At 36.5% G+C, this 259,541-nt stretch overlaps 8 protein-coding genes across 11 annotated transcripts in view; 4 read left to right on the top strand and 4 right to left on the bottom strand.

Annotated features, from left to right (window-relative positions):
• Window positions 1-39,740: 39,740 nt before the first annotated feature.
• On the bottom strand, window positions 39,741-158,668 carry LOC113114025 (A disintegrin and metalloproteinase with thrombospondin motifs 2-like). 3 transcript variants are annotated; one of them, XM_026280709.1, is made up of 23 exons: window positions 158,058-158,666; window positions 155,712-156,103; window positions 110,797-110,968; window positions 76,517-76,716; window positions 66,671-66,754; window positions 60,104-60,260; window positions 59,738-59,843; window positions 57,333-57,476; window positions 57,120-57,252; window positions 54,141-54,170; window positions 52,630-52,743; window positions 52,401-52,546; window positions 52,145-52,320; window positions 50,922-51,055; window positions 50,718-50,838; window positions 50,008-50,088; window positions 49,748-49,911; window positions 49,493-49,658; window positions 49,002-49,134; window positions 47,008-47,215; window positions 46,747-46,876; window positions 45,719-45,808; window positions 39,741-42,063 (listed from the first exon to the last, which is right to left on the bottom strand). In XM_026280709.1, exons 1-23 carry the CDS (start codon window positions 158,140-158,142, stop codon window positions 41,057-41,059), a joined length of 4,173 nt encoding a protein of 1,390 aa, XP_026136494.1. In that variant the 5' UTR covers window positions 158,143-158,666; the 3' UTR covers window positions 39,741-41,056. The 3 variants fall into 3 exon arrangements, with proteins under 3 accessions (XP_026136494.1, XP_026136496.1, XP_026136495.1); XM_026280711.1 differs by lacking the exon at window positions 45,719-45,808 and having other exon boundaries at window positions 158,058-158,668; XM_026280710.1 differs by lacking the exon at window positions 54,141-54,170 and having other exon boundaries at window positions 158,058-158,665.
• Window positions 158,669-202,436: 43,768 nt separating this feature from the next.
• cnot6b (CCR4-NOT transcription complex, subunit 6b) lies at window positions 202,437-209,769 on the bottom strand. 2 transcript variants are annotated; one of them, XM_026280707.1, is made up of 12 exons: window positions 209,616-209,769; window positions 208,466-208,587; window positions 208,170-208,356; window positions 207,363-207,448; window positions 207,176-207,280; window positions 206,297-206,365; window positions 206,053-206,210; window positions 205,508-205,662; window positions 205,226-205,380; window positions 203,699-203,932; window positions 203,083-203,285; window positions 202,437-202,743 (listed from the first exon to the last, which is right to left on the bottom strand). In XM_026280707.1, exons 2-12 carry the CDS (start codon window positions 208,575-208,577, stop codon window positions 202,531-202,533), a joined length of 1,677 nt encoding a protein of 558 aa, XP_026136492.1. In that variant the 5' UTR covers window positions 208,578-208,587; window positions 209,616-209,769; the 3' UTR covers window positions 202,437-202,530. The 2 variants fall into 2 exon arrangements, with proteins under 2 accessions (XP_026136492.1, XP_026136493.1); XM_026280708.1 differs by having other exon boundaries at window positions 203,699-203,929.
• A 2,857-nt stretch (window positions 209,770-212,626) lies between these two features.
• On the bottom strand, window positions 212,627-219,462 carry LOC113114023 (SUMO-interacting motif-containing protein 1-like). Its single transcript, XM_026280706.1, has 10 exons — window positions 219,118-219,462; window positions 215,559-216,791; window positions 214,634-214,884; window positions 214,338-214,407; window positions 214,066-214,229; window positions 213,840-213,932; window positions 213,524-213,655; window positions 213,225-213,369; window positions 213,042-213,126; window positions 212,627-212,913 (listed from the first exon to the last, which is right to left on the bottom strand). The coding sequence occupies exons 1-10, from the start codon at window positions 219,244-219,246 to the stop codon at window positions 212,690-212,692; spliced, it is 2,526 nt and encodes an 841-aa protein (XP_026136491.1). The 5' UTR covers window positions 219,247-219,462; the 3' UTR covers window positions 212,627-212,689.
• A 2,431-nt stretch (window positions 219,463-221,893) lies between these two features.
• On the top strand, window positions 221,894-228,579 carry mmp17b (matrix metallopeptidase 17b). Its single transcript, XM_026280701.1, has 12 exons — window positions 221,894-221,980; window positions 223,212-223,555; window positions 224,510-224,642; window positions 224,736-224,889; window positions 225,024-225,132; window positions 225,221-225,398; window positions 225,990-226,166; window positions 226,255-226,381; window positions 226,815-226,885; window positions 227,085-227,234; window positions 227,824-228,084; window positions 228,203-228,579. The coding sequence occupies exons 2-12, from the start codon at window positions 223,388-223,390 to the stop codon at window positions 228,547-228,549; spliced, it is 1,875 nt and encodes a 624-aa protein (XP_026136486.1). The 5' UTR covers window positions 221,894-221,980; window positions 223,212-223,387; the 3' UTR covers window positions 228,550-228,579.
• Window positions 228,580-229,464: 885 nt separating this feature from the next.
• LOC113114021 (saxitoxin and tetrodotoxin-binding protein 1-like) lies at window positions 229,465-230,851 on the top strand. The gene is made up of 6 exons (XM_026280704.1): window positions 229,465-229,622; window positions 229,734-229,876; window positions 229,974-230,038; window positions 230,120-230,230; window positions 230,319-230,423; window positions 230,686-230,851. The coding sequence occupies exons 1-6, from the start codon at window positions 229,506-229,508 to the stop codon at window positions 230,739-230,741; spliced, it is 597 nt and encodes a 198-aa protein (XP_026136489.1). The 5' UTR covers window positions 229,465-229,505; the 3' UTR covers window positions 230,742-230,851.
• Window positions 230,852-241,517: 10,666 nt separating this feature from the next.
• Window positions 241,518-242,911, top strand: LOC113114022 (saxitoxin and tetrodotoxin-binding protein 1-like). The gene is made up of 6 exons (XM_026280705.1): window positions 241,518-241,678; window positions 241,788-241,930; window positions 242,028-242,092; window positions 242,174-242,284; window positions 242,373-242,477; window positions 242,742-242,911. Exons 1-6 carry the CDS (start codon window positions 241,562-241,564, stop codon window positions 242,795-242,797), a joined length of 597 nt encoding a protein of 198 aa, XP_026136490.1. The 5' UTR covers window positions 241,518-241,561; the 3' UTR covers window positions 242,798-242,911.
• Window positions 242,912-245,503: 2,592 nt separating this feature from the next.
• Window positions 245,504-258,315, top strand: LOC113114020 (alpha-1,3-mannosyl-glycoprotein 4-beta-N-acetylglucosaminyltransferase B). Its single transcript, XM_026280703.1, has 15 exons — window positions 245,504-246,044; window positions 246,480-246,632; window positions 246,706-246,837; window positions 247,472-247,605; window positions 248,357-248,403; window positions 248,495-248,608; window positions 248,688-248,763; window positions 248,846-248,960; window positions 249,393-249,523; window positions 249,627-249,734; window positions 251,022-251,215; window positions 252,156-252,234; window positions 253,590-253,665; window positions 256,431-256,543; window positions 257,814-258,315. Exons 1-15 carry the CDS (start codon window positions 245,960-245,962, stop codon window positions 257,829-257,831), a joined length of 1,575 nt encoding a protein of 524 aa, XP_026136488.1. The 5' UTR covers window positions 245,504-245,959; the 3' UTR covers window positions 257,832-258,315.
• A 1,050-nt stretch (window positions 258,316-259,365) lies between these two features.
• LOC113114507 (short coiled-coil protein B-like) overlaps window positions 259,366-259,541 on the bottom strand; it is a 1,736-nt gene continuing 1,560 nt past the window's right edge. The window contains exon 4 of the mRNA XM_026281421.1: window positions 259,366-259,541. This exon is cut by the window's right edge and continues 306 nt beyond it. The gene's annotated coding sequence lies outside the window, so the exon portion shown is untranslated.

Raw genomic sequence — 259,541 nt, 5'->3', positions numbered from 1 at the left:
TCTAATTGTGCTCACCTGTGCCTTGTGTGTTTTTCTCCCTATTTATAGTTCCCCTTGCCCTATTGTCTTTGCTGGTTCATGGGCATTTTCACCGACTTCTGTCGCTGTCTGATTATGTGTCCATGTCACCCTGTCTGGTTGGTCTTGTGCTCTTGTTTAGTCTTGTCCTTTGTAGTTCCATGTTCTTGTATAGCTCCTTGTTATAGCAATCTGGTTGTTCTCGTCTTTTGCTTTTACTTGTAATATTCATTTTATTCTATCCTGATCTTTGGTTATCTATTTTGTTTGATATTCTTTAAGTTCTTATTGTTACTTTTTTTTACTGTTTTATTTATCCCCCTGTGGGGTAACCATGTTCATGTACTTGCCTGGCATTTGGTTTGCTTCAGAATCTGCAATCAACAAGTATCTGAGCTCTGCTCTATGGTGCCTTGTTTGGTTTTCTCCATCAGCCTGGTCTTGCTGCCCCCTCTGCTGTTATAGTTTTATGCCAGTTAATGTCTAAAGCTGTTCCAGTGGCCTTCCCTAATGATCTCTGTTAACTGTTTTCCTGTTGTAGTATTACTTGTGCATTTCACAACCCCTCTTGTATCGGTCTGTTCAGTCAAACCCTTGTTACTCACACTGCAATTGGGTCCTCCTTCTAGATCACTGACAGTAATAGCTTATCAGTGGAGACTGTCAGTTAATGTACATATAGCAAAAATGTAAAGAAAATCAATTAAAGACATAACCAAAAATATTAACAACAATTATGCGATCAAACTAACAGCAAAATCTGTGAAATGTTATTTCAGGGTTGGCATCATCTCTTCTCAGGTGTTCCGGATCCAGACTGAAGCTTGTGTAAATCATACTTACCCATGGCAAAAACAGATAAACATATCCAACCCAGCAAAATTGATTTGTTTAAACCAAGCTAAAAATAATAGTGTGCATTTGATCAGATATAACTGCAGTAAAAGATTATTAGATGCATTTTTGAATGCTTGGCCAAATAGATCTTTTTGATATCTTTAATCTAGATTTGAACAGACTGTGTGTCTGAACCCTGAACGTTAGCAAAATGTCTACCTCCTTTAATGGACTTTGCTATCATAGGAGCTACAAAGAGTCCAGAGTTTTGTGACCTTTGGGAGTGTGGTGGATTGTAGAAGACTAGTTAAACCATCAAGGGCCTTATAGGTAATTCATATTTTTGTAACCGATACAGAACTAGGTGGGATTTAAAGCCTACCCTTAAAAACCTGTATAGTTTTGTAAACAATCTATGAGTATGTCATGATCTATAGTGTCGAATGCAGTACTAAGATCAAGTAAAACAAGCAATGAGATGCAGCCTTAGTCTGATGTCAGAAGCAAGACATTTGTAATTTTATCAAGTGCAGTTTTTGTGCTGTGCTGGGGCCTGAACCTTGACTGAAAATCTTTATAGATATCGTGATTTATTTATTTATTTATTTATTTATTTGTTTATTTTTGCAGGAAGGAGCACAATTGAGCAAACATTTTCAAAAATGTCTGACATAAACTGAAGATTTGAAATGGGTCTGTAATTTACCAGTACACTTGAATCTAGTTGTGGTTTCTTCATAAGTGCCTCTGTTTCATTCACTCTCACTTCCATCGACAGCACTGAAGAGAAGGGACACGATAAGCTGCCTCCCCTGGATGAGTTTCTGGCCATGCACCTCTGCCCGCCCATGGCTGTCGGTTGGAGAGCGAAGGCCACTCACCTGTCCAAACTGTGTAAGACTACTTCAGCTGTCACTGGATGCGCCTACACTTCAGCTGGACAGGCGGCTTCGGCACTTCATTTCAATGTTGGTCCTCCAGGTCTTCCAGGCCAAAATCCTCACTTCCTCTGATGAGTTTGGTCTGGACCCTGCAACCCTCAGGGCTCTGCCCGATCGGTTGATCACCCTGATTACACAGGTAATCAGGCGAGTAAGAGTAAGTTTGCCCCCCTTTGGACAAACCAGCCATGGATATCAGAGCTAACTCATCTGTTGATAGCAGCACCATAACCCATTCCGCTGAGACGGGATCTCTTCCCTCACGCAAATGGGACATTATGGCATCCTCGGCCCAACCTATGGTCCAAGAGCGAGTCTTAAACACAGTTTCTAGAGGGGCTAGAGCCCCATCTATGAGACGACTCCTTGAAGTGGTCTTTTTTTCTCAGCTTTGTGTCTAAACCATGGAAAAGAAAAACTCAAACTTCCGATTTGACAGAGGTATTGTCAATTCTGCAGGAGCTGCTTGATAAGGGATGCTCTCATCCATGCTCAAAGTCTATGTGGCAGCTATAGTGGACTCTCATGTCCCTATTGCAGGCCAGTTGGTGGGCAGAAACAGTGTGGTTATCTCCTTCTTAAGGAGTGCCAGGAGGCTGAATCAGCCTCTTCCCCCCCTACTGTCCCTTCATTGGATCTGCCCACTGTGCTGGGGGCCCTGAAAGGCCCGTCTTTCAAGCCACTTAAGTCTGCCAACATTCGCTTACTATCACTGAAGGTTGCTCTGTTTCTAGTACTGGCATCAGTAAAGTGAATAAGGGACCTGCAGGTGCTATTATACCTGCCTGCCTGGAATTCGGGCCTAATGACACAAAGGTCATCATGTAACCAAGGCACAGTTACATACCTAAGGTGCTCTCCACTCCGTTCAGAGCACTGGTCATTATGCTCTCTGTTCTTCCTCCCTCTGAAGAAGACAGAGAGTTATCACCACTCTGAGCTATGAGAATCTATATTGAACATTCTGCCCCATGTAGGTGGTTGGAACAAAGGGAACTTCCGGTCACGAACCAAAGACTCACTAGATGAATAGTAGACTCCATTTCGCTAGTGTACTCTTCTTTGGGCCTTCAATGCCCCATTGGATTATGGGCCCACTCGACTAGAGGCACCGCCTTGTCCTGGGCATGGTCCAGTGGTGTGTCCATTGCAGATATTTGTGATTTCTCTTTGTTCCCCAAATTTAAGACCAAATGGCCAAGAAACCCTGTGGTGACCCCAATGCATAAATCCAGCCTTATCAGGAAACAAAGGATGCTAAGGCATTCCTATGGCCCTGGATCACTACAAACCTTAAACCAGGGAACACCTCCTTTCTGCAGTTGTAAATTCCAGAGACTTTTTTTCTCCAAAACCTGAAATTAACCCACTTGTGGTTTAATACAAAACAAGGTCTCAAAATTGCTTCCAATAAGCTGAATTGATTACCAGTATTTACCTTAAATATATCTTAAGTATCATGTACTGTATGTTTTATATAACCTGTGGAATTGTGTGTTTAACTTTCATTACAGCCTATTTGTAGGGTTTTCTACCCCAATTATAAGGAACTAATCACCAGAAGTTGCCTTATACAGGTGTATTCTCTGTATTATGCATGCTTTATATCACTCAAGTTAATTTTGTGTGTTAAACATTTATCACAGCTAAATCCTTATTTACTTCCACCTCAACTATGGTAAGTTGCACTAAGAAGGACGGGTCAGATGGGCACGCTTATAACCCAATGACAAGCAGCTATCCATTGCTTTTTACCTTGCTTTTTGCCCTGCTTTTGCAGTGACTTTGCTCTTGCTTATGTTTTGTGCTGACCTTTCCATCATCCAGCGTGTATGCTTATGTACTCTTCAAACCACCAAGAGCTCACTCAAAACTCATCAACTCTTTCGTAAGATCCTTCGTTGAACTTCGTCAAAGAAAACCTTCTCAGAGTCGCTCCAGACTCAGAGGAAACTCCGTTGCATAGCAATCCGCAATCCAGGGAGTCTCGCGAACGAAGCGCCACCCGGCAAAGCCAATCAACCACTCACCATCGAGTGCTGTCCCTCAGAACGCGTCATCGGCCGACTGCCAGCCAATCAGCATCAGAGATTCTCTCTCCAGCAACTTCATTAAGGAAGGGAACGCACACGCCCACAGGAGCATCCAAACGCAAGTACACAATATCTCCTAATTCTGGCTGAACTGGTGCAAATCTTATTAAGAAAACGATCTATGATTAAAGTGCCAGTAGATTGATTCCCTCAGGTTGCGGTCAAGAAATAGTGTCTAATGCTAGACACTTGGGACTCCATTCACTCTCCGTTAATAACATCACTTTTCTCTGTCACTGTTTAAATGAATGTTTGTGTGTTTTCGTTAGTTTAGTTTGTGTGCAGGGGCGCTGCTAAGGATTTTGGGCCCCATGAAAAGAATCTTGACAGGGCCCCCAACACAACTGAGAGTTTTTTCATATAAATTTACATAAAATCATGCGCTTTTATGGTATTTTGACTATCATTCTCATATATTTAAGTCAATCAGACAATTGAACTCCACATGTCCACACCTGTAATTGGTCTTCTGTAATACTGCACTACTACAGTACTGTATAATGTATATACTGTACATAGTATGTGTCATATAGTGTATTCACATATATTTATATTTGTATGAAAGTACTGTATGGCAATGACAATAAAGTTATCCTAACCTAATATTTTTAACATGACAGTTGAAATGTAACGGAAACACTGAGCACTCTTAATACAATGAAATGTATTTATATTTATTTGCTTCAACACTGATACTGAAATTTCTAAATAAAACTCTTCAATTAAAAAAAAAACAGGAATTACAATCTGTGGTGAAAAAAAAAATCTCAGCAAGAAAACACCACCATAAAACAAAATGACCATATAAAATTTCTAATAATTTAAACAGAACTTGCATAATATACTATATCAAAGAATCGCCAAGGTATAACATAGATGAGTCTGAGTTAGTCTTTCCACATCATTTCTAATCTCTTGTACTTGCTCAACATTTCTAAACAAAAATCCAATGTCTGACCTTTTCAGCTGCAAAATCATTAATCAAATTTTTGAAGTCGAGCTCTCTAGCCAACTCGCTCTAAATGGAAAGCATAGCAAGACTGCAAAGCTTTTCTTGAGACATTGTAGACCTCAAGTAGTAATACAACTCCACATCATCTTCAAGAGATGCACAGAAACCTCACAAACAGCTGATAGTAGTTTGGACAGTAGCTGGCAGAGGATTTTTATCAGAGTTAGTCATAATAACTATATAGCAATTATTACTATCTATATTAACTATCTAGCTGTATTTTTATTTACTTTCAGTGCACAAACAACCATTATTCTCTTACTATACTTAATTATATTAATATTATAGGCATACTGACATACTTCATGTAAAATTAATATGACATTCGTTTTACACAAAATAATAATATATCTGTATATAATACAACAATAAAACGGTTCTGCACAAGCAATTGCTATATTATATAATTTAGATTAACAATATAAATTTACACACAAACACACACACACATCGAGTAGTTGTATGCTATGCTGATACGCGAGTAACAAAAAAAAAAAAAAAAACAGAAATGTTTGATTTCACAACCTTTAGCTCGTCGGCTATATACTAGCCTATGAAACATGTAATTTAAAGTACATAAATGGTCATTATAGCAAAGTTCCAACGACAAAAATAAAAACGCGATTTAGCAGGTATTGTAATAATCAGACGCTAAAAAATAATACCCTTTAAATGTTCGTTGAGCCAATGGGATCACTCGGGGTCCTTAGCGGACTCGATTTCTCATGACAGGCTGTTTGTGTTGCCTTGGTTACGGAATACAATTTGGGCGGACTGAACCATTTTATGATAATCGAGAGGGGGAGAGGGGCCCACGGACGTTTGTGTTTCCTCAACAAATAATTTTTTTGACACCAGGAAACAGCAAATAGAATAATTTAAACTTAATAATTTTTACTATCAAATATTATTTTTTAGCACCACAATTTTATTTGGGGGTTCTTTGGGCCCCCTCTTAGTCATGGGGCCCGAGAATCGTCATCGTTTACCCCCCCTTTACAGCGCCCCAGGTGTGTATTAGAGTAGTTCAAAAAAGCCTTGGTTTGATTTTACATACCAGTGTCTTGTGCTGTGTGCTTACAAAACTACTGCCTTAAACTGTAGATTCTGTTACCTTGCTCATAATCAGTTATCATAATTTTATGATATTATTACCGTAGGCCACGGGATGATATTTTGTCCCGAATTGATAAAATACCCTAATCTCAATTTATCGGTGGAAGAGTAGTTGATAAAGTGTTAAATATTGATTCTGAATAATTTGCATACTAATTTGGTTCACTGTAATTCATTCCCATTTGAGTTATATTGATCTTAATTCCCTTATTAATCTTACACAGGGAAGCGAGGTTATTCAGTAACCGAGTATGATTTCTTTTGCAAAGCTGAAAGGGTAACATTAAGCATACGTATTTTGAATGAGTTAATCCTGTATTTTGTTTTCTGAGTAACACTGAGAATATCACATATATATCGATGCAACACCGCTGCCACGACTAGTCTGACGGGGCTCATGCTTATTAATTTATATATATATATATATATATATATATATATATATATATATATATATATATATATATATATATATATATATATATATATATATATATATATATATATTAATTTTCTGGTTTAATCACAATCAGATTTCTTCTGGATCATGCATTTAATGTATATTTTATATTTATCTTTATAGATAAAGATAAAGATAAAAAAGACAAGATAAAAACACTTGAACAAAATTTATCCAGCCCAACTCGATTAACCATCTGATTTTGTATCCACAATCTAGGATAATGTCTTACTTAGATCTCTCTCACACACACACACACACAAATACAAAATAAAAACAGATGAAATAGTTATTTGAATCTATATTTTGTCTAATAATCTTTGAACAAACTACAAAGAAAGAAAGTATAACAAGACATTATGTCCACAAACAATGAAGGTGAAATGAAAACCCTGTTTTCAGAGAGGATTATGTTGGATTTTAAACACCTAGAGGCAAGTTTCTCACATTAGAAGCTGCAGATCGATTGGGACCATTCAACAAATTCACATGCTAGAGGATATTTCCTCTGGCTTTCTCTACCTACACCACTTACCATCACTTATATAGGGGTCTAGTTCTATTACATGCCACCTAAGAACTTCAAAATGCTTATTAAAAAAAAAAAAAGACACCATTGTGGGTAAATTTATTAATGAGAAAGAAAGACATTTCTCTGGGAAGAATATGAGAGAATACACTTGTATTAATTCACACTGACACTTTTATAAGTAATATTTGAAAAAATATATATTGTTTTTGGACATAACACTTATGGATTCACTTACTTTATTAGTTTTTTTTTTTTTTTCTTTTTTTTTTTTTGCAAGCAGTTTAAAATTAATGAGACAAACAAGTTTCTTATAACAATATAATAAAGAAAAACTACAAAGATCTTTTGATAATATTAAAAAAGCCTGCAATGTCAATATTACTATTTGACAAGCCATCACTGAGAAATAAAGGGAAAGGACTGTAACTGCAGAGCAGGAGGTAGAAAAACCTTTATCAAACAAAGTCTGTTATGACAGAAATTATTATCATAACAATTATCCAATCATGCTGCCATTAAACAGAGGAGGAAAGCATAATAAAGAATGGAAGGGGAGAGTGGGAAAACTGCTTTAATAAAACACTCCCTCGCTATTAAAGCCTGCAAATCATTAAGGCAAATGATAAACAACTGGGTTCAACAGCTAGCAGATTAGATGACTATCTGACTGTACTGAAAGAAATGAGAGGAAGTAAATGAACTGGAATATATACAAAGCAGTTTGGTATGAATATTTTCTACATAATGGCACATTATAATCTGGTTTGAGTCAATAAGATATTAAAGGGAGAAAATATGACTGAAGAAAGAGTTTGATACCAAGTTGAGGAAGCATTTAGCTCAAGTGCCCGGTTAACATAAAACAGCATCCATAACACATTTTTCTTCTATAATCTGATGCATTTAAGAGTGGATATTTATTGGTTCTGTTTTGCAATACATTTGTTAATAATGTGCACTTCAGAATACTGTCATATAAGTTTGCCTCCTCTGGGAAATTTGTGCCTTCATCTGTTCGTCTTTCGCATGCTTCATCGACTGCAGTTCCCTTTGGGAATTAGAGCTTGATTGGTTTTTAATCCCACATTAACAACTCTGTCTCGAAAGGAAATTTCCTTTTGACTCAAATAAACAGCACAGACTGGCTTAAAACACCCAGTGAAAATAGCTAGAAGAGTACAATTTTTTTTAATAGAAAAAAACATTTATTAGACTCATTTATTGCATTAAAGTCAGAAAAAGATTCAGGAGCTTTTGTAAAATCCATTAGTTAAGGTAATTTATTCATCTGAGCACCAAAAGGAAATCGTCCACCTTGTTGACTTGGAAAATCGTATTACTGTGCATGCTTGATATAACATTCACATTCTCAGTCATTTCAGTCTTTGGTGTAAAACTGGAGAAAAATCTGATTACTTGCATAAGCAGCAGTGCCTCCTCGTCAGTGCTCTTGTCAGTTCACGTAGTGAAAATCAGACAGTTTTGACCTGCTCCTGTTCACACTGACGGAATTTTGTACGGGTTGATCTGGCAGGAAGATGAAAATAACATAAATGTAAAATGAATACATATACAAGCACATATACAGAGGTGACACCATGCAAACCAAATCTTATTAGGGGCCAAGCACCGAAGGTGCGAAGGCACCTATTGTGTTTGTTGGCGTTATTATTCTTCTTCTTCCACCCCAAGTCTATGGTAGCCCATAGAACCGATTGCGGGAAAGTTGTATAATTTGGCACACTAATAGAGGACTGTCTGAACATTAACCGTGGCAAATTTGAAGTCTCTAACTCAAACTCTCTAGCGCCACCAATTGTCTAAACTTTCAAAAACTTGATGCTAATAACTCTTGAACCGTAAGCCACAAAATGAAAATTCTTTTTTCCTGTGATTCCTTGGCTCATGCCGAGTCGAATGGACACCAAAATTCAAAAATCGCAAGGTTTAGTTTTTTCGCTATCGTCAATTGTTCGTAAAACCTACTTTTTCGAACTCGTCCTAGGCCGTTGCACCGATTGTCACGAAAATTGAATCAGATAATCTTCAGACCATGCTGGCAAAAAGTTATGGAATTCAAGTTGATTTCTCAAACCGTTTCCGAATAGCTCATGAACGAATTCTTCGAAAAGCACGCAAACGTGAACGTGAGGCTATATCTCCGCAACGGTTTGGCCTATTGAGACCAATCTTGGTGGGTCTTATAACAACCATTCCCTGGGACTACCTGCAGTGTTTCGGCGCTGTGCCCCCTAGTGGTCAGGAGATATGAAAAATGCATGTTTTTGCTCATAACTTCTGAACGGTTTTGCCAAAAATCACAAAAGTGGTGTCTTTAGATTCAGTGCATCATTCCGAGTCAAATGATACCGAATTTTCCCAATTCGGCCATTTTGGGCGTCGGCCATTTTGAATTTAGTTGTAAATTGCTGTATCTTAAGAATGAAGTTCCGTATCGTTTCGCAAATAATTACAAAAATGTCCGGCTCCATGCCCTGAATGTACACAAAAAAATTGGGGGCAGCGCCACCTTGTGGTCAATAGTTATAACGATTTTTCGAAAAATGCTAATAACTTTTGCATACATTAGCCTATTGTAACAAAGCTGATGTTGATAGATTCCTTGGGTCATGCCGAGAACACCGATACCCGATTTGTCAATTTTGGCAAAATTTCCTGTCCGCCATTTTGATTCATGTTGAAAAACTACTTTTTCGAACTCCTCCTAGAACGTTGCTCAGATTTTCACCAAATTTGATTTGGATCATCTTCAGACCATGCTGGCAAAAAGTTATGGAATTTGTGTCGATACACGTAACCGTTTTCAATTAGCGTACCAACGAATTTGCTGGAAAGATGCCAAACTGCATCTGAAGCTGTATCTCTGCAAAGGTTGGAGATATTTACACAAAACTTAATATGTGACATTGTCACATCACATTGACCACGCCACATCATTTTGGTCACAGCGCCACCTATTGGTCAAGAGTAATAAACCAATCAATAACCGCTAATTATTACATTTCCAATAATGCTAATAACTTTTGATTGCATTAGCCTATTATCATGAAACATGTCTCAAAATGTTCCTTGGGACATGCCGACAACATACATACCAATTATGTCATATTAAGCAAAACTTCCTGTCCGCCATTTTGATTCATGTTGAAAACTTTTTTTTTAAAACTCATCCTCAACCGTTTGTCTGATTTTCACCAAAATTGAATCAGATCATCTTCAGACCGTGCTGACAAAAAGTTATGGATTTCGTGTCAATAGACGAAACCGTTTTTGTACAGCGCTGCTTCAGATGTCAGGCATCTTCACAAAATGAGTCTGAGGCTATATCTCTGCAAAGCTTTGTTGTAATTAAGCCAAACTTGTGTGTGCCATTGTCTAACATGGAGAATAGGCTCACAGACACTCACACACAGAAATGAAATGGTTCAACTATTATATGAATAATCAATAAGCATGATTACACACACACACACACACACACAGAGAAGTACATGCCCACACATTTTGTTGTATGTAGATATTTGAAATAAATTATAGGTGACACACAACTCACAGAAAGACTTCTTTTCTTACATTTCTATGTCAGGTTTCATTGCATTCATATTCTGACATAATAGTAAACATTTGATATACATGTATGAATAAATTGTTGAACTTTCACTCAATGTGATCTTAAATGCTTGAACAGTAATATTAATTAATAGTAATATATATTTTTCTAGATGAATCAATCATCGAGACAATGAACTGTAATGTTTTAGTCTTAAGTGAGCCCATTAGTGTTCTTCCAGTGACATCTAGTGGTCGTAAATGCAATTTATCATACAACACTGTCTCTTTAACCTTTATAACTGTTATATGTTGTCTTAATTTCATTCCAAAGAAGCATACGCAATTTATGTATAATTTCACAGTCTAGATAATAGTACTGCACTGATTTTAAATAACCTAGATATGGCTGACAGTAAAAGAATAGAACAGAATTACAGACACACACAAACATGAAATGTTTAAACTACTATATTAATACTCAATAAGCATGCTTAAACCCACACACAGATGCACACATTTTGTTATATATATAGATAATTAAAATAAATGATGGGTGATAAAACCTATTGCAAGTCTTCTGTTTTTATGGGCTTCTATGTCATTTTTCAGGTTTCATTGCAATCATAATCTGGCATAATTATAAACATTAGATATATCTGTATGAATAAATTGGTAAACTTTGACTCAATGTGATCTGAAATGCTTGAACAGTAATATTAAATAATAGTAATATACATTTTTTCTAGATGAATCCCTCAACAAGCCCATAAACTGTAATGTTTTAGTCTTTACTGAGCTCATTAGTGGTCTTCCGGTGACATCTAGTGGTTATAATTGCATTTTTTTATTCAACACTGGGTTTTGAAGCTTTATAAATATTACAGTGTTCTTTTTTACCTAATCTCTGTTAAATTTTGCATGATTGTTTAGAAAAAATACAGATCTAATGCATGTGTGATTATATTACCCCTTTTTTTTTTGCAGTTTAATGCCATTCACAACAGAAATCTTTTGTTTTTTAGGCCATTTTAACTGTTATAGCACCAGCTATTTTCTGATCTTAATGAAACTTTGCATGCTTGGTGGGTCATCTTTCACATGTTATAACCAAGTTTCATAAAGTTTTGAGTTTTTGTTTCAGTTTTATAGGCTTTAGGTTACATGTGGCCACGGCCCTTTCCTAAATGACCTCTTATAGCTAACCAAAGGACAAAATGCAACATATTTTTGAAAATTATTGATCTAGAGAGTCCAGAGAATATTATTGCAGTGGTTTGATCAAGACTGAACAAAAAACCAGGTGACCCAAAACATTCAAATTCGTGGACCAATTTTATGAAAAAGGCTATAACTCGGGAACAAAATGAGATATCTTCACCAAACTCAGAACTCATATGCATGAACAAAAACTTTAGTCAAATTATTTTTTTTTTCCATATCTGCCACTTGGTGGCGCTACAGGATGAAAAAAAAACTAAAATGGCTATAACTAAGCAACCGCTGATCCAATCAACTTGAAAATTGATATGGCCCAATGTGGCACAAGTGCTCTATGAGGAATTTCACTTATCTTAAAAAACATGGCCGCCATTGGCCAAACAACTTTAAGCACCTATTTGACAAGGTTAATAGAAGTCGATCGGAACGAAACTCGGTGGGCATGTTCGACTCATTGCCCTAAAGGTCTGTAAGTATTTTGAAAGAAATTGCCCACAACATTGTCACCTCCCACAGAACACAACAAAGCAATTTGATTACAGCGCCAACTATTTTCCAAAAATGATAATGCATCATTTTACTGGAGTTTTACTGGCTGTTTCAATTACACTCTTCCAATAATTGCTTTTCTTACTCGTTGCATTTGGTCTGATGCTCCATGCCATGCTTAGCTCCTCGCTGTGGAACTTTTATTAACGATTTTCAGCCATTTCAATTACAATCATGCAATTATTAATTTCATTATTCATTGTTGCATTTGGTCTGATGCTACATATGCTTAGCTCCTGATGTTGCCGCTGGAATGCTTGGCCCCGTGATTGCTGCTTGCAGCTATATTTTGATATTATTGTTTCTTAATTCCTTAAACTGTTTAGTGTTGTTAAAATTAACTACTAATTAATTTCAACAATTTGAGACATTAAATAAAATATTTTTTTAAAGTCAACAAAATATAAAATTATTGAAATACAAAATCATGTATATAATGCATTATATAATAATTTATATTATTTATACATACTTTTAATTGGAAAAAAATATAAATAAATTAAATAACAATCTGTGACTGATGTTAGAGCTTTATATAGCTTGTCACTTATAATAACCAAACTCTGATTATCTACCCACTTACTGTATATATATCAGTCATTTCTAGTTCTTCAGCTTCAGTTTCCAAACATACCTGAAAATGAGTTTTCATTTGATATTTTTATCACAAATTCTGTTTTAATGTTGACATGCTGATAACTAATTTCAGTCACAGTGTACCATAAAATATCTATACCACACATTTGGTTAAGATTCAAAGCAATGTTTATGTTCAGATATTCATCTTTGATGAACTTTTCATCAGATCTACTGTATGTTTGTAATATTCAGTAGTGTTCATTAAACTACACTTTTTCTGAGCATATTTCTGTAATGCAGCATATTTCAAAATATTCTTTGATGAATATGATGCAGTTATAGCAAACCACCATAGACTGAAGTGCATAACTTTGTCACCAGTTGAATTTTTAATGATTAACAATGTTTATGAGCAGGTGATGTTCATTGGCAGTAATTGGATGCATGTCACCTCAACAAGCAGTGAGGGGACATTTGAATATGTAAATGCAATCAGGGATATAGACGGAAAGAGAGTTGGTGTTTGTTTTGGGCGTGGAGTACAAACATGTCATTAGGTGGAAACAGGATATACCCCACTGCAGCTCAGTTAATATTCAGCCAGATGTGTCTTTGATTACACAGATATAAGAGCTCTCTGAACTCCTCTAAGCTCACCAACACAGGAGGGAGATGATTTCATTACTCAAGTTTGTTTTGCAATTCCATCGTGTTCGATTCCAAGTGAAGGACCCTTGGCTGGGCTAAACAGGAACACTATCTTCTCAAATGATGAAATAACATAGTCTGGATTACACAGAGAAAAGATTTGGTAACTCTGGTATTTAGAGAGTAAACTTTTAAGCTAAAGGATTACTGCACAGTGTCGATGAGAGTTAAGAAACGCTGAACTTGTGAGAAAAGAAATAAGCTGGGAACCGTACATGTTATCTCAGCAGCTCGGTTAGGCTTGTAAAGTGCTGTACCTCATGTTACTGGAAAAAGAAAAAGTGAAGAATTCTCTTTGCCACATATCACTTTCATCCTGTAAATAAAGATAAAATTCATGAGTTTCTATTTACAGGATAAAATATTTGTCTTCTCCACAACTCATCTACAACATATTTTTAAGTTCCCCCAAATTTTAAACTGTTCCTGCTTTTTAAAAATGAAATACAAAATGATCACTGAGCATTCCAGAACTTTGGGTCAGTATGCTTTTTTCATTCATTCATTCATTCCACAAGATTGCATGAAACGGATCAAAAGTGACTGCATATATATATATATATATATATATATATATGCTATAATTTTGTATTAACGTATACATTTGTATAAATTTTGTAATAATTATATATGCTATAATTTTGTATTAACTGCTTTAAAGCATTTCTGAGACAACGATAAATTAACCTGATAAATTCTGAAATATTTTCTTGAATATGATAAACTTATATCAAAGAACATATCAAATAAATCTTCACTAACATACCTCTATATTCCCATCTTATGAGCTTTACTGCCACAGCGTTTGGTTTGGGCAGCTGCTTTTATGATCTTTTAAAAGCTGTAGATCTAAGATTTTGGTTAAGTCTTTGAGAGAAGTAAGACAACCTAAGCCTCTCATCTCTCATCCCAAGGTACATCCTAAATCACAGAAGTTCCACTGTTTTATCTTGACAAAAAAAAGCAGGTAGCACCCCTCTTTCACAAGATTTTATTTAATCCACACACTTTGTTTGCATAACACAGCATGTTGCGCTGTCTATTATACCACATTTGACTGCTACCTCACAGGGAAGCGCATAGAAATCTATAACGACAATCTATCATTTGAGAAGTGTCTGCGGTGTAATTTACCTCCCTCTTTTTCAGACCTTGAATACACAAGCATTAGAGGTGTGCTCCCATCAAATGTCTGATGGCTGGAAAATTGATGCCTGGCAGCAGCCTGCCCCTCAGAACGCCAAACACGGAACAATTTGAGTCTGTTCCACTCAGAATGAGACAGCTCTGCATTTATCCCATCCAATGAACAGGGTACTTCCAACAGCAGACAGGACACAAAGCTGTCTGTCACAGCAGAGCAGACTCGATAAAAGACTTTCTGCTCTTAAAGCACAGCTGAGATCCAACTCATAATCTTCTTCCCATGCTCTTTGAATTTCTAAGCCAGTGCTATAGAGTTGTAGATACTGAGCCATGTGCGATCAAACCCTGCTCCGACTAGTTTAAAAATGTCTGAGCTCAGCATTATGAATGCCTTGTGCTTAAATGAATGTGATAGTTTGACTGAAATCTCGCCATCATAAAGATACTACAAAGGATGGAGATGCCAGCAGCTTATAAAGAGATGCCATATTGAATTGTTTTTGAGGGATTGAAGTGACATTGCGAGTATGTGAGTTTATAGTGACTGATGGGTCCGTGGTGTCTCATTAGCTCTTGCCGCGCAGACAGAGAATAAGCCCTTGAGCCGCCTGACACCATCATCCCATCATTCCATTTTTGCAATGGACAGGCTGTAATGTGACCTCTGTATGAGCGGAGGAGAAGACGTTTTGGGGTGATTGGGGAACAGATCACATTGCTTGTCAAGGAAGATGGATGGGGAAAAAATTGTCAGTTGAAGTAAAGAAATTCAGCTCTATACCCGGAGGGATAATGAATGAATGGATAAGCAGTACTGGGAGGAAGAGGTATGCAAATCCCACTCTTGAATAATTCTGACAAACATCCTACCAAAACTCTGTAAATGCAAAGTGTTCTTATGGATTTACAATTTTTGATATGTACTCTCTTCACATTTGACCATGTTCATAAATGGCTTTTGGTGGTGGCCATATTGCAGCATTTTTAACTTATTAAATAATCGATCTTAAATCCCTGTTCAATGTAGCGACAGCACCTCAAACACAAGCAAAATGTTTCTCTGTTTGATGATTAAAAATAGAATTTATAATATCTGACTGACTGGCATTTAAAAATATATATATGCACTTAAAGTAAAGATACTGCGATAAAAACAATTTATTTAAAAAGTCCACGAGCTATCCAGTTTGGGGTTAGTAAGATTTTTTATGTTTTTGAAAGAAGTCTTTTATGCACACCAAGTCTGCATTTAAAAAGTAAAAACAGCATTTATAATAAACAGCATTAACTGAAAATGTAAATAATTTGAAACATTATAAATGTTATATTAACTATAATTTACTTAATAATACTTGAGCTTATTACGAATTCCCAAAAAGTCAAGTAATTAATTACAGTTACTCTGGTGTACTTCACACAGCTGCTTCTTGTTCTTAGACTTTTCAAACTCACCTAAAGTAAACCAAAGGTGTCATAAAAAGGTACATTTTGGGTTTATGCTCATTCCATCAACATCAACAAGAGATTTTTTTTTTTTTGGCATAATCCAATCATTTGCTTGACTGAGGATATATCTTTCTAGACACCTGTCACCACTGAGATATGATTATTTCATATCACACATATTTTCCCCAGTTGCTTAAATAAAAATAGTGATTTGACATATTAAAAATTTAAAACCACTTTTCTGGAACTTTTCTGACGCTTCAAGAGGTCTGCCACTGAAACATGTAACTTATGAGGCATCGTATTTATTTCTATATCTATCATCTGGTCACATGGTCAGGGATACTGCACACTACATTTCTAATTCAGTCTTTCAATGAGTCTTTTAGCTATTTTTTTATTTACGTATAATGTTTTTTAGCATTCATAATTAATTGTTTTTAGAAAAGTTATTATTAGTATTATTATAAAAAAAAAAAAAAAAAAAAAAATGAGGCTGCAGGCTCCCTAAAGGCACAGTTAAGAGAACTGAATAACGCATGTGTACTTAGAATTCTGCTGTTACAAAGAACATCGAAATGCATGCTTTTCTGATTGAGATTCATACAATGCTACAGTCTGTGGGGAGATAGCAAAGTTGACAGTATAAAAATGTCATAGAAAAAGGCTTATTAAATTAAGCTGAATGCACGCACCTTGCTATTGTCACACATTCAGAACAAGACAGAAAATTTGCCAGCCATAATTATTCTTACTAACCATTAAACCACATTTTTAATTGTCTTATGTTTAATTAAATCACATATTTTATTGACAATGACAGTGAAATTATTTTTAACAGTTGTATTACTTACTGTGTTGTCCATTAGTGGTGTGACTTTTCAGGAGAGGCAATTTTAATTGCCAAGTTCATAAATGATGTCACTGATTTGGGGGGAAAAAACAAACAAAATGACTTATTTTCAATATAAAAGTAATTTATATTATAATTATATTATATTATAATATAATATATTATAATATAATTTTTCTATTTTTATATATCTGCATTTGCATTTGCTCATCTGCATTTGAGGGGAGGGGCTTACTGATAGGTCAGTTAAACCAATCAAGTATTTTTTTTTAAACCTTCTAATAAAGTATCAAGCTGACTGGCAAGTGTCTCCATTTTATGGTAAATGGACTGGACCTATATAGCACTTTCAACAGACCCATGGCCATCCAAAGCGCTTTAAAAATTGCATCACATTCACCCAACTCATTCATACACTGACAGCGGTGGTATCGGCGATGCAAGGCACCATCCAGCTTGTCGGGAGCAGCTGGGGTTAGGTGTCTTGCTCAAGGACACCTCAACACTTGGTCAGGTGGAGCCAGGGATTGAACCACCAACCTTCCGGTTTGTAGACAACCTACAGGAACCACTGAGCCACTGCCACCCATTTTAGTATTTTAGCCAATTTTCTAATCTAAATGTTGGTTTATGTATATGCAAAGAATCTCACAAGGACATGTGACTGACATTCCCTTCCCCTCTGACCTTATTAGAGAGCTATCACAAAATAGCCAAACGTATTGAGTAAACGTTTTATGTTTTGACGGCAGACTTCAAAAACCATAGCAGCTGTTATCGCCTATGGCAGATGTAGGGATGTGAGCACCCCCTCAAGACTTTTCTTCCATTCTACCAACCTGGAACCATTAGAAACCACTATAAACCACAAAGTCAATACCTTACACAAACCACCCTCCATCCAGCTGCATGTGTCATGAGCCTCTCAAATGGTGTACATAATGGCCTTAAAATCTGTTCTGTGTACACTTGCATAAGCTGACATGTCCGCATAACTGATATTTGTTTAAGTCTGTCTGCCAGACTGTCAAACTGTATTTCCATTTAGGGTTGTAGAGATACCAGGAGAAGCAAAAAAATAAAAAATAACTGCAGATATCTTGTCATCGCCAATTTTGTTCCCCAGTTGTCGCAGTTTGCCTTCGTGAGAGAGTCCATCCCAGGATGTATAAAACTGCCTGAGGGCTGCATGACACAATCAGGGTGAGGTTTTAACAGGAGCCATGCTGTTTTCCAGTTCCTGTTCTTAGTTTAATGATTCATTCCCCGAAACCATGTGTGAGGTTTATCTGTAATATCTATGCAGACACAAGCAGTGTAAAGCCCAGTGAACACAGTGTGCAGTTTCTTTTGGCAAATATTACCTACTTATGGGTGTTAATTATTAATATTTTAAAATACAAGTAAAAGAAACGTCGGTAACACTTTAGTATAGGGTCCAATTCACACTAATAAGTAGTTGCTTATTAGCATGTCTATTATTAACATATTGGCTGTTTATTAGTGCTTATAAAGTACATATAATGCATGACATCCATAATCCTACCCAATACCCTAAACTTTACTACTACCTTATAAACTGTTAATAAGCTGTAAATAAGGAGTTAATTGAGGCAAAAGTCATAGTTAATGGTTAGTTAATAGTGAGAATTGGACCCTAAAATAAAGTGTGACCGAAACGTCTTATGAAAAATCACTTATTTTCTGCCCTAGTTTTGGTGTGTTAACGGAAAAAGCAAAAAGTGTACCAACTGCATCAGGTCTACCTATTAGTCCTTTTGGTTATCCACCTACTGTAATTTGGAGATGTTTGAAACTGCATGATCAACTAATGCTTTACAGACAGGCTTTCAAAGCCTTTTGCAATAACATCCATTAAAATTTAATTATATAATGAAAGTACATTGATTGTCAGCTCTAAGTATTTCCCACTTAACATCTTAATATGATAACTTGGCCAATGCATTCAAACCAAATTAGAAAATATCAAACAAAAGCCCTCGCCATTTACAGCTCAAAATGACAGGTTACAAATTACAGTACAAAAAAGCCAAGGTTTTTTTTTTTTTTTTTTTTTTTTGAGAACTATGTGAATAACATTTATTTTACAACTGACAGATCCATTCCATTATGGCTGGTTAATAGAAATCTTGCTCAGGCTGATGTAGCTACATTAATAGTGTCATTTGCCAAAAGCACATATAGTAATTTGAATATATTTAGAATATATTTAGAAGATATAAGTGCATGCTCAACGACTGCTTATTTAACAGACTTTACAATTATATCTGATGTGTTTTGAAATTATATCCATTAAAATAAAATAAGGAATGGTATAACGTATAATTGAATGTCAGCTCCAATGATTTCTATGACTGACAGATCTTAATTTAACCAATACATTTAAATTAACCTGAAAACCATATCAAACAAAACCTTTCACTTTCACAGGCTACAGATTGCAGTGAGACCACCAGTATTTGTTTGTTTGTTTGTTGTTTGTTTGTTTGTTTGGAGAATAATACAAATTTTCATGGATTTTCAACTGACAGGTCCTTTCCATTTAGCTTAGATGGTTTAAGAGAACATTGCTCAGTTTAGCAAAGACTAAAACTGACATCTGACACAAATGCCCAGGCTCCTTCAGCTATATTCTTAAGCACTGAAGAAAGCTTGAGGGCTATTGGCATGTCATCCTCTAATCTAACTTAGCCAAACATTATAAAAGAAGTGTGTTTTTCTGTGACAGAGGGATTTTACCACTCAAGCCTGCTGCTGGTTAGCAATCCCATCAGCAGTTCTCACCCTGAGGCAGTCCGTGGAGATTTCTAACATCATTGACTTATCCAATTCCTTTCACCTGCTAGCAGATCATTCTATTAACCTTTGCCACATAGCCACCATGAACAATTTGTGTCTGTGTGTGTGTGTGTGTGTGTTGTGGTTTCTCCTTTTTTAGCTTGTATTTACAGCGAACATTTAAATGTGATGCATAATTGGACATTGACAACACCATTTTTTGACTGATCTTCCTCTTATTGTGCACAACAGTCCTCTGTCCTTTTGATATTAATAAAACAATTGGTATTTCAAAAGCTATTTTCACAGGATGCATGTTGATATTAATTAATCTGGGAAAAATCATTTGTGTGTGATATAATGGAACTCGCTAGGGGATTCTCATTCCTGAAATTGCTTTTTGGAATAGTAATTAATTTAGGTTCATTGATCTGTCCATTATTATGATAATCTGCTCATTAGAATGCATTTGTATGATAAATTATTTGTCACCTTTTATGTTTTCTGCAGGTAGAGCCTTTTGTATTCCATCCCATATTCTTTTTCTCTGACCTTTTCTTTTGCTTTCTCTTAACAATATGCTTTGTAATTGTAAATTAGACTTCCAAACATATCTCTGTTACTGGCAGGGGCTTTCTTCATAGTAACTGACAAGAAAGGATACATATAATGCTTTGACAATCAGAGAATTGGTTCTTCAAAGCACACCTACACCTGCTATTAAGCTCAAAGCATTAAAAATGAGATTTCAAGGGTCTCAGTGCTGTCTTATCACTAACAACTGTGCTGCTGTCTGTGCTGACTCTGAATATGCAGACTTTGGCCGCCAAATAGTGATTGCCTCGTTCATTAGCATGGGAGCATCAAAGTCCTCTTGTAGTTTTAATGAACCTGTTTTAGTGGACATCACAGAATAACGCTAAAAAGAACCTTCTTAGCTCTGAAGATGTATGTTTTTAGGTCTTCTGTCTGACAGGTTAGACCATTACCCAAAGAATATGCACGTCTTTTTAGCAGGAAACTGAAAAGCCAATTTTGTCTCACCAGAATTGTTTTAAGATAGATCACTAGGTCACTAGTTGATAAGGAAGAAACATTTTAAATGAATATTTTGGAATCAGAGCCTTTTGTATTCCATCCCATATTCTTTTTCTCTGACCTTTTCTTTTGCTTTCTCTTAACAATATGCTTTGTAATTGTAAATTAGACTTCCAAACATATCTCTATATATGTTTAATATAGACAATTAGCCTAATGCCCCGGAGCATTTTCTAAACCCTGTATTCTACAGTATACTTCAGCATGCTGCATGTAAAAGCATGGTGTTCTTAACATGTTAGCAATAATTGGGATAATGAACTCAGATGGTTAAAAAAGAGAAAATTGGGAAGAATACTAGTGGCAAGAGGAATCAGCAGATAAAAAAAAAAAAAAATGGTTACAATATTTTTATTTTGTTATTATTATTATTATTATTATTATTATTATTATTAGTATTATTATTATTATTATTATTATTATTACAGTAAGTCTCTAGGAAAATGAGATTACAGACTATGACCATTTGAAACATTTTTTCATAAATACAGAGCCCCATTGAAGTTATCTTTACAAGGAACTCCATCGACCATTGGGATTATACTGTATATGTAGGAGGTATATACTTTTATATTATAATCATCCAAGTTGTGCACATTAGTTGGTTAATTGCTAATTATTGTAAAATAATATTAATAATAAAACCTAGACAACCAACTTTTTTTAGGTGTCACTATTCACTTGGAGAAAGAAGTGAGGAGACACAGGAGAATACTTCCATAGAGTTAAATTCCATCAAACAAAGAGATACCAATACAGTAACTGTGGAATTACATTTTTTAACAGACAAAAACTAACTGAAAGGACTGGGGCTTTTAAACACAGGATAATAAGGGACTAAGGAGACACACCTGAAATCGAAGTAATAATCAACATGATGACGAAAACTGGGTCACAGGACTGCTTCCCCCTCCGGAAGTCCTCACGCCCTATAACAACCAACAGTGGGGGGTGGGGGGCATGGTGGGGAAGGAACCTCGGGTGGCCATGGCGGGGCAAGCAAGAGACTCGGGAAGTCATGGCGGAGCTGGAGATTTGGGAGGCCATGGCTGGAGCCCTACTGAGAAGCTGGATTTTTACTCATATTGTTTATCAACAGGAAACTTAACTAAGTAGATAATACCGACAAAATGCATTGCTATATTTAATTGCTATTTTAAAAAACAAATAAAAAAAAACATGGGAGTTTATTTCCTGTAATATCAAGTAACATCAATCAGCTATAAGGTAAAATATCTGGTATGGTTTTACGTTTACTCTTATCAGTACCCCCACAGCTGTGTGAGACGTTCCACTCTATTACTGTATATCAGAACCGACCACTGCACCTAGTGTAATTGCTACTTCAATTATTACCTGGCGTGACCTATGCAGGCTACATGTCCCTCAGCAGGGTTCAAACTAGGCAAGATTAAGATCTGTTTGAAATCATCAGGGTTGTTAATGCACTCCAGGGTGCCTGTCCTAAGAAAACAAGGCCACTGACAAGGCATCAATGCTTATAAGCTGCAGAAGATGAAGTCTTGCCTCAGCACTGCAGAGACATATGACAGATCCTCAATTCTTTATTCCTCTTGAGCAGACGACAAGGAGCATATGGGTGGAATCATTTGAAGGCCCACACAGGGGCCTCTAAGGTCTGTGAGTGGAAGAAGTTTAAAAGAGAGAAAAATCCTATTTTCTCTTTCTCTCCCTCATCGGGGTCTGCTTCCACCTCAGGAGCCTGTTTGGTGATGTAAGTGTTCACCGGACACCCAGTTCTCCTGTTTTTTTTTGCACTCTCAGTTTTCATCAGTGCAGACAGTCATAGCAACCTTGAACACATCAGGGGATTTCACAGTAGTTCTTTAATGATAGATGAATTAATTGGTCACACAGCCAAGGATGGGAGAAGCGGGTACGGTGTCTTGCTGCTGGGACAAGTGAAGTCAGCAAGTAACACTGCTGCAGGCCGGTAAGGTGTGTGGACGGGAGGCGATGACTGGTGTGATGACTTTGATAACACCCAGGCTTAAGGTCACTGATGTGTTTCAGCAAAATAAAAAGAAGTTAGAACAGCTAATGGTGAAAAAGTTCATATGTATAAAGAAGATTGCTAACCATGCATGCTTTAAAACTAAAACAGCATCAAAAAAAAAAGTGTCTCAGATTTGTATAGATTTGTACAATTTTACATAGGATTTTTCATAGGACTTTTATTTTGAATTATGTATTGCATTGTCGGTTTTAGGGTTGATGGAAATGATTGAATCGGTTGATGAAAACAGCTGATGAAAAAATTAATTCCCGATTGTCCTCTTACATAAAAATGCATTTGTTTAGCACAATTCGGAGCCGTTTTCTCTTGATCTGTGCATATTTTCCTCCTGAATTCAGACGAGATGACTTCTTTACTGGAGAAACCTGCTTTAGATTACCTTTATTTAAGCCAGAAACAAAGTTAAAGACATCAAAATGATGGATTTGTTTATTACAAAAACACAACATTTCTGTTCGCAAAGATGTTGGATTGAAGTTGTATGCATTATTTGTCTATTATTGTGATGTTTTCATCAGGGGCCTGTACCATGAAGCTGGATTAGGTGGCTAGCCAGCTATGTTTCAACTTAGTTTCCGCCAACCCTGGGTTTTAGGTACTATGAAAGTAGCTCGGCTTTAATCGGTGTTCGTTGCCATGGTATCTTACGCTGCACGGCTAACCTGCTCCAGGGCAGGTTATGTTCTGGGTTAGAGATCTCAAACTGAAGGTGAACCAATCAGATGTAAAAGAAGTATAGTAAAAGAAGTAAGTAAATAGAAGTCTGGCTTTAATGATAATAACTGAGTCATTTTATGATTTATATAATTATTGTGATTCATATTATTATTTATCTCTTACACACAAGCAATTTTAGTTTATTAGTTATTATGAAATTATTTTAAATAAATATTAATGTATAAGGATCATGTAATATAAATAAGCTGTAGAATCAAAAGATTGCACTATTTTAAAAATTAACAAATCTGAACTTAGATGTTCATGTCTCTATCACTTTATAATTTCAAATGTATAAACTAAGTTAACAAGTTCCACTTGGGACTACACTGATGGAGCAAGATCATTTATTTTATTATTCCTCCATTTTTCATATGACATTTAAATTTGTCATATTCTTCAATCTCTTAACCTTTAGCAAAACCTTTAACCTTTAGTTTCGAATCTCGCTGGGTCTCTCACGAGAAGTAAATCAAACATGCTTTGTGTTGCAAGGCTCGTGATTGGCTGTTCACAAGTCATGTCACACATTCATGTGCACGCGCTCCACAAACTCAGGATCAAAACCTGAATTGACAAAGAAAGTTGATGAACAGCATCATAGTACCAACAAAGCCGGATTGGAGAGGTTTGGTTTTGTCAACTCAAAACAAATCCTGTAACTCTGAATTTGTTCAGCTACCATCATGGTACAGGCCCCAGGTGTTTGAACACTCATTCTGATGGCACCCATTCACTTCAGAGTTCCATTGGTGAACAAATAATGTAAGGCTCAGTTTCTCCAAATCTGTTCCGATGAAGAATCTTTTTTTTTTTTTTCAATAATTTTATTTACAACTTAAATGAATAAATATAATAAATAAAATACAATTAATAACATTTACAACTTGTGGTGTTTTTGGGTTTGTCCATTTTGCAGATTTTTGCAGATTTGTCATTTTGTTTTGTTTTTTGTTCTTTTTGGGGGGGGGGGGGCATTAAGGTCCTGCAATTGCATCAAAATTATTCTAATTGGAATTATATTTTGAAATACATACAGTGATATTTTGTTACCGACAGTTGGGTTTGAATGCCCCATTTAGATATAAGAGGGGAGCCTATACATTCCAGGCAGACATTTACTATAAGACTTCTACTGCAGATGGGTCTCTAAAGTATACAACACACTCCGGACACTACAAAGCGTTTGGCATGAGAGAAGATGGTCTCTGTGGAAGGAGATAAAATATCGCTCTAACCCCCCCACCCTCTCACTACGTCTTTTGATATGCTTCTGGAAATATTTCTATCAGCCTCCACCTTGCTTTCCACCAGTACATAAATAAATGAATAAAATAGATTAATTAAACTAACATAACATAAAATATCTAAAGATACTATGAATCATTAGTGCATGCAGGGATGTCACCATATTATCAGTATACTGTAAAATATATTTAGAATAAACCAGGTCTATCTTTATCTTCATTGCCTAAACTGACAACACTGTAAAAACACAGGTGATTTTAAGGAGAATCAGGAGTATGTCAGCAATAGTAAAATATGTTTATTTACTATAAGCTACTTACTGATTTTGAGCCAATGTGAAGTAAATAAATTGTAAATATGTCATCACCCTTACTATGTTACATTTTGTATTACACCCAGTTCTTTATTGAAAGCTGTATATATATATATATATATATATATATATATATATATATATATATATATATATAAGTAAGCATGTTCAAATTGACCAATGCTATGCCACAGCTGTGAGATGTTTAAAAAAGAAAGCAATTTTCTGTTTCCCTTTAAAATGGCATGCTTCAAATGGTTTCTTAGAACCTTTTGACTGAATCATTTTCAGGAAGCTGTTCATACACATTTGATGCCACCCCCTAGAAAAATACCATCAGCACACACACAGTGTGCTCACAAATGTTTCATCTTGTCATGGGTGAGAAACCTGATTTCCAAAATGATTCATCCCTGGAAGGGTCAGTTTGATTTTATGGATGCTAAAATGGAGTAATTTGCATATAACAAACAAGTTTTTTTCTGCTTCTTTTGAAGATTCATCACTGCATCCGAAAGCTCAACAATAAGACTAAATAGCCCATTTGAACTGAAAGTGTGAGTGTTAGTGGACTGATTAATATAAATTTATTAATATAGAATATCTTTTTGATTAAATTCAGATTACTTTTGACCTAACTCATTTATCATATTGATATAAAGTTTAATTTTATATTAACCACACTGATATAAAAATACAAAGAGCAAGACAATATTTTCAACTTGTAATTAACAACATAAAGAGCATTTAACATTTTGTTTAAAAAAAATAAATAATCCAAACTATGATTTGTAAAGGAATAAAAAAATACATGAACATTTTACAATAACACCTATCAAAATGAAACATTAATAAAAAAAATAATAATAATATTTTATTTTTTATATTATTTAATATGCATACCTCGAAATTGTAACTTTTCTCAGAATTGCAAGTTTACATCTAACAATTCTGACTATATACAGTAAGTCACAATTGCATGTTATTACAGTACATTAGAATTGTGTGACAAACTCACAATTCTGAGAACATCGTATTTCCCCCCCTTAAAATTGGACTTTATAGCTCGCAATTGCAAGTTTATACCTCACATTAAAAAAAATTGTGAGAAAATTTCAGAATTTAGACTTCTGTTCTAAATTCTTACTTCTTACTTTCTCACAATTTTGAATGTATACCTCACAAATCTAATATAAAAAAAGTATATTGTGAGATGTTACAATTGTTTTAGTCAAACTTGAATTATTATTATTTTTTATTTTATGCAGAAACAAACAAAAAAAAAGTCTTCCATGGAAACGTGAAAAGCCAAATAGCCCCAATAAGTATAATTCTGTTAAAAAAAAAAAAAAAAAAAAGATTCCTTCTCAGACACATGATGGAACAGGTCACATTGTAAATAACATGTTAGCAGAGCACACTTGAAGCCAATGAATGATATTTTATGTCTGGAATGACATGTCATGATGACAAACAATTTCATGCCCTGAAATAGGCCATGAGGAAGTAGCTGCCACCACTCTTAATTAAGCGGATGCATGAGTGAGCAACCCTGATATCAAAGACCTCTGCAGCATTATTACTGCTGCTTCAAAGACACCCACACTCCTATCAGCGGTGAACATCTGTAGTGGTTTGTTTGTTTATTTGTTTGTTTATTCATTATTTCTCTAACTGTAAAGTCTCAAATCATTACACTATGCAAAACAGCTCCATTGGCTTCTGAAAAACCAATGTGTCAGTGTCAAAGACATGTTTAATCAGAACCGAAAAAGATAGCGTTCCCATATTCACTGTCTCAGGCACCTGCGCTGAACTAAAGGACTGTACGTTTTTGGAGCAATGCTGTCAGCACTTTCAGGAACAGATGATGGCCAGTCTTCAGGACCAGTTCTTTCAACACTGTCTGTTTATAGTAGATAAGGTGTTCGCCTCAGCATCAGAACCTCCGCTTTCCTCAAAACAAGGTATCTTTTTCATTGTTTGTTTATTTATTTATTACAATTAGTCCTGTGCTTTGCTCAATGTTGAATGCAATGCTACCAAAACTAAACGAATATCTTGAAGATATTGCAGTTGTTTATATGTTTTGAGTTTTGCTTGTTCATTCTCTGCAAGCATACATGAGCTCTACAACAACTCGATGATCAGATCACAGACACAGAACACCCGGACTCTGTTTTAATAATTCTTGGGGACTTTAATAAAGCAAATCTGGTCTCTTTGATCACTGTTTAGTTTTTATACCGACTTAAAGACAGATGCTGTAATCAGCTAAACCTGTATAAGGACTGTAAAAAGATGGACTAATGAATCATATCAGGATTTACAAGCTTGTTTTCACTGATTGGATGGTTTTTTTAAGCTGCTGCCACCAACTGGACAAGCTTATAGAGACTGTAACATCTTATATCAGTTTATCTGAAGACATGTACATTCCTACCAAGTCTCATTTAACCTACAAATATAACAAGTCATAATTCACTGCAAAACTCAGACAGCTCCGTAAGGCCAAAGAAGATGCTTACAGGAAGGGGGACAGTGTCTTGTATACACAGGCAAAATTCACACTTGAAAAGGAGATCAGGATGGAAAGGAGGAATTATTCTGAAAAGATTTACTTCCAGCGACATCAGTGTGGAAAGGTCTGAAAGAGATCACCAACTACCATCCCCCAGAACTGTGGAGAATCAACAACTGGCAGATGATCTGAATGAGTTTTACTGCAAAAAAAGAAGAAAAAAAAAACACCCACCCAGAACACCTCTCCACACATCCATTCACACCTCTATCCTCTGAATCTGTCCTCTGCACTTCAATAACTCTCTTGTTCAGGTCAGCTACCAAATCTGATCTCAGAAGACTACAGAGGGGAGTCCAGACTGCTGAGTGATTATTCACAGGTACAACCCTCCCCACTCTCCAAGAACTGTACTCATCCAGATTGAGCAAAAGTGCTAGTAAAATTACTCTGGACCTCTCACATCCAACACACTCCCTCTTTGAACTGTTGACATCTGGTCGACGCTACAGAGTTCTGAGCACCAGAACGACCAGACACAGGAACAGTTTCTTCCCTCAAGGCAATCCATCTAATGAACATCTGTTGCAATCTGTGTTTTGTTTTTTTTTTGTTTTTTTTTTTTGGATCACTGTCATTCTGTTGCACTGTGGAAGCTTCTGCCATGAAAACAATTTCCTTGTATGTGTAAACATACCTGGCAATAAAGATCATTGTGATTCTGATTCTGAATATATTAATAATGTTTTATCACTCACTTGATCTAATTCAGGTTACTTAATGAACACACACAGAACAGTTAAAAAAAAAAGTTTTGCAGGTGTGAGTGAGAAAAAGAACATTATACATTAATGTAATGAAAATGTTTCAGTAGTCAGAACTGAGGTAAACATGTATATGTTGATATAATGAAGTTTAAGAAGTCGTTTTCTGCTCACCAAGGCTGTATTGATTTGATCCAAATAAATATACAGTATAACTGTAATATATATGGGTAGTAACTGATTGCATGAGTTGGATTATGGAATCAGATTCCAAAAATTAAGTACTTGTAATCAGATTAAATGACATTATAAAAGACTCGTTATCAGACTACAGTTACTTTTTATAGATTACATTATACATTCACACAATAGCTATAAATTATTCATAATTTATTGATTATTCCTAATTTCTCTTTTTCATATATTTTTTTTGTTTTTGTTTTTTGTAGGTTAACTATGTATTATTATGTATTATTGAAAGGCTTTTGTGTTTCAAACACATTATTTATTATGTAATGCAGACATTCCCAAGCTTTTTGTCATCTGAACCGTTTTAATCTGATGCATTTACTTTAAAGGGGTGGTCAACCAGCTATTTTCGATGTCTTGATGGTGTTAATGGGTGGCACTGTAACATGTGTTCCTGCTTCAGTTAATGGTTAATGGCCATATGGCATGTAGGCAAATAAAATAATTAATTTTTTTAATAAGTGATTGTTATTTTAGAATTATTCATTTGAATTTTACATGACTTATGATTTATTAATTAATTGTTAGCTTTTCATTTATTCACAAACCCCCTGCAGTTCCTTTATGAACACCAGTTTGGGAAACCTTGATGTTATATGGTGTTTAATACACTTCATGTTGTTAATTACAATGAATGCAATACATTTTCTTACTCTTTGTATGTTTACATCATTATGGTACAAGATTATCATATTTAAATCAACATTACCTTTAGATCACCTTGATTACAGTCCTCATACTGTACACTAAAACTTTACCAGCAAGACATTGGTTTGCTTTATCCAGCTGTCAGCTGAGAAACATAGTTTGGATATTATGGCAATGCAGCTGTTCCATTCCTACTCATGTTTTTCAGAAACAATCACATAATATTTGTAATGAAGTGTCTTCTCCCGAAGGACACATGCACATCAACACGTCCCAACTATTTGAGAATGAGAGACAACAAAGACATCATCATCGATTGTATTTTTAGTTTGGTGAAGCAGGCCACCGCTGTTTAGGAAGCACCCACAAGCTTCAAACCAATCCCCAGGTAAATAAATATTGTCACCTTAAGAATTGGTACTCTCTCTCTCTCTCTCTCTCTCTCTCTCTCTCTCTCTCTCTCTCTCTCTCTCGACCTCACAGTGATGATTGACTCTGGAGCCACCCTGAATCTCATCTATCAGGACATCATGTCTAACAAAAGATACTTTACTAGTAAACACCTCACCAAGCATTATGTACCTCAAGCTTTAGGACTTCAAATCATACAATGGTTTCACACTTCTCTCTGCTCAGGTTTTCCTGGTATCTCTCGAACTCTCCAGCTCATGCTCTCCACCTGTCTATCGACTTCATCACTGACCTTCCAGCATCCAATAATAATACTACGATCCTCGTTATCATTTACCTTTTCTCCAAGTCCTGCCATCTGGTTCCACAAGCCAAACTGCCCACAGCCATGGAAACTGTGCAAACCCTCTTCCAACACATCTTTCAGATATATGGACTACCAGAGGACATAGTCAGTGACCAAGGTACTCAATACACTTATAATAATATAAATAATAATACATTTTATTTATAAAGCACTTTACATTTTAAAGAAAATCTCAAAGTGCTACGATAAAAGCAGAAAAAAGAAAAAGAAAAAAAAAAATCTAAAAATTAAGTTAAAAAAACAACTGCCAACTAAAACTAACAAAATTAAACATGAAAAAAAGTTTTAAACATTGAAAAACTTTTTAAAAAGATACGTTTTTAAGTCCTTTTTAAAACCATTTGTCGTTTGTGGAGCCCTCAAGTGTTCAGGAAGAGCATTCCAGAGCCGAGGGGCCGCGGCACAGAAGGCTCTGTCCCCAATTGTACGGGACTTAGTCTTAGGGGGACGGAGCCGGTGGGTATTTGTGGAGCGGAGGGAACGTACTGAAGTCTGTGGAGTTAGGAGTTCTTGAAGGTAACTGGGGGCATTGCCATGGATGCACTGATGTGTGAGAAGGGAGACTTTATACTCAATCCGGGCAGAAATGGGAAGCCAATGCAAAGATCGAAGAATTGGTGTGATGTGTTCATATTTACGCACTCTCATCAGGATCCCAGCGGCACTGTTTTGTATGTGCTGGAGTTTCTGGATGCTCTTGCTAGGAATCCCAATGAGAAGAGCGTTACAATAGTCCAATCTTGAGGAGACAAAGGCGTGAATGAGTTTCTCAGCATCATGTAGGGTAAGTGTGGGGCGGAGTCTGGCTATATTCCTGAGGTGGAGAAAAGATGTTTTACAAAGATGTTTAATGTGTGCCTCAAAGGTTAAATGAAGATCAAACTTGACACCAAGATTGGTGACTAATGATGACAGGGGAATATCCTGGCCAGAGAATGTAATGCAGGTTATGGAAGATGATCTGATCTGATGAGGGGAACCAATGAGGATAGCTTCTGTCTTTGAACTATTCTGCTGGAGAAAGTTATGAGTCATCCATGCCCTTATTTCCTCCAAACAGGCAGTGACTATTGATAAAATTGTTGATGAAGTTGATGAATGAGTGTCAGTTTTGATGTATAATTGTGTATCATCAGCGTAACAATGGAACGAAATTCCCAAACGACTGATGACTTTACCGAGGGGTAACATGTAAAGAATGAACAAAATAGGTCCAAGAACTGAGCCCTGTGGAACCCCGCAATCAACAGCGTGTAAACGGGACCTAGAGCTTCCCATGGCCACAAATTCAGATCTATCTGTGAGATATGACTCAAACCAGCGCAGGACGGTGTTATTGAGACCAATAGAGTGGTGCAGCCATTTAAGAAGTATACCGTGGTCAACGGTGTCGAAAGCTGCAGAGAGGTCCAAGAGGACAAGGAGTGATGGTGAACCCGCATCAGCTGTCATTAGCAGGTCATTTGTCACTCTCACTAAGGCTGTTTCTGTGCTGTGGGCGGAACGAAAGCCAGACTGAAACTTTTCAAAAAGGTTGTTTCTCAGGTCTGGAGGGCATTCTGCAATCAGTTGGATATCAATGTCAGCTTAAGTTCAGGATATCACCCACAAGCCAACAGACGAGCCGAATGACTCAACCAGGAGGTAGTAAGATACCTCCAAAACTACTGCAGCTGGGAACAACACAGATTGTCTGAGTTCTTGGCATGGGCAGAATATGTACAAACCTCCCTGACTCACTCCTCTACAGGTCTAACCCCTTTCCGGTCCATCCAAGGATTCCAACCACCTCTGTTCCTATGGTCTGGCAAACCCTTTTCAGTTCGTGCAGTGGACAGCTGGATTCAGTGCAGTGAGAGGGTGTGAGACAATGCTCATGTCCATCTACAGGGATCTGTGAAAACACAGGAATTCCAAGCAAACCGACAACATTGCCCACACCCTCCCTAACAACCAGGAAAATGGGTCTGGCTCTCTACAAAGAACATCAAGTTGTAGCTACCAAGCAGGAAGCTTAGTCCCAAGTATGTTGGTCCTTTCAAGATAATAAGACAGGTCAATGATGTAACATACCAGTTGAAGCTTTCTGCTAACTATCGTATGTCTCCCTCTTTTTCCATGTGTCCTTTCTCAAATCTGTCCACCGGGGAGCTGACCCTGGACATGAAGCCCCAGAACGTCCACTACCACTGAACCTTGATAAAGCTCCTGCATATAGGGTGAATGTGTTACTGGACTCAAGACGAAGAGGAGGGCAGCTCCAGTATCTGGGGGACTGGGAGGGCTATGGACCTGAGGAGAGGTCATGGGTAGCCGCCCGGGAGATTCTGGATCCATCACTCATCGAAGAGTTTCAACAAGCCAGCCCCAGATGCCCAGCACCTAGACCACGGGGACATCCACATCGAGCTCCAAGGGGTCGCTCCTAAAGGAGGGGGTTCTGTAACACCAAACCAGCAGAGGGAGCCCACGCCTAAGTACTGACTGTGCTCTACACTTTCTCTGCTTCCACTGCTTAAACTTCCTGTTTGACTTCCATATAAACTCAGACCTGTTCAATTGCTAATCATGAAGTATTGCCAGTTCATCTGCCTTACCAAGCTTGCCTCTCTGGTTTTGACCCTCTGCCTGTTTATTGACATCTGTTTAAAGCTGTGACCTTTAATAAAATTCTGCACATGGATTCTAACCATACTAAAAAAGTTACTGAAAACGCAATGTTAGTCTATTCTCTCTCTCATCTCTGATGTAATCATAAGCCTGGTTTTCTTTAAATTTCTTTACATTTGTTTTGGAACGCATAGGCTTACTGGTGCATTTTTTCCACAGTTTAGCTTAAAATGAGAGACACTCTTACCTACCGGGTTTCAGGTGCTTGTGCCTTTGTAGATTCTCTGAGTGATTAACTCCTGACTTTCAAGATCATCTAACTGCATGTGGTGAAATACATTAATGACGCAACTTCACATGCTTAAGTAGTTTATTTGCATTAGATCATTTTAATGTGTTAAAAATTTTGAATTAATCACGTGTTAATGCCCAAAAGTTGTAACTCTAATATATATATATATATATATATATATATATATATATATATATATATATATATATTGTGATGCGTGGCCCGAGCACTCATCAGCGTCGCCCTGGAAACAGAACAGACACGCCTGCACCTGCTCATTACGGGCTGAGCGGTCACACCTGCAGCCCATTGGAAACGGGCTTTATAAGCAGCGTCGTCGAATACAGAGGTGACAGATGTCTCCAGAAGACTCAGCTTACACTTTTCTGTGTTTCCCCTCCAGACAGCAACGTGTGTCCGCCAGCCCGTTAAAGACACGGACCTCACGGACCCACACAGCACTGACCACCAAAGGAGGAAGAGGAGACTGAGCACCGGAAACCCCTCACGTTGGCTATTTTTCCCTACACCACCTCAATAAAATCCACCCTTCGGGGAACTTACCTTGACCCTCGTGTCGTGTGCTTCTTCACCCTGTCACAATATGTATATATTATTATTATTACTTTTGTTTTGTTTTGCCAACTGTTATTTAATATCTAGATATTGAAATACCACTTCTCTCTAGGTGTATTTAGGGTGAACGTGACTTGAACAAGTACAACATGTTCCTGGATCAACATCCTTGTTGATCGTGGAACAACGTTCCAATCAACTGCTCAGAATATACTGTAGATATAACTTTTCAGGAAATGTCAGTTTTAAGCTTACAGTCAGGATTAGGTGGTTCTACACCCTTGTTAATCAGCTATCATTTCCCATTGATTTAGGAATAAATTGTGGGTAGGCTTAGGTTTAGGGGTAGGGATTGGGTAAAGTCTGTATTTTGGACAGTAATGTTGATCCAGGAACATGTCTTGCTTGGCAAAATCACAACGACTCGATGTCTAGTTAGATTTATTGCAAGTCAAACAGAATTTCATTTTTTTATTGGTGAGAGCTTCTGGGCATATAGAAAGGACAACTGAGGGGCTTGCTCAGTTTCAACAAGCTGTAGTAATGTGATATTATGAAATTGTTTATCTGTATAAATTCCTAAGTTTTTGAATACAAGAATTATGTGCACAGCTGCAGGGCCAAAACCGAAGAGACTATTAGTTTCTGCATGAGCAGAAAATCTATTTTCACCTTCAGTTTCACATTATTAGATTTAATCAGTCTCTAAATATGAATTCTGGCAGCTATAGCATCTCTTATTCATCAAGCTGGCAGCTGATTGGCCCCACTGATCATTGCAGGAAACGGATGTTGCTGCTTAAAGACACACGTTCCAGGTGTGTATAAATCACTGTATTCTCAATATGTCATCCTATGCAACTGAGACACTCTGAAACATGAATGTTTACTGAATCATATACTTAAATTATATGAAATTTAAAAAAAAAAACCATTTAAAAATACCATATAATGTTTTCAGTTTTACTAATATTTTCTGGGGGAAAGTTCTACCTGAAGAAAAAAAAGATCAATACTTACCAGATGCTTGCATATACAGTAGATTTCAAGCCAGAACTGTAGTCAGTTCTGATCCAATTAACTCATCCCTTTTCCTTTTCTCAGTCTGAGACCAATAAAGCTATTGACAGAATGTCCTTGGCCATTCAAATGAACTGTTCTTGACCTCCTGAACACTGTCCTTAAGAAAACTCAAAAAAAAAAAAAAAAAAAAAAAAAAAAAATCAGACTATGACCAGAAGTTTGAAGTTCTTACAGCGATTATCATTAAGACTTTGTGTTAAAGACATAAATTAATTTGCAGACAAAATTCCTAAGTGGGATTTATTGAACAGATCTTAGCATGTTATGTGACCGGTACTTTTGCTGACCCTTGTGGTGCCTTTATGGCTCTTTGACTAAAGGTCAGCTTATGATGTATTACAAATAATCAGCAAAATATGCTTTTTCAATCTTTATATGAAGGCAATGACAGAGCAAGCCTCCTTAAAGGGGATTGTTGTGGGCGAAAGAACTGAACACAGCGATTTTAATGGAATCCTGCTCCCAATTTCATGCCATGCTCCCGTGGAGGAACCAGAAAATCAGGCCTGAATGAAGATATAAATATATGTGGATTGTGGGGAGCTTTTCCTCCCATATCTAAGCAGTAGAATCTGCTACAGAAACAGCCCACCTTTGTACATCACACACACACTCATGGCAGGGGGTGATCGTTATACAGATGGCTGTCCTGATTTATGAACAAACACAATTAGTCACAAACAGTTACGCTTCTTTTGGCCTCTGGACAGCGAGAGCATCTGTAATCCTACAGTATATTCATCAGCCAATATGTCTAATCTGGTCAATTATAAACTCAGCGTCTGAAAACAGCCACAGATTTATGCTTCCGCTTGAGAGATCCAATTAATCCTCTTGTTTTCATTTTAGCTTGTAAAATGATGGTGTGTCATTACTTAAACATCTTTTTTTAAATAATAAAAATGCCCCAGACATCTTCATCTTTACTAAGCTTGAGCAAGAAAAGCACATTTTGTTTCAAAGGTTCAAACTAGGACATGATATGTAGCTACTCCTCTTCTTTCTTTTCGTTTAGTTTCTTTTGTTCCATTTTGTTTTGATGTTTTCCATTCCTTCCCTCTGTGTAGTTTATTTCCTTTCCCCTTCCTGCCTTGTGTTTTGAGTATTTCCTTTTAAACTTACTTCCATAATGCTAAATTATAAAATGTCTTTGAAAGATACCGGAAATTTATTTCAGGGGTAAAAATATAATTTTCCCTGAGATCAAATTTTGAATAGAGTGGTGTTTAAAGCGGCTCCTCGCGTACATTTTATTAATCTTACATAATCTTTCAAAAGTTAATTTCTTGCCATACAATGCAAGATTATGATTCCATTCAATTAATTTATTCAATTAGTCTCACTAAATATCTCTCTTGGTTCCAGTCCTACCCAATAGTCTCATACTAGAATGTGGGTCCATGTATTAGCAGTGAAACACTGTCAAGAATTCAACACTAAACACAACTGAATGGACATTTATGTATACCAGCAGTTAACGTAGTTCTAAAATACGATTTATACAGTGACCGGAGACTTGTGAGAGCAATATATTCCTTGTCCATCACACCTGCTCGTGTAACACTACTGAGACAGAGGCTGTTGATGTTTGCTGTATTGTAATATAACGCCATCTGCTGGACCAATGATGTCACAGGCCAAAAATGAAAATTACCCCATGTTTTACTCAACCTCACGTCATCCTAGGATTGCACGACTTTCTTCTTTCAGACGAATCCAGTTAGAGTCATATTTAAAAATGTCCTGGCTCTTCCAACCTTTGTAATGAAAGTGAATGGGTGTTTTATTTTTCAACAGTTCCAAAGAAGTCCAATAAAGTGCATCCATCCATAATAAAAAGTGCCTAGCACAGCTCTGGGAGTGAATAAATAACTCAGTTTCATCAACTTTGATTTTCATAGTTCAGGAGGTTCAGAATACTTCTTCTATAATTCCTTAAAAGATATAAAACAGACGAGAAATATTCATACTGAATATGAATTTTGTAGACCTACGTTGGCAAAGTTCTTCTTTAACTCTCTGACAAACTGATGTTAATAGTGTATTTTTCTCAGTAGACTTGAACAAAGAAATGTAGATGATCTTTATCTTTTGTCCTTACTGGGGGAAAACAAGTAATATTTTATTTGTGATTCGTCTTTAAGCTTTAAGCTGGGTCCTGTTCCTCTGTTATTAGCCCCCGAGTCCATCCACACGTTCACCTGCAGTGAGGATGAAAGCTAATGAAGAGGATGAAGTGAGGTGAGGAGCTCCAGCAGAGAGGTACAGCTCTAATTCCTTCTGTTCTAATTGGCCCTTTCTTTCTCTGAGAAACCTTCAGGCCAATATTGCCGCGTTTCCACCGAAATTACCCGGAACATTTGTACCAGGAACTTTTTTTCCCAGGAACTTTTTTCCCCCCAGACCTGTTGCTTTCTGCGTTTCCACCACGGTGTAAAGTACCGGGTAGATTAGGCAAATAGACTGGTGACGTAGGTCTGCGCGTTTCTCAATACAAAGTACCGCTGATTTAAAAAAAAAAAAGAAAAAAGGTACGCTGATTTTGGACGTGCATCATCGGTAGTTAGTTCTGACTTCGTGCATTTGACTGGGGAGTGTGATGTCAGCGACGACGCGAATCCTGTAATTTTCCTCTCTGTATATTTAAAATAAAACGAAATAGGATATAAAATACCACTGCCTCCTTTGGTTTTCATTTAAGCATAATAACAGCTGCGGAAATGTACTTAGTTCAGGGATATGTGTATATGCAGCCATTACAATGAAACGAAATATTATATTTATAATATTATATTATAATATTTTATTTTCATTTTAACATATAGATAAATTGAATGCAGACCAAAGAAAACCTGTTAGATTTACCCCGCAGCTGAATTATGTTATGTTTAACCACTAAAGAGACATCAGAGCCAGCGGCACATATCAGAAGATCTGTCCGAGAGGAGGCTGCTCTCTACGGATGCATGAGGACTGAGCTTCCGCTGATCGAGTGGAGCTCATCGTCTACGAGATCGGCGAAATACATTTTTAAATAGGCGCTGTCTTTATAAATAAACCATAGATTTGAGTTTTAAACAACTACATTCTCGCCTGAAATACTTTTAAAATTACATTTCATGACACAATAAGAGTAATATTTGAAAATGATCCAAATAAATGGTGGTTGAACTCAACCAATGCTGCGTGAACTCAGATCGCTTTGGCTACTGTTATTTTCCCCTCAGTATATTTACAATAAAACTAAATAGGATATAAAATACCACTGCCTCCTTTCGTTTTCATTTAAACATAATAACAGCTGCAGAAATGTACTTAGTTCAGGGATATGTGTAATGTTATGTACAGCCATTGCAATGAAACGAAATATTATATAGACTTGCCTTTTTTGTTTTTATTTTAACATATAGATAAATTGAATACAGACCAAAGAAAACCTGTTAGATTTACCCCGCAGCTGAATTATATTTTATGTTTAACCACTGAAGACACATCAGAGCCAGCGGCACATATCAGAAGATCTATCCGAGATGAGGCTGCTCTCTGCGGATACATGAGGACTGAGCTCCCGCTGATCGAGTGGAGCTCACCGTCTCAGAGATCGGCGAAACACATTTTTAAATAGGCACTGTCTTTATAAATAAACCACAGATTTGAGTTTTAAACAACTACATTCTCGCCTGAAATACTTTTAAAATTACATTTCATGACACAATAAGAGTAATATTTTGAAAATGTTGATTCGAATAAATGGTGGTTGAACTCAACCAATGCTGCGTGAACTCAACCAATCAGCATGTTTAGCGCCAAAGTCCCGCCCCCGAAAGTTCCGGAACTTTGAAAAAGTACCACCTCGCCAGCAGGGACTTTCTGAGGGGCATTTTTTTACCCGGAACTTTATTTAGTTCCTGGTTCCTGCGGTGGAAACCAAGGGGCAAGGAACTCGATCGGAAGTTGAAGTCGGGTGGGGGCTGCCATCTTGTAGCAGAACTTCACTTGCGTTAGCATTCCCATTGACTCCCATTCATTTTGGCGTCACTTTGACAGCGAATAACTTTACATTTGAGGCGTTTAAAGACTCTGTTTGTCCATTATTTATTTCTAAAGATACACAACAATGTATAATGGGCTTCATTACCTTCTATGTTACATTATGGCCCCGTATAAACAGTTTTTGTAAAAAATAGGCTAACGATTGCGTCATAACCACTCGGCTCCCTGTCGCATTACCGTACAGACAGGAGGAGAAGCTCGCAGGCAATTAACTTATTATGGTGTACTGGCGTTACATTTTAAAATACTATACAAAATAATTTATCAGAATACTTACTCCTGCTCACTCACGACAAAGAACTCCCCGCTCGAGCTCGCCGTCTCTGTAAGATTAACGATGGCAGTTTGCACGCACAGCTACTAGAAGATTTACATCTGTCAGACAGGTTGCTGATGTCGTCAAGCCTCGTTTGAGTCTGCGCGTCAGAAACGGAAGTGCTAAAAAACGCTAAAACCGGGCTTCATTTGTCTCAATTGAGTTCCAATGGGGTCGCTGTGTCCATTTCTTTTACTGTCTATGGTGGAAACACACCAAGTACCAGGCCAAAGTCCCTAGTTCCTGGGTAAAGTTCCTGCGGTGGAAACGCGGCTATAAAATAAAGAGAAGAGTACAAGCATTTTCGCCAAGTATTTTTTAAAGAATTTGTATGGATAATTTAATTAATTAAACAGCTGTAAAAGTTTGTCTGGAATTATTCAACATGCCAGTTCCATATTCAACTTTTTCAAAGTAAACTATGCAAAGAACAATAATTAATTGGTATACTTACTTTAGCAGTTTATTATTAAAAAAGGTATGTAAAAGCACACACAAAAAATTAATAAAAAAAAATGAGAGAGATATAAAGCCGTGAAACATTTTTTTTGCGACATATACAATTTATTTTTGTTTTTGACATTTTTTTCTGCTTTTTACATAATGCTGGAGTCTTTGACATCTTTGGGTAGGGTGTAAAGTATTCTTATAACAAGTCAAAATCTCACAAATAAAAATATATGTCATCTTGACCTGATCTGATGAAGTTTCAGCACAAGCTTGAATACTGGTGAAAGGAAATATAATTCACAAGCACAAAATTAACATCTTTGTAATACGGTGCATCCCTGAATTGTTCTTATCAAATGATTCATTAGTATGACTGTGATATAGGTGCATGTAATAAAATCAATGTCTCATTGACTGGACTAATTGTTTTGTTTATTACTATATTCACATCACCACATTATTTTTTAATTATTAGAAATGTTTATGATAAAAATGTGCAGCTGAAACACACTGTAGTCAACGTACAATTCAGACTGGTGTCAACTGATTTTATTTTTGCTAATTTATTCATAATACAGTATGTGCCTATCGTCTGTATCTGTCATTGAGCATATTTGGAGAATAACATGTTCGGAAGCATCGATTTGTGCAAATGATAATTTGCCTAACTCTTTTTCTATGATTTCTAGATCACCCAAATATGAAATTTCTATCATCAGTCACTCACCCTCGTTGGCTTTCTTTTCTTTTTCATGCTGCTTTTTTTGCATTCAGTGAAAGGAGATGGGGACGAGAAGCAGTCAAGCTTCCAAAACAGATAAAACAGAACCATAAAAGTACCATAAAAATCTTAATGAACCGTGTTCGGATTTCTTGGAATGTGAATGATATTAAAGATTTATGATTTAGTTATGATACTGTCTGTGAAAAACTACTTGTTTTTTGGTACAATACCACATGGTTCCAGAAGACTTTGGAAGATGATTTGTATGATGCTTTATTGTCACTTCTGGAGCTTCATAGCTCCTCACTACCATTCACTTATGTAATACGGAAAATGGAAATAAAAAAATGGCTGAATCTCTGTTTTTGTGTGCCATGGCAGGAAGAAACTCGTACAGGTTTGGAAAGACACGAGGTTGAATAAATGATAACAGAATTTATATGTTTGGCTGAACTAATCCTTTAAAATGATAAATCACTTTGAATTACAATATCCTTAAGTGAAACCTGCCAAAACAACTGTGCAAACACTTGTGACTTTCACAAAGATCAGTTTGCCATGTCATTAAAAGAGGGGAAAGCGTCAGTTCACAGCAATATTTTGGACATTTTCCAGTTCTTGACCCAAGCACCAAAATAAAGTCTAGATTCAGAAGTTGCATTGGCAGCTGTATCTCTATAAGAGAAACTGGACAGGGCTCAAATCCCCTGTGCTCTTTTCATCCTTCTCAAAAAGTTGCGCTTCTCCTCAAGCAGTTCCTGGATGCGCTTATTCCGTGTTTTCTCACGCAGAAACACGCGTCCTCTTCTGGGGATGATGTTATTCACAGGAAACTCATTGTCCAATGGGATTATTCGATACGGTATATCAATAGCATTGCTCTCACTCACTTCTTCCACTTTATTTGGCCGTCCACTCGTCTTCTCTGTGCCAGATGCTGTTGTACTGGACAGTGGTGTACTGGAAGTTGAAGTTGTAATGCTTGGTACCAGGGGAGCAGGTTCTTCAGTGGTTGTTAGCACCTCTACTATAGATGTCACAGGGATGCTGACATCCATATTGACTGAGGTTGTCAATTCCCATTCATTCACACCATTCGCTGTTGTTGACTGCAACATCCCACTACTGTCCACAACTGGTGCACCACTACCTTCACCAGACTCTTTAAACTGGACGGTGGTGCTGGGAACGAGAGTGCCATTATTCAGATCACTGAAAATGACTGGGAAAACAGTGCTAACAGGTAATTCGGTGCTGTTTGCCACATCATCTGCAGGTGCAGGTGTGATCCTACTTGGTGTAGCAATGGCAAAGGATGTGCTCTGTTCTGGAGTAGTGTGCTTATAGAGAGGAGTTGTAGTATATGGATAAAAGGGCGTTGTCGAATATCCGAGAGTATCAGTTGACGTTGCTAAAATTGTATATAACCAAGGTGTGCTTACAGATGTGGCACTTTTCCCTTCTGTAGAAGGCAAAAAGGCCATCGCGGTGGTGGACTCTGTGCGTGTGGGACTTTGGGCTGTGGTGGATAGTCCTTTGGTGGTAATTTTCAATTTTGATGGTGGCTTTCTTGCAGTCACAGTGGTCTTTGTGATATTGCCAACTTTGCAGGACTTGCAGCACATGCGCTGAAAGCCCGGCAGAGAGCAATACTGCTGCAGCACCTCCATGTGACAGAATGTAGAACGGTCACCAAGACAACGTTCTGCAAAACAAGAGAGGGACCTAATAAGACGTGTGTGTGTGTACACTGAAATCAAATTAAAGTCAAATGCATGATTTAACATCACCGCAACAATCTAAATACAATTGTTAACATATCAAAACTACATTTAGAAAAAGGCCAGATCAAGTAGAAAAAGCTTCCTATGATCTACGTATAATGAGGAGTTGAATGAGGATACGTGCAGATAACTACAGTAGACATCTTCCAAGCTTAATGCTTTTCCCAAGTCTGAGTAAGAAATAAGCAGAAATGTGGGATTAAAAAAAAATTAAATAAATACAATTTAAAGAGAAGCATTAGTTGAAGCAAAGGAAGAAACAGAGTTATGACCCGACCATTAAGCAACTCTGCAAAACCAGCATTTAGATGCATACTAGGTATAAACGTTAGGTTGTTAGGATTTATCGGTTAAAATGCAGTTTTCTTTTAATAATAATATTAAATAATAATAATCTTCCTTGTGAATGTGGTTATTAATGGACTATGAATGTGGTTTCGTCCTTCTGAAAATGGATTATATTTATTTATATAATCATTAGCTAAAGCCTGACTGACACTACAGGATGTTTTGCCTGGAGTGAAATCGCCTCAGTTTTGAATACACCGGGTGAGTACACAAAGCTAGCACGCTAAAAAAATAAAATAATAATTAACAAAAAAAATTAAGTGACGATCTGCTGCTTGAGATCACGTGAGGCGCTCCTTCTGTCATGATGATCTTAATGATATCTTGCAATGTTCAAATCTTGTAGTGTGTGCATGTCTAATATTTGAGGGAAGATAATCTGCAAAGATTCTCCTCATGTGTGTGCTGCAACCAGATTTCTATATCGGTTATGATTTTAAAACACCTGTAGTGTGAGCCAGGCTTTAAACATTTAGCAAGATCCTCCAAAAATGTGTTATCATCAAAGGGTTTTTTAGTGGCTAACAGGGTATATATCTGCGAATATCAGTATGCTTCATATATATACAAAAACAGTTTAATGACAGATTAGGAGTCCTTCACAAAATAGCAAAAACAACTGTTTTTCACAACTTAACATAACAGAAAATGAGTTAAAATTTAAAACAAATTGTTCATTGCACTACAAAAACCCATTATTCTTTGAAAACGTGGCAAATATCTGTGTTTTTGCTTTACCCAGATTCACTACAGTAAGCCTTATATTTTCAGCACAACTGACATGAGAATAAAACAACTGCAAAATAACCTGCAATTCCACCACAGATGGTGAAAGAGAAACAGACAGAAAGCAGGGCGACAACACAGGCAGAAAAAAAGCCATTCGATTTCTTTTCTTTCCATTTTTATAACACTTTTTTTTATTCCTACTTTTGCAGTTGATCATGACAGAAACTGAAACAATGAAATGCACTCCCACCCCCATTTAAACATACAGATAGAGTTGTCTTCTTCAGAAAAATAAATAATCAACTGTATTGAAAGGTACAAGTTCACAGTAACTTTGGTTAAACACTTCATTACTTTGAGAACAATTAATCCATTGGTAATTCAGATGAAGAGGTAAATAAATAAATAGGTCATTGGTTAAATAAAATACAGGATTTCCATGATGATGTAAAAACTGGCATGGCACATACAAGTGTCATATATTAAACATTTACAAAACATTAATAAAGTTTCCCTGATAAATCAAAGTGCATATAGACGCAGTGCACGTAAGTCCATCTGAATGTTCCCCAGACATTTTCCCCCACAACAGCCAGCCAAGACGCAGTTAGGCCAGTGAAGTAACATGACAGTTACTCATAGAATATAATATTAGCATTTTTTTTTTCTTATAAGTAAGGAGATAACAGTCATAAATGTTATTAAATACAGTAAACACCAATGTTTATTTACAGTATCTCACTGCAAGGTCTGGCTTTTCCTAGTGTTTTCTCCACGGCTTTGAGCATGAAAATTCGGATAGCTCGCTACATAGTCACAACAGAAATGTGTTTCACGATACAATGACACGTCTGAAGTGATAAAGAGATGCCGAGTGTAGGTTTCCACTAAAACGTTCTCCGTATCCAATGAGTTAGCCACTGTTTTCGGATGTGTGATGATTGGTTGATCGGTTGGTTCTATTTCAGGTTTTGTTTGAAGCTGCCTCTGGTTTCTGTGTGCTAAGCCATAACTTTCACAGATAAATGCCGATACATTCAAACGTAGTGTAAGGCATTGTTCTTACTCTCTATGTACCCCCAGCCCCCCCCAGCCCGGAAAAGAGTGCGCTCGGATGTGGATGAAAGTTCATGAGGTATATTTATGTGTCGTCTTTTGTATGGCCACTGGTAACTGTCGTTAAAAACGCATGCTGGCAGACGTACACGCATGCAAACGCGTGTCAGAAACCCTCGCACATACGAAGGCATAACGAAATCGCATGTCACTCATCACCAAGTGGAAATATTTAATGTGCATGAATCTCTCTCGTTCACGATGAATCCGATAAAATGAAACCACTTCTCTTGAAAAAAAAAATACAAATAAAAATGGAGAGGCAACTGGCTGAGCGAGTCCTGCATAATATAGGTCTTCCCTTTCCCCCGAAACACTTAACTTCTGTTATTAAATAGCAATAGTTCTGTATTTTATGTAAAATCAATAAAAAAATACACGTAACAGTCAAGAATTAAAGCGATCAATAGCAGTCAAAATGTTAGGCTAATAAGCTACAGCTTATTCATGGTAAAACAAATTATTAATATTTTATATTATTGGTACCCATATAGATTTATATTCATATATAAATACAAATATATTAATATGTTGTTTAAAGTCTGCAAGCACAAATAAGCTGCATTTATTGAATTTGTTAACAGTCAAAGAGAGGATGGAGGATGAGGTGGTTGTGGCATTCGAACGTGTGCAGTAAAGCGACCCTGTTTACAAGTTCCACCTCATGGCCACCAACACATATGATGGCGGTTCAACAGTACGTCCCATGTTAACATCTTAACTTGTTAGTTTGAGTGGTTGTTTTTGTCCCATCAGGTTTCCAGAATGAATAGGATGTGGAATGAGCAATTAGCAAAGGTTTCCTCATTGTGACAAGTTCACATTCACAATAAAGCTTTAGTTTTTTTTTTTTTTTTTTGTTTTAGCCACTTTTCATGTTTATTTTTTCCTTTCACACCTGCAGCTCAGGCGGCGCCTCTGTAAAACGGCGTCCGCCTTAAGAGCGTAAGCCATATGGAAACAGCTTGCAGAGGGCAGTGATTCAAACAAATGTGTCGCCCCTGCGGTAACCTCAGTGCAATCATTAGCTCCGCAAGCTGCCCGTCCAATCACAAAGCCCCTTCGAACAACCCCAAATTTTTTTACATGTTTTGTTTTGTCAACAATTTCTTACTGGCCAGCGTTCACAACACAGAGCTCCACAAAGGAGAGAGAGAGACAGAGCGAGAGACAGAGAGAGAGAGAAACAGAGAAACCTCCCCCTATCAGAACGCCCCATGAAAGAGGACCACCACCCAGGAAAAAGAAGCGTGCAAGCCTCGGAAGAGGGAGGCAGTCAGGGGAGTTTGCCTTGTAAAGCCAGGCAGAGAGACAGAGGGAAGGTCCAGCTGAGAGAGGTGAGACAGCGCAGCGCCACAACGTGGCTGGAGAGAGACGCTTTACTTGACATCCTCTGCACGGGGTATTTGGGGTCGTGACGTGACAACCACTGTATCAGGAAGTTGCCGTGATTGTTGAAGTCAGAAGTGCTCCCTGTCGCATGTGGGAGAGGGATTGGGAAGGAGAAAGCCCAGGACACACAGAGAATGCGAGAGAAAGAAAGAAAAATCCAATCAACTATATTAGTCTGATCATTTGTGTTAAGAATTAGTCTGTTATTTCTGCCAAACTAGTAGGCTATAAATAGTACAACTTTCATTAATAACATTAATAAGCATGCTGGATCATTAGTATGTGTACATTCCAATATTCCCAACTCATTGGCTTTATATATTTTGGTATTCATCAACATGAAATGAAAATATCGATATCACGACTTCTGCTTAGCACTTGGACGATGACATAGGAAGCTAGCATTGCATATTATTGTTTATTATTTTCTAATCTAGTTAATGTTAGAAAGTTCTAGTAAATTGTTGGGGTCAGGGTGAGGGTGTTTTTTTTATATAATTTAACACCTTTATTCAGCAAAATGCATTAAATTGATCAAAACTGGGAGTAAAGTAATTTATGATGCTAAAAAAAAATTAGCAGCAAATTAGCATATTGGAATGATATCTGAAGAATCTTCAGACACTGAAGACATTTCAATTTCAATATATTCGAATAGAAATGTCCTTTTAAATTGTAATAAAACTTTACAATATTACTGTTTTATTGTATTTTTGATCAATAAAACACAGCTTGGGTGAGCATAGGAGACTACTTTCAAAAACATTTAAAAATCTTATATCTATTTCATGATGTCAAATATAGTTCATTCATGTTAAATAATGAACACATTCTTATTTTAAAGTGTAACTAGTTATATACACCCTCATTATGCATTACTTTTAACCCTTTCCCACCAACCATCTGAGCCCTTCATGTTGACTTGAAATTGGAATGTACTGATCTGTTAGACATTTCAGGTTGTTATTTTAGACTTAAAGAACATTTCTGAAGATGTGAGCACATGATCAAATACGCACTTGGGCAGGGATCCATTCTGCAGGGTCTCAATGCAGCAGGTTTGGAGTCCAGACAGAGTCCAATAGTGTTGTCACGGGTATGACAAAGCACCTGCCTCTGTTGCGTACCATTACCACATGTCACTGAGCACTAACACAGCACACACACACAGACACAGACACACACAAACAAACATTCATTATTTTCATGTTAAAGAATATCAAACTAATCCCACTCTCAGACCTGAACTGATGGGAACACAGCATGTCAGAGGTCTGTACCTGTGACCAGGAGCCCAGCCTCCACTCAGCAGGGCACAGGTTGCGATTGCACTCTCTACGGGACTCTGGGCGCTCGTCACTGCAGTAACGGCTGCGAATGGATTTGATCTTGCCGTCGCCCAGAGGTTGGACGCAGTTTACGGAACGTGTCTGAGTTCCCGTCTTCCCACAGGACTTACTGCATTCGCCCCACTCTCCAGCCACCCAGCTAAACACAGAAACAAACACAGTCAAAGCTTAAACAGGTACAACAGTGTAATAGGGACATCTACTGGACACAGACTATAGTTGCAGAAAATCAGGCCATATAATTAGAATATCATCAAAAAGTTGATTTATTTCAATAATTCCATTCAAAAAGTGAAACTTGTATATTATATTCATTCATTACACACAGACTGATATATTTCAAATGTTTATTTCTTTTGATTTTGATGATTATAACTGACAACTAAGAAAAATCCCAAATTCAGTATCTCGGAAAATTAGAATATTGTGTTTTGTTCAATATTGAAGACACCTTGTGCCACCCTCTAATCAGCTAATTAACTCAAAACACCTGCAAAGGCCTTTAAATGGTCTCTCGGTCTAGTTCTGTAGGCTACACAATCTTGGGGAAAACTGCTGACTTGACAGTTGTCCAAAAGACGACCATTGACACCTTGCACAGGGTGGGCAAGACACAAAAGGTCATTGCAAAAGAGGCTGGCTGTTCACAGAGCTCTGTGTCCAAGCAAATTAATAAAGAGGTGAAGGGAAGAAAAAGATATGGTAGAAATGAGTGTACAAGCAATTGGGATAACCGCACCCTGGAGAGGATTGTGAAACAAAACCCATTAAAAAATGTGGGGGAGATTCAAAAAGAGTGGACTGCAGCTGGAGTCAGTGCTTCAAGAACCACTACGCACAGACGTATGCAAGACATGGGTTTCAGCTGACGCATTGCTTGTGTCAAGTTACTCTTGAACAACAGACAGCGTCAGAAGCATGTAAATACAAAAAGGACTGGGCTGCTGCTGAATGGTAGCAAGTTATGTTCTCTGATAAAAGTCATTTTTTTCATTTCCTTTGGAAATCAGGGTCCCAAAGTCTGGAGGAAGAGAGGAGAGGCACACAATTTAAGGTCAACCCAGCCGTATACCAGGAAGTTTTAGAGCACTTCATGCTTCCTGCTGTTGACCAACTTTATGGAGATGCAGATTTCTTTTTCCAACAGGACTTGGCCCCAGCACACAGTGCTGAAGCTACCATTACCTGGTTTAAGGACCATGGTATCCCTGTTCTTAATTGGCCAGCAAACTCGCCTGACCTTAACCCCATAGAAAATCTATGGGGCATTGTTAAGAGGAAGATGCGATATGCCAGACCTGACAATGCAGAAGAGCTGAAGGCCACTATCAGAGCAACCTGGGCTCTCATAACACCTTAGCAGAGCCACAGACTGATCGACACCATGCCACGCCACATTGCTGCAGTTTTTCAGGCAAAAGGAGCCCCAACTAAGTATCGAGTGCAGAACATGCTCATACTTTTCATGTTCATACTTTTTAGTTGGCCAAGATTTCTAAAAATCCTTTCTTTGTACTGGTCTTAAGTAATATTTTGATTTTCTGAGATATTTTCTGAGATTTTTTCTTAGTTGTCAGTTATAATCATCAACATTAAAGAAATAAACATTTGAAATATATCAGTGTGTGTTGTAATGAATGAATATAATATACAAGTTTCACTTTTTGAAAGGAATTAGTGAAATACTGTAAATCAACTTTTTGATGAAATTCTAATTATATGACCAGCACCTGTAAATGTAGTGCTAGGGGAATTTTTGTGTCACACGTTTTTATGTATTAATGTGTATTAAATCTATAAATTATATATAAATATTTATGTTAACAAAATACATTATTAAGTGCCATTAAAAATAAAGTATCACTTGGTGTGTCTTGCCCCCAAAACTGAAATAAAAATCTAAGTCATTTGGCACACACACTCACATGGGCTGAGCACACTCTCTCAAGTAACAGTCTATAAACAGGGGCGGAGGCTGCTTGTTTTTCTCACAGAATCTGCGATGGACCATCCTCATCTCTGCATTCTTACGGCAGCCGTAACGCGTCATCTGAATACCTATCCATAAGAAGGTAGTGAAGGTAGTGAATGAAATTCTCATGAACATGAATAGAGAATTACAAATAAATATAATAACTGAGAATCATGTTGAGTTCAGTCAAGCACTTCCACTTCTTTTGTCCTCAAGTAATGCCCATGTTGTGTTTTATAGACTCTTTGCTAAGTATTACCCCCAATTTTAGTCACTTTTAAGAGCTTGATAATATGGTGGAGAGCAAGAGTTGCTGAGGCAAGACTGGTCAGTAATGTTTTAAGGCAGGACTTACAGTAGCAAAAGATCAGTCATAGTAGAAACTTAGCTGACTCTTAAACTTCTCTCAAATAAATGATTGTGGTTACAGTGTGGTTACAGTACCTCCTCCACAGGTCTTGGAACAGGGTGTCCATCTCTTCACCACCCAGGAATATGGCACTGCATTATCAGGGACCATGTTATTCTCATTGGTACCATCACTCAGTCTGTCATAGTCAGTGATGTATTTGATCGACACCTTCACCTTGGCTGATCCATGCATTCGGATCTAGTAAACAATTACACATTTAAAGACAACCAATTAAGACAAGTTGTGTATCCACTGATGTATGTGTGTGGATTCCTACAGGAGATTACCATGACAACCACGTCGTTTTTCAAGGGTCCGCTGGTTTGAATGGTGTCCTTGTTGTTTTTATTTTCATACTCCCATTCCAGACCTTTTTCAATAACTGAGCGTGTCTCTGGGTAGTCTCCATAGGCATTGAGAAAGAAATCACCCGGTGCTTTATTCCTGACAGCTATTTGGTAAAAACAAAAAATGGAGAGAGAGATCTGCAGTCAAACAGACACATCACTTAATGCATGAAAAACTACAGGAAATGATTAGGCTTTACCTAAAATGTGAGTAGTTCCATTAAGTTCCTGGATGAAGAGATGTCTCGCCCCTCTGGGAACTTCCAGCACTTTAATGACACCTACACCAAAACATTTCCAAATCACTATTACTTTATTTCAATCCTTTAATAAACCTAAAATGTGATTAAAGAAACAAAGTTTTTCGGAAATGTATGATGCTATTAAACATGAACTCTCTAGGTGTGTTATTTTATTAATTTGTAGCGCTTGTTTTTATTTTTTGTTATACCGAGAGCTTGGATAATCAGGCCAGTATTAGACTAGTAACTACAAATCTGGCTTTTGTTATAAATGTTTTTTTTTAAACATTTAAAAAATGTAAACATTGAAACAGATATGATACAACAAAGCTTTATTTCCTGAAATCACATGACTCATGGCAGTTGCATACAAGCTTCACAAAGCAGTGTTTCGAAAGCATCCATCACTGCTTTTAAGTATTAAATTAATAGTATTTGAAACCAATATTTGATTCAAGTATTTTTTCAGTGATCTTGCAAGTTGCAATGTGCATTGTGTTATGGGATTTCCTTTGCAACGAATTTGTCTGAAAGAAGGTACCTGTATCTTATGAGGCTTATAATTATGCCTATGTTTGGAAGAGCCATTGTGTCTGGACTGGTCCTGTGATGCCTTAAAATGCTGCCTCCACTAGGATACAGCCTACGTGTGTGCTGCGGAGACGTACCTGTCTTCTCTACAAAGGTGAAGTTAAACTTGTGAGTCTTGCACTTGGTTCCATCTCCCCCGCAGACGCCACACTTATCTTCCTGTAGAGCTGATCCAACCACATTATCACAGCCCACTTTCTGAAGGGAGAGTGACATCATGAGCAACAGGCCACTAAAAAAAAAAAAAAAAACCTTTCCAAAGGGTACACACAGCTATATACCTCACAGTCTCCGGCCACACACACACTGTAGGGATCTTTGTAGGAACAGCGTGTTCCAGGTTCCACCAGAGTCTGCATGTTGACTACAGCTCGGGTTTCTTTGGATTGACAGAACAGTTTGCAGCGTTGCTTAGCTATGGAAAACAAGACAAGAGAGATCCCCGAGTGATGGACTGAGATCAAATGCACAATTATAAAGATTAAATGCTCTTGAATTCTAAGAAAAATAAACAAATTCTAATTCTAAGAAGAAAAATCAAGTAATATAAAATCATTTTTGATCGTTTACCATTTAAATTTCCAGAAATATTCCACATCTAATATGTCTTTGTCCAACAGAGGATAGTTAGATAACATTATTCCATGGTTTATACAAAAAAAAGGTCTCTTGGTAGTCTTTACATGGTCTATAAAAGCATTGTACATTATATCATCATATAACAGTCAGTTTCACAGCTTATCCAAAAACTGGATGCCTCTGTTCCAGAAGAACATTCTAATAAGTCCAGCTCAAATTTTCATAAAGACCTAAGCTTATCTACGAACACTGTGATGCCTGTTGAATGTCCCAGTTATTTAAACGCATTTAATTTCATTCTGTGTGGAAAAAGTACAAGTAAAATATTATCAGAGGTATCCAAGCCCATTTCATGAACCACAATCATTATTTTCTGAATATTTCTGCAGTTCAGTCGTAATTGACATGACAGTTAAAAGAAGAAAAAAAAAGGCTCAGAAAGTCTGTTTATATGATAATTACTTTGGATGTTCCTGTGTTGATCGACTAAGGCAGATGTCCACATCACTAATGACTCGGGAGGGATTTCATGTTCTAAATGATGTCATGAATATTGCAGAAGTGGAAAAAAGGGGGGTTTGAATGAAATCATATTGTCATGTGTACCCACTGTGTAAGTGAAAACAGCTGTGCAGAGAGATGGATTACATCAGTCTGGTTACAGGCCTGGCTGACAAACTGAGCTAGAGTGGGCAGGACAGCAGTGGGAAACAATCTAAAGTAAGCTTTAAATAAAATGTAAATAATTTAAAATAATATAATTAATTAAACTATAATTGAACTATTTAAAACTCAAACATTATATTCATTTATTATTTACATTGTATGTATACAAGGTATAATAACTGTTTTCAAGGTGTCTTTTTTTGCAGAGGAAAAGCTATTTCAACTCTGTGTGGTTCATGAATTCTGCCATATTACTTACGGTCGGGGTGTTCATATGGCAGCCAGTGGTGCCAGGTATTCTGGTACTCAAATTTGTTGTCCATCATGCTACATTGCTCGGCTCTGTAATCTTGGTACGGGTCTTCACACTCATGCATATTACAAATCTGGAACTGATAGCTTGGGCCGGAGCAAATACGTCCACCGTTGGCTGGACTGGAGGAGGTTAACAGAAGAGGAAAAAATGAGCTATATATGAAAAAATTAGACAGACCAGCAGATAGATAGATACACACCGCGGATTGTCACAAGCTCGTGTGCGAAACTGTAGTCCCCTTCCACAGGGGTGAGAGCAGGAGCCAAACTCACTCCACATCCCCCAGCTTCCATCCTTTTTTATGATGTCTGGAGTCAGCTGCATACAGTGGCCTTTAAAACAGTGCTGAGAGAGGAAGAGAGCAACACATAAACACAGAGGAAGCAAGTGAGTATCAGGATGGATCTGGATGAAAGGCTGAGTGGTACCTTCCCATCACCGCAATTAGTGCCATCAATGGGCGGACCTTTTTTGGTCTTGCAGAAAAAAGGGTTGTCTGGATGAGCACACCAAAGTTGCTTACAGGGGTCAAAGGGGCGATACTGAGAAACAGAGGAACAGAGAGAAGAAAAATTATTCTCAAACTCAGAGAAATCTGACGACAAGACACCGGTCAGGGAAGGATCAAACTGAAGGACATCTGATGGGTAAATGTAGTAAACTGTTCATTACAAAGACAAAATGATGTACAAATACTGTACCACTATTAAAACAGCCCTGTATATTTCAAAGAATTAAAAAAAGTTGCTTAATATAATATAAAATGTAATGTTATAACAGTTGTTCAGGCATGATGAAACAGTATGATACATTTTCATTCATGGGCAGGCTACATTTATGTAACAAAGCAATCTCATGCAGGCAAATCAAAGCAATGACGAAAACTCTTTAAGTTATGATACAGCCTGTGACCAACAGCACAGTTAGACAACAGAATGCTGGGCAGTGTTGGGAAATGGCCTCTATTAAGGTCAAATGTTAAGCAAAATCTCTCTTTGTTTTCCTTCCTCTTAGAGGCGTAGTAGACAAGAGCAGAATCTCTGGCAGTGGTACTAATGATGACGCTACATTTAGCAAGATCCTAAACCCAACAAGCATTTTAAACACATCAAGACACCAAGTGCAAATTAATGGCTCGCAGTTTTCAGCAGTAGCCAGCTGGCTGCTACTGTATTCTCAGTTTGAATATTTTTTGGACTTTGCCAAGCTAAATAGCGAAAAGATTTCTAGGCCAAAAGCTAGACGATTATTTAGCACCTGTAGAGATTTTTAGATGCTTCTGAGAACTGTATGGTTAAACTTGTTCAAATTAGCAATCTTTTTATTGATATTTTTTTCTAATGAATGTAGAAAACTCTCTGAAAAGTCACCAGACTGCAATGACCTGATTAACTTGACATTAAAAGAATGTTCAAAAGAGGTTTGAGATATTCAGTATTGAGAGAATCTGTGGCATGCTTTCAATTACTCCAAGAGAATAATGTTATCCTTCAGTTTGAAAAACAGTACAAGGCATTCCACAGGGTTAAGAAGCAGAAATGTGCCACTCGTGTTCTTGCTAAAGCACTTATATCAAATCTTCCATATATAAATGTGCTACTTAATCTGCAAATGTGTCTAAATCAAGCCTTAAGCGATGGGACTACTGTTCTGGGTGGATGAACCTCTAGTTGTGCATTATCCTAATGCAATTCCTATTTGTGGAATTTCGAGCCAAAATTCTTACATTTGTATTGAATTCAAGCACTCCTTTTAATTCTTGTGAAAGCCAATTATTTCAGAAACAACTGTGGGTTTAGTATCCTGGTGCATATGTGTCTGCAAAATGACAATGAGCTGGACACCAACCAATAACATGTAATGATTAACAATAAAACCATCTGAATTGAATCAAGTTCAAACGAAAGAGGCCACATTGCGACTGAGGAGAACACCTTACCTGGGCTCCTGATTGCCCCACCTTTTGCAGCTAAGGGAATGGTTTAACAAGACAGTGAAGTACAGTCCAAGCAGTGCTGTTCAGCTGGAATCTCATTTTATGAGCAGAAGTGATTCTTGAAATCATCTTTATCCAGCTTATCAAGGGATATCAAACTCATGACATCTGGCTTTGATTATCTGATAAATTGTATTCCCAATAGTGAATTGTAAACAGTATAATTATAGCCACACATTTTCTCTCCAATAGACGAGTGACATCATTTTGAAATTTGGTGCTCATCAAATGTTTTTTTTTTTTTTGGTCATTCTGGAATTTATTTAATATCAACAACTATATTCAAATAAAACCAGCTGATGTGCTGTGGAGTAGTTTTAAAACCTAGGGCAGGACTCACAAAATAAAAGAGATTTCTTAAGATGAGTTCCATGAAGTTCATGGTTACACTTTATGTTAAGGTGTCCATGTCGCAGTGTGATTATATATTTAAGTACTAAGTAATAATATTTAAAGTCCTCATGAAATCAATTGTTTTTGGGTGTTAGCATCAATATGTTAATGTTAAGATTATCTATAAGGCAATGTGCTCCATTCGCATTTAGATGATATAAGCATTCAAAGCTTGCAATTCGTCTCTTTCATGACAACTGTGAGGGGGGGATTTTTTTTATAACTCATCAGTTAAAATTATATTAAGCCTTAAAGTTCTACATAATTAAGGGAGCGGCCACTTGAGTGACAGGTGGATTGCCGTGGCTGTTGCCGCTATCAAGCTAAGTGGGCGTGGTTTCAGCAACCAACCATTTTCGATTATCCGGGGGTGACAAGAGGTAACTCGCTGTTAAGATGACCGGCTCTGCCTACTTTTGGCTTCAAAACCGCTCTTCGGAAACCTATGGGTGATGTCAAGGACACTACGTCCATGTTTTTATACAGTCTATGGATCGCACAGAGCGAATCTCAGCATGATTATGACCACAATTTTGTTTTACTAAGAGTTTCTAATTGATTCTAGGTTGTAATCTATTAGAAAAGGGGGTGGGGATGCTCAATATGTCCTGCCCTCTCTTCCTTGTTCAGTTGAAATTACGTCACCACATAGAATAACGTTGATTGTTTCAAGGCACTTCAGTGGACCTTGAACTAAATGTACTTGTAGTTAAAGGGTTACTCCACCCCAAAATTAAAGTTTTGTCATTAATCACTTACCACATGTCATGAGCTTTTACGGGTTTGGGATGACATGGGGGTAAGTGATTAATATCAAAATTTACATTTAAGGGTGGAGTGTCCCTTTAACATGGATTAGGGTTTGGCTTAGGGTTACTTGCATGTAATAATCCATAATTTATTGCTATTATAATAGCAAGTACATGTAACATGCCTAACAAGGACAGCAAGTGTTATTGAATACTCCTAATTCCAATTTAAAAGATTAACAAGTTTGCTAATATATTCCTAAAAACATATTTTTTCTTAAGAAGAAAATGTCTTTATCTGAATACATGGCTGAAGACTCACTTCAAGGATTGCCTCCTTGCGCCTTCTTCGGATTACTCTAATAATCATAAATTTTAATGTGCCATGTTACTTTTAAAGAGAATGTCTCAAGCTGCACCAATCCTTTGATTCAGTTTTGTGCTATTTTTGTTCCAATATGTGCGTCCGCTCTGCTACAGTAAATGCGTCCTGTGTATGGGTTTTCTAGTCATTCTATTAATTTCTACTAAATTTTGTCACTGATCACTTCAGAAAACTTGTGCACACACTTATTAATAGCCCTACTATGTACTGTTGTGGCTAGTCTAATGTAGCTAGTCTTGTAGCTATCCTGATTAATAGTCTTACAATTTAAATTATGTAGCAAGTGTAATGCCTAAACTATATAATTCTAACTTATCATTCAAACTTATCATTCTTACAATTTGAAATTTAAGAGTTCTTGAAAGGTTTGTATTAAGAACAATCTTAAGAAGAATTTTTGAGAATACAAAATATTCTTAACTTTTTTTCTTAAGTTAAAAAATAAAATGAAAATGGCAGTTAAGAAGACTTTTTTTTTTTTATGAATCTGGCCCCTTGTTCTCCTCTTGTTCACTTAAAGATTTATTCACCCAAAAGTGAAAATATCATTCACTCACCCTCATATTAGCCCATATGACATTTCTTTCTGTGGAACACACAACATTTTTTAAATGCTTTCAAACTTATGAAAATAATTATGAAAAAATAATGAAAAAAATAAATAAATAATAAAGAAAAAAAAATATATATATATATATATATATATATATATCTCTCTCTCTATATATATATATATATATATATATATATATATATATATATATATATATATATATATATATATATATATATATATATATATATATATATTGAAAAGATCTGACTCAAAAGGATATTTTTTTATTATATAATTTATGCTGCTTCTCTGAAGAACATGTCAAAAAGAGCTGTATAACTTACATTACTTTAGAAGACTTGAAATAAAGTGCATGAGTCATAGGGACCTCTTTTATGATACATTAATGGTGCCTTTGTCTACCTTTATAAAGCTTGAAAGCTCCTTCTTTTGTGCTCCACAGAGGAAAGAAAGTCATACGGGTTTGAACCAACATGAGCATGAGTAAAATTATGACAGACTGAACATTTTTGATGCACTATTCTGTTCCATTAAGCCTTTTCCCTTTGGCATGTACAGATATCAATACTCAGTCACTTAACACAAAATACTGTGTTCCATTCATAATGCATTATTGGCATGTATAACACACATCATACTGGGTCACGTCAACCTACGGTGAACCCAATGACCACAAATGGTGATTGTTATGGCAAGCTGATGGTTGTTAAGGAAGAATGCTTGTAGAATTATACATGCTCGTTGTGATTTTACAATCTCGTAATAATAATGCATTACTTGAATGAAAAAGCCTGTGCAGCAGTAAATTCAAGACTCACCGCTGTGCACATCATGTATCCGGCCCCAAAGTCAAAGCGACACTGTTCGTGCACGGAGTAATGCAGCCCGGGAAGGTGTGGAAGCTCCTCCCATTTGTGCTCGAACGGGTCATCACGGAGACAATCATACGAACTTCAGAGGCAGAATGAGATGGTATATAATCCACAGTTGCACTAGTCAAGATTGTCTGTGTATGTCTGTCTAGCACTCACTGCAGGTAGCGGCCCAATTCCTGTTGACTGCAGCGTGACCAGTGGAAGCGGTGGAATGCCGCCTGCACCAGTGGGGCCATGATACTCCCCATCTGCACCTCATCTCCACAACGATTACCCTGCCCATCATGCTCCATTCCCAACCTATAATACACACGCATATATACAATTTACTTTTTTGAGAACAACTTGCACCTTATTTTGGCATTTTTAGACTTGAGAATTTGAGAGTTTTGAATAAATTGCCTGTGTGAATAATTTAATTATTCAATAATATAGGCTGTGACTTGTTCTGTTCCTGAATTAATTTGTTTTTGAACAAATCTATTGAGAAAATGACCCAGCGATTAACTCACAGTTACGGTGTCCAAAATCGCATAAACTTTGAGGTACTTTCTGATGCACACTTCAAAATCTTGCCAAAAGTAGTACGTCATCTGGGTACTATGTTATCAATACTGAACACACTACTCTTTCCACCTACTGCTTTGCATCTATAGTACGAAGTATGCAATTTCAGATGCAGTCAGTCATTTATTTACTAGGGATGGGAGTATGGATCCTGAAGTATCTATATTTTGACACTAATGTGAGTTTTGAAAGTATCGATACTCAAATAAAAATTTCGAAACTGAAACTTAATTTTGTTCATCAAAAAAATGTATGAGTATAATATGCATTGAATTGGACAAAAAAACATACCATGGATACCACTACAATATTTTAACCTATTGTAAACTAAAATATAACCTAATAAGATGCAATTAAAGCATATTGAATGTTAAAATGCATTTCATATATAAAGTTAAGTGGATATCATTACCCATTTTACTCTTAGTAATTTAATAATCGAATACATTTCATAATTTAAAAGTTTGAATTTAGAAGGATCATATCGGTATCCATATCAACGATACTGGTCTTTAAAAGAAGCGGTATCATATCAAAAACAAAATGAGTGGTATCGCACATATTAATTATTTACACAATGAGTGCGTTTACATGTACACTCTTAATGTGATTATAATGAGATTGACAATATTGTTATTAAACTTTACTTCATGTAAACACAATACTTCGATTTAGATCATGTGATTTAACTCATTATCGCAGCAAGCATAATCGTATTCACATAGGTGGTTTATGCCGATTTTAATTGGAATATACAGGCATATAAACACCTTAATTGCAGTATTGCGCTTTGAATAAAGTGTGTGTGTGCTTGTGAAATATTGTTTTCAATGTCGTAGAAAACAGAAAGCCTTAGAAACAGAAAAATTAGAAACAATGGGTCTCATTCACTAATTTTCGCGTACAATTTTCTTATTTATACGCACATTTGAACTTCTCACGAGAACTTTCCGCCTAATTCACAACACGTGCGTACGCACATGAGCTTGTTCTTAAACTCGTTCTTCTGTTAGTGAATTTGGAGTCTTCTAAATGAGCGCCCGCGTGCACGAGGTAAGTAATTAGCATAATTCACGCCCAAACCAGCTCCATATAAGGGCTTTCCCCAACGAGGCACTTATGGCACCGAAACAAAAGACAAAGAAAAATAACTTTAACGATAATGAACGTGAGGTTTTGCTTTTGGAGGTGGAAGCCAGGAAAAATTATTTGTTATTTAAAAGTGTATCCACTGGCATAACGGGCCCAGGTAAAAAGGAAGCATATATATATATATATAATTGGAACTGTAATTATAATTTATCAATAACATCTAATTATATAGGGTTCATAACACATGCTTATAAGGCCCCTGTTTGTACATGATTATTGCGTACGTGTGGTATAAGTTGTCCTTGAATCTTTTCGTACATTTAGAATAAATTTTAGTACGATAGTTTTTGATGGATCATGATTTATTCGTGAAAACGTCCGTACGCACATTTCACGCAAAAATCTGTGCCTACGCATATTTAGTGAATGAGACCCAATGGCTGGGAAGAAAGCATAGCATTTCTGGGGAAAACACAACTCACTGCCACCAATCTGTTCCTTAACCTCATCCAGAAATGGCGAGTAGTAGGCAAACCAATTGAAAATGTAACCATTAGCGAATAATAAGAATAATGGAAATTGCATGTAAACGGGAGTGTAAAGCTTTGCTCTTGACATGTAAACATCGTAATGCAATTAATAATCGCATTATTCATGCACATGTAAATGTAGTCAATGAATCCATGTTGAATAAATTGTTTTTAGCTATTGGAAATGATTCATTGATTTATTTATAACAAAACAAGCACTTATCGCCACCTACACTAATTAGCGACACAAATAGTGGAAAGTCAGCTGTTCGAATGATCAGATTCAAGAAACATAATTCAAGCACAGGAACAAACTGCGGTATAAATGAAAATATATGAGGTATCTTTTGACATACTGTAGCAGATACTCACACATGGCCGGTTTCATGCGCGACGACAAAAGCAGACGAGAAACCGTCCTCATGGTTGAGAGTGCAGCTCCGTACGGGATGACACATGCCTGTGACAGGAGCATAACCTAGCAACACATAAGAACACCTGACTGAGTTTGTCCTCCTCACATCTTCATCGCATGTTATTTTTAACAATTACTTTCCACTGGTATGAGGTCTGAAGTCAACGTCATTTCAAGATCATTGTGGCATGTCCTTACAGATACATATGTTTAAACTGAACACGTGTTCACGATTGAAAGATCATCTGCTCTTGTTAGCAGCGTGTTTCAATCTCTGGAGGTTGCTGATCACAAGTGTTAGTGTGCATGTGTGTTGATTTTACCCTGCATTCCTGTTGGTCCAAACTCTTGACGAGTAAGAAAGATGGCGTGATCATGGTATTCTTTGTCGTTAGTGTCATTCCTCTGCTGTTCGAAAGCCCAGCGACACACATTTTCCAGACTCTGAGAAGGATTACCCAGCTCAATGAGGCTCGTGGACTGAAAGCATACATGAGAAGGATGTTACAAGCAAAGCTACATTTTGATTTTCGCTGTTGGCATCTGGTCAAGGTGTGAATTAAATTAAATTATGGGTTCAGTACCACTAATAAAGGAATAGATTACCATTTAACATTTTATCCATTTCTGAAAGAATCTATTATAAAACATTTTTCTTTTGCTTCTGTTTTATGACTTCAGAAACCTGGGATTGGGATACAGCACATGGATTGAATGGATGACTTTTATGATGCTTTGGAAACTTTTTGGAGCTTGAAATCATGAGGGAAAAAAGCAACTAGAATTCCAAAGCATTTTATTTGTTTTAAGGGTTTCATAAGGGTTTGAACTGACATGAGAGTGATTAACTTTTGAAAGTACTGATGATTGTTACTGCTAGACCATTCCAAGTAATGCGCACTACCTTTCAAAAGTTTGGGGTCGGCAAGATTTTTTAATGTTTCTAAAATAAATCTCTTGTGCTCACTGAAGTAAAATACAGTCAAGCCAATAATATTGTAATACATTATATTTAAAATAATTATTTTAAATTGTTTTAATATGTCAAAATTTAATTAACGTGTGATGTCAAAGCTATTTTCAGAAAACTTCCTATCAATATTTCTTCTCATTATCAATGTTGTTAAACTGATTTGTTTTCTAGGATTCTCTGATTAATATAAAGATTTAAAGAACTGCATTTATTTAAAGTAGAAATATGTACTAACACTGTCTTTTTAGTTATATCAAACATCTGTTCCATTTAATGCTAGTAAAGCTGGTAAATTTAATATGATGTACCCTTAGACATCCATTATTAGTACATTACTGAACACTGAACAGTTGTTGTTTGTTTTAATACTGAGGGATGACTCAAAACTTTTTTTCCGTAATCAAATCACAGATGTTGAACCTAGACCATTCCTTTAATCAGAGGACACATTCCTAAACAATGACATTAACACAAACTTCAAAAGCTAAGCACTATTGTTAATCAATCAGCTAGTATCATCTAGTATCATTAACTTCCTTTGATGTTTAAAGTACTGAACAATCCAATCAAATAAGTGAAACTGAACATGATGACTTGAAATGTTTATATAATAACAACAACAGAAAAAAAAGTTTATATTATGCACCACGGCAGCCGTGATGCTGTTATTATTGCTATATTTCACGCTTGTGTGAACACAGATGTAAACACTGCCATAATCTGTGCAGTGAGATAAATGTGTGCAAAGCAACATCCAGACAGGAATGCGTGGCTGTGTTTTGATGATGTGGCCACGAGAGCCATGGAAGTAGGAGATCCTTTCCAGATGCGTGTCCTGAAACTGCCTCTCTTAACTTGGGCCTCACTCGTGTGCATTTTAGTTCCATCAAGCTCATAAACTCTGAGAACTCCGCTGCAATGTCTTCACAAACCAGTAGAGGGAGGCTTCACCTTTCCAAAGTGCACCATGGCAAGAAAGAGGGTGGTGAGAAATAACTCAACTCAGCATCACTCTCAAAACAAGTGCATCCAGCGCTTTATTCTCTCATTACACTTAATTTATTTGTGACTGATGATTTTTATGCCGTAGGTTTGTGCACAGAGAGCAGGCTAATGGAAACTAGTTAATAAACACATGATTTATCTTCACTTATCTTCATTCCATTGCTGAGATGTTTGTTGATAATGTCATGAAGGGTGTTTTCTCAGAATTCTGTACACAAGAGACTTCCTCTTGTTCTCGTTAACGGAATACATGACAGACGTGAAAGCATGCTCATTAAAAGAACGTCTCAGGCATCTTTATCTTCTCTCTGATCCACCGTAGATGCACACATGCACACACACGCTCTGTGGATTGATGCTGGGTGTGTCATGTCAGGGTCTCTTTATCTTTTCAGTGCTAGGTGAGGGGAAGAGCGGAACAGATGTGCGGAAGAGACTGTGATGTTGGAACCTTGTTGGAGGTGCGCGGGGTCACTCGGTTGATCGGTGCGTGCTGCTGCCGGCAGCAACGGTTGCCACAGTAATTGGGAATGATGGACAACCTGCTGGCAAGACGGGCGAGGCTGCATGCTGATTGGGGCTGAGGCGGCAGGGGAGAGGAGTGGGTGTGGAACGACCAGGCATTTGTGTAAGAGCGAGAAAAAGAGGGAGGGAGAAGTGGAGAGAAAAAGATACAGATGGAGAAAGATGTATATCTGTGACAGTGCTTTTGAAATAGGTGGGTGATCTAGAGTGATTGTGAATAAGAAAAAAAAAACATGGAAAGGCTTTCACACTGAATGAGGGTTGAGGTTGAGATAAAGGTTAACAAAACTGTACTGAATTTACTTAAAATGGAACAACTCCATCAATGTGCCTCTATTTATCGAAAGTATCTCTAAGTGCTACATGCGGATGATGGTTTTAACATTCCAGGACATTTCCACATTGACCATAGAGCGTTTGAGCTATTGAAGCCATGAATCGAGTTATGTCCGTGTGCGTGATTGTGTTTTGTTTGAATTAAATGATGAATTTTTATGAACTAGCTTTACTTGCTTTTAGTACATTTACATTAAAAGCACTTTGGGTATTTAGTAATTGCTATCATGATAATCCTGTGAGAATGTGTTTATTATAAAAAATTATGCATATTCAGTCAGACACATTCTGGAATTGTACTTGTGTAAACGGAGGACAAACATACTAGGATTAATGGCGAGCGTGATTTCACAAAGTACAACATGTTCCTGGATCAACATCCTTGTTGATCCTGGAACAACATTCCAATCAGCCAATCAGAATTGAGATATAACAGAAAATATCTGTTTTAAGGCTTGCAACCAGAGTTAGGTGCTTCTACACCCTTGTGAATCAGCTTTCATTTCCCACTGATTTTAGGAATAAATTAGGGGTAGGGTTAGGGTTTAGGGGTAGGGATTGGGTTAAGTCTATATTTTTGGACAATAATGCTGATCCAGGATTTTGTATTAAAACAAATGTCTGCATGAATTTTAAAAATAGAGTATGGAAAATAAGTCGTGTGACTGAATAACTCACTCACAGAAGAAAACATGTTTGTGTCGACCCCCTGGCAGACAGTTTTTTTTTTTTTTTTCATTTGAAGACAAAGAATGGAAATGCTGGTGTATTTATGAATGTTTTTAAATATTCAGATTTTTATTAAACATTTAACTTGGACAGAAACCAGGGTTATAATAGGTAACTAAAACTAGTTAAATAAATATATATATATATATATATTTGTTTGTAAATTTGAATAAAAAATGAGATGAAAACAGATAAGTGATGCATTCAATTGCTTTGATTTTGTGTCTACAGTTTGTGTTCTATGCCAATCTCACAGGGACGAGGCCAGCCTGCCATATGATTTTGGCATGGTTTTTGCTGTTTAAAATCATTGTATATTTACTTTTTATCTAAATACGGTTTTGACAGCCAACCCACAGGTCAACCGAGCCACTGGGAATGTCCCGGTGCTCCCTAGGGCCACTGCATCCCTGGATGGAGTTAAACAGAATTTTAAGCCACAGCGAGAGGCAGACGAAGCATGACCAGCAACAGATGGAAGGAAAAAGACAGAATGGAAAGGAAAGCAGAGGTTGTACGAGCACAGGCACTCAGATGAAGAGAGAACTGACAGATAAACAGAGAGAGAGAGAGAGACCTGTGTGCTAACCGCCTGATGAGTTCATGTGGGACAGTTTGCATTTTAAGAACTTAATCCTGGAAAGACAAGGCCAGAGGGACAATCACCACCAATCAGCGCAGGAAACGCCATCTGCCTGACCCGCTGTGGACCTCTGTCTCTCCATCTCACCTGAAACCGCACGTAATCACCATGTAACCCCACACACTAGCTGTCACAGAGGAAAAATCACCATTTATCATAATGGCTGGGGGTGGTATAATGTCTCAGTATGAAGAGCAAATTTTGAGGGCACCATAGCACTGTGAGCTATTCCTCCTGCTGGGTGAACTGACATTTGTGGTAATGGTAAGCTCCATCGCAGAGATAGAAAGGTGATGGATTGTCATGTTTAAGTGGCTTAAAAATATCTTCCTCATGGGTTAAGCATCCAGAAAGCACTCCTGGAGAAAAGATCCTTTCTTCCTGAACCTGATACTGATTTAATAAATGGAGTAGGTGTTAACTTCAATATCGATTAAGATGTATATTTCCAGACTTCGTATTATTCAGATGATCCCAGAGGAAAATTGCTCTTGCAAAGCTCACTTTAGTTTGTCTCTAGATTTTCTAGAAGTGTGTAATTTCTGAGACACTAGTGGCACTAAATCAGACTATGGTTTGAGTCAGTGTTGCTGTGTCAGATAGCTCATACAAACAATGTTGAAAGATCAAATTAATTGAAAGGCTTAACGGGTTATTTCACCAAAAAAAATAAAAAAAATAATAATAATAATAATAATTAGGCCATGTTTAACTCACGCTCCAGGTTATCCTAGGTGAATATGACTTTCTTCTTTCAGACGAATCCAATCAGAGTTATATTAAAAATTTACCTTGCTCTTTCAAGCTTTATAATGGCAGTGGATGGGTGTTGTTTTTTAAACAGTCCAAAATAAGTCCAAATTACATGCATTCATCCATAATAAAATATGCCCCACTCAGCTCAAGGGGGTGAATAAAGACCTCCTGTAGTGTACTGATGCATTTTGGTAAGAAAAATATTCATATTTAAAACATTATAAGCACTTTTCTCTCACTTCCTCTAACTGTCATACGTGCAAGCCGTTTATTTAATAATGCTGTCTTAAGTAGTGTCTTAAGCAAATCGGTTAAGAAAATAATTCAGTGACTCAACAGTCACTTCTTGAATGAATCTGTGTTGTGAACTAATAGTTTGAATGAATCTTTCAATGACTCACTCACTCACTCACTCACTCACTCATTGTTTCAGGGATTAACAAGAAGGCTTTAATTATGAATAGGAATGAATCAATGATTCACTCGTAAAAAGAGTCAATTAATTAACAGTATCCTCAATTCTGTTTATGTGAGATATTAAAGAGATATGAGTTTTACTTAGAGAGTAACTGTGTCAGATGAAAGCTGAACCTAATACTGTGGTCACTATCAGGTCAACCACATCTGAGACTGGACACCTGATCTGAGATCAGCCTCTTCCTGATCTCCAGTTACAGGAAGAACAGTGTTTTGTGGAGCTGTGTTTATGAATGAGGCAGGGTCATCATTGATTGTTTATCTTGAATTCTTGATTCTTCTTCCCAGAATCCTTTGCTTGGTCCCATGGGGGAGGTGCTGGTGTGTGTGTGTGTGTGTATGTGTTGGGGGGTGGGGGGGTATTGGGAAGGCAATTGCATAACATCAGCACTCTGTGTGCTTTGGTGTTGAACTGTGAAGGCGTGCGACTTTGAAAAGACTCCCATGGGAACTCTATGCTTTTAGTTCCCGTTTGCTCAGTCCGGTGGAATAACAGGCCCTAGGCCATGGTGAGCACCCAACAGAAGGGGGTGGGAAAAGATGTGCATGTAAGCTAAGCTAGGGGTGTGTTTATGTATTTATGTAGGTGTGAGTGTGAGACAGAGGGTGGAAGAGAGGGAAAAATGGAGTGTGTATCTTATACGTTTGCCACTGATGCAATATGTCAAACTGTCATGATACAGAACTGCAAAGTGCTAAACGGCTACAGACAGCGAAATACATCATTTGGGAATTTGCATAAAGATAAAAAAAATGTTAACTCACTGTGAAAACTAAAGTCCGGACATGAAACCTCAACTACAAAGAAGTGTATAATTTATGCACTACTAGCAGCACCAAACAAGTTTTCCAATCACACCATCCATCTTCCATTAAACAAAATATTAATACAAATAAAAAACAGATAGCTCAATCCTAAACTCAAACCACTGGTTAAGCCACATTGCAATGTGTGGGACTCCTCAAAAATGCTGAAACTGTCACACGTGTTTACAACTTTTTTGGAAGCTAGCCTACAGATCATTTACAAATATTTGTCTGTGACGTATTTAACAAACGGAATGACACAGTTCACATTTGATATGAATATAACCATTATAAACTATACAAAATTACACCAAAGCTCACCAACGTAACTATAGATATATGACTCAATTAAATTCAGCATGAAGGGCTTATTTCTGAGCGATATATATATATATATATATATATATATATATATATATATATATATATATATATATATATATATATAAACAATTATGACAGGGCTTCATAAAATCAAGAGAGATTTGTGACATCAGTCAAAAAAGTAAAGTCGTTTCATAGGCAGAGCAAATTGCAGCATAACATAATGATCATACAGAAATGTGTAATAAAAAAAAAATGATTTAAGCTTTTCATCTGACAACTGACGCATAATTTAGGTAAATTAATGCTTCTTACTTTTCTGGCGTCAACCAAAACAATCCGAACTAGCACCACGTTTATTCGTGCCCCGAGAGAATGGTCATGATAGATCTCGTTCACCTGTGAAGAGAGAAAAGCAGTGTTAAATGCAAGATTTTAATATTGAGATATTGTAAGAGCAAAATGCATAATTTTAGAGTACATTCCATTAAAGTAAATTATGTTTGCTTTTTTGAAACTCATGTAATAGAGGTCAGAAGTGCTCTGAGTGAGAATTATGAGAATTAGTGATATCCAAGAAAATATGTTGATGTATGTATTTTTTTGTCTTTTATCTACTAATGTTGTATAAAGGGGTTTTATGCATAATAGTCAACCTAGAATGTGATCAAACTGTTTAAGATAGCATGGCTAAGATTTATAATAATATGTTAATAATATGTTAATTCAGTACACACATTATCCCACCGGTTGTGACCGACCATAAAATACAATTTTTCATACACTTTTTCCAACTAAACAAATAATAATAATAATAATAATAATAATAATAATAATAATAATAATAATAATAATAATCACAATAATAATAATAATAATAATAATAATAATAATTTATTATTTCAAAGGGTTACTAATGACACATCATTTGGATATTTTCATGTCTTGGGATTTAATTATAAATAATATATTTATTATGAATACTAACCCCCAAAACCTTTTCTATTTGTATGTTCAAAAGTTTAGGGTCAGTAAGAATTTTTATTAATTAATAATTTTTCCTGAGAAGCAAATCAGCATATTATTTACTAAAGCTGCGAAATAAAATGTTTCAGGTTTTCAGTTGAATTCCAAATCTTAAGCCAACTAAGACCAGCAAACCATCTAAGGCTAGGTTATTTTTAGTAAGGTTTTACCAAATTTTTGGGGCCATTCCTCAGAGACAGAAAAGTATAACACACACACACATAGCAACTCATAGACAACCTGCAAAGCTGCACCCAATAATGTTTAAGAGAGCCTTTTTCATTTCCCAAGATTCTGCAGGTTGACTTCTAACCCCGCACCTCAGCCATCTTTACTTATTCAGTTTGCAGAAGGATGGGCCTAATGCACTGTGGGAAACGCTGTTCCCAGACAGAGAGGGAGACAGAGGCAGACAAATTGGTACAGAAGTTCAGACATGGTGTCCTCTGCCGCTCTGGAAGCTTGCTAATGAGACACCGAGATGTATACACAGCCAACAATAATGAGATTTCTGATGGACAGACTGCGGGAGGGGGAGCGAGAATAAGATATGAAGACAGACAAGAAGAAAGGGGCTTAAAAGGGGGCGGCAATGAAGAAGGAAAGCGATGGGAAAGGATTAAACAATGCGCTTTCTGAAACCGTTGTGTCACCTGCACCGACTCACCTGCTCTTTTATTTGTACGATTCACTAGTTGCTGTGTAACTGGAAAACTTTAGAGTGGGGTGAGGCCATGTTTCTCTCTCTTTCTGGACGTCTGTATTCCTGGCATTCCCTCTCTAGTTACTGTCACTCCTTTTGACTGTTGGAATATTTTTTGGTTGCACAACTTTACTAAATTCATCATCCCCTTTCTTTCAGTTTTAAACCAGTATACGTGTTTGTAGCTTCCAAAAGCTAATCTTTCAAACTAGTGTATAGGCCTTTTCTGTAGCATTCGTCCAAGATTTCTTGAGAAATTCTAAAGAGTGCAGCTCTTAGGCTCGGTTGCCTTAGTAACCGCGTTAATACAGATGACTGGTAAAAGCATAGATGACTTCCAGGTGACCGTGACTCTAGTGTTCTGAATGTTAATGATCGTTAAACTGAGGCACGACTTTCATAGAGAACACACATTGTGAAACACCTCAGGACTCTGCATTAGGAGAAGCAGTGCATGATGGGATATGACTACTGTCTTGTTTCCAGGCTTCACTTCAAAGAAAAAAAAAAAAAAAGCCAGGCTGCCAGTAAAAGTTTATTTCTCTTATATTAATACAGCATATGCTGGGGATGGACAGTATAGTATGTATTGTACTGTAAAAAGGGTAGAAATTCTGTACATTTGCAAATTTCGTTAGATGTTTTGGTAACACCAAAGGTCCAATTTTCACAATTAACTAGTTGCTTATTAGCAGGCATATTGGCTGTTTATTGTTACTTATAAAGCACATATTAATGTGTCTGAAACTGCTTGATAATGAGTGACCAGCCTTCTCATACTCTCGCAACTGCGGTGAGGACCGACTTGATCCGATCAGGAGATATATGTGCCATATTGAGCTGAGCGTGCTGAACTCCCCTAACTGGGTGGTTCAAAAGATGCAGAACTAGACGCATGACCATACTAGCTGCTCTAGAGACCTCCATAGATGTTCGAGCCTCTTAGTACTGCCTTCCACTAGAAGCCTTCGACCTGGGAGCAGCACTCTGACTCTTGTCTCTGCAAAGTGCAAGAAGTGACACTCCCAGAATGAGGGGCTGGAACATGGTAGGTTGGGACTGCTCCCACCCAGCAGCCCCTGCTGACCGTCTCAACACTCCTCAGAGGAAGAGAACTCTAGACATTTCTCACTCTAGAAATTTATATCCCAAGAGACCTTGTATATCTAACTTCTCATAGTCAGATAAATACTTCATTTTATTGCTCAGAATTAAATGCAGTCAAACAACAATGAGTAAACACGGTCTGGAGTAGTAAGATTCACATAAAAAAATGATCTTATGTAATATACGCATTGCCTTGGCAGCGCGCGAGCCGCTCAGTCACACAAACAACAACTTTCCTCAGAGAAAGATGGCTGCAGCAGAAAGCTCTCTCTCAGAGGGGGAAGAAACCGTAGCGCGGGTTTCCAAACCTCGAGAATGAGCTCTAGATCTAGGGAACATGTTTGAAGATAGGAAGATGCTTGTGTAACTGATGCTAGTCCAACTGATGCCAGATCTGGTTGTTGAGGAAGAAGATAGGAACTCGCCCGTCTACATTCCCTCTACCGGATCCGAAAGCGAAACCTGTGAGCACAGCCACCACTCCGCCTCAGCGGAAGCAGGGCCGGCACCGCGAGAGACACAAGTGAAGGCTCCCTCCTCAAACATAACCTTCTGAGAGTGAAACAGTGCAGTAACAAACACTCGCCACGTGGGCTGTCAACTCCCTCGAGAGCTCATTCGTGTGCTTCTCTCTCAAGGAGACACACAAACTGCATGTGTCTCTACCCCAATATCTTTTTCTTTTCGTGGGCAGGGAAAAACACACAATCTGAACGCTGTCTGTTCTAACCCAACAGATATAATTTTTTACATAAAAGTAAGTTTTGCAAATTAAGATGTTTAGGAGATTAAAATATTGATATTTCGAAATATTAATTATATATTAATAATTATGAGAGTAAATGACCTCGTAAAAGGTGTATTGAAAGAAGATCCTCAAAATGGTTTAAAATGCCACTAATATGCTGTTGTATACCGCCCACCCCAACATGCGCACATTAATAGAAAAGCTTATCACAAGCAATGCTGGATTGATATTCTGTTCTCATTAAAACTGGAGTCACAAATATCAACAAATCTCAACACCAATATGGTTCTTCCTCAACCTCTACAGAACAAAAAACCTATAGCCCCCTTCACCCCTCGCTCTCTATGTTAATGATTGTGAGAGTGTAGGTCTCATTAGTACTGCCCTGGTTGCTGGCCTTGTTCAGGACGACTGGGCTTCATCAGCCTACAGGTAACTAATGGAGACCTAGAGGTCGGCAAGTCAGAAAATCATTAATATCCCATTAATAATGCAAAAGGGGCTAGCATTGTGGCTTCACCGCTCTAGAGATAGGAGGGGAGAGTGGAGAAAATAGCAGAGGGTGCAGATAGTAAGATAGAGTTAGAGGAGAGAAAGGGGGAAGAGAAAAAATGTCTACAGTATGTGTGCGTGTGGCCATTGGTCGAGTGAGGAGAAAAAAAAAAGGGTTGACATTGAGAAATATTAGCATATTAGCACATGAAATGGAAACATTCCAAAATAAAATGTGTGAAAGAGCCATGAAAAGAAACCTTTTAAAAGAGAACAAATGTTATCGTATCTTATCGGCCTTGTTTATCATCTGGCCCTGACAAACTGTAACATTTAATTCAATAGAAGGGATTTAGGTTCCAAAGTGTTTCCTTAATCAGGCATTTTGGTGTTTTAACATTATTAACCTGTTAAAGACCTCCTGTGGTGAAAATCAAGTTTTTACCATTGTCTGCCTGGTTTTTATATGTCTGTCTGCTGCTTTAAATATGCATAAAGACAAACCATGTGCAAATTCATTAGTCAATACCACTGCCAAGCTTTTATCCTTGAATACGGCAGTGACTGTCTCAAAAATGCTGTTTGAAAGTGCTCCTAACTTCACAAACTTGTGACCAATCCAATATTTATTAGTAATAGTTATTATAAGAATAGCACTCTTTACATGCTTTCTAGGCTATAATCTAATCAGAATTGTAAAAAACTAAAAAAAAAACATCACGGATTCACTTTTCGGTGACGACTTCTCCCAACATTCCACTTGCTATTGTATAGTATTTGCTACTCAAGTTAACTAAGTGAAAGCAGAGAAGATCAAAGCAGGTGTGATTGAGTGGAGGTGGGAACTAGTTAGATCTGTGTATAATGCGTGTATAAATGAGGTAAGGGTAAGTTGCAATAATTAAATGCCTCAAAATGACCTATATAAATGACCTCTAGCCAGTCTATACAAATTAAAGGGGCCATTTGATGCAATTTAAAAATTTCCTTTCTCTTTGGAGTGTTTCAAGCTCCCTAAAGTTGTGAAGATTAAAGTCTCAAACCCAAAGATATATTCTTTATAAAAGTTAAGACTCGTCCACGCCCTCCTAAATTGCCTAATTTAAACACACCCCCACATGTCTAGGTCACTGTGTTGAAAGATTTGCATAACACTGGCCAAATGTTCACGCAAAGAAAGAAGGTGTAACTTTGATTATCACTGTAGTATTGTTACTGCCGCCTCCAACCATGTCGTGGAGACAAGTGTGTTTTATTGATTTACTCCTTTTCTTATATATATAATGCACAATATATATGTATTTTTATTTTATTTTATTTTTGTCATTTAGCATTTTTATTAGGATGTACAGTATGCTAGGACAGGAAGCGAAGTGGGAGAGAGGTGAATCAGGATGCCGAGGCAAAACAGCACTACTGTATAAGTCGGCACACTGCCCACGAGGCTATTTGCACCGACACTGATTTGCTTCTTTACTAAGAAGTAAACTCTTTCTTTCAACTACTTCTTTAAAAAGTGGATGTAGAAAGAGAGACTAAAGTAATTTATAGTATAATAATGCTTTAATCTACAGTCAATATCATATTATGCTGAATCATCATCGTCCTGTTTCAGTCTGGGAGATGAAAGTGAACGAGTATAGAAATCCCATCAGGTTCTTGGCTGGCAAAACTCCCCTTCATTCTTCTGTAATGTACAGGAATGCTCAAAGATATGAAGGTACGCACTGGTGGACAGTATTTGCTCAGACGCATTACTGAATCTCTGCCATTTTCACTTGACATTTTGGACCATTATTACCTGTCTGACATTTGAGGGCCAGATCAACGTGTCTATGAAGAGCTGATTACATAATGGTCCGTCTGCCCGCACGTCTTGTTTACTCCTGAGGAGCAACTAATATAGAGAGAAGCAATTAATATTGTCAACTTTCAATTCACACAATTAATGCTACACACAAAGGTCTCAGCTCCATTACACAGGCTGGCTGCGCTGGTCGCTCATGCAAATACGTGAAATGAGTCTGAGTACAAGCATTAAGAGCCCGTTGGCACCGTTGAGGGTCTGTGGTGGCGTGTTCCTGGATCTGATGAGGTACTTACAGTCTTGAGCTAAAGGCAATCTTAGATCAGCATGTTGTGAGACTTTCCAAGACTGAAAAAAAGGCAAATCAACAACAACAAAACCCAAAAAGAGCTTCCACATTAAATAATGATCCATTATCTCAACACTGCAACACTAAATCCGGTCTTAAAGGGGCAGAATAAAGGTAAAGGCTGGCTGATTGGTGGATTGGAAGGGTAGGCGTAAGTCAAGAGGCCTCCAGATCTTTTGATCCCTGTCTAACTCATCGATTCCTCATCCTTTCCCATGGACCTATGATGTAAAGCCAATCAATTTTACTGCATTTTAAAGAATTATTTCACTCGGTTCTATAAATTGAGGGCAGAGCGAGTCACTGGATCTGTTCTCCAGAACAAACCAAAATCCCATTCAAAAACAACAACTCCACAGAGAGATTAACATATTTAACAGACCAGAATTAGATATGAACTGTGACAAAAATGCCAGATATTGTGAAAATGAATGAACAGCTATGTATTTAAAATGCCTCAATATACAACTTCACTGAATGTGTAACATTATTAGATTTGTTTTATGATAAACTTAAATCAACTGAAAATACAGACTAGATTTCATGTATAATATATATATTGTAGGCTACTGGTTCAGGAAACAGTCCTCATCTTCCATAAAATGCATTGGACACACAAATATTTTGGTTGAACTGTTCTGGAACACTGATTTCTAGTTGTGTCCTCTTTTGGAAGTAGTCTCGCTTTCACAACGAAACACACAGCGACTCCACAACATGGTGGCGGTCGCAATAGCGTGAAATAAAAGTTATGGCTTCTTTCTTTGCATGAACATTTGGGTGGCGTTATGCAAATCTTCCCAAATGTGACACATTGGGGGCGTGTTAGAACGAGCTGTTTTAGGAGGGAGTGGTCAACTCTTAACCTTTATAAAGAAAATCTCTTTGGATTTGAGACTTTAGTCTTTGCAACTTTACAGATCTTCTTTATGCACCAAGAGCTTGTAACGCTCCAAAGAGAAAGGGAAAACTGAAAACGTATCATGTGACCCCTTAAAAGGAAAATGTAATAAAACGGCTTGCTCTGAAAAGAGCTGTTTTTGACATGGTAAAAAAAAAAAATGTTTTTTTTACACTAACAATGATCAATTTTAACCAAACTATGTTACAGTCTTTCAACTTGTGAAAATTGGGCATCTGATGACCCCATTATCCTCTCCCATAAAATATGCCTTCATAAAGGGTTCAAAGTGCCCTTAAAAATCTATTTCAGTGGGCAAATACCGCTAATATAATATAATTTTAATTTTGACACTGCTCTGAACAAACCCATTATTCAGATGAGGATAGAAAATTCAAACTTTGTTTTTGAAAGGGGGTGTAACATTTTGAATTCAGAATTTAAGAATTTTATAGGTTCTTATTTGTTAAATATAAGGAAAATAATATATGTAAACATTTTCTACATTTAATATGCATTCCTATTCTATAGGTGGCATTGCAATCATGAACCCTGTTGGGAACGTTACTTTAAAAAAGTAATTAGTTATAGTTAGTCACTACTTGTTCCAAAAAGTAACTGAGTTAGTAACTGAATTATTCTATAATAAAAGTAACTCGTTACCAGGGAAAGTAACTATTTGCGTTACTGTATTTAAAAAAAAAATAATTTTGAAATGAGTAGAACAGACAAGTGTTCGTACATAACTTTCAATATTTATTGCACGTCAACAGACAGCAAGATTTTTATCCTGCACTTCAAGTATTATCTTTGTAATCTGTGTGTTTGTGTGTGTGTGTTTGGCGCTGCTGGCGCGTATGCCTGCATGTGTGTAAAAACACTGGCTCTGATTGGCTAACATGAAACACATGACTCTGCCTTAGCCAATCATAATCGCTTATCTCGTTATTAACTCACCTGCTCACTAGCTGTGTGAACCAGGGGTGCGTTCGGATTGCATAGTTTATTAAATCAATGCATAGTAAAGCACCGCATTTAATGTTCAGTAATGTTAAAGGAAAAGTAATTAGTTAGATTACCCCGTTACTGAAAAAATAGCATTGTTACCTTATGCCGTTCTTTTAAACGCCGTTATTCCAAACACTGATCATGAATAACAAATATAATTTAATATTTCTGCTTCTCTATGTTGACTATGTTGACATGTTTATGGGTAATTCATTCTGAAACCTCATTCCATTTTGATCCTTATATTTAAATTTGAATTTGAATCCTTTATTTGTTTTGTTACTTCAGTTTCAATCCGATTCACATTCAGGAATTTAAACGGCATTCTAAATTCAGTTTTGAATGGCGCTCAACCCTGCCACCCACATACGGTCCCATAGACGGATCACTTTTCAGGCAGACAGAAAGACGGCTCCCACTCTCTTCTCCTGCTGGATCATTGAGAGAGACCAGCCACTGACCAGGAGGACATGAATGAAAGACTGTAGAGGATTTTTTCACTCTGATCAAATACAGCAACAGAATAGTGACATTTATGCACACACATGCTCAACACACACAAAACCAACGCAACATAACAACAAACTCAGGCGCCAGGCACAAAATCACACGCACCCCTTATGTGCAACAAACACTAAAAGAGGAGAATTCAGGGAAAATAGTTGGAGGAAAAAAGGGTAAAATCCTGCTTTATGTCTCTCTCTTTTCTCTCCTTGACTCCCGGAGAGCGAGAGAGACATGCCTTCCAAAAGTGAGCAAAGTAAACTTTCAAGAAGAAAGCGGCAAGAACTCAACGCGTGGGAGAGAAAGGAGACGCGATGTTATTTATATATTTCTGTTTATCTGTTTTCCTGTCATTTATTCAGAATGCAGCATTTGAAACACCCCCTAGGATGAGAACGAGAGGAGAGGAAAAGGAGATTGCAGTGGCACAGCTGCAGAAATTGTTCGGGGACTCGTGATAACTGGAGAAAATATGCAATAAAGAGACAAATGGTGAGGTTATAATACATTTTTCTCTGGCCTTTTTCATCCCATCACATTTCATCTTTGATAGTGTGATCCATAATGTAAAAAAAAAAAGAAAAGAAAAAGACTTTAGTTCTGATCTAATATGTGTCTGAGTTTACCTCACATCATTGCTATTACTGATGATATAATATCTAATATCAGATTTTTCTGTTTGTTGGCTAGCTGATCTCTCTCTCTCTCTCTCTCTCTCTCTCTCTTGCTCTTTGTCACTGTGTAGGTTTAATTTGTGGAGATTAAAGGACACATAGCAAGCCGCAGATGGGAGCTGTTTTGTCCTGAAGCATATTTTTCCACCGGCTTACCATCACCCTGGACCACATGACGCAAAGCCACTGATTTACTGCATTCAGCTTTACCTGAACTTGACATCCTTCTTTTCTCACAAATTGAAAAAAAAATAAAAAATACAGACAAATCGCATATACTGTACTAAGCCAGACATCTCCTCTAGAAACAAACATCACTAGTGAGAGCTAACAGTATATGAAATCATTGTGACTAATATTTTAATATTTTCTATATTTTCAAATACTTTAATATCATAAAAAAATTACAACAAACCCTAATGTTGGACTGACAGACAGACAGACAGACAGACAGACAGACAGACAGATAGATAGATAGATAGATAGATAGATAGATAGATAGATAGATAGATAGATAGATAGATAGATAGATAGATAGATAGATAGATAGATAGATAGATAGATAGATAGATAGATTGATTGATCTTTGACAGCCCTACTTAAAATGTTTTCAAAACACTGCTGGATTGAATTGAAATGCTATAAACACTAGCGCCTCTGATGTCAACACCATGTCTCTAATGCTTCACCAGCAGCCAGCTTCATCTCAGTTGTTTATTACAATGCTGTCTTATGCCTGTAGAACTGCTGCGCTGTTGACAGAGTAGTTTCTATCGTTCTTTGATTTTTCTCAAGGGTAACCCAAACACAACAGGCAGCGTGGGTGGCTCGAGCACACTTACGATGTTCATAAGAGTGAGAAGGTACTTCTCCACTTTCTGCTGCCCGTGAAACTGCACCACAGAGTCGTCCACCCCCAGCAAAACCTCAATGTTGTAGATTCGTTCCGGCAGCTGTCTGCGGGCTCGTCGACTCTGGTTAATACTGCGTTCAACACCCTGATACAGAGTCTCAAGGTCCAACAGTCCGCCCAAATCAGCACCTATGAAGAAACACAGTGTAAACTGATAAATCAGAACAGCAAGGCACAGAAATTGACATTGACACGTGACATATTGTTAAAAACATGAAAGGAAGAAACCTATCAAACCACTAGCCACTATATGTGGTGTCATGAGGTCATTTCCTCTCCAGGCGGATAGATGGAACATGGAGGAGAGAACACACTGAGGAAGATCTATCACCTTGTCTCAATCACCCAATCAGCTGGGGGCATCTTCTATGCAATTATGTAACGTTTCCTAGGCAACCTGCTCATGGGTAAACCAACGCTCGGTGCAGACTAATATTAGCTCACCAGTCACTTTCTTATTGGATGATAATCCAAGAGTAAGAACAATATTCATCATCGTAAATGCTGAGAGTCAGTAACATATTATTACAGGGCAAGAAGACAAGCACAGAAGATGCCCAATAAACCAAAAAAACAAAAAGGTGTCTGAGTGTTATTTTTTGTGTGTGTGTGTTTGTGTGTGTGTGTATGTTGGGGTTTATTATCATGAAGGATTTTGTAGGGTTGTAAACTTCCTCTCACCAGCAGGTGTTCATAATATCACAGCCTGTGTCAGCAGATTTCCACACAAAATTGGAAGAAAGCTTCTACAGTACAACAAAAGCAATCAACATGCTCTTGGCTCATATGTCTTTTACCATGCACAGTATTCTGTATAAACATTTTGTGGTGGCACTTTATTTTAAGGACCAATTCTCACTATAAACTAGTTTCTTATAAGCATGTATATTACTAGCACATTGGCTGTTTATTTGTATTTATTTTGGCACATATTATTGCATTATTCTGCATGACCATTTAGATTTCTTAATCCTCTAAACTGAATTTAACCATACTAACTATTCTTACTCAACAGCGAACAATAGGTTTTCCTTAAGGAGGATTTCCCCCGTTCTACCCTACTGTGACAACTAACCTCCTTCAATGACATCTGTCTTTTTCTGCTATTCAGTGATCCTCCAAAACTTGACCCATCACCCTGCCTGTCAAACCCACACAGCTCCATACTGATCTCATGAGAGTACATTCACATTCAGGACGAGGAGTCCTCGCCCTTATCAGGACACAAAGCTACTTTGTCTTTCAACCTTTGCAAATGCCAAGAGAACCTATGAGCGAAAGAAAAATGGAAGAAACACAGGAACGAGACAGGGGAAGGTGCTCAGAACATGTGAAAAGATTGATATCATGTACAGCTGTTTTGATGTAAGCACTGAACTCACAGTAAGTCATTTTACTTGGTTTCTAACATCTCAAACTATGAGTGACAGATTTGTGGGTCGTCGGGGCGCCAAACTGCAAGAGCACTGAATCAGAACATGAGTTTGTAGCTAGACGTGTCCGCTGATACATGCACATAGAAATATACACACATAGCTAAGCACAAACAAGTTTCTTATTGAAGTAAATGTGTTGCAAAAACGTGTAGATCTTAAGCTGAGAACATGTACAGAACAATAGTGACAGGCCAATGTGTAAACTTATAAAATGAAAATTTGAATGATATTTCAATTAATTAGGACATTGGACATAAAAACAGAACATTGTGCCCTGTGTTTACCTTATTTTTTTCACAGTGTGTGTTCTGATGTTGCACACAAATGATCACAATATAGCCAGAATACAGTATAAATAGGTCCACATAATATAATAAATCTAGTCAGATTATGAAATACAAAGAGTAAAAAATGTTCAGTACAGTATAATGAACGTATTCTGGTTTATTAAATACAAAATAGTCTACCCAAAAATATTAAGTTACATACAATAATAATACGAAAATATTAGTAAAAAAGTCAAAATAGTAATAAATCTAGTCAAAAACTAAAAATTCAAAAAAGTCAGAAGCATGGAAACAATTAAAAACAAACAAAATGGTCAGTAAAGTATAATACATGTAAAGTTCTTAAATACAAAAAACTAAGTAAATAAGAAATGGGTATTTTATTTTGATATATTTAAAAAAAAGACAAACTTACTTGATAACATAGTTTAGTTTTGTACTTTGACTTACAACCACAAGTTTGCATTTTCAAACCCCTGAATCTTTACGTCTTGACTTCCAAAACCACTTTTGCAATCAGGCCTGTGGCAAAAATCACTAGTTCACTCAAAAAGTTCATATGCAAATGAGCATCACTGGGCTGGAACGGGTCGGACCTACGCCGTAGCCTACACGTAGACGCACTACCTTACGCCGTAGCCTGACGTGCACCTCTTGCAAGTCCTTGTGGACACTGAAAGAATGTCATCTTCCCTTGTTCTGTTGTTGTCTCCTTTTGTAGTTTTTTTACTAATGATTTCATGATTTGATATTTATTCGCCGCCATCATAGCTATAATGCTTCTCTGACGAGCCGCTTCTTCTTCGGCTTTTGTCGTGGTACTGCAGGTTACACCAACAACATGCCCATGGACAGGACAGACTAGTGGTTTGCATGTGTACTGCACGTGGACAACAGCGCGGAAGTATAAATAAAAACTGACACATAGCCTACAGCAAAAAAAAAAGGCTACGGCTTAGGTCCGAAGCAGAAGTATTAATCGGCCTTAAGGAGGCAATGAAGCCTTGCATAATCATAAAAGCTGGAACAATTGATCCCTGACCAATCAAAAAAGATATGACATGATGAGGACAAAAAACAGCATCAGCTATATATAAACTGTAGCTTGACTCTCAATATGATGATTCCACCTGATCAACAGAAACAGGAATGTGGGACCTCTAAATGACCTCTAGGTCATTGCACATGTGACCTCTAAAGATGTGAGTTTTCCTAGCACAGATTATTGTCCCATATGTAGCAAAAGTATAATAATGTTCTGTAGACGTTCTGTGAGCAAACAGCTTGCACATTGGCTGTGCGCCGGTGATGTCAGACAGTGTTTTTAATTAGAGTGTGAAAAAGTGTGTACATGCAGCAGATGTACAAGCGAGCCTTTCTGTGTACTTGAGGAAGGGTATGGCAACCTTAGGGAAATCTGATCCAGCTAGTACATACATTTTCTAACAGCCAGGGCTCAACTAATGCTCTTTCTGCCTTTTAATCTTTAATGGCGTGTTGTAAAAGCTCAGATCAAATTAAGCCTTTAGGACCAGGCCATTGAGAGCTGGTAATGATATCAGTAACTAAATCATCTCCAGCAGTAATAAAGTATGCCATTTGATTAAGCTCTATATTAATGCCAACAATGCACTAATGTTTACTATGTGGTAAGTGAACTGACAATGTTACTGTTGAACAGAGGTCAAGACCTTTTTTAATCTATAATGGTAATCATAGTGTCAGTTTACCCTCCCCCAAGTAATATAATCTATATTAAAGAAATCTAAACATACACATTTATCAGTGTATTCCTATTCAGCATTTTTATTTCTGGACAAAATATATTATAATATATGCTAAATATATTATATAAATATATATAAAGCTCAAATAAATAAATTTTTGAAATATATTTTTTTACAAATATTTTCATCCTTCATATACAAATTGTATTTCAAAACGTTTTGGAGAAGGAAAATAAATTTCTAATCTTACAGTAGCCTCCATTTAATGCAAATGTAGCAGCCTACTTAAGAAAACTAGAACTAAAGAAATAATGATTTAATAAAGTTTCATTCTTATATTATATTGTAATAAGTGAATACATTTTTGACAAGATGTTAAATATATTTATGTCTTAATATATTTTAAATGGAAATAATTGCTAAAAATATATATTGGCAGAAATGTATTTATGTATTTATAAATATTTATAGAAAATTGCAAATATTTTTTATTTATTTATTTATTTATTTTTTTGCTGCATGGGTTATGACAATCTCACAAAATGCTACTATATATACATATTTAATAATCTATGGCTGATGGAAATTTATCTAATTAAATTAAATTTAATTATTTTTAAATACTGGTAAAATATAACTAGGTAATTGAGCAAGGTTTTATCAGACAGGAGGCTTTGATTTATCAAATATGGAATATCTGTTTTTTATGCTGTTCCATAATCTTAATAGATGACTGTCCTCGAAGTCAGACAAGCAACAGCAAAGCACCATGGGAGAAATGCTCCACTGGGCTATATTAAGCCATCCAGCAATTCACACATTAAACTCTGGATATCTACACAAGGGAATGATTTCATAAGAATGCCATAAGAGATCCTCTTATGAAATAAGAAAGAGGAAAAAAGACAGTTTTCAGCCTTTTTTGTCACTGCCAGATCTTAAAGATAAACAGAGAAATCCACCCACTCAAGGCGAGATGGGAGGGGTCCTCCTCCACCTCCTCCTCAGCGTCTCTGCACCAGACGCCTGCTCTCTCACAGGTCAGCTTTACATTCTTCATTTCCCCCACCCTCTCTCTGCATCTAACGGTGATTATATGTTAAATGCTGAGAGACTGCATTTGGAGATAGCTGTTTACACACACAGAACCCAAAATGTGTGGAAGACTGTGATTGGATGTCTCACTGAAATGGTGGTACACACACACACAAAAATAAAAAATAAAATAAAAAAACGATTTGAGGTCGTACTGACACTTGTATCTAAAACCTGTTTGAGAGACTAATGAGATCTCTATTAAAAAGCCATGACATTTCTGGAAACTCTGTAAGCAGGAGACTTGCAATAAGCTAAAAAAAATATTCAATTTGATCTAATTTCACTTGCAATAGATAGCACTGCTATCTATGAGAAACAATGGAGACATAAGAGGGTTTTTTTCTCAAATGGGGAGTACTTGCTTGTAAGTGTACACTATTCTTCAAGTAAAAAAAACAATCATTGTATTGGTATACAGCCAGTGAATCAATACTTCTTACAGTAATATGAGACTATTACTACAGTAATATAACACTACTTCTAATTTTGATACAATACTACAGTAATTTCTAATTGAAATATCTAAAGCACTCCTAACATGTGGCATTTCCTAAAAACAAAAGCAGCCATTTAAAAGGATACTTTATTCAAAAATGAAAATGATGTCTCAATTTATTCAGCCTCATGTCATTCCAGACCTGTATGACTTCTGTTTATTATGTGGAACCTAAAATATATTTGGAAGAATGTTGATAAGAAAACTGTTTATGTTTTTTATTTTACTTTAACGTTAACATAAAAAATAAAGTCATACAGGTTTAGATGACGTTAAGTTGTGGTTGAACTATCCATTTAAGCTCAAAAGTAAAAACTGACCTGGCTGTGTCACTGTCCATGCATGGGCCACAGAGGTCAGTGGATGAGCCCCAGAACAGTGACAGATGAATAAAAGCAACAGACAAGGCCACACTGACCTCCAAAGGTGTTGACATGGCAAGTGTCTCATTCTCTCCCCGCAGATACAACAGGAGGTTGCAAGAATAGACGCCGCTGGAACTGCACAGGTGCCTCTTACAAACTTATTCTGAACCTGGAAGATAGCTGCTCCTGTTATCAGCTAGAAACGTGGCCAACAGCTATTGATGTTCTCCAAAACTCATTTATTTGTTGGGTCAAGCATTTGCTAGAAATATAGTTTGCATCCAAGAGGTTTATGTTCCACTACATTCACACGTACCTTTTAATACTTTCTGTCTGGATGGGTTTAGCATTTCAAAACTCTTGTCTGCTGTAACTTGATTTAAATGACAATAAACAAGCAAATACATGTTATGGTAAAGTGATAAAATTAGGTAGCAATACAATGCTATTTTGATAAAACTGTCACTGTCTCCTAAACGTCCAACCAATGTTAAACTCATATATTCCAATTACCAAATAAAAAAATAATAAACTTAATACAACCCTTTGAGATACAAAATCTTACCTTCAACAGAACCATTTGCCTTAGTAAAATAGTATTTTAAACCAATTTAATCAAATGTTCAAGTGTTTAAAAGTGTGAAATCTGAACTGATTTGAATTCTGAACTGATTTTAACTGGGATCTGTGTATGTCTTTTGTCCCTGACCTTCATCTCTAGGGAAATAAAAACATTTCTCAAAGCTCTCTGCTTTAGAACAAATATGTGCCATTAGAGGAAGCAGGATCAATGTCTGTGAACAGCAGGTGAGAAATGGCTCTAGTCTTCATGATATAGTGATAAGGGATGTACTACAGCACTCTGCCTCCTTCTGAAGACAACAAAGACTATATACACAAAAAGTAAAAAAAAAAAAAAAAAAAAACGGTTTTCTAAAAGACCAAACATACATTTCAATTTAGATTAAGTTAATTTAGACACATTTGTTGCCTCAACTGCAGAGCAAGTTCAAGGCCATCTTTACATGCTCTTTCAATAGCATCAGATACTGACTGATGCGATATGATTTGATAATAGACTTCAGCGGTTGGATTCTGAGATTAAATGATTTCAGCTAGCTGTCACATACAGCTACAGACATCTCAACTGCAAAAAGATTGTAGAAATGGTCTTGAGTAGAAGAGGTGGAGAAAAACAAAAGGTGTGAGACAATATGTATGCAAATGATCCCAGGCAGAAGTTCCCACAGGGAATGTGGATATATATCAGATATGATTTATGGAAATTCATCAGCCAGTTATATACTTTAATTGAGCAAACCTATAGAAAAATGACAGGCGCTTTTTGAATAAAGATATACATCTGTTTGCGTCAAATCTGCCTCTCCAATAGACACAGATTACTCTATATTATAGACTATAGTATAGGCATAAATTAGGGACACAATAATACAAATATATAAAAATAATATATAAACACGTATCTAAGCCAGGATTATGATGTATAATTCTTCATAATAAAACATTCCCCTGGTACACAGGTTTATGAAACAAAATATACTCCACACAATGTAAAACCATTACTGTATGGATTACCTGTTGACTGCATAATATTACACTTTTAACAATTTTACAGTAAATTTGCTCCTTTTCATGCACACCATTCAGCGTGCAGCAACCATGCAATATTGTCCCTTCATGTGATCCGTGTTCTCTCTTGGAACCCATTAGAAAGCTCCATCATTAATCAATACACTCATCCCTCTGTAACTCTATATTCCTCCAGCAGCAAAGAAAAGTATCCCTTCTTGTGTTTTCCTATTTTAATAAACTGCAATTTTAATGGGATTATCTGTGGCGGATTGCCGCACCAGAGCAGATGTCCGGTGCGTGACATTCCCATGGCACTGTCTGAATAAATCTGGACTGCCATTTCTCTGAATCCTTGGAGAGAATCGGATTTTCAGGCACAATGTTTACTCATCTCTGATAACTGTGCCTATTCATGCATGCAACTGCAATGCAACTTATACATGAATGCAGCACCAAAAACAAAGAGGCAAGTTTATTAAACAGTTTTCATTAACATCTATCATAACCGACGATTATTAAAGAAATTATTCAGAGTAAATGCCTCATATAGCCCGATTTCGAAGATATAAAATTCATAAAAAAATATGTTAACACGCATAGGGTACAATAAGGAACTGAATATCCTATACAGAGTAATGATCTCACTCCATCAAATATGGGTGTGCATTAGTAAAAGCAACAGCACAAAGAGATATGCTATACAACCGGACAGTAATATGTGACCATGGACCACAAAACATAAGGGTCATAAGGGTCCATTTTCAAAATTGAGATTTACACATCAGCTGACTGAAAGTTTCACTTAAAACCTGTGATAAATTAATTATGAAGCTGTAACAGCATTAGACAATAAACAAATCTAATTACTTTGTCAAGAAAACGAAAGGGCCAGTTCCTGACTGTCCTGTGTCACTATAATACTGAGGCAGCGGTCACCTTTCTTTCGTTTATGTAACCTAGTCCAAAAGAAGAGTGTATTGAGAGTGAATCATCACTCATTGTGAAGGTTCATTCTACAAAGCTTCTGCATGAGAGTGGCTACTACATGCACTTTGTAAACATACTGTATATTATGTTTGCCTCAGTTATACAGCAAGTTACACAGCAAAAGTATGATTTTGCTTTAAAAAAAAAAATTTGACAAAATCTCGAAAGTTGGTCTTACTTGATATTATATATATGTACAGACATATACAGTGGTGGCCAAAATTATTAGAACACTAGTATTTTCACTGGCTAAAAAATTGTTTTAAGTCAGTTATTTCTATCTTTTGTTGTGGTATATCAGTAGGAAATATCAGTTTACATTTCCAAACATTCATTTTTTGTTATATATTTCTAATAATCGAGTCGAACAACAGCCAGTGCTCCTCACAGAGCTCTATTCTGATCATCATCAGTCTGTCTGGAATGACATGAAGAAACAGAACAAACTGAGAACTGTGGCAATCTCTCCAAGATGCTTCAAGGAACCTACCTGCAAGGCTACAGTACTGTTAAAAGTTTTAGACACTTGTGTTAAAAAACTGTAAAATGAGTATGCTTTCAAAAATAATCTTTTCTTTATCAAATAACTTCTATTAAGTAAATTAAACCAACATTTGATTTGACCAAGTTTGTTTAAAGCAGATTTTGTCCTAGGTGAACTTGCGCAAATTTGTTCTACTAATTTTGGCCACGAATGTGTATATATATATACATACACACATACACACACACAAACACACACACACAGAGAGAGAGAGAGAGAGAGAGAGACACGTGTGTAATAAGATTTCAAAACTTTATTTTATTTTCTATCAAATAAATGCAGCTTTGGTGGGCATATTAATCTTTTTTTTTTCAAAGACTTTAAAATATATATAACGCCATATGGCTTTGAAACATCATTAGTGTGGGTAAATAATACATTTTCATTTTTGGGTGGACTATTTCTTGAAAAAGCAAAACAAACACACTATTACATAACCTCTCTATTTACATATCTACTTCAGGTATTGAGAGCTCATTATATTTACTTCAAACACAGTTCTCTGTTGTGAGAGAATAATCTCATAGTCCCACTGTCAACAGAATTAGAAACCTTTAAATGCCCAGTCCCCTCGTCTCACATAGCACAGTCAGGTCAAGCACAACAGCAGTTTGTGAAGGTCTACAGGAAGTGCATGCCCCAAATGAGTTCATTAGACACAGCAAACAAAAGCAGCAATGCAGCAAAGTGCAGCAGACAGTGACAGCAACCAGACGGCCCGCACGTTTGTTCTGAAAATACGGCACGTTTCCTTTGTAGCCACGCAATTAAACCAGCCACGCAGTGAGCATGTGCTAATTCAAGCTCTAAAGCTCCAACCTAGAAGCCAAAGCGCATAGCCCTAGGAACGTCAAATAATGAGATAGCTTCCTTTTCCCCTGCTATTCTTGACAGAACGGTACGGATGGCAGGGGAAGGGTGTAAAGAAAGAGAAGGCTGGGAAATCAGATTCCACTCTCTCTTCTCCTTTTCCCTCACCTTCTTGCTGCTCTTGTTCTGAAGGCGCAGTCCCGCCATTCTCTATCCAATTTTAATGAAGTGGGTCTCACTACGATGCTGGTGAAAATTGCCTTTTGGTCTCTGCATGTGAACATGTGTGTGTGCGAGAGTGTGCCCGGAGCCCTTGAGGCCTTTTAATCTCTAAATGTGTGTGTGTGTGAGATGCTGTGATTTATGGAGCACATGCTCGTGGCATCATCAAGAAACACAAACGTTCACATCACAAGACACCTGACAGCACATTCTGAACTAATTCAATACACACAATGTGCATCAGCAAGGCTTGTCACTCTTGATTTGGGAAACGAGAATCGGTTCTTAGGCAGAACCAGTTCTACTTGAATAAAAAATATAAAATGAACAAAAATACAGCAACTGCCTAATTATTCAGCAATTAAGCATTTTTTTTTTTACATTATGCCAATTTTAATAAGATTTAACAGCCTTTGAAAAGTCTTTGTAAATGCAGATGCACTTTAGATTCACTTTATTTTATAGTATTTATTTATACATTCATTCATTCATTCAATCATTTATTAATTAATTCATCCCTTATTATCATTTGGAAATGGATCAGAATTTTTCTAAGAAGCAAATGTTTTTTTTTTTTTTTTTAAGTACTTCATTGCTAAAGTTGCCATTGGCATGTAAATAGGGGTTTTAAAGAATTAATATTCAGTAATATATATTTGACTGTAATGACACCATCGGCAAAAACTAAAATGCTACTGAACACATTAATTAAATTAAATTAAGGAGGTCCCTTTAAACAAATACACAGATGCACACGTACAGAAGACATTGTGGCCATCTTGCAAGTAATACTGTTTAAAAATTGATGGCATAATTTTCTCTCATTAATAATGACAGGGTTACTGATTGGTCTGCAAACAGCTGCAGTGTGTGCGTGTGTGATGAGGAAGGATCTGTAGGCCAAATGTACATCATTCAACAGGAATAGTGTGCCAGACAGTGATGCTGTGGGTCACTGTGAAGAAAAGGTGACACTAACTGAGAGAGCAAGAGACATGGTAAAAAAAAACACTGTTTTGTGCCTTTTGCACAGCGGCTGTAACTCTTTGTGTTCGGAAGGTTTGCTCACCATTGCCACCAGTGTGAAAGCCACCACAAGACACACAAACACCATTCAACACTGTCAACGTCCACACCTAGCAGTTGTAACCAACACAAATGGATTCGACACCATGACTTAAGTGAAACTGTGCTGTGATTATAGACATGAAAACTAGACCCCTTAAAATAACACTGTGACTCGCACTGAAGTGTTGATGGCTCTCTGATTTTCACAGCTGGTAATCTCATACAGTATGTTCATTAAAAATAACCTGTGCTGTGCACCGAAAAACCATGAGCAACTCTGACAGCTGCTACATGTAACAAATGATTTGATGTACAAAGGGGCAAAAAAGCATCTTGAGCAAAACACGTATCTTGTGCTATCTATGAGTGCATCACTTATTTTTCAAGCACCTTGCTTCGTATAAAGTATGGTAATGTAAATTCATAAAAACACTGTCCATACGCTCAATTTGAATATACTCAAAATTCCAGGTGCAAATTATACTTATACCTGAGCTGATTTAATACAGAAAATGTCCAGTCAGATGTAGTGGATGGCTCATGGTCAACAATCCTCACTGGTAATACAAATGTTTTAATATTGATTCTTAGTATCCTTGTTTAAATTTAGGAAACAGTTGGTTATTCCAACCTGATCCATTAATAAAGATAATTTATTAAATAAAATAAAATACATAAACTAACAAAAGTTTCAAACAAAACCTTGATAAACCTTGCTTTTCCTGAAAATGGCATTTAAATTCCACTCGCATACTTTAAATTTGAATTGTTATTATGTACTATTGTTAATTCAATGTTACAAATAAAATTCAGGAATTTTGGGGGCTCTTTAAAACGTGAAAAAGATTTTTCCCTGTCTGCTGCCCTTCACATCAAAGCCAGAGTAATTTTCAAATAATTAGAAAAGCTGCAAACACGTCCACTTGGCTAACTAGAAATCATCTTGCTAATACTGCTAACAAGCCAATGGCTTCACTCGATAAGCTGCTGCCAAACAGTTGGGATGCCAAAACCCCAGAAAGTTTAATGTAGTGAATTCAGTAGAAGTGCTTCAATTACCACTGGGCTAATACTGCTGTAGAGACAGAGCCCAGGCGGCTCTGAGCAAGCTTGGCTGCGGAGGGGGGTGATTTATTGTTGCTTGCGTGTTTGAGACAGCGAGGAAGGGAGGTAATCAGCATGGAGCTGCAGTTTAATGTTGTTTCAGGGTCACGGTGCACTTTGCACTCGTCTCTTGCATAAAATATGCTCTTGTTCCTCCGTCACATACTGTCTCTAAGTCCTCCATAAGAGTTGTTAACGCTAAAATGTGTTGCAGTTTGCAAAGTAAAGACCCTTGGCAAAGATAAAGAGTCATGGGGTGGTAACCATGGCACTGGAGTGCAGGCGGCTGAAAGAAACTGCACCAGAAGGTTATGACGGTGGGCATAATCCCTTTTCAAGAAAACAAAAAGTTTGTGAGTTTGTTTAGAAAAGTGTGTAAATCCCTGTATCAATGTCAAGGCTGGATGAAATATTCCAATACCATCACCAAAATTGTTCATACCTGTCTTACACCAGTCTTATACCTTTCATAATATACCCTATTTGCAAAGAATACGCTCAAATTGTTGCACAGTAACTTCCCTTGTTATCCCTGTCTAATATCCAATCACAAGAGGCCAAGGACTGCCCTTGTTCTTTTGAGTGATGGCATTAAATGGAAATTATCTTATTAGAAACACTCTAATGTGTTCCCAAGATCCCCGATGGTGAATTTGAATTGACTGATGGCATCAATATTTCATTTAAATGTAACACCACATCACCTTCCACATGTACTAAAACCTCTCTTATTTGTCTGTTTGCATATGCTGGATATGAGCGGGTGATTCTTGCACACAAAGTAATTGCACTAATAGACCAAATGAGACTGTACATCTTAATCAATTTAGCTTAATTAAGTCGACCTGCATCTTTCAGTTTTAAGAAGTGTTCTGCATTAATACAAGACCTAATATGACTGAAACATTAAACATGTTATGTCAATAGTACTTCAAACTGAAATTGCTTCCTAAGTGAAATGATCAATATTTTATTTTACATAGTTTAATTCACCCTTCCTGTCTGTGTTTATAGTGTGTCTAAACCAAACTACAGTATGTGAGCATTGCAGGGTTTTCTTTATCCATGCCCTTTCATATACAGCATCAAAACCTCTTCCGAATTGCCTAAAGGAAATGTCTGTTGACATCCCCCACATTATGCTCACAAGCACAGACACAAACACATAGCTGAGGTCATTTCAACTCCTCTCTGAGCATCAGGTAAACTGCACTTGGCAGTGTTGAGACAACACGTGGTTGAGAGAGAGATACTGTGAGTGAGTTTTTGTTTATTTGCCAAATAGTTGTTCTTTTATATCCCTTGGCTGGGTGAACCTGACACAAATCTCCCTGTATAAACATGGACAAAGACCATCCTTTTTATGACCAGTGTCAGGAAGAACTGTGCAAACACTAAACAGAACATTCATAGTTGTGTGAATGCATGTGTTTGTGCACTTTTAATATTTTTATCAGCAATAAAATGCTGGTCTTTGGAGAGGCATTATCCATTGTTAACTGACTGGTACAGTCTGAAAAGCAATGTAGAAACCCAATCACTGAGTGGATTTGTTTAAAAGCAGATTTATCTTCACTAAGTGCACAGATCTAATGGTTGTGTTTGTCAAAATAATCCTTACAACTGTGCACAACTAACTTCTTTAAACTCCACACAACAGTAATTCTGACTGGATTACAATTTGAAATACCTGCAACAAAGCATACTTACTGAGATTCTCCAAACACAGGGCTATTTCAAATGCCTTTCAGCAATTAAACTCCCTAAGCTGATACTGAGAGAATTGTTTATTGATGCTTTTCAGGAATGAATACATATACTGTAGGCAGACTGATGGAAGGCTGGAAAGATGGTCATACAGTCAGACAGGTAGAACAACAGAGCAAAAAAACGGTAGATAAAAAATATTGTACCAAAAGAGCTGCATTATAGATAGAATGATAGATAGAATGACAGAAATAATAAATAACAGATGGATAGAATGAAAGAAAAACAGATAAAATTACACAATGATAGACAGAACAACAGACAGACAAAACAAACAGAAAGATAGAATAGATGAGATAGACTGAGATGAAGATAGATAGATAGATAGATAGATAGATAGATAGATAGATAGATAGATAGATAGATAGATAGATAGATAGATAGATAGATAGATAGATAGATAGATAGATAGATAGATAGATAGATAGATAGATAGATTCCTCTGATTTACAATGCACAGAATGTGCAGTAAGCAGAAATCGGTGCAAAATCCTGGAAGTCACATCTCGTCCATATTTGATGCCAGGCACAGCGGTCTATTGCCCAGCAGGCTCAAAGTCACTGGGCAGAGGTTTGGAGCATGAGCAGCACTACAAGGGCAGGGCTCCTCAGGAGCACAGACACGTGCCAAGAAATATGCCAAATCTGCAATTTTTGAAGGAGTCGCTGTGACACCCCATCTGCACAAGCTGTATGTTTACATCAAATTATTACCAAGTCACCACTGTTGTTCAAAACAAAATGTATAATCATCCAGACTTCTAGGCTCAAAATTCTGCAGTCACTTGCTATTCCTAAAAAGCTGTATTTATGAAAGCAGCATTTATTTGCCATTCAAAGTAACATTTATATGCTGACTTGTTTACCACACACAAAGTCACCCAAAAGACTAGAGGCTTTCCAATACCCCTTGTGCCCAAGCAACTACAGCAGGATGGAGAGAAAAGCAACGCTGTTTCTGGGATTGGGGGACTGGCTCAACAGAGTGACATCGGCAATGCACACTCAGTCTTCAGCAGCTGTTTTTCAGTATTCAAGGGTTCAGAATCAGTACGGAAGACGAGACACCTACATACTGTAAGCTACGAGTGTGAGATGATTAAGAGTACAGTAAACATCTGATTAAACTTGTTATCTGTGTGTTTATTGTTTTTTCTTTCCAATAATCCTGCTGAAAAGATAATAAACAATTTTCATGTTAGCCAAGCCTGTCAAGATGTTCACAAGCAGAATACAACTGCTTACGCTAGTTAGAAAGCCAGCAGGGCACTAGAAGAACATTGACCAAAAAACACACAAAATGTTGGTGACCAGCCACACTAGTCTTTTCAGAATTTTATTAAATGACCATCCTTACAGTATAAATTTCGGGGGTTTTCTTGTTCTTTGAAACCACAATAACAGAGGAGACTGCTGACTTGGCAAAGGTCCATAAGACAATCATTGACACTACCCACAAAGAGAATAAGTCACAGAAGGTCATTACTGAAGGGAGTGGCTGTTCACAGAGTGCTGTATCAAAGCATTTTAAATGCAAAGTTGACTGTAATGAAGAAATTGGGTAGGAAAAGGTGAATTCTGCTGGTGTTGGTCCATTGTGCTTTATCAAGTCAATGCAACCATATACCAGAAGATTTTGGAACACTTCATGCTTCCGTCTGATGACAAGCTTTGTGAAGATGCTGATTTCCTTTTTCTGCAGGTTTTCTGCAGGTTTTGCCCACAGTGCCAAAATCACTTCCAAGTGGTTTGCTGACCATGACATCACTGTGTTTGATCGGACGGCCAATATGCCTGACCTGAACCCCATATGGAATATATGGTATATTTTCAAGAGAAAGATGAGAAACAGTCGATTCAACAATATAGATGAGCTGAAGGCTCAATAGTGCTTCAGCAGTGCCACAGGCTGATCGCTTCCATGCCACACCTCACTGATGCTGTCATTTGTGCTAAAGGAGCCCCGACCAAGTATTGAGTGTATAAATGAACATACTACATAGAACCTGACCTTTTCTGTTTTGCAAATACTTTTCTAATATTAAGAGATACTGGATTTTTGACTTTGATGAGCTGTAAGCTCTAATCATCACAATTAAAATGAAATAACTTTTGAGATGCACCTGTATATATATGTTTTAACATATTTGTCATACTTAAAAGATTAAGATCATCAAACAAATTTTTATATAAAAAAAAGATAATGCAAGTAAATACAAAATACAGTTTTTAAATGATGATTTCATTTATTAAGGGGAAAAAGACTGTCCAAACCTACAGTTCAGTATGTTAACATTTAATTGTCGCCTTCTGTTAACTCATGAAAGAACCATGAATAACCACATTATTTTAGAAAGCTGAGTTCAATTTCACTATCCACATCCAGGCCTGAATACTTTCAGACCTGTTGAATCAAAAAACACTAAAAAAGGACCTGTCTGACAAAGTGAATCATGCTTAAAGAGCAAAACATCATGCTATGATCTAAAAAAATTCAAGAAGATTTGGGACTCCAGTGAACCACGGTCAGAGCCATAATCCACAAATGGAGAAAACTTGGAATAGTGGTGAACCTTCCCAGGAGTGGCCGGCCTACCAAAATTACTCAAAGAGTGCTACAACAGTTCATCCAGGAGGTCATAAAAGGGGAGAGTTCCAAGGCAAAAGCCACTGCTGACCAAAAAGAACACAAAGGCTCATCTCACATTTTTCATGAGCTGAACTCAAAGATCTAAAACTTTTTTTATGTACACAAAAGGCCTATTTCTCTCAAATATTGTTCACAAATATATCTAAATCTGTGTTACTGAGCACCTCTCCTTTGCCGAGATAATCCATCTACTTCACAGGTATAGTTGATATATACCAGTATATATATATATATATATATTTGTTTTTGTTTTGTTTTGTTTTTTATTAATGCAATTAAATAATAATAAATAAATAAAAATTAATATTTAATGATGTATACAGAGTCGAACCAAAGTTTATTCAGACACATTCAACATTTCTCACATTAAGACAGTTAACTCACCATAGTTTAGAAAATAGTATTAAAATATGACAAGAACTCCAAGTTAAACTGTGTAAGAACAAATTAATCTTGATAAGGTCAGATAACTTTGAAAGGTATGTAACAAAACTAGGTCAGGGTCAAAGTTTCAAATCAATTTTACTGGTAGTCTACTGTATGGGTCTACTTTTTTGGGTATAATTTGTCACATTTTATTTTGATATCCTCACTTATATAAATGAACTATAGTGTCCTGCATCCACTAGTAAAACAATATCCAAAACTATATTTGGTGTCTGAATAATTTTTAGTTTGACTCTATGAAATGCTAAAATACTTTGAAATAGCTATGTAGACTCTAAAAATATTTTAGACTTTACAATGCTTCATTATTTATTTATTTATTACCAACCCAACTGCTCCCCGGGTGCCGCAGCATAAATGGCTGCCCACTGCTCCGGGTGTGTGTTCACGATCTGTGTGTGTTCATTGTTGTGTGTGTGCACTTTGGATGGGTTAAATGCCCTTATGAAACAAAAATATATTGCAGTATATTGGAAAATATCATGTAATATATAAGGCATATATTCTTATACATATTTATTTTTTCCAATATATTGCAATATATTGAAAGCGGCAATCATTTGTATATTTTGCAATATATTATATAATATATGTATCATCAATATATTATTAAATGTATTCAAATATATAAAATATAAGAAAATAAAAAGGGAAAATAATATATTACAATATATCACAATATATTTTAAGAAATATATTGGTAAATATATTTTCCTTTCGTAAGGGTGCAGAGCACGAATTCCGAGTACTGGTCACCATACCTGGCTATATGTCACGTCACGTCACGTCACTTTCACTTTCACTTTCACTTTCACTTTCACTTTCACTTACATAAAGACATACAGTAGTACAACAAGGTTGCATTACTAAGCTATTATCGTGTCAAAGATTGACTTCTTTCCTTTGCACAAACAACCTGAGATGGGAATTATGTCATCCACGCAAGTATAGCGTACAGCAGAGATTGGAGTTTCAGTCTGATCCTATTTTTTATTTATTTATTTTTTCCTTCAGAGGACCACTAAGTAATAGTGACAGTTATTATGACAGGCTGTTATGTTTCATTACTATCAGTTAAGCTGCCAAAACACTTAAAGGAGACAGCCGTCTCTCTTTTCTCTTCATAACACTGATATAGCGAGGTGAGGTGTCTATTATGCCCCATTACTCTCTTCTAGCAACTGACAACTTCAGGGCGTCTTTGTGTTCTTACAAAGCTGCGACAGTGAATAAAACTTCCAGAGAGAATATAACAATGGGTAATGTGTTTGGTCAAGGTGGTCTGAGCAAACAGAAGGGACAGGCTTTGATTACATTTTGAAGAGTGCATTTAACGCATTTAAATATACAGTTCAGTCAAAATGAAAACACATTTTTTCATATGCATGTGATCAAAACCAACATTCTGCAATTTTTATATCTTCCTCACAGACGCTTGTATGGCTTCAGAGGACTTAAAATATAATCCACAAATGTGTGTGTGTGTGCACACATACACAAAAACAGGACGACAGACAGAAATCCACAGAATCACGACATGAGTGGAGCATGATATTGAGCTTTTGTGACAATCATCTCACTACAATAAACTGACAAATTGTGAAGTTTATGTCCTTGTTCTGCCTGTACAAAACTGAAATAACAAACATACTCAGCTGCAACAAAATAAAAAATAAAAAGACAAAGAAACAGTTATGTCTGACTAACAGTGCTAGTAAAAAAAAGGAGAGCAAGGTTTAATGTAAAAAGAAATTCTGAATACAGTGACCAGAGAAGGAGTAAAGAGAGGGAAGTGTTTTTCCAGGTACTTAAATGAGCCAAAAGCATGTTTTAATTTATATGTGTTACTTATTTTAAATGCACAAATTATCTCTTCAAAATGTTACAAAATATTACTATTTCTTAAAAATGCTTTTGAACTTTCAATTAATTAAAGAATCCTGACATTTTTTATCCCACTTTCTAAAAAAGTATTAAGCAGCATTATTGTTTTTTATATTAATAATAATAACAATAATGAGGGGGTAAAAAATTCTTGAGCACCAACTTTGCATAATAGAATGGTTTCTGAAGGATCATGTCTGCTGTTGAAAAAAAGCTCAGCTTTGTTATCACAGGAATACATCACATTTTGAAATACAATAACACAAAAACGGCTATTTATATTGTAAAATATTTATCTTTGTTACTGTTTTTAGTTAATTTCTTGATCAAAGAAATTCAACCTTAGTGAGTAAAAGAGACAAAAAAAATTGTTTTGCAGAAGTGTATATGTAGACTGTAGAAATCATTAACCAGTTGAATACTATCTCAAATCATGAATGCAGAAAATGTATTAAATAGAATATAGCCTCAAATAAAGAATGAAAATGGTAAAAAAAAAAAAACATGTATTTTGATTATTTCTTCCTAGAAAACCCCTACAAGGTGCACGATAATGAAACCTAAAGAATGTCAATACGGCAAGGAGCTCAGACTAGTGAAAATAAATCATGTCCATCATGCCCAGCACACAATTACTCCATAAGCCAGTAGAGTTGTCGGTTCATTGCCTTAACCATTTGCTGTGTGGCCACCCTGGACTGCTTTTATTTCATTTCATTCCCTCTATATAAACCTAATGGTACAAAGTCATATATTCTATTGGAGAGAAAGAAGATAGGCTACACACACGTGCCAATGGAAGACTGCTACATGCATATTTTCTTATTTGCACATTCATTTTGTTCTTCACAATTTTATTCACACAACGTCTCACACCACTTGATTAGCAAAGTTTCTCACAGGTCAGCAGGCCCAGAGGCTATTGTGTGCAATAAAACTAGGAAAAAAGAAGGGGAAAAAATCAGATAAGTGTTCATTCAAATAGCCATGCTTCAAGGACAGTAAAATCAGCTCCCAATTACTGGAGATCATCAGGCTTATACAAAATTGCTCACTCATTTAAGTGAAAGTGACATATACAGTGATTAAAAGCAGTAGTATAAATACATCAAATTTGACATCTTACACTCATGTCTACTCTTCAAAATTTCTACTTAGTTTAATCATTTGCCTGAGATCAGTGATATTGAGCAACATACTGTATAAAATAATCAACAGCCTAGGGAAAAGGAGATAGCTGAAGCTCTGAGATAACACAGTTGGTACAAAATTATTAGGTATGTTGATATTCTGATCATATTTTTTCTAAGCACAATAACTATATTTAATTTTGTATTTAATCATTTATAAGTTATGTATAATTGTCAGTGAAGACTGGAAGTGAAAAACTAAAAACTATTCAGTTTTGCCGAATTACTGTATAAGGCATGTTTTATTTTACAGATAAAATGAGCACAAAAAAAAGTGGTTAACTCAGATTGAAAAGTCAAAAATGATTAAATCCCCATGAGAAATATTCAAAACTGCAATACAGAAAAACGCAATAAATAAATCCCATAACCATTGGACAGCAAAATGCTCATTGGGTCAGCAGGGTCAGAAATAAAAAATAAAAAAAGTGTTGTGAAATGCATGAAGGCAAACTTTTTATAGGCTTTATGGATAGACAAGTTAAGAGTGGCTCTTGAAGGACCAGCACTACATCCTTTTTATACAACCGTTTGAAGAATTTATCTTTCAGAATCTGCCAGTAAGTTTAAGGAGCTCATTTTTATTCAATCTCTGTAAGACATTTTTTTAAGGATAGGAAATGGACTCCCAAAACTTAATCCCAGACTCTTGTTTCAAAACTATATAACTCTCTGTCTTTGTTTTGTTGAAACACAAAAGGAGAAATTTTGAAATGATGTACTGTACTTGGCCACTTTTTTCCATGCTTATAATGAAAGTTAATGAAAATAAAGAAAGGAAAGTAAATAATAAAACAAAATTTTATTTTTTAAGTCAACCATTCATCTAAGCTCTAAAATAGCATGCAAATATTGAATGTGCATAAATGCTGGCAAGATCACACTTGACTTAATTTGGTAGTCCTTTTTGATGTCTGAAGCCGCAATCATTTTGTGATTATATTGCTTTCCCTAATGAGCGCAAATGTTTGTGTCAAAACTCTAATTAGGCCATCATCAATACTCTCTGCAAAAAAAAATCAATCAGTTTTGTTCTTGAAAGACTCTCATTTTCTTTATGCAAACAATTTAAATTCAAAAGGACAAAACTATGAAAAGGACAATCTATTATTGCCTAACAAAAAACGCTGTTTACAGCAAATGGATAATGCTTGTTCGTTCCCCGAAGGAGGGAACAGAGATGTCACGTCGGTGACCGACGAATTGGGATCTCAACTTCGAGAGAGCAAATTTACTTTGAGTGTAAACTAAATGACCCATTGCACATTGGCATGCAAATATTGCATCCAGCTGCAGCTGATCACAGCGTGAGCATAAAAAGGCAGCAGGTGCAATGCATACCAGGTTTTTTGCTGATGAGCCAGGTTGGTAACCCGGCCACTGAGCGGTAGTACAGCAGCCATGGCAATGGGACAAGACATGACGTCTCCATTCCCTCCTTCAGTGAAAGAGGGTTACATATGAAATCGAGACGTTCCATTTCAATCAGTCTCTCTCTACATCACGTAGGTTACCAACAAATTGTGATCCTCTACCAAAGTGCCATGGATGCTACCCCTTCCAGTGCCCTGTGTGACCCATCTGTGCCCTTTTTTGGTGTAGTCTGGGGCTCACAACAAGAAAACTATTCACCATTGTCATGGCACTACCCACTCAGCGAAATTGGATAACACTGGGAAAATGTGTACCTGTTTAGGGATGCTGCAGAAGCCCCATCCTTCCCGAAGGAGGTTTCAGAAGCAAATAAGCATATAAACCTCTGTTTAGGTGCATATGGAAAATCAGAGGTGATTGTAACCCTCTTGACACAGGGGCCAGACACAGCCAGAGATGACACTCCTGGACCACAAATGTGGACATCACATGACCCAAAGAAGCCATGGTGGACTTCATCGCTCGGAGCACAAGGCCAGTGGCTCTTTCAGAACTTCCAGATAGTGACCACCCTCGTGGGGCCTGGTGTCCCTGCCATAATGCCATAGCATGTAAGGCAGAAGCAGCTTCCCCACAAGCAATATAGGCATTGTCGGTCAGAACAGACAAATGTCTACAGGCCCGGGAAGGGAGCAACGGGTCTCCCTGCCAGGAGGAGGTGAACTAGTGACACAATTTCATTGCTAACAACCACTCCACCGAGGGATCCCTGAATACCCCTTTGCTGCACCACCGTCGAGGGAGTTGAGTGAGGAGGAACCAGCAGGCCGGTTTCTGGCAGCAAAGATGTCTTCTTTTTTAGAGAGCTCTACCTCCGATACAGTGATCGACACCCAGATGTCGGAAGGAGCCCTTCAGGATACTGCTGGTATGCTCTTTGAAGTGGGCCCAGCACATTCCATTGGCTGCTCAACTGGAATCGGAGGTGCTTAGAGGAGTGGTTGGTCCCTGAGGGGTTGGATCTCTGAGGGGTTTGTCACCACTGTGAACCTCTAACTGCCCGGAAGTAGTCCTCGCCTGGCAGCCACCGGGATGAGCCTTAAATTGCAGCAGAGGCAACAGAACTCCACTCCCTTGAGGTAGAGATGCCTGGTCCGCAGATTCAAGATGGTAAACTCATCTTGCAATGGAAACATGAGTCATCCACGAATGCCACATCAGCTTTTTTAATGCCCAGACATGTGACGCAGCGATCGTGACTATCACCAGCACCAGATAACAACTGCATCCAGAACCGTGGAGATCTTTTAGAGAAATTGTTCTTTCAGGGAAATGCTCTTTTATTGCTGAGGTGCACAGTGGAAATGGCTGCTTGCAACAAAACAGGGGATAGTGCAACCTGAAGTGCACAACCCACTCAACACAGGAACAACCACCACTGAAGTGCAGATCCTCTAATACCAGAAGCTTCCAAGACCGTGTTGAACTCGTAGCTCACTGAAGACACTGGATGGAGCAGAACGATATTGTCACTCGGCTCCGAAGTGAAAAGATGCTCTTCATTGCTCCTGCTGCCTTTTTATGCTCACACTGTGATCAGCTGCAGGTGGATGCAATAATTGAATGCCAATGTGAAAGTCATAGAAATTTAATTTTTTGCTTTACATTTGAAGTACCTGAATATGTCTGGTTGATTGCTAATGTATTCTGTAAGAAAACCTCCATTACTGGTCAATTATTATACTCAGTTTGTGTACTTGGCAGACAACAGATTTTCCTTCTGAATAAAAAACAAAACAAAATCGGGAATCTGAATTTTTTTTTTTTTACTTTTTTTTTAGTTTTTCTTATTTTTTTTATTATTGAAAGTAAAAAAAAAAAAAATACAAAAAAATAAATAAAAGATTTTTCCAAAAAATGAAAAACAAGAATTCAGCTTAATCTTTAATTTTTCATTCAGCGGTAGAAAAAAAAACAGATTTCTAAACAGAATTAAACGCCCCTATCTGCTGATCGTTCAGCCCAAGATCTTCCGCAGTTCTGCGAGGTGTTTCACTGTAGTCAAGTATGTCTGCTGTTTAGTTTACTGAGCTTATTTAACCCATCGTTGTTTATTGAATCTGTGTGAACAATAGGGTTAACTCACCTTGTTATTCTGAAGGCTTATTAGCTTCCTTTTTCGAAACACACACACAAAATTGTCCTGCTCTCACTTGGCAGAGAATGACAGAGATTACATGTAAGTTACAGTAAGTTACATGTATGAAAATCTCGAGTTACAGTCCTGTGTGAGAGTGCACATGCAGCTCACTGCTGGCACAAGAACATGTCTTTTTGAGGTCTCAATTATATTAAAAACTAAAAATTAAGCTGAATTCTTGGAAAAAGTATTAAAAAGGAGCTGTTTGCAAATTTTTCTACTTTTAATATTGAAACCAAAAACGAGTAAATGCTTGATTCCCTATTTTGGTTTTCTAATTTCAAAAGGAAAGTCTGTTGGCCACCAAGTACACTTTCTCTGCTCTGCTAAGTGTTTGCATTTGTACCCTCTTCAACTAGACTTGCTTAACATGATAGTTCCCATATTGCTATTTTAGTTATAAATTACACTCACTATACTGTACATGAATGAAAAATGATTGCATATGAGTAGAGGTTTCAGGGCATGTTTATAGTAGATTAATGGGTGCACATGAACGTGCTAAATTTGTCCAAATCGAGGAGTGACGCACCAGACACCATCATGAATCAAAGCCACTACAACATTATTGGGCGTTTCAGTTGCCAGCTACTCATTCAAAACCATTTAGATGCTTTTCATGAGCTACTACCAACATCAATCCCTTCCCCTTGCCAAATAAACAAATCACTCATGCTCAAAACTAACATGCGTCATTATCACACTGAGGAAACCATCTGGAACTGAGGAAACCACTCTGAATTACCCTAGTTCAAACCATCATTTAAAAACTTTATCTCAAATACAATTATACAGTGTCTGGAGATTATAAACATTACACCCACTTTAAAAAAAAACAGTGGTTATTGGGCTTCATAGAGGTTTTATACAAGTAAGTGGTGCATTTTTGACACTTATAATCGAGACTTTGCAGTTGCATTTTGAAATGTGTGATCCAGACCTCCAGCTTCAAAATGATCTCTCCTCAAATGCCTCAGGGGAGCACTGTGAATGCTAATCACAACACATTAAGGAATTCTAATAGGCCAGAGGTGTCATTTGGGCATTCAGTTACCCCCGGAGTATCTCTAATTAAGGGCACGTGAACATCTATTAAAATAGCCATGTTCCCGGCAACTCTGGAGTGGAACTTTTATGAAAAACATGACATATGTATCACATAATGAAATGCAGAAGTGTGGACAGCTAAAAAAGGGCTCAAAACTAAAATCGTCAAAACATGTTGAGGATCATATTACCGCAGGTTTTAAACCAAGCTGGTGGAAATAAATCGTCCACAAAACATGACGCCATGTGACTAATTCTGAACTGTTGCTCATTTCCCAAATTTGCCTGCGATGACCATGGTAACTTTGTTCACAATTTCCAAACAATAACCGAACGTCTCAGATGTTTTGCTGTGTTGTGCTCAAGTATCTCCCATTCATTTGTTTAAAAAAGAAAATAAAGTGTAGTAATAACAAGCAGATGGTTCTATAAATGATCATCAAAAGGTAAAAATAGTTACAAACATTGTATGCCTGTGCTTCTGTACTACAGCTGCCAATTGAATACATTTTAACCAATTAATTTCTAAACTAAATAAATAAGCAAATAATTCACAATTAATAATTAATAATAATTGCTAAGAAAATCTCAAAAAAAAATAAAAGTTTTTGGAAACAGAACTTTTCCCCTTAATAAATGCCTAATTTGCTGCTTATTAATAGTTAACTACTTCGTTGCTAAGTTTAGGTATGGGATTGGATTAAGGGATCTTAAATATGGTCATACAGAATAATGCATTCATATGTGCTTTATAGGTATTAATAAACAGCCAAAATGCTCAAAATATTCTAAGAAACAAATAGTTACTAGTGAAAATTGGTCCCCCCATAAAATAAAGTGTTACTATTCCCCCCATACTGATATGAAATCAATATCAATAAGGTTACAAAATTGTTTAGATGTGTATGATATTATTCTACTTTTTTAAAGCAACATCATGTGGAGTTAATTTGTTATAACACTTAAAGGAACTACATTTAGACCATAAATGAGCACAATTTTGAATGTTTACACACTGTGCAAATTTTTTGCTAACATGTTATGTAACTTAAATACAGATCAGTAAATTACTTTATCATATTATGTTTTATCAGATTAATTAACTAAATTACATTTTAATTAAATTGACAGCCCTGGCGTCTACAAGTGCATTTGTGTGTACTGCTTACAGACATCGTGGATGGAATCACCAGTTTCGTAATGTGTATCCCAGAAGCTCAGGCGAATACACACCCTGCTATTTCCCCTCCTGCCCCCCTCCCTGTAATGATAGTGGTGTGGCACTGAGAGTGATGGCTCAATAACAGACCTACAGAGAACGGCACTCTGAGGTGAATCACTCTCACATGAAACAGTCTTAAGAATGATCTCAAGCATCTGACAGCACATGGCTCCCGAGCAACCGTTATTTTGAGTGCAGTGGTGGTTATTTTGGTTTTTACGGTGATAAACTAGCCAAGAATATGTTGTTGCAGCCTAATTTGAAGATGTGAAAACTAAATGGTAATATTTTGTAGGGCAAAAAAGAGGGAGAAAGCAAAGAGCTAGGCATACATATGTTACAAAGTCTGAAAAACTGTCTGAAAAAAGCAGGCATATCAAACTGTGACAGGGAACTTTTAAAAAGTGTTTGAACAAAACTGACTGCTTGTATTTCAAAACAAAAATCTACTTTTGAACTTATATTTGAACCTTTTGGTATTCAGATAGCATCCAATGTTATCAGATATATATTCCTATACTGTATAGAATTTATATATATATATATATATATATATATATATATATATATATATATATATATATATATATACACACACACACACACATGCAACAGCTCATAGCACAGACTACAGAAAGAATAAAAAAAAACTTTGTTCCGATAATCAATATGTCTTCTTTCCAGCTGTTACAAATGAATGGAAACATGAAAGCAAGATGCATAGAAACAGAAACGGAGTCACAGAGAGTGCTTAAGGAAATTATAGAGTTTCAGTGAAGGAAGTGTCCCTACAACCAGCTGCTTCCTCTGGTGTTCAACTCCAATGGGTCTATCTCTGGGAATACTGGGTGTGTTATTATTTTGTAATATTAGGCCTTTCAGAACAGATGTTCTGGAGTCAAGATCTCATAAAAAGACCACTAAAAGTGGCTTTGGTGCTACCCTGTAATCTGTCCAGTTCAAACAAATCCAGTGAACTTCTTACAGAACATACAGATGGAAATGGCAGGACTGAAATAATTGTATACTATAGGTGTAACTATGAATACCAGCTGACCACCTGTGGAGAAAGGGAGAAGACAAACTGGATGGTTTATTAAAGGAATAGGAAAAACCCCTGAAAATGTATGGAATACAAAAGGAAATATATTTTAAGAAAAAAAAAATATAGTAATAAAAAAAAAAATGTCTGTGTGTGTATGAGACAAGGTTCAGTTGCAATATTTTTTATGCATAATGATTCTTCAAAAAAAGCTTTCAATCTTCTTTCTAGGTGAAGACTGCTCAAGTTCTTGTCTGGGAGTAGCTACAAAAACACTCAAGTTAAATAGCCTCTTCTCGAAAGGTCCAACCCAAACATTTTTGTTGTACATGGACGTAGTTCAAAGGCCACAAGTGTGTCCTCACAGTTCCTGTTCGTGACCGGGGAAATCCAACAGCTCCGCTCAGCTGAAAATGTAAAAGTTTGTGAGTCAGATATTCTTACCAGAGCGTGAGCTGCTAAGAGAGAAGGGGACAAACCCAGAATGAAATCCAGATTAACAGTTGGATGAGGTTTAACCAGGTGCAGGAGAGCTAATGTTGAAAACAACCTTTTGAACATCTGTGTTACTGTAGCTGTAGAACTTGGTACTGAATGTGAAACTCAAAATACCACCATCATTTAGTTGTTATTCCAGACCTATATGAGTTTACACTTAGAACACAAAAGCAGAAATTCTAAAGAACGTGACAGAAACAAATCTGTCAGGATGGTTTTGAAATCCTGGATAGGTTTGCAAACAGGAAAATGTTTTGTGAAAGAACAGGCCTGGCCAAAAAGAATATTACACACATAATCTCAAGTAGTACCATGCTACTTATTGTGGAGCTCCTTTTTTCGCTGACTTCCAGTGAGTTTGCAGGATGCCATCTGTGCATGTGTGACAGTCTACAACTATTAATTGAGTGAGATAGATAACATTTAAATTGGTTGTGATTGTGTGTATGTGTGGCCATTCCCCCCTAAGCATTTCCACAACATTTAATACTGCAAATTCTGCCACAATGCATTTAAAACAACAGGCGTACAGAGTAAAAGTGATGAACAGTTCTGACCTCTTATTGACCCACTGGGTAACACTCTCAAACAGAATTCTTTTCCGTTTTCTTTCCTCACTTCTGTCCATTACGTGTGCAATTCTCCCAAGACTTGATGTAATGGGCCTGGACAGTCACTGTGTAGGAGGCGGCACTGTCGAACCAGGATTAAATGGCTGCTTATTTAGCCTGCGGGTTTGCTTGAAAAACAGTCACAATGGGGAAAGGCCAGTTAAATTGATTCAGCAGGATATTTGGTGTAGTGGTTAAGACTCTGGACTAGAAACCAGAGGGTTGTTTGTTCAATTCCTGCTAGACTCTAAAGTTATTCTGGAGGGATCAGTCAAGTAATGATCTTATGGTGCCTTTATAAGGTGACATCACCTGAAGGTTTTAGAATGAAATTCTACTGAACCAGTTATGTAGCGATAAATAAAAAGTTAATTACTGCACTACATAAAGCCAAACATTTGTAGAATTTTTATTATTAAGGGTACCATCTTATTAAAATCACGTGTGACAGATTCAAAACATTTTGTATTCCCCCCTTTTTTGCAGTGGAAACAGTAATATGGAAATGTCTTTTACATAATAAAACAGCATATGAAACAACGAACACAACTCGCCAAATATGACACACGAGATTCAGTGAGTCACTAATTTATCCTGTTCATGTGGGTGGTGCACATCATCTCAGAGGGGATTTGCCAATATGGACAGAATAACAATGTGACAATTAAGTGCTACTACACTAATTTGTTGGATGCTTCACTTGCAACCTACTTTTTCCAGACAAAATCAACAAAACAAGGCTAAAAAAACAGACACTGTGTAAAATTAAACCCTCTCGACAGCTGTCTACTTCTGGTCTACCAAATGAACCATCAAACAGTGACCCAAACAGAGTTCAACTTCACTGCAAGACAAGAAAAAGCAGCATGACCATTAAAAACAAAGCACAGAGTTATTAAGACAAACTGTATTCAGTTGGAGAACATCCTTAGGGTGAGGCAGCAGTCGAAGCAGGTGATGCATTGTGGGATAAGCCTCATGGGGGTCCATCTGTCTGTGCATGTCGCAGTCCACTGACCAAAAGAATATTCTCTTGATAAAGAGGAGAATGGAAAGGACGTGAAATCCACATAGAATCTAATATCTGGAAACAAAGTGCTATTAAAGCTGGGTAATACAGCAACAAATAAAAGTAAAATAAATAAATATTTTCACCTTTATGCAAGAATATATGTGTGTACGGTATATTGAATATTATTATTGTATATAATAGACTGTATATTGAAGTTAAAAAAAGATAATTCATAACAATACAATATTTACATTTTTTTATTACATGTTAAATCATTAAATAAATGAACCTAAATATACTTCCTGTGGTAAAACCTAAATTAACTGTTTAAGGTCGTTAATTTGTATTAATTTATTGAAAAATAAATCAGTTTATGTGAAACCAATTTTACTCTTTTAAAGAATAAAACAGTGATTTAACACTATATGAATCTGTTGCACCGGATTTTAATAACATCTATTAAATTAGGGCTACTTGGTATCTCATTCTCTACTACTCATGACTATGATTATTTAAAGATATGCATTACCATGCAAAACTGATCTAATGGCACTGTTTTTTGTTGTTTTTTGAAAACATAATTGAAATCATCTCAATGTTCACAATGCTGCTTAATTTTACAAAATCAGCAAAATCCAGTTACAATTTATTTTAAGGTCCAATTCTCGGCATTGACAAAGCATCGAATATGACTTTTGCCTCAATAAACTCCTAATTTGCTGCATATTAATAATTAGTAAAATAGTTGTTAAGTTTACTGTAGGTATTGGGTAGGATCAGGGATGTACAATACGGTCATGAGGAATATGTGGCAGTTTATTAGTCATTAATACTAATAAACCGCCAATGTGTTTATAATAGGCACGCTAATAAGCAACTAGTTAATAGTGAGAAGTTTTACCTAAATCTTTATGAACATAATACTTTTCAATAAGTCACCCAGTCCTTGTTGCTATAAATTGCCAAAAAAAAAAAAAAAGATTTAGTCATTTCAAATGATTTATATAATGTTCGTGTTCAACAAATAATACATTGGTACAAATTGAATTGTATAAAACAGTTAGACCTCCTAGTTCAACTCATAAACACCCATTAAACTGATGTTGTTAATGGACAGTGCTATAGCACTTCGTAGGAAATATGGGAAGATGAAATGCAGCATAGCAGGAACACAACTCAGTTAAGTTGTCTTTGCGTCACATGACTGTCTGGCCATGAAAAACTCTTTTTCACAGCAGAGTGCAGCACGACCACCTCCCAAGCGTCGCTTCCCACGCCATCCAGACTCACCCTAGTGCTTCATAGGCGCACACTGCAGCTCACCAAGCAACAGCAACAGAGAGTCTACTTTGTGCATGTGTACAGAGATGCATGTATTAAATGCACATACAACATAACCCCCCCCCCATAACACTCCAGAAGTGGAATCAGCTGAGAAGCAGGTGTCAGTGACAAAGCATTAACACCAGTCTACACTTTGCTAAGATAAAGTGTATTCCTTTATTATTGGCGGCTCTGGTGTCGGGTGCGAGTGCTCAGAATAGACCATCATAATCCTACATATTCCCTGCACACTCCAGGACCCGTTCAATGCACAGCTACACAATGCAGCAATGACTGAAAGTTATGATGTCTCTCATATCTGAGCTCCATTGCGTCAATGCCTCTAGTGCTAAAGGTCAAGATTGATTTAACTTCAGGTGATCAATTGGACATTAAATGTGAAATGACACATTTTGGTCGCAAGGACAAAATAAAATCAGAGCGACTGTGTAGGCTACCATGAGTTATCTGATTTGGTGATTTTTGCAATTTGGCTACATCGCTACGGCTCTCATTCTCATTCTTTTAGTTGCATTACAGAGCATTCTTGCAATTTTTCCCCTCATTACATACCATTCCCTTCGAAATCAATGAAGCAAATTAAAAAAAGTGCCAGATTTACTAAACAGGGCAAATTAGCATTAGAGCACAAAGGCCATAATGACCAGTTCAATCTACCAAGAGCAGTGCAAATTAACACCTGATTTTAGATTTTAGATGGTGTTTTGTGTGATAAATAATGGTGTAAATACCAGTATTTTGACGAGCACAAACATTAGTAAATTGCATTGCATGCTTCATTTTAATACTCTCCTCGCATAAATTTTGCATCTGAAAGGGAAACTCCTACAAATGCATATTCAATAAGGTCAGGTGCAAAATAACTGTTTCCATGCCTTTTCAGTGCTGATTCTTCTTTAGTAAATCCTGTTAGTACTATTTTAATGACAAAAGACAGTTTGTGCTGGCACAAGCTGTTAGTAAATCTGGCCCTCAGTCTAAGTCTTCTGGCTTAAGATCACATTATCACCTTCTGATTACTGGGCACCCAAAATTTCCCTAATTTGAATGAAAATCTGTTATCTACTTCTGATTATATTTCATAATCAAATATTATTTATATGTCCCTTTTAATTTGAGGGTTTTTAGTGAGCAGCTACTGTAAATGATTTGTTAGGAAGAAAAAACAATTATTAAACAATTATACAGCCAAATGTCAATGTTTTTTTTTTTTTTGTTGTTGTTGTTGTTGTTGTTGTTAATCATGCTAAAATCTGCTGACTGAAGTGAAGCGTGAAAATTGTTCAACAAAATCAAATCCCATAAATAGAAGGCCAATAAAAGCTGTGCAGAAAGGTTAAAATGTAAACAATAATAAGAATAAATGAATAAATGAATGAAGCATGCTAAGAATATCACCACTTGCAAAACGTATCCTTAAAAAAAAAGTGAAAAAAGTACCAATAGTCACTACATTTCAGAGGGCTTTACACCACAGATGTACTGACATGCAGCTTGGGTTAAAAACATGCAATAGCTATGACATAAACTCATTATAAGCAGAGGAAAGCACAGCTGAAATTGACTAAGCCTTGTGCATGCAGAGAGCAACTGAAGAGAGGTTTTGAATTGATTTTCTACCTCCTGAATAAGTACATGGCCAAATGGTGCTAACAACATCTCAACAGCTGCTTGGCAGTGTTGCAAAATGTCACTTGTAAGCATTCAATTGACAGCATGTTTAAATGCTCAAAAGCTATCCAAAATTTAAATTTGCCATTAAAAGCATAAGAGATAGTTAATTTCGTATTCATAGTACAGCATTAAATAAAATAAAAAATTATTAGATTTTTCATGACATTTGATTTCTCATTTGAGTCATTTGATTTCTCAAGACTTTCTTGTTATTAGGGGCCAAACACCGAAGGTGTTTAGGCACCTATTGTTATCGTTAGGATTCTTATTATTATTCTGCTTCTTCTTCCACCGCAAGTCTATGGCAGCCCATAGAACAGCTTGAGGGAAAGTTGTGAAATTTGGCACACTGATGGAAGACAGTGTCAACATTAACCATAGCAAATTTGAAGTCTCTAAATCAAACTCTCTAGCACCACCACTTCTCCAAACTTTAAAAAATGTCATGCTAATAACTTTTGAACCATAAGGTACAGAAGGAACATTCTATTTTTCTCTGAATCCTTGGCTCATGCCAAGTCGGATGAACCCCAAAATTAAAAAATCCCTTTAGGTTTAGGTTTAATTTTTTTTTCTACTTTTGGATGTTTGAAAAAACTACTTTTTCTATCTCTTCCTAGATGGTTAATCCGATCATCTTCAGACCATGTCAAAAAGTTGATTCTTCAAAATGTTCTGGAATAACACGCAACATCTCCGCAACGGTTTGGCGTATTGAGACCAAACTTGGTGTATGTTGTAACAAGCATGGCCTGAGGTTACCTGTAGTGTTTCGATGCAGTGCCCCCTAGTGGTCAGGAGATACGAAAAATGCATATTTTTGCTCATAACTTCTTAATGGCTTGGCCAAAAATCACAAACTGGTCTCTTCAGATTTGGTGCATTGTGTTGAATCAAATGATACCCAGTTTACCATGTCAGCCATTTTGGGCATTTGGGTATTTTACAAACGCATTAGAGTATCATTACGAAACTAGTGTTATGTTAAAGTTATAAAAAAGTTTACAAAAATGCTAATAAAAACTTCCTGTCCACCATTTTGATTCATGTTGAAAACCTACTTTTTCAAACTCCTCCTAGACTGTTAGTCCAATTTTCACCAACCAGCTTTGGATTTCGTGTCAATATACGAAATGTTTTTTTAATTTAGCGCACCATCAAATTTGTTGAAAAAATGCCAAAATGTATCTGAGGCTGTATGTCTGCAAAGATTTGACATATTTACACCAAACTTTATATGTGCCATTGTCACCTCAAATTTCTCATGCCACAACAATTTGGTAACAGCGCCACCAACTCGTCTGGATTAATAAACCATTCATTAATCCTTAATTATAAAATGTTCAATAATGCTAATACCTTTGGATTGCATTGACCTATTGTAAAGAAATTGTTCTCAAAATATTCCTTGGGTCATGCCAACAACATACATATCAATTATGTCATAATAAGCCAAACTTACTGTCAGCCATTTTGATTTATGTTGAAAACCTACTTTTTTGCACTTCTCAACAACTCTTGGTCCGATTTTCACCAAAATCTAGTCAGATGATCTTCAGACTGTGCCGACAAAAAGCTGTGGATTTTGTGTCGATAGACAAAACCGTTTTCATACAGCGCAGCTAAAAATTTTAGGCATAGTGCCAAACTGCATCTCAGGCTGTATCTCTCCAAATATTTGACATATTGACACCAAACTTGGGATGTGCCATTGTCACCTCACACTGACCATGCCACATTAATTTGTTAACAGTGCCACCTACTGATCAACAGTAATAAGTCAATTAAATCATATTATAAGTGGTTGTATTTATGATTTTTCAGCCATTTTGCCTAAAATAATCTTAAAATGGTTTTAATTACTCATTCCTGCTGATGGCCTGAAGCTTGATTCTGTAGTGCCTGGTCCAGTAATTGCCGCTTGCAGCTATATTTGCTATAGTATTTATTTATTTATTTATTTTTTATCAAAATAAATCTGTTATTCACCTACCATGAAGATTTAAGTATTTAAAAAGAAAACTTTAAACAATACAATCAATTTTACAGAGTGGCTGTTTTATAACAGATTTCAGAACCCAAATTCCTATTCAATTACATGACTCACAATTACTGGTAGAAAACACTCTTTTTCTTCAACGTGGCACTTCATTGAAAGCAATGCATGATGTTGGACTCAGCTTGGCAGTCACTGGACTATGATCCAAACAGTGAAACCCAAGCTGACCAGAGGCCTCCTTTGTCTCTTTGGGTTAACAATGCATGTCTACCACAGTTATAACCACACTGACAGTAAATGTCAGTGCAACTATTTTGCAAACGCTCTTCAAAACTGCTAGATTTGAAATCAAAAGCTTTAGAAATACTGAAAAAGTAGACATTGCAACAATGGTACAACTACATAACAGAAGTATTTCATGTTTTCTTTACAAGCAGGGGAATTGTTTAGCATGTTCAGGCAAAATATACAGGTTAACATAAACACAGAACAGCTGCTGGATAGCACTAACCTTTGGAGTGGAAGTCTGCAGCTAGTGAGCTAACAGGAGGCTTCTTCACAGCAGCAGAACGGTACACAATGTGAGAACGGCCACCATCCTCTTCCTCCTGCTCAGTCACATGATGTCCCGTTTCCACTGGCTCAATGAAAAACTCCTCCTGTTCAGTTCTGATCATCCCTGCCTGTAAGAAGAAAAAAAGATAAATACATTGCGCCAAATCATACAAATATTACAATGCCATTCCACAGGATAAACAAAGATGTTCTTCAAGCTATTACTCCAGATATCTTGTGATATATTGAGTGGCACAGAGAATAAAGGACCCATGCCAGGTGTTTGTTGGGTTGAATCCCTTGCTGATGATGAGAGGAAGCAACTTAACTCATGTACACAATTTTAATTCTTCCTCAAAAAACAAAACAAACATGTAATTGAAAACTGCATGGGGTGCTGCGCCAGATGACCTGGCCTCCACAATCACCGGACCTGAACCCATCGAGATAGTTTAGGGGTGAGCTGGACGGCAGTTTTAAGGAAAAAAGGGCCAACAAGTGCTAAGCATCTCTCGTGGAACTCCTTCAAGACTGTTGGAAGACCATTTCAGGTGACTACCTCTTGAAGCTCATCAAGAGAATGACAAGAGAGTAAGTGTGCAAAGCAGTAATCGAAGCAAAAGGTGGCTACTTTGAAGAACCTACAATATGACATATTTTAAGTTGTTCACACTTTTTTGTTATGTATATAATTCCATATATAATTCCACATGTGTTAATTCATAGTTTTGATGCCTTCAGTGTGAATCTACAATTTTCATAGTCATGAAAATAAAGAAAACTCTTTGAATGAGAAGGTGTGTCCAAACTTTTGGTCTGTACAATATATATACTGTATATATATATAGTTTTGTGTTAAAAAGGCAGCTAAAGTTTAATAGAGCTCAAATAAACAGTACATCCATCTAAATAACAAAGTTTGGTATCAGGCTTTCGGAAAAGGGTTATATTTATAATAAAAAAAAAACATTACAAACTGTAAAATTGTGAAATATTATTACTATTTAAAATAACTTATTTTAAATATATTTTAAAGTTTATTTTATTCCAGTGATGGCAAGGATAAATTTTCAGCACCCTTTACCTCAGTCTTCAGTGTCACATGATCCTTCAGAAATTATTTTGATAGGTTGATTTTGTGCTCAAGAAACATTTATTTATTTATATCAAACCAGTTCCTGCGAAATATGTGTTTTTGTGGAAAACGTGATATGTTTACTGGATTCTTAGGGGAATAGAATCAACATCAATTTTGAAATAAAAATATGTGTAACAATGTAAACCACTTTACTGTCACTGTAGATCAATTTTATGAGTCTTTGCTGAATAAAAGTAATGTCCCAAAACTTTTGAACTGTAGTGCATGCTGATATTAACAATGAGGCAAATGACATTTAAAAGAATTCAGCAAGGAAAAAGCTAAGGAAAATTAATCATGGTCAAAAGGAAATTAACTACACCAATGAAATCATTAGTCCACTCTGTTCTTCTGTGTATTCAATCTTGATTCTAAATAATTATACACCACAATTTCCATTTTAGCACCTTTTTATTCCTAATATGGGCCCCTGCAGAATGCAGAACCCTCCTCAAGGCAAACTTTAAAACACAGCGCTGAGATTCTGTTTCCAGCTTTCAGACTCTAAAAGGTTTAGTGTACCCTTAGGCCCCGTTTCACCTGCGCTGAGATGCATTACTCCCACCAATATCCACCCTAAGTCACTCAAATCTCAGTTTTATTTCCACACCTGATTTAGGATCAGTTCTTCCTAACACCAGCTGCATTTTAAACACAAGGACATTTATAACATGAGTGGCTCTGAATCAGCTGTGGCACATATGAGACAGAAACTGGATTTCGGAAGCACCTCGGGGAGTGATATGCCACAATGATTCCTAGAGGAGACAGATCGTCTGTCTCTACTTATGGCTGGAGTACCATTGCAGATGTGCATGGTGTGGACCACTGTGTAGCTCTACAGGTAAGAAGTCATGGGTTCGGCTGACGCTTGAAGCTACCTGTCATTAAAACATTAACCCAATAAGATTTTTGATAAATAAGATAAAAACTCATAAAAACTTGCCCAGTGCTCCTGTTCAGTATGTGCAAAAATAATCAGCTTGCAGTAACTGATAAAATCGATAGTTGATCTTGAAAGACAAACGACAAAGAAATATATTATTAATAAGTCAGGTCTTTGAGAAATCACAAATGCAGTTCATTCCATAAAAAGTTACACAATTTAGCAATGCTTTACTTTTAAAATTAACTTTCCCCAGCACTGCTTACAAGATTAAAAAAAGGCATTAACTGTGATCAGAGAACATTCCACTACAGAACAGTTCCACTCTTTCCAGATAACAGTTATTTTGTCCATTTAGTTATTTAAACATCTGCTTTAAAACTAAAGGCAATTGCTTTAAAGCAATTTTATAGCATTCAATCTCAACATTTTAGAGGACAAGACTAGGCAGGACGTATAATAACATGTTTTTTATTGAATAAAATAAAATATATTTTGAATAATACATATCAAATTGATCTATTAAGCATAATATTTAATATTGCATTTATCTATTTAAAATTAGATTAAATATCCAGTATATTTTATATATTCCTCCTAGTAAAAAGAGATATATTTAATAAATACTTCAAATCTGTTAACATATTTACTGAGGGATAACTCAAGACTGATATAAATATTATAATTAAACTTTATTTGGTGTACAACATGTGCACAATGCACATTTCTTAATATTAAGTCCAAAATGTGTTTTAATGTCACTTTTGATGAGGATTGTATGATCTCTGAATAACATCGGTCTTCAAATTCAAAATATTTAAAGTGTGTCTAAAGTATACTTGCAATGTTTCCACTTTAGCACAATCAAATATACTAAGTGTACAGTATCTTCGATTGGACTTTAGGCAAGGCAAGTTTATTTCTATAGCACATTTCATTCACAATGACAATATTATTGTGTATTTATGTTAGTGCTTTACATAAAAGGAAGTAAAATAATAATTTAAAAAATAATAATAATACAGCCATAAAAACAGGGAATTTAAAAACCTACTGTTAGTAATGTGCTCTTAACACATGCAAACATTCTCAAGCTCATACCTCACTATTCACTTCTACCTCGACTACTTTCAACTGATCAACCAAGAAACTTGTCTTTCTTTGCCCATACTCTCTTTAGTGCTACTTCTGCTTAATTAAGTACAACATTTGTTTTTCCAATTTAGCTGAATTTTAGCAATTGCCGGGCACATTCACTAGGGACATTTTATATACAAATACACAAAATTATTTATTTATTTATAGGTTGTTAAAATAGCATTGAGTTTAATACCCTTTATGTGACAGTTTGATAGTAATTCATTCTGATAATTATTCATTCCATTATAATTTATTGGTCTAGGCTGGAGTTACTGTGATCAGATGCTGCTGTGCGACAATCCTCCTTCCCGCCACACAACACAATCTGCAATCCCTTGATAGCTAATTGGCCAGTGTGTGTAAACCACCCAAGCATCAGTGGCTTAGGATAAGTGCATGTCAGCTGTAGCTTTTACACGGGTCACCGAAAATGATGTTTCTTGACATGATTCACACCGAAAGGAGACTGAGGAGGGTGCCGTCACCGCCCAAGCTGAGCACAGCTGGAGTTTGCTGAGCAAAAACATGCTAAAAGATCCATATGTCAGCCTGAGTTATGTAAGCCATCTCAGAAGGGCATCTCCCCTGGATGACCTTCTCTTCGATGAGAGGTAGAAGAGGAGACAGAAACAGAGAGAGAGGAAGAGGAAGGAGAGGTGGAAGGTAGAAGAAGGAAGGCCAGAGGGCAAGATGTATCCTGTCAGGAGGGTGAAAGAGTAGCACCTGATGCTAGTGACAGGAGAGTGAAAGATAAAAACGTCAAGCAGAGGTGCTAACACACAGTGTCAGGTAATCTTTCTCTCTCTCGCATGCTCTTGCACACTCTAGCTCCTCGCTCCAAAACAAGCGTTCAGTAAATTGCTTTCACTCTTTCTTAATTCCATCTGTCTGTTTAGACAACTGGTAATTACCAGTCTTGCTGACTGCATCTATGCAGCATCCATAAGGGAAATCTCACATCACACACAAACACACAGGCATAATTCATGCCCCAGGCATGCTCCACATGCACGCTGCCATTGTCTGTCCTCTCACGTTGATATCTTAGACAGGAAGGACTGAATGATCTGGTGGTGAGCATGCAGTGAGAATAACATGACCATTTTAGTACTGCATGAACCTATGTGGCTCCTGCTATAGAATTAGACGTAATGGGATTGTGATTATGATCATAAATGTCATTTTCTATTTTTCCTTATTTGGTCTGTTTCCTGTCCTTGTTTAGTTTGATTATAATTGATTCCCTCTACCTGTCTGTTCCTTGTTATCCTGCCTTTTATAAGCCCATGTCCTTTCTGTTCAGTTTTGTGGGGTCTACCAGTTCCATACATGTGTCTTCCTGGTGGATTAATAAAGACCATTTCGATTACCCTCAGTTCTGTGTTCCTAAGACCCGACCGAAAAAGTGTAAATTCTGTGACTACCCTCCTTTTCTTCACACTATATAATGGGTATTTACACATCAAAATATATAGCTATAGCATCATATTTTTGAAAAGGTTCCCTAAACTTATGCATTATATTTTATAAACATATATGTCCAAAAAACAAAAGTGAGAAAAGTCATCAAGTGAGAAAAGAAAAGGTTTGTTCACTGTTACGCAACACTAACATTCAAAAGTAGTCGGTTTAAATAAAATCCTCTGGCATTATTTAATACATATCAGATTTTAGATAATGTGCCTGAAAAAATTAGGAATTAAATGTGGCTAGGGCAACATATGCAAACAATTATGGTCCAGCGCTGTGAGTTATGACTGAGGCTTCTGAGCTGACGGGGTATAATGAAGGTCTACAGATGAACTGGCTGTGATTTACCACACTTACAATATAAATCAAGTTTTCATCCGCCTATTTAGAAGCACAGGTGATGCAGCTCACAGAATCTGTCAAAGTTTAGAGAGATAAACTAGCTATCAAAAAAGAGTTCAAAAGAGATGCCAGTTTTGTGAAACGGAGTCTGTAATTCAGCTGCATTTCTGAGAAACTCTTGAGAGAAGTCATACTGTCTCCATTTGTGTGTCTCTCTCGGTTCTTCCCTTCATCTCTAGCCTTTGCTGATGGATCTACACTGTGGCTCCTGCTCTGGAATACCAAACAGAGGAAGTGGGGAGCACTCTGCGAGAGAGGAAAGATGACGCGGGGGACTCTGAGACACGGACGTATCGATCGTTGAAGGGAGAGGCAACCGGACAAGTCTGTGCTGTCCCTTCAGCTTTTAGAGGAGATGCTGAATAAAACATCAGAGGCCTACTGGAGCTGAAAGAACAGTGTGTTCACTTCCGAGACGGGATTTAGGAGACGAAGACAGTGCAGGCAGGTAGAAACAGAGCAAGGGCTAAAATGGCTGCTCGTCTTGGGTCTTCCCTGTTTGTGTACTTCAAGTTCAGTGGATGAGGGCAAAGCAATTTAGAAGAGAGCCAAAAAGGTCTGTCAGGATTGATCGAGAGACAAACCCTAGAAGCCAAAGACAGTCAAATCTAAAATCAAGCCTTTTGAATGGTTCATGACTTATGATACGAGAAAACTTCATGCTCATCCCACAAGGCCAGTGTTCAGCTGTGTTGTTTAACGGTCACTAGCCACTTCTTGCTGCAATTGTGATAGCCAAATAATGTAAAAATAGCATGATATTATATTGATATTATTTGTTTTTATTTCTTTAGTTGTTTTATTTATTTGTTGTATTATTTTTGTTTACACTGTATACAATAATATATACACATAATATATGCACATGTTTTACACTGTATAAAATAATATATACACATGCATGTTTTTGAAATAAGTCTGTTAAGTCTATTTATTTGATCAAAAATACAGAAAAAAACTGAAAAATTGTGAAACGTTATTAAAATTTAAAATAAATGTTTTCTATTTTAATATACTTTAAAATTATTTTTTTTCCTGTGATGCAAAGTTGGATTTTCAGCAGAGATTTCCCTACATTACTCTAGTCTTCAGTGTCACATGAGCCTTCAGAAATCATGTGGAAAGCATGAAATGTGTTTTTCCAGACAGAACGTTCAAAAGAACACCATTCTTTTGAAACTGAAATCTTTTGCAGCAGTCTGTTATTTTTTTATCAATTTAAGGGGTCCTTGCTGGTTAAAGTATAAATTATTTAATAATGATAATGATAATGATAATGATAATGATAATGATAATAATAATAATAATAATAATAATACTGATTCTCTACTACCATTGGTACCATTTAACACATAGCCCACATAACTCCAAACTTGCTATATATTAGGCTGCAATATATATCTACTACATATATGACATATTAACACCTATCAGGTGAGATTGGTGGAACTATATTCTTTGGCAGACCTTGACCCTGACGATCCTGAGGCACTTACCCCATTGGCCACATCCATATTTTTTCCCTTGGTGTTATTGAACCCATGAGACACATGAGTATGTGTATTTCATTTTTGTTCCATATATCACGACTGTTTCTTCAATAACTGCTTCTAATGTAACTCTAATGCAACTATTATACTCTTAGCACTGCATTGGTTCAACTGAATGACATTTCTCAGATAGCAAAGTGAAATGTGTCTATTTCACCGAATCTAATGCTGCATACTGACTGTCAAAACTGTTCTGAGCAAATATAGTACAGGATGCAGTAAGCACACAAACTAGCTTTGTGACATAAACTGTTATTAAACGAATATCTGTGGTCTACAGCACAACAGCTGTTCACTTGATGCCTTATTTGATAGAAACTTGTTTCTCCTTAATGAAATAGGCAGTTAGCATTTGCACAAGGTGTAAAATCTTTTTGAAAGATGTAACACGGTGGTTTCCATGGCACCGCCTATAGATTTCAAGGTGAGCAGGACCTAAAAAAAGACTAACCGTGACTTTGAGCAGTGGGAAGGCTGCCGGTTAGTGGCACATCACTATGACACATTTGATAAGACAACTTTCTGTATCACGATGAATAACACTGAAGAAATTAGAGGGGATACATATTGCATGCTTTAAAAATTGGCAAAAATGAAAAATCATGAAGCAATAAGCCACATGAGCCTTTGCATTGAAGAGATTTTTCCATAGTTAAGATGCAAAGTGAACTCCTAAAAACCACTGTAAAATCACTGTGCACATAAAGTCCAGCTACAAACTCTGACCCCTTTGAACATGGCCTATCCAATCAGATTTTCAAGTTTTAATTTTAGCTTTGTATCTTATTTTTTACAATGTACCTGTGGTCTAATATGCAACAAATCTTTCCAGGCCTTAAATCCCATCTCATTCCTTTTATAAGAGCTTACAGAGGCTTTAGACTAAATGTTGTTAAGAAAGCATGATCTGGGATTCAATAGCAATCAATTGGAAAATGTTGTGTTCAGCTTTAAGGCCTAATCCTGTTCTATCATAACTCTCTCAGCCTGTCAGAGACAATCTGATTTAAGACCGTCCCTGACCTTATGGCGACAGTGTAAGGGGAGAAAAGGAAGCACTATGGAAGACTAACAATTAATTTAGAGGCTTGAATACTGTTAGTTGTATGACTGCAGTAATTATCTACTGTGAGAGAACAATGCTTTGTGCTTTCAGAAAACAAGGGAGGAGAGAGTGTCTCTCTGACTGAGTAAGGCGGAGCATAAATATCTATGTGTCTCTCTCTCTGTCTGTCTTTCTTTCTCTCTCACACACACACACACACACACACACAGGGGAATAAAGTAATTCAGTAGGAGCAGACTGATGCACTTTGATTTTCAGACACAATAAAAGAAATGAGGTTAAATAACAGATGAGCTGCAATTTAAAAAACGGATTTAAATTCTTCAGGGAATTTTCAGGCCAAATTCTTTCTAAGCTAAAAAATACAATTGTAATCAAATTTGTTTTCTGGCACACTAAACAGGACAAATCTATTTGATAAACATAATTTATACAAAGGAAATATTACAAAAAAATTAGCACATGAATATGTTTATATATATATATATATCTCTAAACAACATGTAAAAATATATATATTTTACATTCTGTTGCATTACATACATTAAATACATATATAAAACTAAATGTTTGTGTGTGTATATATATATATATATATATATATATATATATATATATATATATATATATATATATATATTATTATATTATTATTATTTTTTTTTTTTTTTTTTTTATTTTTTTTAAGTTAATAAGTTACACAGAGAAAAGGTTCAATTTAGCATGTTGTGTTTTGCATGTTGTACTTATGCTGGTGTCCTCAACATGCTTCTTAAGTGGCTTGACCAATAAGTCAACTAGCCTTACCAGAAAGACCATGCTAGTATAAGCTGGTCTTTTCAGCTGCTGTCCTTAAGTACCTCAGCAGTATGATCACGTGAATTTAGGAAGCTGTAACAATGTGAGACTGTGTCTGCTCTATATCTGTCTTAAGGTTAGTAAGTGAACGTGTGTGTGTGTATGTGTGTATGTGTCTTTACACGTCTGCCCTAGTTTTGTCAACGCAAACACACACTCACCCAGTCTTTTTTATTCACACAAACTCATAAATTCTCACAAGGGATGGCAGATGTCAGGCCGATTTACACTGTAAGAGACTTAGTGATGCAACCTTGTGCGTATCCCAGCATCCCTCTCATTACACTGAGTGTTCACCGAGAGATAAACTGTCCTCAGATCAGAGCCCTCACACCAAATTGCATATGAAAATAAATACACATTCCACTGTGTATGCCAGACAGTTGCAGAGTAGATGCATGTGTGTTACCCTAACAGTGCTGTTTCTGCTTATGTTGCCTTTAAAAGCCAGACAGGCCTGTGCTTTATGTCTGTCTGTGTGCACATAAATGAAATCCCCCTTGAAAGCTTCCATTGCACATACTGTAGTTGAATGATCTGCTTAGATTAATGATTCAAGTATCTAAACACATGCAAAACAGTTCTGCCCCTTGGCAGAATTCACTGGCACTGAGCAGGAACCTCAGCTACAAGAGGCAATTCTTCTTGCGGCAAGAGACTGTGTCCCTCGGATGAGTTCAGTGGGCTTTGAAAGGTGATAGTGTAAAAGAAAGCAAAAGAGAGACTGTGCATAATCGACTGACAGTTTTGTGAAGGCTGGAGAACTTTTCGACAGGCTCAGAAGGTGCTGACAGAGATGTATATGCGTGAGACACTGAGATTAAGAGAAAAGAGAACAAAGGTGAGGGAAGGACAGTCAGAATAAGAGCTGGGTAAAAAGACACTCATGAAAGTGTCATCAAGAATTCAGAAGAGGAAAAAATGGTCCAGGCCATGTCACTAAGGGATACTGTATGTGTGCAAATTTAAAGAAATACACTACTGTTCAAAAGTTTGGGGTTGGTAAGATTTTTTAATGGTTCTGAAAGAAGCCTCCCATGCTCACCAAAGCTGCCTTTGGTATTTTTGGTAAAAATACAGTAAAAACAGTAATATTGTGAAACATTATTACAATTCAAAATGGTTGGTGCTGGTTAAAGGGTTTGTTCACCCAAAAATCCAAATTATGTCATTAATAACTCACCCTCATGTCGTTCCAAACCCGTGAGACCTCCATTTATCTTCGGAACACAGTTTAAGATATTTTAGATTAGTCCGAGAGCTCTCAGTCCCTCCATTGAAACTGTGTGTACGGTATACAGTCCTTGTCCAGAAAGGTAAGAAAAACATCATCAAAGTAGTCCATAATTCTCACTGACTCTCTGATGTCACATGGATTACTTTGGATGATTTCTTACCTTTCTGGACATGTACAGTATACCATACACACAGATTCAATGGAGGGACTGAGAGCTCTCGGACTAATCTAAAATATCTTAAACTGTGTTTCCGAAGGTGAACGGAGGTCTTACGGGTTTGGAACGACATGAGGGTTTTTTTTTTTTTTAAAAGGAATCTTCAAATGATTATTAGTTGTGTTTTATTTATTTATTTAACAAAAGTTTGTAGTTAAAAGTCTACCCAATTGCTTGTCCATATAACTTATGCACTATATTATATAGAGTATTATTATTTACTATTTAAGTCATATGTATAGCACCATACATTGTTCAGCAAGCTTTACAGCTGGCTTATAACTTATGACTGGGGTGGACAGGATAGAACAGCCATTCAAGTGTGCAAAACAGCGTGTACTACCATTATTTATTCATATTTTGCATGGTTTTTATGTGCGTTACCATTGTAGAACTTTCTATTCCAAAGAAGGTAGAGCCTGATTCTCCACCATGCTTCACCATAGTTTGTATGACTGTAAATTGTGCAGAAGAAAAGCAGCATACAGGTTTGGAATGACATGGAGGTGTATAAACATGTGAATGTATTGTATGTAAATGTGTATGTAATGTGACTAAATAATGAAGCACAATGAATTTTTGAAAAAAAATTGAATTCATATCACTTGTATTGTTTTTGCACCACAGAGCTCAACACTCAACACATTTCATTACTCACTAGACTACAGTGCCAACAAGTTCAGAATTACCAAGAAATAAACTAATCTGAAATTGTATCACTCCAGCAGTTTGAAAAGTGTTGAGTCAAATGCCAGCTACCTCATTGTTCCGGCAGCCCTGCATGTGTGTTTTCATCAAGGTTTGTGTGCGTGTGTGTGTGTGTGTGTGTGTGTGTGTGTGTGTGTGTGTGTGTGTGTGTGTGAGCTTCAGTAGCATTGGAATTTAAACATTTTTGTTTAAACCGTTCAGCTGAATCGTTAGCCTACCCATTACCTCCCTATCCCCCTTTAGCCCATTAAGACTCCAAACACACTGAACTTGTGGTTGTTCCTCTGGGACTGATTCTCATTGAGTTGAAGTTCAGCTGTAACTCAGCTACCCTTTAGTCAACCACACACCTCATACCTACATCCCGGCTAGGGGGTTATACTGTCCCTGGTCTTATAAATGTTGTCTTGAGAACAAATCTATCCTAATCACCTAAAATTATGCTGGATGAGAAAAATATGACACATTGGAACTCTTCCAAAGCTTAGCTAGCTGCCTAGGTAGGTAGTTAGAGCAACACATGTGCTTCTGACAAATAGGCTGTTTTTTTTTGTTTGTTTGTTTTTTTTTGTCAAATTCTAAGGAAGAATTGTGTTTATCCTTTAAAGTGAAGGCCTTCTAATAATGTGTTGTGCTGAGCTGAAAAAAAAACTGAAAAAAATCCCAAAATAAACATTTATGTGTGCTATATTTTGTTATGCTTATAAGCATATTATGCTGTTAGTACAGAAAAATGCTGACATCAAACTCAACAACAAATCTATTTATAGAAATTCTATTTCTATGTATCAATTTCTAAAAATTGAATGCAACCCTATAAAAAAATATAAGCAATTTGTCTTGAACTTGAACTTGAAGATTTTATCTTTTGATCAAAATTCTAAACTAGAGAAAAATACCTTAAAGACAAAATATATTTTCTTTTGTAATTGTGAAAACCTCATAACGAAACATATTATTAAACCAAAACAAAAACAGTTTTGATTGGTTAGAAACAGTTTGCAAAAAGGAAGTCGACTGCAAAAAAGTTGCAGGGTTTATGCAGACATAGTGACTGAAGAAATATGGCAAACCCCAACAGAGTGAAGTTGTTTCACTGTTAGTTATGACATATTGATTAAAACATTTAAAAATAAAAACAGCACAGATAAACTGTTCACAGGAAAATCAATAACATGCATTTAGAAAATAGATGAGATGAATATCCATTTCATGCTCACTTCATTAGTAAATTCATCATGTTTTAAAGAGTTTTAGATATGTTTATATTTTTACTGGAAAACAAGCCAAAAAGACCAACTAAATGTATTTCTATTATAGCACCACAGTCAAAAGAAATGGTGCTTGACAGAAGACAGTTTGTAATGTGGGTATTCACATCACCAGGGTGAAAGTAAAACAGACATGAACAAAACATACTGTGGCAAAACGCTTATTGTGCTATTGTGATTTTACTGAAAAAATAAAATAAAAAGTAATTGTGACTTTTTATTTCTTAATTCTGAGGTTTTTTATCCATCAAAACTGTGCTAGAAAAATCCAAATTGTGATATTATAAAGTCTCAAAATTGCATAAGAATACGACAAATATAATAGGAACAGGCACATTATGTGTATGTGCAAGCTTCAGTGTATAGAGAAAAGAGTAGGTTGAGCTGTGTGCTCCAGTATGAAGTAATTGGTGTCATATCAGGGCCTAGCTGCACGAGGGGGTGACGAGAAGTGAATGACTAGGGGGTGTGAGAGAAAAAGAGAGCAAGAGCGAGTGACAGCGAGAGAGGAGAAGAGAATGGGGTGGATGTTTTGAGAGTTTGAGAGGGTGCTGGAGGGGGGTGGTTTGATCCAGCCAAACAGAGAGCAGAGAAATGCTATGAATGTCACATTTCCACTGAGAGAATCGAGGGCAGAAGTATTGAAAAGTAAGACATGATTCTTCAGAGAGAAAATAATGATTCTTTGTGGTTCTCTTCAGCTCATTCAGAGTCTACAGAGCAAGGAATATTTTGTACTTATAGGTCCGACTGAGTATTTGAAATCAATAAGAAATCAAAACTGACCACTTATGTTCTTAAACCATGTTCCTGACTGCGCAGAAAATGATTCATCAGTGCATGTTATTCTAGTATCTGCACTCAAAATGACTACTTTCCCTTAATGCTGATGTCATTTGGACTGCACAGGTTATTAAATAATGTTAACCAAATAGTCAAATAACTTTTTAGACACTAAACACCATTGATCATCAACTCGACACGATCCAGTTAATAGCAGATATCCTGTCCAACATTTTTTACTTATTGAACATCATAAAGCACATCAAAGTATGGAAGTAGTTTCTTCGTGGACTTTAAAATATTCATTCACATGATTTATGTTGTATAATTGTGCTAACATCTTAATCAGTCACAGATCGTAAATGAAACTAGTTAATTAGCAGGCAACATTATGATCAGATTTTCTGCACTTGGTTGCCTGGGATCCGGCCTCTCTGGCTTCTAAACCATTCTAATTCAATTATGTTCAATTGAACCCAGTTCAGTTGAGTCACACCACTAGAACAGGCAGCTTTAAAGACAGCTGTACTCAAGGGGTCTTTCCATATAAAAAAAGCAAGCTGATTAATTGCCAAGTCCTGTGCACAAATGTCTCTTTCCTAAAGGTCAACTTGGCTATTCAGCTATACAATATTTATAATTATATGACTATGGAACTGCTTATATACGTGCATAGTGACAGTAAGATGAACATAAAACAGGAAGAGGGAAAACGGGAATAAAAGGAACAGAGAATAGTCAACATAGTTTTGATGCACACAAACGTTGCCAAGCTTTAAATGTTTAATATGCTAAATGCTACTTTTAGCAATGACAGACAGATTTTTTTTTTTTCAGTTTTTCCCCATCTTACACTTTTGTTAAATATAGTATAATATATACTAGATGGATGGATGGATGGATAGTATTTATATATGTGCAAATCTACATACATACAATTAAATTCAGTGTTCAATTATTTTTTCTACTTTTGTGTGTTAAATAATTCTGGTTCAGTGCTGAGTTGCCACTAGACATTCAATCCGTCTCCTCTGCATAAGAATCTCATTTTCATCTCTTCCACTTTCTCATGTCATAACTGTGTAGCATTTCTTGGGCAGCACTAACAGCATGTTCCTGCAGAGCCCTTGCCAAGGCTGATAGGAGAGTATTGATTGGTGTGTGTTGGGGAGCTCAACTTGTTGGCAGTCCTAAATGGACTCTTGTTAGCGATTCAGATTACTGATACGGCACTGTCCCGCACTTCTGACGTTGCCGCCCCAACTTAACGCCCGCATTATTTTCAACAGCGAATTTTCAATGAGCGCAGTATGCTGGCTATTCATCACTTCCTCTTCACTTCAGAATGGGGGATGGTGATAGATTACCTCAATTAGGCCAGACGGACTGGTTCGGAGCAGTAATCTATGAGAAGAGAGGAACGAAAAGCTTGGCGGTGGCTATATTTATACAGTGCTGTGATAAATGTTTAAGCACTCGCTAATTCCTGTACAAGCAGATTGTGTTCAGGTCACAGAACAACCTCCAGCCAATATTCAATTAATAAGCGACATAATGGGGGTTTGTAAATCGCCTGTGTTCAAAAATGACAAATAATACTGTCTGCACTCAGACCTTGTTGAAATGATAGCTAATGGCATTAATCATCAGATAATTGCACACAGGAGTTTTGAATGATGGTAGAAGTTTACACAAGCCAACCATTTTGGCCCTGTGAACATCCAAAACCGCCGCTAACTGGCTGAAAGTTTCAGAAATGCCAATCGCTCTGTTTTGCACTTCTCTTTCCTGTTATCTTTCTATCTCCATCTCTATTTCTATCTCGACTATTAGGTATACCTGTAACCTAGCAACAGTGGAAGACATTGTCCCGCCCTCCACCTTCTCACGCAGTGACAGCTTCAGCTTGTCAGCCAATATGGCACAAAGGACTGCATCTCCCAGGGCGCCCAACAGACCAATCAGAGAGTTTTATAAGACCTGTTGAGATGCATACCTACCTCACACACATACACTGTGCCCCACCCTAGAACAGGAGGAAAAAATAAAAATGATGAACGCAAGATCAGCCACTATGTGGCATACAAATATACACAAACACTCACCTGTCAATCAAATAAGAACATTTGCATCAAATGCATCAAATCACACCACCACACCCTTTTCACACAGACACCATGAGAATCCTCTGAACCAAACGCTGACCTGAGATGAAAATACATAATTTCTCCATCAATTTAACAAGCATTTAACCCCAAGGCACAAGCAGTTAGCTCATTGTACAACACAACATTGTGCATATCTCGCCCTGCCGAGGTCTCATAATCACCCCAATATTATGGTCAGTCATGCCTCCTCCTGCTGGTTCGTTATCAGGCAATCCCTCTGTCTCTCCTTCTCCCTTCCAGGCTCAGTGAAAGCCAAATTGACCCCTGCAGTGCCGGCTTAAGACAAGCTATTCCCCTTTAATAAGTGCACTGATAGCATACATAAACATGACTAGCATTGTTTCATTGTAAAACAAGCATTTGACCTCCTCCTTTGACCTATCTGGACATATGAAGAGATCAATCAACCAAAATGAAAATCATCACATATCGCTCCAAACCTACATATGCATTTCTTCTTCAAAAATATTTTCAGGTTTTGTTGTTTGAAATTGAAGAAAAAATGATATGCTGATTAGGATATCTACAGCACAGTTGTTCATTTGACGCAATAATGTGCACAAAAACTAACACTTATTTAATGTAATATTTACTCAAAATGCATAGTGTGCGCTGACAAGACTGATTGATTTTTTGAATTGACAACATGGTGGAATAACTGATTTCTGTTAAACAGTAACTTGTGCACAGTAATTGGCAAAAGCTGTCAGGGGATTAATTAGTAATCATTACATAATGCATGATTTAAAAATAGCACCATCATCATAGTATGCTTTCCAGTTACATTTTGCTGTATTGAAATATAAATACACTCAAAAAATAAACTTTCGGTGAACCATAATTTCTTAGCCTGAAGACATTATCTGCCTTTTTCCACTATAAAGAACCCTTTTCTCCAATGGAAAGGTTCGATGGGTATTAAAGGTTTTTCATGGATCCATAGATGCCAATAAAGACTTTTTATTTTTAAGAAAGTACTTCTCTGTTGCATAGTATGAGTAAAATATATTGATGGCAATGTACAGTCAGTGAACAATACCCACATGACATATTTCTGAGATACTGAAGTATGCAACCATGGGAGCCGAGGAGCCGTCAGTCTCCAAGAATTTTTTTCTTTTAAATCAGAGAACTGTGAGCTGAACAGTTCTTGTCAAATGCTGTATAGCTACCAAGAAAATGTTTCCTCTACAGTGCCTGCTAAGAAATGAGAGAAACACTTTTTACAGTGTATTTATTATTAGCAATCATTTAAAAAGAGTAATGTAAGTAATGTTTTTATACACATCACATATCACATTATATTACTAAAGCTAAAATAATAAAATACAATATGTCTCTATCTTTGTTTATTCACTTAGCATTCAGTTAGCAAGGTGCTTTGTATGCAATTTATATGTAGCAATTTTACCATAACTAATAAGGCTCTTTAGGTTAGCTAGCTAGCATAAAGTTATTCAATGAATTCAGTACATAGTATGACAGGATATTTATTCACACACAACCTATATATATATATATATATATATATATATATATATATATATATATATACATATATATATATATATATATATATATATATATATATATATATATATATATATATATTAATATACCCCCACAGAATTTATGTCCCCCCCCCCTCCTTTTTTCTTTTAAGTCTGTCAAAAAACTATAGAATCGAATTGAACAGATCAAAAAGAGAAGCACATCCCATAAACCTTTGAATGCTAGGAAGCTTCTTTTCCTTCTTTCCTTTCAGTTTTTGCAGTTTCTAAGCAGACAGATCAAAGTGATAATATTAAACAAATAAATTAGCTGGTTGTCAGGCAGAAAAAAAGGAACCACAACTGTTGAAAGGAAAACTGGGTAAGGGGACATCTACTCTGTCCATGCTGATTTACACCAAAGAGAGCTTGATCCTCTGGTGTCAAATGCTGTCTAGGTTTAAAATCCCTCTTCACTCTAAGTTTTGTTTCTAATTCTTCTTGACTCTGGCTCAGTTGCTTTAACATTACTTTAGCAAAACTAACGTGCAGTGTGGTGCATCAGATCAGTGCTACCATTTCTCTCTAGAGTAATAATCTAATGTTGATATTACTTCTGGAATCCTAGGCATGTATACGAAAAAAAATATTCTGAATATGCTATTAAAATTGGAAACCGAAAGGCCACTCACTTGATGAGTTCCCAGATGAAATAAGACATTGCTAAAATGGATACTCTTGATGAGCAAGGATGCATAAGTTTAACAAAAGTGGCAGTAATACTTACAATATTACTGGTTTTACAGTTTTTTGCAGCTTTGGAGAACATAAAAGACTTCTTGTGAAAATATTTTGAATGCCAGTAATATATGTAAGTCTGAGGGGCATGGTGAGTGGATAAATGGACTGATGGATGGATGAAATATATCGACAGACATACTGACCTGTGCTTTCAGCAAACTAACACAATAAGTATGCAGCGAATCAGTGACAACAGTGTGGTGGGAGGCTGAATAAGGGGTCCTTTAATGGAGATTTGATCTGTAGATGTGGGCTGCAGGACAGAAAAGCTTCCTCATTACCCAGCTGAACAAGATACCTGCTGCTTCCCACAGCTCTAATGAGCCAACTCACCATAACACAGGTAATAAAGGTCAACTTACACAGCACATAGCCAACCACACACACACACACACACATTTAGCACTGTTAAGAAACACACTGTGCAAGAAGATCTGCAGTGAAATGTTTTTACCTGTGCAGACAGTGTGTTTTAATATTCCATCCTAAATAGACCTGACAATGTGTGATGATTTCATCTGAGGTATAAGTATTGATATGCACTTATGATTTGCTGCTTTAAAAGTTATTACTGCAATAAGATGTATTAAAGCAGTTTAATGCACTGCATGTTGAAGTAAACAACCTTAAAATATATATGTTTTCCCTTATGATGACCTTAAATACAAGTCAGAGTAGCCTATTCTCAGACGGCACGCCCATAGTCCGTTAGCTGACCGTCTGATGCATATTTCTCACAAAACTGGAAAACACTTTTAATCTGATTGGCTAGCTTTGCACAACTTTTTTTTTTTTATGTTGGAAAGAACACATTACACACATTTTATGCTATTTTATTTTCTGTTCAGACTGCAGCACATTGATTATTATATTTTTATTGTAGTCTATAACTGTAACAATCTATTTCAGATAGAAAATAATCTGTGGTTGTCTGGAGAACTTGTGGTCACTTCACATGTCCACCACAAGTAGGTAGTTCTTGTCCAAAATAAGCTGAAATGTGGGTTTTGATTTTACGCATTATGCAGACTAAAAGTGCCACAACAGCAAATCAATTCACAATTTACATACCATCTGTCTCGCTACAGGTCCGTGTTGTCACCGTTATGGTAGAGATTTTGAAAAAAGCATTTGGAGTTACAGGGAAAACAACAGAAGGACAATTAAAGACAATATGGTGAACAACAGAGAAAAGGCTTTTTCCATCATAAGGGTACTAAACCTTTAACACCATGCTTATCATTGGGCTATCTTTTATTATTAGCACTGAATAATTCAATGATCTATCAATAGTGCAGCATTAATTAGCTGTAGTTACACAGACAGCATTTAGGCATCTGCAGAAAACCCGGCCTGCGGGGACACAAAACAAACCGGACATTGCAGATCACACTGGCACAGCTAAAACACACTGTACTGTAAATTATATTTTGTGGTAAAATCATATTAAATTTGTCTGCAAGTCTTTAACTGTAAATTCAAAAGTGCAATCAAGCTTAAAATCACTGATAACAATAGAAATACAGTTACCTGAGGAAAATTGGTAATTATGTTAATGTAACATTAATTGAATTTAAACTGCAAATTACGGAACAAGATTAAACTTTTAATTTGAATAAATATCACTCAGTCATTAAAATAAATGTGACAAGATACTTTTGTCACAAAGTTTGTCATTGTTTAAAGTGAAATAACTTAAGATGATTTTGAGTTATGCTAAATTAAAACAATTTCTTGGGTTGCACTTTATTTTACAGTACGTGTACTAACATGTACTTATAGTGTACTTACAGTGTATTTATCTAAGAAAGTTCTGGTAACACAGGGTAACTACATGGGTTAGGGTTAGATTTAGGGGTAGGTTCAGGGTTAGTACCAAGTTATTACATAGTTATTGTAATTACTATAATAAGTACATAGTATGTACATGAGAAACAGGACTGTAAAATAAAGTGCTACCATTTTTTGGGATCCATAGTTATTCTTATTATCAAGGCTGCAGGATCCTCAACCCCCTCACACATAAAAAAAAAAAAAAAAATTCTGGTCACCTTAAACATTACCTTTCTGTGGAGGAATATACCAAAGCACACAGACACATATAACTTGAAAAAGCACATAGCATTGAAAGAGTGTAACACATATAATTGAGCACAGAGGCCACCTGTCTCTACAAGCTCTAGCACCCAACACCTTCAGTCACTGTGAATCTCTCTTTCTCTGTCTGTCTCAGCAGTGAGAGATTAGATAAGGGGATCAGTTGTACAGAGTTTGACCCTGTCCCTTAAGGCTAGTGCGAAGATGTAGTGTGCAAGCTGTAAATCTGAGCAAGCTCAGATAAGATCAGTCGTGAAAGTAGCTCTTTTAGACTAGGAGAGGGAGACGAGGCATTAGAAGAAATGATAGAGGGGTTTTGAACATCACTCGACATCTTTTGTAATGTTCGCAAAGATTCAACGTCCAGTTTTAGCTCAATAATAAGAAAAACATACCGTGGCTTGCCTCGAGTGAGAAGCTGAAATCTGAAGTGAGCACTTTAAGGGTGCTTGAAATGGAAATCAGTGAGATAGCGGAGACATGAACAGGAAAAGGATGGAGGAGTGTGACAAGGCAGCTGATGTTAATGGTCAGTGGAACTGTGCAGGCGCTCGTTTTGGGATGTGCTTGGAAAATTAAGCAACCCTCCCTCCTCTGAATAGTTCCAAGTCTTAATGCTAGAGAGGCTGAGGGAAAAATGAGCCTGCACTTAGCCTATTTTTCCACACTTAAAGGGGCAAAAAAACACACTCAAATTATATAGGCTACATCAGCTAGAAACGTAAACACAGAAGTTAGTCCAAGTTTTTAAAGAGGGTGCATCCTTACCAAAACTTACATTGTATTAATTACATCATCTTATCCCCATTTTTTTATGTTTTAAGTATGTTTTCATGCCTGTATGCCAACAAAAAAATCTGGCCTGCTTATTCTGGCCAAGAAGGAAGAACATCTGAAATATCATTATAAAAAACTGCAATGGAAAAAGACTCCTTAAAATAATTCCCATCTCCATCCACTAGTTTTTATGAGGAATAATGCACTCTGACTCCTGGAAGCTGGCAATCAGGAAGTTCTCCCAATATTAGTGTGCAGCATCAGATGGTCAGTGAGTGAAATAAGTACAATGTACTTATTGTGGTCATATTGTATTGCAAAACACTTCTGTTGCTAAAGAGATGGGATATAGGTAGGTTTAAGGGTGGGTATATAAGGGATGTGTCAACAGTGTAATCATGCATGCATGTACACAATAAGTGCATTGTATCAAATGATTAATTAAAATGTAAGTACATACAGTATTAGTTAAGGCCACCTTACATAAGTTGGGACTCTTTTCATTTAAAGCACTTCTACGGTATATTCAACTTAAATTTAAGGGAGTCCGTTTTAATCAACCTTCTTTGACTACAACAGATTATTAGACTTTAGCTCTTGTCCAATAAATCTTATCAGTAACATTTATAACCTCTAGCTTCATTGATGGACGATCTACGCCAAAGCATCAACCAGGCTTCATGCTTAATGCCACCCCTCAGCTAAGCACAGACCTCGCTGATCCTCGCTTGAAGCAAGACAGGCCAAGGTTAGTTCATCACTCAGACTCCATAATGCTTTCAAATTCAAGCTTAGCTACAGAACTGTTCTCCAGGATGTGAAATATTCAGCATTATGTCCTGACAGTATGTTTAAGCAGCTGCACTGAGATTCTTCAATATATTTTACAAAACACTTTACACTTTAAATTGGTAAATTACAGTACATTGGTTGACATATACTTATAATAAAATATTATTTAGAAGAATTGATTAATGTTAATGTTAATTGCAGCATTTACTAATAATTTAATAATTTAAGTTGATTTTTTAATATTACTAAATAGACCTGAGCAAACACCAACTAGCAATAAATAGATGTATTTTTATAAACTAACAATGATGATGATGATCAATAAAGACTGTAACAAATGTATTGTTCATTGTTAGTTAATGTATTAACTAATGTTTATTAACGGGACCTTATTGTAAAGTGTAACTGTCTTTTTTGTGGTCCAAAGAAAAAAAACAAAGGCATGCAGTTTTGCATTGAAATTATGAAATTAAATTATTTTCCTTTTTGCTTTATATATTCTTTTAAAAGACCATCAAACTATTTATTTTTATTTATTTTTTTTGAGTATTTTAGAAGCTAAAGACATGTACGGACAGAATGTACGTACCTCATCTGCTGGATACCTACTAAACAACTGAACATAACAACGGCACGATCGTGTAAATATAACATAAGAGTCTGCTGTCTTTTCAGGTCAATGAAAATGAGGCGTAGTTAGAAGCTCATACAGACCTGCTGTTGTTTACAACAAAGCTTTGACTTCCTACAAGTCTTGTCAAATATTATTTACAGAACAAATGAGATTTCCAGTTGAGAGCATCACCGTGAGAGGGACATAACCCACAATTTTCACAATATTGGAGGGTTGAACTTCTGAACTGAAAGTGTCACTTTAACATTCCAGATATATGAAACCAAGCTGCACAGACAAATTCAAAGCCAAACCAGATAATCATAGGCCCTTTGGCTTGACATTGGGTTCCAGTTCCTTTTTCCATAGCAACCACAAACAAAAACATAATGAACTTACATCATCCCCAAATTTGATTTGTTTTTCAGTCACAGCAGGACTGTGGGAAGATCTTTATTCCTGAGAGCAGAGTGGGAATGGAACAGATGGACATTGGACATTCGTCTTCTTTTTTCAGTTTTATTTATTTATTTTTGTACTTTAGCTAAACTAGGAGAACGCGATAGTGTGACATGTCTGTACAGTATATAGATATTTTATATATATTTTAGGGCTGTCAAAATTAATGTGTTAATAATGCATTAACGCAAATTCATGTTAACGGGACTCATTTTATTAATGTGTTATTAATGCACTGCACATTTTCTGTTTGACCGATGGCCGTAGGTGGAGAAATGGAGATGCAGCCATAGACAGTGTTGCCAAGTTTATGGTTTTCTCACTGAATTGGGCTACTTTAACACTGTTGCTGCGGGTTGTTTTTCATGTCCACGGGTTGTAGCGACCCCAATAACATGATATTTAGTCGCTGGAATGCAAATTTTACAAAGAGAACCCCTCCAAAAAAAATTTAGTTTACTATATTATGTCTATGTTCTTTATGCTCTATGTCTGTGGTGGATTCAGTAATAATAAATGTACATTTTGCATGTTCAGAAGAAGTGAACTACCATGTCGTGTGAAAATGTAAGCAGGCTTGTGTAGCTTAATTGATCAGAGCAAAGAAAGAGAAGTAATGGGAACCTGGTATTTCTGTTGTTGTTGTTGTTGTTTTTATTTGTTGTTTTTTATGTGTAGTAGACATAAACAGGTTATTTGAAAAACATCTATGTTCTTTGAAACATGTCTAGTCTTCATGCTCTATGTTGAGTATGGTTTCACTAATAATAAACATACTTTTGCATAAAGTATCCATATTTGTCCATGCCCATGTTGAGCATTAAAAACATGATTAATCACAAGTTAACTCATGACAATTATGCGATTAATCGCAATGAAATATTTTAATCGATTGACAGCCCTAATTTATTTATTTACATTTAAAAATAAATATGACAACATATTACACATATTTTTCCATTTGTATTTATTTAACATATTTTTTATTTAATTAAAAATAACTTTATTTACATTTTTCTCAAATTTTGACATCTTTAGCATCTCAAGTCCAGGTATTCGTCTTGTACTCATTTATCTTAGTCTAATTTTCCACAATTCTTATCCATTTATTTATATTCCCTTTCTTTTTCTCTCCCACTCTTCTCTTTTCCTGCGGCAAATGTGCCTTGAAGCCAAGTCCTTCCTGAGCCAGGCTGACAGATAGACCTAAATATTTAAATGCTGGATGGACACTTCACTGCAGCATGCAGGCAAACATATGCTCTCAATCTCTCCCTTACAGACACATTCACACTGTAAACATACCAAAAATACTTCACAAAAATAAGGCTGCTTTCACACTAAAGCTTTTGCTGTGGAACTGAGTCCATCTGATAGAAGAGTTCAGTTTGTTTCGTTGGTTTGAATTTTTTTTTAACTTGAGCTCAGACCAAAAATTCCAACACACAAACACATCGCTACTTGACCATACTTGCGTCCATGTCAGACATAAATACTGTACATGCTACGAACAATGAATGTGGATCATGATTTATATTGCAATTTTGAAAAAGGAACATTTTTAAGAAAAGCTCAACTGCATAGAGGTGTGAACAACACAAGGGTGAGCAAATAATGACAGAATTAATATTTCTGGTTGAGCAGTTTTTAAAGAGATGTTTTGAATAATGTCCATACAATGAAAGACAATGGGATTCAAAACAACATTAAACCCCAACATGACCCAACTGAAGTCATACAGGTTGATTACAAGGTTCTTTTGGGGTGAACTATTCCTTTACCACTAACTGGAGTCAATACACGTAGTTGTCACCAAACTATTGCAGAGTATAAGAATGAATACATAAGTTTTCTGCCTTCCTCCTCACTTTTTTCTTCTTTTCTCTGTTAACTTCCTTTCCTTCTTTTTCACCCTCATTCTTTTAAATATATTTGATAACTGGCCATTTAATGTGATCTTTGTCTGACAGGAGCTCAATGATAGCATCAGAAATGCCACTACAGACAATTCTCCAAACGCAGAGGAGAAAACATAGCCACCCAAAGGGCACACAGAGAGAACAAAACAAGCCGAGCATTAGTGGCGGAATATAAAACATCATTTTCTGTGATGAGCCTCGATATTGATTAGCTCTCAAATCACCCACCCTCCCTAAGTCTTCTCATCTCGACCTCTGCTCTTTCCTGAATAGATCAGTCTGCCGTGGCCATATTCCTATCATAAACAAGTTTCCAACAAGGCTGTCGCACAGATTGGTGGTTTTTCCCCATTAATCTTTCTTTCTTTCCACTTAGTTTAGGATTATAGGGTTGTCATGACAGAAATCAGCCACATGGCATTTCGGTTCAGGTTTTAACAAGATTATTACAAATCATGTACGTTCAGGGGTTGAATAACTGCCGCTGATATGAATGAGAATGGTAAAGGAGAGGTTTCTCCAGACTTTACAGAACATACAGTACTGTGGATGCAAGTAATTTTAGATAAAATGTATTAATGTAAGCATCCTTGCACATAACATGCAGCTTGACCAGCGTACAATAATACCCAAATAAATTACTTCTTGTTAGACAATCGAAAAACCAAAAATCTCATCATTAACCACATGAACCAAAAACAAATTAAATAAATGTTACCTCATATTTTTGTATTTTTTATATATAAATTATACACTTTATCTTAAAACTTATTTCTTTGATAACAAAGCTGAATTTTCATTGCTCCAGTCTTCAGTGTCACATGATCTGTCAGAAATCATTCTAATATGCCGAATTTCTGCTCAAGAAACATTTCATATCATTATCAGTGCTGAAAAAAAGTTTAGCTGATTATCTATTTGTGGATAGAAAATAGAGAAAAAACAACAGAAAGTAAAAAAAAAAAACAGCATTTATTTTAAATATAAATATTTTATAACATTATAAATGTCTTTACTGTCATTTGTTGATGGATTTAATGAATCTTTTCTGAATAAAAGTATTTATAAAAAAAAAACTTACAAATATATAGGCCAGCTGCTTGACTGCATTTTCTAGAAATTCAATGAAAAGTAACTAAAAAGTCTGTGTAAACCGTCATTCATCTTTTGGTTGATAAACGAATGAACGGTTCTGATCTATGAGGGCAGTAAATGCAAAAGAACTTAATTTTTTTCCCCAAAAATATTCTTCTTTAAAAGTGCTAAAATAAATTCCCTCATGGGTCACATGACTATTCTCCACAGCCCATTAATGCCTTACAAAAACCCAAGCCCCTATCCCACAACCCCTCATTTAGCTTTTTATTTACCTGCTGTCTCCTCCAGAGGCCAGACAGAAAGCCGTTTCTGAACAGTCTCAACACTGATCATTTCGTCTCCATCTGTTTCTGGTCTGTTCCTTATCTATTCCATCTTTCTGTTTGTGTATTTTGTGGATGAACGTCTGTGAGAATCTGCTGCATGTCTCTGTATGTTCTGAAATACTTTTTCAGACTTTTAACACTTTTATTAAATCACCAACCAATGTGTGGTAAGGAGAAGTCTAAAACCCCTGGCTATCAACTTAATTTTGTCAATCTGTATGGAAACAAACAATATATATTGATGTTTAAAGTCATTTTTGTAATATCTTTTCATATATAAAATACATCTGCCACAAGAACCTAATTGAATGTGTTGAATCTGACTTGGAGACCTATGTGGAGAAACATATGTAATTCATTAAAAGTATTTCATTAATTAGCAAACACATCATGCAGTTAAATTCCAATTCAATTCTTTTATCCACTAAAAACCAATCACAAAGAAAACAATTAGAGGGACATGGTTGAAAAAGAGTTGAAGATGATCTGATAAACCATTGGACTCATCCTTTCCGATTGTTTCTCTTCCATTCTGTCTTCTCAAACACCATTCAACCCCCTCCACCCTGGTTAAAAGCCCAGAACCTCCATCTGCGGCCGGCTGCGAGAATAGCTCAACACCCGATACATCAAAAGCTCAAGCCTGGCCAAGAGCTCCACCAACACCGTGTGTCTGAGCAAAACGAACGAGAGAAGCCCCAGGAGTATCAAAATGAATATTCTTTATACCAGTTGTAAAACATTAAACATAGGCAAATTATGTACTGACAGAGCAAAAATCAAAAAAGTTTTTTTTTATATTTTGATACTACTGTGTGAGAGAAAATATTCATATAGACAAGGCACAGATTAATACAGTGATATTTAGCTTTCTTTGAGAGTGTGCGTGATGACTGTCACTGCAAGGACGGCTCGTCTCAAGTCTGCTGTGTGCATCTCCTCAGATTCCAACAAAACAATGTTGCCCTGGTAACTCAGCATCAACAGGTCATAAGGGCTCTCGCTCACATTACTCATGAACACATCACTTCTCTTACACTCAGGGGAGGCTCTTTTGCTGCTTTCTCAATTTACACCAATTAAAGCAAGCAAATGCAATATAAGTCTTACATTTTTTGTCAATATTGTTAACTTAACCCATTTCCCTTATGACTAAACAAATGAACGTGAACAGCCTTGGTTGGATGAATATTTAATTGTTTAACATCATCCATCCATTTAATTATGTCGTTTATTGAATATTGTATACATTTCATTTGTTACCAGCATGCTAAAGAGACAATCAAGTAACACTAATGTACACTATTGTAACACTCTCAGAAAACAGGCAGAAAAACTGTAACTGTGACAAAAAGCACTAATATGTACATTTTAGGTAAAAATATACACCCTTCAGGGATTAAAAAGCATACCTTTTAGAAAAAATACCCAGTGACAGCTTTTGTTCCTTTTTTCTGAGAGTGCATCTAGTAGATGACAGCTAAAGATTCAGTGTTACTTAGACATGGCAACTTTTTTTTTTTTTTTTTTTTTTTTGCTGCTGCTCAGTCATGTTACAGAAAACCCATTTCCATTTTGTGCAACCACTGAACACAACTGAATTAAGTTCGAGCATGAATTATTATTTACTATAAACTAATAGAAGTGATTGCATATACTGTACATCTAGCCTAAACACTCAAACTACAATGTCTAAAAGTAATACTAGTAAATTAAATTCATACAAGAATAAATATGCTGCTGAAAAGACATCATGAATTCCCATGCTGGTCAGTCAGCATGGTGTCTCTGGTCATGCTCGTTGACTAAGGAAGCCTTACTGTTTAAGAAACACCAGCACACCAGCATCCCCTGATGGCATTGTACTTCTCATACTGTCATCTTGTCTTTTTATCCATTTCTTTTTGTTTCTTGATCTTTCCCGATTGCTCACCATCTCCCTCAGACAGATCTAACATTATGAAAGCCCTCATTACCTCCTATTACTGTAATTGTACCAGATATCTCAAATGATATCTCCATTCTGCCATTAAAATCAAACAGAGATCATTGACATTTGGTGGGCTTCCTAATACCCTAGGTCCTGCCAGTCCCTCCCCAAGCTGTGACGGACCCTTAAGGTAAAGTAAAAATCTCTAGTTAGCCTTTTCATTTCATCTATCCTTCTGTCATCACTCCACAATTTTAATGAGCAAAAACGACACTCATTTTCCTGTACTACTCTATCCGGGCTTATGCCATGCTTTTTTTCCTTCCTACTTTCATCTAAGAACAGAATTTTATCTCCACACATGTTGGGGGAAAAGACAGGAAACCTGTGAGGATGCCAATGCTTGTCTCGGAGGATGTGTGTTTGAGGAATACAGAAAGAGCAGGGCTGCAGGTCTCCTTCCAAAATCCTAAATTTAAGAAGGACTCTGTAATACTTAGAAAAACTTCTAGCATTATTGGCCCCACTCAACTTTTATTTGAGGCCTGCAAATACATAAAGTATGAACATTCAATAGAATAAGCAAATTTATGCAAGCGTTAGGAAAAAACTAAAATACAAAATATATTTTTGAATCAAATAAGCCCAAGAGAAATTAAAAAGAATACGTGTGAAAATTGTCAAAGCAAAAACTAGCTGAAAATGCAAGAAATTAGCTGTTGCATTACAACACCTCATAATAAATTATATGCAAATAAGAGTACAAACTTCAACTAAAATGCATGTTTATTATTTACAAGTGTGTTCACTGTTTACAAGAACACGTTAATGAAAGCAACCGGTGTTAGATGCACATTGCCTTTGACTACGCTGCACAAGCCCGTCTTATTTGCATTCAGTTTCCACCAAGGTCATGTCTGTAAAGTTAAGCCTCAGCTGCTGCAAAGGACTTCACAAACATCTTTAACAAACCCACAAAAATACAGGTGTCCTGGGAAATTGCAGCAAGCAGACTGTTTGTATAATGATATGTTTGAGCACAGACTTTTCACATTTCACACTGAAACATGGATGACGGGCCTTATTAGGACTGTCTGGTGTTTCATGCTAATTTATTCAGACACTGAACAGTAAAATCTCACGCTGAGTCCAATGCAACCAGTGTTGCAAAACGAGAAACCAAAACAAAAGCAATAGATGCCATTCGACAGACAGAACAGAGAGAGAGACAGACAGACAGACAGACAGATAGATAGATAGATAGATAGATAGATAGATAGATAGATAGATAGATAGATAGATAGATAGATAGATAGATAGATAGATAGATAGATAGATAGATTATTTACTTATTTATTTGACACAGTGTATAGACAGGTTAGGTATGTCAGATAAGCTTGTACTGTTAACTGCATGAACAGCAAAAGCATGAAAACATCAGGTGTTTCATCATTGTAATTTTTATGTTGCCAAATCCTTCATGCCTCCAAGTCTTTACCAATATCCCTGTCCATAAACTGCAATTCTATTCTGCCCAACACTACCACAGACTGCTCCACGTAGCCCCATAATGCACCATGGGAAGTATCCATAACCGCCTGTCAACTCTATGACAAATGGCTCTGGAAATGAATGAGAGGATCAGCATGCCGATACTGCAGGCAGGGAAGAGTAATTAAAAAGCCTCATTACGTCAAATATTTGATTATGTGCAACTCAGCCTCGAGTTTTGTAATGATGCAGGGACCTCAAGGGAGTCTAGTCGGGAACGAATGAAAGAGAGAGAGAGGACAAAGAGAGAAAATTGAAATAATATTCTCCTGAACATTCGGCATCAGATAATATCATTATTCATGAACTCGTTAACAGGTTTAAATTTAATTTAGAGCCCTGTTGATTCTCAAACACACATATCTAACAAAAATAAGACCTGGCGCTAGATAAATGTGCAGTTTCAGTGTGGTTTGGAGAAGTGAGAGCTCGATTGGGATGTCTGTGCTCTGCTCCACTGTCCTCGCCCCAGCCAGCCTGCCATGCTGTACATATAAATCCTGACAAGGGTGTCAATATGTCAATGCAAATGGCCTGCGTAGCACCTCGCCTGCTGTACCGGGCCCTGCTCCAGCAATATCACGGAGACAAGAGAGACAACCAGTGTGTCTATACTCGTACAACTAGAAACTGTTTACATTTTATATATGCTGCTACAGCTTCTATTAGGTATGTTACCTGTAAAGTCAGTGTGTCAGATAGCCCTGTATTAATCTAGATACATCAAATCAAATTGGTTGATGATACTTCATGTGGTGTGGTGGTAAAGACGTCAAGAGTTGGAACTCTCCTTCCAGTTGGCAAGGCAACGCCTTTAGTCCTCCTTAATATATTCTTTGCTCTGTCTCAGGCTTCATCAGAGATGAAGGGGCAGGGTGGACGTGTCACATAACTGCAGAGTCTGTAATACTTCAGGCTGAAAACACAAGCCTTTTGCCCACAGGCTTCACAATGTACAGAAATCCCTAAGTAATGATGGACTGATAAATCATTCTCAGACTGTTCAGCATCCCCACTGTGTACAAATTTGATCAAATTTTGAAAAAATGTATATATATATATATATATATATATATATATATATATATATCTATATATATATATATATATATATATATATATATATCCTTTATATATACTGTATGTATGTGTCTATGTAAGAGATGGTGTTACATAATGATGTAGTTATTTAGTGTAATTCACACACTAATTAATTTATTTCATCTACTTCATTTACTTCATCTTATTTAATGAAGATTTTCCAAATTTTGTACATCATGTACTTCTACCTTGAGGACATTATAAGACTGTAAAATCAGATTATTTACTAATACTGTATGAATATTCTTCAAAAGTTCTTTCACAGCAAAAATAACAGCACTTTTATTTTTGAGTGTATTACTCTTTACAAGGAAGTAAACACAAGGCTTCTTAACTGCAAAAGCACGATTTTTGCCAACCATAAGACACACCATACTGATCAACAAACTTTACCAAGTAGCAGGTTTTGCTGGAATAGCATGATTAAGCTAGCGCTACACAGCAAAAACATAGAACCCTAGTGACAAGCTTTAAGACACCTTTTTTCCTTGTCTACTCATATATAGAGTAAATATTACTACATTAAGGCACTAATAAGCACCCTTCAAGGGTTAATGCTATCAGATAAGGGTTAACCACTAAGATAAACCACCACAAGTCCCCAACAAATCAAAATTAATCTATGATTTTATCAATTGTTCTCTGAGACATCAAAATATGAATAATTACATAAAAATAAATTTCTAATTATGAACATGCAATGCAAAAGTTTTGCAATTATGGACTATGCTTATGTATATGGTGCATGTGTGCATGCCTGGGTTATGTTTTTTTGGGCCTCTCTCCAGCTTACAGCAGAACAAGCTTAGTGTAGCACTTTAATTCATTGCTTTTTAAAGGAATTTAGATAGCACATCAAACAATTAAATGGTAATAGAATAACTGTCACCCTTCCATTCAAGTCACAATTAGGCATAAACGTTACAGACTGTTATAAATGATAAACTCTGATTGAAATTAAATGGCTCATTTCCAGAGGACGAGAGGCTGAGATGCTTTCCAGTATCCACTATCGACTGTTCATTGATTAGTCTCAAGCTGGCAGTTTATAAGGGAAATGCTGATGCTTGTTGCACTGTTTCTGCTCTATATTAATGTTGATGAAGCAAAATCACTGTAATAAATCAACCAGAGTCAACCTACCACTGACTCCAACCTGATAAGATCCCATGGGGCTGATTTCTGCCACACACTCACACAAACACACACCACACACACACACTCTTCATGCACCTGGTCTACCTACTTTGTATACTGCTTCCTAAACAGATGTGTTGGAACAAACGATCAAAGCAATTTTCTATATTAATCTGAAGGTTTTTCTTTGTTTTGTTTTTTCAACCTACCCACAACTACTGTTCAAACCCCTTCACTAGTGATTATTATGTGAGGTGAAAGATTTTTTAATTGCCACATCTACCAGCAAGTTATAAAAGGGCCACATTAAACCAGCTGAACCTTGACCCTTGGGTTAGGACACGGCACTTCTGTGCATTGCCACGCCAGGGCCAACTAGTCAAACCAACAGAGCCACCTCATCCCACATCCCACAAGTTTGGCATGGATGCTGAGTGAAAGAAAATTGCATGTTTACATGTTGAATATCCACACATACAGTCCAGCGCTCAGAATAGAGAATGACTGAAGTTATAAGAGTTTCAAAGAACCAGACCCCCCAAAAAAGTTTACAGGTTTATAAATTATGAAGAGGGTTTGTTTGCAATTTAAGGCAGTGAGGCAGTGAACAAGCTTCAGATGTAAGCATAAAATACTTTTTTGTTGTTGTTGTTTAAAATGCTCAGTGTTCTTTACAATGTTTTTTTTTTTTTTGTTTTTTTTTTTTTTGCTCCGTAGAAGAAAGACAGTGGACATGAAGGTGAGTAAATAATGACCGAATTTAAATTTTAGGCTGAACTGACCCTTTATAGAATGGCTTTCCGGTGGAAGACATGCACAATTTACTTACTCTGTCTGTAAATTACTAGAGTAAACTGATAAGATTTGTTTAAAAATACTTTTGATGGATCTGACCAGAGTTATTGATGTGATTTCCGTGGGCTACATTGCTAATATCATGCAGTGCGATAAAAAACTAATTAAATACTGTGGGTGTAAATTAGCACTTGAACTTTTTTTAGTAGTCTTACGATCTCTAGACACAACACAAGACTATTACTGGTACTCAGACATTTTGCATATACATTTTATCCTACATGATTAAAAAAAGGAGAACAGTCAGTGTTAACTATATTAAACAGTTTTTACCTAGCTAGTGGATTTCAGTCATAAGCTGTGCAAATGACATACGCTAAAATCCATGAGTGCGGTAATACTGGTCATTTCAGCAGTAAACCAGTACATTGCTCTGTAATTCAATAGGATTTTCAGATCTCTCAATATTATTTATGTGGCTCCAGGAAGAGGCAGACACAATTTGCGCCCATCTGTGGTTTGCCGCTCACTGAAGAGGCCATACTTATGTGATTTATCTTACAAAATAACACAGTAGTGAGGTATTACTTCAGACTGAGAAAAAAGGTAAAGGAGAATACAGAGTTCTCCACCGTACTGAATTAACGTGACAAAAGACTCCAGCAGGCGGCCTCAGTTTTCCACAATATTTGAGTCTTGAAATGTAATTATCTCTGTTAAGTGTCAAAAAAACAGACAAGTGCGTTGGTAACAGGCATGTTATCAATCATTTCACTAAGGGTGATGGTACTCCAAGTGCCATTTATCTAAGATAAGCCATTTTAAGGTCCGATTTCTATGTTTAGAGAGTTGGGTGGGGGGGGGCGTTGTGGTTGCACTGAGAGGAATTGTCACTTTGCCCATTATTCCCATAGATATGGATGCCCTGCCTCTAACAGAGACCCGCTGATGGTAATGCGCTGCATCTGAAAAACTGAATTACCGCGATACATCAAAGCTGCAGCTGCGAAGAGGAAAAAGTGTCAAAACAGTGCACACAAGCCTGGTCATTTCTCATGGTTAACCTCCTTAACTAGATTACCCCTCACCACTTCTGCCACAGCCCTCGCACGCCGTCTTCAGATTCAGCCTCCATAAAAGGGTCAAATACAACCACGACCTTGATGTTGTGCAGATACTAAAGCCTAAATGTCCCGGAGTGCACAGAACGTGCTATCGGATGCAATACTGTGCGTTTTTGTCTGGGGAAATGTGACCACATCAATGAAAGTTCAAAAGCAAAGGGGTTGGCAGCTTGCAATTAATGTATATTGACTTTCTTCTCAACCTTGAGTTTACTGTTTGCACTTACGTCAAACACTCCAATCAGCTGTCCTGAGTATTGGCTATCATGAGGTTGATATGGCCAGACCAACAGGTCTTTCTTTAGGGCATCAATTAAGGCAAGGTGCAGCGATGCTCATGTCATTTTAGATGGCCAGATTTGATTGGAAACTGAGGAGAAACCCTGCAGGCCGAACTCAACACCTGATGACAGAGCGCTCTGTTATTTTGGACGCGAGCCTGAGAGCAGATTGTCAGCCAAATAAATTACATCTTAATGTGAGCATGAGTGCTTCTGGCAAATGAAGACTTCAATTTTTCGAGCTCATCTTTGCTTATGATGCTGAGAGCTGCATTGTGTTCTAAACGTGTCTTTTTGGTGACTCCAGTGCTCTGATGAACCGGTCAGATGCTTCTGCTATAACAGAGCGTGTATTCACCACAGTTAAATGTCTGGGGTCAAATAGATTTTTTGAAAGAATTAATACTTGTATTCAACAAGAATACATTAAATTGATGTAAAAAAAATTTACAATTATGATATTTATACAGTAACAAAAACAATATCAATTAAAAAATATATTTTAAATAAATGTTGTTCTTTTAAATTTTCTATTAATCAGAGGAGCCTAAAAATAAAAAAAATGTATCACATTTTAACAAAAAAAGTGAAACATCTTGACTGGTTCCAACACAGATAATAATAAGTAATAAATAAATAAATAATAATGTTTCTAAATAGTATTAACTGAAATATGAAAAAAGGGAAGAAAGTAAGAAAAAACGAAGGATTAAAATTACTTAATAATTACAGAATACATATAATTGTTTGTTGTTATGGGTTATTTTAAATAGAAATTTTCGGTCAAGCTACAATTTTTCAAATTATGCAAAAAATGTGAAAATATATATAAAATAGTAACTATGAAAGTAGTCTTAGCAAGAATTATATTTTTCCCATTCTATTCCAAAAAAAATAAAATAATTTGAGATGTGGCATAAAAACTAGTACGAGCATAAAAAAACTATTTAAGATACTTTTCTCAGGGTCAAAAGTGATTATTGTGAAGAAACACTAATAATAAATGGTCTGTAATTTTCCCACACAAGAAGGTAATATTCCAGCAGCAACAGCTTGTGACTCAGCTGGATTTTTGACCTCTTTGCAGATGAACTGTGTTCCAAGTTTCTCCCATCACTCCTATTCCAGCATGGTGAGATCCAAATACAGCCTGAAATCCGCAAAAATTCAGAGTCTAAACAGCATTCCCACGACAAGACATCTGAGCATGTTTTAAAACAGCTCAAATGAATACTGGCCAAGCAAAACAGGAGACCCACAATTTACGGGTGCTCTGGCACAAAGGTTAAGTGCTTTATTTGGAGAATAACAGCTCATTTTTTGCAATATTCCTTATAGAATACAGCTTTATGCGGAGCTTTGATCTTATTATGCTTATTAGGACAGTAGTGCTGTAAATCTATCTGTTAAATGCCGCTTACAAGCTGTGCATATGCCATCCGCCTCACCCTAGGCACAAATTACACAGCGTCTGTATGAATCCAACACCTCCTCACCCTATCAAATTTATTTAAAACAAACTGTGCTGTAACAATTTAAGAAACGTATTTCTGGCAAAATTGCGGTTTTTCCCATTGGCAGCACATTAGAGCCTCAGATGGCCAGAGGAACTCAGCGAGTCTTAAGGCGGGGATGGATAGATGCGCTCACAGAATGACTTGAGACAGCATCAGTCATCTGATGTTACAGCCTACAGCTCGAGCCCCTGAGCAGGGGGGAGCTGGGGTTACCAGAGGGGAGAGTGAGCGAGGAAGAGGCAGAACATATAATATTGAGGAAAGAGAGAGCTTTTCCTTGGGAATCGAGGTGAATGCAGGCAACATCCTGTCACACATGAGGAAAAGACAATCTGAGGGGCCATGTTACATCCCATTTCTATCAAATACACAAGTCTCCAGGAAACATTCAATCCAGCTCCACACATGGGGAACAAAGTAGCATGCCTTTATAGCACCTGTATGATATTAGCTTGGAGAAGAAAGGTCAAAATCATGCTTTTAGTTCTCAAAGGGACAGTTCATCTAAAAATTAACTTTCTGTCATAATTTATTCACCCCCATGCTGTTACAAACCTGTATGACTTTTTTTATTTTCTTCTGTGGAAGATATTATGAAGAATGTTTCAGCCGGTTTTTGTTTTTCCATATCAAAAGGTGTTGAGAAGATAATGACATAATTTAAATTTTTATCTTATTAAACTATCCATTTAATAAGAATTTAAGAAACAATCATGATTGTTACTGCCTAAACAGCATCTCCAAATAAAATAAATGATCATAAATTCAATACTCTTTCTCACAAGCAAAATTAGTTCTTTACGTTTTCATGTAATTTTTTGTATCATAAAGGCACTATTATTTACTAGATTTTAGTAATAGTTAGAATAGTGATTATTTTCTTTTTTTTCTTCTTTTTTTTATTTAGTCATTTTTATTAGTTTTTGATTTTAAAATATGCCTAGAATTTAATTTCAGTTTTACTTACAACTATTTTAGTACATCAATTTACAACTACAGGTGCATCCCAAAAAATTCGAATATAATGGAAAAGATATTTATCTTTTATAATTTAATTAAAAAAAAGCAAACTTTCTAATAATCTAGAATCTAGTTTCATTGCACACAAACTAAAATATCTCAAGAGTTTTTTTGTTTGTTTGTTTGTTTGGTTGTTTGTTTGTTTAAATTCTGATGGTTGCGACTACCAGCTTAGGAAAATAAAAAAATCAGTATCTCAAAGTATTTGAATGTTCCATTTTGAGCTTGATTAGTTTGATTAATTTTTATGTATAAATACTGTGAACTATTTTAGAATATGAATCCACAATTATGGGAAAAACTACTAACTTGACAGTTGTCCAGAGGATGATCATAAACACCCTCCACAAAGAGGGTAAGCCACAGAAGATCATTGATGAAATGGCTGGCTGTTCACAGAGTGCTGTACCAAAATATTTTCATAGAGAGGTGACAAGAAGGAAAAAGTGTGGTTGGAAAAGGTGCATAAGCAACAGGGATGACCACAGCCTTGGGAAGATTGTCCGGAAAAGCCGATTCAAGAACTTGGGAGAGCTTCACAAGGAGTGGAATGAAAATGGAGTCAGAGCATCAAGAGCAACCACACTCAGACGTCTTGAATAAAAAGTGCTACAGCTGTCACATTCCTAGAACCAAGCCACTCCTGAAAAAACAAACATCAGAAGCATTTAACCTGGGGTAAGGAGAAAAGATTTTTAAAAATCCTTTTTTCAGATGAAAGTCAATTTAGTATTTCAATTGGAAATCAAGGTCTGGAGTCTGGAGGAAGACTGGAAAGGCACAGAACCCAAACTTCTTGGAAGTTCAGTGTGACGTTTCTGAAGTCACTGATGATTTGGGGTGTTGTGACATCTGCTGGTGTTGCTCCATTGTGTTTTATCACGTCCAAATCTACCAGGAGATTTCGGAGCACTTATGATTCCATCTACTGACAAGCTTTATGGAGATGCTGATTTCATTTTGCAGCAGGACTTTAGCGCCTGTCCACAGTGCCAAAACCACTTCCAAGTGGTTTGATGACCATGATATTACTGTGCTTGTTTGACCAACCACCTCGCCTGACCTGAACCTCACAGTGAATCTATGGGGTATTGTGAAGAAGAAGATAAGTAACATTTGACAAACAATGTAGGCTGAAGGCTGCTATCAAAGCAACCTGGGCTTCAATAACGCCTCCGCAGTGCAACAGGATGATCACCTCTATGCAATGCCGCACTGAAACAGTAATTTGTGCAAAAGGAGCCCCAACCAAGTATTGGGTGCATAATTAAACCTGCTTTGGAGATCTTGAACTTTTATGTTTTGCAAATCTTTATTATTATTATTATTATTATTATTATTATTATTATTATTATTATTATTATTATTATTATTATTAATCTTTGAGAAAATATGAAATTTTTTTTAGATAATGAATTTTAGATTTTCCTAAGTCATAACCATTTAAATTAAATAAAAAAACTCTTGAAATATTTATATTTGTGTGCAATGAATCTATAATATAAGAAAGTTTGCTTTTTTTAAATTAAATTACAAAAAAGAAAGAACTTTTCTATGATATTAACTTTTCTATGATATTTATTTTTTTAGATGCTCCTTTGGCAACTAAAATAAAATAAGTTTTTTCACATTTTATTTCAGTTAATGGAATTGTTTAGTTTTATTTAACTAAATGAAAACAAAGCAGTTATTTGTGCTTGCAATGTTAAGATTGTCATCTTTTGCAAGTCTCTGGGAAGATTTCATTATTTAAAATGGTGCTCATGAGCGCCCCCTATGCAACTGCCAAAGCAGACTGCTATCTGATGGTCCATGTGGCATTACCTTACCAGAGTATAGAGTTGGAGGCATTAACTGGAAAGATATTTGGGAGGCCTATAACCACTGCGTCCTTGAACAAGGCACTTAACCTTGAATTGCGGCTGGATGGCTGGGCCTGTGTTGAAGCTTTTTTATGTGCACCCTGCTTCTATCTTAAGTAGCAAACAAAACACAGTAGTAAAGGAGAATGCATGAATAGTGATATACAAGGAATGAATAACTAGATTACAGACTAGGGAAGCCATCTTTTTAGCAGAGAGATTGTGAAAAAATAGGACAGTAACATGAGAGGCAACAGATCTCACCACAGCAGGAACCCATAGAGTAAGATTCTTCAATCGCCATGGAAAAGGAAAATAAAGCAGCAAGCATGATATTTTGCATGTTACAAGTGCAAAAGAGCATGAAAGATACACATATTCTTAAATAGTCATGTTTTATTGTGGATAGGTTTTGTTTTTATTGAAGAAAATCCAAAAACCCTGCTGAAACAGCCAGCATATGCTTTGTTTTGCATGCTGGTCCCTAGCAGACTTTTAACTAGCTTATTCAACAATACTTCCTACAGTGATTAGCTTTGCTATAAAGAACCAGGCCACTCCATTATGTTATTTAACAGCATGTGAATACTGGTTCCACCAGGTAGACCAAGCTTTAGCTACTGTAAACAACTGTCATTTCAATGAATACGTAGGCTAACTGGTCGATTTATCCATGTTTCACAGACTTCTTTGATCTAAACCAGCACCAAACCAGTACTAACTATAATAAATTAGCTTTGACCACAATGCAAATTCATGCTGATCTAAGGTGGTCTTTGCAGCAGTGAAGTGCTTTCATTATACTAGAATTTATTGCCTTTGAAAAACTCTAGGAGCTTGGAGACTCATGGGACGATCTGAACTGGAAATGAACTAAGGCATCAGAAATTGCTTGAGTAAGATTAAACCAATCTTCTAATGCTTCTGTAAACAATTGTTTGATGCACAGCATGTTACAGGAATTGTGACCAGAAAAATATTTTGGTGGGGTACTTGCCTTTGGCAGATGGGAAAGCTTTATCTTGCATCCTAAGCGTGGGAATGCTCTGAAGCTTAACTTCTGGCCAAGTTAATTTCATTACAGAAAAATAATACATATTTGGCTTGTGTGTACAGTCAGACACTGTACTTTTGATATACAGAAAGACAGACAGACTGACAGACAAACAGACAGATCACTCATAACCCAAAGATTTAAACACATCCATCATGATCCAAACTGAAACAACACTGTTTTTACTGCATCAATAACAAAAACAAGTGAAACACATCAGCATCTGGAAGCCTGGAGGTGTGAATGAGTACAAAACAGTGTGATATTGTCCTGTTTTGCTGCTTATGAAATTGCAGCAACTCCACCTCCCAACAGATAAATGAAGGGAGTGAGAAGGATACTCTCAGGATCTCCAGGTCAACAAGCTGCTAAATGTTCTGCGCTAAGCATCAATGCCCATGGATATTGGGTGAGACACACTGGTCATTCTTTCTGGACCAGAAGAGGCTAAATCAGGTCAAACACCTCAAAAACGTGATTTTGATACCTTTGTGGGTTTCTTTTCATGTCAATAAAAGTGTTTCTGACACCTTTGTGATCTTCTTGACTCTCCAAATTGATAATCTTCAGTCTATGACAAAAAACAGCTTTAATTTGGTAAACTAGCACAGGCTCAATAACAACAAACGTTTACAACTTCATGACAATTATACTGTTAGAGCAACAGCACTCTGGCCTGTGAGATGCTGCTTTATAATATAATGAAACAATATAAAATTCCTGTTATAGACTCTAATAGTCGTTAATTTTAAGCATTAGTTGACTAATCGCACATTTATTAGTAAACCGTTTAAATCATGCTTATGAGCCTTTAATTGCCTACATAGCTTAATAAGCACTCAAGCGCATGTATAAAGCTTGCCACAGCACACCGGAAGAAGTAATGATGATGAATGTGTCAGGGAAAAACAGTAAGATTAAACTGCATTAACATTTGAATAATCTATTGATAAACTAATGTTTTCAGCTTAAGAGATGAATGCGGTGACACTGACTCATCATATCCACAGTAGAGGTGCGTCTACTGCGTCACATGCAAGTTTCATACGGATTACATAATCTGTGAATATATATATATATATATATATATATATATATATATATATATATATATATATATATATATATTCTTCATAGATATATTTTTCATGTCTGTAATGCAAGTATACGTGGAATTTCACGCTCAAGTTCACAGAGGCCGAAACGGCAGAAAGCACTTTCTGTTTGCTTTCATTATTTTACAAAAGCAAAATGTCTTGTTATTGTGAGTGCACACAAATAAACATAGAGGCTTTACAGCGCCTCCGTCTTGCTGTGAGCACGCTACTACTATTCAGCTTGCACACTCAGCACAAACACTTGAATAGCACATATTTTTCTAGGTTAGGTCCATGTAAAGTTGCAAAAACGTACATATTTCAAATGATAAGCCATATTTAAGGTTGATGAATGATAAGCGAAGGTTTGGATGAAAGCAACTGTATTACCACAAAAAACAGCCATTAACAATCTGTCCGTCATGGACTGCATGACCATACCACTTCCTGTTGATTTTATTTCTGCGACTAAGCGACTAATACATTTAGATTGACCAAGCTGTTCTTACATTATAAAATAAATTACATTAATTTGTTAATCAGTTCATGTGTTCCTTGAGAATCAAAGCCACATCCTTGCCATTGCTAATGTCAAAGAAATACAGATGGAAATATTTGCTATTAAAATTTCACCTACATAATATCTTTGCTCAAGTGGAATTTCCTCATGTAGTATAAGGGAAATCCCTTTTCTTTTTTATGCGTTCAGTGCACAAACTGTGAAATGGCTGCTGAATTGCTGTCGGTAGGACTTGGTAATTGCAGGTTATGAGAAACACTCCTGCCCTCGCGCTGAGCCGCTGACTGGTTGATAAAAGCCTCTTGATTGAGTAATTGTGCGTTTGAGAGCCACATCGCAGGGCGGAGTCTGTAATCATAGCGTAATCTCTTGTTCGTTCATGCCCAGCACCAGCCAATTCACACAAATTCGAACAAAAGGGGTCAATAACAGCTGCTTGGCAGAAAATTGATATAATGATTATACTCAGAAGTAAATGGCACTTGAGCTCTGCTAAGTCAGCTCACCATCACTGTTATATCCATGGACACACCAGTGCTTTCTGCTCGAGAAATGAAGTCTTTCGGCCTACAGTGTTTTTTCAAACTTAACCACCTGTGTGATTACCGGATCATCAACTCCTAAAATGACCAACCGACTCTGCTTGAGTTGTTAAAAATGTTATTTAATGACACTTATGGGACCCCCTTCCACCCACCCCCCACCACCAAACTACAAGAATGAGATTAGCTACGTGAGATCAAGTAATGCTTCAGGACTTCAAGCCAACCACAAGTAAAAGAGAAGCAAGTGAAACAGATGTTCCACAACATGTAAGGCGAATGGAGTGCTAATGTTCCTCGCGGGACTCTACGCTCTCTTCATCACCTCATCAAAATTAGACATGCTGCCGTACTTGTTTTGGAAGTGTTAAGAAAGAAATTAGCTCTTCCAACAGGTCCTAAAGTATCTAAGGGAGCTATAGTGGTAATGCATGTGACAAATGCCAATGACCATATCTAAAGGAGAGTTCACACTGCCAACAAATGAACCGAAAGTCTTTTATTTTTAATAAAGTGTTGTTGTTAGAGAGATAGACAGACCGACTGGCAGACAGAGAGATAGATAAACATTCAGGTCATATAATTTAAGCAGTTTCCCCTATTAGTGGGGATACTGTCAGTCTGTGAGTAAAGTCAAACATGATTGAATCTAGTGAACAGCTTTGCCTTTTGGTGCTGATGCTGCTGTCAACTAATGCCAGCAATGCACACTATGATGATGGGCAGAGGGTCTGATTGATGGTATGAGAGCGTTGCTGGATGCAGATTCGCCCCAAGAGATGAGAAGAGGCGAGAGTATAATTGCGTCAGCCACTGAAGTGTGTGAAAGGATTAGGCCTTGGCCACTCTTCAGCACACCCATATAAAAGACTGTCCCCCCTGGGAAGAAGTGCGCTGGCCTGCTTGTGTAGTGAAACCAGTATGCCGACAGCACCATTCGTCTTCGATACGCCTCTCCTCCCCTGCCTGTTTGCAATCTTAGCCTTGGCCTTGTCTTTCCCCAACCATGGCGTGTCCTCTCCGATCCTGCTCAGCTGCTCAACACTGTCTCTGTCTTCATTAGTCTGGCCGTATTACGAGCGCAAGCTTCCCTCAGGATGTGTGGTGGTGTCTTTCTCCTGTCTGTTTCCACTGTCCTATCTGTTTGGTTTTCTGAATACTATCCTGTGAAAGTTTAACTGTTCATTTAGTTGTGGTTAAAATTTGCCAACTGGCTTATCATCAAGACTACTTACAAAAAAGAGAGTAGTGAGTACTAAACAAACAGTCCTGCCAAAAATGACATTTCTGTCATCATTTACTCACCCTCATGTCTTTCTAAACCTGTGTGTGTATATATATATATATATATATATATATATATATGCCTGTATATATATATGCCTGTATATACATAAGAAAGTCCCTGCATTTTGTTGCTTTCATATTGGAAAATAGCACCCCATCACCTAGTGAGTGGACAGGCTTAATTTTTCTAGCTTTCAAAAACAAATAAAGACTTTTCCCTTGAGTCTCTGTAAGTGCTAGCGTAACCTGCAACATCAGGCCATGCCCCACAATAAAACAGATGTATGCACAGTCAACATTATGCTATTATTATGGGATCTCTTGGCCTTGGTCATTTTATTGCAAAACAGAACATGTACAAATAGGCCTCTCAGCTCATAAGAGTCTTGTCATGTCTAAAACTAAGCTCTTAAAATCAAACTGTAGTACACAAGACATATAGGCTACCGTCTCAGACATACACAATTGAAAACCTATAAAAACCTTTAGCAATTAAAACTATAACATCCCAAAAGCACACACATTGTGCTGTATTTTGTGTCAATAAACACCTGCTGATAAACCATACAAAGAAATTTCAGTTCTGCCTTACTAAACCAGACCCTCTGATTATCACGGATACATCCCACCTCTGACATTTGTAAACCATATACCTCTGATTTGCGGGAAAAGATGGTTTCGGAAAAAAACTTAATACCACATAAGTTGATTTATCTCTTCAGCCTACGTGACCTCTTTCTCAATGAGCAGATGTTTTGGATCTTTTGGTTTTCTCTCGCAGTTCCAGTTATTCTGAAGGAATGGAACAATGAGTTTCCACCTCTTCCTTGAACAACGATTGGTTACTGCCACAATGTCCATCTACCTACTTCCATCTGGCTGCTTTCCCATCTCATTAAAAACCATTATACAGAGCCTATAGCCTAACTTTTTTAATTAATTTTTTTGCCACTACAAAAACAGGAAAACAATCTTCTGTATACAGTTAAATCAGGTCAAAGCTTCAGATTAAAAATGCTTAAAATCTCGGAATGTACTTGGCTATCCAAAATATACTCAAAAAACACTGCAATTAGCATGGCCACTCTTCATTTTGCAACATTATCATGTTTAAAAATGCTCTTATCTACAAATCTCTGTAATATCAAGAGCCGTGAAGCTAAGGTTGCATTTTTTCTCTCTGTTGAGGTTTCTCTCTGTAGAGTTACTGAGGCTGTTCTATATGCAAGATGCCCACAGCTGTAGCCCTGGATGACCCTGAGTGTTTGAAGCTGAAGGACAGCATGGAGACTGGGCTTAATCCTCTGGGCACTATGCCCACTGGAGCGTGCATACACAAACACACACAAACTGACACAAGTGTGGACATACCTGTTCATAAGCACACAAACAAACACACACACACAGCATATACAGAAATGCCTGTAAACTCTTCATATGGGCATACTGGCATACTAGGTTTTTTATCCAACATCCATTATATATAAATATAGCATATATATAGCTCATATTTTAATTATACTTCCGGAAAATACATTACTTTTGGATTTCAAGTATACACTCAATAGAACTTAGTGCATTTTGTTCCACAAGGTCTATATTGTTTTCTTTGAGACCACCAGTACAGCTCTCACTGACACTGTACTTAATGTCTACATCATTTAATTGACCTCTTGGTTTAACCTGTTTATGAAGTTTACTTGCTCTATTTATTTTCTTACTCTCTTTTTTGTTGTATAAAGATATCAGCCACAGGGGGTAAATAGATTTCATGATCTCTGACAGACTTTCTGAGCTTCTCATCTGGGCCCGTTTACAATTATGGTTTTATTTGAGTAAAGAAAAAAGACTCCAGTAATTAACAAGAGACCTCTGCTCCAATCCTTACATCTGTCGCTGCCATAAACACAGATCTCCGTACACACAAGAAGTCACAAAGCAAACTCTACCGCTCAGCTATTTATTTGCCTTTTAGCTTGTATTAGGAATATCCCTGGATACTCACACAATCTATGACTACTGCATGAACTGCAAGAGAGCATTTCAATATTTCAAATGAAGAGACAGATAGTTTTAGGTAGCTCCATGGCTCATGAAATTATGTAAAAGGCACAATACAAAATTTAGGCTACACCTTAAAGGACATTAGCAGGACCCTCATTACAAGGTCATGTCCCTTATAGGAATAGTTCCCAAAAAAAATGAAAATTTGCCTACATTTTAATCACCCTCACCAATTGATCCTCTGCAGTGAATTAATGCTGATCCAAACAGCTGATAAAAAAATTGCATGCATATGATGCATATTTCTCTCCTGATTCAGACAAGACAACTTTTTAACTGAAGAAAGCAATATTTTGTATAATAGTATGATGACCCGTAATCGGAATTAGTGCTCTGCGTTTAACCCACTCAAGTGCACACACACACACGCAGTTGTGAATAAACATCCATGAAACCATGAAAACACACCCGAAGCAGTGGGCAGTCATTTTTGCTGCGGTGCACTTGGAGCCGTTGGGGGTTTGGAGCCTTGCTCAAGGGTCTCACCTCAGTCATTGTAGTGAGGGTGAGAGACAGCTGGTCATACACTCCCCCCACCTACAATCCCTGCCGGTAATGAGACTCAAACCCGTAACCATTAGGTCACGACTGCCCGTAAAAACACTTTTTTTCATTCAAATTTGATCTCAGTAATATCATATTGATCATATTAGTGAAGGTTTTGTGTGAATTAAGCGGACATACTGGACACCACATGACATGAAGGCCAATGTGGCCACTTACCAGGCCGTCGCAGTTACTAATAGCTACGGAGGCTCCCTGCATGTCTGTAATGTCTCCAACATACATGCAGTCACTTTTCAAAGGCTCGGAGTGCATGCCATCGGAACCCTGCCACTCCATCTTGGCTCCGGGAGCCACCAGGCGCATGTTGCGGTGCAGACGCAGGTGAAACTCCCGGCCGAAGACGGTGACGTTGTAGTAGAGTCGCTCTGGCGTGCCTCCTTCGGACTCATCGTGGGCGTGGTCGGTCGATGCCGCCTCTCTTCTCCAGCGCCTACGGAACTGCCCATCTTCTGGACCAACCGATACGGCATGGGACAGGAAGCGGCCTTCTGCATCAGTAAGAATGGGCTTCACCAGTCCATAGTCCCCCAGAACATGCTGCAGGGAATCTGCATTGGGTTACACACAAAGATCCACACATTGATTGTAGTTGGTTACAGTAATGAATGTCACTAGGCTGCATGGCTACTTTCATGTAATGGTTTGCAGAAACAATGTTTCTTCTGATTAAATTTAAATTTCATTTGACACTTAAAATGCACATTCCTTTTCATGGAGCAAGTAAATGCACAAGAGAAGCAATGGGTCAGACAGGTCCGGGTGAAGAAACACATTAACACTTGTTTGACACCATCATTTTCAGATTTAACAACGCCTGTTTTTGCACAAAATGTGTGAGACTGTATGAAAAGCATGTTGTTCTGTGTCTGTAATAGTACATCTGCCTGGCTCCCATTACAAAATACCAAGATAAATCAAATCTATCATTCACAATATGCCTTATTTTTTTCAATGACAGGCAGATGCATGATAGACGTATTTACAATATTGAAATATATCAAGAAAAATCACAACAGCAGACTCGCGTAGGGGAAAAACAAAAGTAATTGACAAATGATCTCAGAAGAAGATCTCTCATCCTAAATGAGTGTCACAAAACCTATTGAGCACCCTACCAAGGCAGCATTTTAGGCATCACAGTCAGATTCAGAGTCAGATTGCACTCATCCAAACATGTAATGCACAAAAATGTTCCATGCATTCCTATAAATGCTGCATGCAATCTTAACGCCCAAAATATAATAATCACATATGTTACACAAAACATTCTGCCCACACCTATCATACCCAAAAAACCCACATGCACATTTAATACTCAATAATATTGTATGCACCTGATGCACAAAAAATCTCCACTCATCTATGATTCCCAAAAATGCTGCACACACCTATGATGCCTAAATAATTTGCTAAAAAGGGTTACGTTTCCTTATGATGCTCATGTTGCACACACCCATGATACCAAATAATACTTCATGGAACTGATGCATAAAAATGCTGCACACACCTATGATGGCCAAATATGCCACATACACCTGATGCACAAACATTTGTTGCACACCTTTTTTTTTTTATTGCATACACCTATGATAGCAAATAATGATATGCAATAATGCACAAAATGCTGCACACACCTATGATGCTCAAAAATCCTCAACTCACCAAAGATCCCCACACTTATAATGCATAATAATTATTCTCAAAATTTTTCAATTATATATGACCATCAAAATTGCTGCAAACACCTATGATGCCTAACAATGTTGTCTAGGTAGATAACTCGCTATGTTTTGAGACACGGCTGATAAATCAGTTCAAAGTGATGCTGAGCTTTGCATGTGCATCTCTGAAGAGAGCACTTCTGCGTATTACACGCTCTGATTGCAAATAACCTTTACAAGTCACCAAAAAACCTAAAGTTGTCTCACAAACAAGTAACCTTAAAATATTTGTTTTCCAAAATCAAAAGTTCCGTTTCAGAGCTTTATTTACTTATTTATTTATTTTAGTTTATTTTTAGTTTATTTATGCAAAACGCATAAAACGCTCGCAAAGGAGGATAACAGAACGTGGACAATTATTTTTTATTTTTTTAAATCAATATCCTGCAATACTTCCGCTCTCAGACAGATCAATATCACCAGAGCGTCCGTCAAAGATCGCGAACGCGAAGGGGGGAAAAAAACGACCAAAACATTTCCACTACACGAGAGCTGCGCTGAGAACTATTATTATTAAAATTAATTTCAGCAGCATGTGAAACAAATACACTTCACAACAAACAGTAATGAGACAGCGCACGAGGATGCCACGGCTGTTTATGTTTCCTAAAGCTCCAAAGAATAATCAAAAAGATTGGAAATAGCCCGTGCCACAAGTTTCTCTCACACAGGGATGGGGACAGTGCGCAAACATCCAGGTCTGATGCGCACTGGGGTGGTACCGGGCAGGACATCTAGCGATGGGATGGAAGTGTAAATAGGTAAAGGCAGGCGCACGTACCTATGCTACTGGAGATATAAAGGCCGTTCGTCTGCAGAAAGATCGGCAGTGTGATTAGGATAGTAAATCCGGCCGCGAAATCCATGGCAGCTCCGAACTGCGCAGGTGAGAGAGACGGACTTTGGGATCCAGCGTGTTAAAGTTCCCTGCGCGACCAGCAACCGCCACGCCAGCAACAGCCGCCCGCAACTTACTGCAAAGTGCACTAGAAGAGAGCGCGTGTCTCTCTCTCTCTTACTCTCTCTTCCTCCCTCTCTCATACACACACACACACACTCACACCCTCTCTCTCTCCTCACCGACTCTTATAGGTTTCTACCAACACCTGAATGCGCGCACAGACGCGTGCGCACGAGCGCTCCACGGTGCTGAGAGACAGAGGGATGCGGAATTATTTCACACAGCGCGTAAATATAAATATAGATTTTTTGCTTTCTTTAGCATGTAAATCCAATTTAAAGACTTCAAAATACGTGTGTGAGCTAATGCTGAATTTTTACAATTCCGCTTCTTGACGTCTATAACTTTTACAAGTGAAATGCTGCTTGTGTGAGGTTATTCTTCAAAACCTGCTCAAACTTTTTACAGAGCTTCATCACATTCAGTCAAAGCACCATCAGCTGAGCAATAGCGCCCCCTTGAACACACACACACTCACTTATTTGATATTCACAGGTAGACTCGAGTACCACTTCAACACCAAACCAGAATTCATAGGCCTAATTATCATTAATATTAACGCTTTTTATTTACGGTGAAAGGACAACTGTGTCATCCACACAAGTATATAAAATTGTACACACAATATTATAAATATCATATTTTATTATTAGCCTATATCAAATGGTTGAGATGCACTATAAGCAAACCTTTTTTAATGGGTGATAGTTCACCAGGTAAAGATATATGATAAATTAAACATAAGTATTATTATATAAAAAGTAAATGAACTATTAAATGCCATGTAAAATATTAGCTTTCTTTAAATAAAAAAAAGAAGAAGAAGAAATTTTAGTGAATCAAAATGCTTGAGAGGCCCTTTAAGGGATACGATAAAAATAAAAATAAATTAATAAATGCATATATGCAAGCCAACAAACAAATAACACATTCATTCATTCATTTTAAAATACCCGATTTCAGTATCACTGTTAAAAGAAAAAAGAAAAGAAAAAAAAGTTAATGAAGATAAAATATTGGATACAAATATTGGATTGAACTTTATTTTAAGGTGTCCTTGTTACAATGTTATTATACATTCAAATACTGAGTAATATTCATTTACTACATGTACTTACTCTATGGTTAGGGTTAGTATTAGGGTTTGACTTAAGGTTACTTGCATTGAATTATGCACAATTTATTATTATTATCATTATTATTATTATTATTATTATCATCATTATAGTAAGAACATGTAACTTGTAACAAGGACACCTTAAAATAAAGTGTTACCAGTTGTAGTATAGTTTAGACAAAAATGTTATTAAGTGCATTTAATGCTGTTTCTTCGTAATTATATTTCTGATTTCTACTGCATTTATATCAAGAATAGAATTGTTCTGAAAAGGCAGATGAGCAGATAGCCTTTAAGAGATGCGGACAGAGAATGTCCTTGGTAGGGTCAAACACATGGCATCCATTCGTTTGCATGTATTAACATACCTAATGAGCAATGGGACAGATTTGAATTTTGCTCTTGAAAGGTTAGACTCCAGAGCATCAGGTTTAGAGAGTGTCAGAATTAATCTGACATACTCATTAAAAAGCTGCCAGGCCCTATGAAAGTATGCTACAGTATTGATAAAAGTGCATGGAAACATAAGCTGTTATTGCATATTTGCAGACAAAAATAAATATATACACGTTTACCTTTATCTTCACCTGTACATCCACACAACAATATGGATGAAATCAGGTTTTTCATTATACTGGTGCAACTACTCTGTGTGGCATACGATTATTTGTTCTTATGATCTAAGCTACTTGACATGTATTAATAGACAGATTAAAGGAATAGTTTACCCCCAAAAATGCTGAATTATTCCTGTAAGGGAAAATTGCCTCCACATAGCAACCCTTGACATTTGAAACAATATAATAACAAGATAGTGTTACATTCATTAAAAGTTTTAACAAGGTTTCAAGGCCAAATTAGAAACAATGGTGTTTTTGACCCTGAGCAAATCCACCAGGTCAAAACGATCTTGTGCACACTGTTAACACAAATAGCTGTGGAATATGCTGTGTACTCCTGAAACAAGGCAATTCCAAATCAATTTATTGTTATTAATATGTTTATTGTCTCATTACAGTCAAGAATGAGAACATAACAACAGAGGCAACTGATTCTAAATGGCCATGCTGATGTGAAACCCTGTTCATTCCACAGATATAGAGAGGTCAGCACCAGTGTACAACAGTGTAATTATCAAGCACATAACTGTGGCCGTGAAATTCCCTTAATGCTGCACATTTTTATCTAACCCAGTTGGGAGAAGTACAAATGGAGCTTTTCTTCTGTGTGTTCACTCTAAGACAGGATATGTGTGTATCAGTGTGTATCATGTTTCCTCATAAAGAGATGCCTGATGGCTTGATGGTCAATATATTTGATCTTTTCCTTCCCACTTTTCACCATTATTCCTCACAATCATCTGAACATCACAAAATATATATTTTTTTCCTTACATTGACTGCTCTATGTGAACATGCTATAGTAAAAAGCAGGGATTATTGGTAATTGTAAATGATCTTGCCTCATTGATACAAGAGTAAGTGTTCAGTACTATTTGTGATTCTGTGCACATACTGTACGTACATTGTCAAATGACTAAATCAATTAAACTTATTAATCAACATAATCAACGTCAATTCAATTAAATAGGAAAATGGAGCTGATGTGTTCGTTTTTACTTTTTTGTTTATGTTTTTTATGGCAAGAACTATGACATTAATCAGAGAAATCTGAAGAAAAAAAGAGAAATATTCTTATAGAAGCACATTTCTCCTGTGTAAATGCCACTTTTTATCTCTCAATTCTCACAATTTTCTCTCGCTGTCTAGAGTTAACAACATTTGTTTGGTCTTGTCTTGTCTTGTTTTTTGTCTTGTCTTGTTTTTTGTCTTGTCTTCTTTTGGTCTTGTCTTGTTTTTTGTCTTGTCTTCTTTTGGTCTTGTCTTGTTTTTTGTCTTGTCTTCTTTTTGTCTTGTCTTGTTTTTTGTCTTGTCTTGTTTTGTGTCTTGTCTGTTCTGTTTTTTTTTTTTGTCTTTTTTTGTCTTGTTTTTTGTCTTGTCTTTTGTCTTGTCTTGTTTTGTGTCTTGTCTTTTTTTGTCTTGTCTTTTGTCTTGTCTTTTGTCTTGTCTTTTGTTTTGTTTTTTGTTTGTGTCACAGACTAGAATAAAGATGTAATTGAGACTTTTTATCCGATAATTTGTTCTTTTGTTATCTAATCTAGTTATTCAAAATTATTTTATTAATCCAGTGGCAGAAACAAGCTTTTATAAAATCTAGACCATTCTTAGCAGCAGATGAAAATGCATATTTAATTTTCTTATGAATAAAAGTAAAAAATCTAATGTGACGCATGCAAATATTCATGTTACAAAGGGATAGCACATAAAAGTAAATTAGTAATATATATTTAAGTCAGAACTTCGAAGGATGCCCCAATTAAGCCTTGAACATTCAGAAAGTTTTCTGTTAAGCTTATTTTAGATAGGGAACACTTTCCAGACAGTGTGAGGACAACGTTTTGAACACTGCACTGAGATCTAGAGGCAAAGAGATCCGTCAGGACAATAATGAGTCATTGACTATAACTAGTGCTGTGTCAGTATTATGATTAGGTATAAATCCTGTCTGGAGGAAGCAACCTTTGTTGTTCCTGTGGAATAGGTGCAGTTGCTGAGCAACAGCCCTCTCCAATACCTTGGAGACAAAAAAGAAGTTCCATATTGGGTGATAATGTGACAGATCACATGCAAGATCTTGTTTCTAAATGAAGGTTCAGTCTTTAACGAAACTTTTGCCAGATTCCAATCAGTTTTTAATAATAGCTTGTTGTTGGAAAAAGACGAACAGATAAGTAGATGAACATGTAATTAGTCCATTTCAATGCATCTGGTTAACAGGGCTAAAGGGGAAGAAAAATATAAATCATTACTAGTTTCATGACATTAATTCATGTTTTGAAAAATACTGGAAATTAACTAAGCAACATGCATCCATTGTAAAATTTAGAAAATAATAACTTTAAAATATATCTGGAGTATGTCCAATAACTGTCAAGCCACAGTTCTATCTGAAATCTTTATCCTGCATAGAAGAAGAAGAGTGTGGAGGACCTTGACCTGAGCATGAAACATATAGCGCTGACAGGTAGCAGATGAAGACAAATGAGATCTATAGAGCACGAACATAAAGAGAAGATAGTGGAAAGACTGTGTGCATGTATGTAGCATATAAATATATAAATCATAAATCATAGAGCAGAGAAGAAAGCATATATATATATGCTTTCTTCTCAGAGTTAAGATTTTCATTTCAAGCGAGGAGCAAAACTACAAAACAAAATAGAAGACCAACTGTCAGTGCCATGGAATGTCAACCATCAACACTGGAATGTTAATAATAGCCTTCTGAAATAGTTAACATATAGCATCTGTTCCATCTTTACACATGCCGTGGTTAATCCAAGAACAATCCTAGGGTAATTGCATACTTCATGCCATTAGTATTTTTAGACCTGAACATTTCAATAACGGTTACATTTCTGCCACATGGGAATGATCCTGGCTGCTGCATCCTTGTGTAGGAACAGCATTAGACTTTAATTAGTGAGCTCACCATTCCTTAGAAGATCACAAGTCAAGCCGAGCCAAAGACTCTGACTGCATGTCCTGGCTTTGAATACCAGCAAAGATGATCTGATCTCGCTTACTTCAAATAATAGGCTCATTCCTCTCAGTAGAAGGTCAGCTTTTTTGAAATCATCATTTAAAAACTGCATTTTGTATTTACTTGCATTATCTTTGTGATATAAAATTTTGATTGATGATTGAATCTTTTAAGTGTGACAAATATGCAAAAAAAAGAAATGTCAAGGGTCAAAAACCTTTTCACGGCACTGTATATACAGTACAATATAGCTCTGCAGATCATAAGCCCACTGTCTATGCAACCATTTTAGTTCCAATGTCAACTAAAGCCTTCAAAAACGTTACAGGCCTATTACGTAATATGATACAAAAAGCATTCATGAATAGTTAATGACTGACTAAAAATAGTCACCTAAAGTCTTTTACTGAATGGGGAGCCACCCACTGAATTCTCCCTATGCAATAGAGATATATGGACGATTCAGGGTCTCTGAAGTCCATAGCTCTGATCCATAGCACTGGAGCACTTCTGCGCCACCACATTTTAATTTGATTCTAATCTTCTCTGTTCCACAGGGAGCATAACATGTAATTAAACTTTACAGAATTGCCCTGCAGCTCAGGCAAAATCCCACACAGAAGCCCCCTCAAAGACCGGCACAATCAAGAACACCCACCAGCAAAGTCCTGTATGTACATGTCACTGTACCTCTACCACACAAACATGTGTGGTACTTGAATAACAAAATCTATGAAAAACAAAAGAATGTAAACAATGATAAGAATGAATTTCATCATCTATTTACCTTTAAAAAAAATATTTTATTAGATATCACCTACAGAAAGGTTGGCTATAGGAGCATAGTTGTAGGTACAATCACAGTTGCCACGGAAACTGGTTCTTAGAGCATTAACAAAGTTTTATAACATAAAAAAATCAGTGGAGAAGAATATTATTATTCCCACCAAAGTCTTTTACCAATGTACTTGTTTAATTTTTATTAATTACGCAAAATAATTTTCTCATTTTACTTTACTACAAAGCAAACACTGCAAAGCAATAGGCATTTTGATGAACAGAAATGTTTTCTCTATTGTCTTAATAATTATTCCCCTTTTTGAATTTCATTGTTCACCAACTCTTGTAGCCAGCAAATAATCTAACATAGCCTATCTTACATCTTTACATACAAAATCTTATGACAGTAGCAGTATGATTAAGTTATTCCACAATATAAACCCTTGACAAATAAGCAGTGTTTTCCAGTTTGAAATAGTGTAATACATATTTCTTAAAAAGCCTTCTTTTCTTTTCTTTTTTGCCACAGTGCATGACAAAAAGTCTACTCAAGTACTCAATGAACTGCCCTCATGAAAAGCACTAGTCACAATGGCACAGCACCACAAGAGCACAGTGACTTTTGCAAGAACATGCAGGCCATTCAACATCGCCAATGCAGGTGGCAAAGAAAAAGCCCTGAATCTCTCTTTCAGGTTGACCATTTCAAACCATCTCCACATGTTGCCTCTTCACAGCGGGTTCAAGCCAACAGACATCCGTCAATACTCTCCTGTGCATTCTGGAGCAGAGGCAGTCCTTTGAGACCATTCCTCTTGTCTATCCTTCCTTCTGACCTATTTTTCCTTGATTGATTTTCTTTATTCCTTCCTTCCTGTTGTTTTGCTTTTGGCTGAGTCTCCATCACTTTTCAGACGTATTTTATGATTTTGGAGGGGACGGCAGCTATTTGACAAAATATTTGTTTTGGGTTGATTTGTCAACTTGGATATCTGTAAGCAAACTGAGAGATAAATTAAACAAGATTGTGAAATAATTAAATCTTGACCAGTGTTGCTGCTAAATGTTATGAAAGAAAGGTTATTACCACATAGGCTTATTTGTGATTTAAGGGAAGATTTTTAGCAATTATTTTATTTAATTTTTTTAATAAATTGTACAATTTATATTATACATTACAATAAAATGTTATCAACTAACAGAACTGTTCAAATTTCAGGATCAGGAAAATTTCTGAAGGACCATGTGGCACTGAAAAGGGGAGTATTGCTGCTAAATATTCAGCTTTGCCATCACATGTAATGAAAAGATGCATGCATGATCATTTAAAATAATTGTAAGTCAAAGTTGGAGTACAAGACTTCCCAAAATGATTACCAACTGCTGAAGTATGTAAAAATATTGCTGCTGTTTAATCTCGATGAATTTCTACAGCATAGCTAAGCAGTTGTGCTGTGAGACTGAAGACGTGTTAATCCAGTTATTTTTTTATATAACTTTTTCCCACATTTTGCAAACGCAGTCCATCTGTGTCCCTCACTCTCCCTTTGCCACCCATGCTTGTTTTGCCAGAACTCCTCATACTCTCATATCCCTGTACACACATACACACACATACATCCACCCACACACTCTTGGACAGACTCACTCTCACAACAATTCCTATTTGTCCCGGTCTCAAAGGTAAACATATATTCACTTGTGATGACCTTGTGTGACCTCATTGACAAAATCATCTGTTTAAACCAATATAGAAATCATAAAAACTAGCATTACAGATGATTAGCTTCCAGAAAATATATAAGTGGATATGTTGGGAGCACACATGACAGGAAAGAGAGACAAAACACAATATCCTGAACATAAAAAAAAATACATTGAATCTTGGAGTAACTTCTTAAAGCTATTTCTATATCTTGAGTCAGCAATCCTTTGCTGTGTTAAATTATAAAAATAATAAATACATGAAAAGGAACCAAAATATGAACCAATATGTTAGAATTCGTCAAATTAAATCATTGATAAAAGTAAACTAAGAAAAAGTATTTCCATTGATTGATTTCAGATCACTGTAATGTCAAAAATGTTAATGTGACTTCAACCACTTATGGTTATATTGGTACACCTGTTTCTAACCAAATTTCTATTGGAAGAATAACCTGATGTTTATTTTTTCATTATAACGTAATCCCTTTTTATTTTCTTAACAACAAGTGCTTTCCTTTAATTTAATGTCTTTGCGCTTAAACAAAGCATTGCATTGCTGTGCCAAGATTCTCTCACTGCTGGCAAACAATGTTGCCAATAAATGAAAACATGAGACAAGGCTTGCATTATATGCACAGAAATGCAATGAATGGATGTTTTTAAACAAAGTACTCTGTTGTTGCCAGTGGATCCTCTCAATGGACAGCTGATCCATTAAAAAGGATTTTGCTAGTGTAGAAGCTGGCATGACTGTTGACAGTGAACATCAGAGTATTGGTGCCAAGCTGCACTTCTTGAATCAGAGGCCAAGACAAACAGAATACACAAACTTGCTCTGAATGAATAGTTCACTTAAGAGTGTGCCTGCTGCATGTATGCACCTGAATGCTTGCTTCCTTATACAGTATGTGAAAGACTGATGACTTTGTGTCTTAGGTGACCAACAGCAATATTTTGGATGTTGTGCAGTCATTTGTGTAGCAATAGCTATATATCTAGAAAAATGTGAGGAAACTGAATCAGTTCTTAAGTCTGAAGTCACATTTTAGTGGTGTTTTACAAGCAAACTGTTTTCTTCTTCATAATTTGATTTAGAAACCATTGACAGAAATTGACAGTAAATTAAAAAAAAAATGTTTTATATATATTTTTTACTTGGACTGGGAAAACAATCTAGCAACCTTCTAAGGAATGACATAGCTAAGTATATAAAAATATGGTGATGGATTTGTTTCAAACTATGTCAAACTATAACATTCCTTCACTTCGCATAGATTGAGAAAAACTGAAAAATCTAGTTGAAGCCTATTGGAATGTAAGGTTAAGTAGGGAAGTGGGAAGCAAACAATGCACTCTAAGTATTCTGCAAATGAGGCTTTATGATATCATGTTTCTGAAAAAAAAAAAAAAATCTTGACTATGATCCATCTCATTCCTGGAAACCTGTGGGAAATTTCAATTTGCTGTCATCTCTCACAAAGCTGTGAACGCAATGCTAATATTGAAGATTACATACTGTTTACTTATTCTTTTATCTGTTTTCCAAAAGACAACAAACCGCAAGGTGCAAGTGTCTTAGCCTCCCACTCATCCAAGAGATGCTCTCAGCGTTTCTCTCCAAATCTGAATATTAGAGCCCACACAATGTCTAGCACAAGCAAGCTGGCAATATGAATAAAAGTCAAAGGCTAAAGTGACCAAAAATAATGTAAAAAGAGACAAAGAAATTTATCAAAGGAAATTCTAAAGTACATAGAATAATTAGGAATTGTTTGAAAAATTGAGAAATATGCAATTTTGCACCGTAACAGAAATTGCAGTGCCGCTAGTAGCAGTAGTAGTACTGTTGTTGTTTTTATCATTATTCTAAATCCAACACCCACCTTGCACACACAAACGGACTAAATCTCAATCTGACATCCATATACTGCAACATGTGAGACTTCTTTTTCTCCCTAAGGCTGTTGGATCGTGGACTCATAACGCATGAACCAAAACATGATCTGAATTCTGGCTGGTAAAATGTGTGATTGAATAAAATGTCCTGACACTAGTCTCTCTGACTGTCAGACTGGATTCTCCCTCCCTATGAAGTGTGGTTTATAGCCTCAAGCCAAAAGTAGGTGATTATTCTAGCCAGAGAGAAGCAAAACCCAAAGGCTTCCAATGTCATAGAAAGTTCAGACATTTGGCAATGAAGTCTGTGAATTTTAATTGCTAAACAGGAAGAGTTCTGCCCTTATTGACAGGAAGATGGGAACGAATGCAACATTAAAGACAGGTGTAAACGAATAGAAATATTTAAAATACCAAATAATAATAGTAGTAGCATTTCCTTTTAATATATTACACAGTAAATGTTAGCGGTTTTAAATAGGATATATTTTTGAATATTTACCCAAAATACTGGACGATAAAATGATGACATCTTTAAATTCCATTGATTTAAGCAAGGCCATTTCTAGAGACCTATATATATATATATACACTGTAGTCATAAAGGGATGGACATGGTCAGCAACAATACCCAGGTTGGCTGTTGTGTTTAAATGATGCTCAACTGGTGCTAAGGGGCCCAAAGTATGCCAAGAAAATATCCCCCACACCATTACACCACCAGCAGCAACCTGAACCGTTGAGACAAAGCAGGATGGATCCATGCTTTCATGTTCTTTTCACCAAATTCTGACCCTACCATCTGAATGCCGCAGCAGAAATCGAGACTCATCAGATCAGGCAACATTTTTCCAATCTTCTGTTGTCCAGTTTTGGTGGGCCTGTGCGAATCGTAGCCTCTGATTCCTGTTCTTAGCTGACAGGAGCATTGTGCATTCGGTATTATGCAAAACTTGGTTGTAACGAGTTGTTATTTGAGATACTGTTGCCTTTCTATCATCTCTAACACGTCTGCCCATTCTCCTCTGAGCTCTGACATCAACCAGGCATTTTCGTCCACACAATTGCCGCTCACTTGATATTTTCTCTTTTTTGGACCATTCTCTGTAAACTTTAAAATTTAAATATTTCCTTACTAAATTACTAAAATTACTAAAACTGAGATCAATTCAATTAAAGATATTAAATGTTTACATATTAATAGAAATAATTTTTTTAATAATATAAAAAACTAATAAAATGAAAAAAGCACAAAACTAAATTACTACTATATAAAATTAACTGAAAACTAAGATGAATATTAATATAAACTGTAATAGTATGAACAGTAAATAATACTTAAAATAAAATTAACAAAACACTGGTGGGCTCTTTAACCCATCAGAACATCCCAGCAATCGCCTGTCAACATTTTTGCAACTGAATTGCAAACGACTGTGGAACAACAAAATGCTTTTAAAAACCTTGAAGCATTTTTTTTATTATTGATCAACCTCTGATCTCAGTTCTTTTGTCTGTCTGATGATCTGCTTAAAAGCTCTATCCATCACATATTGCCATCACAGTCGACAGCTGCCCAGACATCTACCTGTTAGATAACAGCCCAGGTAGAGCGAGACAAGCAACACGAATGAAGGACCAAGATGCTCCATTTGTGGCCTTATCAAAGATCAGCGAAGTTTAAAAGGTCGTTTATGCTATATTCTCATCCTCTCTGGTTCTGACACTTGGCATTTCACTGATCTTCCACTCTAATTAAAAGAAGAGGAGAGGGAGCAGGAAAGAAAAAAAACAACAAGAGAAACAGTTGCCAAGGAATCCATCAGTCTATGAAAGCCTGCAGTCTCAGGAATGAACATTCCTTGTAGACTCTAGAAACATAATTAGGAACTCTAGAGACACCGCATCACCAAGTAAATAAATGTTTTTCGGTTCTGTCTTTGGGGCATCAACAAGCGAGGGGGGAAAAAAGAGGTAAACACTGTGCCATGTACTTCAGAATTTGCTTTTACCACTGGCAAGAGTGAATGAAACAAACCTAAATATAATGACATGGCAACTTTTAACATAATACCCAAGAAACACAAAGCTCTTTTCCTTAAAGGAAGGGGTTAATTCTCTCATAATTTACTCAGCCTCATGTCGTTCCAAACCTCTATTCATTTAATTTTTCAAAAGAAGTCCATTGTATTTTTTGTCAATGGGATCCAAAATGGTTTGGTTACCAACATTCTGCAACATAACTTATTCATGTTCCATTGAAGATAGAAAGTCATACAGGTTTGGGACAACATGAGGATGAATAAATGATGAAAGAATTGTCTTTTCTTTTGTCTAGGGGATATAAAATTATATATTTTGAAAAATGTATCTAAAGGTGATGACAGAACACAACTGTGTGTGGGCTTTGAATTCAGACAGAAATGTGCAAGTGAAATTTGGCTGTATACTGTACCTCTCATCAGCATAAACTTCTTTTGCATGTCCAGACATTCCCGGTGGTCCTGTTCCTCCATATAACTGAGTGGTATGTGCACCAGATTGGGCAGCTGCTGATCTTAGATTGCCAGATGCCAGCTGGTGCTCCTTCTCCCATTTAAACGTATACATCCTTACTCCGTGGACCCTTCGCCTTGCCCGTTCACCCTCCCGGTTCACTGTGCTCAGGGTGTACACAACACTGACCATCTGTGGACGGCTCTTTCTCAAGCTGCTCTTGGAATGACATGATCTGAATTCAGTACTGGACATCCAATACTGGGAATTAAAAAGAGTTAAATGGATAGTTCATCCCAAAAAAATCAAATCTGTCATCATTTACTCACCCTCATTTTGTTCCAAACTTGCATGATTTGTTAATTAATATTTTTAAACATATATAAACATAAGTTTTATACGAAGACATCCATCACATTGTCAAATGCGCTACATGCTGATCTAAATCAATGCTTTTACTTGCTGTTCCACAGGCCTTTCGTTGCAAGACATTTTCAGAGGTATGCATTTCAAAAGAGAGCATTAATGTTACTATTCAAGCACGTATAAATAGAAATGACCTTTTGAATTAAAGTAAATACCTGCATGGTCGCTGGAAATAAGTTACTGTACAACAGGTACTAAAGAATCAAGTGCTAAAGAAGCTTGCCAAGATGTTAGGTTTAAAGCTCGCCAATCTGTGATTTTAAGATTATATGCATAAATAAATGTGCCTACATAAAGCCTAAAATGGCCATAAGAGGTTTTGGACACATTATCCACTTAAAACATGTCTTAAATTCCTCTGGTAAAAATACACACAGGATGCAAGGTTTTTTAAGATTTTGCTAGCTCACAAAATGGCAGTCCTAGTCCACCAGGTAGACCTGCACCAAAGTACAAACCAGCATTGACCAAGATTCTGAAAAGTGACAGTAGCTCTTAGATCTTTCTAGCATCATTAGATGTTATGTAGCCTATCAAATGATATAACATTCAGATGTTATTTTTTAAAGTGATTTAAGTGTTCAAAAGTGTGCAGATATGGCCAATACATTCCACACGGATTCATGGAAATACTGTTGTATTGTATGTGGCCTTGACTGGTCAATAGAATAAGTCCTTTTTCTCCCCTGAATCTATCAAAATTTAAACATGGACATCTTATGCCATTTTATATCTGAAAATGCCTTCATATGCTGTTCTATCTCAAGACTCTTGAAACTGGAGCAAATGTTCCAGCTGCAGCAACATGAATCTCTTCCGACACTCAAGGATTCTCAGCTGAAAACACACAGATCACTGAGTGAATTTCCAAAAATCTTGCCTCAAGGTGAGAGACTTCTTTGTTTTGTCTGTCTGTAGGCTAAGAATGAGATATTCCAGTCACACTTCACCAGTTGTGTGACTAGAAGCTGAAGAATCTCAAGAATGTTGCATGCAATGACAGAGATTCTGGCTGATTTATCATTTGGACTGAAATGAAAAAGAGGATGTGTGAGACTCTCATGCAAATCCACTTGTGTATCTGGTTCTGATGTTTTTAGCAGTTCTTTAAACCCGGTCCAACTAAAGGAAATAAATAAAACAGAGGGATATGCATAAAAATGGAGGCTGTAGGGCAGATGGGCCTAGTGTGTAATGCAAGAGTATGTTTAGGTGATAGAAATAAACTCAGTGCCTTTTTGCCAGCCTATCAATGCACACAATGGCATGAAAACATTATGTTTACAATCATAAGGCTTATCACTATAGTCGGGTAACTTTTCCTCTCTCTGTGTCTTGGATGTACAGAAAAGTACATGAAGGTATTGTGAACATTAGACACGGTAAAGACGCCCCCACAAGCGCCGCTTTTCCCTATTTAAAAGACCTGCGGTTATAGAAGGATTCTATATTTGCAAAACCTTTGCCAGTATCATTATCTGCAAATGAGCGAAGATCAACTTTGAGACAGAGACTTTGGCATTGTGTTGGTTTAATGATTTTGTTACTTACATCTTCTTTGTTTGGGTGCTCATTAAATGCACTGCTAAAGCTTTGACTAGACCGGCAGGGTGATGTACCCACAGCTGTCCATGTCTCACAGGGTAGCTGCTTGAAGTGGGTTCAATAGTTAATGTTTATGGTCGATAAAATGGTTGAATCATTCCAATTATAACATGGAGTAAATGTTAAATCTTTAGCACATGGATAAATTGACTTCAGTCCCCATATGTTGGTCAAAACGGTGTCAAATTGAAGTTTCTCGTGCGAGCCGCTCATAGCTGGAATCTGCCAAAGACATGAAGTATAAGACAGATGCTCCTAGTTAGCTGGACACATGGTTAGGCGACTCAATAAAACTTGACCTAACTTAGACGCACACTTTTTTAAATCAATTGCTTCTCGGAAAACTGACTGTTGACCCTTAGAAGTTGGTTAAATGAATCACAAACTGATGCTTGTACTCTCATGTGAGACGTACAAAGCTGGGCCTACATAAGTTAACACAAAAATGCTGATGTGCCTCAGTAAAACTAAAGAGGCCTGCATGCAAAAGTTATTTTAGGTGATCATCCAGATGTACAGGTTAGATGTAATAAAACATCTGAAAGGGAAAATGCCTCAGGATTTAAGACAGAGGACAAATGTGCAGCTTTTGCAGTTTCAGTAGGATACTACACACTATGACCTGGTTTCTAAATGGAAATCAGGCTCGTTTTTATGAATTAGACATACAGAAAGGTATATTATAGATCAGTGGTTCTTTAGTGGTTTTGCTTCAAGATAAATATTTTTAAATTAACATTAAGTGGCAAAAAAACGAATTTATAGTCCTTAAATCAAACATTACAAAGTATGACCATTAGCATAAATTGCATAAGCCCAACAATATGCAGCATTTTTAACATGACATAAAATAGTTATTTAAACAACATATATATAACATATAAGCAACATATTATCTTGCATAATCATACTTTTTTCTCTGCTGGTTTGCTGGTGTCTGATTATCAAAACAGCTAGTATTTATAGACTATTCTATATTAAAAAGTATTTTTAAAAAGGCATAATTTCAGCCACATACACAACTTTTCAAAATAACGCTTTTATCTTAAATACAAAGACAAATTTAAACTTGCACTGGTTGATTTAGCACCACAACATGATGACATGCAAGCAACCATGTCATGACAAATAGCAGTCCAGCCAATCCAACCTCCAAGCCATTTTTAATCACACCATCATTACTGCACTATCCAAGACTTTTCAATGCATTAAGAGAACTCCAGCTCTATCTCTCACAAATACATGTATATGCAAAGCCATCAATCCCTATAGAGTCTACCTATTATTTAAATACATAGCCTTGAAATCCTTGCCAACAGTCTAGGTTTTACGATGCATTTAAAAGGCATTCCAGCTGGGTGACAAGGGTCTTCTGCACACGTAAGAGTTAAGCACACATATGGCTTGACTTTAAGAAGCGTCATTCAAACAGAAGCCCTAAGAGACTGTGGGTGTTGTAAAAATGTGCACTTTTATATTTCCTGCTGTATGGAGAGGCTATGATCTTGTGGCTGGAAGGGTTGAGGAACTGGGAGTTTCAAGACCCTTGGGAATGCTGTTTTAGTTTGCTTGGTGCATGCTATCACATTCTTATGTCTGGCAGAGAACTCTCATAACAACCTTAAAAGTAAAGCCACACAAAACATGCACGCCAAAAGAAAAAAGAAAACAAAAGAAAGCAGCACGATATTGTTGAGCAGCTTGGTGGCATGCATATGCATTGAATCTGTGATTCAGTGAGGTTTGTGCAAATGAAAACATGGATGTACAGGTGCATCTCAATAAATTAGAATTTCATGGAAAAGTTCATTAAATGACATAGTACCTATATTAGACCAGATTGTGTGGTATACCCCAAAAAAATATGATCTGTTATTATGAACTGATATTTTATGCCATAACTGTTACTTTGACTTGACAATCACAAGTAGAAAGACTATCAATTTTATTGTCTCTTATAATAATATTGTGAAATAATATTACAATTTAAAATAACTTTTCTATTTTAATTTTACAAAGTAATTTGGTGCTCAATAAATGTGGTGCTTTATTTGAAAACGATTGTGCTGCTTAATATTTTGAGTAGGGTGAAGCCCCAGGCCCGGAGGCCCAACTGCACACCTGCACGCTCAGACCAGCACTCCCAGAACTATCATTATTTCAGACAGTGACACCTGCTGTTTGGATGAACATACAGGTGCTTCTCAGTGAATTAGAATGTCGTGGATGAGTTCATTTATTTCAACTTAAATTGTGAAACTTGTATATTAAATAAATTTAGTGCACACAGACTGAAGTAGTTTAAGTCTTTGGTTATTTTAATTGTGATGATTTTGGCTCACATTTAACAAAAACCCACAACACAACCCACAAAAATCTCAACAAATTAGAATACTTCTTAAGACCAAAATAAATAAAAAATAATAATAATTAGTGATTTGCTGGCCTTCTGGAAAGTATGTTCATTTACTGTACATGTACTCAATACTTGGTAGGGGCTCCTTTTGCTTTAATTACTTCCTCAATTCGGCGTGGCATGGAGGTGATCAGTTTGTGGCACTGCTGAGGTTGTCTGGAAGCCTAGGTTTCTTTGACAGTGGCCTTCAGCTCATCTGCATTGTCTGGTTTCTTGTTTCTCATTTTCCTCTTGACAATACCCCGTAGATTCTCTATAGGGTTCAGGTCTGGTGAGTTTGCTGGCCAGTCAAGCACACCAACACCATGGTCATTGCTGGAAAATGAAATCAGCATCTTTAAAAAGCTGGTCAGCAGACGGAAGCATGAAGTGCTCCAAAATTTCTTGGTAAATGGGTGCAGTTACTTTAGTTTTCAAAACACACGATGGACCAACACCAGCAGATGACATTACTCCCCAAATCATCACAGACTGTGGAAACTTAACACTGGACTTCAAGCAACTTGGGCTATGAGCTTCTTCACCCTTCCTCCAGACTCTAGGACCCTGGTTTCCAAATTAAATACAAAACTTGCTCTCATCTGTAAAGAGGACTTTGGGCCACTGGGCAACAGTCCAGTTCTTCTTCTCCTTAGCCGAGGTAAGACGCCTCTGACGTTGTCTGTGATTGAGTGACTTAACAAGAGAAATACAACAACTGTAGCCAAATTCCTTGACACATCTGTATGCCTTTACCCTAGCCTCAGTTATCTCTAAGTTAACTCTAAGTTCACTAAAATTCTTGAATCGATTTTGCTTGACAATCCTCATATGGCTGCGGTTCTCTCTTGGTTGGTCTTTTTCTTGCGCACTTTTTCCTTCCACTCAACTTTCTGTTACCATACTTGGATACAGCACTCTGTGAACAGCCAGCTTCTTTGGCAATGAATGTTTCTGGCATACCCTCCTTGTGAAGGGTGTCAATGATTGTCTTCTGGACAACTGTCAGATCAGCAGTATTCCTCATGATTGTGTAGCCTAGTGAACCAAACTGAGAGACAATTTTGAAAGGCTCAGGAAAACTTTGCAGGTGATTTGAGTTGATTAGCTGATTGGCATGTCACCATATTCTAATCTTTTGAGATTGGTTGGTTTTTGCTGAAATATGAGCCAAAATCATCACAATTAAAAGAAACAAAGACTTAAATTACTTCAGTGTGTGTGCATTGAATTTATTTAACGAAAAAGTTTCACAATTTGAGTTGAGTTACTGAAGTAAATGAACTTTTCCATGACATTCTAATTTATTGAGATGCAACTGTACATGCAGTTTCCCTTTATAGGTCAAGAAGCTTTATGTCCAAAAAATACAATCTACCATCACACATGGCGTTGACTTTGTCTGAAAAATATATAAAACAAATGCAGATCTTAAATTTATTAAAAAATAAATTTAAATGAAATCAAAAATACAATTATTAAATATTATATTTACATTTTCTTAATTTCGCAGTGTTTAGCCTGTACCGAAAAGGGACTGAATGTAAAAGTCATCAAATCTGGCTTTATCTCTATGAGGTTTTTTTAATTGAAAATATACAAGAATATGAAATGAAACGGCATGTAGAGGAAAAAGCAATCTCCTCATCGCTCTCTCCTTCCTAATCCAATAATCCTTCTATTTTATTCGTCCTGGGACTGAGGTAAACCTTACACAGGCAGCCCTCAGCATATGTTTGTCATATCCGGTAAGCCATGCAGGGAATGGATAGGAACGGCTGGAGTATTTAGGGCTGTATTATTCTGAATGAGGATAAAAGCTCACGCTTGTTATTGAGAGTCTGTTATTGACATATTGTTCTGGTGGAAAGCCTTATGGTGACATTATATCTTGCGAATGAATAACCGAGCACATAGAATATACTTCAAATAACTTGGGGGGAAAAGGATTGGGGGAGCCAAACTGTTCAAACAATAATATATGATAAAAATGTCCACATTTGTAGATTGTCACAAAAACATATCCAACTATCTGTTCCTTATGTCTGAAGATTACTTGATACATGATTTAACTGATAATTCATTTCTGTGTTCCCATTTCTCTTTCAGCAATCCATTCACTCACACATACACACACAAATCAAATCAGAAATTTGGAAGGATCACTGATAGAAATTAACACCTGGCACCGAACATCCTCTGAACACACGGATCATATTTACTGTGATTAAAAGTCAATTTAATATTCTGAAAACAATCTATTAGAACTATAAAATCTTGGATGCAGTTCTTGGAGAAATCATGCATTGTGCAGTTCTAATAAATTAAGCTATTAAGTAAAATCACATTTAATAGACTATTCAGAAGGAAATAACTATAATTAAATAATTCCACTTATTTTACTAAATCAACATTTATGCTCATTTGCTTAAATAGCCTCTTCTCAACGGCATATTAATACACATACTCATACAGATTTAGTAGTTCAAATCTCAGCGTCACGCTACCAAATAGAAGTTTGAGGACCAAACAGTCTTTTCAGACATACTGTCTTTCCCAAAATGCTAATTGAATGTTTTTAGTGGCTTCAGCTGCACTGTGGCCTGGCCTGAACTTCAACAAAAGCAATGTTCTTAGATATTTTGAGCATATTGTCAAAAAAGGTTTCTGAAGAAAAGAAATACTATGAGAGAGACAAACATAAAACAAAGAATCTTCTTCAATAATTAATAGCATATTGTCAAATTACTCTTTCAAACTAAACCTAAAGACCATTTTCTCACCAAATAATTTTAATATGAAACAAATGATGAAAACAAGTGCATTTGACAGAAAAGGACTGATTGACCCCTAATAATGTCAAGTCTTTTTGCTCATATTTTATGCATCTTTAAGAAAAACATGCAGCCAACTTCACGTACAAACTTATTGGAGCAATTATCAGCACAATATTGTTGAAGTTGAGTTCTTGCGAATCACTGGCTACTCTGTGCACATTTAACAGTGCACTCGAGAAGTGTGGTGGGATTAACTCAAGCCATTCCTATCGCAAAGCTGATGGTCAAATATGTGATCTATTTGAATTATTTAGAGAAACAATCACTTTAAAATGCTATGGAGAAAGTCTAACAGTATCTAAAAAAGGCAAATAAACTAAAAAGACTGATAAAAAACTATCACTAACATATATTAAAATCTTTTTAAACTACTCTTGACCACCTTTATTAGAATTTATCACTTTTTATTGTAGGCATATTTATTGTGTAAAATTTAGTCTAAATTATTGCCGAATTTATAATAAATAATCTGTGAAGGAAATAGATTTCCCTTGTGGCATGTTGTAGCTATTGGTTCTAAATGTGCAGGCAATTGTTTCTTCATAGCAAATGATATATTGATTCATTAAAAATGTCATTATTGGCCTGGTAATGATTAATAGGCTAGTCTTATTATAACAAATGCTATACAATTAAGAACTATGGTACATGGTCTTTAGATATTCAGAAAGATGGCATAGATTAAATTATATGAAATCATTAAGAGCCTGATGAACTGTTAAGGAGTGAAAAATAAACAATATCAATAAGAAAAGCATAAGTTTGACTGACTTCCCACGGCATGTTGTTTTAGAACATTGTCAAACTATAGCCTATAAGTGCCTAAATAATATAAAATGCACACACACACATACCCTACGTAAACAATTGTTAACTCTGATGTTACTTTATTGCACCAACTTTGCATAGATGATAGCACAGAAGACCGTTTCACATAATAAAGCTTTTAGCAAAAAAACAAACAAATAAACCATATGAGTGAGCATGACCCGGGACTCTAAAACAGTTCACACTTCAACCCTTCTTGCACTCATTTGTAAATAATTAGTGAAAAGAAAGTTAATCAGGACCAGCTAATCAACATCTTCAGTATTACTAGAAACTTCCAGGCAGGTATTTTGGACCTGGTATAATCTTTTTATGACTGATATTTCACATTTTCAACAAACAATATGATACACCAATTTTGTTCAACTTCACATCTGAATTTGATTCATAAACTTTTCACCAGGCATTCCAGTAAGTTCTTTTGTTTGTGCAAAAGATGTTTGATTAGATTTTTGAAAAGCATACAAGTAACCCTAAGACAACCCCTAATCTTAACACTAACAGTTAGTATGTAGTTAATTAATTTTACTCTACTTATATGTATAATTACACTGTAACAAGGACACCTTAAAATAAAGTGTAACCAATTTATATTTTCAAAACAAATTGATAGCAATGCTGCCAGCTCTAATAAGTACTATAACTAATGTGCATCCTTACATTTGGGCCATTAGAAGAGCTTTGTAACGTGTTCATTGCTGTTATGTGAGTCATGAAGAGTGCAGAGGTCCGGGTCAGGGATCCGTACTCAGGGCTAATAAAGGCCTTGATTCCCTCTTCTCTTCACGAATCTCTATCCTGTCGCGCCAGCCCCTCTCCACCCCCCCTCCGACCAGTGTGCTGTTGCTGAGCAACGTGTGGTCTAGTGTTGGCGAGCATGGCTGTTTGTTCCCTCCGAGCTGTGCTGAGAGAAAGGGAAGACACAAATTAGTAAACGGCAGCCGCAGACCCAGGAGGCTGTGGATCAATGTCTGTACAAACAAACTCTCTTTCTCTCTCTCACTCTCTCACTCTCTCACTTTCTCTTTCACCCTTTCTCTCACCTCTGTTGCATAAACTCTATGTTAATGATTTGTTTAGTCTGTTTTAATAATTCAGTTCAGTCAAATGAAGTTCCCATCACAATCAGAATGATTTCTTCCTTACATAATCTAAAACAAACAAATATTAAATGAAAGGAAGCACAAGCTTTAGCTTTAGCTTGTCTTTGGCTTTACACTGGGATTTTAGTTTGTAAATATGAATTCCCATTGTACTGATCAAACAGATGCTTCACGATACAGCTAGCATTCTAAACTGAGAGCTTGACTGATTCATTCAACTGAAATGTCTCTTGACCTTTGACCTTGACGCCACATCACAGTAAAGTCCATGAGGAAAAAAAAATGTACAATAATACTCCAAATGTGCTTCTTTCAGTTAATAAACTGGAATGGTCACACCACACAAAAAGTTGAATTGGAAACAGAATTGTAATGACAGGAAGTGGAATTTCCTAAACTTCAAGTCAGAAAATGGCAAGTTCAGTTTCCAGTTTATTCAACAATACATTTTACAAATCTGATTACAACAATAGTTATAAAATAATTAATAATAAAAATATTTTTACATAATATAATTTAATGTTATCTGAGTCCTCATGGTCAGTGGCTATAAAACTCTTCTATTTTTTTGTCATTGTGTTTGTCCTTTATTTTGGGCTCCAAGGTTCAAGATTATTTTACAGACAAACCAGAGTGTAATGAAGATGTCTGAAATAGAATAAACTGAACAAAAAATAACTAAGACAGAAATAGAGCAAGAAAAAATGACTTGTAGTGGTCTGAAATGTTTGTCCTCTTACATGAAAACCTAGCCCTTCTGCGTCTGTTTAATATTCCAATTTTGTTTTTTTGTTTTTTTCACTGTCTACCTAAAAGATCCTAAAGACATTGACCAAATTCCAGATGATTTTCTCCACTGAAGGGCACCATGAGAAACAAACATATTTCAAAGCGAATTCAAAATGAAAATGAGTTATGAATCTCTTCATGAACATCAACAAACAAATGCAGTAGCAACAGTTTCCTTTGCCACAAAAATATAAACAAGAATGTTTCTGCCACGTCATTAAGGTAACAGTTTATGCAGTTTTCAGGCAGGATGTTAGTCTAGACATGTTTTTCTGTTTCACTGCTGATCCAAATGGCTTCATCTACACGATCAGTTCCCAACTGATGAATTCACTTGGATTTGTACTGAAACATCTTGAGCAACAGAAAAACATGCCCAGTTGACTTCTTTAATAAGGTAACAGCCTTTGGCTACTAGATCTGTACTGGCCTTACCAAATGGCCACATATGGAATGGTAACACCCAACAGCCTTCAAAACACTCACCTTAAGTACACAGATGCTTAATGACCGTCTCATCTATGATATTAAAGAGTTTAAGATAAAACAATTTTATTGTAGGGATTTATTTTTTGATTTACAGATTTTATTTACTGTTACTACCATTTTTTATCATACAAAGATGTCTACCTGACTGAATATCACAGAAAATATACGGATGTTGCCTTAAATCACAACTGTCTGTGACAGAAAAATACAGAGAAAAGTTAGAGAAGGGGGCCACACTTTTTTTAAAATAAGAATCCTCCCTGTTTAAGAATCATTTTGTACTTCAATTGGCCTGTCTTTGGTGGGGAAAGGCTAATAAAAAAGAGGGGTGAAGGAAAGAATAGATAAATAACTACTTTTCAATTTAGATTAATTTAAATACATTTACATTGGTAATACAAATGATGCGTTAGGACTTGCATTTACTGACCTAAAAACTCTTTTGGAGTCAAGCAAAATGTCACCGGGCCCACTCATAATTTTAATCATAAGCTAGATTTAATTATATTGCATGGCATTGATCTTACTGATATAGATATCGTACCTCAAAGTGATGATGTTATTGACCATTTTCTAGTATCGTGCATTCTTTTCTTTTTTATTATTTTATTGTTAGGAGTGCAAAAACATACAACATAGGGTGAACACAAAACACAACAACAAAACACAAAAACAACAGTAAAACAGCAATGGTAGGCAATTTGTGATGACAGCAACAGTAATAACAATAACAATAGTGATACTAAAGATGGTGCTGATAATAAGCTGTGTTGACGGCAATAGTAATATCAATAATAATAATAGATAACATTGATAATAATATTAATAACAGTAGTGATGCTAATGCTAAAAGATGGTGATAATATTTTGTTTTGACAGAAATAGCAATATCAATAATAATAATAATAATAACATTTATTTATTGTATTGTGCATTCTGAGTATTACTGATATTACTGATATTAATTATATATGGCTCCGTTAAAATTACAAATGACTTGCTTCTTGCATCAGACCAAGGTTGCATCTCATTGCTCGTTTTACTTGATCTTAGTGCTGTGTTCGACACTATAGATCATGACATACTCATAGATCGATAACAAAACTGTACGGGCATTCAAGGGCAGGCTTTAAGATGGTTAAGATCTTACCTGTCCAATAGCTACCCCTTTGTTTATTTAAATGGGGAGTCATCTCATTTATCCCACGTAAAGTATGGTGTGCCACAAGGATCTGTCCTAGGTCCTTGCTATTTTCCATATACATGTTGCCCTTTGGTAATTTTATTAGAAAATACGGGATTAGTTTCCATTGTTATGCTGATAATACTCAGTGAGACCAGATGAAATTATTATTATCTAAAATAAATTATCTAAGCTAACAGAGTGTGTTAAAAATGTAAAAGATTGGATGACCAATAATTTTCTCCTATTAACTTCAGATAAGACTGAGATAAAAAAAAAATCTCAGAATCTCATTGATTACAATTTGCAACTAGACAAATGTAATGTTACTTCCTCTACAATCCAAATTCTGGGTGTTATATTAGACAGCAACTTGTCTTTTGAAAACCATATTTACTATGTTACAAATACAGCATTCTTCCAACTTAGAAGCATTGCCAAGCTACAAAACATGTTACCTGTTTCTGATGCAGAAAAGCAAGTTCATGCATTCATGACCTCTAGACTGGACTATTATAATGCACTTCTAGGTGGTTGTCCTGCAATAAGATACAGGTATACCAAAATGCAGCGGCTAGAGTCCTTACCAGGTCAAGAAAATATGATTATATTACCCCAATTTTACATTCTCTGCACTGGCTACCTATTAAGTTCTGTATCAATTACAAAATATCATTACTTACCTATAAGGCCCTTAATGGTTTAGCTCCTGCGTACCTAACTAGCCTTCTATCACACAACAACCCATCACGCTCCCTAAGGTCACAAAAAACTGGACTTTTGGTAGTTCCTAGAATAGCAAAGTCCACTAAAGGAGGTAGATCTTTTTTGCATTTGGCTCCCAAACTCTGGAATAGCCTTCCTGACAACGTCCGAGCTTCAGTATGGATCCAGAACACCTGAGAAGAGATGATGCCCACCCCTCAGAGGACCTCAGATGATACTAAACCTGGAACAACATACCAAACTACCAAATTTTATTTTATATTTGATTGCATCATATAATAATTGCTGTTAATCGTGTTCATCACCTGTTTGATTACATCTTTAATTGATTTTTCTGTATATTTCAGCCATGTGAACATAAACTGACAATCGCCACTGATAAACGTCTACTAAATATTGTAGAAACTTAATTTTCTGTAAACTTGCTTTGCAACGATTGGTATCGTAAGAAGCTCTATACAAAAAACGTATTTAATTTTATTTTATTTAAACAATTCTTCTGAAAGGATGCATTATATTGAACAAAAGTGACAGTAAAGACTTCCATACTCTCCTAAAAAAAAGGATTGCAAATAAATGCTGTTCTTTTGAAACTTTTACTCTTCTACTGAAAAAAAAAACATATCGTGGGTTCAACAAAAATATTTGTGGAATAAAGCAGCACAACTGTGTTCAGTGTTGATAATAATAAAAAATTATTTTTGAGCAGCAAAATCAGCATATTAGAATGATTTTTGAAGAATCATGAGATAGTAATTGGAGTAATGGCTGTTGAAAATTCTGCTTTTCATCACAGGAATATAAATTCTATTTTATAATATATTCAAATAAAAAACTGTTATTTTAAATTTTCAAAATATTTTACAATATATATGTTTCTAATGTATATTTTTGATCAAATGCAGCACTGGAGAGACTTCTTTTAGAAAGCAGGAATTTTGTATCAACCAATTCAATCAATAAATTAAAAAAAGTACAAAGTGTAATGAATGTTTTGTACCATGTTTTTCAAAAATATGCATCAATAACAGATGGATTTGCAAGAAAACATTTTATTTATATCTAACTCCCCCACCCTCACCATTATCAATCTGTCTTCTTGAGTTGAAAACCTCATAATTATTTTCTTTTCTGTCCCTATTAGTCAACTTTCCGTGTCTGACTTCTCCCATCTTCAGTAACATGTTGTGATCATGTGTTAAGCCAAAGTGCCTGGATCCCATATGCGCTGTATCAGTGCCTGAGTATTTCCATGTGCGCAGGACTGCACCAGAACCAGGGCTCCAGATAAACACAGAGGGTGAGAATAGAAGGGAAACAGCACTGTGCCTCTGTCTCGCTGGCTGGTTCTGGGGATAGAGGCAGACGCACAGCAGCAACAGCAGCTGGAAACATCTGCGGAACGCTGAAGGCCAGAGGCTCTAGATGTTCCTCAAAGCAACACAGCATGCCATAAATTACAGCGTCGACACTTCATAGCAATTAGTTTCGAATCATTGAGACATTCTATCTGGAATTTATTAGATTTCTGAGAAAAAAAACTGGGATAAAAGGTGATAAAATAGGAGTTTTGAATGTGTTATTGGTGAATATAAAATGACACTGCAAAGAGAGAAATAAAGAAATAAATCTGATGATTTGTGCATATTCATTAATAAGAGAAAGGGCAGTTTAAAAGTACTGACACAGAAATGAATGTTACAAAGAAGTTGGTGTAGTGGGAAATGTAAAAAGCACATTTGGTGATTTTTTAAAGGAATTAATACTTTTAGTTATAGCGATATTGCTTCAAAGTGAACAAAATTAACAGTAAAGACATTTATAATGTTATAAAATATTTGTATTTCAAATAAATGCTTTTTTTTATTTCTATTTAACGAATCCTGAAAAAAAGTCATGGTTTCCACAAAAATATTCACATTATGAAGCTGCAGGCTACAGGCACATTCTTTAGTATTGAGTTAGGGAATGAACATTAACTCTATATTTACATACAATAAATGATAGGGCTCTGAGTAATTTTCTCACACCAAACTTTATTTTTGTATTTTTTCATGAGGTCCTACAAGTCATCGAGCTGTAAACAATCCAAAATAATTGGGTTAATAATGTTTATATTACATATTAAATAACATCAAATAAAATAAATGCTTTACATTCTTGTTGGGGAGATTTTTGATTTCTCGAGCAATTCTTCTGTCAAATTCCTCAACTTCAACATTCAATCAACTCAACACTAAAAGAATAGATAAATGCTGTGGTCAGAAATATTGTGTAACACAGAAATCCAACAGTTTTTGTAAAAAAAAATAAATAAATAAATGAAAACATACCTTGAGTGATAAGTGGGGCCCTGGAGGAACATCTCTTCAGCCTCCTGCCAAGACAAGCCCTGCAGTTCGCAAAGGCCATGAATGATGGCCTGTACAAATAAACCAATTAATAAAATAAAACATGTACACACTGCAGAACATAAGCATGCTCATGTTCAAACATGTTTTGGGCTTACCTCTGGGAGGAGACATCCACAAATGAACTCCACCTCATCATTATAGGTCAGCTGCGTTTGGGTTTTATTAAGAACTTCTTTCATGTAGTTATATTTGTGTGGATTTGCAGTAGAGGCAGTGATAATGTGGTTGACTTCTGCAGAGGTGTCCACATCTGTGTATTGTACATTCTGAAACAGCAGTATAAGATTGCACTTTAAGTTTGTCTTACAATTTTTCACTATAATAATGTACACTTATACAAATATTATGCAAATATTACCTTCATGGACCGATCTATTGAAATGTGCTTGCAGATGTGTTTGCACTTTTGCCTACCGTATTGCTTTGAAAATTAAGGCATCACAAAATGGACAGTGGAAATGACTGCAGCATTTGGTGCACTGTATTAGTTCTGGCAGAGACCCCTCTATCTAAATTGTAAAATCCATCTGGGAAAAACACAAGTCACACGCAAATTATTTAGACAACCCAACAGAGCACATATTGTCAATACGCAGATTACTTGAAATTTTGATGAAAATAAACTCAACTCCAAAAACCTTATTTGTAATTATTACAGAACTTATTTCTAATTGTTACACTGTTATTATGTTACTGTTATTGTCTGTGGTAGCACTGTGGTAGAGATTTGTAGAGTACAATAAAAAGAATGTGCAATATTATTTTTACACATACTACTACTACTACTAATAGTAAATGTAGTAGTAATATTAAAATGAAATAATAGTAGTTAATACAGTAATACATACAGTAGACCTACATAGAACTCAAATATGTTACAAATAATAATTGTATTTTATATTATATTTATTTTATTAATGTTTTTTATTTTGTCCGAAAACATATTAAATATCCCAGAATGGTACAATAACTCAGAAAATAAGAGCAAGCTGTAAATATTATAAAATAATGCTATCTTTCGACAATAATTTTGATCAAATCAAACACTGACTAAGCTAGCAATAATAGGTTATGCACCATGAGTTTAAAAATAAATGGGGAGAACAAAATTCACAGCTTAATTTGTCAAACTATCTATCTAAACTATCATTAAATACTAAAATAGGCTATTAGTTTGTTGGTGTAATAAGATGTCACATTGATTGTGCCATACAACCTGGTAATTTTCAGGAAACGCTTTAATAAAATTAATAGTCTTATGTGTCTGCTACTTGCTGGCAGTTGTATACTGTTGGAAATTATTACGGTACACACGCTACAAAACATACAGGTGCTTGTCAATAAATTAGAATGTCATGAAAAAGTTCATTTATTTCAGTAATTCAACTCAAATTGTGAAACTCAGGTATTAAATAAATTCAAAGCATACAGAGTGAAGTAGTTTAAGTCTTTTGTTTTTTTATTTGTGATGATTTGGCTCACATATCATAAACCCACCAATTCACTCTTAATAATATGGTGACATGCCAATCAGCTTATCAACTCAAAACACCTGCAAAGGTTTCTTGAGCTTTCAAAATGGTCTCTCAATTTGGTTCACTAGGGTACACAGTCATGGGGAAGACAATCATTGACACCCTTCACAAGGAGCCACAAACATTCATTTCCAAAGAAGCTGGCTGTTCACAGAGTGCTGTATCCAAGCATGTTAACAGAAAGTTGAGTGGAAGGAAAAAGTGTGAAAAAAAGAAAAACCAACCAAGAGAACTGCAGTCTTATGAAGATTGTCAAGTAAAATCGATTCAAGAATTTGAGTGAACTTCACAAGGAATGCACAAGGAGGCTGGAGTCAAGGCATCAAGAGCCACCACACACAGATGTGTCAAGGAATTTGGATACAGTTGGATGCAGTTTGGTCCAAACTACTCTTTTCAGATGAGAGCAAGTTTTGTATTTCATATGGAAACCAAGGAAGGATGAAGAAGCTCATAGCCCAGGTTGCTTTAAGTCCCGTGTTAAGTTTCCACAGTCTGTGATTATTTGGGGTGTAATGTCATCTGCTGGTGTTGGTCCATTGTGTTTTTTGAAAACTAAAGTCACTGCACCCATTTACCAAGAAATTTTGGAGCACTTCATGCTTCCTTCTGCTGATGCCATGCTGATTTCATTTTCCAGCAGGATTTGGCACCTGCCCACACTGCCAAAGCACCAAAAGTTGGTTAAATGACCATGGTGTCGGTGTGCTTGACTGGCCAGCAAACTCACCAGACCTGAACCCTATAGAGAATCTACGGGGTATTGTCAAGAGGAAAATGAGAAACAAGAGACCAGACAATGCAGATGAGCTGAAGGCCACTGTCAAAGAAACCTGGGCTTCCAGACCACCTCAGCAGTGCCACCTGATCACCTCCATGCCACGCTGAACTGAGGCAGTAATTAAAGCAAAAGGAGCCCCTACCAAGTGTAACAGGAGGAGCCAACGTCAGACATGGTGGGTGTGGTGTCAGGCCTTGGAGAGGCTTTTATTAACAGAAAATAAAGTAAAAGAGGAAATAAACGTGGCCTAAGGGGGAGAGTGTCCAAAACAAACAGGGTTTTGGTGTCCTCGTCTAGCTGCAGGGTTTGTTTGGGTCAGGCAGTGTTCATGGAGGAAGGGTCCAGGTAAGGGGCAGAGTCTGACGGCTGCATGCGCTCTCCTCATCGGTCCGGGGCGTGAGGGGCAGCAGCTTCTTCTAGCAGTTGCATCCTTCTCATCGGCCATGTCGCTTGCAGGGGATGGACGGCCCGGCATCCTGGCCCATCGGCCGTGTAAATGGGTGCGGTTCTTGTCCGGATCACGGGTCTGGCGGTTCACGTATCTGGTGGCACGGGAATCCCTAAATGCACTCTTCCTTGACCCACAAGTACACCAGTGTGCATGCAATGGGAACAGCCCGTTCTCTCGAGGAGAGGCATGTTGGGCTTTTAAACAGCGGCGGTGATGAGGCTCCATTTCCTTCAGGTGTGCCCCATCACACGCTGCCAGCCCTGACTCGTCCAGCGCCCCTCCTCTCTCACACACCCACTCTTGTCGAGAGGCTGGTGAAGGACGGGGTGCCGTTGATAATCAGGGACGAGGCAGCTGAAGTATTGAGTACATGTACAGTAAATGAACATACTTTCCAGAAGGCCTACAATTCACTAAAAATGTTATTTTTTTATTGGTCTTAAGAAGTATTCTAATTTGTTGAGAGAGTGAATTGGTGGGTTTTTGTTAAATGTGTTTGAAATAATGATAGTTCTGGGAGTGCTGGTCTGAGCGTGCAGGTGTGCAGTTGGGCCTCCGGGCCTGCAACTTCACCCTACTCAAAATATTAAGAAGCACATTTGTTTTCAAATGAAGCACCACATTTCTTGAGCACCAAATTACATTGTAAAATTTAAATAGAAAGTAATTTTAAATTGTAATATTATTTAACAATATTATTATAAAAGACATCTTTTAAAAACATTTGTAATAAAAAAAATGAATGGTAGTGTGGATTTTATGAATATGGTAGAGGATACAGTCCACTATACAACAATACTCGGACCTCGGACATTCACTAAAGATTATGTTTCTTTATAAAAACTGTCTATTATGTAAGTGATTAAATTGAAAGTCTTTCTACTTGTGAATGTTAAGTCATGTAAAAAAAAATCCATGGTAAAGAAACAGTTATGACATAAAATATCAGTTCATAATAACAGATCATATATTTTGTGGTATACCACACAATCTGGTCTAATATAGGGACTATGTCATTTAATGAATTAGCTTCACAAAAGGTAACAAAAAAAATCTAAAAGCATTGCAACTCTGTTTTAATTATAATATAGATGAAAAAGCATGACATCTTGTTAATAATAAAACATGGAGGGTTCAGTCACTTCATGTTAACCCTGTGCAAAGGAGAACATTTCACATTAGTAAGTGTGAAATCACATTCAAATCAATTCATTTACAATCCATTACAAAGTCACACAACACAATCAAATATGCTTCTTTGTGTAATAGCCAGGGACTAATGAATTTAACATGCCATTCAGTCAAAATAAAAGTGTATTCAAACATAAATTGTCTTGGCTGTTCTTACATAGAAGTTTCATAATGTTCTCCCATAAAAAGAAATACGGAGGAGGTGTGAGCATAATCATCTCCTGGACTTAGCCCTGATGTTGACACATTAGCTGACTAGGTTACCCTGCATAACCCCACTTCATCTTTCCCTCCTGTCATTTCAAGCTCAATAAATTCTCAAGATGTGAATGTGTGTGGCTGAATATAGTTTATGAGCAGAAGAAACACAGAACCAGAGAGCTGGCAGGCGGGGAGGCAGACTGGACTCAGAATCCAGCCAGAACCCAGCTGACATTTTGATAATGAACTCGTCTCATCAGACACACAGACACCGAACATGGAGACAAGGCCCAGCGTGCACACACACATACACACACTTGTATGCTTTTAATAAGCAATGTCTCCTAAAGATCACAATCAAGAGGGAGATGGCAGCTGTACTAAAATGTGAGGGAAAGAAGAACAGAATAGGGGCCAGAAAAGTCAGTTTTCTGCACCATAGCAAGGGCTAACTGGCTCATGCTAACAACCAAACCCCGAACTCTTGACATATGCTTGCATTGCTCATATACACTCAGTCTACATGTGTACAACACTGTACAAGAAATCCAAAAGGCCTAAAAAAGAACAAGCCTTAGTTTATGAACATATGCAAAAAAGGTCAATATGAATATAGTTAATATGGTTCAGAATATATGTTTTTCTTCATCATCACTTACATTATAAAAATAATTCCCTTAACAGCAGAGCGTGATATAACAGTATCGCAATTATGAAGCAGAAAAACAGCAAAACAGAACTTTAACATACTAAATAAAATTTGTTGACATAAAAATTAATTCGTATTTTATAATAGCACATATTTAGTATTACCAATAAGTTAAATGTTGTGTAATAAATTCAATTAAATTGTATTATATTCTAAAAAAGACAACTTTCCCCCAAAAACAAATTCAGCACTTAACATCTTAAGTTTTATGAAAAGTTATAATTACTCCGTCTTCAGGGTCACATGATCATTCAGAAATCCTTCTTATATGACAATTTGTTGCTGAAGAAACATTTCTTATTATAATCAATGCTGAAAACAGTTGTACTTCTGAATATTTGTGTGGAGAGAGTGACTTTTTCTTTAAAGTGAATATTCGATTAAAAAAAAGTTAAAATTTTTCTTTAGGGGAAAAAAATATAATTATTATCTTACTGACCCAAACTTTTGAATGGCAGCATTTGCATGCCATAATATTTTACTAGCTCATTTTTAAACAATAGTTATTACAAAAACATATTATACTGTCATTTTAAAAGCATAAAATTAAATAAAATAATTTAATAGGCTTTTTAATTAGGTGTTTGAAACCAACAAACCACTGCTAGAGAAAACATACATTTATGAGACTGTATTTTTGACACAAACAAAGTTCTCTCTCTCTCTCTCTCACTCTATACAGTTTTTTTTTTTTTTTTTTTTTGTCTGCCGTTGAACATTACAGCGATGGTCCTGAGTGAAAAATAATGTATTAATTATTTACAACAACAGCAACTGAAAAAGAAAATTGATTGAAAAACTTAAGAGATGGAATGAAGATCATGTCTGATAAATTCTTTGATTGATTATTGCTGTAGCAACAAAGTGACCTTGGCTAGGATGAATGCTCTGCTTTTGTGAGTTTGTATGTGTGCTTGTGTACACACAGGTGACCTGATGTTCCAGTTTACAAACATACCTGTCCTTGAATCTTCTTGTCCTTCCTCAGGAGTTTCCATAGAAACGAGTGAGGTGAGCCTAGGTGTGTGATAACTGCAGGTAAGAAAGCTTTGGCACATTACTAAATATTTAAATCCTGTTCAGCCACTCATCTCACATCTGATTTTCAGAAGATTCAATGACAGGCATGGTTTCATCAAGAATTGATGACACAGAAATAATCATTATGCACTGCTGGATCACACACAGTGAGTACACTTAATATTTAATGTATGATTACCATGTGCTATGTATTGTGTAACTGGGATTTTTTTAGTACAAGTCCTGACATTTAAGTTCCGTAAAATAAATAGTGGTTAAAAATGTTTTGAGGTTTTTCTTTTGTATTTCATTCTTTCTCCAACTATACTGTTACATAATACATTGATCTTTAGGGATCAAAATTTTGCCTAAAAATGCCAGTGATAATATCACTTTAGTACGAAGCACACTTTGAAAAGGTTATAAAATATTAGTCTTTTTAGATATGTATTTGAAAGGATACAGGAAAAGCAAGATCATTTTTTCTATACAAGATCCAAAGTTTCAAAAATATAATATATAAAATATATATTCAATATAGATAAACAATATATATGTGTTTGTTTCTTCACTTCATGAACAAAAAACAAAAATTAAAAATCTATCATCATACACCCTAATGGCATTACAAATGTATTTTCTTACCAAACACATACAAGTACAGGTACCAAATACCATAAAGCATAAAATAAGTATATACAATTGTCAAAACACAAGCCAGAGACATGTATTGCTATTATTAGTATTTTTATGATACACAACTGACTACTTTATATTGTTAATGGACTACTGCTGTGTACTTTTATTGTATGGAAAACAGGCTTCTTTTCTTGCAAATAGGAATTTCTTACATAAGCTGTTCCTTTAATATAAAAAAAAAATTCTAACTAAAATAACAATTAAAATACATTAAATGGGCTCACAGAAAAAAAAAAAAAAAAACTTCTGATTATTTTACACCTAAGGGAAGAATGCAGTGGCTCCATATTTTCAGGGATAGAATGAGAGACACTGATTACTCTGTTCACTGACATTTTCTCCACTATAGTGCCAATCTCTTCAGCTCTCAGAAAACTGCAACATGAGTTCAAGCTGCACAGAACCATCATAGTCACTCAGCTTAATTGAACATAGCCCTGTAAGTGACCTCAAGTTGAGGTTTGTTGTTGTTGTTGTTTGAAGAATTGTGTCTCCTTCATCATGTAAAGCAGTGCATGACCTTTTGTTCGGTGCTGTACCTTTGTTGGCTATCTACAGGTGAGCTAAAGGGCTGTACTCTCTATCATTTACACAAATACACTTTAGGTAATGACAAAGAACATAAAAAAAAGGTCCAATATTTATTATTACTTCTGTTCACATTTAGCAATTTTCTTAAATTAATTACAAGTAAATTAATTATACAGTAACTATAAACAATGTTAAGCCAACTTACCTTTACACTAACAAAATTAACAAATTATATTGAAAGAAAAATGTAAATATAAAAATATAGCTTCATTATATAATATATTTTATTTTAATATTTAGTCATAATTTGATATAGTTTTAATAACAATAAAAACAACAATCTATTATATATTATGTTTTTAATTCTATTATATATTATACTGTTAATGCATAATAGAATATGTGATTATTATTATTTAGCATCTGTATTAGTATTAATGATAAATTCAATTATATAAACATTACACATTAAAATGTATTTTATTTTAATTACACAATATAATTTATTTTATATAATTCTTATTTATTATTAGCAATAAAAGTGTTATTGTAATTATAGTATAACTATTTGTTTAAATAATAATAACAACAACTAAACAAATAAAATGTATTATATATTATAAAAACTATTATTTCAAGGAAACTGAATTTATTTCAACAAGAAGAAAAAGAAGAAGAAGGTCAAAAAGAATTTCAGTCAAGAGTGTTCAAACCTTTAAAGGTGCCATCTGTAATGTTTGGCAAAAAAAATCAAGTCATACTCCACATTCCATACCAGATGGGGGCAGTATGCCTCAATAAAATCGTGATATTTAGCCCCTAAAATGCGAATTATACCAAGGCAACCCTGCTAAAACCCCGAGAAGCAATGTTTTATCAGGGGGACCTTCTGGAAGCGAGATTGGGCTAGTTTTGAGAAGCAACTGGGCAGGATTTGTTGTGAAAACCTGGCAATCCTGATCTGAACACACGTGCTGGAGATATACTTCTAATTACAGGAGCGTCTTTACTGATGAGATGTACATGAGTAAAGACATGCACAGCCCTATATAATAAAATGGGTAACGTTAAGTTATAGCTAGCTAATTATCAAACGCAGCTACGGTTAGCCATCGCTAACATTAGCACGTTTATCGAACAGCCTTCGATCCATTTCTATGTTATAACTTCCCAAAAACATATACACAAACATATAAAACAAACTTCTAGCGAAATACTAACAGCATCTAACTTGCAAGTTCGGAGTCAAAACTCATTTCTTTCAGGTCCATCAGTTGTCTCCAGCGATTAAAAGCAGTGCCGATGTTTACTCTGGTATTCTTATCGGATTTGATTTGTGATTCCGAGCGCAGTTGTTTCCCTGTAGCGGGTGTTGGTCTCTTGCCAAGGCCTTCAGCTATCCTTCCGCTCTCTTCTCTGAACTGAAAGTAGTGGGCTGTACTTTCCACACGATTGACATCAGGTTCAGGTACGCCCTGCGAGTTATTAGTGTATTGCAGGTTGGCTGGTGGTTATGTTGCCCGCATACCGCCTCCCATGGCCGAAACTGGTATTACGACACCTGTCGGGCGGGGCTAGTAATGCTAATGCTAATTAAGGTTGATATCTCTGCAGCACTATAACTTGACATTTTTTTAATGACATCATCGCCCTTATTTCTTCTCATTCTTTTGATACGTGTAGGTCATGTTATGGATATTTTTACCTCAATTTTTGCATATGGCACCTTTAAATGCCAGTGTAAGCTCTACATCTAAATATCCCAGTTGTTTGAGTTTTAGATGATAATAGTTACAAACTCATGAGAGAAAACAACATTCTCTTCCAAGCCAGGGTCAAAAAGCTGGTCTCAGATCTGAACAAATAAAACTTTAAGCACAGTGTTTCAGTGATGAGCAAGGACCCAAAACACTGACATCTGTCCCACATTAAAGCTTGCAAAAAACTGTGACAGGCTCAAAGAAAAGCCAGCTCCATGCCGAACACAGACAACAGACTGGAGACACGCAGCCAGAGCTGTCACTGAAACACAGTGGGCCAATGTTTGGAAAACACAGCTGACCCTGAAACTTAGAAATCAGTGGAAAGTGTCAGAGGTCTGTGCCTGTTTGCTTCTGTGTGAATGCTAAACAGTCATCTATGGCATCTAACACAGAATGAGAAAAAGTGACATATTCTGCCTTTACATTGACTGAAATTCTGCATGTAAAATACTGCATAAATTCTGCATCTGTGAATGAAAACCAAATTCATTGTTTATACAGTAGGTGGTGTTGAAATCTGTATCCAATTTTCATATAACTACTACTAAATCCCACTTTCCAAGTTTAGTCTTTGCCAAATAGTCTAATAACTCAAAAAATGTCCTCTAGACTATCGTGACTAGGATGATTAAATCTGACAGACGCGTTAGACTCACGTTAAACTTTGGCAAACAATTTAATCACCTCATTCCTCATAATACCATGAATACTCACAGAGAACCTTCATCTGTGCAGCTTTATTCAAGGCCTTAGTGTTAGTGTTTTTAAAGATAAATCGAAATAACTTTTTAAATAATATTAATTAAACTTATTTGAATATTTTGTCATGTCATATTCAATGGTTTTACATAAAAAAAAAAATCAAACCTTCAGATGACAATAATGTGCTAAGTGGACAAAATGTGTCATCTAAAAACAAATTAATAAAAATAACTGCCTTTTTAATATACAAAAAGATTCATATCAGAGCTTTCTGTCACTTTAAATAGTTTACGCTGTATATGCACTGATATAATTTGAGTTACCATCTTAAAATAACTTGTGAAAGACAGGGGTAAAAGGAGGCACATTGGCTTAACATCACAGTCAAGCACTTCTTTTGGTTTGGGTGGAAAGAACTTAACCAATCAAATCCAAGCACAATGTCCTAAAAGGACCCTCATTAGGTAACCATAGAAACAACATAAAATCCTCCAACAAACTCCATTTGTGTGCTATTTGCTGCCAAATCTGGTGATCAATATCATAGGCATAGTTTTGGGTGGGTGGGTGGTTTGCCACCTTGATTTTAATGTGTAGTATAAAGCTACAAGCATCTGAGAAGTCTTGTGGTACGACTGAAGAACAGTGTGCTCCTTCCAAAGATCAAATGAAACCTACTCTCCTGATCAATACGTATGAGAACAACATGTACTGCCTGAAATTCAATAATGACCGTTAAAGGGAGAGTTCACCCCAAAATGACCATTCTGTCATCATTTATTCACCCTCACGTTGGCTTACACTGTATGACTTTAAACTGGAATCAGCAACAGACAAGACAGAGCAGGTCACTCAGCTTTCAAGGTGTGTCATTTTTTTAGTCAAATAATACATTCAGTTTTGTGGCTCTTTAATGTGTCGTGATAGATCACTCTAACACCCCAGTTCAAGCGGCACTCTTTTTTCTTCTTCTTCTGATTTGTTTGTCAGACAAAATGGCAGATTCTGTGTTATGATTGATCAGATCGGATGTCAATCAAGCTATGTTTTAGTCCAAATTTCCTGCGAGACCTGATTTAACAGATTTTGAACGATAACTATAAAGATTACTATATAAGCATCCACACCAGCGGATGATATCTATTCTAAGCGCATGTCTGCTACTTTAAATTCTTGAGCTTGCTATAGCAGGATTGATTCTGATTGGATGTCAATGTTATATTGTTCATCAGCTGGAAGAAAAATGTTCTAAAAATTGATTCTAATGATATTTTTCTCTGTGCCTTCATCGTTAGAGCTGTGGTGTAGCCTATTCTGTAATATTAAGAAAGATTTTTTGAACTATATCTTTATCGTTGTCTTTATAGCTATTGTCCTTGGCATGAAAAGGCCTTTAATGTAGGCTTTTTTCACATATAAACATTAATCAGCACACACATATGTTTTTGCTAATGGAAGCCCAAGCATGTTTGATGTATGAGAATCCATGAGGTTCATTCTTGTGTTACGCAGCACGTTGGAGTTTCTGTAAGAACCAGTTGTGTTTGTTTTTGTGCCTTAAGCAAGTATGGTTGAATTTCTGTTTATGTTTGCTGATCAATGTAAATAGTTAAATAAACGTGTAAATTAAAGGGATAGTTCACCTAAAGATGAAAATTACCCCATGATTTACTCACCCTCAAGCCACCTAAGTGTATATCACTTTCTTCTAATTGGAATCCAATTGGAGTTATATTTAAAAATGTCCTAGCTCTTCCAAGCTTTATAAAGGCAGAGAATGGGTTATTTTTTATTTATTTTTTATATTATTATTCATTTATTTTTTGACAAAAATGCATCGATTCACTGTAGAAGGCCTTTATTCACCCCACAGATCTATGTTGCAGGCTTATTATTTATTATGGATTGATGTGCTTAATTGCACTTCTTTTGGACTATTGAAAAATAACAGCCATTCACTGCCATTATAAAGCTTGGATGAGCCAGGACATTTTTAAATATAATTCTGACTGGATTCGTCTGAAAGATTTAAGTCATGTATACCTAGTATGGCTTGATGGTGAGTAAGTGATGGGGTCATTTTCATATTTGGGTGACCTATCCCTTTAAATCTATTTACCACAAAGCAAGCCAGTCTCTTCAGAAAACTTGGACTCAAGTTAACTGTCATTAAGTAGTTGCATAGACTGTCAATGGACGGACAGAAATCTCTCAGACTTCATTAAAAACGCCTTCATTTGTGTTTTGAAGATAAACAAAGGTCTCATGGGTTTAGAAGTCCTGAGGGCGAGTCAATGACAGAATTCTCCTTTTTCTCCCTTTAAGGAGGATGAGCAGAAAAAAAGTGAAGTGATGATGAGTCAAAAGATGAATTATTGGTGAGCTTGAAGACCACCGCTGGGCCTCTTATCTGTCATAACGAAGAAATGGAAGGGGGCTCATGGTAAAGATGAGACATTTAAGCACTCAGAAGAAAGGCATCGCGCCACTGGAAGCCCCTTAAAGCCTCAGCTGTTGTTTTTGGTCGTCAAGGCTACCTAAACCCTTGTATTTCACATCTAATTTCATGGTTGCTGTGGAGAGCAAGTCTGCCTGGCTCACCCTTGACAACGGCTAATCCCTGAAAGTTCAGGTGGCCCTCCTTACGAAGACAACAGCATACCTGGGCCATCATGAGAAAGGCATCGTCCTCAACGCTGATAATTAAAAATAAGACCCTTTCATCTGCCTAACATTTATTAGCATCACTGACAAATGCCATTTGTGACCCCAGAGATGCTCATTACAATATTGAAGCTATAGTTCATTTCAGGTAGTTGTTCAGTAGTATTTTAAGACACTTTGTATAAAGGTACTGTAAACAAATATATATATAATTTCTTAAATATTGTTTGGAGAAAAAAAACATTTTGATAAGTCATTTTAAATCTGCAAACATTATATGCGCAAGTAAATTGTGTAAAAAACAAAATAACATAACATAAAATGAAATAACATAAGACACAATTAAAAAACAATTTTAAAAGATATTTCATCAGATAATTTTTGAAAGCTCAATTAAAATATCTAAAATAACAAAAAAAAAATTATAATAATAAAATTAGATACAGTAGGATTGAATTAAAACCCTTCTCAATATACCTAGTTTGCCTTAATTTGATTTTAAAAAATACAGTTAAAACATTAATATGGAAAAATATTTCAATTTAAAATATTGCTTTTCTATTTTAAAATATGTTAGGATTTATATGGGCAAAGCTGCATTTTCAGCAGCCATTAGTCTTCAGTGTCACATGACCCTTCAGAAATCATTCTAATATTGCTGATTTACTGATCAAGAGAAAATGATTTATTTTTTAACATTAAGAATGTCTTTACTGTCGTCAATCAGTTTAATGCACCCTTGCTAACTAAAAGTATTATTAATTCCTTTAAAAAAAAAACAACTAAATACAACTTTTAAACAGTAGTGTGATTTGAAGGTAAGCTAAGTTAGTTTGGGCTTCTCATTCCTCCTGGAATTGTTTGCTGTTTGGTTTATGTCTAAAGCAGCTCTTTAAGACCAGTAAATCACATATAAAGCAAGTCAGTCATGTTTTCCACAAGCCTTTGCATGAACTGTGGTCAGGTGCAATAGCGTTGTCATAATCCGAGGAAAGAGAAAGGATGCTAACGAGCGTGACACATCTGCTAACACTTAGCGAGATTCTGAACTCTGCCACGTCAATGCAATAACCAGCAGGCCCAAACACTGGACTCTCCGTCCATCTACTGCTGTGAGATGAGAGGCCTGGGAGAGCACAGCCAAAACAGAAGACGTACAAGTCTGCAAGGAGAAATCAAAGCATCAACTATCACATACCTTTACTTGCAGAGAGTAGATTTAGGCTCCAACAATCATGAAAATTACAAAAGCACTGAGCTTCATTTAGCAGAGTTTAATTGTAGTAAATTTTGAGTTAAACAAGTGATTTTCTATGATAACTTTGTGTTCATCATACAGTTTACTTTGCTAGATATGATGTCCGATTTTCTTTTTAACCTTCATGATTATTAAGCTGCTGTCAGGGCAGTTTAAGTGTATGTAATTCTGGGTTATTATATGCTCTTTACTCCACAAGCGTCCCAAGTCACATGGTGCTGTGGGTCAGATCAGACATGAGCTAAGCTGGGGGTCTATTTGATTTTCCCCGTTTCACAGAGAATAATTGAACTTAGTCCCAGACTAAAGTGTAAGTCTGAGCTGTTTTAACTGAAAGAAACTTGCACCGACTGATCTTAAAATATATCAGTGCCTTTATTTTGTTTCAAGATGCACACCAGTAATGTTTTTTTCTAAGGCATGTTAATAAAAATTACTTAAATGGTTTACAGTTTGACATTTTAATTTTGCACAAGTTAACTAAAAGTCATTAAACACTTTACTAAAACAAATGTAAAATCACATGAAGGGACGTTGATACCATTCAAGTGTTGTTAGCTGTTAAAGCTGAAGGTCTATTATTTTGTCTTCTCAGCTGTGTGACTGTGGCCTGCTGTGATCCTTCTGTTCACATGGCACCACCTTGTGGATAAGATCTCATTAAGCATCATAAGGAGAAGAAAACGATTAACACTGTTAAAACTTTAAGTGAATGAAAGTGGCCTAAGCTATAAGTAGCACACCGCATTCTGCAACTCCACAAAGACTCAAAGTGGCAGAGTTGTCTAAAACGTTCCAACACATTAAAAGAAATTACAACAGGTCGTGAAGCAGAAAAAATTTATTATCAACCATAGATAGGAAAATACATTAGTGTAAAATAACCTCTATGTACAGATCTCTAGAACTAAGAATACAGAGAACCGACAGAAAATAGTTGTTTACCATTCTTTTCCAGAGATTTTTTGAAGAGCTGCCTTTTTTGGATTTTATTAAACATTCATTGAATATCGCAAAAACTTTTTTTTCCTTTTTTTGGGGGGGATTTGTATCTCTGCTGGCTTTAACTCGAATGGTAAACACAAGTTGATCCCATATACTACATGATGGCTCATGAAGGTATGTACAGTGTTAGTCACAGAGAAACTACTACAAACATCAATGGCCTCTACAAAACAGAGATGTGTTCGGAGATAAAAAGGTCCAGCTAATCTATCAATTTTATTGCAGCAGGTTTTCAGTATAAAAAAAAAAAAAAACAAGGCTGGAAAAGTTTGTAATAATAAAAGGGGTAAAGCATAGAGCAAGCAAGAGGTAAAGAAAAATAAAAGATATAAGGACAGTAAAGAAAGACTTGATCCACTAGTTCCACGGATTCTCATGAATGGATGTACACTACTAAAATTAAGATTTTTTTATTATTATTATTTACTTCATGTCTCTGTCTGGGAAGGATGGATCTGAAAACAAATTTGTTTCCATTACCAACATTACTTTCTTATGGTTTGAAACGCACAATATCAAGTCGTATACTTTACCATACAGTTTCATTTAAGCAAGACACCATCTGTGACAACACCTGGTGTCAAACAGCTCTCTATCATAACAGTAAACTTCACAAAAACCAGTCTACTATCAAGCAGGACGCTCTACAGATTCAACATTATCAATCTGTGGGCACCGACTTTGCATCCTTCTACCATTCAGTCAGAGTAGCAGATATGTCCTAGGCCCAATAATCAATGTAAAAAATTATGAAACAGATAATTAAACAAAAATAGACACCGATAATGCAAAATTATTTATATATATACACACACAACATTGGTTTTGTAGAAAGGAAAAATGCAATACACATTTTATTCACACTTTACAAAAAAAACTTCTAATTTCTACTATAATACCATAAACAATTAATGGTCACTTAAGACAAAAAAAATGCTGAAGAATATTGTGAAGAGGCCCCAAATAACAAAAGACCGTTCTGGATCTTACTGCTAAAACATAGCAAGACGTAAAAGCGATACTGCTGCATAGCTGAAAGAAACCGACTTGTGATGTTGAACGTGTGATGTCATCAGTTTAGTGAACCGAAACACATCAGGTGTTGAACACCTAACTACAAACAGACCTCTGCCAGACATCATTTACAAGTCACAGAGATGATCATTTGGTCCAAAGGCTCCGAATTAAAGATTATGGAGATGGTTTTAAAAATGTAAATCCCACACAGAAATACCAGAAGAGGAAAATCTAACTCTTACAAAAGGCTTTAGAACAACACATCAAACTGGCACTACACAGGAAAGATTATGGCCATGAAATAAGAATATGAAAATTAGAGATTATACACAGTCTGGACTTTAAAATGATTGGTGTCATTTCAAAAATTATGAACACTTTGCGGAAAAAAACAAACATACTAGATAACTAAAGATCAAAACATCCCTAATACCTGATTTCTTAAGATTCTTCGATCTTAAAACATGAAGATACACTGATAGCAAAATGCAATCTAAAAAGAAACTACTGAGCATCCACCATTTAAAAAAATTTATAATAAAACGGTAACGGGGAGTTTTGGGAAAAACAGGTTGTATGATATACAGGAATGGCTTGACTTCACAAACAAATGGCATGGTACAGAGCTTCGTGATTCCCCTCCCTTTATGTATACGACAGAGATTAATGATTGGATAGACAAGAAAAACATGTACTCTGAGATTCTACAAAAGAAAATAAATCACTACAGTAAATAAAAAAAAGAGTGCAAAATGAGCGATGAGTGCAAAAGTATGGCAGCGAGAACCAGGAACAACCTCTTTGTCTTTTATACAAGCTGGTAAGTTTTGATTCAGTTTGAGAAAAATGTAGCTTACAATACAATCTTATGTTTCTGGATTTGGATCATAATTTATTCTTAGTACAAATAGAAAACATTTTTTTTTTATTTAAAAAATAAAAAATAAAATAAAAAAAGGTATTCTTCCATGTGGCTCAAATACAATCAGATCAAGCCTAAATCTGTCCGTTCATACATACATATATATATATATATATATATATATATATATATATATATATTTGATTACATTTTATACAAAGACCTGGGAGAACCCCTCTGATATGATATAGAAGGTGGCTGTGGCTAGACCAGAACATTACTAGCCTTAAGAACAGTGCTACAGATCTTTCCAGGATGTGTGTATGTGTATAATGGGAGGATAAAAAGATACGTGAAATCCTTTTCAATAAGTGAGAAATCGCTGGTTAAAAGACTCCCTGGTTAGTCTTATAGAAAACCTGCCTTTCTAATAAAAACCTCCTGTTTATAACCACAGTGAGATCAAGCGCAGTTTAAATTATTCACATAGCCTGTCGTACAAAGAAACAAAGAGAACAGGTTAAAACAGTGTGCAAAAAGCAGTGCCGCTGAATCGAGACATCTAAAATAATTTGGTTTACATTTAGCACGATTAAGCTCACAACTCCCACCTAAAGGGGAGAGAAAAGACAAATAAGTGCTTATTATGTTGTCTAAGCTTGTTAAAAACATTGTGTAACAGTGCTCTCGCTTAGAACGTTTTAAACGTTCCGAATATTGCACCATTGATGGGAGAATAAAAACATCACCGATGTAAAGCGAGTTCCAGCACCACACAAGTGGAAAAAGCTCCCAGGGATCCATTCTCCTTCCCAGTTAGGGACTGATTTACTTCTTGAATTTGGTCTATAAAACACTTTGGTCACTCATCCAAAGGGGAGTTGTGTAAGTGTGTATAAAAATGAAATTTATTCATAAAGGAAGAAAGGTTAATGCGTATTTGCAAGATCAGAATCGCAACAACGGCTGGTTTCTAATAGGGCTGCACAAATCACTATGCGCATCTCGTCAGTAAAGCCGTTTCTCTAATCAGCGGTAAATTTCATCAGGTGTGTGATTTCACAAAGAGCAGCTGTTACTACACAGAGCCGTTGTTAACAGAGAAGCTGCGCAAATCCACATTAATTTTCAGCGTTTATTTGCGCATCTTCTCTGTATTAGTATTAAGGTCTGACCATAAAGTGAATTAAAACAGTCTGCAATACTTCTGAATGTGTGACCAAGTGAGTGGACCACCTCTTACAGTTTGGACATTTCATGCACACAAGCTATGCTCAACAATAAAAAAAAAAAAAAAAAAAAAAAAAAAGATCTACAGCTTAACAAATAGAAAAAAAACTCCCTGACAAACAGGAATATGTTGCTATTTTTTATATTATATATATATATATATATATATATATATATATATATATATATATATGGTATATAAATTGCTTAGAGGTTTTATCGTTTTTCAGAAAACTTATACGAACTGTGACACAGCGCCATCAGTGGCCAGAAGGGCTCACTACCTGTGTCCAGCTAAGTGGACTCCATTGAGAAGGGGAGGATAAGGCAGGACCAGCTCCAGTTGTGCATACAAGGACAAGTGATCTGAGGGGATGTGAGGGTGTGGGCAACCAATGATATTGTTCTCAAAGAGCCAGCTTGTGTCCAAAGGCCCGAGGACGCCCAGCACGTTCAGTTGTGGCCTGGAGTAGAAGATGTAATCAATGACACCCTAAATTGGGTTTAAAAAGAGAGTTGTGAGCATACATCACTGAATCACACAACAAGAGATCAAGAGCTGTTTATATTCTATCGGTTCATCGTTACGTTATGGTATATGGCAGAACAAGAAAAAACACAATGTGACATGTTTTTGACAATTGGGACTATGTCAAGTCATTTTCTGTCATAACTATAAGTGGACATTGCAACTGAGGAACAAAAATAGGTACTATTGATAACATAGAAATATTCTTATTGTAAATGTTACATTGTAAAACTTGAACCAAAGTGGCATGGCTAGTTGTAAACTCCAAACAATGGCTGGCACTTTTAGCGCAAATGTACTTACTCTGAAGTCAAAAGTGTAATTGGTGTAAGGCATGAGCACGTTCTCGTAGGCACTCTTTAGCTTGAAACCATGCGTGATCCTCCCGTTAGATGTGCCATTTTTGCCGTTGCAGTTGAAGTTTGTCAGACTGTCACTGTAGCGCAGCTCCTTGAAGTCTTTGTGAGTGCAGTCCACCCCACCTTTGCTCAGGAACTCCACTACACCTACAATCAGATTTGAAACTCATTAAACATGTCTGGCACACATACCTGTATCTACTGCAGCTGAGCCAACACAAAATCAAAAATCAACCTGATTTACTTGACCTCTCTGGCCTTCCTGTTGTTATTCTTCATGCCTAATCAGTTGCTAATCCAATCAATTAAATTTGATTAATTCTACAGCTTACTTTTAATTTATTTTATTCCAATTTGGCCAAATTCTGTGACATTCAACATAAGCATTCAGCTGTAAATTCCATTTTTATGACTTAACACAATGCTTTCCCCAATTGTTTGGGATGACCAGAAGCGTGTCACAATGAGCAACAAAGTAGTTCATAGACTCCAAGGCACCTCTATGAATACAAAATTGAAAGCTGGACACGTCGTATGTCTGTGACTTTAAGAAGGCTTACCCGAGTCAGGGAGTGAGTTGAGGTCAGCACAAAGCACCAAAGGGATGCTGTTGGTTTCTCCTGACACGGAGGAGAGCTTTAGACTGCGGGAAGCTTTGTCTATGATATTCTTCACCTCTGACAGGAACATCATGGTCTGTACCAGCTTCACGTCAGAATATTCTGGGTCCCAGTGCATGTGAGCATTAGCCACTAGTAGGAGCTGCTTCTCCATAGCATGGACAGACTTACCTGCTGTAGAAAGATAGAAAGGAATGTTTTATAAAGACAAATAACAGATTTTAAAGACATCAAATCTGACTGAATGAGCATACTTTAGCCTTCACGTTAGCGAAATACACTATAAATGACACATATTAGGGCTGTCAAAAACTTTTAGAATTTTGAATATTCGTTGAATTTAAAATAAAAACCTACAAACTTTGCATTCGAATTTTAGGTGTGCGTCAGGCAGCCTTATCAGTGGCCCATGAAATGCGACGATGATGTAAGTGTCATTGCATTTTAATGCTTTTGTATACTCCACCATGATTCTAGTTGGAAGTGAATGTATATGTTGCATTTAAATTGCATTGAAGTTAATGAGACGCAAATTTTAATTGTATTTACTTACAGAGGTATATGATGGCACACAGCGCAAATCCTTGAATTAATTTTCTGAAGTGAAGTAAACTTCAACAGATTTCCCCTGCTCAGGGAGTAGGGAGCAATGAACACTGTGTAGGGACCATGTCAATCGGAACACAGTTCATGCATGGAGCCCACTTCTAATAAGCTGTTTATCTGAATCAGGTGTGTTAACAAAGAGAGACATACAAAATGTGCAGAGCAGAGCAGGGGGCGCGAGGACTGGATTTGAGAACTGCTGTATTAAACTATACATATATGCATGATACGGTTTTGTTTCTAATGGTTCAAGCAACTTCATGAATTCTATACGGTTTATAAACATTATTTTAAACATTATGCACTTCTACAAAGGCAGTTCTGTTATTTTATTATGCTTTGAAGAAACAATCATGATATTTCGCTTGATGCGCCCTCATGTTCTCAGGAGAGAAGCCAGAAGCTTTTTTCCCAACTGAAATTATGCCTTTTAAATTCGAATACAATTCCAATATTGATAATATTTAAGTAAAAATTCTAATTTAGTTTTTCAGCCATTCTGGCAGCCCTAACGCATATTACAATAAATTACACAGCAATTTGGACATGGTGTGAGAACTTCTATATTTGTGATTCACGCACATTACTGCAAGGCGGAAATACTTCAATTTTTTATAATTTGCAATCCACATTATCAGTGAAGATTTCATTAGATTTACTTTGAAATGCAGTAAACTTCACTGAATAAATAGTCTTATGTTTCTGAAAGAAGTCTCATATGAAATCCATCCCAAGACTGCATTTTACCAAAACATTAATATTGTGAAATATTACAATTCTTTTTATGTAACTTATTCTGGTGTTGACAAAGCACAATAATGTCACAATAGAAAAACAAATTTGAATTGTGCAAATACTCACATGACAGCTCCATTAACTCCTTCTTTAGCTCCAGCAACACAGCCACCCCAATGTTGTCCTTGGTCATGACCCGATTCAACATGGCCTCAGAGCCCTCTGAATTGGCCATAGCCAGCTGGTTAAACTCTACTGTGTGTTTCTGCACCATGCTGAACCTAACAGCAAAAAATAAAAATAAACTAAATTCTGGTTCCATGTACTCATTCAAAATAACACTGAATTAAACCTCCCAGACAGAGTCTGACACCACACTTCACAACCCTTGAGTGTCACTTCACTCACTTTTCAGTCTTGTAGAATATTGCACATCCATCTACATGTTTCCGGTCTGATTCAGACATGGTTCTGGCCCGGGATTTTGGGCTGAAAAATCCATCGTATCCCTGTTTACTCAGCTCCACAAGGAAGTAGGTGTAATACTGCTCTGTCTCCACTTCCTGTGCATGACACAGCAGACTAAGTGACTTGCTGAACAATGCTATATGGGATTACATGCATTGACTATTCAGGGCTACCTGTTGTGCATCACTGAACTAAAAAAGTGTGACCTTTAAAGGAACACAACAAGGAGAATGCTTCATCTGTGAGGACAGACATACTCAAATACGCCAAAACGTAATCAGTGGATTATTATGGGAAACATAAGTATTTTAAAATAAATATACATCAAATTTCATTAAACGTATTACAGTTATGATATGTTTTAAAGCACTTTTTTAAAGCATTTTTGGCTGGTCTGAGATGTTGTTGTAATTGGGTACTTCACATTGTTGCTGTAAAATAACAATTTTACTACAACATTTATCATTACATTAATTTTTCTTTACCTGTAAGCTGATAATATCTGCATTGCCGCTGAGGATCTCCTGCATAATGGACTTTTTCCTGTAGCTCCAGTTAAGGGCCCAGGATGGGCAGTAGCCATAGAGCTGACGTGTGGCGTACTTATCACACAACACGTTATAGCACATTACAGTTAACAGGGCTGGTATAGCAAAGAGGAAAAAGAAGGATCATCCAAAGTGTCCCTAGATTTAGAATTATGTTCCACTATTTCCAAAGAACATCTACCTGTGGGTCTTGTCCTTTCAGGCTCCTGCAGCACAATCCAGGACCTGGGTGGAGGTGGCTCTGTTGGGACTGAGAAGGCAAATAATATGTATTTCAGGTTAATAATCTGAATAGTCAAATTACACAATCCTTGGGACATTTTGCATTAAGTCACCACAAAATAAATAAACTTTTCCACATATATATAGATCAGTGAGCAGTGCTTGCAATTATTAACTTAAATACAGGTGCATCACTTTTCTGTTTACAGCGGAAACCATGGAAACGCTTTAAGTGCCACCTGCTGGCAGAAAGTGAATCTGCATTTCGTTCAGCTCGTCTGCTGTTTTGGTTTCCTGCATTTTTATGTATAGTTTCATGAAACTGAAATCAAGCTATTCTGTTTTGCTTCAAATTTCAAAATTATACAATATAATTTAAATTAAAAACTGCTCTTGTTGCATGTTTTCATATATTTTGTTTATATGAAGAGATTTATTTTGTGTTACTAATTTAATTTGGGGCTTGTATTAAGATTTCAACTTAGTTTTGTTGTTTACATTTACATTACATTTACATTTTGTTATTTAGCAGAAGCTTTTATCCAAAGCAACTTACAAATGATGACAATAGAAGCAATCAAAACCAACAAAAGAGCAATAATGTGCAAGTGCTATATTTCAATTTCATAAAGAAACATGCAGCATTTTGCCCAAGCAATAATAAAAAGACACATTTAATTTATAATTTGTCTTATAATCTCATTTTGTAAAAAATTTATAAATAAATTGTGAATCAAATTGAGAAATTAAAAATCGTGAATTAATTGAATCCTTACATCCGTAGACACTATAGAAAAAAAATACAGATATGGACAGTTAATTGGCATTTGATACCTACTGCGCTTGATAGCACCGTTAAGATTGTCCAAAAGATAGCTTAGCAGTCGCCGGGTACCATCTGGCTCCTGATAGAGGCTCATAACTTCTTGAGTGAGTGGATTGCCTGTAGAGACAAACCCAAAAAATCAGTGGGAAACATTCTCTACATACTGAGGATCTCAATCACCAGAACACTGAGCACTCACCTTTTAACCCCAGTGTTTGTAACTGAAACAATTTCCCCAATTCGAATGGCAGAACCCGCAACTGGTTATTATTTAAAAGCAGTTCCCTGTCGAAAACCATGAAACACCAATCAGCTGTGTGTTTGATGCTTACAAATGCATTGATTACATATCAAATCATTTATTAATCTTTGCTAATGTTAGTTATTACAAATACAATTATTTATATTTGGTACATTTTACATCCAACACAACACTTAAGTTTAAAAGTATCAGAGAAAACTGTTGAAATTACAGTTAATAAATGCTGGTCATATTTACTAATTTAGTTCAAATAAAATTAAAGTATATTTAAAATATTCTTGAAAATGTTATATTTTAAAAATGAGTGTTTCAATGTGCTGTAAAATGTCAAAAACAAAAAAATAATACAGAAAGATACAATAACAGAAGGAAACAAATAAATATGTTAGAAAAGGAAATTAAAAATTCAAATCACAAATACATCTGTTCAACACTAATGGTCATTAAAAACAGAATGAAACTATTTAAAAATTGTTAACAAATCATTTTATGATGACTGAACTAACATAAAGCAATTTCTAGGTCATAATGGGTAAACCTTTTATTGATATTTGTAACATTGAGATAAGGCCTGGAAATCACAACTTTAAAATTCCCTGACATTTCCATGACCATGGAAAGGAATGATTTGCTTTCATCAAGTGCGCTCATGAGAACATTAAGGACCTTTTTCCATTTTTCCCACCTGGACTGCAAACACATTAAATGGAACAAATGACCCATGGAAAGAATAATGCAGCTCACCTGAGAGACACCATGTTGCCAAGCTCTGCTGGCAGGCTCCTGATCTTATTGGACGACAGATCCAAGAACACAAGGTTGTTCAGCTTGGCAATTTCAGGTGGGATGCTTGTTAGGGAGTTTTCACTGAGGTGCAGAGCAGTGAGGTGCGTGAGCGACCAAAGGCCCGAGCTGAGACTCCGGACATTACCTGAGACATAAATAAATATTAATTAAAAAACTCTCTTTTATTCTTTGGAATGTTTCAGTTTCATTGCAGAAGTTGAGATATTTATCAAAGTGTTTACTTCGAGACATACCAGTTATTTCAAGCCCATCCCAGAAGGATTTCTTCCCACTGTTTGCCTCCTCACTGGACATGATAGTGTACATCCGCCTGGAATCAGGCGGGTCGTATTTCTCTTTGGGCATCCCTAGACCACTGTAGGGGACAAATACGTAATCAGATTTATAGCACAAGACAAACATGTCTGTATGTCATGATTTAGCTGGTTTACAATCCAAACAAGAAAACAATTTACACCTATATATAATATGAATAATGTGCATATGCGAAAACTAGGCTTATATAGCATCTGCTGGATATTGTGTATTGTTGCTGCTGTCTTACAAGAAAATTTCCCCTTAAAGATAAAAAAAATTATATAAATCTATGAATCACTTTATTTGCTCACATATATTATCATCAATGTTTTTGCAAATAAATATTTTAGTGTGGACTTTGATGCATTAACGTGTATGGTCACAAATGAGTAAATGTATATATACTAACATATAATTAAGATAAAAGTAAAAATAAACAGGCAGCTAAATGACCCTGTTAACTGGAACAGTCAAAACAAACGTAACTTGACAACTAACCGCTCCTTACAAGACCAAAACACAACTGTTACACACACACTTAAACGCTAATTAGAAAAGAAACAAGTCTAATCATGTTTAATCTCCATATTTTTGCGACATTGTGCATTGTAAACGAAACAGGAAGTAGAAATGCAACGAAACGCGCAAGCTAATAAACAACTACGTTAGCTCTGTGCTATGCCAATGACCCAAATAAACTCATCAATATCCTAAAACGCGGCCTCCATATTGATATAACATGAAATATCATGTTATACATATGCTTTTAAAAACGTGATAAGCATCCAATCCATCCGTTTACTAGGTAATATTTTTCAACAGCTCTCAGCGTTAGCCACAGGCTGCTGAAGGTGCAGCCTTATAAAAGATTTATATCTTAATTAACACCTGTATATGGGTTATATGAATTGATATTTGGGAAACACTGTGCACACATTTTAAAAATAATAACGATTCTACATAATATTATCTGCATATGAACAAAGAGAGGCTAACTGGTGTAGCTAGCTATAGCTAACTTGGAAACAAACCCAAACGGAGACTCCGATCAGTAATATATCTTTAGAAATAATGTTTCAGAATGACCTTCAATGGCATAACAACTCCTGAAGTCAGCTGTTTGTCTCACTTCGGCGTTAATTTATTCGTTCGTGTCGGCTGTGCAGCATCATGGCGGAGGGGTTTGTGCTGCTGCTGTTGTGTTGTGCTGCTCTCCAAAACTATGGAAGCAGAGTAGACTACTCAGTCTCTCAAAAAGTATAGTAGAATAATCATTATTCACTTGGATGCGGTACCACAATAAGATATTAGATTTATAAAATAAGGGTTTGACTGATGGGTGACATAAATGAAAATATTTGAAAATATAGATATTTTTCAAGCAGTTTTTGTTTATCGAGGACATGAAAGAGGGGTCACAACAGATCTTTTTTATTATTATTTTATTTCCAGAATTATATATAAAGTAATACAGTAAATACAAATATTTCTCAAATACTATTCTAAATTATTAGAATAATAAAGCATCATAAGATATGAAGAACATTAAAGGTAACATTCATATCAATGAAATTAAAGAACATTCGATTCACACATTAAAGAAAAAAAAACATAACGGAAAGGGGGTATACATGTATAATTAAAATAAAGAAGAGAAATTTAATTCTTTGACGATGTCCATAGTTCTTTTTGCTTTGCAGTTTGAAAGTCAGTGTTTCAAAGTAAATCTTCATGTCACCCTTAAAGTGGTATGTTGGGTATCCTTTTAGACCATTTACATTCATGTATGTAAAACTTACCAAGTAATAAGATAAGATTTTACATAAAACTGTGACTTTTCTTATATACATCCCATTTCCCTATGCAATTTTAATTCCACTCAACATATTAAATAAATATTCCATATCAATATCAATCCAAAAAAACTTCACATACATACATTCAAAGAATTCAATTCAATTCAATTCAAGTTTATTTGTATAGCGCTTTACAAATCGTTACAAAGCAACTTTACAGAAAATTATGTTTCTACAAAAAGAAAAGATGTAAGACAGTTTCAGTATCTTTTTACAAAATGTACAGGATTCAGAAAGATCATTTTATATCTTTTTAGGAACCCATTTGTTGGGTAAATATTATGTATAATTTTAAAGTATATTTCAAAAAGTTGTTATTAATACAGTATTTATTGGTATAAGTGCAAATCAATCTCCAATTAATATTTCCAAAATGTTGGTTCCAAAAATATTCATTTCTAGGTGTAGCAGGGCAGAGAACCAAGCATCTGAAGAACTTATTATTACATTTTCTATCTTTTATATCAACTCTGTTTAACAAAACCTGTTTTTTATCCATTGATTGCTTATGAGGTTCACTACTACCTCTCAAGAGTCTCAACAAACCTTCTGGAATTGCATCAAAGACAATACTATACTCCCGTGGAGTTATTGGAATCCCAAATATGTTTAAAAATTCAGTATATGGCAGTAAGTAACCCTCATTATTCATCAGTTGTGAAACCATTAGAATATAATTTTTAATCCAATTGTCGTAGAAGATCGATTTATTTGTATATGTCAGTCACAGCAGAGCTTGACTTGTGTATTAAGTCTTCCTATGACGCGTTCAGATAATGATGATGTATGTAATAACATGCAACCACTGGAAACAACAAACATTTCTTTTTAGTTTATTTATACTGCAAATACTATTTATTTCAGAATTATGAGGCTGATTATGTACAAACTGCAGATCAATCCGTGACCCCGCTGTTCCTAATTCAATCTCTTTCCACAAGTTATACAATTATATAAATCATGAAGTTTAATTTGGAACTGTAACTCTTTCAAAACAATTATTTTGTAAATCCATCCATTTTGACAGTTTCAACAGACTTTTTTTATTTAATTTAGAATTGTACCCTATGACTTCGTACATGTTAAGGCGTAAAGCTTTGTTATGCATTGTTAAATGTTCTTGTTATTGTTCTGATTGTATGTCAGAATTAAAACATTCAAAACTATTCTATAATTTAATTTATTAAAGTTTATTAAAGTTTTCTGAATATTTTGGGAATCAAATGTCTATGAAATGAATTGACCATGATTAATTGTAATGTGCCTGTAACATGAAATATGAATTGACAATTATGGGTACAATTGCAGCACAACTAGCTGAGGTTGGCTCGATTCATTTCATATTCAAAGCAGTTAACACTTTGGCTTGTTGACTTATACTTTTACAAGAGATACAGATACAGAAAGAGCAGGAAGAATAAAATAAAGAGATAAAATAACTGTGGTGCTCAGAAATGTTATCTAGGTAAGCAGCTCTTTAGGATTTGAGACAGTCATTCTTATCCTATCAATTAATTCCTAATGTTGTCTAATATGTTTTGGAAACAACATGTTCTTAAAACAAACTGATGTATTGTTTGTATGCAAGAGATCATTTTGTACTGAATGTGCAGGAAATTTCTGTTCTAGTATTATTGTAAAGCAGCTTTGAGCTATTCTTTTGCCATCACTTTAATAATTAATAATAAATATGTGAATAAATAAGTAAATAAATAAAATCCAAATTTTCTTGCTGTTATGGGATTAAATAAATTATTATTTGGGTACCCAGAATTTGGGCAAACTATTCTTTTTCTGTACACAAAACCATATAAAACTTTCATTGTTTTATTCCTAAATGTAAATGAAATGCCACACAACTTCTTGAAAATCTTAACAGTCTAACAGAAATCCCACACACTGATATAGTATGTGACTCATGTTTCAATGCAATGTTTAAAAGCAATTCCCAGTGAAGGTTGCATAACTAAAACCTTGTTTTAAAATATAATTTGCAGGCTATGGGAGTTTCCGTTTCTGGGATTCTACTTTTGTTAGACAATTATTTTAATGTAAGGCTTATTTTTGTCTGCCACAAATATATATATAAATATATACACACACACTAAATGTTGTAAAAGTAACACTGGATATTATGTAACAGTTATGTGCTCCTGTAGATGATAGTAAATCCATGGGGAGAGCATAATACTAATACTTCTACTGCTCTAGATTCGCTTGTGTAGTAAACAAACACACAAATTGTATGAAAAAAATAATTTATTAAAAAAAAAACACCATAAAAACAAAGCTATTATAAAAGGTTTAATGACTTGAAGTAACACTGGACATGTCACTTATATGTTCTTGTAGTTGGGATAGTAAATCCTGCATTTCCACAGGAAGAGCATGGCCGATGTCGTCCACTGCACGTGACACAAAGGCGCCTGTTGCCTCTAGCACTGCTGAGCATTTCACCTGATCTTCCTGTTTCCAGAACGGAGCATCTCTTTTATCAAAACGCTTTGTGATGGGGCAGCGTAGATGACCTGGGGAACACAGGTTTTAAAAAAGGTCATTTAAAAACTACAATGCTAACCTTATTACCTGTCTTCTTTGTTATGCCTTCTTATGTCACATCTGAAAAAGCGGTGTTAGAACTTGTTTGCTACTGTACCTGTCACAACTTCTTCATAACTGAGCATCAGCATCCACAGAAGCTGAAGGAGTTCATCCCATTTCCTCCACTTCTCTGCTCCATCCTGGCACACCATGCAGGAAGAGCACATGAGTTCAGCTGTTATGTAGAATAAGAATGCAAAATGTTGATTTGTAATAAAATAGTGCAATGACACTTTACAGTGGGGTCCGGGGCCAAAGTGGAGCTTTTGAGGTAGTGTAGCAGCAAGTTTAGAGACACGGGCTGAGAACAAGTCTCATCCAGCAACAGCTTCAACAGCTCGCATCTCAGCAGCTTGCTATCCAGAGTCCTCAACAATAAAAGTCTAGCACACACAACGAGAGAAAAAAAGCATAATTAGACATACAAACAGCAGCAGATCCTCTTCATTCAATAAAGCTCTAAAGATTCCAATATGTAAAACAGTGCAAGCACTCATTAAACTGAATCCGTTTTTTATTTTTTTATTTTTTTTTTACCTTATCTGCCTGCATGAATGCATTGTATTAAGACAATTGAAGAGTTCTACTGAAATCTTTTCTGAATTGTAGGTGGGGTTCTTGTCCACCTCCAGGGCCAATGTTAACATCCTCTGAAGAGATAATACAATCCTGTAACAAATGAAGTAAATGTCACTATTTAGCAAAGACAGAATGAACAATATAAGTATTTTTGTAACATTGATAATGTTAGATCATTCTTGCTAAATAACAGTATTACTTCTCTGATTAATTAAGACTCCAAACTTTTGAACGGTAGTTTATAATGATAAAAAAAAGTTGTCACTTCATTTACTTAAGACAGTTGTCCTCTTTCTTTGGATATTCCACTTCTTTTGAGTGGTTCACTGACTCCTTTGCAGCATTCATCAACCAACTTATTATATCCCTAAGAAAAGGAATACCAATAATAATTACATTAAATGAAATAATTGTTAAATAAATAATATTGTGCCAAATTAAAAACCAATCGCAAGTGTTCGCTTTAAATAAAAGCTCCAGCAATAGAGGGTGTAACTCACTTGACTTGCCCAAATGTTTCATTGCCACATGAAAGCATCTTCTTTGCAACCGACTGATGAAGACACTGACTCCTGACTTTAAAATGAAAATCATCTTCTAAAACCTGCAACACGTATTGGAGGAGCAGGTACTGGACCTCCGTCCGCAACCTATTAGTGTCATCCTTAAGACAGGAATAATGAAACGTTGAACATTGAAAAAAATTAAAGCATGACTTCATTTTCAATATTACTTTATAATGCTTTTCTTTTTAAGTTCCAAATGTATCTACCTGTTCTTTCATAACTGACTTCATCAGTTCCCAATCCCATGGGACTGTGGAAGCATCCACAGGGTGGTATCTTAACATACAAAACAAACAGCTTATAAAAGTTAGCATGAATAGTAAGTTCCACACATTGATTTTTTTTAATGAAGCGGGTGGATATTTCACATTTTGGAGCACATGCACATCTTACCAGGCTACATTTCTGATTTACACGTGACTTTTTCATGAAAACTTAAATTGTTCATAATCCCATAGCTGTTTTGAACCAAGAAGCTAAGTACAGCTGTGATTTCACTCACCTCTGAGTCTTCATCAATAGGTTAAAAGCCTCTACGGCAAAAACATCAGGGCTTTGTGGGTTTAAGAGTATCCCCCTGAGCAGATGTGTCGTAATATCCACCGGTGGGTAAAACCGAGGCTGAATGAAGTCAAAGAGCAGCTGAAGAGTGCCTTCTGGGTAATTCTCCTCAATGGTGCTGTAGACCAAGCTAAGGCTCTGACGGCATAGAGGCTCAGCGGGACCATAGTGTTCATCTTCCTCATCATCATCCTTTTTAAAACAGAAAATGACTGACTGAAATCTATTTTGCAATGGATATTGTAGGATATTTACAAATGCTATGATATGTTCAGGGTGAGACTCAAGGGAGTGTCTTGCTGCAATTTTAGTCCTAAGAGCTTAAGTAAACACAAAAGACCGTATCATTCATGTTAAAATTATGTATACACTTTATGTATAAGAATTTAAAGACAAGCACATTATCAATAATGTGTCTATTAAACAGATACTCCACCCTCATGCCGTTCCAGAAGTATATTACTTTTTACCCTTCAGATGAACATGAAGACTTTTTGAAAAATATTAAAATATCTGAAAAGTAGATATGGGACCCCCAAATTTAATGATGCAAAAACCACATAACGTGAACTAGAACGTGGACAATGATAATCTATCCTACCCCAGTTGATGAATCAATGTTTTCTGAAGTGAAACGTTAGTTTTGTGTAAGAACCGATGTGTGCATGTTGTGAAACACAAGAAGTGACAGTGCTTTTGCATCTCTTCTCGCGTGAGTTTCACATGGCTTGTTTTTCTAAAAATCTTGTTTCTGTTCATCTGAAGAACAAACATCTGGAACTGCACGCGTCAATGATGAGAGTGTTTTAGGGGATCCCTTTCATTCAGTCTATTTAAAAGTCAATGTGCATATCAAAACATCTTACCATGTGTGGAACCGTTCCACTCATGCACTGATTCAGCTTTTTGTACTGAGTCAGACAGATTTGTTGTCTATCCTCTGTGTTGTTTTCAGAAAGATCTGACTGCACATTATCCAGCTCATTTTCATTGCTGTCATCGCTGCTCGTCTCCCAAAGCCTGATGCGAGGGCTTTCTAGAGATCCATCACCTAAATAATTTCTCTTTTGCTCTGTTCTCTCTGGAAAGTTTGGTGAGGAAGGCTGAGAAATGAAAATGCTACTTGGTGAGCTCAGCGTAGACAGATCAGGTGAATGTGCTGCTGTGTCACTGGCAAGAATCTCTGTGGATGTGGGACTGTTGGGTTTACTGTGATTAGACAAAAGTTCAGGGCTCCAGGGGTGCGATGCCCTAGATGAGGTAGGTATGGAGGGGGACGAAGGCTTGGGATGAACCTGAGTATGTAGGTCCTCATTTTTGCTGATATTCATTGTTTCACCATCCTCTTTTAATGAAAGTGCATTGGATACTGATGCAGTATGAGTAGCAGAGGGTAGCTCAGAAGTTTGAAATGACTGTTGACTGTTGTATGTAAACAGATGATTATTATCTTCAGACTTATTGGATGAATCAGAGAATATAAAAGCATCTACCTCACTGGGACAGTAATATGGACTGTCAGGATAAGGAGAGAGAACAGTGTCTTCCCATTTCTGTAATGAGTAAAGATTGTCTTCTTGGTCTGCTTCTGTGCTGCAGACAGCTGGTGTACTAAGCTGCGTGTTTTTAGTGTTCTGTGATACATCTGCAATAAAGTCTTTCAATACTTGAGATTCATATTTGAACAGATTTTTACTTTTATCATTGGACCTGCAATGCTCCAAAGAGTTATCCCAGCTCAGCTGCCCAGGCGGCAAGCTTGAATTACAATTTGTGCCCTGATGCAAATAATCTTCTGTTCTTTGGAGCATGTCTGTGAGAGTGTTCTCCTGAATGAGTGACCCTGAACTAGCCACATCTTTGCCAACACTGGTTTGAGATTGTGATTCTGGAGCTTTTCCAAAAGATGCCGGTGTTACATGCACTTTCATGTCTCTGCTTTCTACTGATGGCAAAGTCGGCGATGGTTTCTGTACATCAATATCATCAGAAGGATCATCTTCACTCAGATCTATAACGTCTAGGGAGGAGCATGTATCTTTTCTTGAGCACCTTTGCCATGGAGAGATGAAGTTGTGGCCTGTGATATCAATGAGGACCTGGGACAAACAAATAATGAATAAAGTAGGTCAAACCAAAAGAAATAGTGATGGATGAATATGGACATTTCTATGTCTTATGCCAGTACTGATAACTATGGAGCAGGTGACTGATGGCCAATATGTAATGGATACCAAATAGACAATATCAAGGTTAAATATAATAACAACGGTTACCAATACTCCTTGAAGGAGTTCCTATTTTTCAACAATGGCTGACTGCTTTACATTATCGTAGGTATTACATCACTTTGTATGCAAATAAATACATACATAGATATTAAACTTTGATGGAAGTTTAAATAATTCTATTAGCTTACTTATTATAGCTAATTCTATTAGCTTAGAGAACAAACACTAGGCGAGCTCAGCTGAGAAACACAGTTTCCAGTGTTGCTAATTACTACTAGCCTACCTTTTCAGTTATTCCAAAAAAAAATTCTTACAGTGTATCTAACTGAACAACAATTATATATACAAGATAAGATCATGCTGTATCATAAATGTGCATTTATTATTGACCAATTGGAACTAGAAACTTAAATGCACATTTGATGTTTGTACTGTTAGGCATCTTTCTCCAGCTTCAGGATAATGTGCTGCTTGGCTGGCTAGCTGTGGCTTGGCTGGCTAGCATCTCAATGGTTTTTGTGTAATTTAGATGAAAATATGTGCATTTTTATCATCTGAGTCACTATACAAAAGTTGTTAAAATCTAAATCTAGGATGGTTGAGGATTGGCCAATCAGAATCACTTATTACTGGGAGCCGCGTGATAAAATGTACATAGCCTCGTGCCTGTGTAACTGGATAATAGCAAAAGAAACTCAAAATATTTCAGTAAACTATTCACCAGTACATGTTGGTATTTATTTCTAACACCATGGAAAGTTAATAGGCTTTATGGTTATATGTAACAATGTAATGTTTTAAATGGGCATTAGTTGGTTTATCGATTAACATAGTTTTAATATCAAAATAATTGAAATAAGAAATCTGAAATATATAGGCCTAATAGGGGTGTCGCGATATACTGACGGTAACCATGATATTCAGATTCGCTAATCTTGAAAAACTGAAGGACCACATTGCTTCATTAAGCTGTGGCCTAATGGTTAGAGAGTTGGACTTGTAACACGAAGGTCACAGGTTTCAGTCTTTGTGCTGGCAGTAGTTGTTGTAGGTGTGGGGGGGGATTGAATGAACAGCGCTATCTTCCAGCCTCAATACCCATGGCTGAAGTGCCCTTGAGCAAAGCACAGAACCCCCAGTTGCTCCCTGGGTGCTGGATATATAGCTGCCCAGTGCCCACTGCTCCGGGACCGGGTGTGTGTTCATGGTGTGTTCACTTCTCAATGCTGTGTGTGTGCACTTGGATGGGTTAAATGCAGAGCACCAATTCTGAATATGGGTTACCATACTTGGCAAATGTCATGACTTTCTTTTTCTTTTTAAACTCTGTAAAAGAGCCATGCAGTCAATGCCTCATCTGCGGTCATTCTTCAATATGGTTCATTAGTTAACATGTATAAATAACACAATGAACAATTTCCACAGCATTTCTTAATCTTAGTTCATGTTAATTTCAGCATTTACTTAGGCATTATTAAAATTACATGTTTCTAAACATTAATGCACTGTGAACTAACATGAACAATGAATGACTATTTATATTAACATTAACAAAGATTAATAAATTGTGTAATAAATGTATTGTTAATTCATGTTAGTTATACTACGGGGCCGTTGAATGCTTGAATCTGATTGGCTGACGAACGTTCTGAGGCGTGCAATTATTTTCTTTGAAACGCACGGCGAACTTAGTTCCAGGCAGCTCTCCTGACCGCATTACAGTTCTATATTACTTTGCATAGTTAACAGTAACTATGTTAACTATGCTAATATATCTAATATCGTGACACCCTAAGCCTAATATACAATCAAATATTATTTACTTGTATCTAAGTATAAATTATATTTATTACATTTTTATTTTTGAAGGTTGTTGTGCTCTGTAAAGTGATATATATCTAGGAATATATTTTATCTATTTGAAATATCTCGAGGTTACGTCACCTGTGCGCGCGCCTACGTCTCCTGCAGGCTGCGGCCACGGGTTCGCGCGCCATGTATAAAAAGCAAAAACCACGTGCCGTTGGAAACAAGAGGAAGTTTATGTACACTTTAAACAACTATTATTTTTACATATGAAGGTACTCATGTTCTGCATAGTTAATAATAAAAGTGCAACCGGCTAAAAAAAATAAGCAAAAAAATGTGAGCCTGATACAGAAAAAAACTTCTTGAAATAATAGGATAAACTTACAGGTGTGACTGGCAGCCATTGTGCTCGAATGAACGGAACTGCATCTTCTTTCTCTTCATTATAACTGCTTACGACCTCTAAATCAGAGTCGTCGTCACTGCCCGAGCTGACACAAATAATATCCTCCATAATCCTGCCTCACCCTGTCCCATTAGTCATTGTCTGTGCTGACAGAGCACAGTCTTGAACACCAAAAATAGTTCGTCCAGGAAATAACATGAATCGGGAAGTTATTGGTGTTTGCTATTGCTTTCAAACAAGCCTCTACGAAAACAAATAAACACGTAGGTAAATGTCAATATCAGTGTCACAGAGGTGGACATGTTTTGGTTTATGGAGGAGGAACTTCCGCAAGTGAAATATTTGTCGGTTAATGCGGAAGTGTGTTGGTTTAGTGGATTTACGGTCCACAGCGATTAGTTTATAGCTCAAAATGCTTTTGGTGCAGTACGCAGCCATAGATAGACGTCAGGCAACGATACATCTGTTTATGAGCTACTCTATTATTGAGTGTCATAATGTATCTACCTGATAATCATATTGGTTTTGTCTCAGTATTTTTGAACATGGGGATGTAGCTCAGTGGTAGAGCGCATGCTTTGCATGTATGAGGCCCCGGGTTCAATCCCCGGCATCTCCACTTTTTATGCTTAATCATTTGTTTACAATATAAACATAACTGTTATCGAAAGTCACATAGATTTTTATATTACTCTGTCAAATCGATTGACATATTTATCCATTTGTGAAAAGATTTTTCCGGACAACACAAGCTATTTATTTTAAGAGACAATATTTAGAGCATACAGTATAGGCTACTTATGGTATTAGTTAGATTGCTTAATTATGTAAAATAAATTATTTGAAATGAATAAATGACTAGTTTCGTTTTGAATCTTTTGAATTGATGATTCAGACATCGAATACTGTACATTTATCAGTCACTTCGTCACCTAAGTTACTGGTATAATGCAACACATACAATCATCATTTGCAGCGTATCATTACTTTCAAAGACCCAACATCAGAGTATATATCCAGACCATACATTTTATCCCAATACTTTCGTTATTATTTAATGTTTGTAACACAGAGATGTAGCCTGAGCCTGCTGTGTTCCTGTTTGTGAAGCTGTTTCCAACATAAAACTTTACATGATAAGCGCTGCTCTCTCTTGATCAGCGGCTGCACAAAAACAGGTTTAAATATAATGATGTGATTGTGATTTCAAAGGTTTAATAGGCATAGCAGAATCACCATCATTTAGGAATAAGATTGCGTAAGTTTAAATCGTGATCTTTTCATTGATTAAACGTGTAGTTATACAATAGGCTACACATGAGCCTTATAGGCCTATGTATTTTTCTAGGCCATGTCTTATATGTGTACAGGACCCCTAAAGTAACCCAAACCCCGGTCCGGGCGCAACCTTTCTCTAAACAGAAGGATGAGTGACTAACTGGGAGTCTGTATTTTGTGGTATTAGTCAGAGGTGACCATTGTAATTCCAGTGTCATTCTTTTTGAGAGTGAAGCTTAGACCACTGTAATGGGCACACAATGAATATCTGTATTGCAGAGTTCCTCTAAAGGCATCTCAGTTGTCTTGGAGACCAAGAAGTTCATTAGGTATTCTGTGGCTCTTGATGACTCTCTTGTTGAACACATACATCCATTCACAGATAAACTTCCTGCCTTGAGCATCTTTCTTAAAATACAGTGAACACATCTGCCCTGGGCCACACGCTTTGACCGGTGGGTCAAAATCATCAACCAGACAAGACGGCAATAATGCATCCTTTACTCATGCTGAACACTCTCTCTGGAAAGTTTTTGTCAAATAAGTAAAATGCCCAGTATAAGTAATTTTAAAGCTATTAATAGCGGTTATATCTCAATAAGAGGGAGCACTGAGGTGATACAGTTTTTGCAGTTGACAAGTTATACTCTGAGAAGTTTACCAGATCAGGAGGTCAAGTTACACTATAAACATTCAGCACACGCCTCAGTTGCCCTTGTAAGTATGCTTTTCCAATCCGGCTATTCCCTTGGGACTCCCCACAGTATTATCCAGCGAAAAAGTCAGATAGGCCATCTGGAAATGTGCTTTCTCTCTTGCTTTCTGCCATGATGAACAAGTTATCCCCTGCACAAAAATCCCAGGATTTCATACATTTATATATGTGCCAACAAACATTTACATTTAAATACAGAAATTGTCACAAAGAAGTTGTGTAGGCCTATTTCAATCCGATATGACATATAGAGGACCAGACAGCACAATGCATTTAGCTAGATCTGTTCAAATCTTCGTTTTAATTTTTTTTTAATCCTTCCGTTAAGAGGATTTAATCCCAACATATCCACAACTACACACAAGGCCAAAGATAAAGTGAAACCCTAATCCGGTAGTTGACTTAGATCTCACATTTAAGGATCCATATATAAATATGTAAGTGTTCATACTGTATTCAGAATCACATTAGTGTTTCCTCCATTAGCAGGTGATGAAATCTATAAGACATTTGAGTGGTTTGAGCATGAAGTATAGGAAATTTGACAGAGCGTGAATGGACATGTGCAACTAAGTATGTCTCTAAATCTCCTCGCTGGATATAAAGAGGATTTTTCACACTGGTATCTTCCAAGCACAGAGAAAGAGTGAGCAAATGCCCGATGCACTTAGCAGAGGAGGGTGGGTACGTTATTGAGGGGGTATTAGAAGTCTATTGTGTGAGTGCAGAGGCAGAAGGGGTGGGGGGGGATTTGAGGAGATGAGAGGAACACATCTGTTCAGGAACAGAGAAGGAAGGCAGCGGGACAGAGCAGGCGAGTGCAAAGCAGGAACGAAGTTGTGAAGCAAGGTAAGCACGTCCCATTACAAATAGCAACATTCATTACATAAACTGTAACTTTTTGTAAGTTTTCCTTATTGTTGTAGAACACTGAAAACTGAATTAAAATTATACTGTTGAATGAATGCAGGCATGTAATGCTTTTTCGTGTTTGCTCATGTTTCTGGAAAATGTTTAGCTTGAAGCTTTTGAAATCTTTTACCTGCATCAAATAAAACATAAATCCATTTACAGTTAAGCCAGAAGTACAAAGACTGATGTTTTTTCTTTCTTGTTATTTCTTGTTCGTTCTTGTTTCTGTATTATAGTCATATCATGTAATAATTGTAAATGATAACAGTATAACTTCATGTAGCCTACATAATGCAGATTAGTAATTGATGTCTATACAGAGTTTAAAACATTCTAAAATTCTAGACATATCATTATATTATAGAGTACAGAGTATTGAGTACATGTCTTCAGATCACATGTAAACAGAGCAAGACAAACAAGCTGATATTGAATATGAAACAAATGAAATTATAATGCTGAAACCGTTACAGTACTTTTCGCCCAAAACAGTTAATAATTTAATATACTGTTGTTATTAATACTGCTACTACTAATAAAAAAAATACTTTTGAGAAGTTAAGATTGAGAGATTGAATAGCATATCATAAATGACATGCCGATGTCAATACAAGAGTTTCACAATTTGAGTTGAATTACTGAAATGAACTTTTCCACGACATTCTAATTTATTGAGATCTCTTCCCCTTTTTCCCGTCAGTCTCCCTCCCCTTCGTACACTGTCCTCTGTATTTGTCCTCTGGCAGTTTTCCTTTAATTCCATTATTCCATAACTCTTCTTTTCCATGCCCCATTCCCCTTTCCCTCCTACTCTTTTAACCCGCCGTCTCCCATGTTGTCTCATTCCTTTAATGAAATTGCACCTGCTAATTTAATTAAAGCTTCACATCCTAGTCACATCCATTGTGCTTGTCAGCTTTTCCTTTAAAATGAAACACATAAAACCTCTGTAACCTCTTCATTTGTTTCTCTTTGATACTAGCCATCTGCAATTCAATCATGCAGCTTTACAACCAAAGCAGTCGGCAGTGTAGCAAAGTAAATTAGTCTCACATTTATGAGATTGTGCTAGTGATTTAATTTATCTTCTTATATAAAGTTGTTGTTGTTGGTTAGAATACTCTAGAAAACAGTCTTGTATAATCACCACTGCAAACTGCATTTACAGTGCTGGAATCAATCCCACAATTCCTCAACACAAGAGAGGCCACCATCTCTGATTCGGCAAAGATGACGTCATTGAAATCACTTGACTAAGGAGGACCGGGATTTGCATATCTCTATCAGCTGTATTTTTACATAGTTCTATTCTTCCAAGCATATGATATTATATACACTCTCAGTATGATGGAGATGTTTTGGACAGCGGTTGTCTTCTGCATGTGTGGACGTACAGTGGAAGTTTATGGAACAGGTGATAAAGATGCATTGCCAACCACTTTGGCGAGCACGGTTACGTCTACTGTTTTACCCACTGTCTTACCCACAGAAGATGAGAGCATCAAACTTGTGGTGAGAATGTGTTTGGAGGTTTTACATGACGTTTACATGCAGTTGGAAAAGATTTTTCAGTGTTGTAGTGTTCCATTAAAGGTCAATATGAAATTGCTTATATGATACCCTATATGCTTCTTAATGTGAATGATTCATTTGTGCACATTTCCTCAAGTTTATTTACATAATTTTTAAGAAAAACATAATAATCTGTTCTGCCCATGAAATGAGTTTGCATTTTTGGGGACATCACACTCCCTATCACTAATTTGTTGTTAAATATCCTTGTTTTAATTGTCATGTTATAGAACTAAACATAGTTGCAAATGGCATTTTTATATTGCTTTCATGGTTAATTTGAACACTTTTCAATGCAATTAAAAAAAAAAAAAAATATATATATATATATATATATATATATATATATATATATATATATATATATATATATATTGTAATCTAAATTAATTTATTTTTTAATAATTAAAAATGCAGAATGTGCAACTACTGTTCAAAAGACTGGGGTCAGTTCTTTTTAAATTGTTTTTGAAAGGAGCATGCTTACCAAGGCTGCATTTTTTAAATCAGAAATATCCCATTAATATTGTGAAATATTATAACAATTTAAAATCAAATTAAAATTTTCTAATAGAGCATATTTTAAAATGTAATTTATTACTCTGATGGAAAAGCTGAATATGCTGCGTAGGTGCTCAAGCAACCTTATTATCAGTGTTGAAAAGATAAAAAGTTGCGCCATGGTCAAATAGATTTTTCCCAGAGTTAAAGTAGTTGAATTTGTCAACATTTATTTGGAACAGAATTATTTTTTTAACAGTGTAGAAATATTTATTGTCACTTATGATCAATCGATTGCATCCTTGCTGAATAAAGCATACATTTCTTTCAAAACGTTCAATGGTAGTGTATTTGAATATATCTTTTATGGATTCATGTTGTTCTGTTTGGCAGGATTGGCTCACAAAGTACGGATACCTCCCACCCCCTGATCCCTCTACAGGCCAGTTACAGGCCTGGACAGCGGTCACTCAAGCAGTGAAGAAAATGCAGAGGTTTGCTGGTTTGGATGACACAGGAGTGTTAGGTATGAAAACAATAATGTCCCCCACTCTTTTAAATCTAAATCTTATTTCTCTTCTGTTGTGCCTTTGTCTTTACCCTCACCTTCCTGTCACAGATGAAGAGACTGTTCAACTGATGCAGACACCCCGCTGCTCACTTCCAGATGATGATGACCAAACCATTCAGACATCGACACTACACAGTGATATGCAAAATCAAAGAATGAAAAGAGCAGCTTCTACCTGGACAAGAAGAAATATCAACTGGAGGTTAGCCTGATTATTTTACCAGTTGTGTTTTTCTTCCTGCTTTTCCATCCTGCTTTCACATACTTGATGGTTAGTACACAGTATCACAGCAAAGAAAAGTATTAAAAACACCTTTATTCTTTGTTTTTTCTCAGGCTGCGTTCTTACCCGGCATCCTCTAAACTGTCCCGTGAAATGATTCGCTCCCTTGTGTACTATGCACTCAGAGTGTGGGCCGATCCAACATTACTTGAGTTCCATGAGGTTCTGCTTACTTAGTAAAAGCTGGTGCTTTTGAATACTTTTGTGTTCATGTAAATTCACAGACTATGTTTTGAACTATTTCAAATAGGTGCGAGGACCGGAGGGGGCGGATCTCCAGATAGATTTCTTGCGCGGTCCCCATGGAGACGGATATCCCTTTGATGGAGCAGGTGGATCTGTTGGCCATGCCTTCTTTCCATCCGATCCAGACAGGGCTGGTGGAGTTCACTTGGATGCAGAGGAGGAATGGGCCTTCAGACAACCAGGTAATTCTGCAAAACAATCAGCTAAAGTAAAACCCATCAGGACAGTACAGGCCAATAGTTTTCATGCAATGTCCAAAAATAAAAACTTTTTTTTTTTTTTTGCTACAAGTGAATTTAAGTATTACGAATTTATATTAAAGACAAATATCTTTTTTATCTAAAGATTAGCTTACTTCTCTTGTTGTAAAATATGGGAAGATAAGCAAAATTAACCTAGTAGCCTGACATTTGATGTAAAAAATAAAAAACAAAAATAATGGTATATTAAAGGTTCTTAAAGCGTTAGACAAAATATATATTTAAGAAATGGAAAAAACTAGAATACTTTTTGTCGAGTATCATATTCTATACGTAAGGAAAATATGGAGCTTGTATTAATTAAGAGGCCAAAACTGAACAAAAAATATGCTAATTGGAGCAGTTGATTATATATCTATGGAAAAAAAGGAAGATGACATTCTGATAGCTTGTCATGTAATCAGTGAGATCTTTATAGCTAACTACTTATGTAAAATGCATATCAGTTCTCACTCTGTATCTCCAAATACAGTATTGACAATAGCCTAATTCAATGTGTGCATGTGTGCACAGCAACAGAGGGCACAGATCTGTTCACAGTGCTGGTGCACGAGCTTGGTCATGCCCTCGGACTGACCCATTCATCCGCACGCCAATCTGTAATGCGTCCATACTACCAGGGGCCCCTGGGAGACCCGCTACACTTCAGCCTGGGACACCATGACCTTCAACACATCACAGCCCTTTATGGTAACTGTCATTAAATGTCTTGTTGGAATCTCTGTTTGGCAGTTACTCAAAGTATCTCTTCTGTGTGTGTGTCTGTTTGTGAATTCAGGTAAGAGGGGAAACCATGATCCAACTGAGAAACCTCTTCTTGTGACGGAGGCTCAACTGCGTCACCGACACGGAGGTGTACACAGACTCACACATATGTACAGACACGCTCAAAGCCATTTGGACAGGTAAGAAGGGATCACTTAAACCTTTTGAATTGAACATCAAATTAAAAATCAAGCTTATATACTAATGCATGTTCTTTATTGTGACAAGTGCGGGAATACACATACAAATCTGGACAGATTTTATAGGAATAACTGGAGAAACTAATTTTAAACTAAATGACCGAGGATTAGACTTTCACGTAGCGTGAAAACGAACAACCCCAAAATAAAACATTTCTGTCATAATATGGAAGGATGATGGAAAAACAGTTGCCTATAGCCATAGACTTCCAAGTTTGTTTCTTTATTGGGTAAATTATACCTTTAAATATTCAAAGTCATGTTTCTTTGTTGTTTTATTTTTTATTAATCAAAACAAGTTTGTTAAGATGTTCGATGCACGCAACTGAAGAGAAAATCATTTATTTGATGAAATGTCTCTCTTTGTTTTAAGTTCTGTGGATCGCTGTAACACCAGTTTTGATGCAGTTACTAAGATTCGTGGAGAGATCTTCTTCTTTAAAGGTAGATACTTTTAACTAAATTACAGAGTTATTTAATATATTAACACTTCTTCCACTTTTAGTGTTTCCATCTTCTAAGTACTCTTGTTATTGTAACTATCTTTATCCATCCAGCCAGTGTCACCATATATGCAAATGATATATATATATATTTCTCTAAATTCTTATGTCTATTTTACCTTTCCTCATTGATTTTGTAGGACAGCACATGTGGAGGGTGAGCAGAGGTGGTCTGGTGTCGTTCAGGGCTGTTCCTGTACAGAGACTTTGGTCAGCTCTTCCTTCTTCACTTCCTCCACTGCGTGCGGTTCTGGAAAGACACACGGATCATGCCATCCTCTTTATCAGTGGTCAGTTTCCCAGCACAATCACATCACAAACAACTGAGCACCACACTTTTGAAAGTTATGTAATTTGAAGAGATTTATTTTACTTGGCCCCAGTGCAGAAAATAAAAATATGACCAGTCTAAATGTAAACTGGGTAAATAGTAGTAAATTACAACATGTAAATAGTAGTAGGATCCTTTTTTCACTTGGTGTAAATGGTATTGGATGTTACTAAGAGGCGGATACTATTTGCACCATAATGTATTATAGTACAGTTATAAAACAGCACATGTACAACACGGAAACACAACATCCAACTTTGGATCTGTGTTATGCAAAGAACTGGATCAATAAAAGTGGATTCAAACTCCAGTAAATCCACTATCCTTACTTTCCACACAACTATTCCTGTTGCCAGATGGGTTTTTTTGTTATATTGTCTGGTAGGCAGAGCTAGACTAAATAGCCTTTGCAACCAAAGATGGGCTATTTGCACTTAACTGTAAAAAAAAAACCTTATAATTTCACTTACATCCTTGCTATTTTATTTGCAAGTTTTCATCAGTTACACCAAAGACTTGACACCACTCTACTCAACATACATGTGCAGGTTCCCAGGTTTGGCTGTTTAAGGATCTGTCACTCCAAGAGGGTTTCCCTCAGCCTCTGTCTACTCTGGCTTCTGAGGACACAGAAGGAATGGGGCAAGGATTGCACTGGGACCCAAAGCAGGGTGTGGTGTGGGGGTCTGTGAGAGAAGATGAAAAGAAAGGAGAGGAAAGCAAAGTCTGGAGAGAGCTCATTGAAGAAGGAGTGAATGGGATTATCATGGAGAATGAGAACGATAGAGAAAGGACCGCAGACTTTAAGGGTGTGTTGCATCAAGACCTTTAGTTAAAAAATATATATATATGATGCTGTATTGTGAATATGTGTATGTGGCAGGTTTTTAAAGCACTACTGATTTTTTAATTCTTTATATCAATCAGGTTCAACCTACGTTTTCAAAGGCAATTCCTACTGGAAATTTACTCACCCAGGCTCCGCCCCTGAAGAGGGATACCCTCGGCTTCTGGCCACTGATTGGTTGGACTGCCCTCAGCCGTCCTCTTACAGCCCCGGTGACATCTCTCTGATCTCTCACTACGGTCAACAGGAGCTTCGTGAGCAGAAAGGGCAAAGAACAATCGACCAGATCATTCACAAAGAAAAAAACGAAAGAGATAAACCTCTTCGCTTGGACTGTCCATGTCTAAACAGTGCAGTGACTCAAAGTGGACCTATTTTACTACTGCCCATTTTATTTCTGATTACTGGAACTTATCCATCACTTTAATATTTTCCACATCCAAATTTACACACTCATACCCCAAAATTACTTTTTCCTTGACTTTCATATCTCTGACCAAAGGAAGTGACTAAATAGTTGGTAAAAAGATTTATAACAACTATTGTACTGAGATTCAATTCCGAGATGAAAAAACTTTATAGGGTTGTTACATACATTTTTACCAAACAACTTATTTTCCATCTCTGCTCATTCCTGTTTTAGTTGCTAAAACTCCTTTTAATGCTATCTTCAAAACCCCATGTAGTATAAAACAAACAACAACAACTGAACTGATGTTAATGATTTACAGTTCAGAGTCTGTCAGCTATAATATTATAATATTGTGCTAGAATTTAGAAGAGTTGATACATTAATATGGTATTTTGATTGTGAAGATGCGGAGAGCAAATCTCATAAAATGATCCACTGGGTTCCAAAATATGATTTATTTGTAGTTTTATTTGCTTTAAAAAAATGGACGGATGGATGGAAGGATCTGTGAAGATCAGTAAAGTGTCATTTACAGAACAAACTCTATTGTAATTAAATAAAAATGAAAATGCAATGTAAATTTGATTTAATATATTTTATGGATACTATTATTATTAATAATATATTTTAAAAACGCAATTTTTGTTTATCAATTTCCTCAATTTTCTTTTTTTTTCTTTTTTTTTACATGTACCTAAATATTATACCAATAAAAAGAAAAATAAGAACATTACTTTATTTTCACAGTTATTTGCATATTGTGTAACCTCAGGAATTACCTGTTCCATAAAGTCCACAATTTTACCCATTTTACTCATTTCGATTTACTGGCAGTGGCTTCACAAAAAAGCAAACTGTTGCATCACTTCAGGACATCCAGATGATGATATGTGATAAGCTGTTCTATATAAAGTACTTGTTCTCCAGGTGATGCAGCAGTATAATCTGAAATCCTCTTCTGGAGTGCTACAATGTCGTCTTCGGTGGTCTTGATTGCTCTTTTGGGCCTGTTTAGTTTGAGTCAGGCATCTCTGCCAGACTGTAAGGATCTTATAACACCACTAACCCTGGAGGATGACTATAAAAGTGTAAGTGCATTATATTAATATTTTATTTAGTGAATGTATTCTTTTATAGCAAATTAACACTACTAGAAATGATATAAAGGGCTTATATTTCACAATTTCTTTTCTAAATAGATCATGGGTAAATGGATCTTCCTTGAAGGCATAGCTGATCACCAGTTATTTACAGATATCTTGAAAACAGTGAACAGCTCATGGGTAGAGTTTGGCCCCAGCACTCTTGCAAATACTTTAACCCTCAGTCAAGGAAACATGCTGTAAGACTTTCCTGTTTATTCCATGTTTTGCTAATCTGAATGAATTTCCTCATTATGATGGCCAGCATTCTGAATCTGGTATCTCTCTCCCTCTCAGAAAAGGAAAGTGTGAATTTAGCAACGTCAACGGAACTGTTAAAGATAATACTTTTCATGTTAATGGTAAGTTAACAAAAGCTTATTTCAGCTAAAACTCACAGGTTCTGAGCACTAATGAATGTTACGCTGGTATTTGATCCACAGAGAATGGCACAATAACAGAGGGCAAGTTCTTGCCATCCTGTCCTGACTGTACCACCATGAGCTTCATCAGCCAATTCAAAAATGAGACCATAAAGTCTCTGTACATTTTCAGTAAGTCACAAAATCAATAGATTACATCCTCTTAAAATTATGTATACCATGACATTCTATTTACTTATTCTACTTCTTCGCTCCGCAGAGAGAGAGAGCAACCCAACAGAGTCTGACATGGACACCTACTGGAAGCAAGCTGAGTGTCTTGGATTCAAAAGAGAAACCCAGTACTCCTATGATGGAGTGACAGGTCAGTTTGGGTTTCAAGTATGTTTTCATTTGAAAAGCAACATAAATTAGTAATGATTGCGAGAAAACAGCTCCTAGTCATGTGAGATTCAGTATCACATATGTATAAAACATGATTTTACAGGCAAATCTGTAAGAAAACAAGTCCATGTCATAATTAACCACCAAATCAAAAAAGAAATCAGAATTAATTGACACTGAATTCATTGCAAAAAGATTGCACATTAAGAAAAAGTTGTTTTTTTCTTCTTCTGTTATTGCAGAATATTGTGACCGTTCATCTCACCAGAAGCCAAGTTTGGACAAATCAGATCATTAATGCATGCATACATTAAACATTTTTATGCAAACTAAATTCGTAAGGACCACCGTGACAAGAAAAACAACATGTGAAAGTGAAACTGAATAAAGAATATTTGTTATTCATTATTGTATGTGTGCGTGTGTTCAATAATAACCAAAAAAAAAAAAAAATCACATCCACACCTGTTACATGCTTTAAATCAGAAAACTAATTATTGTAAATATGACTGTGTGGTTATGTTCAGTATCTTTGGGATTGTCCTCATTTCTAAAAGCTCCTGGTCATTCTGACAAGGGCGTTTCCTAGTTGCCCAAAGTTTTGCCCTATTACACAGAATTCAAAGAACCTGTTGCATCACTTCAGGGGAAAAACAGTAGGGGAGAGCAGGGGCGAAAGTACCATTTTTCTGAAAAACTTCATTTTAAAAGATAATGTTGTATACAGAGATATATTTCTGCTGTGGCCAGTAACTCAGAGGTGTGGTCTAACAATACCAGGTGGTATTTTGTAGAAATGTAGAAAGACTTCAGTATAATTTCACTTTGAACATAAGTTGAATATTGTTACTTTCAACCCCATCGGTTGGGACGAAAGTAACACACAGGTGGGTCAAAAGTAACAACAATATAAGCTAGATTTTTTCAAGTATTCATGATTGTGACCTTGTTGATAAATAACTGCAAACAAATTTTGTCCTTTATCTTTGCAAAAAAATTATTAAATTACATTTTCATATTTTCATTTAAAATTTAAGTTTAAGTTTCATCAGATGTCTTAAAACCTGACTGTATTTTTTTTTGTAAATTTCAATGTATTTTTTATATAATAATAAAAAATTCTACAGAATACACAATATAAATTTTTTATCACATTAGCATAATAAGGACTAAACATAAAAAGGACTATTTATGTTTCCATCCAGTTGTTTTTATGCATAAATTGAAAATGTGCATTAAAACATCTGGAAACACTGCAAATTCACAGGTAGAGGTGTAAAAGCTAAGATATGGTTAAAACCTAAATATAAATGTGACGTAGCAGCTGCCCAGAGAGAGATGTTCGTCTATGTCCAGAAACACCCTCTCAAAAACATCTGGATAAAAGACATATTCTTTTGGTATAATATGACATTAACATTTGTAAGAAATGATGCAAGACACAGAAATTCACAATATAGCTTGCACTGGAACAAAATAAATACTTTTTGTGACTGTCGCGGGACAAAAGTAACAACTGTTACTTTCGTCCCGACAGGAACTCCTGACATTTAAACTCGATTTAATTTTATATTTAAAAAAATTGAAAATGCAAACTTTCGGATGTGTTGAAGCACTAAATAACCTGTAGATTGATCATTACTTTGACACATGAAACAAGAAAAACAACACGACTAATAAAAAAAAAAAAAAATACCGCTTCAACAATTTACTTTTTGTACTCGAAAACAGTTTTACGGACCTAACTTCGGGAAACGATGAGGAAATCACATGATATTTCTCAGCTCCGTCAAGGATTGCATGCTGAATATGCTGTCATAGCTGGGAATGCAAATGCAGAAAAAGGTTTGGAGAAAATCGCTTTGTTACTTTCGTCCCATGTTACTTTCACCACGGTTCTCCCCTACTACATATTTATTTGATCCGCTCAGCAAAATTACCTGAAATCCTCTTTTGAAGTTCTGAGGGGTTATATAGCACATATTGATCGAGAAGATGCGCAAATCCACGTCCACGTTCATTGCAGGTCTTATCCCAAGAGCTGCTTAAAGTGCTTGGTCAACTTCAAAACCGCAGCATTGCTCCATCGAATCTCACACTGAGTAACTCCTCAGGTGAGTCCAAGCACGTTTCTTGCTGTAATATTCGCGTCTGTACAGTTATTCAGTATTTTATCTGCAATTTTAGCTTTATTAGAAGAGAGGGTCCTTCGGCGCTTGTTGCCTTCACAGCCTAATGCCTACATCTACCTGCCTCACCTAAAGGAGCATAAGGACAGTCTGAAACCCATCGTTCATCTGGGACAGCGACGCACTGGAGGTCTGACTCCCATTATCACCTTTTGTGATTGTATCGTTAAAGTGCTTGCAGTTGTAGCAATTTAATTTGATTTAAACATTCATGTCATAAGTAATATTGATGTCTTACTGTGTTAAACCCAGAGGTGGATAGAGTACCCCAAAACCTTACTCAAGTAAAATAAAAGTAATTCTAGAAATATTTACTCAAATAAAAGTAAAAGTACTAGTCTTGAATAGTTACTTGAGTAAGAGTAAAAGAGTATCGGATAAAAAATCTACTCAAGTAGTTAGTTACTAGTTACTTTGGGTCATATATACGGAGCCTATTTTTATTTAGATATATAGATAAAATGTATGTAATGTATGTGTGTGTGTGTATAAATGTATATATTTCATCAGCCTTTACTCCAATTTATGTCATTTATTATAAAATCCTGTCTGTTTCCTTAAGTAACAAATATAGGTCTCATGCCATAACATTTTTAATATGACTGACTTTATATTAAATGTGAATTTAACATTGAATGTTAATGTGATATAAATATTGCTACTAATCTTTCATTGTTAAGAGAGAGAGCAAATAACATTTATATTGTCAGTGAAAATGATCTTTAATAGTCTAGATTTTAATCACTCTCAGAAACTCCCATTAAAATCACTGAAACTGTAAACGCTGTGAAATCAATATCTTAATTATAGATTCGTACACACATCTGCACATCGTTGTTTCCGACGAGAGAATTCGCCAGAAAGAGTTATTCAGTCATTGAGCGAGTGAAGGAAGCACCGGCATTTTTGGGGAAGTCGTGGCCTAATGGTTAGAGGGTTGGACTCCCAATCGAAGGGTTGTGGGTTCTAGTCTCGGGCCGGACGGAATTGTGGGTGGGGATAGTGCATGAATAGCTCTCTTTCCACCTTCAATACCACGACTTAGGTGCCCTTGAGCAAGGCATCGAACCCCCAACTGCTCCCCGGGCGCCGCAGCATAAATGGCTGCCCACTGCTCCGGGTGTGTGCTCACAGTGTGTGTGTGTGTTCACTGCTCTGTGTGTGTGCGCATTTCGGATGGGTTAAATGCAGAGCACAAATTCTGAGTATGGGTCACCATACTTGGCTGAATGTCACTTCACTTTTTTAGCGATGACTCATCGGAACACCTCTGATTGGCCATTGCATTCAAAAGCTCAACAGAACTGTGTGTGATTGGTTAATGCGCAGCGCTGTAAAAACGCGTCTGTCTCTGGCTCAGCGCCAGCAAGCGATCACAGATCTGAATTTAAAAGCTGATGATATGACTTGCTGAACATATTCGCATCGGTGTGTATTAAAATTAATAAAATCTTAATCGGCTATTTTTTGTCTTTTGGAAGCTGTTTTCAACTTGACTCCCCTCACGTCACACACGTACAACAAACTAATGTCATAGTGGTATCTTGTACTGGTATCGAATGTAGCCCAAGTTATTACCTTTTAAACAGTAGACAGCACACGCGTTCATCTAATAAGGATCTTCATCGCAAGCAAATAATAGCCTTTGCAGATTTGCTTTCAATTCAGTGCAGTTCCATAGCCCCGTTTTAAACGCTGCTGATGCTCTTAAACGTTACAACTCTGAGTGAACCGCTTCAGACGCTCAGCGCGTGCGGCAGGGAACTGAACAAATCATTCAAACTGATTCATGAACCAATTCACTCATTTGCCAATTGATTTGATCAAGCCTTTGAACAGAATTGACTCAAAAGAATGAATCATTTGCGAATGGGCATCGCTCATTGCCCAGAGAAAAGTAGACGGCGCGTTTGGAATAAACTGAAGCATTTATAACATTTATTGCATTAAGATAAAGTAACGAGGGGCGTCGCCCACAGTAACGAAGTAAAAGTACAGATTTTTCCCAAAAAATTTACTCAAGTAAGAGTATAAAGTACCCATCTTTAAATATACTCCGAAAAGTATTAGTTACCCGAAAAATTACTCAAGTAAATGTAACTCGTTACAACCCACTAAACCTCGTTGTAAGTCTATCTTTTGCATAAGAAGCTAAGATCTAAATCTCCGATTCATAAAATGTAAGCAAAAGCAAATATATCTCTGCAATATTTACATACTGAAATTTGATTGGCTTTCTTTTCTATACTTCTTTGCATACTCAGTTTTGCTCTTTTCTTTCATTTGTCTCTTAAATCAGCTATAGCTGCTGCAAATATTGTCCTTACTGGTCCATTATTCCCTGGGTGAGTCCCTGGGTGAGTCTTGAAAAACGAAACCCACCACTTGGGTGCCACATTATTGGCGTAGTCGGCAGGGTCCCACATTGATTTTTGGGCTGAGACGTGAAGTTGGTTGTTTTTCTGTATTATGTGGGGTGAATGTTGTGATATCTTTTCTTCTCCTTTTTTTTGTTGAAGCAGGGTGGTGGTGTGCATCGGGCATCCGTTTTTTGGTAAGTCTCACTAATTCCTTAAGTATGGATGAAGAATTACGTGAATTGCAAGATCAGGTGTTGCAGTTGCAGGCTGAAAATGAGAAGTTGAGGCAGGATCGGGCCACCGCAGATGCAGCTGCACCCAGACCTGGTCCATCAAATGCGTTTCCAGCATTGCCGATTGACCCTCCGTTTACAAATTCTGGGGTTCCAGCTGCAGAGAGGTTTGTGTTTATACCACGAGATCGTAGGTGTCCCAAATTTAATGGTAAAACGGGAATGGGTATAAACGAATGGGTTGATGAGGCGGAGGCCTGTATGAGGGTTCGTCATATGTCCACTGCCGATCGTACTTTCTTTTTATTTGATCATTTGCAAGGGGAAGCTCGGGAAGAAATACGATACCGCCCAGCGATAGAGCGGGAAGACCCGGAGAAAATAATTTTTGCATTGCGTGAATTGTACGGTTGCTCCCAGTCCTGTGTCGCTTTGCAAGAAGCATTTTTCTCTAGGAGACAGCATGAGGGAGAAACCCTATTGGAGTTTTCTTTGGCACTCATGTGTCTGCTAGAGAGGGTTAAACAGCGGTCGCTCAATGGACTTCCCAATTCTGACTCTTTATTGCGGGATCAATTCGTTGAACATGTACAGGAGAGCAGCCTCCGTCGAGAATTAAAGCAGCTCGTTCGTCGCCAGCCAAATTCCACCTTACTGGAAGTGCGAAGTGAAGCTATACGATGGGAACAAGAAGGGACCCCAGGGGGTGCTAGAGGTCGTAGCCATTCAGTTCCATCGGTTCAAGGCTTCCAGTATGGGGTGGAGGGAGGTGTACGTACAGGGGTTGGTGGTGTACCTCCATGCTCTGAATTGAGTGAATTGAGAGACATGTTTAGGGCACAGCAGAAGCAGCTCACTCAAAGCGTCACAAGGTTGCAGGGACCTTTATCTCGTGTTCAATCTGCTCGTAGTGGCCCTGTTATATGTAGGCGGTGCCATAGACCGGGACACATTGCCAGAGAATGTGTTGGGGAGCGAGTGGCCCCTCATTCTAGAGACCTATACCGTCATGCTGATTTGCCAATGGATGGCAGGCAACCTCGGTTTGGTTAACAGTCGGAAAACTAGTCCCCGCAAGGTTGCGGAGCCATGATCCGGTTGGGAAGAATTGCGGCTCAGAGGTAGATTACAGTTCACGATATCTGCCACAATTGGTGTCTTCTTGCCCCCACTTAGATGTACATATAGGTGGTCTAGTTGTGTCTTGTTTAATAGACACTGGGTCAATGGTGTCTACGATTACGGAAACTTGTTTCCGTAGACATTTTGAACCATGGGGGCAAGACCGTTTGCAGTCCTGTCAGTGGTTGCTATTGCGTGCTGCAAATGGCCTTTCTATTCCATAAATAGGTTATTTGGAATTGGATGTTGAATTATGTGGGCACGCAGTTTCTAACTGTGGCATTTTGGTGGTTAAGGATCCCCCAGGAGGCATCTGTGTCCAAGCCCCTGGCGTATTAGGGATGAATGTCTTGGGGCGATGTTATCAGCAGTTGTTTGGGTAGCACGGTACCGCATTTTTTTTAATTTCCCCTCTGTGGCTGGAGTACCTTTTGTGAGGCAGGCCCTGCAACAGTGCCATCAAGTAAACACTCATCCTTCTGGTTGTTCAGGGAGGGTTAGGGTGCGGGGTCCTGGGATGCAGCGAGTAATAGGTGGTACTAATACGTTAATAGCGGCAACCTTTTCAGAACAATTTGCTGATGGAATACTACTCCTTGAACCCCCTGAGTCTGGCTTACCGGAACATTTGTTGGTCTCGCCCGGATTGGTTCGCATTGTTAAAGGCACAGTTTTTGTACCAATAGTGAATGTGGGTACTTTAAATGTTATGCTTTTCCCACGCAGGGTTTTGGGCACTTTAAGTAGTGTACATGTGGTTAGCTTACCTGCAGGCGTTACAGAGGTGCGGTCTAACACAATTACTGCAGGTTTGCCAGTTGCTCACCCTGTGGAGCAAGCACAAATAGATGCGGTTGAGTTGGGTTCATTACCTGATGAGGAACAGAGCAAGGTTAGGGTCTTGCTGCAGCAATATCAGTCGACACCGACGTATTCCCCCCTCAGAGTATGAAACAGTCCGGGCACACATAAACCAGTTGCTGGAGTCTCCGGTCATTAGGGAGAGTTCCAGCCCATAAGCGTCCCCTATTGTCCTGGTGAAAAAGAAGGATGGTAATCTACGCTTATGCGTTGACTACCGTCAATTGAATGCTAAAACCAGGAGAGATGCTTTTTCCACTGCCCCGCATAGAGGAGTCACTGGATGCACTGTCGGGAGCCCGCTGGTTCTCCACTTTAGATTTGGCCAGTGGTTACAATCAGGTTCCCGTCAGTGAGGGAGACCAGCCAAAGACCGCTTTTTGCACCCCGTTTGGACTCTTTGAGTGGAATCTGATGCCATTCGGGCTCTGCAATGCTCCTTCTACATTCCAGCGACTAATGGAGCGGATCTTTGGAGACCAACAATGTCAATCTCTTCTGTTGTACTTGGACGACATCATAGTATTTTCGTCTTCTATTAGCCATTACCTGGAGCAGTTAGAAGTAGTGTTCAGGCGTTTGGAGAGGGAGAATTTGAAGGTGAAGTTGGAGAAGTGTGCCTTTTTCCAGCCTGAGGTAAAGTATTTGGGCCATGTTATTTCAAGTGAAGGAATCGCGACTGATCCTTGTAAAATTGAGGCGGTGATACAGTGGCCTCGACCCTCTACCATTAAAGAGTTGCGTTTATTTCTTGGCTTCGTCAGCTACTACCGCCGTTTTGTGGACGGGTTCGCAAAGTTGCCGGCCCCTCTACATCGGCTAGTAGGAGAATTGACTGGAAGCAAGCATAGGCCAGGGCAGTGAGAGGAGGCATTTTCTAGTGCCTGGACCAGAGAGTGTCAAGACCACTTTGAGGCGTTAAAGAGTAGGCTTACCAAGACTCCCGTTTTGGCATACGCTGATTTTGCCAAACCGTTTGTTCTCGAGGTGGATGTGAGCCATGGAGGGCTCGGGGCAGTCCTCTCGCAAGAACAGGATGGTAAGGTGCGACCTGTTGCGTACGCCAGCCGTAGTCTTAGACCTAACGAGCGGAACCTGTCCAATTACAGCTCCATGAAACTGGAGTTTTTAGCACTCAAGTGGGCTATGACCGAACGCTTTAGAGAATATCTGTTAGGGAATAGGTGTATAGTGTACACTGACAATAATCCCCTCAGCCACTTGGCCACTGCTAAGCTGGGTGCCACGGAACAGCGGTGGGCTGCTCAACTAGCTGCCTTTGACTTCGACCTTAAGTATAGGTCAGGTAAGAGTAATGTAAATGCAGATGCCTTGTCTAGGTTGCATCCTCCAGTGACAGTAGGGGGGTTAGGCTCTGGCACCAAGATACCATCTGTGTTGAGGAGAGCAATTGGGGTGGATCTTATAGCTGCAGCTACCCAGTGTACCATGTCTCTGTTCCCTGGCCATTCGCCTGTGGAGTTGGTGTCCTTACAGGCTGCTGACCCAGTGATTAGCGAAGTCATGAGATTTTGGAAATCCAGGAGATATCCTGGTCCAGAAGAACGACGGAAGCTGTCGAGAACTGGTTTGGTCCTCTTACGGCAGTGGAAGCATTTGGTAGAGCGAGATGGGGTCTTGTATAGAAGGGTGATGCGTCCCGATGGTAAGGAGGAGGCACTGCAGTTGGTTTTGCCAACCACTTTAAAGAAAGATGTTCTGACTCAACTCCATCAAAACCATGGCCATCAAGGTGTGGAACGCACCCTTGAACTTGTCCGGCAACGATGTTATTGGCCTGGTGAAGCAGCTGAGGTGGCAAATTGGTGCCAAATCAGTTTCAACTGGGAGATTGTGTTTGTGGGGTTGTATGGAATAAGTGAATTGTGTGAATGAATACATAAACTGATGTAAGTTGTGTGAGTGCGTTCGTTTATTGTTGGAAGTGTGTGTGAGAAATAAGTATGAATGGTTGTGAGTTTGTGTGATCCTATGGAGTGATGTGTGTGTGTGTGTGTAATGTTTATGGGTAGGTGATTGAACTGGTGGTTTTGTTTATTTGTATCTCTTTGATTAACTTTGTATTTTTTGTGTGTATTGAATTGATATTGGACTCTTTCCTTTTTTTTTATTGACTTTATTTGTGACAATTTGATGTTAATTTGTATAATTTTTGTTGGATTGGCTAGGAAGGAGTGCTGACCACTCTAGGTCCAAGTTAATGGGTACCCTTGTTCACTGAGTGATTTAATTCTTCTTTTCCGTCACCTGAATGCATGTGTGCTTGTGGTGCAGTGAGTACATCAGTGTACGTTTGAAGTGTGTAGTGAAGTGGAGTTGGGTAGGTTTGTTATTTCTCCTCGCCATCTGACAAGTAACTTTTTTTTTTTTCTGGATTGTATAATTTATTTTATTTTCTTTTACTTTATTTTTGATTTGAGCCATATTAACCCCTTGTGTATTGACATGTGTGGAGTTTTAGCTAGCTATAATAAAGTGTTATTTTTTTTATATTCACGTCTCTGCTCTATCTTTGTGGGAACGAACCTGCGTCCTTACTGGACCATTATTCCCTGGGTGAAATTCCCAGGGTGACGTAGTCGGTGTTGTAATTGAGTCTAGAACAACGAAACCCACCACTTGGGTGCCACACATGCACCTGCTGAGTGTCATGAAAGCAGCAAAGCATCCCAGCTGAAGAATGTTATTTGAAAGCCTAATTAACCCGTAAAAACCCCATCTCTGAAACAATAACACTACTATTTTTCTAGCAAATCTAACATGATATATGTTGTATTATGATGTTTTATTTAATGACTGAACATACGCTATCATAATGTTTGATTTACTTTGTCAGTTTGATAGCTTCTAATAATTGTACATATTTTACACACAACCACAGTAATGCGGTCACCATAGCAAGACAAGCTGCAGACTTTAAGGGTGTGTTGCTTCAAGACCTGTAGTTAAAATATACATATGATGCTGTATTGTGAGTGTGTGTGTGTATGTGGCAGGTTTTTAAAGCACTACTGATTTTTTGATTCTTTATATCAATCAGGTTCAACCTACGTTTTCAAAGGCAATTCCTACTGGAAATTTACTCACCCAGGCTCCGCCCCTGAAGAGGGATACCCTCGGCTTCTGGCCACTGATTGGTTGGACTGCCCTCAGCCGTCCTCTTACAGCCCCGGTGACATCTCTCTGATCTCTCACTACGGTCAACAGGAGCTTCGTGAGCAGAAAGGGCAAAGAACAATCGACCAGATCATTCACAAAGAAAAAAACGAAAGAGATAAACCTCTTCGCTTGGACTGTCCATGTCTAAACAGTGCAGTGACTCAAAGTGGACCTATTTTACTACTGCCCATTTTATTTCTGATTACTGGAACTTATCCATCACTTTAATATTTTCCACATCCAAATTTACACACTCATACCCCAAAATTACTTTTTCCTTGACTTTCATATCTCTGACCAAAGGAAGTGACTAAATAGTTGGTAAGAAGATTTATAACAACTATTGTATTGAGATTCAATTCCGAGATGAAAAAACTTTATAGGGTTGTTACATACATTTTTACCAAACAACTTATTTTCCATCTCTGCTCATTCCTGTTTTAGTTGCTAAAACTCCTTTTAATGCTATCTTCAAAACCGCATGTAGTATAAAACAAACAACAACAACTGAACTGATGTTAATGATTTATAGTTCAGAGTCTGTCAGCTATAATATTATAATATTGTGCTAGAATTTAGAAGAGTTGATACATTAATATGGTATTTTGATTGTGAAGATGCGGAGAGCAAATCTCATAAAATGATCCACTGGATTCCAAAATATGATTTATTCGTAATTTTTTTTTTTTTTTTTTTTTTTAATGGACTGATGGATGGAAGGATCTGTGAAGATCAGTAAAGTGTCATTTACAGAACAAACTCTATTGTAATTAAATAAAAATGAAAATGCAATGTAAATTTGATTTAATATATTTTATGGATACTATAATTAATAATATATTTTTAAAATGCTATTTGTTTATCAATTTCCTAAATGTTCTTTTTTTTAACATGTACTTAAAGATTATACCAATAAAAAGAAAAATAAGAACATCACTTTATTTCACAGTTATTTGCATAATGTGTAACCTCAGGATTTACCTGTTCCATAAAGTCCACAATTTTACCCATTTTACTCATTTCGATTTACTGGCAGTGGCTTCACAAAAAAGCAAACTGTTGCATCACTTCAGGACATCCAGATGATGATATGTGATAAGCTGTTCTATATAAAGTACTTGTTCTCCAGGTGATGCAGCAGTATAATCTGAAATCCTCTTCTGGAGTGCTACAATGTCGTCTTCGGTGGTCTTGATTGCTCTTTTGGGCCTGTTTAGTTTGAGTCAGGCATCTCTGCCAGACTGTAAGGATCTTATAACACCACTAACCCTGGAGGATGACTATAAAAGTGTAAGTGCATTATATTAATATATTTTAGTGCAAGTATTCTTTTATAGCAAATTAACACTACTAGAAATGATATAAAGGGCTTATATTTCACAATTTCTTTTCTAAATAGATCATGGGTAAATGGATCTTCCTTGAAGGCATAGCTGATCACCAGTTATTTACAGATATCTTGAAAACAGTGAACAGCTCATGGGTAGAGTTTGGCCCCAGCACTCTTGCAAATACTTTAACCCTCAGTCAAGGAAACATGCTGTAAGACTTTCCTATTTATAACATGTTTTGCTAATCTGAATGAATTTCCTCATTATGATGGCCAGCATTCTGAATCTGGTATCTCTCTCCCTCTCAGAAAAGGAAAGTGTGAATTTAGCAACGTCAACGGAACTGTTAAAGATAATACTTTTCATGTTAATGGTAAGTTAACAAAAGCTTATTTCAGCTAAAACTCACAGGTTCTGAGCACTAATGAATGTTATGCTGGTATTTGATCCACAGAGAATGGCACAATAACAGAGGGCAAGTTCTTGCCATCCTGTCCTGACTGTACCACCATGAGCTTCATCAGCCAATTCAAAAATGAGACCATAAAGTCTCTGTACTTTTTCAGTAAGTCACAAAATCCATAGATTACATCCTGTTAAAATTATGTATACCATGACATTCTATTTACTTATTCTACTTCTTCGCTCCGCAGAGAGAGAGAGCAACCCAACCCAGTCTGACATGGACACCTACTGGAAGCAAGCTGAGTGTCTTGGATTCAAAAGAGAAACCCAGTACTCCTATGATGGAGTGACAGGTCAGTTTGGGTTTCAAGTACGTTTTCATTTGAAAAGCAACATAAATTAGTAATGATTGCGAGAAAACAGCTCCTGGTCATGTGAGATTCAGTATCACATATGTATAAAACATGATTTTACAGGCAAATCTGTAAGAAAACAAGTCCATGTCATAATTAACCACCAAATCAAAAAAGAAATCAGAATTAATTGACACTGAATTAATTGCAAAAAGATTGCACATTAAGAAAAAGTTGTTGTTTTTTCTTCTTCTGTTATTGCAGAACATTGTGACCGTTCATCTCACCAGAAGCCAAGTTTGGACAAATCAGATCATTAATGCATGCATACATTAAACATTTTATGCAAACTAAATTCGTAAGGACCACCGTGACAAGAAAAACAACATGTGAAAGTGAAATTGAATAAAGAATATTTGTTATTGATTATTGTATATATGTGTGTGTTCATCAATAACAACAACAAAAAAAAAAAAAAAAAAAAAAAAAAAAAGACCACATTCACACCGATTACATGCTTTAAATCAGAAAACTAACTATTGTAAATATGACTGTGTGGTTATGTTCAGTATTTTTGGGATTGTCCTCATTTCTAAAAGCTCCTGGTCATTCTGACAAGGGCGTTTCCTAGTAGCCCAAAGTCCAGAGTTTTGCCCTATTACACAGAATTCAAAGAACCTGTTGCATCACTTCCGGGGAAAAACAGTACAACATACCTGGATATTTACTTGATCCGCTCAGCAAAATTACCTGAAATCCTCTTCTGAAGGGTTATATAGCACATATGGATCGACGCATGTGCATCACTGACAGCCAAAGAGCCGCAGAAGTGAAGCCCTCCCTCTCTTTCCAGTTGTGTTTGTCTTGGTGTGGAGATGAGAGGTGATGAACAAAAGACTAAAGCTGCCTGTGCCTCGAATTGACAGCTAATTATCCAAAAGACATTTATAGTTAATTTGTTCTGCTGCTAACATCCATGACTAATGAGAGCTTAAGTTTAGCTAAGGCAATAGGAAGTCTTTTTTTACTGCATGATTCAGTTTTACTGCATGATTTATTAAAACGCATTTAGAATGATTTAAAAAAAAATAATAATAATCAAGATTTGGGGGCAGAAATGTAAATATTTATATCATTTAATACAGTAAACCAGTATCACGCGATCAAAAAGCAGCATGATTACAAATGTGATATTGGTTTAATACAGCAGTTAAATAAAAAAAATAATTGAATATTACGACTTGTACGTTTGATACACAATATTGAATGTTTTTGCTCCATTTCGCTAAGAAAAAAAAAATACCAATATGCATCTCTGAGCAACATTAGGGTGTTTCGTTCCTGAATGAATCAACCGTTTGAATGATTTGGTTCAGTCGTAATGACTCACTTATTAACAACAGTAACTTGCTGCCATCTACGGGTGGATTTAATTTCACACTTAAAATATCTTTAAATTTTTTGTTTTATTTCAAATATAGTTTTAGGTTTAAAATATTAAAACCGTATTAATGTATTTGTAACTGCAGGTTAAATATTCAAAATGTGACAAAAGTGTGCTCTGCATTAAACCCATCCGAAGCGCACACACACACACAGCAGTGAACACACAGTTCAGCTGCCACAGTAGTCCTTAAAATATCTGCTCAATAACACACTCAGCAAAATATCCCCTAATTATCTTGATCAATAAAATCCCAGAATTCTTTTTTTTTTGTAAACATCACATGACCCTGATATATTTAACATTTTGTTATATATATATATATATATATATATATATATGAGAGGTGCCTTTTTCCCCCGCTTTAGCCCTGCCCCTCAAAAGGTCTGTGCATGTCACTGCTGCGGAATGGAAGGTGCTCAGTTTTTTTACCACTATATATGCTAGGCCAAAGAGTATACTGTTGTTTGTACCATGCTATGCAAGTCGTTGTAAAGGTGAATGACTGGTGGATTTATTGACAGTTTTTTGGATTCTTGCCTACAAGGAAATGAAGACAAGTACCAGTAAAATAAATATACAACAATGAGCATTTTGAGCATTTAAACTATTAATAAAATAGCACTATATTATTATTATAAAATAATAATAGGATTTTTCTCATTTGAACCCGCAGAAAGCGAGATCAACACAACAGAGTCTGACAATCAAAAGAGAAACCCAGTACTCCTATGATGAAGTGACAGGTCAGAGAACCCAGTCTGAGAGAAAAAAAAAAAACACACACTCTAAATATATATGGATTACATTTTATAGGCTTGAAGGACTTGAATTATATTAACATCATGTGATGATCAATATTCTACAGAATCTCTTTAAATATTATGTGAGCATCAATATAATTTAATTGTAGCTGCAAAAATAAAGAAATAAGCACACCTCCAAAATATTAAGTTACATTAAAGGTATTTTTAAATTTCTAATTATTTATTTCCTTCTTATTCTCACTGCAGAACCATATCGTGTGACTATGGACAGATCATCTGAGCAGAAGTCAATTAATGAAGATGCACTAATATGATTAAAAAGAGAAATATTGTGACAATAAAAAAGGAAATGTCACATTCAACACTTCCACAACTTTATACCTATTTTGCAATTATTATTTCACCCACATCTTAGTTAAATAGCCACAACAACAAAAACAAAAAGCGTCTGATAATTTATATCTTCTCTTTTGAATAGACTTACCCATCCATTTCACATGACAAATCAAGTGCATAATTTGTATCAGCGGATGTTTAAAATTGAATGGAAGGAATGAAGAAAGCTGTTATGCTTACATCAACACTAAAACAAGTATTAAGAGATACCTCCAGCCATTATACATGACTAATGCTAACTAGAATACGACCAAACCTACTAATGCAAAACTATGAGAGGTTCAGGTTTTCAGTGTTGTTAGGGATTGCACCCCTAGGTGTCACTTTTTCCACACAATCCTGCACCGAGTCAGAAGAACATCTTAAGAACAGGTGTTTTATTTAGGTAAGGTTAGGCCTAGATTGAATAGACATTAATTACAGTTCATTGGGGTAGTTTTAAACTACTTTAGCCTAAATTGAAGCAGATAGCCTATACATTATATCAAAATCTGAGACAAACAGATAGAGAGGGGGGAAACTAATCTGAGAGACGTTTAAACGCAATGTGTGAAGATGAGTAACTACACTCATGTCAGCCGCGTCGTCGTGAATATGCATCGACGGGATGAATATTCATGAGCAGGACAAGTGGAGGATGGGACTACAGGTGTGAGCAGATCACTGCCAAGTTCCTCTATTCGTGACAATTCGTGGAGCTGGCCTGGTCTCGCAAAGTAGGATGCATTTCAAACGGATTTTCGTCAAATTGTGACTTTTTTTCCCAGTTCATCGCGGGGAAGAAGCAGCAACTAACCTTTGTTAATTGTTGTATCTTGAGGATTTTGCCTTGTCCTCAATAGTAGCCTAGGATCCTGGTATTTCTGTGGACTGAGATGAGGTCCTGGCATGGCAAACTGTTCTTCTTCGCGGGTTTTTTATGTGTGTTGATGTTAACCTCCTGGCGCACATCAAAGTCAGGTGAGCGCGACCAGCCTGTATGAAATCATCTGATTGATTATACGGAATTTGAATTTATGAACAGTTTTCTAGTTTCTATTGTTTGTCAATTTATGTACTGACTCTTTGGACATGAATGAGTTGTTAAGAGATGAATTTTTGAGAGATTCAAACATGACATGTTTAGTTAGTTAGTTATTTAGTTAGTCTTCAGTCGGTTGTCAACCTGTCAGACCTGTAATGCCAGATTCCTGTACGCCAAACAAACTGGTATTGCAGGAATTCTTTCCATATGTGACCCTTGACCACAAAACCAGTCTTAAGTAGCACAGGTATATTTATAGTAATAGCCCAAAATAAAAATTTTATGCCAAAAATCATTAGTTTATTAAGTTCAATGAAGATATTGTGTACATTTCCTACTGTAAATATATCAAAACTCATACTGTGTTTCAGATAACTTGCCGTCGGAGCTCCATTTGGTCTATGAGAGGTTACTGCGGGCAGAACAACGAGGAGAGGTCTTATCCCAAGAGCTGCTTAAAGTGCTTGGTCAACTTCAAAACCGCAGCATTGCTCCATCGAATCTCACAATCAGTAACTCCTCAGGTGAGTCCAAGCACGTTTCTTGCTGTAATATTCCCGTCTGTACAGTTATTCAGTATTTTATCTGCAATTTTAGCTTTATTAGAAGAGAGGGTCCTTCGGCGCTTGTTGCCTTCGCAGCCTAATGCCTACATCTACCTGCCTCACCTAAAGGAGCATAAGGACAGTCTGAAACCCATCGTTCATCTGGGACAGCGACGCACTGGAGGTCTGACTCCCATTATCATCTTTTGTGATTGTATCGTTAAAGTGCTTGCAGTTGTAGCAATTTAATTTGATTTAAACATTCATGTCATAATGATATTGATGTCTTACTGTGTTAAAATTCTGTGTAAAAGTCTATCTTTTGCATAAGAAGCTAAGATCTAAATCTCAGATTCATAAAATGTGACCACAAGCAAATATATCATTGCAATATTTACATACTGAAATTTGACTGGCTTTCTTTTCTATACCTCTTTGCATCCTCAATTTTGCTCTTTTCTTTCGTGTGTCTCTTAAATCAGCTATAGCTGCTGCTACACTGCAAATATTGTGCATGCACCTGCTGAGAGTCATGAAAGCAGCAAAGCATCCCAGCTGAAGAATGTTATTAGAAAGCCTAATTAACCCTTAAAAACCCCTTCTCTGAAACAATAACATTATTATTTTTCTAGAAAATCTAACATGAGATACGTTGTATTATGATGCTTTATATAATTACTGATCATATGCTATCATAATGTTTGATTTACTTTGTCAGTTTGATAGTTTCTAATAATTGTACATATTTTACACACAACCACAGTAATGCGGTCACCATAGCAAGACAAGCTGACACACAGTTTTAACTGTTTACGCAGTGTCTCTGGTGTTAGGAGTACCAACCGTGCACAGGCAGAAACAGAGTTATCTAGTGAACACACTCCAGTCTCTCCTATATGACCTTTCAACTGCCGAGAAGAAAGATATTGTCATTGTAGTCTTTGTTGCTGAGGTAACCATTTACTTGTGTTCTTTTGTTCTCACATATCTCTCCTGGCTTTATCTGTTTTATTGCTCTTGTAAGGTTGCATCAAACTTTATGGTTCTATATCAGTTCATTCCTTAATTCTTTCCTGTCAAGCCATTTTATATTATGAGTTATTGAAGCTGATTTGTTTACATGTTTTCATGTAGGCATATTTTCTCTGGCTGATCTGAACTAATGCGAATCTTTGGGCTCATTAAATACAATTAGTTGCAGCAAAAAAGTGTCACAATATGCGTAAATGTTCTACTGATCTTAAACTTTTGACGTGAAGTTTAAACACTGTACCCAAAAATAAAGCCATTACTCCAGTTTTCATCGTTCTATATGATCCATCAGATATCACTCAAAGATGCTGAACGTTGCATATTAAAATTACTTTAAATGCTTAATATTTTTGTGCAAATTGTAATCCGTTCTTTGATGAATAGAAAGTACATCACTTATTTGAAATATAAATCTATTGTAGCTTTTAAATGTATTTGCTGTCACTTGTAATCGATTTAATGCATCCATGCTTAATAAAAGTATTAATTTAGGTTACACTTAGGTTAATTTTAGGTGTCTTTGTTACAGTTTACTTATACATTTAAGTACCAAGTAATATTAATTAACTACATCTACTTACTACACCCCTTGTCATATTGTATCTTAATCTTAAAAATGTATTATATCTTAATCTTGTTATTTTCATTGAGTATTTTCATTCTTCTCATAGACAAATGCCACATTTGTGAAAGAAGTTGTCCAGAGTGTACAGACCAAGTGAGTGTTTCATTATTTACTCGTCTGCTTCATGCAAGATGTGTTTCTTTAAGCTCGCTGTGCTAGTAACTGTGTATTTGACTCTGTGTAGTCTCCCAGATGCCGTCAGTTCCGGAGTGATAGAGGTGATCTCTCCATCTCCTCACTATTACCCAGACTTAAGTAACCTGAAGGAAACATTTGGCGACCCCAAGGAGCGAGTCAGGTTAGAGATTCAGCTCTTGTGCTAATGAAACTTGAAATAGATGGTGTCTTAATTGTGAAGCCTGTTTTACTGCTCATAGATGGAGGACCAAGCAGAACCTTGACTACAGTTTCCTCATGCTGTATGCGCAGTCTAAGGGCACATACTATGTCCAGGTAATGCCAAAGACACTGTCCTACAACTCATTGTTAGCTCTATGTTTCATTGTCTTTATCAGTCTGTGCATATGTGTTTCAGCTTGAGGATGATATTGTAGCAAAGCAAGGATTCTTTGAGTCCATGAAAACACATATAGAGCAGGTGCTTTCCGAGGAGTGGCTTTTCCTGGAGTTTTCCCAGCTGGGATTCATTGGTCAGTGTCTTGTCCTCTGCGTTCATTGATTTCCTGTCTTTCTTCTAAACTCTCCCACCATTTCTGTTTGGCCAGTTGTTTCATTTGTCTGCTGTTTGCTTATTTGTACACCTTTTAACAATAGCGGTGAGATATCTTTTAGTAGTCCGTGTCAAGAGGATCAGAAATAAAAAGTAAGGAAACATGAGCCCTATCTGTTAAAGAAACAAACGCACCTTCTGCTAGCATTTGCTTATTTACATAAGCCTTTAAAAAGATTCAGTTCAGATCCTCTTGATTATTCAAATGATCACCCAGGTTTTCTCAGAGTAGCATCAGATTTCACAGAACATTGTCAGTGTCTCAAAGCTCCCATAGATACTGTTAACTATGAGCAAATCTAGTTGTGCCCTAGCATGAAATTGAGTATATCGCTCATTTTTTATATTCTAGGCAAGCTTTTCCGCACATCAGATCTGCCAATGATTGTGGAGTTCTTCCTGATGTTTCACAAAGACAAGCCAATCGATTGGCTGCTCGATCACATCCTGTGGGTTAAAGTGTGTAACCCAGAGAAAGATTTAGTAAGTTTAAATAGAATATTTACTTATTTTTGGTTGCTTGTTATTTATTTATTTTGTTTGTGAAGATATTTGATTGTTTATTGTTGTAATTCATTGCACTTAGAAACACTGCAGTAATGAGAAGGCCCAACTGAAGAGAACTTACAAACCCTCCCTGTTTCAGCACGTCGGTTTGCATTCCTCACTCACCGGTAAAATTCAAAACCTAAAGGTAATTCGAACTTCCTCTTCCTTGTATGAAGATTTTTTTTTAAAGGTATATATGTGCTAAGGTCTCGTTTCAGTTAAATAAAACTTAAACTGAATCCATAAAAACAATGTTACTTGAAATAAAATACATTAACTGAAACAAAACAAAAATTAATTCACAAATAAAACATTTTCATTTAGTTTAACTCGATGAATGATAAATCATAATAAAAATTAAAATTGAAAACGTTTATAACAATTACATTTGAAAAATAAACCTATTAAAAAAACACAACAAACTTAATACTTTAACTGCTTTTAAAATGAATATGGGGAATAAAAAAATGAAAACCTATTCAATATGAATAAAACTATAATAGTATAATTCAAGATGAATTTCTAGTAGAATAGTGGCCACCTAAACTCTCCAACAGTGTAATAGGTCTGTAGGGCAGACAAGAGCTGATCTACATTGCAAACAGGACATTTACATTATTTATATTAGCATGTTATATTTCCATAATGACTTACAAATTCATAATGACACAACTCATTTCATTCGTTTTAAAGGTGAAGTGCCTCAATTCTGGTGTACTAATGTAATCATTATTAATTTTTAGTTTTTGATGTACATTTGAGGGTTACATGTAGTTCCCTCTGAAAAATAAACAGGGCAATGAGGAAGGATTTTAATGTCCAAGATAATTACACACTTCACCTTTAAAGAAAAAGTCCCATTAAAAGTGCTGCAAAACAAAGTTCCCAGTGTGTCCAGAAAGCTAAAATTAAAGACTAGTTAGTATTTGTCAGGAACCAAATGCAGAACATCTAAACTGTACTCAAAAGTTCTTTTTAACAAAAAAAATTAAAATCAACATAAAAACCACCAAACACAATCTCAAGACAGAAGAGCACACAGCAAATGAATATAAACATAAGCGTGTGCACTACAGAAAACAAGACATGACGCAGGTGAAAGTGCCCGGAGCCTGAATGTCAGGATCCCAGGACTGAAACCAAAGCAGACAGGATTTTCAGGATCCAGACACCAAGCCCCAAACACAATACATATACAAACGAATGAACAATCCCTGAGCTCTATCACTCACACAAGGACAAGAAAGGACAATACAACACCGTATCCGGTCACTAAATCAACATTCAGACCAACTGAAGTGACAGAACTCTCAAAAAAAAAAACGCTCACTTATTAGGTTCTATTTCAGTTAGAAATCTGTTTAGACAATATAGAGCAGGTCCGCTCACTAGGTACTTATGTGTATATATCTATGTCTTTATGTGATAACAGGATAAAGACTTTGGAAATCAAGTGCTGTTCAAAGCCCACCATAACCCGTCTGCAGAACTCAGCACCAGTCTGGAGAAATACATGTCTCACACTCTGGAGAGAGCTTACATCGGAGAAGACTTCTTCTGGGGCCTCACACCTAAAAGAGGAGATTACGTCCTCATTACTTTTACCACGCCTCAAGCTGTCAAAGGGTGAGACGCCAGTGCAGGACATTAATTTGATGAGTATAGAAAGTTTAACAGGCACTCTTGTTAAAGTTGCATGTATATCCAGTTTGTGTATCGATAGAAAATGAAAATTCAGTCATCATTTACCCTCATGTCGTTAAAAAACTGTGACTTCATTTCTTTTGCAGAACTCAAAATCAGGATATTTTGAACAGCGTTAACATTTTTATTCAGTGTAGTCCAGTGTTGTTTAAAATCTTCTTTAGTGTTCTGCTGAAAGTCACACATGCATATTTTTGGGAAACCTATCCCTTTATCTGTAAAAGTAAATTCGATATGGCTTGATATATTTAGGGGAGTTTACTTATATTATGCATTGTAAATATCTCTTAACATGGATATATAAATAGAAGTAAAAACCCAAAGGCCATGTAAATGTACACAGCTGTCTGCTTGTGTGCTCTTATATTGCCCTGATAAAAGAATATGAACCAGTGGCTTCTGTTTCAGTTCCCCTGAGCAGGATATTTTATACTGGCCAGTGGCCATGTTTATTTAGGAGCTGAATACATGGTGACAGCAATCTTTCTAAATTCCCTTTAAGCACACATATAGGAGATGATTTGATTTCATTTTACAGCTTCCCAAAAACTAAGTGTGTTTATCTGACATTTGAGGAAGGTGTTGTAAAGAAATCTTTACTTTCTCAGTACTGTCTTCATGAAGTGATCGTTAATCTGTCGCTTGATAAAGAGTGATGTAATGAGCCCAGAGAAATTCCTCGACCTACTTTTTGACTTGATAAATAAATTCCACTGATGCTACCTATTCATTTTTGTAACTATCAACTGCATCTGTGGCATTAGAAACATTTCCACTCCGATAGCAAGTACAATGTGTTGACATGAATAGACGTATAGTGAAATTTTATCATTTTTTACATTTTTGTTCCACTCATTTCTAGGTACCTTTTTCGATCTGGCAATATTGAGACAAATGGTGACCGGTTTTACAACACAACAGTGGAGGTGCTTCCTAATAATGTAAGTGATCAAAAAAAATCATAGCACTCAAAAGTGACAAATCCGCTTTCAGTGAAATAACTGTGTACAGTGAAATAAGTTTTATGTACACTAGCGATCAAAAGCTTGGGAGAGCAGAATGAGTTTTTATTGTTTTTGAATGAAGTTTGCTTACCAATGCTACATTAATTTGATCGAAAATACAGTAAAAACAGTAATAGTCTGAAATCTGTATTACATTTAAGATAACAGTTTTCTATTTGAATGTATTTTAAAATGTAATTTTATTTCTGTGATGGCAAAGCCGAATTTTCAGCAGCCATTAGTCCAGTCTTCATTGTCACATGATCATTTTGACATGCTGATTTGGTGCCCAAACATTTAATAACATCATATAATTTTCAGTGTTCAAAACTTTGAAAATGTCTGTACTATCACTTTTGATCAACTTATTGGATCCTGGTTGAACAAAAGTATTTTGACTCTTGACATTTGAATGTTTGAATATTTGAATGGGAATGAAACCTTTGAAGACAGACCATGAGGTTCTGTTAAAGAATCAGTAAAAAAAAACTTTAACAGCCAAATGTCAGGTGAAGGACTACACTACCCATGAAACCTGAAGAGAATGATCCACCAATCAGAGAATCACAACAAATCAGTTAGCTCAGTGGTGACCACGCTGACCTATGAAACATTGTAAATGACGTGATTTAGTCTCCTTACTTAGTACACTCCCTTATAGTTTTATATTGTGTTGGTATTTCTTGTTTGATTGTGGCATTTGTTAAGATATATGGGGCTGTAATTCATTCCTTTATTTAATAAGCGCACTTTTTAATCTCACTTTTCTTTTTATTGTTGTTCATCCCAGAACTGGTTGGTTTGCTTCATGACTCTTTGTTTAATTTCTTTGTTTTAATTTAAAGTTGAATTTTTTAACCCCTTCAGCGCTTCAATGTCTTAAATACTTGAAATCCCTTAAATACTTCCAGAACCAAAGATGCACAAAAAAAATGGGCACATTTAGTTTGTGTCAGTATGTTGAAATTGTCATAGCTTTAGACATTGCATTGTATCTTAGAAAGTATGTGACTACACCCTTTTTCTAAGTGTACATTTGTATTAATTTGCTTGTCGCGATGGGGCCTTGCTCCTGTGCATGCTAGCCATGTAAACACTTCTAAGACAACAGAAAACTGAAACCCAAAACCACATTTGTGTTCTTTGCAGCCTTTGAGATCGTGTTTTAGTTCAGACTTTACCTCAAACCTGTTAGACGAGGATTTTTGTACATACTTCCTGATGTTTTTTTCTTTTTGTTTCATTCGCATTGAAGTATAAAGTGCTAAAAGGTGCATGTCTGTGTTTTACAGAACTCTGTGAAAGAGAAGGTCACTAGAGGAGAATTGGCCTGCTGTAAAGCCTCATCCGATGGCTTTGTTCAGATAGGTAATCAACCATCATTGATTTCCTTTTTCTTGTCTTTCCTTTTCTGTCACATATTTGTAAGATTTTGCATTAATACATGTAGATGAAGTGCAATCATTTGATGGTCAGTGGACTATGAATTTCAAGTACTGTATATGATACTTTGATGCATCATAAAAAACTATGTGATGATATTAGTTAGATATGAGTTTTCGTGAAACTAGCTGTGATGATAATCATGATTATTACAGGAAACTCTAGCTAGGCTTGTGAACACATGTCTGTTAACACATGTTATAGGTTTGAGTATCAAAAACCGGTTCGTAACTGGTTTGGTTTTTTCCATTAAAGAGCTGAATGATTTTTACGACGTCAGTTGACAGTTCTTGAATGGCTGCTTTTTCCCATTAGTGTGGAGCACTGAGTGTAGTGAAACTATAGTCTCCGCCTCAGACGTCACGCCCATGGACCGTTGACTAAACGTCTGGGCCCGTATTCATAAATAATCTCAATGCAAAAAGTAGCTCCTAGTGACAAAATTCTAAGAAAATTCTTAGAAATGTGGGCATTTACTCTTAAAGTTAAAGAAAAAATCCTAGTAAAGAAAAAAGTAATTCAGAAAGCATCTTAACCCTTAAAAGAGGTCTTAAGGTCAAACTTGTTAGGAGCACAGACGAGGACTTTTAAGAGGCTTAAGAGTTTATTTAGCAGAGGAGAAAATGGCAGAAAGACGAAGAGGCAGAAGAAATGTGTTGCAGACAATGGATGACAGCAAGTTAATAAGACGCTATAGATTAGATCGTGCAGGGAACATGTTTGTGACTGATCTTAATAGAGACGTGCTAACATCTCCAACACAGCGCAGAAATGCCATAGTGCCAGAAATTAAAGTAATCACTACATTACGATATTTGACAACTAGGAAAATGCAACAATGCAATAGTGATGATTTGGGTCTGTCACAACCTTCTGTAAGCAGAGTGATCACACAATCACAGCACTTTCAGAACATCTTATTGTGTCGCAGTTCATTTCGTATCCACTGGACATTCCCACCTTGCTGGCTCAAAAAACTGCATTTATGAATATAGCAGGCTTATAGGTGCGCATAAGCAGGGGGAATGAACCGTTAATAGTTTGTGCTATACGCTCCCATGTCTGCTTCTTGTCCCTTGCTGTGACACCCGGCCCGAATATTCCTTTAAGAATGGCCTTGTGTTCATCCACTAACTGGGCTAACAGTAAACACTGTTCCTCTGTCCACTTTGGCTTTCTCGCCCTTCTTGGTTTTGATTCCATGTTTGATACATTAAAACAAACATTCAAACTGCCACTTAAATAGGACAGCAATCACTGTAACTGGAAAGAGTGAAACAGTTTTTATCATTCTAAGCCAATCAAATACCTTATAGGAAATTAAAAGCATGGTAAATAAAAAAGGATTTATATACACACATATAATGTGTATGTGTGTGAGAGAGAGAGAGAGAGAGAGAGAGAGAGAGAGAGAACGGTCAAATAGGAAAAATTACGCATGATGCATATGGGACACAAAAGTGGAAACAATTCAGGAGTCTTGAAGTCGTCATCGGATTGGTTGAATTATACAGGATTTCCTCGAGACATGTGTCTTTAATGATCCACCTGGAAACAAAATAACGTAGCACCAAACCCCCTCCTGAAAGAAGAAAACCACCGTGTTTACAACTGTGATGTCAAGCACTTATCAGGACTAAATGTTGGATTTTCGAAAGTATGTGAAATATTTAAAGTTTGCGGCATTAAATCTTTAAAATATGTCAGAGAGTTTTACACACCGGTCTGTTATTGTGGCGATGTTTCCACTCCTCAAAACATGACGATGAACATAACGAACTGTGATGGGTTGTTTGACATTTCGGTCAAACGGCCTCATACGTACGACTAGTGAAACTATGACAGCATGCATCTTGAACCAATACCAAATCTATAGCACCTGGCAAAATTTGTTTGTCTGGTTTTCTCATTGTCACATGCTTTCATTTGAACTGGTCCCACTTCCCAGAACTCGGTCCACCTTACATATCCCTAAAGCTTCCCGTCGCCAACCTCTGATTCCTAAACCCATCTCCACCCCTGGATAGATCTTGTGTACTGCAGTGAGGGGCTACTGGGAGTAATGGTTGTTCAAAAGTTCAGCTTTTCCATCGAATAAATAATTGTTTTAAAATATATTAAAATATAATAATAGTAATAAAATTTCACAATTTAAATGTTTTTATTGTGATTTTAATCAAGTAAGTGCCATTTGGTGAGTTTAAGAGACTGTTTTATTCTCTAAAAGACTTTATAGGACTCGTTATTGGAAGAAATAGAAATCTAAACTGTATTGCATTTATTTACAATCGGGAAATGTATCTGGTCTTAGAAACGACCACTGTAATTTTAAACAAGCATTACTGATTTGCGGATCTAACTGAATGGCACAACAGCCATGACATTGTATTTTAAGGACGTTAATGATCAAACAAGGTTATCAGACTCTGAGCAAGTATGCATGTGTGTGTCTGTAATACACACACTCTCTTTGTTTTACCACCTTTGGACAAACCACAGTAAGAAACTTGAGCTCAAAAGTGGTTATGTAAAAACATGAATGTGCTTGGCCATTGTCTGAGACCAGGATGTGTGTGTGTGAGAAAACCAGCATCAAAACACGGTTTAAAGCACCTGTCATGCAATCTGATGAATGAAAGAGGTCAGGTGGTTTGTTTAATTTGTGATGTCACACACGTCTGTTTTCTTAGGTTCTTTCAAGAATGGAGTGGCTGAGGGGGAAGTAGATGGAGCATTAGGAGAAATAGCGGCCATGCGACTCCTGGTTCATTCTGATTCTGAGGTCTGGGTCCTTCTCAGTGAGGTAAACCACATTCATTTTATCTATAAATAACATTTAGAAACAGGCCTCACCTAATTGGGGAGGGCTTGATATAAAAGTCACTTAATTCAGAGAAAGCTATGCTGTCATGAGTAAGATGTAATTCACAGAAATGCAATGTATATATGAAAACAAAAAAACACACCCAACCCAATTTTGTTGGCATATCTCCAGGGAATACAAACAGGAAAATGGTTTATTAGCACATATGTAAATTTTTTCAGTTGAATCAGGCCTCTGTATGACAAACAAAACCGGTAAAGCACTCGTAGGGCTTGTTAAGGTGGTTTATTTTGTGTTTTATTAAGCTAGGTTAGCATTCGCCAATAAACATTTAACACATTTTCCTTCATGTTAAACATTATCTTACATTTCACATTGTTATAAATCAAGGATTTTATTGCAGCATATGTTTTGCTAGATTGTCATTATCAACAACACTTCGGCAGAAATGGCCTCTAAACATTTTCTTTTAGTCCACAATTTTTGTTAGTCTTTCTTATTGAATTTTTTTAGTATTATTCAGAAAACTTTTTATGTTTTTTTTTTTTATGTCACTTTTCAGTTTGCTAAATCAGCAACTTGCTTTAGGTCTTTAAGAGTTAGTCCAAATTGTAGATTCTAAATTTGAATTTTTATTTCTTAAATCTGTTAATTTAATTATTTTGAATATTAAATTCATAAATAATAACAGTGCAGGTGAATAGACAAAAGTCAATACTTTATTTTAACATCTATTTACTTAAAAATGTTAAATGTGTGTACAGTGCAAAAAAATATATATTTTAGAGATCAACCCAGCTATGCTTAACAATGAAAGGGCCAAGTGTGTCTGTCATCAGCTATATCTAATTTGAATATGTTCAGCAAAATTCCTGGAAATTCATTCAGAGTATTTCACTAGATGACATTAAGTTACCATCACTATGCCTGTGTGCCACACTATCCATCCTAAATTCTATTTGACATAAGTAATTTTCAGTACTATTTAGGGCAGATAGGGTGGATAGTATGCACATCGGGAAACGGTATGTTTTTCATTGTAGTCACTATCAGTCACCATCTTATTGATTATTTCTGTGTAACTACAAAAATATCTTTCAGGATTGTTTGTCTACACATGAAATAGCCTTTTTGAGGAACAGCCTTTTTGTGAATCCTGTAACCCACTGATAGTCTTCAATAGCCTTGTTTGCAGCTGTGACACAATATCTAAAGGTTTGCTTAAAAGTCACGTCTCTTTCTCTGACAGATCTTTATTAAAGTTTGATGAGCTGAGGAGAGAGGAGAAATTTGATCCACATGGTAACATGTTAATTCCTCCTGGTGGACAACAGTGCATGCTGCTGGTGTGAAGAGGAAGTTCCTTATTCTTGAAGGAGTGCCATTGTTGTGTTATCTTCAGGTGTAACTTAATACTGAATTACAGCATGTTCCCTCATCAATGTGAGAGCGTAAAGTGTTTACACGATTGTTTATTGTGGCCCATGAATGTTTTGATGTTTTAAATTTTTTCTAAATTATTTAAATTATTGTGTTATGTTGCAAAAAAGGACCACACATATGGGATTTGACAATGTTTCATATACTGAAAATATTTGACTTTGTCAGTAAATCAATACATGTTAGTAACAACTTGTCATGACATCATAATTATGTTGTTTTCTGCCTATATCATGTTGTTTTTATTTCTTCATACCTAGCATCAAGTGGAATAGCAAAATTAATTTTAATAATAATAAAAAAAAAAGAACTCACCTCAGCTTTCTATGGTCAGACAAACAGATAATCAAGACTTGAGCACACTAATGTTCCCCCTTACTAAGAACATCAGCCTGCCAATGAATCAAGCCAGAATAGAAAATGTTTAACATAAAAATGAACACATTTCAGCTTTAATTCTGGGTTTGTTTACTCTTACTGCATGCTTAAACACTAGTTGGTTTGTCTTTCCGAACACCTCTGGTAACCCTGTGAAAGACGGAGACACACATTCAGATGCAGATTCACAATTTAAAGCAATAGTGGAGGAGAAAAAGGCAATGCTACTCTATGAGACTCCATTCCTCACTCCTCTCACGAGAGCAGCTGGAGCAATCCTCCAAACTCTGGTGGAATACGTGTAGACTTGAATCCCAGAGAAGCAAACCACCACAGGGGCCTAAAGACTGACTCGCAGCACAGCAAATTAGATTTGTTTAATTCAACCTGGCATTTGTGATGCCAAACAATGGTAAGATTCTACACATTCAAACACAACAAATGCATTGAGATATTCAGAGGCACAGATGTGACACATGCCAGAGAACTCCCTTCTGTTGATAGCACCAAGGAAAGGGTCGAAATTTCATTCCCAGATCAGAATGCCCTGAAATATTCTCTCTCAACAGGAGTATAATCAGTACTGATACAGACAAACAGCAACTGTCATGGCATCACAGCCGTACCCTCATCTAAAAAGCAAAAATATTAAATACATATTTGATCAATTATCAATTTGTTTAGTGAGACAAAACAATTTTTTAAATATTACAAATAATATAAATTTCATACCCTGTCTGAACATAAAAAAACAAGGTCTTAAGCCCCGTTCACACCAAGAACGATAACTATAAAGATAACGATATTAGCGTCCACACAAGCGAACGATATCGTCTGTTTATTCTGAGTGCACGTGCGTCTGCCGCTTTAAATCCTCGAGCTCGTTACATCAGGATGGATTCTGATTGGATGTGAATATTTATATCGTTCATCAGCTGGGAAAAAAATCATTCTGAAAATGATTCCAACGATACCGTTTCTCTATGCCTTTATCGTTATAGTTGAAGTGTGGACTCTGCTAATCTTTTAATATTGAGAACGATTTTTAGAACTATATCTTTATCGTTATCTTTATAGTTATCGTGCTTGGTGTGAACGGGCCTTTAGTTTAACAAGTTAATATCTTTGTGAAATGATTTAGTATGTAATATGTTTAATA

The sequence above is a fragment of the Carassius auratus genome, chromosome 14 (genome assembly GCF_003368295.1).
Source record: "Carassius auratus strain Wakin chromosome 14, ASM336829v1, whole genome shotgun sequence".
NCBI classification, from domain to species: domain Eukaryota; kingdom Metazoa; phylum Chordata; class Actinopteri; order Cypriniformes; family Cyprinidae; genus Carassius; species Carassius auratus.
Note: the sequence above shows the minus strand (reverse complement) of the source record. Positions and strands in the feature narration are given on the sequence as shown.

Bases quoted from the DNA above. Each gene is read 5' to 3' on its own strand.
- cnot6b (XM_026280707.1), bottom strand. From the start codon at position 208,577: ATGCCCAAAGAGAAATACGACCCGCCTGATTCCAGGCGGATGTACACT. The intron at 207,449-208,169 runs GTGAGCTGCATT...GGTTTTCGACAG, and splicing joins GGCAACATGGTGTCTCTCAG to GGAACTGCTTTTAAATAATA. The intron at 207,281-207,362 runs GTGAGTGCTCAG...TTGTCTCTACAG, and splicing joins ACAAACACTGGGGTTAAAAG to GCAATCCACTCACTCAAGAA.
- LOC113114025 (XM_026280709.1), bottom strand. From the start codon at position 158,142: ATGGATTTCGCGGCCGGATTTACTATCCTAATCACACTGCCGATCTTT. The intron at 50,089-50,717 runs GTACGTCTCCGC...GTTTTGGTGTAG, and splicing joins CACCTTTGTAGAGAAGACAG to GTGTCATTAAAGTGCTGGAA. The intron at 45,809-46,746 runs GTGCGTATTTGA...CACATGCGACAG, and splicing joins CAGAATGGATCCCTGCCCAA to GGAGCACTTCTGACTTCAAC.
- LOC113114022 (XM_026280705.1), top strand. From the start codon at position 241,562: ATGTCGTCTTCGGTGGTCTTGATTGCTCTTTTGGGCCTGTTTAGTTTG. The intron at 241,679-241,787 runs GTAAGTGCATTA...TTTTCTAAATAG, and splicing joins TGGAGGATGACTATAAAAGT to ATCATGGGTAAATGGATCTT. The intron at 242,285-242,372 runs GTAAGTCACAAA...TTCGCTCCGCAG, and splicing joins AAAGTCTCTGTACTTTTTCA to AGAGAGAGAGCAACCCAACC.
- LOC113114023 (XM_026280706.1), bottom strand. From the start codon at position 219,246: ATGGAGGATATTATTTGTGTCAGCTCGGGCAGTGACGACGACTCTGAT. The intron at 213,933-214,065 runs GTGAGTTACACC...TCCTTTTCTTAG, and splicing joins GAAACATTTGGGCAAGTCAA to GGATATAATAAGTTGGTTGA. The intron at 213,370-213,523 runs GTAAAAAAAAAA...TGTGTGTGCTAG, and splicing joins CATTCATGCAGGCAGATAAG to ACTTTTATTGTTGAGGACTC.
- mmp17b (XM_026280701.1), top strand. From the start codon at position 223,388: ATGATGGAGATGTTTTGGACAGCGGTTGTCTTCTGCATGTGTGGACGT. The intron at 223,556-224,509 runs GTGAGAATGTGT...TCTGTTTGGCAG, and splicing joins ATGAGAGCATCAAACTTGTG to GATTGGCTCACAAAGTACGG. The intron at 225,399-225,989 runs GTAATTCTGCAA...ATGTGTGCACAG, and splicing joins ATGGGCCTTCAGACAACCAG to CAACAGAGGGCACAGATCTG.
- LOC113114020 (XM_026280703.1), top strand. From the start codon at position 245,960: ATGAGGTCCTGGCATGGCAAACTGTTCTTCTTCGCGGGTTTTTTATGT. The intron at 246,838-247,471 runs GTCTGACTCCCA...CTGTTTACGCAG, and splicing joins GGGACAGCGACGCACTGGAG to TGTCTCTGGTGTTAGGAGTA. The intron at 252,235-253,589 runs GTAAGTGATCAA...TGTGTTTTACAG, and splicing joins TGGAGGTGCTTCCTAATAAT to AACTCTGTGAAAGAGAAGGT.
- LOC113114021 (XM_026280704.1), top strand. From the start codon at position 229,506: ATGTCGTCTTCGGTGGTCTTGATTGCTCTTTTGGGCCTGTTTAGTTTG. The intron at 229,877-229,973 runs GTAAGACTTTCC...TCTCCCTCTCAG, and splicing joins CTCAGTCAAGGAAACATGCT to AAAAGGAAAGTGTGAATTTA. The intron at 230,424-230,685 runs GTCAGTTTGGGT...CTGTTATTGCAG, and splicing joins CTCCTATGATGGAGTGACAG to AATATTGTGACCGTTCATCT.